Genomic DNA, 288,358 nt, shown 5'->3' with positions numbered 1-288,358 from the left:
TGATATAATTTAAAGTGTAATGAAACATTCTACAAAGTGTAAAAATAGGCGATGCACAAGCGATCTCCTGTTAATGTTGGTAGTTTTTTTTTTTTTTACCTACTGCGTTGGGAAATACAACAGAGCAAATATGACTGAAAACCAATCCGTGTCACTTGTGACAGCGCAATTTGGTTACAGAAACCGCGAAATTTATAGTACAGAAAGGCCGAGAGGTAAAAAGAAAAGGTAAGCAACATATATAATTAGGTCATCCACTCGCGAAGACAGCTGTGTTAATCATGGCAAAGCTGTGAAGATGAGTTCCGTAGCTTCGCCTTTACACCAACACACATTAGGCATCAGCATTGCGAAATTACACTATCAATATACACTAATCCATTAAGCTAAATGCTGTCCCGAAACACACTAAAAAAAGTATAATAGGCCACAGTAAAGCCAAGTATCATGACGACCTGGCGTCAAACTGACATCAGTGACCATGGTGATATGTTAAAAACAGTTCCTGCAACTTTCTAATGGATTCTGCCAGCGGTCACCGTGATATCATTAGACCTCAGCTATTTTATCAATAAAAACTTTATATGTAAGTACTGAAACGTCTGAAATTGCTGAAAATAAATTAAAATGGGTACCAGGGACATATGTTCGTAAACGCAACCCTGTAAAGTTGCAGACGGGAACAGTAGCGTGAAATTTTGATTTTCGCGCGCATGAGGACACTACTAACTGGCTGAGAGAACGTGCGATCGCAGCGTGGTGACATTCAAACGATCCAGGGAAGCAGGTGTCGAGTCGGGCGCAGACGTTCAGTTGCTCTACAGCACAGTGGATAGCTGGTCGTGGTACGTTTACGCGTTTGGCTTTGGGCGACTAGCGCAGTTGTTGACGGTTTTGCGTACGTTGCTGTGATTACAGATAGGAACAAACAGCAGTAACACGGCAGACTCTACATTGCAGAGATGGCCGATATATCCACGGTGCACGGTCAGGCGGAAGGAACTGCAGCAACAGCAGTGCGTATTTACCAAGGACTCTTTCAATAAACGTGTACCGAATAAGAAGACCTTAATACAGCTTAACCAACGAATGCCTCAAACTGGGAGTTTCATACCACGAAGGGGTGATGTACATCAGCCTGCTGGTTCAAAATACGATGATACTATTTTGGAGTTTTTTAATGCAATGAAAAATTATTTACTCACTATTTTATTTTAAAATACACCATTCGACTGCCTATAATGTTTACATAAGCTATTGCAATAGATTTGATAGATAGTTTTTCTTAATTTAAAACGACAGTTTTGCAACAAAAAAAAACGCAGATCTTTGCAGGCGTCAGTGTTGTTTATCTTGACAAAATTACCGTCCTCGGTCACTGATCACCAACACGTTAGACTCACGCTGGCACCACAAGTCACGGGTTCAATCCCAATACCCATCCCTCCTCCCGCTGTGACAGATTTATGAGCAGTGAGTTAGTATTCAAGTGGTTTAGAGCCCGCCATAACCTCGGAGGACTCATCGCCTTAAGCCCCTAAATAATCGCTTCAAGTAAAACCCTACCAGAAATCTTAACACGATAAAAGGTCACGGAGCCATAAGTCCGAAGAAAGCGATATGAATTAACATCTAGATTCAGTTCCTTAAATAAGAAAGGAAATCGGATTAAATTCAAAATAAACGATCCATGTCATAATAAAATTGGTGCCTCTGACGGAAAACGAAGTTATCAATTACAATCCACGTAGACGATCAGCATGCGGAACTGGAATATATAATATGAAAATTGAAAACATTGCCAAAGAAAACGTCACTGCTAAACGAAGTGACAAAATAATAGTTTCATTATCATCTAATGCATTGTACGGAATTAAAAAAAAATTAAAAAATCACATTTAGCACGAAAGTTACCAACAAACTACAGAAGTAAAGCCTCAATTGATTCCCCCCCCCCCCCCGGGAAAAAAAAATATAGGGGTCATATGATCTTGACTCATGTCAGTAAGCAATCAAAAACGAAGCTAATGCGAGGGCAAACAACGAAATGACATTAGACTACAATTTACGGTATCGTAAGAACACACTCAAAAGCTCCCAAGTTCCAAACATAGTAAAATATAGGCGCATATATAACACGATTTGCCGAAACACATTTATTCGACCAACGAGCCGAAGTCAAAATAGGGGATTAGGCCAGCAACTTAGCGTCACGATAACTTAGCCGCCGGACGCGGCTAGACCTGCTGGTTGTTGATCCGCGGGTCCCGCGACGCGGAGAGCGCGACAGCGAACAGATGACGCCGAGGCCGCACATTTGTCAGGCTGGCGAGGCCCGCCGCCGCCTCGAGACTGCGTCCGAGGAGCGAGTGAGTGATGGCGGGCCGTCCACAGCCGCGCTTCAGGGTCGCGATCAACACTGCAGGAATCACACTCACCGTTCACCACGCAAGTACGCATTCTCTTTCACCCACCGCAATGGCAAGAGCGGAGCGCTGGTGTTCGCCACTGAAGGGGGAAAAAAAAAATTGAGATCTCGCAAGGCTATATAAAATTACACGAATTAAAATTTTACCTTCAGTGGAATTTAATATATACGTGCACGAATACCCAGTTTTTTATTTAACTTACACAATAATGTTCAATGTGCCCTCCACTGTACGCACGGCATACATCTGAACGATAGTCAAATCCGTCATATTCCAGGTGTTACTCAGCTACTGCCGTCACAGATCGTCCACAGTTGTTGGAAGGAAAGGCAAGTAGATGGGGTCGTTGACAAACCCCTACAAGAAGAAATCAGTTACGCTGATATCGAATGATCACGGAAGCTAGTGGTGCAATGCGTGATCCGTACGCCTGTGACTTGATAAGTTTTTGCTTCATAATACACCAACTTCCAGCTATGTCCATCAAAAATCGCATTTATGCATGCAATAAAATACAAATCGAGCAAAGCCGATCATGTTTGCTCCGATATTAGACTCAATAAAATTCTTAACACACTTATACAGTATAATGAGCTAATCCATCCATTAAATAGTTTAATAATCATACAGGTATTAAAGCAACTTTATATTAAAAATAAAATAATTATCAGTATCTAAATATCATTTGATAATACATGAACTGCGTGCTTTGATACTTGAATCTACTAAGAGACAAAATTGTTTTTATAGTAAACTCATTAATAATGGATTTAATTAAACTGGATTTTGTGGGTCAGTGGCTGGGCCACGATCTGTTTGAACCATTACTTGATAAATATTATAATGTATTTCTCATTTCATATGTAATGCAGCCCAGTTTTTAAACGAAAGGTAGTAATATTTTTATTGTTTTTAGAATTTTCAAAGATAGCTTTGATTTCTTTTTAAGAAATCGGTTTGCTGAATGTAATTCAAGTAAAACGTTGTTTCAACTTAAAATCTATTATTTATAAAAAAAAAAAAAAGAGTTTAATATGAAGCTTAAGGAACGACGACGGTGCTTTGATCCCGCGCATATTTGAATTGCTTCATGGCCTCGACACTAGAGCGCGGGTGATGGTCCGCGGGAAGAGTGCTGCGGGCGTAGAACCGGGACGACCGAGCGTGGGCGCTGGCGAGTGAACTGGTGCAGCGCTTTACGAACTTCGCTGCCGGCCCGATGGGGTTTTATATCTTCTAGACCATCGGCAACGCAGTTTCAAGTAAGTTCATCAACTCCTTCTCCTACTCCATGTACTACTACTCATCCTGGTGACGGAAGCTTGAGTTACCGGCCGCATCAACCGACCTTTGCTGGTTTCATCAAATTATAAAGTGTGTTTTTCGCTGTATATGAATTTTTGATCCCAGAAACTTTCATTCGCCCAGCCAAGTCACCTTATTGAAGCAATTTTTTATTTGATGTAAATGGAAAAATTGCAATTAACCAATTTTACCGAAAGACAACCCTCAAATTACGGCTCTGTGAACTGTGGCCCGATTTTAAATTTGTCATATAGGTACTTTAAAAGCTCACTGTCTGGACAGAACTGCGCCTTTGGACTTTAACAGAAATTTAACGCATTTCTAAACAATCCAGTTGGAGTTTGAAATTCAACCTATTTGATTTATACGCATTTATGGATTATTTTTAACGACTATTTAGTCAATCTTGGGCGTTTTGCTGCATTGAATTTTGCACTAGACTAGACTATAACTATTAGCTATTGCAATTTAATTACAAGAAAAAGAAAATACGTTGACTGCTTTAAACAGTGACTATGAAACTGTGCACAACACGGATACGTCAATTACTATTCCCGTCCGCATTCAACTTCTGCAAATTGGTTTAGCAACATGAAACCAACATTTAATATTTATATTAACAAGTGAGCGAGACTTTTAGTACTCGCCAGTGATGTGTAATATCTAACCACGGTAACGAGCCTTCAAGGCTTGTAACTCGTGAGAGCGACGTAAACAACTTTATGTGAATGTATTTTCTCATAAGAATAAACAATATAATAAAATTTTATACCCTGTGACTTGTGGAGGGTCATGGCACAGGCAGGCGTAAGAGGAAAATGGTTTCTTTTAGTAGTGATGGTTCGATTATTGTTGAGATAGATGGAGGCGTTTCGACGACCAACGGGTACCCAGTCCCTGAGAATATTTTAATACAATACTTATAAAATTATTGAACTTATATTATATATTATGAATTATTATTTCACAAGTTATTTTATAACGCATTAGAAAAGCAAATGGAAAATGCGTCGCGTTGTTCAATGCCGAGCGTGATAAATATAATATACTCAAAATATATTTTCAAGTACGTAAATTTCTGGGATACGAATCACATACGTAGTTTCCGTACCCGCCGCTAGAATTCGCTGCCAGAATCGTAAACAAGGCTTGTCACCATCACGCGAAGATAGCAGCCTGTTCGCTGACTATCGAAACATTCGGACGGAAATTCTAAGCTATAAGAAACGGCTCTGACAAAAGCGAAAAAAACCTCAAGCGACGCAGGACTGTTAAGTTTTTCTTAAGAATTTTTTTAGTAATATTTTGTGATTTTAAAATATTTTAGAAAATGTTTATGCAAAAGATTTTAATATATTTTGGCTATCAATATTTATGTAGCGTACCTCAAAATAACTTTTCTGGCTGTCTTTTAGTTTTAGAGTAAATTTTAATGTAGTATATTTAGCGTATCTTTTAAGTCTGAATTATTTTTGCTTACTTGTTTAGTATTTGCTTTTAAGCCAATATAATCAGGTTACCGCCGTGTTTGTTGTTACTAACTTTTGGTCATAATGTCACTTGTATAATAGTTGTAACCGCACATTTGTGGTTAAATATATTAATAACTTTATAAACGTCATGTTTTGATAAGGATAAACTAAGAAGCCAAATTTCATGCTCCCTAATTATGCCTTTTCTTTGCTAATTTGTTTCTTGAGTTGTTCTCATACGTTGGAGTATTTAGTAAATTCACATAAGAGTGGGATAAATAGCTAATAGAAATTCCTGCAGCTTGAAGCGTAACATGTGCGTTAGACCGATATTGCTCTGAGTCCCTCGCGATAGGAGACACTTCTCAGTCCCACGATAAGGACCGAAAGGGGTAGGGTGGCACTGCGAGGCAGTCGGATTTAGTTTTCCTTGCTGTCGCTGTGTTAGCTCGGGATATATGAATGAATGTTCATTTATAAATGGCGAAAACAAACGCACGTTTTTTAAAAGGTAATGCTCGTGGTAAATTGCATTTGTCTGTACGAATAAAACGGAATAGAGGTAAAAATCTAGCAAATTGGAGAGAGAAAAATAAGTAAGTACACAAATTATTTATAGTATTCATGGGTCGTTTTCAGTGTATAGCTTCAGGGAGTGTTATTAATAGAAACATGTGTTTTTTTACCTTGATTTAAGGTTAAAGGAAAGCACAAAGACTGAAGAAAGTACGCCAATTGCAGAAACTACATCTGAGAATGCTAAAAGCAAGAAGAAATTACGTTATGAATAGTTTATATTGTGTATTTTATTTTTTAATAAAGGAAAAACCTTTTGACTTCAGTAACTACTATTCATGAAATATACATGTGTTATTTATGTGATACATTATATATAAAATACATTTTAGTGTTAAATGGGATACAAACAAGAGATCTTAATTTATATAAATCCAGTGTCCTGATGTTTGTTTCCAGTGAACTCTTCACCAAGTCAACCGATTTCGATGAAAATTGGCATTTATGTGTAATTTTATCCAACTTGAGAGATATGATAGTTTTTATTTCGATTAATGGTATTAATAATTTATAATTAATAATAAATAACAGATCGCCATGGGTAAACAAAAAATCATAGGTCATAAACATACAAACAGTAATTGTGTGACATTTCTCCATGTCCAACACACTGACATATAGCGCTATCCAGTTTTCTTTAACTCGCAGACAATAAAGCTCCATGTGTTTAGCCCGGGCAACGCCGGGTACTGCAGCTAGTACTTTTATATGCTACGTAATGAAACAACATGATAGCTTTGAAAACTTGTAATATTTTTATGTATATTATCAATTTGTATGTAACCGCGAGGTAAACTATTGTAACTTATTTATTTTGTTTACAAATCAGCTTTACAGTTTTGTGTAATTATTCGTATTTTGTGCTGTGCTTATAAGTGTTGAAACTGCAAAATCTGTAAAACTTATCCCCCAATAAATGCCTTGCAAAGTAATATCCCACTGTATATTTAGTTCATTTAATTTTAATACAACTGTTATTATTTGGTTGAAAATAAGATGTATGCCAAGTAACCTAAAAGCAACTAAAAATTATTGTGTATCCACAATCCAGTTAAATATTTGTAAATAAACGGTACTATAAAATATATATGTGAAAAGAATACTCTAAGAATAATGAGGTGGATGCGAATGCAATGACAAGAGAAATGCAGAGTAACCCAAGACATGTGTTATCGAAAACCAGACCTTCCTCTACACCCCTTCCACACATTCGTCAACAAGGCGCAGATAACAGCCGGAACCCGATCACTCTAATGGCGAGGATTATCTACAGCGCTCGGGTCTTGCTGAGGGGATGGAATAAAAGTGTCCTATCTCAAAACAGTGAAGTGGCAAATTTTCGGCTCAAACATGAATGTGCAGTGACTTACGCATGTGCAAGTAATTCGCAATTGTATGAAGATAATTATTTCCAAAAATCATATACTATAAAAGAATGTTACATGTAAATCGTTCAGTTTTTACTTTTTTGTTATTCCGATTACTTTATTTTTTGCAAGTTGGCAAATTTGCGCTAATATAAACCTTCTAACTAATTAATTTTGCTTATTAATAACAACATTAACCGCATTCTGACAACTGGGATCAGTCATTATACCTTTCCTCAATGATGTGTAAAAATCTCATTCATCTGCATTAACAGGTTTGACCTCTACTTGCCGTCGCATTGACCACTAAAATAGCCCTAAATGAAGCCCTTTATCGCCCTCTTAAGTATTTATTTTAATTGATGCCACTCCAGCGAGAGAGTGGCGGACTTGTTCACCTTCGCTGGGGAAGCTGGTAGCCCAGCAGGGGTGTGTCAATTTTATCCAAAACTGAGCTCAATTTTTAGCCACCCCGCTATATGCACGAGATTTATCGTACGATAGTCTGATAGAGGATATCTCTGACATGTCATTAAGATTCTCTATTTCCCTAATAAATAAATACCACACGATATTTTCGTAACTGAACGTCTAAATGACTAAAAATTAAGTAATGATATGAAAACGCGGAAGTCATGTCCGTCACCAACGCAACAATTGTGCATCTCTGCAATTAATTTCCCTCACCAACTTCAAACATTAGCATCAAGTAACCATAGTAATTTACCCTAAAAAATAACAAACAATTGTGATATTTTAATTTAAAAAAAAAATAAGGTCTGCATAAACAAAGGCACTGACATTGTTCTCAGCCTGCTTCGAACACCATATTGTTCAATGGCCATTATGTTTAGGGTTTATGTTCTTTTAATTCGTCAACCTATGGGCTGAAAAAGGTAGGGGTCATTTCTCTGAGGAACTTCCCACTAAAAAAAAAGTACATTATCTTAAGTTAAAATATATAATTGAAGCCATAAAAGATAAATATATTAAAATAATTAGAAAATCAACATTCCTGGTGAACGCGATGCACCTATTTTCATACAGCCACTGAGGAAAAGGTATTAGCCTACTTCAGGTGTATGTAGATATTCCTCAGAACAACGCAAATGACGCTTATTTTACCTACAAAAATCTTACTCTTTTTTGGCATCTTGGTTTTATGGCGCGTGGTACGCGTTACTTCATCTTGCTAAACAACCGGCGCTAGAGAAAATAGAAGTGGAATTAATTATCTAGGTTGGAACTCGCCTCAAATTAAAGGTAATTACAGAGACATACTCCAGCACCAAGCAATAACCAAGGAGAGACCTTAATAAAAAAAAAACTAGGTAGAAACGCTACGACAGCGAATACTCCATTAACAAAGGGAAATGTTTCGAAAAGTTACAACCGCGAGACCAATTAATACCCTCACTGATCATTGGCGAGTACCGCCATGCGACAGAGACGTCTTGGGTTGAAACCCTCAGCAATGAAAAGACCAATTACAAAATGGCTGCTGTAATTATCTGCGCGGTTGCGAAGAGCGACACCATTTGACCGCCGTCACATAAATCATGGCGAACACAGTAAAACAGTTTCTTCTTTTACGTACCCCGCAATTATTATCATTTTTTAGTTTGTTTCGCCACGTTCATTCAGTTTAAAGCCGTCGCCTTAATTAGTCAAATACGAACATCCAGAAAATATCATTACACGCAGACACGATTTTTGACGTAATTCAGAGTACCAACAAGTTTTCTGTAAAAGTAAAGCCAAAACCATCTCTAAATAAAGTTTTACCGTATATGTTCTCCATCGTACACTAATTGTATCTGGGAAACATCTCTTTGGTTCACTACATTTTGGTAAAACTGAACAGCTGGAATGACTTAGACAAAAACAGTAATAAATATGTAAAACTTATCTCAAAACTATACAATGAAAATGGTATATATAACTTAGTATTGTTCGTAGAAAATAAACGTAAAAATATGGGCTACTTTCATGGCAATGACTACGATTCGATGCTAAATGAAATATGCCAGTTTAATTTATGAACCTTGGCACCTTGCAAGGTAGTCGGTACGTTATAAATTTGTTACCTCAAAATATAAGAAAAATTAAATGGTTTAACACAAAAAAAATATTCGTGAAGTAGAGAAATTAAATTTACATTCAAGGGAAAACTTTATGTCATATCAATTCTTGGCAGCTCTAACTGACAAATCTTCAAAACTTTAACCTTTCGTAACACAACCCATGGTGACACTCAAAGATTGAGACGGCTGGAGGTGACGCAATGGTAAGACACTGGACTCACATCCGGAAAAATCACACCGTCCTGACCTGAATTCCGTTTTCTATTATTAGCTTTCCTGGCAGCGAAAATAGTAAAGTGCTAAATTAAGTATGCCAGTTTTTATTTATGTCCCTTGGCATAAATTAATTTCTTTAAAAATGTATAAACTCAAAAGATGATATTAAAATTAAAGAAATACCACCCAAAAAAAAATTCCACGGGCGATTCCCTTCCGATATGCATGATTTTAATGTAGGTACATTCCGTCTCTAATTACCTCGCTGTCGACGAGGCGATAGAAATACTCACTACACGAAACTGCGAAACTTTGAAATCTACTGCAAATCAGTGACACTCGTCTGCTAAACTGATGGAGCAGTTTCACAGTAGTCGTATTCAGAGTGAGACATCGGCACTCGACGTCCCGTCCATTCGAGCAGCGTGATGGCCGAGGAACTCGGATACGAGCGCGCGCACTGGCGACCTGCGCCCGTGTCCAGCACGAATGCCCCAAGACGGGAAGGTTCGGGGAGAAACACCATCACTAAGCGCCCGGCAATCCGGCGTGAAATTAGTTTCGGCCCGTGAAGGAGACGGGGGGGGGGGGAAAGAAGTAAAAAAAACGCTCCTGTCTCAATACCGAAATTTAATTTCATCAGTGAGCGTCGTGATTGACCACCGCAGACCGGACGACGAAACGATTACGTTCCAAAGGGACATGGCCGATGCGACACCGGCGAGAAGCACTGTGTGGACAGCTGAGGGGAACGAAAGGCTACAACAAACCAGGATGACAAAGCAAGAATACACGGTGTAACATGAGACACAATTAACGATAAGTGCAGAACTTAAACACGCATCACGTACATAAATCTATTACGTCTTATAATGTCCCTTAAATGCCTAAAGTTTAGCGGTTATATTTTAGGTTTGACCTAGATATAAAGTAAATAAAAATAGTAACGCCGTTCTTTAAATATTCGAGATTTTAAATATATATATATATACATACATACATACATACATATACATACATATACACACCTGGATTCTTCCAAAGAAACATTTTTTTTACACACACAAATGTTGCCTTGTGACAGGTATGTCGATAAAAAAAAATATTTTAACTTAGCTTCTACACCTCTCACATGGCCGAAATATAAGCCAGTCTGTTAAAAGTAATTGTTTGCAGTTAATAATTTTTACCTTTTTATACATCCATAAAGTTCTTCACGTGTTTTTTTTTTAGCCGCAGGGCGGAACAATATTTGATTTCATTTTATAGGTATGTCTAGTGTCATAACATACGTACATGGAAGTTCAGTTTATTCTAGGTATATTTCGTTACCACGTAGCCGTTACCATGGTGCGATTTTTACATAGATTTCCGTTTCATGGTTATAGATTCCAAAACCATCGCCATCTCAAAAGTATTATATGTGTATGTGTATATATGTGTGTGCGTGTAATAAATAAATATATATATGTAATAAATAAATATATATATGAATAAATAAATATATATAGGCCCTATCACATTTTTACGAACATGTTAACAGCCTTAGTTTTACAAAAATCACTTCCAAAATATCTAAAATACAGTGTAAAATGTAGGCCGTGATCGTTAAAGGGCAAAATTCTATCAAAGAGGTAGAAATGGGGAAGTTTTTTTGAAAAACAGAAAAATCTCTATAACTATCTTAATATAACAAATAATATCAAATTCGTATGAAGTTACTATTTCTCGTTAGAGTATTACCAAAAACTTCCGTAAAAAAATTAATACACCCAAACATAACTGCAACGGCTGAAAAAACAGTGGTTGGAGGGAAAAAATATATAACTTCTGTACCATGTTACACTATTTAATCCGTTCTTATTTATATTAAACCTTCTAAATATTATATAAAACTTTTGTCACGGTGAATACCTTTTTGAACTGATTTCATTACAAGAGTTTGTGCGCAACCATTCACTACAAGCCAGGAGCAACCATACCGCACGTCCGTCTTCGACCAGGAGATTTATTCTAAGTTTTTTTTTTGTTTATTCTGTCGTAAGCTTTCGACGACGATTCCGACATTCCTCTCGGTCGCCGATCGGAACAAATCAGTTGAAAATGCTATTATAAGTGCTATATCGGTACAAGGGTCCGCTCTCACGGCAATGCTCGTGTCTGTAACGATTCCCCATCCCTTCTCCTCCGGGGCGTTCCATGCAAACAAACATGGCGAACTAAACAGCCGTTACATATTTATAATTTATCACTAAATCGTGGATATATATTTAAACTCTGCGCTTGAAAAACGGTAATACAGTGTAAAAACGTGGGAAAAAAAAATTATTATGAATAATACCGTGTCGCAAATGCAAGAAACGTCTTGTCTTTGTTGAGCACGAAACAAAGGAAATTTACAGTGAAATTCCCCGCTGTATGCCGATAAATTATTCTATGTATCCACATGTGTACACTTGGGTTAAAGGAAAAAAGTGTTCGTCGTACGAAAAATCTTGTACAGTTTACACTATGGTCATCTTACCATGTCTGAAAAGTATTTAAGTACAACAATGTTTTTACGGATACTAGGTAAATTCGTACATTAAAAATTGAAAAACTTAAATAATAAGCTTTTTAATGTTTAAAAAAGAATACCGAAAATCCAAAAAATAAATACACGCTTATTATCACGCCTACTCTACATTTTATATCATTATATATTATAGTAGGCTACTTACAAGAACATCGACTGAATTAGCTCAGTTGTTAAGGTGATTACATCGCATGATAAAACCGCTGCATAAGATTGTTTTGGGTTCGGTTCTCCAACAAATTGAAACTTCTTTATTATTAAAAATTATTTTGTATTCATTTTCGTTCAAAAAAAATAAAGACGTGAAAAAAATTAGGTGGATTTTTATTAATTCGATTATAACCTTACTTTATCAGTGCAATCTCCGGTCTTCTCGTATAACCATTTAAACCCTTTTAACTTAATTGTCTCAATTAATATGAAGTGTTTTGAGTATAGTTAACTACAGAGTATAGTTAAATACAGATGTTTATGATTTATCAAACAAAATAATAAAAATGTCCAAATACCTAATTTCGAAACCAATTACAGCTATCTTTAATGAAGCATTGGTAGATAGGCCTATTAGTATCCTACCTACAATGGCAAAAAATATTTGAGACATTTCATTTTTTACCCATAGTAACATATTAAGTAGAAGTCAATATGGTTTCCAAAAAAATAAAACATCAGCAGCCATTAATGAATTCATAAATAAAGTCTTAAATGCACTGGATAATAATCAAGGTCAGCTTATTCTTTTTGCAGATGATACATCAGTTGTAATCACTGGGAAAACTTCAAAATCAGTACAGGAGAAAACCAACGGAGCCATTGAACGGATGAAAAATTGGTTCTCATACAACAAACTTGTATTGAATGTCTCTAAAACTAATTATATTAAATTCAGAAATAGGACCAAAGTATATGAAAACAAGTTTAACATAAAATTCAATGGAAACAATATCTTGCGGGTTAACTCAGTAAAATTCTTAGGGGTATATATTGATGAGCAATTAAAACTTACCGAACACATAAATAATATTGCGAAAAAATTAAATTCAGCCTGCTATGTCTTCAGGTATCTTGTAGAATTAGTCGATTTAATAACAATTAAAACTGTGTATCATGCATATTTCCATACAATCATGTCATACAATTATGAAATCTGGGGAAATGCCAAACTAAACGGAAATATACAAAAATTGAAAAAAAAAAAAAAAAAAAAAAGGCCATTCGCATAACTAAAGATAAAAAAACATCTAGTTGCAGAAAATTTTTAAAAAATTAGTAATACTAACATTTACAAATGAATTCAAATCATCATAATACTCGAGGCTGCAATAAATTGAGACCCATACAACACACCACTACTCAATTTGAAATAGGAATAGAGCACATTGGCAGAATACTATTTAATAGCTTACCTTACAAAATAATGGAAATCAGCAACATAGACAAATATAAAGCTTCCATAAAAACAATACACTTGTATGCAATCCATTTTACAATTTAAAAGAATTTATGGAGTATACTGCTGAAAGAGGGGAAGCATTATGGTTACAGCCAGACTTCCTTGTATAGCTACAATGCCTAACAACAATATCATAATACCCTAAATCCTGCTTATTTTTTTTCCCTTAATAAATATAAGAAATTGCTTGACATATCATGTCTATGGGTATGTATAAAAGAATTGTTATATTTGTAATTCAGATTATATGATAAATTTTATCACTATTTGTTTTACTTCAAAGTTATATGTATTTAAAACTAAATATGTATGTGTATTTAAAACTGTGTACATGTAAAACTGTATATGTATAACTGTAAATATGTAAATGACATGTTCCATAGCCTTATGGTTTCTACCAAAAGAAGGCTCAATGGAATAAAATAAATAAATAAATAAATAAAACAAAAAAATTTCAAATGTAAGTCTTGAAATATTAATTAAAATATTAAATACGAAAATAAAAGTACTAAACAAATATTAAATAAATTTTGAATACGAAAATAATAGTACTAAACAATATCTGAGTATGTTGATAAAGATAAGCAAGACAATGTTAAAACTCAATATTCTAGGTACCTTAAACATATTTGCTGTATCTCACAAGAAGTTTAGATGTTTAAGATAAGGCCATACAAAAGCATATATTATGCTGCATGTTACACGAAAATAAAAAATAATTATCAGTGGATTAAACAATCGTTACTATTTTTTTAATTCCGCTAACAAAGAAGTGACTCAGAGTAACACCGTAACATGATCAACAGAAGTTCATAGCTATGATAGAATGAAAATAAATTACGCACCAACCTTCGAACCTTTTATCTCTACGTACTCACATACTTCTTATCAAATAAAAATGAAGTTGTAATTCCAGGAAATTCTGCCCACCTAATATTTCACTAACCTGAAACAAAATAATAAGGATGCTTACAAAATATATACAATAATTAAATCTTTCACATGTACAATAACTCAGTGGCACATTTTGGCAGAAATAATTTTCAAAAATATTTTAGCCATAGTCTGAGCACAGTGCCGAAATTGACCAACAAACAAACAAACAAAGAGTGACAGAGGACGTAAGGTTAAGCTAAAAATCACTAATAAATAATACCATACAGTTAATATATTTTCACACAAAATGTTCAGTGTTGGCCATAACGACTCTGTCTAAGTTTCGCTAAAGTTCACTTGCATTCCTAAGATGTAGCTTTCATGGCCAACATACGTATTCATAAATTTGCCTAATACCATAGCTATGACAGTAGCGTCAAAAAAACTACCACAAAATATAAATTCCTAAATCAGCTTTGTATAAAACCGTACTGATACTACACTACATTTTGTACACAAATTAAATTAAAAAAAGTTTAAATTGTGATTAAAATAAAAATAGGATATGTGAAATTCTGAAAAATAATCACCGTATGCCTACTTGCCAACTAAAACGCACGCAGAATATAATTTCTGGGGAGGAAAAATAGAGGGGGATAGAACCTCTTTGCCTGTTGTTTACTTTAAAATTCTTTCCTTTTGTTGGTGGTAATAATTTGTTTATGGATTTAGGAAAAAGGGTGTGTGTGTGTGTGTGTGTATATATATATATATATATATATATATATATATATGTGTATATGTATATATATATATAAATCCTATCTCCCCTCGCTCTGCGTATGTCTCCAATAAGAATGATAGAAAACTGGCATAGTGTGTTAAGAAATGTATGCAAGACAGCACTGCCACCCCAATGAAATATAGTTGAACAGTTTTCTAAATTATACATAATTTTTTTAACACCATACGTGTAACTACTTTCAAGCACTACATGAAAACGGCTGATAATATAATTTTTTTTTTGTTTTACATATCGTTTAACCATATTCATGAGGTATGATACAAGTAAAACATAGTACACTGTAATTATATGTATATATATAGACATATACACATACCTACACATATAAGAAACGCAAAATATAAAATTACATTATAATTTCAATAAAAATATAAAAACATAAAAAATATTTTTACTGTCTGATATACATCCAATATAATAACATAATATGAGATATATCTAGATGTAAACTTCAACACATAAGGAAAAAATTTTGTTTTTTAACCACATGTAATACAAATAAACACAAAATATTGTCGCGGGTTGAAATTTTGCAGGGTTGTTGAAATCAAATTTGGGGACTTTACTGACGGGACTCTGGGCTGGCTGCTCTGTACACTCGTCAGCGCAAGTGGCGTGACCATGTAATTGGGGCACGGGGCCGGCGCGGCGCGCTGCGGGCTTGCAGAATTTTGTTTGTTTGTTTGGCCGCGCGCTGGCGCAGCCACGGGCCGCAGTTACTGGGGCGCGCTGTCGTAACAAGCCGCGCGGTGTGGCCTGCACATTGGGGTAGAGGGGGGGTAGTCTTCCCAGATGTTCTAGTTAGTTGTTTAGTAAATTTGACTTCAATAACGAGCTTTTGTTATGCTAGGCGCGGCAGGGCGCGCGAATTTAAGCGCAAGTGAGTGGTGACTCGGGGCTCACTCAGGCGGAGGCTATGCGTCTCACCTGTGGTCACGAGTTGTTAGTTCGTTCGTGATGTAGGAATTCAAGCTTTCGGGCGGAAGCTATGGCCGACGCCAGAGGCCACGAGTCGTTTAATTTAAGTTAGGTCATAATGTAGTCATCTTCAAGCTTTCGGGCGGAGGCAATGGCCCTCGTCACTAGTCGTTTAGTTATAATTTTTAAAATGTAATGTTCGTTCGGATTTTAAGGGCAGGAGAGGCCCCTACGTTAGTTTTAAGTAATCGATCAAGAAAGGCTTTTCGGAAAATGTGAGTATGGACTTATCTTTGTTTTAATTTTAAGTATTAATTATGATTTGAGGTATTCGGAAGGACTAGGGAAGTGTTTAGTGAAGTTCTCTCATTCTCTCTCTTGTAAGGTCGTTCAATCGTTAAGGAAGTAAAGAGATTATTGTTTTAAATTGTAATCCCGCTATTTAAATGTTCTTTAAAATGATGTTGAGTATTTGACTTTAAGAATAAAATAATTTTAATTAAGTATTATGTTATTTTGCAAAATCTCCTTAGTTCAGCTCTCACCAGACATCCTGTACGGGATGACGAACCTATGATCCTAGGTACAGTAAAGTATTTTATGAAGTTAAGACTAGTTGATGCCAAGCGAGTTGTTTCTATGTAAAGAGCTACGATTCTCTCCCCCCTCTGAAAGTGAGACGTGACAGAAATGGCGGTGGCACCGGCTAGGTGCACGTGACAGAAATGGTAGAGTTCGCCGGATAGGTTCTATTTCTGGAGAGAGAGAGAGGTAGATTTTTATGTTTATTATTAAGTTAGTTTCAGATTCTGATAGCAGGTTATTAAGAGTTTACTTGAGGAGAGGATTACGGAATTTTAGTCTATAGTGGAGGAAGTCTTTGAGATTTTTTTTTCGACGTAACAGATGTTTATTTGAGGATACTTGTAAGGATAAAGTTTATAGTGATAAGTTGTTTTAAGTCGTTGAATTTATTGTAGATTTATATCGGGGATTATTACGTGAGGAGAATACGTTATAAGTTAAATGCTTATTAGAGATAATGCAAGTGGTTTAATTTAATTGAAGTTCATTTTAAGATTGTAGGTTAAGAGAATTATAATTTAAAATAAAGTTTTTTGTCGTAAATAGGAATTATTTTCAAGAGAAGTTTGTTTTGTTTTCGTGCGCGTAGGAGACGAGACGTACGAATTAAATCAGTCGAGGGAAGGATAAACGTTAGAAAGGAATTAAAGAGAAAACGAGAGTTTATGTAAAAGAGAGTTATAGAATTTATAGTGATGTTTTGTTTTAATTAGAAAAATGTTGAGAGTTGTTTCAGAACGACACGTCAGTGGACGTGGCAGAGTGAACACGTGACGGGGAGGTGCTGAGACCTAGCGGAGAACGGAGGAACCGCAAGCGAGGGTTGGCGCACCTGATGGAATTCGGTGACGTCACGGGCTCATACGGAGACGTGGACAGGCCGTGACCTTGTTTTGATCAGCTGTACGGTAACTTAGCGATAAGAAAATAGACTATTGGTTAAATAAATTTAAATTTAAGTGTGTTTTAGAAGAAGAGGAACTTTCAGTATGTAAGTAATTTATTTTAAGAAGTGTATGATGTATAGGCTAGAAGCGTTTCGTTGTAAGTTGTTTATGTTTTTGTTAGTTAAATTCTACCTCGGTTTTAAAAATATTTTTTTGGGATTTGTAAACATTATTAAGGAGGTACACTATAAAATCGATAAGCATTGAGAAAACTGGGAAGGCTAGATTTTGTGTGTAGAGGGAATTTACTCCAAAAGAACAGAGAGACAAAATTAATGTTTTCATTAGGGCGAGGGACCCTAAGGTGAGGCGTTGTGTCCCTGGGAAGAAAGGGAATTGTAGCGCAGACCATAGGAGATGGGCTGACTACGGAATTAAGGGTCAGGAGAATCCTGAGAGTTGTGAGTAGTTTGGGGCAGGAGTTCCCCATGGTAGTACCGAAGTGGCTATCCTGTATGGGATAGGGTACCATTTCAATGAAGTTTGTTGGTGGGGTTAGAGCCCCCTGTGTAGTGGGCCTATAGCAGATAGGCACTACAGTGAAATTTTTGGTTATTTTGTGAGGTAAATTCCCTGGAGGTTAAGTAAGATTGGATTCAGTTAGGAAGGAGGGAAATGAGAAACATTGCTGTAGAGAGTTAGTGTACTTGCCTAATGTGAAATTGAATTTTACTAAATTAATTTAGGAGAAAGTTTTGTTCGGTAAATAAATAATAATGGAAGATAGCTAGATAATTAATTAATTTTTTTGAGTAAGGTGTTTTAAGTAATGAAATAAAATAAGGTGAAGTAATTTGAATAATTGGGGAGGAGTTTCTTTAAGAGTTTAGATAATTGTTTTTGAATTTATTGAGATATTCAGCCAGTGAAGTTTGAGTGTGAGAGATACAGTGAGATTTTAAGGAAATCGGTTGTTTATTAATTAGGACAAATGAGATTTTATGATTAAGAGTCAGTAAGCATAGTTAAAATTTACGACATGATATTTGTTGACAGTTTACAGTTATTAAGGAGAAAACAGAGTAATCTATTTATTTTTATTTTAAGGGTTTGAAGATAAGATTATGAATTTTTTTTTTTGAAAGTTTCTTGGGCATGTTTGAATAATTTTTATTTGGATTTTAAGAAATTACAGAGAAAATTTAATTGATTTACATTAGTTTGGAAGTATGGAGGTTTAGTGTTCGATTAGCCCTAACTTGATGGTCGGATCCCAAAAGAATGCCGTAAAACCGATAGCCAATTGAGAGGAATGCGGTAGGCGCTTGTGTAGAGAGGGGTTGTGGGAAAGCTCCTTGGGACTGATGGCAGATCAGGGGCCCTAAATAGTGTGTGATGCTGTAAAACCAGTGCAGAGAAAGCCTGGTATGCTTAAATTTTTGGGCACAGGTTATGTAAACCTGGGGTTCCATGGGATTTAGTCATGTTAGCTGCTGTGAGACATTAAGATTTCCAGGCTCCATAGTAAATTCAATGTAAATTTTTGTTTTCTTAAAATAATAAATTTGTTTTTAATTTTTTTGAGATATTTGATTTGTAACAGTGAATACAGACCCCGAGGAATAAGAGTTGTCATGATGTGAGAGGAGAAGGTGGTAGGCCTAAAAGGGTACAGGCACCACAGAGGTTATGTGCATTGCATAATTTAAATATAAGGAAACTTGAGAATTTGAAATTTTGTTGTTGGGTTGGACACCCATAAGAAGAGTATAGGCAGAATTTTTATTGTTATGAGATGTCTAATTTAATTGAAAAGAAGAAAGTTTAAAGATGCAAGGTAACATTATTATTGTAATAATTGAAAGAGATTAAGAGGTAGAGAGAAATAGGCAGTTTTTGTTTGTAAGTACTAAAGTTTACAAATAGAAATTTAGTAACTAAGAATGAATAATAAGTTAAGTCTAGTGTAAAAGTTTTTTTTAAGTTTGTTAAGTTAAGAGTCACAAGTAAATTTTTTTTTAGAGAGAATGTCTTTGATAGGAAGTATTAGAAACTTATGGGAATTTTAGGGTAACATAAATAATGTAGGTAATGAATAATAAATAGATGGTAGGTCTTAAGTTAGGATTAACATTTGAAGCAGAATTTAATTAAGAAGAAGGAAAATAAATAGGCCTAATGAAAAGAACAAAAAAGGATTTTATGGTAAAGCATTTTTTTTAAGTAATAAACAATGAATAATAATGTTGTTTCAGGGTAATGTGTACTAATAATACAATTTTTTTTTAGGACCAAAGAACAGGAATTATGTAATTTAAATTAACATGTATTTTTGAAACTGTTACAGATTCCTTAAGATGAGCTGAGCAGCAGTCCAGTTTACAAGATGACAAGAGTTCGAGAGACAAGATACAAGATCACTGAAACAAGAGCCAAGACTGAAGATTCAAGAGAAGAGAAAGCTGGCAGCCATGGACTTACAAGTGGAGATTAATAAGGTCATGTAAAGTTTTATTTTTTTTTATGGAAGACAGTAACTGGAGTTTTTTTTGTTATAAACATTATTTACAGAACTTTTTAGGTTATAGTAATGTAATGGAACTAGTGAGTTGTGGTAGCTGTCAAAAAGAACTAATACCTTAAGTTTAATTTTTAAAGTTAATTTTCTTAATTTACAGAGGGATTAGTAGTTTTTTTTAAACCTTATTTAGGTTGGAATTTAAATACAATAGCTTATTATAAATGTGTACGAACAGTTCAAGTTCACAGTACTGATAGGTAGGTCAGATGATCTTATTGATTTTGATGATTTGTTGTTTTGAGTTGATTTTTAAGTGTTGTGAATTAGACAATGAAATAGTTCTGAAAACTTAAATTATTTCAAGCTAAGAAATAGTAAAGTTAATTGTAACTCAAAGGACACCAGAATTTAATTTTTTTTTGAATTAGTAATGTTTGAAAATTTTATACTTTACAAGAAAGGTTATAAACAAACAGATCGGATGGAACAAGGATGCAGTAAATCACAATTTCATTTAGAATTATTGATTAGCTTTTGAGGTTATGAAGTAAAAGTAATTATAGTTTAAAAGTTTGAATAAAAAAAAATGTTTTTTTTTATTTGTTTGAAATAGAAAGTTTAAAAGTTAATTAGTCATGATCTAGGTGGGTGATGGGGTGGGAATTGGCCACTCTTTTTCCCTATAACCTCCCTAACATGGCCTTCTATTACAACTAACAGAAATAAAGAAGAAGAAAAATGAAGAATTATTAGTTAGAATGTTTCTTTCATGAAGATACCTGATGAACTTTTACTGTTTGGAAGAATAGAAGCAAGGTTAGTCAGATATTTTTACTCAGAAGAAGAAGAAGATAAAGCAGTTTTATGACTCGACAAGCCAGAGATTGGTGTTTCCCCTCTGCGCTTCTATTGACTACGTTGTTTACTCTCATGGGATAGCTGGTTCGGCACCATGGAGAGAGATTGGTGGGCATTGTGGTTGCCCCCAGAAGAAAAGAAGAGTAGAAGAGGTTATGGGTGGGCCATGTGAACTGACCTTCAACCCAGTTACTTCGTGGGGACTATTTGCTGTATAGAGAAGATCAAGACTCAAGAGTTAGGGAAAATCATTGGAGGTCATGTTTCCCTTCCTTAAGTTTTTCCTATCAAATTATTTGCCTGATTAGATTATGCTAAGGGTGGGATACTTTATGTTAGCAGTTGAATTAATTAATTTTATTTTTTTGTGTGTTTGCATCCTTGCCCATCGATTGCAGTTTAGTAGTTAGTTTTGTATTTGTCAGGCGTGATGGTAATGCCTGTTGATGATGTTTCAGAATTGTAATCTGTTCGTGATGAGGATGGCACAACTCCGAAGCAGATGTGGGGAGAAGTTGTGAGCTGCCCTGGAAGCCAGTCCAGTAGCTGTTGGAGTTGAGTGGTGTTTGCTGATGGCCAGCCCAGGGAGCTACTCTTCTCGACAACACTGACTTCGAGGAGTTGCACCAACCTTCACGAGATAAGAGTTTAATTAATTGAAACACTGTAAGGACACTTAATTTTTTTTGAAGAACGAAAGAAGTATGGTAATAAATGGAAACCGAAAAAAAAAAAAAAATAATAATTATCAAGAATTTGCACATTGTTTAACGAATACTGAGAAACTAAGAACAGTAATTTAATTTGTAAAGAGAGCCTCACTAACAGAACAATTTTTTTAGAATTGAGAACTCGAGCCTCTGAAGGTTCCTGTGAGAACAAACCAGATAAAAGTTTTACATTTAATTTTATGAATACTTGTTGTTTTAAAATAAATCTTATGCAGAATCTAGATGTATGTTCAGACAGCAAGGAACTAAGAAAATTATTATTTTTGTGAAATGAGGAATTTATAGTTATGGTTTAATGGAAAAAGACAATTTGTAATTTTGAGGTAGCTCGATGGGGCTCGAGCTCTGTGAGGGGAGGGTTATGTCGCGGGTTGAAATTTTGCAGGGTTGTTGAAATCAAATTTGGGGACTTTACTGACGGGACTCTGGGCTGGCTGCTCTGTACACTCGTCAGCGCAAGTGGCGTGACCATGTAATTGGGGCACGGGGCCGGCGCGGCGCGCTGCGGGCTTGCAGAATTTTGTTTGTTTGTTTGGCCGCGCGCTGGCGCAGCCACGGGCCGCAGTTACTGGGGCGCGCTGTCGTAACAAGCCGCGCGGTGTGGCCTGCACATTGGGGTAGAGGGGGGGTAGTCTTCCCAGATGTTCTAGTTAGTTGTTTAGTAAATTTGACTTCAATAACGAGCTTTTGTTATGCTAGGCGCGGCAGGGCGCGCGAATTTAAGCGCAAGTGAGTGGTGACTCGGGGCTCACTCAGGCGGAGGCTATGCGTCTCACCTGTGGTCACGAGTTGTTAGTTCGTTCGTGATGTAGGAATTCAAGCTTTCGGGCGGAAGCTATGGCCGACGCCAGAGGCCACGAGTCGTTTAATTTAAGTTAGGTCATAATGTAGTCATCTTCAAGCTTTCGGGCGGAGGCAATGGCCCTCGTCACTAGTCGTTTAGTTATAATTTTTAAAATGTAATGTTCGTTCGGATTTTAAGGGCAGGAGAGGCCCCTACGTTAGTTTTAAGTAATCGATCAAGAAAGGCTTTTCGGAAAATGTGAGTATGGACTTATCTTTGTTTTAATTTTAAGTATTAATTATGATTTGAGGTATTCGGAAGGACTAGGGAAGTGTTTAGTGAAGTTCTCTCATTCTCTCTCTTGTAAGGTCGTTCAATCGTTAAGGAAGTAAAGAGATTATTGTTTTAAATTGTAATCCCGCTATTTAAATGTTCTTTAAAATGATGTTGAGTATTTGACTTTAAGAATAAAATAATTTTAATTAAGTATTATGTTATTTTGCAAAATCTCCTTAGTTCAGCTCTCACCAGACATCCTGTACGGGATGACGAACCTATGATCCTAGGTACAGTAAAGTATTTTATGAAGTTAAGACTAGTTGATGCCAAGCGAGTTGTTTCTATGTAAAGAGCTACGATTCTCTCCCCCCTCTGAAAGTGAGACGTGACAGAAATGGCGGTGGCACCGGCTAGGTGCACGTGACAATATAATATTACATTACAATTATAATAAAAACATAAGAAAAACAGTGCGTACCATTTAATAAATATTCAATATAGTAAAATATCTTATAAAATATAACATTAACCTTATACACACGAGTTAAAATTTCTGATGTAAAACATCTTATAAAATATTTATTATACGTATCATTAGATCCTTTTACTTTCGTATGATTTTTTAAATCTTTGGGTAAATATAAAAAAAATTGTGCTATTTTTCGGAGCTCTTTTGCAAAACCTTTTTTTTTGTTACTGATATTTTTAACATTTTGTGGCAAACTATTTATTATACAGGTAAATAAATGCCTATATAGCTATAGTTTTTGGCATATTGACGGGTGCAGTGAGAAAGAATACTGGGGTTCAGTGAGGTTCTTGTCTTACACGGGTGTATGTCACTATTTGTTTTGTGGAGGTGAATATTATCTTTTATTAGAATCAACAATAATTTTTAAAAATATGTATGTATTCACAGTAAAAAGGTAGGATTTTGAGGTTTCGAAATAAATTCTTACAGGATGGTCATGGTTTTAGCCGAATCGCTCTTTTTTGAAGCGTAAATATTCTATTTCCTTCTGTAGTCTCTTCTCCCCAAAGTTCCATATCGTAACGCAAAATGGAAAATAAGCAAAATACACACAACGTATAAAGTATATTGACACATCCTTAAACCATAACAAGCACTTTTTTTTTTTTTTTTACAATATTGTGAATATAGAAGTTTCAGCTATTTCAAAGCAAAACAAAAATTGTGGAATCTTTAAAACAAACGTAGGCCTACTGCAAAAAACACAGAATGAATGTAGCTTTTGCAGTAAATAGTAACTACCTCTTTCGTGTAAACTTTAAACGCTGTTTATTATACGTCGGATTAGAAGATACCTTTTTTGTAACGAAAAATTATCAACGTGATAAATTAATTTTTTTTTGTGAATGATTTCCTGTAGGCGAGTAACAGTTTTTCACCGTATGTATATATATATATATATATATATATATATATATATATATATATATATACTAGCTGCCCGATCCGGCTTCGCGCGGTTGTATTAATTGGGGGGGGGGAGGGGGAAATGAGACCAAATCTCTTATTTACAGTTATAATAAATGAAATAAAATGAAAATTAATTAATTTTGACAAAAATTTAATACAATGCTTTGTAATGTACCGAAGAAAAAACGAATAGCACCGATGGTTTCCCGACTCTCGAGCACGCAACGTTGTCATGGAGACGAAGTGCCCACTGTTTCCCGGGCTTAAACACCAATCAACATTGATGATCAGTTTATTATTAATAATAAATTTTTAAGACCATTGATCGAAATAAAAACTACCCTATCTCTCAAGTTAGAAAAAATTACACATAATTGCCCATTTTCATCGAAATCAGTTGACTTGGTGAAGGGGACCTTTTTAGAAATCAGATGTAGTTAGTAATTGTCTTCTTAATTTGAATAATTTATATCACTTTCAAATCCCGACCGACTTTGTTCTACCAGTGTATAGTTATTTACCTGTATATATCTAAAAATTGGTGGTCTGTATTTAATGAGTGATGAGGACTACACTAACAATGAAATAGTCGTTGCCATGGAGACGAATGAAGCATCAACAATGCTACAGCCGTTGCCGTGGTGATTTTCTGCCAACTCATACATACATCACATTAGAAAACTCTAAAATTATAAGATTAAGACCATTAATCGAAATAAAAACTATCCTATCTCTCAAGTTGGAAAATATTACACCTAAATGCCAATTTTCATCGAAATCGGTTAAGTGGTTTAGGAGTCCATTGAGGACAAACATTGTGACACGAGATTTATATATATTAAGATATATATATATATATAGGGTATATATATATATATAAAATTTTGTAATTATAAATACATCATTAACACTATTTTTGTTTTGTCTTAAGAACATTAAAAAGATTGAATAATGTTTAATTTGTGAAAAGTGCTACTGTTTCCCGCCCGCCGCGCCGACAAGAAGCAGGACCCCCAGACGCTGCCCGTGCTGCCATCTAGCGAGCGTTGCGAGAACCACGCTCGCGCCGAGACACCGTCAATCTCGGCCGCGCAGAACCCGATCGATAGATGGCTTCCCCGCTGCGATGCAAATATTAATTTGGCAAAGTGTAATTTACGCTTGCAAACAGACGTGCACGCGTGAGTAAACAGAGCGCGAGGCTAATTAAATGATAGGGGGAGTTGAAACAAACCCATTTACACGATCCAATTTCTCCCAGCGGCCCTGACAGTCGCAGGGTACAGGATGAAATGTTTACGCAATGCGACATTTCCTTTTAGCTTGCGTCCCTTCTAAAAATACACACTCAAAGCACTCAACGGCCGCAAGGTAAATAAAAAAATAATATTCAAAAATAACATTCGCAAAATATACATTCACACGGGTGAATGAACTGAAATATGTCCAAGCACACCCACCAGTATTAACGGACACTATAGTTAAAAGCACGTCGAAAGTTTGCGCAAAATGAACTCGGTTTCAAAGCTAAACCACTATGTTCTTATCCCAATTCGAAATGTGAGCTGCAAATAAATTGCATTAGAAATTTTTTTTAGCTATTTTAAGGGAACCGCTAAAGCTACCATAACGTCTCGATGAAACACATCTTGAACTAAAGTTTTCATATAGTACATAGGTAAATAATCATTTACTAACGTTACTACATATTTATTGAGGATAAATTATGTTTTATAATAACAATCAATAATACCGTATTTTTAGTTTAAATTTCAGTAATTTATCCATGGCAAAATTCAAAGGCCACTGAATGTCTGATTTTATAAATTTTAAACAGAAACATAAATAAACCTTAAAAGGATTTAAAAACAGTGGAGAATGGTGAACACTATCCTTAATGAGGATATAAAATAAATTTATTTTTATCTTAGTTTTTTGTGAGAGTCATTTGGCAAATCTTAGATTCAAATAAATGACAACACAAATTAATTATTTTTGCTAAATACTATTGCAAAGAAATAAACACGAATATTTATCGTATATAATACGGTTAAATACGTTGGTATTAGAACAATATTTTAATCAAAATAATTTTGACAGGTGATTTTTTTTTTAAATAATCGAAAATAGAGCTCATTATGTGCATACTTTTTTGATGCATATATCTGGAGTTAACATCGAATATGTGATTTTGTTACTAAGTGCTAAGCTAATATTTTCTCAATCATTATTCTTTACATATACATATATATAAATCGAAAAATAACTTTAATGAAATTGCACCAGAATTTATTAAAAAGTTGCACATATATATTATATAAATCGAAAAATAACTTTCATGAAATTACATCAGAATTTATTAAAATGTTTCATATATATATATAAAACGTGCACTGTTCTATACTCGTTAAGTGTAGGTTATCTTTATAGAGAATCGAAAAAGCACCCATTTTTGTTGTATTGGCTACATTTTTTATGCATTTTGGTGGAGATATTTCTAATTATGTAACTTAAGGCCTAAGTAAAGCCCTAAAAACAGCATGTTTTCCCTTCATGAAATATCTATGGAGAGTAATAGCAAAATATGTCATTTACACCGATTATGACCAAATGCACGAAAACGTACATGAAACTGAAAAACTATTTAATGTGGAATTTTATCGACTTCGGTTGAGCAAAGGCAAAGTAAAAATTAATACATACACACCAGCATAAATACTCAGACAGGCATGTGATAATTTATCCATCGAAATAAAAAAAGTAAGTTAAATTAATTTTATAGATGCCTTTACAACCCAAAAACTTAAATTTATATATTTCCTAAAGAAATCTCATTCAAAATAGCACCACCGCGAATGTAAGAGAAAATACGTCTGAACACGTGTTCAATAAGAATTTAGGAACAAGCCAGAGCCCTAAAATTCCGAGAACACTCCTCAACTGTCGAACGCAATAACGGGCTATCCTGACGTTCCCTGAACAAGTTTGCCGTCAGAGAAAAGCACGGCTCGCAGTGCAAATGTTTGGTCCAGACCGTCAACCCCCCCCCCCCCCCCAACCCATTGGTACGTCAGTCAAAGCCGAGAACCGGACTGGCCCGGTCATTCCCCGGCGAGGCCTCTTGATGAGCTATCAAACAGAGTCGATTCACCGCAGTGATACCGAGGCTTCCAATCCGTCTGCCGTCCTCCGCTGCACTCCCTGCCTCGCCTGTCAGACAACTATGGAGGCTCTTTGCACCACCCCACTCGGAGGCCAAGGTCGAGTCCTCTGCGGCAGTGGCTAGGCGCAGCATCTGCGTCACACACAGTACAGAGTAAAGCCTCGTTTGTCCGACCATCGTTCATCCGGATCAGATTTGTAGACATTTTATTTAATGTTCACGTAAATGTTTTGTAACTACGTTTGTTAGAATGTAACTATACGTTTGATTCAATGTACAGTTCCTGCACAGATTGTATAATTATGGTAATACAATTGTTTTTTGTTGAGTTTAAGAAAGTGCACCAGCTGAAAAACATCATGGCGTACTTGGAGCGTCAGTCCGACATCAATCCAGCTGAACTATTGACGATAAAGCGTTTGCGGGCCGTGCTTCATTCCAACGTTCTTTGGGGGCGGAGTGTTTATTTCAGAAGACATAATTTCTTGAGATGAAGATTCTGGGACATCAAGTCTTGTGTCTGTTAATTCTGAATGCTTCTTAAATCGAGACCACCAACATTTGCTAGCAGCTTCTTTTTCTGAATTGAAGTACATATTTTTCTCGTCCAGTGGCTTTGGCTAAGTCATATGGCAATTTTCTTACTTGCTAAACGGTAATACCGAACCCTAATTCCTGCATCTCAATTATATAGCAGTAAACACGTTGCTCTACTTCAGCAGTCAGTGCACAATGGCGCCTAAGTTTAGATGTATGAGAATTCTGCAATTAAATATTTTAGGCCAGAAAATCTTTCAAAGTTGATCAAAAGACCCCAAATTCTTCGGGAGCTTTGTATAAAGTAATATTTTGCTCCCTTTACTGGCGACAACATTTAATTTTTGCTTTTTTAGTATGTTTTTGCCTTTGATATAAAGTTTTTCCTTTCCCAAATCCTTTTTTTCTTTCCTTAGGAACAGTCATACTTTAAAATAAAATTGAAAACAAAAAATAATATATTTGAATATAAGTCATGTTTGCAGCTAATTACATTTTGTAAAGCTATGAATAGGTAAGATTGAGATTTTTTAAAAATTGCACAGGTAATAGCGTGATAATATAAATATATTTTTAATAGTATAATTGTGTACAAAGTAAACATTACAACTATACTGCTTCTATACTACTATAGTTTTAATTTTATTTCTAAATATATGACTAAAAATAGTTTTTGCTATTTTAACTTGAAAGTGTTCTAAAAAACATTAAATTAATAAAGATATAGCTGTCGTGTAAGCTGTAGAAATGACACAAAAAATGTTGATCACAAACTGTTGTTTCATAACTTTCCACAGCGTTCCTTTGTTGCAGTTTAAATTTCAGTCGCAGAGACGGCTTCTTGTGCTATAAACACTACTACGTTCGGTGGGCAGGCAAATGCACGGTGGCTGCCTGAATATGTATCACGATGATACCTAACCTTACCCTACATATACCTAGAATCACTTTTGACTCATCAAAAGGTCAACTGGGATGTACCATGCAGCGACACCAATTTCCAGTAAGATCTGCATTTGCCATCACAGTACACAAATCACAAGGCCAAACTTTTAAATTTATTGGAGTGTTTATGCATGGCATGCTGTAGGTCGCATTTTCCCGAGAAAAGCGACCAAGTACATTAGTACTCCTCCTAAATGAAAATCCTCGACATATCCGCAAAAAAAATTAGTATGGAAGTATTATTGATAATTAATGATAACTGTGAAGTGAAAATGAATAACAACTATAATATTGATAATTATCTAAATATATAGGCCTATAACTCAAAGGTGACTGACTGACATAGTGATCTATCAACGCACAGCCCAAACCACTGGACGGATCGGGATGAAATTTGGCATGCAGGTAGATGTTATGACGTAGGCATCCGCTAAGAAAGGATTTTGATTAATTCTACCCCCAAGGGGATAAAATACCACTCACTGACTCACTCATCACGAGATCTCTAAAACTATACACCCGATTGACTTGAAATTTAGCATAGTTACTCATTTTGTGATGTAGACGCTCACTAAGAACGGATTCTGCGGAAATCCGATCCCAAGGGGAGTTTCGGGGGCGTAATATATCAAACTTTCCAGTTTTTGGTTGAAAATCACCATGGCAACGGCTGTTGCTTTGTTGATGCTTCATTCGTCTCTATGGCAAAAACTATTTCATTGTTAGTGCAGTCCTCATCACCGTTGAAATTTTGGCGGGTATTTAAAATATCAAAAATTGCCCTTTTTTCAAGTATATATATTTTACAGACTTGAAACTTCACAGTAATGTACCTTATGTTACGCAGAATGACATTTTCCGAAAATTAGATTCTATGGGTGGTTAAAACCAGGCAACAGTGGGTACTTTGTCTGCATGAGAACAGGATTTTGCATTGTTCATGCCTTCTGCGTCTCCATGGCAACGGGCATCGCGCGGCAGTGGCGTACCCACAAGGAGGGGCATGTATAATGAGCGGCGCAAGAGTGATCTGCCTGTAGACTGCCGTAGCGAAGTACGGGTACATCAGTTGTACGATGCGTGCACGAGTCGGGAAACCATCGGTGCTATTCATTTTCTCTCCGGTACATTATACAGCATTGTAATAAATTTTCACTGATTTTTTTTTTTATTTACCATTACTGTAAATGGGAGATGTGGCTTAATTTTTTTCCATCAGTATAGCCGTGCGAAGCCGGGTCGGGCAGCTAGTCGATACTAAGGCGTGAAATCAATTAAAAGTTAATTTAAAAACGAATACGGATTATTGACTTTACTTGAATTTATGATTCAAATACATACTAATACTAGTATGGAAATTACCAACACATTTTGTTAGCTAAGCTATTGACAATTTCCCTGAGTTCCCGGTTTATGAAGGCTCGCTGAGATGCTACTGTTTACAATATACACCCTGTAGCTTCCTTTGGAAACACCCTACAGTGCAATTCCGCACTGATCGCCTCGGCACATCGTGGTCAGGCCATTAGTCCGCCCGGTAATCCGCGGCCAACACACCCCCTCCCCCCTCCTTCAGTCCACCACCACCCCGCACGTGACGAGGGGCGCCGAGTTAATTAATGAGGGCCTCGCTATCTGCTCCGAGAACTGCTGGTGCATCGCGCGAGCGGCGGGCAGTGTGAGGACTGCAATGCCGCAGGTCGCGGGCCGCGAAGCCCGCCTCGCTCGAGGCGTGAGTGGAGCGAGCTTCTGTAGAGCCGGCAGGGCAGTCTCAACCGTGAGCAATATGCGTCCAGTGTTGCACAAACCAAACTATCTACACAATTTTTACGTAGGAAATAAATTTTCTATTACAATAAAAAAAAGCCAATTTAAAAAAATGTGGGATTGTCTCTGCCCATAGAAGCCCAAATGAGACGCTTGCCGCAAAGTTAGTCAACATTAAGTCGACTTTAACTAATCTGTGTTACCAGTTCATTATAGAAATATCTAGGTTTCGAGCGCTCACTTACATAATAAGGACTACGCGTGATGATAAACGGAAAAAAAAAAAAGTTTGTCTGAATTTGTAAGTCAAAAACCAGTCAATTGCGTAAATTTTAATTTGTCACCCACGTCATTATAATTTATTATGAATATTGTACAGGAAATCTGTATCTGTTAGAAAAAGTCACCATCCCTAGAGATCGCAATCACTATGTTCCGGGTAGTACATGCGCCAAGCGTGTTACCTCGGACAAATTTCCCACGATCGCCCGCCCCACGTGCAACACCACCTTACGGACTTTATTTCGAACACGACGATATTTTTCTCCCATGTGCATCAGTATTAGTTTAAGCTAGGGAACGTTCCGACATGCACTTTTCTTCTTCAAGAATTGGCCACTCATGTACTGGGGCTCAGACATGCCTATACACTGATGTGATGCAATGAATAACATATGGAGTTCAAGGAAGAACAGAGAACCGGGCATAACTTATTTTATGACATCTACGAATCCGTTAGTTCCACTAATAAGAAAAAAAGACGACAAATACATTCTAGCAGATCTCGTGCAGGTCTTAACCTACGGAAAATACCAGGTGCGTAAACTCATACAAGAATTGGGGTTGAGGAGAATAAGGCCGGACGCATCAAACTGAAGAGGCAAGATGTGTAACTAAGGCACGACTTCGGTTTGAGTGGTCAGCACTGGTAATTAATATGAATTATTACTTATGGTCCACCCAAGTGTTTCTAAACACTGAGGCGTTTGCCACGCCTCCTTTTAATTTGGTAATTAATTATATCATATGTTTGGCACTTGGTTCATTTTCGTCCTGAAGATTGATTAAAACATAAGCATTACGGACATTCACGGCGCTGCGCTTGTGTGTGTTTCCGCGAGCCAACACCGCGCGGCGCGCGAAGCCTTATGACGTCATGGTGACGCGTTAACCTGCGACGGTCTGCGGCTGGCGAGCGTAGAGACGGTGCTGGCGGCTGGTGGAGTCGACTTCGGCTCGCGGGTGCAGGCGTGTTGCGCCGCTGCTAAAATGGAAAGGCTGTTCCATTCACCTACGCATCGACCAGTGCCCAGCCCGGGTTATCGTCCACCATGCTGCGCAACTACAAGTAAGCCTCGACGCAACCGCTATTAACAACCGGGCACCGGGTTGGTTTTTTAAGGAAAAGCTATGAGCAGAGAGACTTGACTGATCATAAACTCAAATTCATTATCTTGCTAGTTTCTTGAATCGTAATGTGGCGAAATAAACTCGACTTCTCCTTTTTACGCTACGTGAGAATTGACGTAAACTGCAAGCCAGACTTATCACGTTGCTGTGGTGCGGGATGTGAGACTCGCAAAATTACGTCGAAACGAGAGTCCGGTTAGACCAAAATATTGGGAATTGTGCCTAAATAACATTTATAGACAATTACGTCATCCAGCAGTGTAATCAACGGACCTGTTAGGGAAAAACTTAACCTTTCTAAATGTTTGTAAAATTACCCGTAATATAGTGTTTATAATATGTGATTACATTAGATGTCCTTTTCTTTAATGCGAGATCTAGATCTTCTGTAGATTTGTGTAAATGGTTCTGTATTTTAATGTACCAAGCCGATGCCAAGCAGGAATATTAAATAGTAAACAGGCAGTGATGTTTTCAATTATTATCCAGGTCATTCTTTTTTGCCTAGGGACCGTACTTCTCACTGCATTTAGTTGGTACACCCTTCTGCGGCTCCCGACTTTAAACTCGAGCGCCTTAAGTAAGGCCTCAAAACTGCGCAACTCTGCTAGTCAGAGTCGCAGACGCGGTAGTTTTCGGTGTTTAAGATACTTATTGATTTTTTATATCACCAGTATGGCATTGGCTTGGATATATAAATTACATAAAGAGGAGATTATGACTAATTTAAAAGCTGCGTCAGTCGAGCACAGTGCGGACGAAAGCATAGATGTTTTAAGACAAAAGTTTGTGGCGCATTTGAAAGGAGAAAGGGTTTCGTGGCAAATGGAACAGGCTGAAGCGAGTGGGTCTGGCTCGCTTAGTACAAATTTTCTAAAAAATAAGTTTGCTTTGCGATCACTAGAAAATGTTCCGAAACTGCAGTCAGCAAATGTAGAGGATATATTAGAGTTTTGCATGGCCGTGGACAAGCTAGCTAACGCAAATTATTTTTCCAATGAGAGCGATTTAATTTTAGCTGTTGCTTCGCGTTGCACAGGCTTAGCTTACGATATACTCATTGCGCGTTATAAGAGTCATATGTCCTGGGTTGATTGCAAGGAGGCGTTATGGGAAAATTTATGTCCTTGTAGAGTTAGAGAGGAACTTATAATAGAGAAAACCCGTCGTTTTCAAAGAAAAGGGGAAAAAACTTTGAGTTATGTACATGACATTTTGGACCATGGTTCGGCCCTTAATGTCCAAATGAGGGAAATGGAGTGGATACGGTTAGTCTTAGAAAACTTGCATCCCCACATTAGGAGGGAGTGTAGCTTTGTGGAGAGGCCCACCAACTTGTTCGATATTAGTAATTGGGCGGTGGAGGTGGATAATGTGTGTTGGGTTTCCGATTTATGCGAAGAGGAGGAAAAATCAAACATTTTAAAAGAGGGTGAAAGTAGCGTGGGGATAAATGGGGAAGCGGACTTCAATGTCACGAGAGTGGATAGGTGCAGTGAAGTTGATAAGGTGGGTGTAAAGTCCGAAATTTCAGCATATGATCAAAGTAATAAATATAAAATTAGAAAGAAGTGCTATGCATGTGGCAGTGAGAGCCATCTCATCGCTAAATGCGCAGAGAAGAAGCAGAGTAAAGGTCAGGGGAATAACGTTAGACGAGTGTGTGGGTTTTGTGGCAAGTGGGGGCATTTGTCTCGCAATTGTTTACAAAAAAAAAGGGTTAGCTGGTTTCGTTTTGAAAATAAGCATCGTCTGGCGGTATTGAAAGCTAGAAGTAATATGTGTGTCAGGGTAAGTTTTTATGAGGAGATAGTCTCGGGTTTAATTGATACCGGGGCTAGCAATTCATTTGTACAGCAGGCGTTTTTGAGTAGGTTAATAACGAGACATCCCGAACTAAAAAAAAATTTAAAAACGGAGCCAGGGTTTGAGGTACATTTGGCTGACGGGAAAAGCCGGAAAATCTCCTTGAAAGTACGTTTGCACTTTAAAATAGGAAATTTTGCCTGGACACGTGATTTTTGGGTAATGCCTGGACTACTCGAAGAATTGATTTTGGGATGGGATTTCTTAAAGGGCACGGGAGCTATAGTGGATTGTAAGAATAGGAGGTTATGCTTCGCGTTTGATAAAAAAGTCAAAATTAGTCTTGAGGCACCCAAGAATAAATTTGAAGTTTGTTGCGGAGGTTTAAAGGGGGTGGAGGAACACTTAACAGAAAAACAGAAGGACGAACTCAGGGATATTTGTTTTCGTTATCCCGATGTAATTACGGAAAAGGTGGGAAAATGTGAATTGATGCCGTACCGGATTGAATTAATTGATCAACGTCCGGTGAGGTGTGTGCCCTATCAATGTGCTCCTCCCAAAATGCTAGTTTTTCGGGAAATCATAGATGATTTACTTAAGCAAAATGTTATAGAAGAAGCGAGTTCAGAGTACGCTTCACCCGCCTTTTTAGTAAAAAAAAAACACCGGGGAAGTATCGCTTAGTCTTGGACTACCGAATCTTGAATGATCGCATAAAACTAGATGGTTTCCCGCTGCCCAAGGTGGAAACTGTGCTGCAATATTTGGGGCAAGCGAAATATTTTACGGTGTTAGACCTTAATGCTGCTTTTCACCAATGCATGTTGGAGGAGAGTAGCAAGAAGTTCACGGCTTTTGTTACCCCGTGGGGACAGTACCAATGGAAAAGAGTGCCTTTCGGGGTAAATTTTGGCTCACAATGCTTATCGCGTATCTTATCTTACATTCTGAAAGAATATCAATTTAAAAATGTCATTAGTTTTCTGGATGACATTTGTATATTTTCTAATTCTTTCGAGGAACACTTGGAACATGTGGAAGGGGTTTTGCAAAAATTACGAGGTGCAGGGTTAACAGTCAATCCTGAAAAAGTTTGTTGGGCCAGAAAGAAAATTCGGTTCCTGGGTTTCATTGTTGGGGAAGGAAAAATTGTAATGGACCCTGACAAAATTGAGGCCATTGTAAATTTCGCGAGACCTCGTAATGTAAAAGGCATCATGAGATTTTTGGGCATGATGGGCTATTTTAGCCGCTTTATTGAGAACTATGCGGATTTGTGCTACCCTTTAAATAATTTAAGAAAAAAAGGGGTTATTTTTAATTGGGGTGAGGTAGAGGAGGCCGCTTTTCTCGGTTTGAAAAAAGCCATTTCCCACCCACCGGTGTTAGCGTTACCAGATTTCCAGAGGCGATTTGTAGTGCAGGTTGACGCTTCGAGTGTCGCGTTAGGCGCGGTTCTCTTGCAAGATTTTGGCAAGGGTCTACAACCCATTATGTTTGCTGGAAGAACACTTAATAGACATGAAAAAGGTTATAGCACATATGAAAAGGAAGCCCTTGCTTGCGTGTATGCTTTGGAACGTTTTGACACTTATCTAGAGCATGACGAATTTGACCTTTACACGGATAATCAGGCTTTGACCTGGTTGTTTTCGCATCCGAGACAACTAGGGAAAATAGGGCGGTGGGTAATGAGGCTCACTAGGTTTAGGTTCAAAATAATTCATGTAAAGGGAAAGGACAATGTGGTCGCGGATGCCCTTTCGCGGATGTTTGAGGAGGAAGGCGGTGAACAGGATTTGGAAGACGAGAGTGAAGTAATCAGGTGTGGGCGTTTTACTGTGGAGCCAGAACTATTCAACAAAGTAGAGGAGGTGTTAGAACAAGATTTGGAAGGGCAAAATATAATGCGGGATTTACTGCAGGGCAAGAATAAGAATTTCGTGTTAGTGAAGCATAGATTATATTATCAACAAAGTGGGAAAGAGAAAAGACTTTATATTCCTAAGCTCTTACGGCCTATGGTGCTAAAATATTATCACGATAGTGCGTTTGGGGGTCATGGAGGAGTGGACAAGACATATCATAAATTGAGAGATGAAGTCTATTGGGCGGATATGAAAAGAGATGTGCAAAATCATGTTAACACGTGTGAAAGTTGCCTGTTAAGTAAACAAACCGTAAATTCGAAATTGGGTAAATACTCCGTTTCTCTGCCCACGCGTCCCTGGGAGAAGGTTTTCATAGATATTTTTGGTCCTTTGCCTCGATCTCGAGAGGGAAATAATTGTCTTTTGATTATTGTGGATGGTTTCACTAAATTTAATTTTTCTTTACCTTTATCTGACATGAAAGCGGCGAGAATTGTCAAGGCTCTTACGCAAAGAATATGGCAAATTTTTGGAGCACCTGAGAATGTGGTTTCTGACAATGCGGCCTATTTCAATAGTCAAATATTTGGGAACATGTGTTTTCGTTGGGGAATTTGCCACATTAACACCAGCCCGCATTATCCTTGCCCAAACCTGGTAGAAAGAGTGAATAAAAATATCAAGATTGCACTTACTATTTATCATCATCAAGACCATCGCCAGTGGGATGAAAATTTGGATATGCTGAGTTTAGGATTTAACATGGCTAAACATGACGCCACTCATTTCACTCCCGCCGAATTATTTCTGGGGCGGAAAATACCACACCCTCTTTTAAATGTTTGGGGTATAGGAGAGGAATTATGGGCGATCAGTAGTCCACGTTTATTAGAAAGTAAATGGGTAGAAGCTATAAAAAATCTCCAGAACGCTCAGAATAAGGTTGCGAAACAATATAATAAGGGGCGCTTGGAAAATCCTTTTAAGGTGGGAGACTGGGTGCTCTGCAAAAGTTTTCCCATCAGTAACAAAGCGCTGCACAAAACCGCTAAATTAGAGTTTTCTTACCAGGGGCCTTATAAGGTGATAAGGCATTTAGGGGGAGTAACCGTTCTTTTGCAGCGTGTGGACAAAAGTTTTGAGACACGTAAGGCGCATATTAGTCATCTTAAGAGGTTCACACCCGATCAAAGTAAATGATTGTTTTTGCCCTTTTTAGTCATGTGAATAGAGATTTTTTTTTGAAGTATGTTGTTGTATGTTAACGAGTAAACGGGAAAGTGGCACAAAGCATTGTTTGGTCTTTATCATTGTTTTTTTTTGTCTCTCTCTTGTGTTTTTCTTCGCGTGTTTTTTCTCACTGTGTGCTTTTTTCTTCTTGCTTTTCTTGAGGTCGTTTGTTTGAATGGCGTGTTTTGAGTGCTTCCCCGTTTTCTCGCCTTATAGTGGCTCGAAGCTACCTAAATTTCTTTGGTTTTTGGTGTTAATTTAGTTTTTTTTTAAGGGGGGGATATTGAGGCGTTTGCCACGCCTCCTTTTAATTTGGTAATTAATTATATCATATGTTTGGCACTTGGTTCATTTTCGTCCTGAAGATTGATTAAAACATAAGCATTACGGACATTCACGGCGCTGCGCTTGTGTGTGTTTCCGCGAGCCAACACCGCGCGGCGCGCGAAGCCTTATGACGTCATGGTGACGCGTTAACCTGCGACGGTCTGCGGCTGGCGAGCGTAGAGACGGTGCTGGCGGCTGGTGGAGTCGACTTCGGCTCGCGGGTGCAGGCGTGTTGCGCCGCTGCTAAAATGGAAAGGCTGTTCCATTCACCTACGCATCGACCAGTGCCCAGCCCGGGTTATCGTCCACCATGCTGCGCAACTACAAGTAAGCCTCGACGCAACCGCTATTAACAACCGGGCACCGGGTTGGTTTTTTAAGGAAAAGCTATGAGCAGAGAGACTTGACTGATCATAAACTCAAATTCATTATCTTGCTAGTTTCTTGAATCGTAATGTGGCGAAATAAACTCGACTTCTCCTTTTTACGCTACGTGAGAATTGACGTAAACTGCAAGCCAGACTTATCACGTTGCTGTGGTGCGGGATGTGAGACTCGCAAAATTACGTCGAAACGAGAGTCCGGTTAGACCAAAATATTGGGAATTGTGCCTAAATAACATTTATAGACAATTACGTCATCCAGCAGTGTAATCAACGGACCTGTTAGGGAAAAACTTAACCTTTCTAAATGTTTGTAAAATTACCCGTAATATAGTGTTTATAATATGTGATTACATTAGATGTCCTTTTCTTTAATGCGAGATCTAGATCTTCTGTAGATTTGTGTAAATGGTTCTGTATTTTAATGTACCAAGCCGATGCCAAGCAGGAATATTAAATAGTAAACAGGCAGTGATGTTTTCAATTATTATCCAGGTCATTCTTTTTTGCCTAGGGACCGTACTTCTCACTGCATTTAGTTGGTACACCCTTCTGCGGCTCCCGACTTTAAACTCGAGCGCCTTAAGTAAGGCCTCAACACCACTATGCAAAGTAGAAAGCAAATGTTAAATTACTGCACACACAACACAAATAGATAGTTGCTGGCGAGGTGGAAAATTTTGAAACAAAAAAAAATAATAACGAGACTTTTAGAAAGCCATTCACCGAGGAAAAAAATTGAAACTGAGTTTTTTTTTCTTTTTGTTCATTTCAGAAATTTTACACGGTGCTCCTGCGGTTGACGTCTAAATTATACTCGCATCCTACTGCCTCGTTTATCACGGTGGAAGTACCGTGGACAATCAACTAATTAACTTTAGTCTTGAAATAGCTCTGGCCATTGCAAATCAAGCAATTAACGCCAGAGTATTAAGCGCACCTTGCTCCGAGGAACGTCAATGAAACCGTTTTCCTGTTAACACGTTGCTCCCAGGACTGCTGTCAGAAACAATAGAACTGCTTCGGTGTCACAGATTCAATCAGTTCATTTATAGTCTTCGTGTTCTGCTCTTGAGTTTTACAACTTGTCAGTTATGCGTTTAGCTGGCAGAGCAGCGCAGGTGCTCTCCGAACGCACCTCGTTGCAGAAGTCCGAACATAAATTACAAAATGACGATAGTGTACCCCATCATGGTGGCCAAGAGCAATGGTACATGTAGTTTCCCGCCTGAGCGCGAGGTGAAATGAGATGAAATGTGGAGCAGGAACGGAATGAACTGGTGCGAGGATGCTACCGACTGCCAGAACTGGGCATCGAACCACGGGCCCGCGGACAGTTCCAGGAAATTAAAGTTTTGATTGCTATGTAAATAAATGATGTTATGTGATATTAAAGGGCGTAAGTTGACCTTGCAGTCATTATCCTCGACTCTAGGACACATAGGGTCCGCCTACCTGGAGTAACGATATAATTAAGGGCGACACCAGTATGCGAAACAAGAGCCCATTTACATCTTAGCGCAGAGGCAGAATTCTCGGGAGTAACCCGAGAAAGCCCACGTAAACACAGCAACGTCCGCCACGTTTTACACTTGCGAAAATTCACGTTCGACCCCAACGGGAATCGAGCCTCGGGCGCCTTTGTGAGAGGCGACTGTTTCGACCACTCGACTACCACGCCTCTAGCAATGTTATTTTTTTATATTTAAAAAATTATATTCGTTTGAGTATTGGCAGTGAGAAGGGCAAGTTTGTAACAGAGGATTGAGCCAAGGTATGGCAACTGCAGATCCTGTCGTGGTCGGCACATCCTTCATCGGTGAGTGCGCACCAGTCATTCTTATAGTAGCTCCAGCTGTATTTTAACATTTAGCATGTCATTATTTAATCATAGATCTTATATATTAAAACACTGTACTTCAGTTGTTTGTGCTAAATGCCGTGAAAACCAAATTCACTGAGTGTATTAATAAAGTTCAAATATAAGTTTTAGCTAGTATATAGATGCTAAGTGGTTCGAGCACTGTACTGGAGTTGTTCTAAACCACTACAAGAGAAATATTTCAGATTTTTTTTTGTACTATGCTGCGGTGTGATGCTGCATCTTCTCTTCCATGTGGCTGAGTTGGGATGACCCATATTCTGAATTTTGGGATTCTTGTGTTCTGTTTTCAGGTGAATATAATATACGATAATAGTCTTGATATTGCGACCGATCGTCCGAGTAGGCCGTGAAGATACTGCAATGGCTTCGACACTCGTAAACACTTACCAGTTATGGTATTTGATTTATATTCCTGTACTACGCTTTAGTTTATTATTGTGCACTATATGCTATTTATTACTTTGATTATGCCTTTCATCAAAAAAAGTATTTCGTAATAAATTATTATATACAGGTAAATATGAATGCATGCAAAGGCACATACACAAGGCGAATCCAGATTTGCTTGGCTTCTAGGTTGTAGCGACATCGAAGGCATAATTAGAAATTCGTTTTAAGCTATTAAGTGCTGGATACATTGAGTTAAAAACAATCAAACATTATCGCTGCCTGGAATATGAGAAAACGTTTAATTGGACATTTTGGAACTTTTGAGAACATATAAGAAGTTATGTGCATTAAGTTCTTAAAATGTTCCAGGAGTTTATAGAAGTTTCCAGAACATTTTCAGAAGAATTAGGTACTTCGAAATCTACCTACCTGTAGGCTGTGAGACAGGGAATTTTTAAACTATTGTGTTCAAGAATAATACTATCAAAACTGTTAAAAGATGTACTATTGCTATTATTTATCAATATGCCACAGCTGTTTGTGTATTTTTACTCCGCGGTATTTACATTTACAAAGCATGCACGAGTAACTGTCAGTTAATGTCATTGCACATTTAGTCAAATTACACAAACAATGAACAAATTTGTACTACTTCTAAAAACATTAAATATCTGAAGTTATAGCTGTTAATCAACAATGTGTAAAAATAAGGAACGATTTTTATTTTATCACTTTTAATAATCAAGCGAATTACCGATACCTCCACCTATTTATTGGTTTACATTATAGCATCTTTACCTTAAACTACAAGACAAAAATTTAAAATTACTGAACCTTTATAGGTGTGTATTTTTACGATTTTTATAGCGTACGTTCTGCCAATTTTACTGTCACCTGTCACCTGTAAAATAATGTTAATGTTTAAGAAGTGGGCCCCATGTTGACCCTGTTTTCTGTGGAAATAGAGCAGAAAAGTAACTAAAGTCTTAGTAAAAAGAAACGTGCCTTAGTAAGTACTCTTTTACATTTTTATTTACTGTTAAATTGAAATTTTCAGATAAAGCAAAATATTTTCAATCCAATTATTTTCCGATTCGGACAGTGCGTTTATGAATTTAAGACAATTTTTAATACAGCGAGTGAACTCAAAGCCGCCCGAGTTTCATGTCAGCAGTTTATTTTCCGCACGGTATAACACAGTCGCATGTTTCTTGTTGGCGAAGAGATTAAAACATACATATAGTGTAGTATTTTGTTTAGAAGGACAATTTCTACTTCAAATAAACGAATGAATTTTCATCACATCTGAATGTTGAATCTTGTGATTATAATATATCGATCCCACAAACTAGATTGAATGTTCGGTATTATATTTCACATTTGAGTTCGCTGTTAACACCATCGTGATCCTGCAATATATAAAAAAACAGTGCTTGAAATAAAAAAAATCCTAGTAAAAAACTTTATAAGCAAATTATTTCTGGGACACTCCTACTCAGAGGTCTACTTTCGTTAGTGATGTGGGATAATAAGTGCGACGCTCGCTAGTGCTTCTAGCGCGGCATCGCCTGTAACAAGGGGAGGGCACGACTTGGGAAATTCACTTCGGGATGAGACTCGGTGTATAAGTAGTATACCTTACGGCGTTCACCCCTTAAAATAATAAAGCGCATTGGCTTGCCAATTACGAGAAAAAAAGCCTTTGAAATTTTAAGCACAGTGTCTATACTAGTTGAGTTTCATTCTGACTAAAGGCGCAGCGACCTAGTGGTAGCTAACGTACTTATTTGTCGCCCAGACGCTCGGGTTTCGATTCTCGCTGACGGTCACTTTTTTATAATAATATTATTTTTTCAAAATAAATATACTGTTTAGGAAATATTATTTTAGATAGGCCTATAAATATTTTTGTTTATTAAATATATTTATCACACATTACTTGATACTTAAAATACAGTAAAACATTTCAATATATAATATAAAATAATAATTGGTATGATAATAACAGTTATTAATAAAAATTCTAATGACTTGCCATTAAAAGTTTTTAAATACTCAATTTTAATAGTTTCAAAATATTCGGTTGAAACCGAATATTATCATCAAAGTTATTTGAAAAGATTGTATGTTTCAATGATTTATCACATGTACCTCAGTTAGGTTATGATGCCTGAAAATTATTTAAACAACTTACATACTGTATTACTGTAAACATATTATTCATAAAAACTTAAAGAAAAATTGGGGAAGGCACTGTCCTGCAATGCTACACGGTTTTGACCTGACCTGACCTGTTTCTATGGTTTCTACTGAAAAGAATAATTCATATCTTAATGTAAAATATGAATAATGTTAAGTTTATTTCTAATCTAAAGTGAAGTGCTTCACGAAATAAAATTAAAAAATAATAATAATAACATTTAAAAGACTTTATGAACGATAAAAAAATTTAAAACTAATATTTAATCACCTTAAACTTTTTCATTTACTTTAGCTTAGATGTATTAGTGGTCATTTTGGAACTAAACCTGTATTGTTCAATTTTTGTTCACCAAGTTTGACATCTTGTGTCACTATCTATGGTGTAGCTTCTTAAAGAGAAGAATTATTTTGCTCTTTCTTCTTCCTGGTCGATCAGCCATTATGTGAACATCGCACTACTTGTAACTGTTTAAATCCGCTGGATTATGCGGTGATTTGATTACCGCTTACCGCCTTTTGGGTGAGTTTTCTTTCTCGATTCCCCCGGAATCATGTTATGTATTTACTTATTTTTGGCCGATGTCTTAATATATATATTTTTTATTTATTTTAAAGGTCATTGTGTGACGTGAGACATCCGGGCCATACTTCATTTAGTTCAATAAGTACGGGACAGGAGTAAGCCTTTCTCCTCCTCTATTGGCATCAGGATGCAGCCTACTATTTCAGGAAATTCACTTCCTTAATTCTCTTTCGGCTTCCAACATGTTTTGACATGAACGTTATTTGGACTTTTGCTAACCTATCATCGCGTCGAAAAATATTAAATTTATCAAGTGAAAGGAGCTTTTCTTTTTAACAATCAAATTAAATGACAAAATAAAATTTTAGTTATAATCTTTAAAAAAATTTAAATGTTGATGTTTTTGTAATTGCCACTGGTGTAAACAGCCAAGTGTTAATAATCTTTTTTGACGTGACAACGTCTAATAAATCGATGAACGCTGGCTGCACGCACGAAAAATTATCCCACTACGGATGTCCCACTACGTGCACCGCGCCACGGGAGTATATTCGCAAGGAAATGGCGTTCTTACAAGTACGTATTATTTTAATTACTAGTGTAAATTAGTATATTTAAACAGTGTTGTATGAGTATTGTTTTAGCTGTGTAACTAAATATTTATTGCTGGTATGATACTTTTCACGCTTTAGTTTGACATTGGTAATTATTTGTCATGAGTTATTATTTGATCAACTAAATCACACACCGTATTATAGTTATGAGCCCACGAGCACGTAAATATTTCGAGTCCAACAGAGAATATGCTAGTTAAAAGAAATTCAAATAAATATTGTGCGTGGAATATTATTAATTTATATCATCTGAAACAATTATACTCAATATGGTCTCGTGGCCGTGTGGTTAGCATGGATGACTTACAATCCAAAGGTTGTCGGTTCGAGTCTCGGCAGCCGCGAGTTACTTGTAAAAATAAATACGGCGCACGCAACAATTCAAAAGTTATAAATATATTTGAATTATTGAATACAAATAAAAGTAAATTTATTAATTAAATTGTAGATTTCATTTCACTCCTTTGTATCCATACAAAATAGCGATAATTCAATAAAATTGATTAATTTTATTCATAAAAGTATGCAGAGGTAGATTTTATCATACAAAAGATATAAAAATTTAAAAAAAATTCTTCCTCAAAGAATATAATATTTTTAATGCCTAAATGGTTTGGTTGCAAAAGCCTATTACGGCTCAGTCTCAGGCCGAATATGATATTTCCTTTTCTTCTGGATCAATCATTTCATCAATGTTTTGTTATGACGTTGTCACGTTAAACTATCGTCTGTAAACCGACTTTACAGACAACCAATTTTTTTTAATGTTTATTTTCTCTTGCGGGGCCTTCAAGCTTGGTAATTTTACGAACTATTGTTAACTATAACACTCATGAAAGATATTTGTAAGTTAAGTATGTGCATGATGTTTAAAATAAAAACGGCCTGAACCGAATTATATATGTATGTTTTTAAATATAAAATCATATCCTTTCGTTAAGTAATCTTTATCTTGGTAAGATCTGTTGGTTGTAAGAGCCAAGTGATGAGCCAGTCGGCGCATGTTTGTTCTGCTTATATATTTCTCTTCACATATAAAACAGTGTCATTGAGCCTAAGGTCCTGGGGCTTACCTGTTATTTCCCCCCACGAGGTTAACCTAGCCGACTGAGGTGGACAATAGCAGACTGTTAGCGAGAGACTGTTAGCGTCTAGGCGGTACCTAGTCAGAGTGAAACTTAACTAGTATAGAAACTGTGCTTATATTTTCAAAGGATTTTTTTCTCGGAAATGACTGGCCAGTGCGCTTTATTATTTAAAGGGTGATAACTCTAAAGGTATACTATTAAACTAGTCTCATCCCAAAGTAAATTTTATAGTGTCGTGCCCACCCCTTGTAAGCGCAAAGCTGTGGACAGGCACGCATTCTTCTCGTAGTGCATGCGACTATGAGATACCTACGAATGGTACCCGTATCACATGGCGAAAAAAATTAAGATTAATGTATAATCGAGTACTTTGAGTGCTTTCAATATTCTGTACCGGGTGTTGCATGCCTAAAAAGTATTCTGAAAACAAGTTTTTTGTTTACTTTAACTCTTCTACAAATATAGTTATAACATTTAAATCGGGAAACAGAACTATTCATCCGTTTTCAGCGTAATCTTAAATGATTTTCGTGAACAGATCCCTCTCGAATGGCTTCAACAGTTTTTAAACAGCTTGTGTTTTTCTGAAGCTCTGCACACAGAAAGTGTGCCCGGGGAGACGGGGCCTGTAACTACTATCCCTTCTACTATAGTAGTAGAATTTTCCTTATATCCTCAGATTACATTCAAAATAAATACAAGTGTTTCGTAGCGTGTTCGGCTTGATGTACTGACAATCTCACCACAAGACCAACCTAATCTCACAAAAATAGAAAAAAAAGCTGTATTATTTGTCCACAGAAAATCAGAAAAAACTAAAATGTTTAGAAGCTTAAAATAGCGTTGTCTATTCTCGTATAGTCAAAATTTAATGACGTACGTTCTAATTTTTTATGTTTAAAGCTTAACGAAAATGAAGGCCTACTACTATAAGGATTTAGGGTTTAGGAAATGGTAAACGGCCATTTTTAATTCATAAGATAGTAGCATGCTACCTTCCCCCAAGTACAAACACAAACTTAAATAGTCTATTTGACACCCATGCATGAATTTAGGTTAGAAACGAAGACATACATTTGGCAGGCATCTCAGAGTCCCAGCACCTAGGAATATCCTGGTTAGGTTAGAATTGCTTTTGCTAATTTCAATATCAAATATCCGAACAAAAACTACTGCATATATTGGTTGCGAAAGGAATGCCAGTGCATTTTATAGAGAAATTCACCTCGTCAAGAAGAGCGAGCTGATAGTGTCGGCAGTTCGTGAAGCTGGGTGTGAGTTGAGGGAGGCTCGTGTCTTGATGGAAGTGTTCTGTGTTCCAAACAAACTGGAGAGTTCCTAATACTTGGCTCCCTCCAGACCCAGGAACACTCGCCCACACCAAGACTGCCCGGTGCCATTCTCGGAGGGGTCGAACCCGGATTGCTCACGAGTTGGAAACGTGGCGACCGTTGTCGTGAACACGTGGTTTTTTTTCTCGGAACCTCCCGTTTCCCCCCTCCCTTAATTTCTTCAGTGCTCCATTCTACCTTTGAATATATATACTGTATAGAAGTCGCCAGCCCAGGTTAAAATTTCTAATACGGTTTGAGGTAGTTGGTTAATTCACCGCCGCAATCGCCACCATGTCTAGGGCATCGACTTGTGGTGGTCCCTAGCGGACAAGTGTCGAACTCTTCAAACACCCCTTCCCCCTCCCGTTGAACGACCTTGAGCTGCAGTGAATGATGGGTTGGGGGGGGGGGTGCGGGGAATGACAGCGGGCGACAGTGCTGCGCTCTAACGTGTAAATAACAACCTAAGACGATACAGGGCGTTACGACAGCGCCCTGCAGCGGTGAAGTTCCCAAGCTGCTCATCATACGCTCCTGAAAAACGTAGAGTAAATCCTATCCACTCGCGACTTCTATACAGTATATATATTCAAAGATTCTACTTACATCATCCCTCATTGTCTCTAATGACTCCGATGTCAACGCGACGTTAAGTCCATTCATTCCTTTAAGCAATTGAGAACTTTTGCCTGGCACGGAGCTTTGTATATATATATATATTTTTTAATCAGATTCGAGGAAATTTACATTCCCACTTCAATTATAATGATAACACTGTCATACCCCGCAAATTCTAATTCTGTGCAATTAAAACTTGGCTGGATGGCGAGTAACGCGCGGCCACACTGAAGCCCTGGCGGACTCGAGAGGTAAACAAGGGTTGTTAGGAGGCTGCAAAGAGACCTCAGCCGGCGCAACGTGGCGGCGACTGGGCGGGCGACAGGCGGGCGTGCGGGGCCGCGGGTTAATTACACGGGCGTCACCAGACGCCGCGTCTCGTGGTGCGAGAAGAAGGTTGAGCGGTGCTACATCCTTCCCCCCCCCCCCCCACCACCACCACAATTCCTTAACCGACCCCTCACACACCCACTGACGTCAGCACGGTTGCCAGCGGAGGACGTTTCTTCATAATCTCTCCGCAGGAAAGAGCTTTTGATTCATGTTTTCCCACGTTGCAATACACAATCTATGCATTACAATATTCTATGCTAAGAAATTTAGTTGAAACAACTTTTAAACGAAATCATGCAACACCTATCCCCCGCGTCACATTGCTCAATCGTGAATATCCTTTAAGTAATAAATCTAATTACAATCTCAACCAAAAAAATTCTAATATTAGTTTTTACGAGGAACCAAAAAAAAAACTGTTGGAAAATATTAAAACAATATTTTAGATTTATTGATTATTTATCTATATACTATGAGACTGACCTTATGCATTAATTTCAGAACGAAAATAATCACGAACAATTAAGCTGAAAACTTTTGAAAGCTATTTAAAATCCCAAAAATTGAATCTATTATTCCATTTTTCAAAAGTATAAACTACTTAACATTAAGCAATACATTTCTGAACAATGTCTAACACAAAAAAAATATTCTAATTCCGTCAATTTTGATAAGTAATTTAATTCCGCTTTCATTACATTGCGTGTAGGATGCTCTTGTAGCACATAATTGAGAAAAAAATCGCGCTGTGTCCTTTATTCGCTGCGAAATATAAATCTCAATGAGAAAATTGCCTCTCTCGTAATCCGTTCTGAAATAAAATCACAAGTTTGAGTTGAGATGTATGAGAACATTGCTCGATACCGGATCTTTGTTACATTTTATACTCACATAAATTCTGAGATTCATTTCCTGGAGCATATTTTAAGACATATCCCATGTTATTTCATTAAATATGCTTCAAACAAATTTCTGCAACCTGTCAGCCATTAGAACGCACACATATTGGACAGTGTGACAGGGTCTTAACAACATGTCCTCGACGCTCTGAGTTAACCTTTAAGTTGAGTATTAAGGACTAATGGTATAACATAGTTTACTTTAGAGGTTAGTGCCGTCATATGTCTAAGGGTTTGTGGAGGACGGCTAACAAACCAACTAATCCTATACGGTGAAGTACGGCTCCAGATTCATTAGTGTAGCACCCCAGCAACTACAAATACACCACCAAGGCCGCCTCAGTCGATTTATCAAAAGTAGTTTTAGTTGTGTCCAAAATGAAGTTAAGTCACAGAATGGTAAAATCAGTGCCAGATGTTACTCATGTCGAGAATGTTACTCATGTCGAGAAAGGAGTGATTCTTCGAAGGAATTCCCATGTTTGATGATACGCTATGCTTTGAAATTGTGACCTATTTTCTTCTTAACGACCCAGCTCGAATTGGAAACCACTTCCCTACTGTCGAAAGAGACCCAGAGTTATGCGTTAAAAAAATACAGTAGTTTGAAGGCAGGCAGGTAAAACTAAAGATAAAAGTTCATAATTCTGGAGGTCAAGTCTGAAAGGGTAAGGAAGTTATGATAAAACTAATAACTAGCACTCACGTTAAAAGAGAAGGGGGAAAGTGCTGATAGCCGCGCAACAGGAGTAAAAAAACGCGGCCACCAACATAGCACCCATCCAGCCAAGTATATCACAGGAAAGTAACAGCACTGTAGATAAAGAAACTAATTTAAAATAAGTATACTTTTGCGTTCTTTCTATCTACGGCTATCAAAACACTCATAATAATATGAACCATCCAAAGTCTCCATAGAATTATAGTACTTACTATACAAACTTTATTTTACTTGTAGAAATCCGAGTCAGATAAAATGTGTTTCTAAATGGCATGGCTGAGCATAGACACTTGAGGCGACAAAACCTCTAGTATTATTATAGAATCCGAACCACTCAGTAACTGACAATATTGTCATAAAATAAGTTAAGCCAGGGTTTGGAATTAATTTAACAACCAAAGCTTCAGCGATCACGGTTAACGAGGTCTTACTGAGGCTGATAAACATTATTTATGTGTAAACAGATTAATTTAAACATACTAAATAAACCAACAAAACCATGCCTTTCTAGAAACAACCACATTTGGTTAATGTTAAAATAATCATTCCTGCTTTAAAACGTTCCTGCATTTTCACTTCAGTATTTTTGTTCCATTGCAATTCTTTAGAATGTTTCACATTGCCATCATTTAAAAACCCACCTGTTATCTTTTGTGCCATATTATTCTATTCCACACCTTACTTGTAAAAAAAATCCAGGCAAATAATTAGAATAATTTTTTTTCACTCACTGTAAGTTATTTTTCTGTCTATATCGTGAGCTTTCGTAGTGTATCTAAGTACTTATTGGCTTCTGAGTTAACGCCACGTCCTTGTAAATATTGATATGCCCACGTTTCGACGTGCCTTTTTCAAATTTCATCCCAGAAGCCAACATGTAGTTCATTTTCTGTATTTCCAAAGCTGGGTCATGTGTACAACTTTACCCTACAGTCTCATTTCAGAAATATTTCTTTATAGAAATCTTAGAATTCGAAACAATGCAAATTGGCGGGAGAACCCGAGCTTTGAGATATACGTCCAACTCATTGCGAACCCTTCACATCATGCCTGACCGAGCTCTGACTTCAATCCATGAGTCCATCACACAAAAACTTATAGCGTTATCAGAAACTTCCATCTATGTCATCATTACTCCGATTCTTATTCTAACCTGAAAAAAAATTAAATCTATAGATTGCAAAGCTCAACATTTCAAGCACTGTAAACTTAACATACACTGAAATCTTGTAAGTTCACGCATTCATAGTAACGCGCAGTAAATGATGTACTACTAGACCATGGAGCGAGGTTGACGCAGTAACAAGACACTAGAAACACACTTCAGAGGACCCAGGTTCGAATTCCAGTTTGGCCATCCTGGTTTAGATTTTCCATGGTTTTCCAGTAGGTATCGCTCCAGGCAACTGCTGGGATGGTTATTCCTTACAATAAGATGTGGCCGATTCCCTCCCCAGCGGCATTACTGCAGAAAACAAGTATATTCCATGCACTTTCAGATTCAATGAAATTGTGATTATCTGTCACCAATTGTGGTGCGGACTGTACAAGCACTCTGCTGTGAAAAAATAATCATGCCCGTAAGAATGGTTACAGTATGGTGGAATGGCACTGTTACCAGGAGACAAAAAAAAAAAAAAGGGGGAATGTGTGTTTGAGGAAGACAAAAGGGGGGAAAAGGGCACGAAAAACTGGTCGAACTAAAAACTAAAAGACCCAGAGCTGTTGACGTCCGATCTCGTCCGACTGCATTGACACACACATTGGCAAACAAAAGACACACTTCCTCCCCCCTCCAAATCCACTACCGACTGGGGAAAAAAAAAAAAATTAAAAATACCCACGCACTAACGAGAAAGGCAGGCGCTAGAAGCGTCACGGCACGACGGAGGAGGGTTCAAGTACGGTGCACGGAGGGAGGAGGCACTACCCTATAACCGGTCATTTGGCGGGTCCCGCGCTCGCCACAAATTACAGGGCCGGCCGCCTCGCCCCACGCGCGCACACACGCACGGTGCGCGCATCGGGCGATGATCACCCCGCGGACGTGCGCGGACGGGAGGCTGCGAGCTGCGTCGGCGCGCGGCGACACCGGGGCAACTGGGTCGCCCGCGACTGCTGGGCTCAGCAGGGAGGACAGCTGATTCCATGCATGGCTACTCGTGCGTGTGGATAGTTCAGCCAGGAAAAAATCCCAGCACATAAGAATAAATGTGACTGACCACAACGAGACAGTCGAAACAAAAACTATAAATAACTTTGGACAACACGGAAACGCACAAACGAACCTAGGGAAGAAATAAACTAAACCGGTAATCCGGACAAACACAACGACGACAAGCACGGATGAAATATGACAAAAAAATTTGCGACATTTCGGGAAAAATATAATAACAGCATTGAATACCCATTGAGTCTTTTCACTCTTTTGTTATGTCTCCGTAGCAAAGTGATAAAGGGCACAATATAGACACAAGAGTATGGTTAGTAGCAAGTTCAAAACTCGACCGAGGTGAACAACGTTTTTCTACTTTTTTTTTATAAAATCTATCTCTTCATTATGAACACTATAATTCGTGTACAATAAATTAAAAATAATTTGTTTGAGTAATGGCTATAATAACTTCTAATACATATCGTCGCTTAGCTAACAATATCACATAATAATTAACATTTCAGTAACTTCACGGGGGGGGGGGATGTTAAAAAAAACACTTGTTTTCAAGTATAGTGTGTATTTAATGTAACGATTTTATTTTAAAACGACATTTAGAATACTTTGTTATACTCATACTCCTCCTATTACCTCATCATGGACATTCATGCAGTGTCTGCTTTGTGTATTTAGTGGTTCCATTTTTTTCGCAATGGTGCTGCTATCTCTAGCATTTTTGCCGTAAAAATACATCGGTGGATACGAAACGTCTGCCAGATTGCTATATAAACACAATATAAATAATAGTACATGTGTGGAAATAAATAACCAATTTTATATCCTCTATGACGTGAAATTTTTCCAGTTACAAAAACCGTGTTACCAAATGTTGATAAGAATTTTAAATAATAATAATAATAATAAAAATTCGTCGAGTGTAAACCAGACACGCTTATTTTTATTGCCTTCCATTACTCTCATTTTAACGTAAATAAACAAAAGTGGTGTAGAGAAACATCACGAAGCGTGCTCGTTCCGCGATGTGCAACTGATCCTAGCCTCGCGCAGGGCATCGTTTATAGAAAACTGCTGCGTATCTGTTCCCGTACTGGGATTCGCTTCGGACGCGTTCTGGATTACGGTCCGGGAGTTACGTTACGGTTATTCCCTCCCCCCCCCCCCTCCCAAGTAATGTAGTGCTTATTCGCTACCTTACCCAAACGTCGTGGTACACCGCCCTGCATCTCGGCGGCAGCGAGGTCGCTGGAGTCGGGGCTAAGGGTGTTCGGGGAACGCCTGGAGTGAAGATCACAGTCCCGCGATTCGAACCCAGATCCTCCGGAACGCGAGTCCTGCGACCTGCCGCTGCTTACTGATGATTGCAATCTTATTCTGCAAAGATTTTGTAAACTAAAAATCATTCAACTGTCTCGCAGGATATTTTACCAACGTGCTAGTCTCCCAGTGACGTGCATTCACAAAAGAACTGTTCAGCTGTGCTCTGGTTCGTGTTTCCTTACACGCCACTTCACTGTTCAACACGAATTCAAAGCAAGTAAACTTGCGGGTTGAAAATTAGTGGCACGTGGAAAAAATAAAATAAAAAGCCGTTACATATTAAACGATTTCACTACAGTACAAGTTTATTAGTTACTGTCGTGATTCGATACCTAGTTAGCCTATGGCAAACAACAATGTGTCGATTTCAAGTTCAAAACATAGGTAAGTTAGTTCTAAAATAAAAGAGTGTGTATTTACATATCCTTTTTTCTTCCCTATTTCAGTCGGAAATTGTTGGGCTATTATCAAATAAATAATCTTGTTACTTAAATTACACTTTACTTTTCTAGGACAGTAATTTAATAGTGCTAAAGCATAGACTGTTCGCAAGTATTGAAATATATAATTTAGATGTTCTAAACAATTTTTATTTGATTCAAACAAATGTAAACTAGTCACTACGTTACAATACTCAACATGGCCGTCATCCGATCGGAATGACAGAGCACGATGCTTGATCATTACGAAGTCGAAGACTAAGTATACAACGTAGGCAATGAAAGTGATGGAGCATTTCTACTGGCTGTAACGTGATTACTGCATCAGGGTGGTCGAACTCGGGCGAAGCAAAGCCGTCGGTGCTCACTTGTCGACAGGATTCTCTCTCCACTCCTGCGGGGAAGTCACGCGACTCTCGTTAGCCTCGTACCCGGCACGGCGAGGCGAGGAGGGCTCGCATGTCCCGGCCTCTTTTAAGTGTTTTCCTCCTCTTCGAATTAGTTGAAGGGGAAAAAAAAAATTGTGGATTTTCTCCGGACCGCCTCCCAAGTCGACCGGGGTGAGCGAGTCACGAGAAATCGAGTTCAGAGAAAAAATATATAGAAATATCACGTAAACCTGTTGAAAGCCCCGCCTGCCTGGGCAAACACACACGGTCTGCATAACTTCAGAAGAACCCGTGTGATTTATAAACTACTTAAGATATCCGAGTTATGTATGTTTAAGAAATTCACTTAAGAATATTTTGAGGTAAGAATGGTAGGACTGCTTCCGGATTATTATTTTTTTTTAATAATGTTGGAAGAATCAAAATTGCTAAAAAAAGGTTTATTTTATAACAATATATTAGGGATGAAACTCCTGGTACAGATTTTCGGAGGCATCGTAAGTAGGTATGTGCACTGCACTTTTACCTTCATTTCTACGCCACGGTCACCAACTAGTATTATAGTTGTCCTATGCACGACAAGGCTGTGCACCAGTTCAGTGCCTCGCTAATAGAGGCGATACCGCACTAGAAATACCAGCGAGCGTCGCACGTATCACTCCGCCTTACTAACACGAACACGCCCATCCTGCTAAGCGCGAGGGCCGAAGCACGTCTCAGTTCACGAGCAACGGGGCCCGAGTGGTTCCAAGTCCACCATTCTTCCGAAGGCGCTGACGTCTTCAAGCCTCCGGCGTGGTGAGCCCGGCTTCATCCGCCGTCTTGGTTACTGCATTCTTACGTCATTGTTATTGTATTGTGGACAGTGGCAGGCCTAGACTTGGCAGGGCCATGCGCCATTCACATTTGCGAGGAGGGTATGGAGTAGTCCCCACACATAAAGAGGGTTCGAGTCTCCTCCCCCCTCTCCCTCCGGGAAAATTTGAAAAAAATAAACTTTTAAAATCAACTTCACCAAGTTAACCTAGAACTTAATTCTGTACTAAGGTTTTGCTAATTCATTTCAATAAATGCTAGTATTACAGATGCTTGGGCAATAATAAAAGGGTTTTCCCGGCCTGCCAGCCCTGGAGCCGCCCCTGATGACATATATATATATATATATATATATATATATATATATATACACACACACACACACACACACACACACACGCATTGAAAATTACTTACTGTTGTTAATTTTGTCACTAGATATACTACTATTTGTATAGAGTCAGGTAAATATTCATAATGAAAATTTTCGCCTAATTGGGTCTTGGTTTCTCACTAGAATTTTATTTATTTTCACATCTAAACAGTCATTTTTCTATAGTACTTCCACTCACGAATTTTTTTTATAAATATTTGTAACACCAAGAACAAATTCAAAACGTTGGATGAAGCGTTTCGCGCCTAGCAGCATTTTATTCATTATTAAGTGAAATATTCCTCTACTATCAGACATATTAAATAATAAACAATGCAATCATTAAGAGACTGATTATCATTTCCGTCACATGTTAGCCGCGTATCCAAAAAGAGAAGTAAACGGATCACAGGACCGAACCCAGTGGTGACGTCACTAGCCTAGCACCGGGACGAACCGGGTTCGACTCCCGACTGACTGACGTGACGGCCCGCTGGAGACGATGACGCAGTGTTGTCTCGAGGAGTTGCCGCAGCAATCGAACGACGCGCGTCCACGACTCGTGCGAGCAGTTGGACGCAGGGCTGAGGCAGGGAAGGGCGAGGCTCGGACCATCTTTTAAGTGGTAGTTTGCTTAGCCCGGTCCGGCGGCCCTCCTACTCGTCTGTCCGGGCCGGCGCTGCAGCTAGCCTACCATTATCCTGTCCGCGCGGCCGGTTTGCTTTTATTTAAGTTCCCAGCCCGCCTCGGGCTTATCGGCGGGGGGGACTTCACAACTTGCCACGGCGCGCGGGACAGTCGCGGCGCCATGCAAACTGGGGCACGCGGGCGCTACAGTCCGCGCTGGTCACCTGTGGCCCCCCGAGTGCCCTTACTGTCACTTGTCTCTAGTTTCTACACCACTCTGCTCCGTTTCATCTTTATTTAGACGTCGAGAAAATTAAACAACGCAAACTTTAGTATTCAAATATATATAAAAACATGGCGAGAGTCAATAGAATATCTTATAAACTATCTTCCATCAAAGAAAGTGTGAATGAACATTTTAAAACTTCATCTTTTCCTGAGTAGATGTTAGGCCGGTTGTACTACTACTGCCAAATGGATCAATTATGATAATAGAAAAAAAATACGTAAAGGAAGGCATTATAAGTAAACATGAAGAATCTGAAGACGTTTGTGGTTAAATAACTAAGGGCCGATGTCCACAACTTTTCATTTACATGGCTACATTCTTAATACAAATTGCTAAAAAAGACTAACCGCTTCTAATTTTTTGTAAATACAGTTTTCTTTGAATTGTTACTTGAGCTTTTCGTAAAATGCCTCCACTTCGGTGTACTAGTAGGACGCAAAAAAATATATTTTGCGAGTTAAGTTTTGTTTGCACGTTCTAGGTAGAACATATTATGTTCAGTAGTCAAAATTACTACTTAGCTATAGTTAAAGAATACACTATCAACAAAAAATAGCCATGTAACTATTTCAAAAACTAAAATGTAACAATTTTTTTTAGATAGCCAACGAAGCTTTTGTTTTAAATAATTCCAAAACAGAATTTCACTTAAAGTGATGTATTAATCATTAAAAATAAAAAGAGGGAAAAAATGACGTTTAAGTAACATTTCACAAAGCAGAAATACATTTTACATAGTGTTCGAAAAGTGATTCTTTTTAACGATCATCAACGTCCATGCATTATTTAAGTCAACGCCTTCGGGGCGACCAGCATGCTAACAACACCCACGTGACGACGGCTCCGACAAGGGTCTGTCCCACACAAATCCTGCCTAACAAGACAAAGAAAGCGTTTTAACTGCGGCGCGGACGAGCGGTCGTAAAGCTAACCCGTTAGTAAATTAAATTACACATTTAACCCGCGAGGAGTGACGCGAGGCGGGGAGGTGCCCGAGCGACCGGTCCCGTCCCAGGAGCGACGAGTGAGGCAGTGCCGCACTGAGGGCCAGTTGCGCCATGTCAGTTCGTTACCTCGAGTCGGGTCGTTACCACAACGCCGAAATACCATAACGCCGAGAGCTAGAAAACTGCTGTGTACCACAACTCCGAAATAAGAAACTAAATGAATTTGTGTGTTTCTTAAATGTACCTTAACGCCGAAATACCACAATCAAACCTAACCTTACCTAATCTAGCGTAATATAACCTAACTTAACCTAGCCTATCCTAGCCTAACCTAACCTAGTCTAACCTAACCTAGTCTAACCTAACCTAGTCTAACCTAACCTAGTCTAACCTAACATAGTCTAACCTAACATAGTCTAACCTAACATAGTCTAACCTAACCTAACCTAACCTAACCTAACCTTTGTGGCAGTCCTGCAATGACATTTTTCGGCGTTAGTGTATTTCGGCGTTGTGGTAATTCGGCGTTGTGGTACACAGCAGTTTTCTAGCTGTCGGCGTTGTGGTCAATTTGGCATTTCGGCGTTGTGGTGGGTCCCCCCTCAAGTCACTATCTGGCTTGATCATCGCTCGACTACGTTTTCTGGTTGCACCGTTTAGTTGTGAGCGCTGGGCGAATATCATTGGGAATTTAGATGAGAACCGATTCTCGGGTCGGTTCATAGCAATGATCTCCGGTCGACATTGCGCCAGCAGATATGGCCGGCATTTTGCACGGAATTTATGCATGTAAAAATAATCAGACGTAAATATTAGAGTTTTTTTTTTAAATTGCAAATAATATATAACACACATATCAACAATTTTCCTTGTTCTAGTGGTACAAAAACTTCTCAAATGAAATACCATTTTTTTTTTAATGTATGAAATGCTTGTTATTTTAGTCAATGATTTACTATTTTATGTCGAAATGATTAATTTCTATATTATATAAAGGGGTTTTTCTAAAGTCAAAACATATTCGTATTTCCGACAGTTTCGTTTTGTATTAACTTTTAAATACCAGTATGTGTTAAAAAAAGTTATTAAGATTCAAAAGATAAGGTAGCGACTATATGTGCTGCTATCTTGTTACAATCGAATCAACCATTTGTTCGCCGAGTCACAATCGATTGTAGCAACTCATGTCCTTCCAGCCCACCAATAGAAATGCACGTAACGATTCTTCGACAGTATTTGAATCCCACATGACCCAGCTCAGGGTTTTTTCCTGTGTCTATGCAGGTTTTACCTGGGCCACTTCAGCTCACTTTTAAGCTAGAGCGACCAATGGGCCGTCAGCCATGGCGCCAATCACTGCCATGACTGGCCAATAAAACCCAGTATGCACAAGATGCACGCGACCTTTTCCCGAATGGTTTAAACCCAGCATGTTTGAGGTTTAAGTCTGAACACGCACAGGTCCTCACCTGACCTGGATCTCTCCCGCATACTTTTAGATTAACTTAGGCTAAGAAAAAAAAATTTCATCGACACTGCTGCTATCTGTTGTACATTGGAAAAGTACAAAATATAGCTAAAGCAAGCTGAGATCTTGTAGTCCCAGTACGTGCTGGTGCTACGTTTATACGAATGATCCATGGATCATTCTTGGGCTAAGATTCAAGAGCAGAATGATGCAACTGGCCATGACAGGACTAATTCAGGGGCTGACACTAGACAGGGGGTACGAAGCGCTTAGGTATCTGAAGTTAATCCCTATGCCATTACCAACCTCGAAATAATGCACCAATTAGTAAGATTTAAAGGCATGATTTTTATTCGAGCGAAAATGATTGTGTTCCGAACCTAAAAATCATTATTTTGCATTTTTGAACATATAAAACTATCCGAAAGGTGGTCATACAGTCACACTTTATTTTGTTTTTGTGCAAGAAGTTTATCGCACGTGTATACTTTCTTTCTTTTTTTTGTTGCTAGAATACTTGAAAATTCTAAATGAATTGAATTTAAAATTCGAAAATCTGCCGGAAAATATGATGGGTACGTTGTTATAAACAAAACCTCCCAGTTACGAACGACCATGTACGGGAAAAATCAACAAAATTTAAAAATTTTGAGTTTATAACCATAAAAAGTATTTTGATAAAAGAAAGAAATTATACATTTAACAAGAAAAGATTAGTTATTGGATGTAGGATGTAGGCACTACTGCACATTAAAAATCTTTTCTATACAATATAATTTGATAGTTAAGTTTCCCGTCTTTATTGACTCAGGTTGGTACCACCCAGCCATCTCCCCCAAAAGAGACTATCCAATGAGGAACTCGGGGACTCGCATGAAGCGGTCACTCGCGGGAAGCGAACCGGTCAGCCCCAGTCCCTGCGGTCCTCCAAAGAGAGGCCTCCCGGAAAAGGACCCGTTACAACGAGCTCCTGTCGCGATGCGGCGCCCGCGGCGTTACCTCGTGTTCCGAGCCTGCACGCCGCGCCGGAAACTGCCGGTAGGTACTCCCTTCCCCAGCACAAACTTACAGGAACGGAAACGTATTGCGGTCTGGTGTAGTCCGTGTGACCCAGTAGCGCTGGCGTTAAAATTAAGAGTTTTTAAAGTCTGCTAACTCTAAAATATGTAGATTTTCAACGTTCATTACTCAAAAATAAAAATAAAAAATTGAGAGAGTAGCCTATTTTTTTTGGACTACAATCAATTTCTTACAATTTAAATAAAAACTGAGGCATGAAACCACATTTCCTCTTCTGATGCCAACTTGCAGGTAGATACTGTATAAATAAGTAACGTAGTTACGCCCACTGATTTTTTCCTTCAAACGTTCACGACACAAGTTCGCCAAGACGAGATGTGCAAGAAAGAGGGGCTTAAAGGCCTCGCCCACCCGGCACACATACGATGTGCAGAGCTTCAGAAGAAAAAACAAGTGATTTATAAACTACTCAGATATCATAGAGGAGTCTGTTTACGAAAAGCATTTCCGCATACGCTGAGGTCGGATGAATAGTTCTGTTTCAGTACTTCGTTTTTACAATGAATATTTAGGACAGAGAATGGCTAAAATGCGTGTTTTCAGAATAATTTTTCGGCATGAAACAATCGGTACAGTTACTCTATACCTAAAGGGTCTTGCATTACACCTTTATCTTAATTTATCCGCCATAAAATGGTTTGATTACCTCTGTAAATATCTTACAGGTGCCCTATTCACGACGTTAAGATTGTGCGGCAGTTCAGAGCCTTGCGCTTAGAAGCGATACTGCGCTATAAACACCAGCGAGGATCGCGTTTATAATTCCACGTCACTAACACAGATACACCACTCGCTAGGCGGGCAACTGGCTGTGATATCAGGTACAGCCATAGGTCACACTATGTCCAGGATCTATAAGGACTGGTGCTACATGAAGCTGGTTGTCCCAAACAACCTTTTTCTTGGGCAGACTAAAGAATAAATGGCAATAGTTAAGTACCTAAACAAAACGCAATCACCAATAAAATGTCGACCCAGAGACTATTGATGATAGGATATAGGCAGGACCATCTACTTTAGGCGAAAATATTTTCAGACCAGCTGTGTGTTAAAATCTTAGTAACATTATCTGTGTTTCGTGGCTGGCTGGTCTACTGTCAGCACACCAATCATGGCCATCCAGTGCGGAAGCAAACGCGTCCTGAATGGCCCGGCCAAATAGGGCAATGGCTTCTCTTGCAGGCGGCCAGCAATTACAACGAAACAATCGCTAGCACGGGCATGTAGTTTAAAGAGTAGGGGCATGTATTTTTCGCGGAAACATTTCCAGACCATCAGCTGTGTGTTAAAACTTTGTAATATTGCCTGTGTTTCATGGTTGGCTGGTTTTATTTCAGGTACACGTCTACTGTCAGCACACCAGTCATAGCCATCCAGTGCGGACGTAAACACGTTCTGAACGCATCACAATGTCTTTTCTTGCAGACGTCCCCAATTACAAGGGAACAACCGCTAGCGTATGCATACCTTATTGCAGTCTAATAAGCGATCAAATTATTTTGCGAAAACAAATTGTCATATAGCCTATAGGCTATAATTAGACCGTATCCTCTGCCGATAAGGACAACACTGGCTTACGAATTAAATTAAAATTAAGAATCAGTTTTTTCCACAGATAAACTGAACCGACAATACAGCGTCGCACAGGCACTCTGACAACACGACGACGAAAGCACGGACGAATGCAGTAGGCCTCCCAAGACAAAACAGTTGTGACGCTTCGGGAACTGAGATCAGGCAACGACGGAGCACGGAGCTCGGCCGCCAGCAACTCGGTCCGAGGCGCGCTCTCCGCCGGACAGTCGGCTGGCGGAGCGCGCGGCGCGTGGGAACTCGCCCGCCTATCGCGCATCTCGCCGGCACTGTCGCACGACGCTTGTTCTCGCCGAGATGTGGCGGCGAGATACTGCCCGCATAATTTCATCTTGCAAAAAAAAAAAAAAAAAAAAAAAAAACGAAACAATTTGAAAAAAGCCTTTTTTTTTTAGTATTATTCACTTCAATCATAGCGCGTAATTCTTCAAGATAGCAGCATAGCAGCAAGTTAAATAACTTTCCAGAAAATTGTTTACAAAATATCTTAAATGAATCGGAATGAGAACAAAATAATGGGAGGAGCTGAATAACGCGCAAATATTCGTTGCTTCCAAAACGCAGCGTAACTGATAGTATTTGAAATCACACGCGCTGACATTTGGTATTTTTAGCCTCGGCCTGCGAAAAACGCTTCATTTATTTTCTGCAATGTTCATCCTTGATTTTTATTGACTACAAAAAATACCCACATTGGATTTTTTTTTGGTTAGACAAAAATCTTGACATTACAGCATATGTCTTCAAGAATTTAATATATATTTACTACCATTTACTGGCGTTTCTAACAGTGCAGAGGTTCCAGTATCGATTTTCAAACGAACCCGTGAGTTTTTTTTTTAATGGTGACGTAATTCCCAATACAAAATTGAATTTATTTTCTCATACAAAGCGGTACCTATAATCAGCTGGCCCGAAATCCTCGCATGCACCCTGGGGAGTGTGTGATTGGACTCGGTGCGATTAAGTCAACCGGTTCCGCGCATCGCCCGGTCCTCACGGACGTATTGGATCGTACTTTTATTTTTTTCGGACGAAAGTAAATAATGCAATCAAACCTTGCACCCTGTTATTTCAGACGACTACGCTGTTCGAATGTTAAGTGCACCGTGGTGCATTAAAATCCAGTGTTCCATTGTTTTTTTGTTTGTTTTTTTTTCGTCGGGGATGCCGAAGCAACTGGGCGGTGCACATCTCCGCCGGCGAGGCCAGGGACGACACAGCCTCCGGACGGGCGAACGCCGCGCCGGTTCAAGATCCGCGGAGAGGGGAACCGCGGCCAAAGAGGTCGGGCGTCCCGGCGGAGCGCGAATCGGAGCCGTTACCCTCGCCGGGCGCGATAATGATACTAATCCGGCGCCACTGGGCGCGGCGTTTCCCGAGCTGCTGCAAGGCCCCACGACGGACTATAGGTAAGGGGGTAGGCAAATAAAAAGCATTCTCCCCCCTCCCCTCCCCAACCATAAATCTCTTCCAGACCCATCAGGCAATTATGCGACGTCGATACGGGGCCGGGACGAACGAGCTGCCTACTACAGTGTAGGGTAATCCCAGTTGCTGCCGACTCCATGTTACTTACTGCTTGTGCGCCATCTCCCTCATCGCGGTTTTCAGTGGGAAACATGTTTACATCATAGTAGTATGTAAATGACGGACCTGGGACAGGCGCCAGGCGCTGGTGCCGGTGCCGGTGTCCGCCATCTTGGATTGTGACGTCACGGCGGCCATCTTGGATTGTGACGTCACGGCGGCCATCTTGGATGGTTGTGACCTTGACCTTTGACCTTGACCTTGAATTTGATCTTCAAAAATCGCCAAAATCCGCCAAAATTGGGCAAAATTTGCCCAAAATTCCTCAAAAATCGCCAAAATTTCCATTTCTGTGGAAAAAAGTTCCGCCAAAAAATCTCAAAAAATTCCACAAATTAAAAATTTCTCATTTCGAGGGAAAAATTTCCCGTTTCGAGGGAAAAATTCCCGTTTTTAGTCCTTAAAAATCCCAGCGGCTGAAAATTCCTAAAACTGGCTTAAGCATCCTTAACTCAAGCCTCAGTTAAGCCATTTCTAGGAATAAGGATACCATGGCCGCCATCTTGAATTATGACGTCATCGTTGCAATTTCCGTTACGGCCGCCATCTTTAAATTTATTATCCGATTTTAATGAAAAAAAATTTAAAATTCATAAAACAAATTAAATAATAAAATTTTTAATAAAATATTTAAAAAACAAACATTTACGACACGGAGCTCGGAGTCCTCGGTTCGAACCCGACGAGTGCAAAAAAAATAAAAATGGCGACCGATCCTTCCCCCGAGGTGGCTGCAGGCATACTGACTCCCACCACTTTTTATCATCATCTAGTATGACGTCATGGCCGCCATCTTGTCTTCGATGCTGGAAGCCATCATCATTGTATCGTCGGCTAGAGTGCGCCGATGACATGTTAGTTTAATTCGTATCCGCAAGAGTGCAGTAATCATTTATTACTGTGACATCCGCCATCTTGTCATTTGGCCGCCATCTTGAAAATCCGTAATTATTTAGCTAGAAATTCGGGAAAAGTTCCAAAATTCATTAAATAAATCACTCATTAATTTACATATTGATTCGATCGATTCCCGTCCTCGGTTCGATACCTGATCGTTGCAATAATGTTTAATCTTATGTAAAAATAATAATTTAAATAAACCATGTTCAACATTCTTAAAGAGACTTTAAATCCTCTACTACCACCATCCTATCAGACATCAAGACCACCATATTGGAAATGTGTAATTTTAATGCTAGAGATCCGGGAAAAAGTTCAGAAATCATTAAATAAATTTCCGATCAATATACTGATTAATTAGATCGACTAAGATCCTTGGTACGATCTAGGATGATGCAAAAAAAATTAAATATATCATCAATTTAACATAATAGTAACAGGTTCGAGGAATTAAACACCGCAAGTTCTTTTACAAACATAATATTTATTACATAATTTCTATTCTACTACAGGATCACTTACGAAAGCCAACAATCTTATAATCATTTAGTTCCGCAGCGGTGTGAAATGACTAATTCTTAGCTCCAATCGGTTTATACTAGACAGAGTCCAGCCAGAACCTTTACAGACATAGTCGACCTCTTCTTGACAGAGTTTCTGAATACCGTTTTTAACAGTTTGCTTCACATCGTTAGAACTGTAAATTACTGCAGCAGATGTCTTGAATGCACACTTCTTCACTTCGTCATCGAACGGATATGGCTTTCCATATATACAGTCCAACCACAAGTTATATTTCAAAGGTCCGTTTGTTGCTACATCATCAGTAAGCTGATTGATTATCTTCTGTCTGATATCGTCAAGAAAATTACAAATGTCCTTCGACTCACCGAACGTATTTAGATAATAGTAGTCTTTCAACGTTCCACGAAATGCAGACTGCGCCAAGTAGAAGCCATTATCGTTCACTTATAATGCTACGAACACAGTCTTAGGTTTAGTTCCATGTTCAGACGTCATAACAATCGGTTGCTGGGCATCTGTTTTTTTGGTTGTACGCTTTCGTGTCTCCAATCTAAAGCGAGGAGTCGAAATGTCGGCAGGTAGTTCAGCAGTAGGAGCACAGACTCCACCTTTACATTTTTTCGCATGATGTCGCAAACTGTCAATTCGAGTAAACCATTTAAGGCACTCATCACATCGAAACTTCATGCGAGAAGGATTCTTCGCGCATTTGCTCCGCTCATGTCTTCGTGCATCATGGTAAAATGCGAACGACGTATCACAGTAGCTGCAAGGATACCGTGGTGATGAAGACGATCCTTTCAGACCCGATCCAGATACAGGCGTTGCAACAGTAGTACCATTTCCAGGCATTCTCTTATGCACATCGATGCATCGTTGTTGCGCCGAAACCTTTACTTTCTGCCGCACAGCAGGACCTTTGCATGCCTTCATGTGCGTTTTCATATTATCTTTTCTGGCAAACTGCTTATGACATTTCTCACAAACAAACATTTTACGATATAGGTTCTTGGCACATTCGCTCCTCTCGTGTCGCCGAGCATTGCTGTTGTTTGAGAAAATCTTGTCACAGTAACAGCACCGATGTTCGCTAGTTGTCAAATCAGCATCCATTGAAGTCTCCATCGAGGTCGTATCGTCGATCGTCGTGGTTTCCTGCACATCCAGCTCAGTAGTCATTAAGCTATCTTCTGCTGGTGGTATCACATCTGTTGAAATCTCCTCCAATGTTGACATCGTCGTCGTTGCCAACGGGATCTGCTCCACCATTGTCGTCGCTGTCGTCAAGGTTCCCGTAGACGATGATACAACGTCCATCGAGTTCGGCGTTAAAGTCGGTAAATATGCCATCGAGTTCTCAAGAACAGGTAATTACGCGACTTATTCACCAGATGAAATAATCTAGGTGATCCTTACACCGTCGACGACAGTAACAAACTGAGCGACCTGCTGTCTAGGACTCGCTTATATACATGCACCGGATGGAATAATACGCAAGTCAAATCAAGAACCACTTACTATAATACCAGAGTCAAAACAACATTAAAAATAGAAGGACCATCAACGAAAAGGCAGCACATTTGGAAGCACCGACAACGAAAAGGCAGCACCGACAACGAAAAGGCAGCACATTTGGAAGCACCGACAACGAAAAGGCAGCACCGACAACGAAAAGGCAGCACCGACAACGAAAAGGCAGCACATTTGGAAGCACCGACAACGAAAAGGCAGCACCGACAACGAAAAGGCAGCACATTTGGAAGCACCGACAACGAAAAGGCAGCAGCGACTACGAAAAGGCAGCAGATTTGGAAGCACCGACAACGAAAAGGCAGCACCGACAACGAAAAGGCAGCACATTTGGAAGCACCGACAACGAAAAGGCAGCACCGACAACGAAAAGGCAGCACATTTGGAAGCACCGACAAAGAAAAGGCAGCACCGCCAACGAAAAGGAAGCACATTTGGAAGCACCGACAAAGAAAAGGCAGCACCGCCAACGAAAAGGAAGCACATTTGGAAGCACCGACAACGAAAAGGCAGCACCGCCAAAAGAAAAGACAGCACATTTGGAAGCACCGACAACGAAAAGGAAGCACCATCAACGAAAAGGCCGCACCGCCAACGAAAAGGAAGCACATTTGGAAGCATCGGCAAAGAAAAGGCAGCACCGCCCACGAAAAGGAAGCACATTTGGAAGCACCGACAAAGAAAAGGCAGCACCGCCAACGAAAAGGAAGCACATTTGGAAGCACCGAAAACGAAAAGGCAGCACCATCGACGAAAAGGAAGCACATTAATTTGTCATTGACTGCAATATTCATTGGTTCCAATATTTATTGGCTCCAATATTCATTGGCTCCAATATTCAATGGCTCCAATATTCATTGACTCCAATATTCATTGGCTCCATCAGTCATTGACACCTACAGTCTTTTGGTTCCAAAAGTCTTTTGGCCCGAAATATATTAGGCTAGAATTCTTCGAGTCTAAGAGACTATGAGACCACATGGCTACGAGTCTAAAATGATCTAGCTGGTTACGAGTTATACATGGCTTGCGAGGCTACAGAGCTACGAAGTTTCTAGTACACAGGTTTACATGACTGCGAGGATACAGGACTACAAGTCTGCAAGAGTACTTGACTACGAAGGTACTCGTCTACATGACTCCAGTTACCGCATCTGTCTTCGACAGAATTTTCTCTTTTGCTCCAACTGCTCCATCAGCATTATGTTATAAGATTACAAGGCCTCTTGCTTACGTAGCTTCAAGTCTACGAGCCTCCAATGCATCATGACTACGAGACTACGAGCCATGAGGTTACGAGTCTATGCGATTGCGAGTCTTCTAGGTTACGTGATCGCGAGGCTATAGGACTACGAAGCTTCCAGAACGCATGGTTACGAGACTGCGAGGCTACAATTCTACGAGGTCCCAAGACATCCTGGCTACGCGACTACGAGCCATGAGGTTACGAGACTACGTGACTACGAATCTTCAATTTTACGAGACTGCGAGGCTACAGAGCTACGAAGCCTCTAGAAAACGAGTTTACGTGACTGCGTGGATACAGGAATACAAGTTTGCATGAGTTCTTGACTACGAAGCTACTCGTCTACAAGGCTCCAATTGACACATCTGTCTTCGATGGAATTTTCTCTTTTGCTACATCTACGCCATCAGCATTATGTTATAAGATTACAAAGCTACTTGCTTACGTAGCTTCAAGTCTACGAGGCTCCAATACATCATGACTAAGAGACTACGAGCCATGAGGTTACGAGACTATGCGATTGCAAGTCTTCAAGGTTACGTCATCGCGAGGCTATAGGACTACGAAGCTTCCAGAACGCATGGTTACGAGAATGCATGACTAATTGGCCGCATGGCTACGAAACTTTATGTCTCTAACTGACTACAATAGCACTATTCAGTGGTGAGAGTTAATTTATTTCATGCAAAGGTACTTGCTGCAAGCAGTTCCGCTTTTCAACATCAGATGACGTCACGTTTTGCTTGCAGGTAAAATAATATTTATTTATTTTATGCGGGATGCGGGTTGTTCACTATCGATCGCATAAGAAGAATGGCATCGATAGTCTTCAAGGAGAAGGAAGTTCGTCCTTCCTGCTAGTGCTTCTCAGATTTCTCACGGTCCGCCATATTGGATTGCGACGTCACGGCTGCCATCTTAGATGAGTGTGACTTTGACCTTTGACCGAAACCGCAGGAATGATCGCAAGCACTCGGATTAATCATCAAAATATTGATAAGAATAATCAGGAGCACACGGAGAAAACCATCATAATATTGGCAAGAATAATCAGGAGCACACAGAGAAAAATGACAAACGTTTTCTTTGATATCATAAAATTACAGAAAAAAATATTTAAAAATAAAAATAAATTAATAAAAAATTTAAAATAAAAACAAAAAATACATAAACAGATTCTGCTAGCTTGTAAACTTATCATTGTTGAGCAAATATAGAGTTCTAGTACAAGCCAGAATTTTATGTATTTTTTGTTTTTATTTTAAATTTTTTATTAATTTATTTTTATTTTTAAATATTTTTTTCTGTAATTTTATGATATCAAAGAAAACGTTTGTCGTTTTTCTCTGTGTGCTCCTGATTATTCTTGCCAATATTGTGATGGTTTTCTCCGTGTGCTCCTGATTATTCTTATCAATATTTTGATGATTAATCCGAGTGCTTGCGATCATTCCTGCGGTTTCGGTCAAAGGTCAAAGTCACACTCATCTAAGATGGCAGCCGTGACGTCGCAATCCAATATGGCGGACCGTGAGAAATCTGAGAAGCACTAGCAGGAAGGACGAACTTCCTTCTCCTTGAAGACTATCGATGCCATTCTTCTTATGCGATCGATAGTGAACAACCCGCATCCCGCATAAAATAAATAAATATTATTTTACCTGCAAGCAAAACGTGACGTCATCTGATGTTGAAAAGCGGAACTGCTTGCAGCAAGTACCTTTGCATGAAATAAATTAACTCTCACCACTGAATAGTGCTATTGTAGTCAGTTAGAGACATAAAGTTTCGTAGCCATGCGGCCAATTAGTCATGCATTCTCGTAACCATGCGTTCTGGAAGCTTCGTAGTCCTATAGCCTCGCGATGACGTAACCTTGAAGACTTGCAATCGCATAGTCTCGTAACCTCATGGCTCGTAGTCTCTTAGTCATGATGTATTGGAGCCTCGTAGACTTGAAGCTACGTAAGCAAGTAGCTTTGTAATCTTATAACATAATGCTGATGGCGTAGATGTAGCAAAAGAGAAAATTCCATCGAAGACAGATGTGTCAATTGGAGCCTTGTAGACGAGTAGCTTCGTAGTCAAGAACTCATGCAAACTTGTATCCACGCAGTCACGTAAACTCGTTTTCTAGAGGCTTCGTAGCTCTGTAGCCTCGCAGTCTCGTAAACTTGAAGATTCGTAGTCACGTAGTCTCGTAACCTCATGGCTCGTAGTCGCGTAGCCAGGATGTCTTGGGACCTCGTAGAATTGTAGCCTCGCAGTCTCGTAACCATGTGTTCTGGAAGCTTCGTAGTCCTATAGCCTCGCGATCACGTAACCTAGAAGACTCGCAATCGCATAGACTCGGAACCTCATGGCTCGTAGTCTCGTAGTCATGATGCATTGGAGGCTCGTAGACTTGAAGCTACGTAAGCAAGAGGCCTTGTAATCTTATAACATAATGCTGATGGAGCAGTTGGAGCAAAAGAGAAAATTCTGTCGAAGACAGATGCGGTAACTGGAGTCATGTAGACGAGTACCTTCGTAGTCAAGTACTCTTGCAGACTTGTAGTCCTGTATCCTCGCAGTCATGTAAACCTGTGTACTAGAAACTTCGTAGCTCTGTAGCCTCGCAAGCCATGTATAACTCGTAACCAGCTAGATCATTTTAGACTCGTAGCCATGTGGTCTCATAGTCTCTTAGACTCGAAGAATTCTAGCCTAATATATTTGGGGCCAAAAGACTTTTGGAACCAAAAGACTGTAGGTGTCAATGACTGATGGAGCCAATGAATATTGGAGTCAATGAATATTGGAGCCATTGAATATTGGAGCCAATGAATATTGGAGCCAATGAATATTGGAACCAATGAATATTGCAGTCAATGACAAATTAATGTGCTTCCTTTTCGTCGATGGTGCTGCCTTTTCGTTGTCGGTGCTTCCAAATGTGCTTCCTTTTCGTTGGCGGTGCTGCCTTTTCTTTGTCGGTGCTTCCAAATGTGCTTCCTTTTCGTGGGCGGTGCTGCCTTTTCTTTGCCGATGCTTCCAAATGTGCTTCCTTTTCGTTGATGGTCCTTCTATTTTTAATGTTTGTTTTGACTCTGGTATTATAGTAAGTGGTTCTTGATTTGACTTGCGTATTATTCCATCCGGTGCATGTATATAAGCGAGTCCTAGACAGCAGGTCGCTCAGTTTGTTACTGTCGTCGACGGTGTAAGGATCACCTAGATTATTTCATCTGGTGAATAAGTCGCGTAATTACCTGTTCTTGAGAACTCGATGGCATATTTACCGACTTTAACGCCGAACTCGATGGACGTTGTATCATCGTCTACGGGAACCTTGACGACAGCGACGACAATGGTGGAGCAGATCCCGTTGGCAACGACGACGATGTCAACATTGGAGGAGATTTCAACAGATGTGATACCACCAGCAGAAGATAGCTTAATGACTACTGAGCTGGATGTGCAGGAAACCACGACGATCGACGATACGACCTCGATGGAGACTTCAATGGATGCTGATTTGACAACTAGCGAACATCGGTGCTGTTACTGTGACAAGATTTTCTCAAACAACAGCAATGCTCGGCGACACGAGAGGAGCGAATGTGCCAAGAACCTATATCGTAAAATGTTTGTTTGTGAGAAATGTCATAAGCAGTTTGCCAGAAAAGATAATATGAAAACGCACATGAAGGCATGCAAAGGTCCTGCTGTGCGGCAGAAAGTAAAGGTTTCGGCGCAACAACGATGCATCGATGTGCATAAGAGAATGCCTGGAAATGGTACTACTGTTGCAACGCCTGTATCTGGATCGGGTCTGAAAGGATCGTCTTCATCACCACGGTATCCTTGCAGCTACTGTGATACGTCGTTCGCATTTTACCATGATGCACGAAGACATGAGCGGAGCAAATGCGCGAAGAATCCTTCTCGCATGAAGTTTCGATGTGATGAGTGCCTTAAATGGTTTACTCGAATTGACAGTTTGCGACATCATGCGAAAAAATGTAAAGGTGGAGTCTGTGCTCCTACTGCTGAACTACCTGCCGACATTTCGACTCCTCGCTTTAGATTGGAGACACGAAAGCGTACAACCAAAAAAACAGATGCCCAGCAACCGACTGTTATGACGTCTGAACATGGAACTAAACCTAAGACTGTGTTCGTAGCATTACAAGTGAACGATAATGGCTTCTACTTGGCGCAGTCTGCATTTCGTGGAACATTGAAAGACTACTATTATCTAAATACGTTCGGTGAGTCGAAGGACATTTGTAATTTTCTTGACGATATCAGACAGAAGATAATCAATCAGCTTACTGATGATGTAGCAACAAACGGACCTTTGAAATATAACTTGTGGTTGGACTGTATATATGGAAAGCCATATCCGTTCGATGACGAAGTGAAGAAGTGTGCATTCAAGACATCTGCTGCAGTAATTTACAGTTCTAACGATGTGAAGCAAACTGTTAAAAACGGTATTCAGAAACTCTGTCAAGAAGAGGTGGACTATGTCTGTAAAGGTTCTGGCTGGACTCTGTCTAGTATAAACCGATTGGAGCTAAGAATTAGTCATTTCACACCGCTGCGGAACTAAATGATTATAAGATTGTTGGCTTTCGTAAGTGATCCTGTAGTAGAATAGAAATTATGTAATAAATATTATGTTTGTAAAAGAACTTGCGGTGTTTAATTCCTCGAACCTGTTACTATTATGTTAAATTGATGATATATTTAATTTTTTTTGCATCATCCTAGATCGTACCAAGGATCTTAGTCGATCTAATTAATCAGTATATTGATCGGAAATTTATTTAATGATTTCTGAACTTTTTCCCGGATCTCTAGCATTAAAATTACACATTTCCAATATGGTGGTCTTGATGTCTGATAGGATGGTGGTAGTAGAGGATTTAAAGTCTCTTTAAGAATGTTGAACATGGTTTATTTAAATTATTTTTTTTTACATAAGATTAAACATTATTGCAACGATCAGGTATCGAACCGAGGACGGGAATCGATCGAATCAATATGTAAATTAATGAGTGATTTATTTAATGAATTTTGGAACTTTTCCCGAATTTCTAGCTAAATAATTACGGATTTTCAAGATGGCGGCCAAATGACAAGATGGCGGATGTCACAGTAATAAATGATTACTGCACTCTTGCGGATACGAATTAAACTAACATGTCATCGGCGCACTCTAGCCGACGATACAATGATGATGGCTTCCAGCATCGAAGACAAGATGGCGGCCATGACGTCATACTAGATGATGATAAAAAGTGGTGGGAGTCAGTATGCCTGCAGCCACCTCGGGGGAAGGATCGGTCGCCATTTTTATTTTTTTTGCACTCGTCGGGTTCGAACCGAGGACTCCGAGCTCCGTGTCGTAAATGTTTGTTTTTTAAATATTTTATTAAAAATTTTATTATTTAATTTGTTTTATGAATTTTAAATTTTTTTTCATTAAAATCGGATAATAAATTTAAAGATGGCGGCCGTAACGGAAATTGCAACGATGACGTCATAATTCAAGATGGCGGCCATGGTATCCTTATTCCTAGAAATGGCTTAACTGAGGCTTGAGTTAAGGATGCTTAAGCCAGTTTTAGGAATTTTCAGCCGCTGGGATTTTTAAGGACTAAAAACGGGAATTTTTCCCTCGAAACGGGAAATTTTTCCCTCGAAATGAGAAATTTTTAATTTGTGGAATTTTTTGAGATTTTTTGGCGGAACTTTTTTCCACAGAAATGGAAATTTTGGCGATTTTTGAGGAATTTTGGGCAAATTTTGCCCAATTTTGGCGGATTTTGGCGATTTTTGAAGATCAAATTCAAGGTCAAGGTCAAAGGTCAAGGTCACAACCATCCAAGATGGCCGCCGTGACGTCACAATCCAAGATGGCGGACACCGGCACCGGCACCAGCGCCTGGCGCCTGTCCCAGGTCCGTCATTTACATACTACTCATCATGTTGCTTTCCTTTATAAAAAAAATTATCTATGTCGCCTCTATTGTTCGGTGCATAAGGGGTACAATTACCTTCGATGGTGCTTTAATTACTAAGCATTTATTTTACTTTTTTGACTTACACCGCATAATTTTTAGATAATACGTAAACTAGGGGCCGGAATTGATCGAGGAAAATATTTTTAACGCTCATTATACTGCAATGAGGTATGACCGCGTCAATTGTCGGCCGTCTGCAAGAGAATCTATCGCCTTATTTGGCCAGGTGATTCAGCACGCGGTTGCTTCTTCAAATACCCATTGAAACACACACTGCAAGCTAAGAGCAAGACACGCCACGGAGGTGGCACAGCGCTGCCCTGGGCAGGCAGCGTCAAGCGAGCGACACGACGAGGCGGCCATGTGAATATCGAGCATCCCTGGGCTGGCCTCTTTGCAAGTCAATGTGCGCGACAGGCTCCCGAGGCGCGCGCGTCGCCGCCGCGAGACGGCGAACGCCACAGCCACGCGTGCGAATACTGCATCCCAGCAGACTGCTTTGGGCGAGTTCACCAGCTACACACAGGCGGGGAGGGGGGGGGGGGCTCCTGAACGCGCGAGTTTGACGTCACTAGCTCAGCGGAGTCTGGATTACACAGGACGACTAACACTTGCCTGCACCTGTTGAAAACGTTTTCGCAAAATTTAATTTTTTTTCCCCCTTTATAATCAAGTTGTTTTCTGATTATTTCAGTTTGTTTGTATCTATTATTTCTTAGTTTGGATTTTCAAAAATAACATTTTTTAGGCGTTCAAATTTTTCGTACTTCACCACATAGACTTCAACTATAAATCAAAACACAGCTAGTAGCGAATAAAGAAGATCAGTCTTCAACTCTAGTCACTGGAGCGTCGAGTTAGCAAATCAGCGTGATAACACCGAACGAGTTTGTAAGTAACAAGCGGATTCGTAGATGAGTAGCTAGTAATCTAAACTGTAGAGGCGCAGCGTCGTCGTATTCTTACGCAAAAAAAGGATAATTTCAGGTAAACCTTAGTGCACAAACGTCTTCAGAAAATGTGCCATAAGGTTAAAAGCAAAAAGTAGACAAAGTTCGTACATGCTGTTGCAAATCGAAAACACGCAGCTCGAGATGAACTCACGAACTGTGCTCTAACGTTCTGTCGTCACAGCACATCAGAGACGGATGAGGTCTGTGAAACAGTGAGATGGATCAATGACGGAATGCATTGGTGGGGGAAACTGGATTACTCCTTGAAAACCCGCACTGTCCGCAGCAACATCCGCCACATTTCCAATTTGGGAAAAATTCTGGGACTTTATACGAATGGGAAACGAACCCGTGTTATTTTAGTAAGAATTTACAGGAAACCATATATCTAAACATGAGCAGGCAAGTGAATGAAAGGCCGGCACTCTACCCTGCCGTCGAAGGCGCGCCAGCCGGCTAAAAAGCCGTCCCCGGCTGCCATTGCAACGCCGCTCCGCACCAGTCAACCACATCCGCCCGTCACGACCCTGATCGGCGCGAAGGCCTCCCCCGGGCGAAGCCGACGTCGTGATGCCGTCGACAACGAAGCGGAGAGCAGGCGAGCGATTTGCTTCTGGACATACCTGCGCCTTTATTACACCCAGGCAGCGAACATTTTGAATTCAACAATCTCCCAGCTCCAGCCACCAGTACAACACATCCTCTATCAATTGGGGAACTTGCGCAAATAATATTTTACAATCTCATTATATTATAACAGCATTGTTAGATACTTACTAATTATTACAACTGATTTTTAAATGTCTACGATTGCTAACAAGTATTTTTCATAAAAAAAATATATATTTGAAATCCCCGCTAAAAGCCTCACTTCAACATGGCAGCCCTGCGACGTCATCCGACAAAAGTGCGCTCCCCCCCCCCCCCCCCCTTTTTTATGCCAGTCTCGTCAGGCAGCCGCGGAAAGAGTGACAAAAACAAAAACCGTTACCAAAACGAAACCTCTCAGTATCATGTATACGGCTCCTGTGTACAAAAACTAACTCGTAAAATCCTGCAAAGTTAGGTACCTATCTATTTTTACTAATATGTATTCATTATAATTCAGCTTTGTAAGAATCAAATCACAATTATTCACCTCGAACGAGAGATTTTTACTGTAAAAATATATGTTGATATAAGAATGTTGAAACAATTTGTATATTATTTGCAAGTACGAAAGCTTAAAATGTAAAATAAAAAATAAAACAATAAGGCGAAAGACGTCATACAAACCGACATTTTATTTCTTTTCTGTGTAGCACAGTGCAGATACAAAGATTCCCTTTCCACTCCCTCGAAACTATTTTTTTTTTGTCATCCTCATTTTGCCCACGTCCATTAACGTCATTTATTTATTTTTTTACCGCACATTCGTCGTGAGGTGATCACGCGCTATTAACCTGATAGAGGGAGTCTGGCGTTTCAGTTATTGACCTCACACGGCGAGTCAAAAGTCGCCTACGACGGGAGGTTGAGGGCGGCCCAGAGACGACCAGACGTCACCTCCAAGTCGAGATCCAAGATTTTTTTAATTATTGAGTTTACCCCCAAATAAGACATAAATTACAAGTCTATTGTTAATCCAGGGTGTCCACACAAATCTGAAAAAATAACTTCGCTGACTTTCCTCTTCCATGACCAAAATTTCAAATTTCCTTGACTAATTTTTAGTAAATAATTTTTATGTTTAGCAATTTTATGAAACAAATAAAGAAAATCCAGCCCCCACTATCCCCATAGATGGCTTAGTTCTCTCTACTCTTTCTATATTTCTTGAAAATTCAAACAGAACCATGCTTATGACATTTTACAGCGTGTTATGACAATGCACTAAATCACAATAAAAAAAAAAAGCTTTCAGTCCGCATGATGGCAGATATGAAGATGACTTTTCCCGGAATATAGGTACATTTCCTGACTTCCTCTGGCCAATTTAAACTACCCTGACTTTGTCATGATTTTCCCCGAATTTCCAAAATGTGGACACCCTAGTGAATTTACCATCAAGGAGCAAACAATACAAGTCTATTGTTAACATCATTCATTGGAAACCGTATAAGTAATGTGATCCTCACAGATCACGTTTACAGTTATGGCTACAGTAACGTTTACAGGCATAAGATTCTTTTTTAATTGTGGGGTTTCAAAAGTTGTAAATTAAATAATAGGAAGGAACCCCGATAAAATTATTTGGCCATAGGCCCTTTGTTTTTCTCGATAACTGTGTAGTACTGGATCGCGTCCCGAAAATTATTGGACAAGTGTCGTGTGGCTCGTCCAGCTAGAAAATGAAATAATTAATATGCACTGCAAGCTAAAGCTTTTATTTTGAAAATCCAAAATGGTGGGGTATGATCCTACTTTAGAAGTCCAACACTAGTTGGCCTCAAATTACAAATTCACGTTTAATATCTTTAACAAAATCACGGGTCTGCTGTTATACTAAATGTAGGCAGACGAATGTGAAGAATGTCTACATCAGATGTATTTTAACAGTTCTATTCACCACTCGTAGGCCATGTGATGAAAACAAAAATCAGCCCATCTCATCAGCAGAACGCGGTTCGAGAACATCCTGTTTCACTTATCAGTTTGCACACGTGTTACTGCGCGAACTTCTGGCAGATACGCAACTCGGAAAGCTCCCAAAAACTGGCACATGGTAGGCAGGAGCACGCCCAGTTTCGAATTTGGAAAAGTTAGGGGGGGGGGGGTTGACTGAAATAATATGGGTGTTTTGAAATTACTTCCAAATGAATGGGGATTCCGAAATTTAGAACATAATGGTCTACCTACAATGAATGCTATTATAACATATTATTGGGGTCTTGAAAATTAATTATCAAAAGCTTGGAGTACATTACTTTATGTAATTTGTTTTTCTTCTTTTTTTTTAGTTCTACGCTGTTATAGGGAAGAGGTTCCCTCCTCCCCCAATCACTCCTCTGCTCTCATAGGACCACCACTGTGGGTAGGACTAGTATCAGTCCTTCCCATAGACAATGAGGTGTCATGCAGATTTTCATAGCCCCCCCCCCCTTTTTTTTCTTACCCATTTACACCTGAGAAAGAGCGAGAACGCAATAGTGAAATTTCTAACACGCACGAGTCCTCGCGTATTCGGCCGCGAATGTACGCGCCATCGGTAGCCACGGGCTATTTAAAACTGCGGCGGCGCGGCGGCCGAACGAGTCGATGTCGCCGGTCGATGACCGTCGCCGTCCGCCGCCACGTTTATTGCCACGCGGTCGATGAGGACAGGGCTCGAAGCAAGGCGGGTGCCGGTCATTGTCCTCCGGCACGCGATATAAGGCGCCAGCGATAAAAAAAACACGCTCACACATTAATATAGTTTTAAAAAAACCCGTTTTTCCCCCACTTTTTCTTACCCAAACTTTAAAACCAACCCAATTCCAACCATCCACTTCAAGGATGGTCGATACAGGTGACTCGTATACAAACGGGCTCCCTTACCTGTCCACCGACCCTTAAACCATTAATTATTTTCTAGCACTATTGCCCCTTAACCATCAATTTTTTTCCCTTGCAATATTGCCAATAAAGTCACGTAAAGTGTTGGGAGGAAAAGAGTCATGATTCTCTCCCTCCCTCTCACACTTTTTTTTCCCCAATCTCCTTCGAGGCGCGATTTGCGAAGCCAAGCAGGCGGCTTGATGACCCACTCGCTCGTATCATGCTGCTGCCGCTATCGGCCCCTCGCACCGCTCGCCTCCGGGAATTACTGCTCGCGGATACGCGAGACTCCTGGCTGTCCCGCCTCACCACTGTCCATAACCCGCCCAGGGACCTACACCAGTCTTACAAGCCGCAACGAGCGCCAAAACAAAAAACACTCCACGCGGGCCGAGGACCTCTACGGCTGCGAGCAGAAGAAAAAATAAAACATCTGGAGACCATCAGTTGGCCAGAACATTTATCACGTACGTCTGTGCGTTTCGCAGCGATCCGCGAAAAAGAAACAACGCCATTTTCAACGCATCCGCGACCTCTGTTGGCACGTTGCTGCCTTGAAAACCTGATACTACTTACGTCCACAAATATAACCATTCAGCGTTTATTTTTATATTGGATCCACGCGAAAAAAAATCGGTAAAGTTTATTAAGAATTTTCTTTTCATATAAACTTGTTTTTTAATGCATCATAAATGCAACTTTAACTTGTAGGGTAGACTGGGTACGGTTGAAACGGTGGACGGTTGAAACAAAGCGGATATCTCGACACCGTGAGTGATGTGGTGAGGCGTACAAGTACAAGGGGAGAACAAAGCGGGCGACATGTCGAAACACGAATTTTAGTGGTGCGTCGCTCTTCGCGCACTGTGCTTGTGTATAGGAGGCCCCATTGTGTTTTGTGACGGAAAAAGTAAGTATTTTTTGTTCGTACATTTTTGCAATTATTATGGTTTTATTAAAGTTAGAGTATTGAGAGTTTTGTAACGTTTTAATTGAAGTTTGTAGAATATGGATGTATGATTAGTTTTTATTCAAATTTATAATCATTCTTACTGTGGACCTTTTTATACCTAGAAGGGGGGTTGGGGACAGTTGAAACATTTTTTGTGGGTACGTTTAAAACAGTTTATTTATTAAGTTTTCTTGTTTCTTCGATGCCTACGAGAGGTCAGGCCGACTTATCAACGTATAAACAAGCCTATGAAAATGTAAAAGGCGGATTTTCGTTAAGAATAGCGGCAGAAAAGAATGGACTGAACCACTGTTCCCTGTTGAGGTATGTAGGTACGTAAACGAGATGCGACTGGTGGCGATGAAAAACAAAACAAATTGGACATAAGGCTCACAATCGAGTGTTTAACCAGGAACAAGAGCATGGGCTATCTAAATATTTAATTAGATGTGAGGACATATATTTTGGCCTAACTAAAAAGGATGTTATGAAATTGGCATACGAACTGACCATCAAGTACGACTTATCACGACCTCGGACTTGGGATGACAACGAAATGACTGGCGAAGAATGGTTTCGCATGTTTATGTGAAGAAATATTGAACTGTCAGTACGTGCAGCACAGGCTACAAGTCTTTCTAGTGTTACTAGCTTTAATAAAAATAACGTAAATGCTTTCTACAACAATTTGGCTACTGTCATGGACCGTTATAACTTTGAACCACTATATATATATATATATATATATATATATATATTTATTTATTTATTTATAATGCTGATGATACCGGCATAACTACTGTGCAAAAACCCGACAGAATAACAGCTAGACATGGTGCCCGTCAAGTAGGTTCAGTGACTTCAGCCGAGAAGGTTACTTAGTCACAGTAGCCTTTCAGTCAATGCCATCGGAAATACTATTCCTCCATTCTTCGTCTTTTCGCGATTGCGATACCAAGATCACTTTATCAGGGATGGACCAATAGGATCTGCTGGAAGTGCAAATCCTTCTGGCTGGATGCAGGATGAAACATTTATTAATTTCCTGGAACACTTTAAGAAACATACAAATGCTTCTCCTTCACATAAAGTATTACTTGTACTTCATAACCACTCTTCACATATTCACATTAACGCACTAGATTATAAGTATCACGAAAGACTTGAATATTAATAAAAAAATATTTGTAATGTTCAACTGTGCCATTACGAGTCGTAAAATGTTATTAGACGATGAATAAAACATGTTCATTTATTATATTTTGTATTCGTTGCGTGTGTTTCAATTGACACCAGGCAGTGTTTCAACCGACCCTGGCATGGGGACGGTTGAAACAAAATAGATTTTTTTAAATTTGAATTTACACATAAAATACAATACAGTGATCTCAAATAACAATGCCCTTTAGTAGACAGACATATGGTCTTTATTTAATATGTTTCCGTCATCGCTCGCTTAACTAATCCCGATGCAATGGACGATAAACGCTAAAATGTTTCAACCGTACCCAGTCTATCCTACTACCTCCAGAATTGGCGAAGTTAAATGTCACATTGTTTTGTTAAAATTATTTCCGCTGAAGGAAAAAAAAAAGATACGTTTTTTGAATGGTTTTTGCAATGGGAAAGCTTAATTTAAAAGATTTCCATGGACATACGTCAATGCTGGTTTTAACTGCATGTCATAAAGAAATCACAAGAGGTAACAAGAAATATGAATACACTAACACACAGAAAACAAGCATGAATCAGTCGATGTCAAATGTTAAACACACAGACAGCACAGAGAGAGTTCCATGGAAGGAATTAGTCGGAAAAAATATCACCCCACAGAAAACGAATCAGTGGTAACAAGAACAGAACATACAAACTTTTTCAACACAGCGACACACAGACGAACGCAACGATGATACAAAGTAGATAATATGGACAACACGACAACACAGCGATGCACATGCGAACACAGCGATGAAACTAAACAAATATTCTTGACAACACAACGACGACGGTACAGACGAACAAAGTAAGCTTCCTAAGACAAACAGACGGAAAAACCACGGTTTTTATGTGTTTGACCACCTATCCTAGCGCAGACAATGACAGGCGAGCACTCACCTAATTGGTCGCGCACCTAAGAGCTTTTGTTATTGGCTGATATTTTGCTGCAAGGGTTGTTGTTCGTGTATTTTCTGTTCTTGTTACAACTGTCTCGTTGTCAACCCACTGCTTGCCTGCGCTGTGATATTATTTCGACTAATTCCTTCGACGTAATTATCTTTGTTCTGTCTATATGTTTAATATTTGACATCAGTTGATTTTGGCTTGTTTTCTGTGTGTTTTTGTATTCATATTTCTTGTTCCCTCTTGTGGTTTCTCTATGACATGCAGTTAAAACCAGCATTGGCGTTATGTCCATGAATCTAATTTAAAACCAAGGAAAAAAATTTTATATATATAACCTGCACGCGCTATGAATTGGTTGAAGAGCCGTCACTGGAGCGGAACGAAGGAAACCAGAAAGGGACATGAAATGGCGGACAAGGCGGGGAGGAGTAGAGGAGAGGAGTGAAGAGGAGAGGAGAGGATACGAGAGGGGGATGGAGGCCGAGGCCAGCTATTCGCGGTGATTGAGTCGCGTCACACACCTGCTCGCGAATTGCGGCTCGCCAACTTCGCCATACAAGGTCTCTGCGTGCATCCGTGGACTAAGGCGTTGCGCCACATATATACAATACAGCCCATCTGATCTCGACGTTTAGGATCATTTTACAAGTCATTTTTGTTTGAAGCTTCACAAAAATATACTTATACTCAACCTGAAATACATTTACTACAGCTGACACCATAATATAAGAGTTATTTTCATTATTTAACATCTTTATATATATATATATATAACAGGTCGTTATAATCAAGGGATAAACTTGCATACGTGACACGGAACAATTACCTTTTTTTGTATTGTACTAGATAAGAATAAAATATTAGCTTTAGATTTCTGCTCCACACAAATTTAAGTAATGTTTTTCTTTTCAGGGTGAACCGAAGCGAGAATCACGCCTTATTCACGTGTGACAGAACAATCGCGGCGAGATTTCGGCAGACGATACTGATGCCCCGTTCTCGACGATTCGCACATTATAAAAAAAAAATCACCCGTGCGAAGGCCCAAGCCAGAGACGGTCACCGATATCGCCCGCGGATCGTCGAAGGTTTAATTTCATCGGCGGCGCTTTTCAACGGCCACTCCCGCGAGAAAGGAGTCGCAGCAGACGAGAAGTTAAACGACCACAGTCGGACTGCAACTCCAGCGTTCGGCCACCTCACCCAATCACCCACAGGGACGCCCTGTAATATATACAGATCACAAATAAGAAGAAGAAACCTCGTCGCAACATGAGAGTATACCAGTGGCTAACTAATTATCCGACTTACTTCTTGTGAAGGCGGCGTGTGTACGCGGGCAAGCACGGGGGGGGGGGGGGGGGCGTTTTTAATGCTACGTCGTAGGACAGAGACCGCGGCTTCTCGTGAGCTACAAATCAACCTCTGAGGAGGACAGCTCATCCTCTCCCCAGACCTCTCGGCGAGACGATAAAGAGCCCGCACAACTGCCGCGTGCAATTGACCTGCGCGTCTTGTCCCCCTAACGGCCGACCTTGAGCTGCTGAAACGCTCGACAGACGAACAATCGATTCATCGTCTGATTTAACGGCGAGTAAGGGGGGGGGGGGGCGGACGGAAGTCCACCAACTCCACCCCTCCCCTTTCTCGGCAATCAGCACGTTTCCGTGTTCCGAGCAGTGTTGCCAGACGTACGAGAATTCTCGTATTTGTACGAGAATGTAGAACCTGTGTACGTTGTACGAGGTAAAGTTGGATCTCGTACGCTTTTGTACGAGAATTTTGAAGATCACTATCACTGTTGGTTTTTTTTTACCCGGGTTCTAGTAAGCTATATTAGTTTTATTGTATCGTTTTGTCAAAACAAGTGCATAACATGGGACTCTGCTTTCTTCTGAATGTATGAAACAAGCGGGGAACTGTGTGAAATTCTAGCCCACTAAAAGTATGCTCAACAAAATGAACAGTGCCAACCTCTATTTGTCTAGCGTAGGAAATGATGACCCAGTCAGAATAATGTTAAATGCACAACCCCTAACTCACAATTTAGAGTATTTTTGTATGTTAAAATAACGAAAATTAAAAAAAAAACGGATATTTTTTACGAAATAAATAATGCAAAAAGACTGAATGGCAGAAATAATTGTATTGTTGTGAAAATTGTTAATAATGTTTTACTTATGTAATCATAGGATTGTGAAAATTGTTTAGTTTAGATTTGTTAGGCTTGTAACTCAAATGTTAAGTATATAAAAATATTGTAGAAACACATTTAAACTTTTGCTTTTACATTACCATTGTGTACGAGATTTGTTGTGTGTCGTACGAGTATTTTCGCTCCTTGGTACGAGACATTGACATTTACAATCTGGCAACACTGGTTCCGAGGCGGCTCCTGAATCGGCGCGCAAGGGCTCGTGTGGAGAGGGTCGCACGGTGTCCATGTAGTTCGGAACCAGCTACTATCCTGGTGGTCCGGTAGCTCTGGGCATCAGTGCATTACTGTATGGCATACAACCCTAGCTTTACACATTTTTAATGGGTCTATGACTTTCTTGTGTACTTCTCAAGACATCCTACGATACAATTGATCGTAGAACTGTAATTTTAAATCAAAATATATATATATATATATATATATATATATATATATATATATATAAGTTATACTTACATAGGCGCGTTATGGAAAAATGATGAGTGAATTTTTACGATTGAATACTGAGTATTTGTTTAATAAATATTTGTTACAGGAAATTTCAAAATAGTTCAGTGACTTAAATAAAAAAGAAGTGTAACTTCTATCGCACGTACATAAGCACATACACTTTTGTTTATATCTGAATCGTTGTCACTGTTTCGGTTAAAGAAAGGCTTTATAATTTTAATATGTGTTAAAAAAAAATGCCGTGAAATAAGGGGTTGAGATCGCTTAAGAGGCCGTGTCAGTAAATGTTTATTTCCAATATTATGCTCTAGAAGTTCTCTCTTTTAACAGTGAGATTTAGTGGCTTTTTCAACCGAAGGAACTGTAGCCGCAGCGCGTGATAAAGCTACTATACCCTTATCACAGGATTAGTGGGAAGGTTGACAGCTCGAGTTTACTCGACGAAAAATGTATCTGGTTCCTCGACAATCTGAGAGGATGACAATCTAACCGGCGGCTCACTAGGAAATTGCGGATGCAGGGATTCAGAGTCAAGAAACCTCACATTTACAACTGTAGTATCAGTAGTATCTAAAAATGTTAATACTTTAAACGTATCGGAATACAATTAATCTTCAAACATGTGGTAATTATTATTTATCTGGATGTAATATTCCGGGAAAAATAATGTTAGTTGACATTAAAAAGTATACGAAATTCATCATGTAACGCTATAAAAGGATAATAACATAAATGCATATGCTTAGATATTGCATATGCATCACACACAATCTAAATACAATCTCACTTAAGTCAGACTACCTAATTTTTTACAATGCACCATCATACAGTTTAAAAGAGGTAGGAGAACCTCTTATCGACGTTGTTTAAAAGAATTTAAATTTACAAATATTACTATTTATCTTATTACGATATGTAGCCTACCTTTATGAATAAGAATTTACAAAAAAATTATTGAATTTATTACATTACACTTTAACATTACACAAGACTAAAACACTAACAAAACTTAATTTTATATATTGCTGTAGCATATTACAAGACGAAATAACTCACAAGACTAACATTAAGAGGGCTGCATTACAAATTTACTTTACAGAGGAGAAAATATCCTTTTAAGATATTTCATTACCTCATTGATTACAGGATTACACAATACTGCCGTTGATGTGATCGTAGATATAAAGTATTTAAAAAATATATTCCATTATGTTTATGTAAATATTTTGAAAACGTTATTGCTTATAGATGCTCATTATTTAAATAATAAAGAATCTTTTACTTTTATGTACTGAACAAACAAAATACTTATAAGTTAATAAGAATAAGCTTAGTTGAGTAACATCATCAATTTGTATTGAATTCAATGTACATATCGAAAATCATGTACAATGAATGCAACTGATTGAATTCAATAAATATTTGATCTTGTCAAACGGCCATAATATTGATGTAGATTAGGGACCGGAAAAATTCGCGGTTTCGACGGCCTTCAGGATAGACTGCACATTCCCCTGTACGCTCGGGCAAATAACGCCAGTTCATTTGCTGCTGACTTGTTAGTCGTCTCAGCTGGTTTGTCTGTGATTCGATCCTTCTTTGGTTGGAGGTTTATAATTGGTTGAGATTCGTCCAGATGAACAGTAAGCCAATAGCAAAATCATCTAAAAAGTATATGTATTTGACTTCTAGCCTATCGCCGAATGAATCCGCGAATTTTTCCGGTCTCTAATAAATATAGATGCTCACATGCATCGTGAGAGTCCGTATAAAGCCTATTACAATTCTATAAGTATACATTAAAATGCTTTTAAAATATACGTATGTAATATAATTAAAACTTGTTTAAGTAAGATCATCACAAAAAAATGAAGATCATTCAACAGTAAGTTATGTTTTATAAGATTTTAACAAAACACACATACCATAAGAGAATATTAATCATGCCACATAATTAAACACAAAATACTCATTCCATTAGGCGCTACGTAAAAATAACTTCTATTTTTATGCTGATCACTTTGCATTGTTTTATATATATCATTATTTCTAATTTTTAATATTCTCTACACATTAACTGAAATTAATTATTTACAGAGTCTTAGCAAATGTTGGTCTGTACCACATACAGTTCGTACGATATCTCTACATGAAACACATACAGTTCTTTATTAGTAATTTCAATTATATTTCATGAACATAATGAAATTAGTATAGGCCCTAGGTTGTTCACTGTTAATTGAGTACTTATGAAGTATTTTCATTGTGAGTTAACATACATACCAAATGCCATTCTTCCAGTAAAGTTACAAAGAAGACAACAAGATAATATAAATATGTATGTAGTACCATATTTTAAACCCCTATTAAATGAATAATAACTCAATCTCTATTCTGGGCTATTAAGTAATATTTTTTATTACTGTTATTTGTAACTTAAATAAAATGACAACTAACAAATTAGTAAAAAAATATAATTACGTGCGATATAGTGTGACATTTGACTTGGACGGCAAACGAATATAGTAAAATGTCTATGACAATGTTAACTTTACTCATTATTATGGAAAGAAACAAAATGGGCAGATTAGCATATTCTACGCTGACATTTAAAAATGCTCAATTCAAAATGAACATTCCCTAGCAAGAAAATTTATTTTATATCACCACAAAAAGTCAAACTGCGGCGTCATTTTCCCGATGACAAACAAAAAAGTTGTATGGTCGCGAATAATTCATTCGTATGGCGTCACATCAGCGGAATATTCCCTTGGCATAAATGTGTGAAGTCTGTGGCACTTGTGGAGAAATAAACCTTCGCTCGAACACAAAAACAAATGAACGAACAGCTTTTTTTTTTTTTTGATGGGATGTGCAATCGGAGACTCCTGGGGTGGTTGAAGAGTGTCAGGTTGGTTGCCAGACCAGATAGTAAAAGCTCAGGGGCTGAGGATGAAAAAGGCCTATCTCCAAATTATTAAGTATAAATGTTGTCATGTAATAGTTAAAGACTTGATTACACCCAGGTTTTTAAACCCATCATGATCATGAAGACACTGATCAAAACGTAATGTGCAATACATTTCAATGGTCTTTTCAGTTTTTGCTAAATAATTATAAATATAAGCAAAATTTCACTTTATCTGGACAAATAAAAATATTGATAATATTATTTTCATCACAGAAATAATATATGATATGATAACTAAATTTGAAAAAAGCGGTTATGTTAAATGTATTGTATACTTTCAGTAGCCAAAATTTCCGGCCCCTACCTCTTATAGACTTTGAGAAAAACTGCCTTTTAAAAAAACATTGATATAGATAGGAGCACAAATTTGTGACACGGCCTCTTAAGTACCTTAGGACCACGAGGTGATAGGTTTAAAAAACAAGTAAGCTATTTTAAAAAATGAACGCCAACTTGATGTGTAAATCGACCTCAGATTAGACTACCAGAATAAAAACTAAGTAATAAAATGATATTTTCCGAACAGAAAACAAAAATTAAAAACCACACACCACTGCAACGTTATCACTCTTCGCGTTCGTGCGAACTATTGGTAAGATATGGTTTTCAAGTCCTCGCGTGTATCTAAATGTGGTACCAGGAATTCACAGTTGTATTCAGCAGCGTTTTTTTTTTTTTTTTTTAAATTTTAATGGTTAGACGTGTTGAGCACCGAGTCGGAAACAAGAATGATATTAAATACGACGCAACGCAACCGATCATATTAGCATGTTTCATCTAAGCCTAAAGGGGAACAGACACAAGCGACCAGCGAAAGGCAGCAAGAGGCAGCAAGAGGCAGCAAGAGGCAACACGAGGCAGCGGAGGGCGGCTCGTTACCGCGCGGAGGCAGCCGCCGATAAGGGTCGAAGAAGGCAGGGCGCGCCCGGGTCGTAAATCTCCGGGACGCGGATCGCGTCGCAAGCCGTGTATGATGAACGGTAGCGCCTCCGCGGGGCCATCCCACGCGGCCACACGCACTTCCACACTCCCGACGGCGCTGTTAACAGGAGAAGGCGCGTTACGTCCTGCTGTACAACACCGTGTTCCATCTCGCCTCACTACAGCTATGATCCAATCAAGTTATTTGGCTTTCTGGCCACTTCTCTCCACGTCAACTTAAAATAAGTATTAAAAAAACATGTCATTGGATCAAGTGAATTGATCTGGGATTATTAATGACAGCAAACAAGCAACAATCTCTATTCAACATTTTAGTTACATCATTTTAAGGCGCACTGAGGGTGAAAATTAAGTATGCAACGGAAAATCGTCGATCTGCGCGCGCACCAAGGACGGTATTTTTACATAATGAAGTCTATGGTGCGCTTGAGCCTACGAGCCGAAGTCTTCCAGATAACCGACTGCAAATGGCGGTAAACCTGTATATACTCACTTAAGTGAACAGCGAGGGACGTAATTAGAGTATCGGTGTGCCGAATTAATCCATATAGTAGCAAAACTTTGCTGGAATACATTTTGTAAAATTTAATAATCGTAAGAAGAAATAATCGTAACTTAAAAAATACATCAGGAACCTGGCATTATAGATATGTTACTCTGGTTTTTAAATTCTATGACAATGTATATATGTAGCTCAGTGTTGCCAATAACAGCAACACGAAAATGCAGTTAATCATTGCCGTGCGTGGTTAGTAGGTACTTATGGACAACCACTTGGGAATTCTATAATTTTTTTAATATAAAACGAACATTGAAAACAACCAACATTATATAAAAATACGAAACATTATGCTGTTTCAAATTCTTTTAGTGATACAGTGTGAGGTTTCTAATCGCGTCGCAGCAAATTTTGGGCGAGGTTCAAAGGATCCAATCCCGCGCTGGGAAAAATCTTTTACTTTTTAGGGGTTGGCGTGAATACAAGAATAAAATTTAAATAAGCACAAACGTAACTAGTAATATTATTTCTTTAACAGTTAAAAACATGAACCCAGTCCTATCACTAAAAACCAAACTTTCGTTTTCAACTCGGAGTGATCTTCTATATAATACCATAGCCATTTTTTTAACGAGAAAAATGGTAGGCAACTGTAGTGTGCTCAGCGAATTTAGCGATCCAAGACTCCAAGACTAGACTAGTGAATATCAATAATATAACAAAGACTTTTCGTGATTGGTTTGCAAGGGTGATTACAACAAGGCCGTAGCAAACCAACAGGAGTCCTTGTTAATGTTCTCCTTTCAACGTCAACTTCCCTGGCGACAATGCAACCGGACGACTAGTTTAAACGTAAAATTATAACACCCATTCACGTATAGTTATTTTTTGTATAAATACTACACTTTCAAGAAACCGAGGGTATTATTTGTTCAAAATAAATTTATCTGCTTTTAAAGGCATGTCCCGCAATATTAACTGCGATTTGGAGACTGTACTCTAAAAATAAAATGACGAAAGAGAGAAAAAGTAAATCAAGTATAAGTAACGACCGGACGTGAAATTTTAATGGCCAGGGTCTCGGTAATTTGCTATGGAAGAATGGAAGCGATATAAAATATGATAACTGCTTCACCAACAGCCTCCCCTCTTCCCTTCTCAACACACTCACGGCTCCCGCTTGACTGGGCCGCCAGACGTGGTTTATGCTTGTTTTATAGCATGGCTCACTAACTAATATTAAAACAAAACCCATGTCCAAGGTGGAACTTGAACCCAAGACTCGGGTGTTAGAAGTCAGGCACGCCGACCCCTAGACCACAAAGGCCCCTGTCCACATGAGATTTTTAAAAACCACCCCGTCCCTTTTTCCCATCCCTTACAGCTGCGTTTTGGTACCTCTTGATGAAATTTAGCACGCTTGACCAAAATTTTTGTCCACAACTGATTTAGAAAAAAAAGAGGACAATCACTATCCATGTGAGATTCAGAAAAATCACCCCAATCCCCTTTTCACCACTTCTTATAGCTATACTGAACTCCTTATAACTGTGTACCTGTATATACGTACGAGATGAAATTTTGCAAAACTGACAAAAATTACTGTTTACGTATAATTTCGAGAAAAAACAAAAAAACAAATAGTACGGAAGATCACTGTCTATATAAGATTTCGAAGAGGAGAAAACATTCTAACCTATTTTCGCACCAAATAGTTTAGTGTATTATATATATATAAAAAAGAAGTATAACTTCTAACGTACGCCACGGTCGGTGATATCTAGAAACCAAACTCATTTCGAGCCGGTACACGAAAACAAGCCAGCCTACATTTCCTGCCGTCTCCGAGATTCCTCTCGAGGCGCTTGTAGCAGAATTGAACAGGGTTGTGAACCGCCTCATTCAGCCCGGACCTGCTGTGAATGAGGCGACGGTTCTTTGACGAAACGCACCGCCTTCCTGCGACCAAGAGGACGGCGGTACTCCGGCCCGACGCCAAAGGGCTCGTCGGCAGATTCCCTTGACATTCGAGCCACCCGCGTTCATTGTCGCGGGGGACCTTCCAACAGCACGCCGGCAACCCACCACCTGGGGCCGTGCGCGCCGATAGAATACACTTCCCGTCTCAGGCAAGGCATCGCAGCTCCAAACCCTTCTCTCTGTTACAAATTACAGTAAATTTACACGCATTTCACCGGAGAATGCGCCTCGAATAACTGAAGGGTTCTTCGTAGTCCCAAATAACTAGCTCTTCGTATAAAAATACGACAGATTCCTAATCCCGAGTTCTGTGTTCCGTCGTGAACGGGGTGAACACGCTCGTGGAAGGAAATGGAGGCATGTAATACTGCGACTGGTACGTAGCCAAGCCTCCAAACACATTACTTTAAATAAAAGATGCAAAGTAAATCTTGAAACATTGAGATTTGTACTTTTAATCCTTCATGCAAGAATTAGATTATTTGAGCCACTACTTCACTTGTATAAACTTACCCTTAAATAAATGGCAAGCAAGAGCTTATAGACAAAGAAGTTGTCAGAGGGAGAAAAGAAAAGATCCAAAGACATTTCAAAGAAGAAATGAGACTTCTAGTAAACATCCCAGTGAGTGCGTTTTCCGTAAACTTAAAGTTTTGGGTTTTGCATCCAATCCAAGAATTAGTGGTAGAATCTGCAAATTCGGGGATCAGTATCCAAGAGTCGTTCGTGGATGCTTCTTGCTTCTGACGTGACCCGATGAGAGGTGACGGACGATATGAGAGTGGAGCTTTGACAGAAGGTGTTATTAACACTCCAAGATGAGTCTTCTACGCAAGAAACCTCAGTGCTCGTACAGTTATGAAGATATCCATAATGCTTCGACAACGTATTACCTCTGCACGTATACGCTCGATATGGCCGGAAGAGTAAGAAGGGGGGGGGGGGAGAGAGAAGAGAATGAACAATTTTAGTATACGAATACTCTCAATATTGTTTTAACTTGCTAATTATATAAGTTTTATTTAAAAGGGCCTATATTATACGTGTAATAAAGCCACTGGGATAGTAAATTTAGAAACTGTATTAATGGTTAGGCTAAATGATTTTTGAATGGGAGCCGAGACAGACCTAGAGGAATGAGGAATCAGAATCATAGGTCAGAAACATGTATGAAAAATAAATGTGTTTTCCCAAATTACTTCACAGAAATTATTTTAACGACAGCGAAAAGTTTAGCAAGGTTGTAGAAATTTGTTTAAATAAACATAATCTAAACTCGTAAGTATTTCATCTGAATTTTTTTTTCCTATTATTTTTAATGGAAAGGTTGTTCAGCTCCAGTTTTAAAGGTGTGTACCTGTCTTGGAGGCATTTTAGATCATGTAATATTTTCGACTTAACTTTTTTTTTTTTTTTTTGCGATGAACCTACAGCCGAAGTTTTTCGATAGAATTCTGATTCAGCCTCCAGATATTTGTGGTCTACGGAATACTCAATTCAAACTCGTGGCTATGAGAGGTGTGGCCGAGTTACAAACTGAAGACTAAAATAATATGTAAATATAAGACGGAAGAACAGCTTCCTACCGTCGCCATTTCGTCCCCGGCCTGCGTGGTCGCCGCAGCACGGGGGCGGAATGCGGGTTGGCTAACAAGGCTGTCCTCGCGGTCGGTGGTTCGAACCAGCGCGCTTCCTGTAGCGCGTGTCATCCTTAGTGTGCAGTGCGCACTCTCTCTTTCCAATGCTACACGCCATGGATCACCAAATTTTTAAACCCAGCTTTGCAAAATAAATGTATCTTTTTTAAACCTATCTGAACTTGTAAAACAAAATTTTAAGTGAGATTTTTGTAAATACGTGTTCCTGTTGTAATTTATCAAGAGCATAATTCGGTAATAGTCAATTTTTACTTCTAAGAATACGTAATTGAAAACCGCCATCTTGGTTTCAACAGTTTTTGCCAACACACTTTTTATACAATTTTATATTAAAAAGTTTGGCTCTTTTGTGCATAACACATAATTAAATATTAAAACTTATTACAGCGATGGTGTATACCCTCCACCCGAAATCCTAAACTAAAAAAAAAAAATCGATCATTCCCACCGACAACAGGAAAGAATTTGAAAGCAAACAGAGGGCAGAGTGGTTCTATCCCCCCCCCCCCCCCCCCCGACCGCCCCTCGAAGTGAAATTCTGCGTACGCTCCCGCCGTTCGATAATGGACTCTAAATATTTACACTGCGCAGCTTGGGCGGTCCACATCTACGAGCGAGCCTGCTCGGAGTTGGCCTTCGTGAACGGACGCGGTGCCGCCATCGCGGAGGGAAGGAACGGGGAGTGCGGCGGAGTGTGAAACGAGATCTTCATGTCGCCCTCCTCGTGCTCCGTCGACCAGCGCGGCCGCCATTGTTGGCGCTTGTCTGCCGACTCCTGCCGACTCCACTCCACTGCGAGATTCCTCAACATCTCACGGCGGATTGCATTATGTTATTCTGTGGTAGGAAAGCAGCTTGAAAATTAGTCCTTTTATTCCTCCACTTCCTCCCAGCATGGTGAAATCGGACTTTCGCACGGTCGCCACTATTAGTTACAAAACCTGCGGGAAGGTTTGGTACTTTTTTTCTTTAATGTCTTGTAGTTAAATATGGCATTTAGAGAGTACATATTACTTTCTGATGATGGACACGCACGACGAACAGTATAGCATTCATCTGCGAATGCACTTTTTCTTATATTAAAATGTCACAAAAGACGAGAAAATTGAATTCATACTACACTCTCTAAATTAACTTGTAACAACTCAAGAAACGGGACCATTAAGACAGAAACGCGGTCCGTACAGGCTGGAAGCCGTCACTGCGCAGCGCGACTACCTCTTGAAGGGATTTTCGAACGATACTTCACAGTAGCAGATATCGGCCTCGCTGCAAGAAGCTTAGCCATTCGGTAGAAACTGGGAATCAGTACCTGGGATAATATGTAGCAACAGACGTCGACTCACTCACCGCTTCACCTCTACAGAAACTGGGCGACCTGTCGACACGACTCCAACGCTTCACTTGCCAAAGGCGAAGCGTCTGTGCAACATCCGATGTGCAGTGCCAACAACAGAAGGCTGATAGCGCGGAGTGTCACCGGTGATGGTTGAGTGGTCTGGTCACTCACCTCTCACCTAGGCGATCCAATTACCAACGAGATCAAACCCGGCATTTTTTTTTGCAAACAGGAAACGCGGCGGACGTTTCCGTGTTCCGGTATGTTTTCTTGAAGTTCTCCCGTATTCCCTACCAATTCGCTCCGTCGATACTTCACTTTCGTCTCATATTCCATCGTCGTCTCTTATGACCCCGATGTCGTCAAAACGCTAAGGGGCCCGCCTAGTCGAGGGTGTATTTGTGTTCGTGAGACGGGACGATAAGTGCGACGCTCGCTGGTGCCTCTAACGCGGTATCACCTCTATGTGCAAAGCTCTGAACTGGCGTGCAGTCTTCTAGTTGTAAATAAGGTAACTATGAAATATGAGTGGTAACCATAATATTTTATGTCAGAGAAATGAAGATAAAGAAGTTATGCAAGTCCCTCGAGTGCTTTCAAGAATCTGTAACGAATTTTTTGTGCCTAAAAATTATCCTGAAACACGCGTTTTAGCCCTTTTCACTCTCTAAAAATACGGTTTAAAAACAAAATACGGAAACAGAACTACTCATCCGCCTTCAGCGTATTCATAAATGCTTTTCGTAAACAGACACCACCCGGATATCTTGATTACTTTTTAAATCGCGTTTTTTTTTCTGAAGCTCAGCACATCGAACGTGTGCCCGGGTAGGCGGGACGAATATCAATCCACAATGAACGATCATACGGCAGAAACGGCGTTGTCGGAGTGCGAGGAAGTCGAGAGGATGGGTGCGGGGAAGGGGTTGGAGGGCAGAGAACCACCAAAAGGAAGCCAGGACGCGGCGGGATGGCTAGGGGCCAAATTACAGGGCGCGGCAACCGTTTAATTCGAGAAGTTAGCACCTCCGCGCTCAGCCCCGGGTCTTTGTGCCTTTGTGCTCGGCGGAGGCGACGGAAGGGATGCGGCCCCCCTTCTCGCCGCGGCCATTGTGTTCCCTCGCTGACCGCGCCTTCCTTGCGCCGCACGGCTCCTTGCAGTCGTCGCTCGTTTCAACAGCGCTCTGCTTTCAGCTGTTACCTTACTATACACTCGCTAGAGAACATCTGTTTGAGGACACGAAGCTACTGCCCTTTGTTTGGAACACATTTCACCTACCATCATGCATACTTTTGTTCTCGGGCTCGACAACTGACATCGCCTGAAATTGCTAGCAGATTGCTGTAAGCGAGAAACAAGACCGTACATCGAACCTCAGACGAAGTCCGTGCGACGTGAAGGAGGGGAAAGTAAGAACAACTGCATCCAAGTTAATACTTTAATGCTCGTAAGGGACATCAAACAAAAACGTCTGAAAATAATAATACTGTTGAGAGAGGAAAAACGTAAAACTTAGGCTACTTGTAACTCTTTAATTAACCCTAATTAGTACAACCACTAAAATAAAATTGTTAGAGTATTCTGCTTGGGTATATTTAAGCATAGGCTTAAATATAACCAAGAAAAATATACGGATGTAATTTATGTTTCCATTCGTTCATTTGTAAGCCCAATACACCAAAATAGTTGGGAAATTTCCATTTCAATTTCTAGGTAATGCTTACTACTCACGAATCTTGGATCCTTTATTACCATACACAAAAAAGGAAATCAATTAAGGCACTGTACAATAAAGTTCCCATACGTGACCAAGAAATAAAAATCATGTTGAGGCCGGTCCCACTGCAAGCAAAACTATATTTACTAAAGTTTAAACACTAAAGATAAAAATTGCTTGCCCAGATGGGGCCTACTGTGTATATAAATACCAAAACAGAGGGAAAATAACTTAAGTCCAAAAACGTTGAAGGGTGGCAAAACATCAACAAGATTTTATTTTATTTTCATTATAATTTATTTTCATTATAGCAAAACATTTACATATATTATATATATATAATCAAAATGATTAGGATATAAGTTTATATAACAAAAGTGTATTTTATAGAACAATATAAGAAAAATTAAAGGTTATGAGGTTTCGCTCACTATAACTAATTCTGTCATCAGCCTGTATCAAAACATTAATAAATGGAAAAGAGTGATCAAGAAAAAACAACATAATTGAAACATATAATTTTAGAGATCATGTTTTCAAAGTATTTGGAGAGCTAAAGTATTCTTCCTGAGAGAAAGATGGCCAAACATCTTGCAATCGTTAAAGCAAAATTTTCAGGAAAAGTGCAGAAAGTGTACTATGGAAAACTAACTTTAGGAGCACCTATGAAAAATATTCACTCTTATTTTTCACAGGTGCATCACACAAAGACAAATCCATACAAAACTCCAACATAACAACAATCAAAACACATTAAATTCTGAAAAAGTACTGGACATTACAAAAAATAAACAAACACTGTCGTACTTAGCTCTCCAAACTTATATTACTTCGGTGACCCTCTCTTCCTCTCAACGCTGTTTCTCCTGTGTCTGCATCATGATTTTCTGTCTAATCCGCTCTCAAAACCCGAGTGTATATATACTACAATTCCTCCCCCTTCCCTCCTATTACCCAAAAACTCTCTGGGAATTCGGAACATCTGAGAAATAACTGAACCCTTGAACATTCTTCACTAATCAGTATTATAATTGGCACAATCGATATCTAGACGAGGCTGCCTCTTTTAATCTTCTTTCTAAGCTCTCAGTTTGTCCGACATGGTACCCTGTGTCTACCCATCTACCCATTCCATGTTCCAGATTCCACTCCGCACGACTGTCCCTCGAGGAGGCTAGTTCAATGCCACGGACTCTCTCTCCCGGTCCAGCAACCAATACTCCTCGGACAAACCTAAGCCCCGCCCCCGCATCCAAATTTCATGTTTGTGGGCCGAGTTTTATTGCGATCAATTTGAATTTTTTATATCTATGACATTTGTACATTGGTACATGAAGTTCTTGAATCAGAATTATTATTTGTTTGATGTTTCGGGTAGTAGTTTTAAATGTAATATACGACTGGCCTCGAAAATCAGCTTCCCCACTGGCCAGAAGAAAATAAAGAGACGGGTCAGTCACCCTTGCTGGGGCCGTTGGCTCCGACGTGACTGACCCTACAGCCCTTGAGTGCAACCAGCAGGACGTACCTTCACAAGATGTGCTTATCCCGTCGCTGCTTCTTTTGAAGAGATCCGTCCGGCCAAGCAGTAGCCCTTAGTTTTCATTACTGAATATTTAATGAAATCTTAAATTGAAACATATTATAAATTCATTGATACCTTATACATTAAAAATAGCAAATAAAATTAAATGGGTCGTATTACTTGTCCTTTAGTTATAGTTGTTTGTTGAACCACGACCTACGATGGGTCAGTAGCTGATAGAACATACAAACTGAAACGGCATGAAGACACCGAAATCACCCACTCGTCAACTAAAACTCCAAAAAATGTGTTCTTTTTTTCCCTCGGAGTATACTTTTGGTTGGTTTACACCTTTTTAAAGTCCCCTTTAAAAATGTAAACGGATAACAAAGATTACTGCTGTGACGGATTTATTTCTGATGAAACGTGTAGCCGTGTATTATTTTCTAGGTAGTTTTTTGTTTGAGCGCCCAAAAGAATCTCCGAACTTACCTTTTTGCTTCTCATTAATATATGGTTCTGTCCTCGCGATAGTAATCACCTGATATTAGTTTTAATTAGTATGGAAATTTGTGCGGCATTTGGCCATTGGCGTGCTACCCCATCCTTTCCTAGCATGTCCTCTAATCTCTTATCGCAACCCTCTGAACCAATTTTAATTACCTTTTGCCTCCAGACCCTTCGTAGCGAGGTTTGCGTGACGATCGGAAAGAGAGCGAAAGAGTTGGGATGTATTTATGGATTGTTGCTTCAAACACGGGTCATAGATTGAAGTGCAAGATTGCACGAGCAATTAGTATTAGTAGTTAATCAGCTTTCTCGTCTCTTGAGAAAGGGAATCTCCACTCCTTGTGTGTATGTGTGTGTGTCGGTGAAAATACCGCCTTCGTCGGAATTGCAGCAGCCATGGAGTTTGTAAATGTCAGGAGATGGCATGCTGTGACGCGGTTCTTATGCTGTGATGGACTTTTTTTTTACTCCACCGCCATATTGAAACACCCAAAATATTGCAGAAATTTTGCTTTACCATGGTTACAAGAGCGTATCCATTTCAAAACGGGAAAAATTAGGGGGAGAAGGGGGGCAAGTTTTGGTCCATTGTGAATACGGTAATAAACATGACAAAAGAAAGTGCATAATTTATTTTTTTTAAATTTTTTAACTACATCTCCTTGCTCTTTGTGTTTTTTTTTTCACTTCGGAAGTGGTGCGGGCAGCTGTCTCACCTTGCCCCCTCACCCATGGATAAGCCCCTTGGATGTTTTATAAGAATGAATCCAGATTTCCGTCGTTAAACAGTCTTTTCCATAAAAATGCACAAAACAGACTTCACTCGGTGTTTTGGGTGTCCTGAAAACACGGCGCAGACCATCATCTGGACAAAAAAGTGACCACGCAGTAACCATGAATGGCAATCCCCTGGTATGTATCAGCACACTGAACTAGTATGACAAAGACCCAGCAACCAGCCATTCTCGAGGTTTTACTATGAAAACCAGTGTAAATAAGTAATACATTATGTCCATTAAAATATTTAAGACCACTCTTGCCCATTAAAAACGTTTTTAAGTACTAATACAATTATGCATTAAAATTTAAAAATATATATATTTGCATTCAAACTCAAACTGTGGCAACAAGAATAGCAACATGAAATGAAAAGTCCTGGCAGCCCTGTTGTTTCACTTCTAATGTAACTAAATTTTTATTGGTTCAATTTATATAACTTCCAAATATTTTAGAGTAAAAGCGCGTTTCCCTAAAAGTTACTGATGTATTAAGTGTGGAGCACTCAACACTCAGTAGTGACACACTAGTAACCAATTTTCCACTGTATAGTTATAAAACTTGATCGTAAGCTGCTTGGACAGGATGAGTTTTCAAAAATTGAATTTCCGTGTTATCACAAATACAGTCATAAACAAAAAAAATGTTGAATGTTTGTTTGGAAGGCTTTAGTTTAGTGAGTTACTGTTCTATGTGTATACACTACATCTTATTTCACCTAATTCATTATTATTTATGCTTATTTATAATTACAATAATGAGACTCTGTAATGTAAGAGCTGTCATTGTAACTCAGTTCCTGTCCATTCTTATTTCATCATCTGCCTCTACCAGAAAAACTAATTCTACATGTTGTTTAAATAAACATGAGATGTTAAAAATATAAATTTGCAAGGAACATATGTACTTTTCTTTCCTTGCACATTAGCATTACATCAAAAAAGACTAACAACTGAACGTGACTCATGTATAATTTCTAAAAAGTAAAAAAAAAAAAGTATTTACAATATAAAAACTTTAGGCTTTACAAGCTAAGCTCACCGGATAAAAAATTAGTCACCCCCGGAGAAGTCGGTACAAGCATCATTTGATACCGTGTAACTCCGCCTCTGGACTTGATAACCGCCTGGATTCGGTTAAGAAACGAGTCCTCCAGGTTGTGCAGGTACGTCGCATCCAGGTTAGGCCACACGACGACGATTTGATAGCGCAATTCCACAAAATCGCGGGGACGCTAATATCGGCGTTTTACCCGCAGTTCCAACATGTTCCACAGCTTTTCAGGTGAACTTCCAAGCCAATCGAGATGTAATAGGATGGAGAGTGTGTTCATAAAACCAGTCACATATGCGTCCAGCCCGATGAACTTAACTGTTGTCATCTTGAAAAAACAGGGTATACTGATCATGCACATGTTGACTGAAAGGCAATACATGATTCAGAATTTTTTAATAAACATGCTGGTTCATGTTTAGAGACCTGCAAAATTCGCGGATTCATTCGGTGATAGGCTAGAATTCAAACACATATACCTCTTAGATAATTTTGCTATTGGCTTACTGTTCATCTGGACGAATCTCAACCAGTTATAAACCCTCAACCAAAGAAGGCTTTAATCACAGACAAACCAGCTGAGACGACTTACAAGTCGGCAGCCAATGAACTTACGTTATTTGCCCGAGTATACAGGGGTATGTGCAGTCTATCCTGAAGGCCATCTAAACCGCGAATTTTGCAGGTCTCTATTCATGTTAGTGGTCACCGCAGTGAGCGGACCCAATTCATGAAACGAAAAACACCCCCAAAACGCCACAGACCCACCTCCGGCTTGAACCTGACCTCGCACACATCCAGGATGAAATGCTTCATTTGGCCTTCGATGCTCTCGACGACGTGTGTCATTGGAATACAGGCAAAAACGTGATTCGTCAGACCACATTAAGTTCCGCCAGTCAGCTAATGTCCTCGTTCGATGATTTCTAGCCCATTGAAGATAAGCAGCTTTATGTGCCTGTGTGATCAATTGCCTCAGCTTTATGTGCCTGTGTGAGCAATTGCCTCTTGCGAGGTGACAGACTCCAAATGTTCACTGCATGCAGTTCCCGTCGCAATGTTCTCTCTCTGACAGGTTGGGATGTACCTTCATTCACTGACTACAACAATTCCTGCTGGGTTTAAAAGCGATTTTGATTCAAAAGCCGTGAAACGCGTCTCAGGCCCCTCTCATTCAGGATCTTTTTCCAAGCACAATTCTGACGTCGTGTTTCGTGGACACGTGTAGTACACCACTGCTTGTAGACACGTTGAACAGTCCTCTGCGAAACACATACAAGTCCAGTACTTCACGCACCGTATGCCCATTGGCACAGCCAAACACGATTGCACCCTTTTTGCCACTCTGTGACATCCTTGCATCTACCCATGTTGACCTACACTGTCCGCTTAAAACAGCGATGTCTCACTGAGCACTACTGCCTTATGCTCACGTAGAGGCAGTGCTGTTGAGCACAGGACTCGTTCGCTACGCCATCGTTACAGGCTTAACAATCCATCTGTGCTTGCGCACTAGGGTGACTAATGTTTTCTCCAATGAGCTTATGTTATAGTAGTTATTAAAGATATGTCTCCACAACTATTCTAACAAATAATTTTCATCAGAAATGTAAAAACTGTACTTGAGAAGAGTGGCACAATCTCAAAATGTCTTAAACATATTTACCTTCTGGCCTGTTGCCTTCCGCCTACATTTTTTTTTAACTAACGAAAAAAAAAACACTTTGCTAAACTAAAAAACCAATCTTTTATTTAAAGCATTTTAGAGCCATTTCATTTTTTTTTAAATTATGTGTTCGCTAACTCATTGGACACTGGTATCATAGATCTCAAGAACCCAATGTATGCAAGCAGATCAGAAGAAATTTTTCTTCTGATTCCAATATGCAGCTTTTGCAAGTTTATCACCCTCACACAATTAAATGACCAATCAGCAGGCTACGGTAGAATCAGCACTACGGCCCCCGCGGGTCTGCCGGAGCCATGTCTGTGACACGGTGCCCTAACTCATCAGCAGCCATTCACCTAACACGCAAGCGAGCGATGCTAACAAGGTTTCGATGTATGGACGGTGAAAGCATGCACGGAGTGCAGGAGAGTGGGGTGGCCGGCTGATTGCCGGCAGGGCCCTGGGATTACGCCCACCGTGCGGGCCCAATCAGCAGCAAATGTTTCAGGCCCTGCTCTGGGTGTGGTTCCCGGTGATCAGCATATGTAAAGGTTGCAAGCTGGCCTGCTACCTATGAGTAACTAAGTCAACGTGCTCGGAGCCTGGTGTAGATGGTAACACCATGGGCTCACCCATGGACTGAGTAGCATACTTATGTTTATAATGAAAAAATATGATGATGATGATGATGATGATGATGATGATGATGATGATGATTATTATTCTTTATAGCTCAATTCAAAGTGTAGTGATTCCAAACAACGCAGCAGTGATAGAAACATAACCTGAGGTTTTATAGCAGGTAAATTCTACCGTGGGCATCAGGGGCGTATCAAATGGGCGGGGCAACCACCCAGAGCCCTGCATTGGCACTTTTGTTATTCTGGCACCTGAAATACTAACATATTTCAAAATAAATTAGCAAACCCATCGTAACAATTTAAGTTTCAGGTTGGCTTGGAAAAAAATGTGTTAAAAGAGTTTATTTTGAAAATATTTTTGCCTCTATTAACCCTTCCCCCAACTGTAAGTCTCATCTCGAAAAGAACCTCACAAACGTAAATAGCCAGGGCCCCACAAAGTCTACGGCTGCCAATAGTAGGCATTCTCTTCTGTAGGTGAAACACATAAAAAAAACCTGAACTCAAACAGGTCATATTTGGCAAGTGCAAAATCCCAGAATTGACCGGGAATCGAACCCTGGACCTTAGGTCTGCCAGCTATGAGTACTGACCACTAGAATAAATGGCATGATATAGATATCAAAGAACAAATCATGCTGATAATATTTACAAGCAACCTGTAGATGCTGTATTTTCATTGAAATGTTTTCATGGTGCTCCTACACAATACTGCAGAGCACTATCTAAATTAATTAAAAATTTTCAATTATTTTGCTAAAAAAATAAAGCCAAATACTACTATAGTGCTGTTCATACTTAGCTTGCAACAGAGTAAATGACACATTATATTGATATATTGTAATTGTCTAGTGAGATTTTCTAACTTAATGTTCATCATGCATGTGTTTGCCTCTGAGTTCACGTACTCATTAAATTTTTCATATAGGCATTGTCAATGTGTACAAATTAAAAAAAAAAAAATTAATGCCCAATCATATGTATTCAAAATGGTGACTAACTTAGGTACTAGTAAAAATATTTATTATTCAAAACAGCCTTAAATGACTGAAGCTGACCGAGCATTAAATATCTTAAATGTTAAAAAAATCTGGAAAATAATCACAAGTGCAAAATCCCAGAATTGACCGGGAATCGAACCCTGGACCTTAGGTCTGCCAGCTATGAGTACTGACCACTAGAATAAATGGCATGATATATATATCAAAGAACAAATCATGCTGATAATATTTACAAGGTTAAAATTAAAATGTGGGAATTAAAAAATAAATAAATTGTTAACAATACATTGAAACACACTTTAAAATAAGTACTTGCTTTGCTAGATGAATATAAATGAAGATATCTAATCACTAACATGAGTCAACCAAAAAACACGAACATGTAAACGCAACAGGATAAAAATACACAGAGTGAGAACTCAACAGAATCCTTAGAGGTCAAGTAGCCATTGTACAAATGGCAGAGACCAACACGTGGCAAACCATAAGCAAGCAATGGAGGCTAAACTAGTTTTATAAAACTGCTAGATGGTGCATTTTAATTAGGGACCCTGGAAATTGGTAAATACAATTGATCGAAAGTAGTGGGGCAAAACATAAAAGCGATGCAAAAAATCTGTGTAAAAAATTTAACATTACTTCTAAAATTCAGTATCAAATGTTCATTTTTTTACCTTACATTCCCTTAAAAATTGTTTATTATAAACTGGTGATTCTTAATAAAAGGTCTCCTTTTTCAAAAAAAAAAAAAGAATTAATAATGTTTTCTTTAACTTCTTTTTATTTACCAATAATTCTCTAAGAGGATGTTTTGACACTTATATTAATTTAACTGGTTTATCAGAAGTTTATTAAAAGTACTATGACATTGTATGACTGGTTGATTAGATTGCTACATAAAATATTCTGTAAGAAGGTGTGAAAAAATTGTTAGCTTAGTTACCGGTACATTAAAAGTAGGTATCTTAAAACAGTAAGGATGGTTGGTTACGCTATCTAGTTATATTTTAAATTGGTAATTCATAATGATCTTAAGTGTTTTTAATGTGGCTAATCAAACCTAATCCACCAGCAACACTATTTAAAGTATTTTATATGTTGCTAACTTAACCAACCATCTACACTATTTTTAGATATTCTGAATTTAACGAACCAAACCTAAATACTCATTGAAATAGTTAATTTTTTGAAGTATCACAGCACCTTTTTAAAAAATGTTTGAAAAATATGTCAGGAAATAAATGAAAAGCAGTTTTATTAATTTCATTCAGAAAAGAGGTCCTTCAGAATTACAAATTAAATATACACCTGATTATCTCTTTAACTTTCATAAAATTCTACGCAAAAAAGTTAAATATCTTACTGTTACATCATTTACACATGGAAGGTATCAAAAAAAAAAGCAATAAACTCCCAACATTTGACTTAACCTACACAATGTGTACAATTCTAGTTATTGTATTAACAAATTAAGTAAATTTAAACAAAGGAATAAGGCTAAAAGTATGTAATACATTGTAAACATGTTTTGTCATACTTTTAACAATTATTTCTTGTCCTAAACAATAAAATTATGAAAACAGCTGTATTTCAAGCCAAATATATTTCTCATCAAAAATGTTTAAATTTCGCGAAAAACTTTAATGGGTGAATTTTGTCTTTTTTCACGAATTTCGCGGTTCACAAAAGTTAGGGGTCCCGAGTTATAATCCCCCATAAGTTATTTACATCACTTACCGTATTTTCCATGAAATCATGCAGACAGCGACATATGTACGTATAAAGCTGGAGCTTGGTTACCTGTTAGATGACTTCCAGTGAACTCAAAGTCGTCATCTTGGTCCCAGTGCTTCAGCGAGAGGGTGGAAAGGGGCGTAGCATTTGCAAACTCAAGGTTTGCAAAGTGCCAGTCCAATATTTGGCGGTCCCTCGATGACAGGTATACATCACTGCACACGTTAATATATTTTAGAACTATATTTATTGAAACTAGTTTATTTTACTCCATTTTTTTAGTTCTAAAAACAAATTTGAAGGGAACAAAATGTGAAATAAGAAGAAAAACAATCTCTTTTAATAATTATTTTCATGACATGAATTTCCTTAAAACTTTTCTCATGCTGTTAGCACCTTAAACTGTAGCAATACAAACACACCACAACCATTTTAAAATTATATAAAAAATTGCTTACCATAAAATGGCAACATGTTATAAAAAGAATAATAGTATTACCTTTTATGTAACCTATTTTATGGGTAACATGGGTTTTTCTTTTTTTCCTTATGAATTGGCCATTGTGTTGTAAATTTGAAGTATTTGACACAAATTTATTTTTGACCTAAATTCTCCAACATAAACTTTATTCAACCTTTGCGCATACTGATCAAATCTTTCCTACGAGAGTCACACGACACTTTCCCAACGCTTCAACCTCCACCCAGATCAACAACCCTCTGGTTTCTAGAACAGACCACTGGCCAGTGAACGGACAGCTTGCGCCATCTCCGGGCGGCAAAGCGAACTAACTTACCTTTAGTTAGGCTTCAGAGCGAGACCTCTGCCTGCCGCTACCACAACACACTCAAAGTTCCATTCCACCCCGACAGAGCTCGCACCAGTGGGCTCCATATGGACCTAGCTTTCGCTAGTCCCCCCTCGCGGCACTCTGGCATACCAACACCGAGTAAGTTCCGGTTGTCCCTAACAGAGCGCTCTGCTTTGCACCTCTGAGGCCCCTTTAAGTTAGACGATTAGCCCTCTTCGTATTTCTTTTCTTGGTGGGCGGAGCAAGCACTCCGCGGGCTTATTCCAGCCAATCAGAGGCCATTTCTCCCACTCCCTAGGACTCCGGGCATCTCGTCCCAAATTTAACCACATGTCACCTGGTCGATAGAGAGATTCTTCCTGCTGCAGTCACCGCAATCACATCTCGCACCGGAGCTTCATTGCCCGCAACTAAATTAAGAGATGTAATCTCTTAAATTCGGGAGTTTTCCCTAATTTTTCTTTTAATCTAGTTTGCTAGTCGCTTTAGTTCAGCCGAGTAGCTAGCGCTTACGATGTCTCGCGACAGTTCGCCACGACCACTAGCGCCGCCTCTCCTGAGGGAGTGACTCACTTCACTCCAACCCCAGACTGGTAAGTGGAAAATTCAACGTTCTTTTGGCTATATTTGCCTCCCCATTTAATCTTTTCCCCTACTATTCTGTTTATTTGGATTATTGACCACAGGACCCCTTTTTGGTCCCAGTGGAGTGCAAGAACCAGGTCAAGAGTTTTTCAAGACTATTCAAAATTTAATCTACAAAATTCACGCCGGTCCCTCGGAAATTGAAGAATGCCAAAATCTCCTAGTTATCCTCAGTTAGTGAACAGTCCTCTGTGGAAAATTGTGAATATATATTCCAGCATCGATCCGAACTAATGTCTTAAATCAATTAAATTTATTAATGTTAAATTTATTTTGGTGAAAATCGGATAGTTAAAATTTTTAAAATGTATCCGTTTTAATTGATATTTACTAACAGCCCGGGTCCTCCTTATAATACATTCTGTCAAGGGTAATTTTGCAATTTCAATGTATATCCGAAAAAAATATAACAAATCTTAATTAACAGTAAAACAGGTTGAAGATAAACAAACCAGATTTTGTGTTTTTACTTAAAATATGATACACCTTGTGAGAACTAATTAAATTGGAAATGTTTCTCCCTAGCCCATATAAGGCAGCTTCCAGAAATTTTATAAATATATTTTATATACAGTTTTTCTTTAACTACACAAGAGCAGTAACACCATCAGGTGGTTTTTGTTAATGATCACTAGGCATCATAAAGAATTAGAGGAATTACATACAAATTTGATTTTCTGTGGTGAAGAAATAATGGGTAAGTACATCTACACTGTGTTTTGAGTTAAGAGCACTGTATCCAGTGACATGTCATTCTTTCTCTCTTTTTCCTATGATCATTCCCCAACAATATTTTGTTCCATTTTATACTTGTACACATGTTCCAGGTAATATGAGCTAGTGCAGAAACACTTTTGTCTTGAAATAAAACTTTCACAATCATAGATCTTACAAAAAAATGTTACCCGACATATGTAAAAAAAAAAGCACTTATCGTTACAAAAGCATGAAAACAGAGACTACAGCATTCAGGTAGATAGTGAAATGATTAATATAAGAAAAATTAAACATTTAAGAAATGCAACTTTTACTTTTTTTTTTACTTTATACCAAGAAAACAAGTAACAGTTAAAATCCAAAAAATTTTAAGGATTGCTTCTTTAACTAAACAGTACCATTAAATGTATTACTTATAATCAACTACTCCCCAACACTGACTGTATTTAGGTTATGATTTTATGATTTGTAAGATAATGTTTCTGCTATTTTTGTCTACTATAGAAAATTTTTAAGTTCAACTTATAATTAGGGGAAAGGAAACACTATCTTTCTTAGAAAAATGTTAGCATTTCATACCAATCAATAGTAAATTTAACATTTTTAAAACATGCAGGATATTGTCTCAGACTATTTTGCTTCATGCTGGAATCACAATCGCACGACAAGTGCGATGCAATGCGAATATTTTTCTAACCACTCACGTTCCACACATTCATGAATTCTGTGGACTTAAATGGTGGATGCTACAGATTTCTTGTTTCAAAATATTTTCTAATCCCATCAGATCATGTCTTGATGAAATGAAATTCACATTTTTTTGTTTTTGAAAGATGGTTATACTGATGTGTAAGTAATACTTTTCTTATTTGTATATTGTATAGCTTTTGTTTATTTTTTTTAATTTTGAATATATTTTTCAATTTTTTTTGGGAAACTTTGAAATGTGTTTAAACACTGGGAAGAGAGGGAGGAGGAAGGAGGGAAGAGCAAGGATGGAGGAGAAAACAGGAAAAAGGGAGAAGAGAGGAGGGTTGAAATTGAACCACTTACCCTCATCACACGATACTGATGCCTAAGCAATTGCGGTAATGGCGTAACAGTCACAGAGGATAGGACTCTCATCTCTAAAGGAAATACGTACAATTCAATTTTCAAGCTAAGTAAATTACAACATATTTGCTCATTATCAAACTTCACATTAACAATTTACCTTGGTGGTAAGGCTTCTAGGTCTTGAAGTTTTCCCTCAATTTCCTTCTGCTGGTCCAAGAGTTGATCCCACTCCTTATAGAAATGGAAAGTAAGATGAATTATAAATTCACGAACCGTTTATACAATCATATACCCTTAATTGTAATAAAACTCAACAACATAGGTTTTTTATTTTATAAGCCAAAGTAAACAGTGCTGGTTTACAAAAACATATTAATAATTGTTTTTGGAAGGAAAAAGCTGGCTTTGAGAATTTTTGTCTGTTCTAGTAGTGCCGCTATATTTTTTTTAAGATGAAAAAATACAATAAATGGTGTTGACAAAAAGTAAAAGTATTCACACAAAACAATAAAATTACCATTTTATTGCTAGTGTGACCGAAAAATACATTGTAAATAATTTTGGATTTGGAGGTATAAGAGAGCAAAGTACTACTCGCAGACATGAACTTACTCGGCAAGCATTGCTGAGGTCCCTGAGCTTAGAACGAACCACAAACTCTTGCGTGATGTCTTTTTGTCCTTTACTGTCGCTTAGGTCCTTGTGTTGCTTATTCATCTCCTCAATCTTCTCTCTCAATGCTATCATCTGTAAAGCAATTCGTTTTGCAAGCTGATGAATATGTCATGGGAATGTTCTGATTACAAACACAGTTTAGAAATTATGTGTTAGAAATAAAAAAAAATTCACTGACAAGAATTTAGTAGTATTTCTTCCTTATTATGGAGAATATTAAATCCTTCCATTTGGGTCTAGCACCAATTTTATTTTGTACACAAACAATGCCCATTTTAGCATGGGATATAATATATTAATGATACAAAGTTTTTAAAAGTATTACTTTCCCCTTCACAATAATACAGAATAAATTTATTTTTAACAAAAATAATTTTAAAAATTTATGAGAGAATTAGTTATTTTTATTCTGAACATGAATAAAAAAACACCTTAAGAATGTAAGTTGTATTAAATATTATGTTATAAAGAAAATTTTATCAAAAAGCAAAAGTAGCACAAAAAAATAATTGAAACTTAGTAATATTATTTGGCAATTCTTAAACAGCAATTTGTGCAACACACTAATGGCCAAACATGACCGCAGAGAAGAAAGAATCAACAATGCAATAGCTATTGCCCGTAAGAAAAACACTTATAAGAAAGATCATATTTTAAGAATCTGTCAAAACTAAAAATTTGACAGCAAAATAAATTTCCTGCTCATAATAAAACATATCTAAATTTCTGTGAAGTAAAAACAAACTATTAATTAACAGCAAAACTGAATGCACATAGAAGAAAATGTTGTAGTTTGAAGGTTTTATAAAAATTTTTTAAAAATTTGCCAAAACTCAGCAAATCAAGTTAGGAAAATGGAACATACATCATTTTACACAAGCAATCAATGGCGTAAATATTACTTTGAAAATTATTAGAAGCATATATATTTGGGAAATGTGGTTGAAAAAAGTTAAAATATTAAATAAAATAACAAAATCAAATTTGGGAAAAAATTGCTTTGAGGTACATGCCACCCCACTATGTATCAAATTTCAATACTCTAGGCCTTTCTGTCTCTATGCTACACAAACGACAGACATACACTCTTTTATTATTGTATATTTTGAGTTGTGGTATAAAGTAAAATGTTTTATATATATTATGGGACCTATTTTTAAGGCTGATTTTGGACTACTATTCTGTAACTGATATTCCAAATAGACATAGTTGAAATTTAAAAAAATGTTCTACTGAGTATATTGCCCTAATTGTTTTTCATGGCACAAAGAGCAGATATTAAAATAATATGTATAAGTAAGGTTTTACTTAATTGCCTAATGAATTAAATGAAAAACCTTACAAAAAATAAATGAAAATATAACAATGATCGTAAATATCTGATCATTAAAATTTCATAGTTTTCCTTCAATAAAATGAACTAACTAATTCATGAAAAACTAACATGATTAATTTGTTTTTTTCTATTAAGAATTCAATATATCATAAAAATAATATTTAAAAATGCAATTTTCTTACTTTATTTTGCAAGTAAAAAAAAATTCATGTAAACCACTAAAAATAATCACTTAAGGGCGCTGGAAGGCTAATGCAGTCGCCCGAATACCGCTAGGTAGCGGAGGCTGCTCTACAGGCGCTGGTGGGTGGAAGTGTCTTATCGCAGTTACAATCTGCAGTTGCCCTCGATCTGTCGCACCCGGGCCGTACCGAGCCGTGCTGGGCTACCAGTGTTGTCAACTCCACGGGCTAGCCTCGAGTGACGTGTCACAGCCGAGGGTGACGTCAGCGAACCCTGACCTACAAGGAACGCACGACCCTTGCCAAGAATAAATACCTGGCTTCCTGCAGCGATTGTGGTTACCATATCTCAGCCTATGGCCTACCACAGTTAAAATCGACAAATTTGTAGGGTAAATTTTTATTTTCACGTATATTCCTAAACTTATATATATGTACATAGAACTGATAATGTATTTTGTGTTCCGTTGTTTTGTATGCAGTTAATATAAATTAAATTGGAAATCTAAAATCGACTATATAGAAAACAAGGATTTAGGTAGTGGATTTTTAAAATAAAAACTTATACAAACCTAGTGTACAATCCAAATTATATTCTAAATAAATGATGTCGCTTAGATGTCACTCTCATGCGACATGGGTCGTGTATTCTATCCCAAACCTCTTCTTGACTCAATTTATGAGCACTGAGTTGTTACCATAACACTGTTATGTACAATCAAATCAAACACGTGATTTTAAGTGATATCGCAAACTGTTCTCTTTAAGATTGTACATGATCTAAACTGCATTCGTAACAGTTTACTTACTAAATAAGATGGTGCATGACTCAAACGTTGTATCTTGTCACCTTTAGTACGAAATGCATACTAATTTTTAATGATAAAGTATCTTTCATTAAAATACTCTGTGGAAGGGAACACACAGTTAATATATGGTGTTCGAAACCAATATAAAAAATAAGCATATCTTCGAATAAAAAAAATCCATCAAGAAATATGTTGTTGATCAACAACTTGTTTGGAATCCCAGTTTTGCCGTGAAATTTCCAAACATTTGTATATTTTTTAATACAGACTTTTTAGTGTTTATTTACCTTGCCTATTGCTACAAATTAGTTATATTACATGTTTGTTTTTTTGTGGAAATTGCCAAACATATCTAAATGCAAATCTTAGTTATTTAAATTAGGCCATTATACATTCTCATAATATACATATGTCAACTGGAATTTTGGTATTGAATCCCTAATATTGAGAATACAGTATATGGAAGTATTCAAGAAGCGTTTTAATTTTTTTGTACTGCATATTTTGCCAGATGCTTTTGTTCAGAAATTACTGAAATTATCTCAAATGAAAATTTATTTCAAATGGCGATCACCAACAGCAAGGCTCTTCCTCAACTAAATATTAATGTAACAAGGAATTTGCAAAAGTGTTGGTCCACTCCTGCACATAAAGCATTGGGAGATATTTATTTTCATTTAGGTATAAATTTTAAACAGCCACTATACTAACAGACACAATGTAAATTACCATCTCTGGTCAACTGTTTAATTAATTTTTTATAATCTTTTATGTACAAAAGAAAACACACAGTATGATATATCATTTTAAAGAACTATTTAGGCAAATACTATTAGAATACTTTAACTTTAAGTTTCTTTGTACCATTCTAAACTGTAACCCACCCTATGACGAACTCAGTCTATCCTTTGCTCCGGCTAGTACTGGGTAAACACGAGATTGGCTGCGAGGTCAGATGCAATAAAAAATTTGTATTTTAAATGGCCTTTCATGTAACTTGGCTGCTATGGCTCGGTTTTACATATGTTTGATATTCTATCTCAATATCTGGCTTGCTTATATTTTAATCATCGACTATACAGTGCCCTTAGCACCTTAGCAGATAAAATTTCCTGGGACCGTCGTTTACGCTTCAGGCCCCAGAACTCTTAAATATCGAACTGTGCCGGGACCTTTCGAAGGTCGGACACGGTAATCTGCCTGCGAGGCTAGATCGAGATTACCGTTTTTCTCTCTTCGCACATTGTCCCTGGAGGCGGCCTGTTTGGTGCCCCAGGAGCTCTCGCAGTCCACCAACCAGAGCTGCTCGACTATCCTAGGCCCCGTCCCCGCAGCCAAATTATGTGTTTGTGGTCAGAGTTTTATTGCGATATGTTTGAATTTTTGTATAATATACATTGGTGAGCTGTAACATATTTTTTTTATCTGATTCAATTAAAAATTGGTTAATTATTTAGAAAAAGTTTTAAAATTAATATTTGTTTGAAATTGAATACTGTTTCCTTATTGGCCAGAACCAAAGAAAGAGACGGTCAGTAAACCCTTCTGACCGTTAGGCGGGGTGGTTCCAAAGACCCCGAGCGCAGGCCAGCAGGAAATCCCTCGACAAAGGAGTTCCGTTAGTCCACACATAGTGCATAGTTTGAATTGTTACATTTAACATCTTAAATCATACTTGAAACATAGCATTAATAATTGATATATTATATAATTATAACAAAACATAAAATAAAATTAAGTAAATGGGCGTATTACAAAACATATTTCCAACACAAAAAAAATTAGCGAAAAATAAAAGGTTTCTGAAATCAATTTTGGACATTATTTGTATTGTCTACAAGAAAAACGAAACAATTACAAAACAAATAACCCACAGAACGAATTGTTGATTGCTAAGAAGTTAAAATTCAATATAATGCACACAAAACCACCCAAATATCAACTAAAATAATTAGAAGGATAAAATGTTTGTCAAGAATTAACCCCATTAACGTAACTATTTTGTATTAGCTACCAACGAAACTAATAAATACAAAAATATATTAACTCACAACAAAATGGCAGATGCCTAAATAGTTAAAATTCAATACCTGTACACAAATCTAATGCCGATAGTAAAAATAGTTACAAATATAAATTTATATTTGGCATTTACAATATGTAGTGATTATTTTGAGCTTAAAAATAATTTTTTATGATAAACATATTTTGTATTGGCTGCCTATAAACGTTTTATTGCAAAAACATATTAACATACATAATGACTTGGCAGATGCTTATAAAACATTTTGCTTCACTATTTACAACAATATAAATAAAAATGAATCGCCAAATTTTATGCTAAGCGCAAAACTCGAGAACGGCTCGAACAATTTGGCTAATTTTTTGTGTTTTCATATGTTCGTTAAGGCACAAGGAAGGTTCTTAAGGAGAGGAAAAAACGTAAACATTGCCAGGAAAATAGTAAAAACAACACTTTTCTTTTCCCATACAAACCACAGAGTAAATTAAAACACCCTAGCTGTCAAACATTTGGCGTCAATCACAACAAAACAAAGGCGCGTAAAGATTATCTTTGGTATGCCTTCAAGTTGATTAGGCTGTATGGCACATAAAAGGTCTTTGGCGGCATTAGACAGAACTATGAAAGATTTGCGAAATAATCAAAACCAATTTGGTGGAACATGATTTTGTTAGCAGGAGATTTTCGTCAAACATTACCAGTGATTCACGGTCAATGCCAGCGGATGAACACAATGCATATTTAAAGTATTTGCTGTTAAATATTAGCAAAACCTCACACACTGTTGTAGCTGCAGTGAAAAAAATTACACTCTGAGCCAGGAAATATAAGCTTATCCCATGAGACACTTGTGTGAAACTGAACTTCTGAATCAAATTTGGAATTGCTACATGAAACTAAATGTTCGTATGAATCATATAAAAAATTTGAAAAAAAGTCTTCCCTTCAAGACAAATAAAACACATGTAACATCACTAGATAGACTACAGTTACATTAATTTATCCCTAAATTCATATTCTCAGACAAGAAAGTAAAAAGTATGAGCATCAGTGTACCTCTTCAGTGCAATTTACCAATGTAATATGCATCCTTAAGTAACACGGGCCTCCTATATTTCGTCGTCCTTACTTAAAAAAAATACTGAACCAACCCTATGCTGATTAGTTTTCAGCTTCTCCTGAAGCGACACCACCGCTTTCCAGTGTTGAACTTGCTTTTCTTTCACATTCTTTTCTTGCAACCTAACAACATAAACCAAAACAGGAGTCTGTACAACAAAAAATAAACATAATACATATCAATTTGTAACATGAACTTGTAAACATAAAAAAAGGAAATCTTGAGCTTGCTAATTTTACTGTTCTCCGAGTTAGGACAAGCGTGGCTTCAGCAAGTGATGGCGAAGGACAATGCAAGGTGCGATAGCCCCTCCTGAGCCTAAATTTTATTTATTAATTTTATTTTTGGATATATTTGGTTTAACTTAAATAAATTAATGTGTTGAATTTTTCTTTCATCAAAAGTTGTATGAAACTATTTAAGTTCAGTATTTGAACACTATATTTGTAAATATTCTAAGCCTATCAGACTTTTTAATATCATGTTCTGCAACTGCATCCTTCCTTTGTATGATAGTCCCTCCCGTAGTCTTCCTTTCCTGAAGCCACCCCTGAATCAGGGTTCAAACTCTTAGGCTAGACAATTTTCTTGTCCAACCAAACATTTTTTTTTCCTGTCTCATCTATCATTCTTGCCAGATAGAGCAAATATATTAACTAAAAATACTTATTGAAACACATTCCTGTCACACATGCACAAGAAATCTTCCCCTTTACAATATACACTATGAACTATGACCACTCCCATCAATGGTACGTAAACAACACTGCCAGTATGTAATATACAACCATTACAATTGATCAAACATATTGAAACAATACATTATTTCTTGTGACAAAGATAACTGCTATCAAATTTGATTGTGCTTCAAATCATTAAATCAATCCAAGGTGGGTTCATTGATTGCCATTCTTATATTTAATTAATTTTGAAAACAGATGGGTTTTAAACCACACATGAATTTTAGATTAAAAAAAACTGGTTTTAAGACATTTAAGGAATAAATTAGTACATATTAAAAATTACTAATAATCCATTTTGGTGATTGACATTATGTGAATTTCCTTGTTTTTTTCCATATTTTCCCTGTCTGCGGTAACCCTGCCATTCCACTAAAACTACTTGTTATGGAATCAAAATCAAATCAATCAACAGAACCTTCTGCATTTAGTAATACCTACGTAAAGTAATTAACTCTTAAAAAGGTTTCCAGTAAGAGTTTTTTTTCCAGTTAAAAATGCTAATTTCAAAGGAACTGTATTATGATTATGATTTCACACACACAACAACAACACACCACACACAAAACACACAACAACCACACCAAATACACACAACACAATCACATCACACACAAAAAACAACACAAAACCACACCCACACACAACATAACAACACAAAACATTACCCACACACAGCACAACACAACACACAATCACACACATAACCCAACACAACACACAACTCACAATCACACCCACCCACACAACCACACACACACAAAAAAACATAACACACAACCACACACACAACACACAAACTTTCTCACACACACAACACAAACACACACATAAACAAAACACACAAACACACTGGGTTAAGAAATTGTGTCGGTCACAGCTAAAAGTGGCAGATACTCACTTGATAACCCACTCTAGGGCTTGTCCTAGTGAAACAGGTTTCCCACCAGCATAGTTGAAATCCAGCTGATGTGACAAGTAGCTGGTAGCTTCCAGAAGCCTATTAAACTCTCGCTCAACCATTTCATCCTTGTCCTTGGGAACCTACAAATCACTTGTAACATAATTTACCACTATGGAAACATTTAGAATACCAAACAAATATTTATGAGATATGTAATTAATACAAACACTTTTTAAACAATCATATGCATTTTTAAAAAATTAAAATGCTAGTCGGTAGTATAAAAACACTGAAATAAAAAAAAGTTTAGTTCATAAGCATTAAATAATTTATTTCTTAAAAAAGTAAAAACATAAAAAATGCCTAAATTATAAATATTCAGGATTTCTCTTAATACACTAAGTGTGTGTCAAAATAATGAAATTTTTCCAAAAAAAATTGACATTTTACTGAATTGATTTTTTATTTGTTTAGAATGCCTGCATAATTTCATTGACAGAAATACAGGTAGAAAAACCACTGATTCATTTTAAAATAAATAAAAAATAATGATTGATATACTAGTATGCAAACATTTGACGAACATCAGTAATGGGTATAAGTGAATTAGAAACACTTGCACCTGCATCGAACGTCCCTACTAGTCTTGGATGTATACATACAGTCATCCATAGATGTGACACCAAAGTTAAATTAAAATTTGACCTTAGATGGTCCATATTAGTCATGTTTACCTTACAAAATGTGAATAAAGGTTCTTTAAAGTTTACACAGTTTTAAGGTTAAAGCTGGCCCCTATACTGCAGGTATTTTTTATTTACCTATGTAGGTAGATATATCAGGATTTAAAAGAACACATATTTGCATCAATACAGCCCTTGAAACAATAATGTGACTAGCAAATACTAACCGTGTTTCCATTTGACTCATACAGTGGACACTTCTGTCTTATCTTGTGCAACTCCATGTTGATCTGCTTGGAGAGAACAGTGACGGGATTCCCGCCCAGTCCCGTCACCACCATCGCGCCCAGATCCGCGATGTACGTTCCTTTGCGAAAGGTTGCAATGCGACCACCCACTCTGTCCTAAACACAACAATAATGCAACTGACGTACCTTATTGGACTGAATGAGAAAGCTGGTAATTACGTGTAGTTCAAAGAAACTTTGCATGCAAGTATTTTTTAATTATTTTCTTGGTTGATTAATACTGGTGTATGGGGCTGAAGGTTGGACGAACAGAACGATATAAAAGTCAATAAAAGTTAGATATGTATAGAGAATGATGGGTTAAGGAGAAGTTAACACATCTCTCATACAGAAAGAATAAGAATGAAAAGTATTTTGGACAGACCTAACAAAAATTTATAGTAAATGTCTCATTAAAATAATACATGTTTTAAAACTGGAAGCACTTCACAGAAAATAAAAAAAGATAATTGTTTCTCTACACCATATATTATGATTTTTTCTTCACCAGGTGAAATAATTCTGCATCTGATATAAAATAACCATATAACTAAACTTCTTTAATGTGCTGTTACTATGCATAATGTGATTTTTTAAATGTTTTTGTAAATTTCTGAAGAAAATTTTACTGCAAAGTTAATATCATGTTAGTCCTATCTTTTTTTTTACTGATTTTTTTTTGTGGAAAATCTAAGCTGTACGTGAAAATGAAAATTCTCCCCTTAAAAAGACTTGCATCAAGTTTCATTGCTGGTAGTAGTTTGGCAAAGATTAAAAAAAAAAAAATTACTAGGTACATATCCCAAATTGAAATTCATTACTTGGCCGAACTATCTTTATGAATACATTTCAAGAGTTATTTATCTAAGAAAACTAATACTTTATTTACTGCACTTGACAGCTGTGTCTACAGGATACATAGGCTTTTAGTACTACTTTAGAGAACTGTCACAATGAGACAAGTTACATGAAACACAATAAAAGCATCCTTGTGAACGTAATCTTTCTTTCAGGTGTACTTCCACAAAATCACTACATGTATGAACATACATATGTATTTTAATTTACTGAAGAATGTAAAAGAAGTAATTTTTTCACAAATATAACATATTTAGGAATAAAACTGTGAAATTCAACAAAATATTTCTCTATTTCTTGTTTTAACACAGTAGCAAGTATTTCGATGTATCGCTGTTCACAGCGAGCCACGGCTGCGGGGAGACGAGACGAAGACAACTCACCCGGGACTCCAGCACGACCACCTCCATCCCGAACTGCTGCAGCTGCTGAGCGGCAGCCAGACCGGCGATGCCAGCGCCGATCACGATCACCTTGCCGTGCTTCTTCTGCAACTGTCACAGCCCCCTCCACATAGCACCAGCCCTGTGCTGCGACCTGCTCACAGCCGCACATACCTGTGGTTGTATAACCGTGGCCACTAACTCATTCAAGTTACAGGTACTTTCTTAGTGCTTCTAACAAATTCATAGCTTCATGTCATCAATGCATGGAATACAAGACATAAATCCTACTGCAATGTTCAATCTGACACGATGGAAAACGTGATGATACCGTAATTACAAGGAACTTTAAAAAAAATATGCTCTTCTACAGACTGCTATATCAAAAAACTCAAAAATTACACAAGGTACAAAATTCTAAAGTGTGACTACTTGTAAAATGCTACCTCATTAAAAAAAAATTTAAAAAAAATAAGAAACCAAATTGTATAATTTTATGAAAAAGCACTCTTTGGCAAAATTGAGCAGTATACTCCACACATGCCTAACATTTAAAAAGGCAAGCAGTGTGAGGAAAAAAACAAAAGTGGTAAAACAATACTCTTTTCCTTTAACCAAACCAAACAAATTATCCTTTGTGAATAATTTTTTTTTTTAAATCTCTACTTGTTGGTAAAGTATTAAAATTCACACAATATCTACACAATTCTCACTGTAAAAAAACATGCATACATAAAAGCTTGAATCAATTTCTATTAATTATCTTACCATTAACACATCAACTTTAAATACATTGAAATAGATCAAAAACTTGGTTTCTGTACATGGTAATTAATGAATCATCCATACTAATAAATAATGTATATTAAGAACAAAAATTCATGCCATACATATATCCCGACTGCAAACAGCAATGGAAAACTCCTACAGAATCACCATGCCAAGACAGCCTAGGGCAAAGTTTCTTGAACTTTTTGAAGTCAAAAGATTATTACAATCAACTGTAAGCACTCCGTATACAAATTGCTGAGAAACGTAATAATTACATCAAATAATACTATACAAAACAATAAATGCAAGCAAGTCTCTCAATGTTCCCCAGTGATGTGTAACATCTAACCTCAGTTACAAGCAAATTCATGTGTTCTCATGTTGCAAACACATTTATTATACGAAACTCGAGCCTCTGACAATAAATTTAACATGGAATTCTTAAAAATAATGCCAAGCATGAAAGATTGATGCAAATTGTGTTTTCAAGTACATTTCTGAATGTGAATCACATAGTTTTCACAGCCGTTGTTAGAATTTGCTCCCGGAGCGTAGACTATTGAATCATTAGATTTGCACGTAGAAATTAAAACTACAATATAATATAACTCCGATAACACCAAGAAATAATTGTAAAAATAGTAAACCCTGGCTTTGGACCTGATTTTCAACACAGAATTTCATTAAATTACTGCCCATCTTGTTAAAATTCATTAAACAGTTAATACTATAAAGTTTTCCTTTGTCTTTGTGAACTCTGGTTTGCGCCATCCACCACAGATGACAGCACCCTGGTTGTTACACATTTTCGTTACTTCACTTGCATTCACGATATTACTCCCACCAAACACTGTATACCATGAGCCAAGATGTTACACATCAAAATTTATGCAATAAAAAAATTTAAATGAAACATACCTCCAAGTTTATTCATACTTGTTTACAGACATTAAAGATTGATTATGGTGCAGAACTGAACCAAAAAAATGTTTAAGCAAAATCAGTAATTTTTCACATAACACATTATTGATGTGTTAACAAAAATAGCATTATGGTATATCCCATAATGAATGGTATAAAGTAATTATACTTATTTTTATATCTGGGCATATATTTCTCTGGAATACCACAGAGCGCACTCGGAAATCTTTTAGGATGCACCAGTGCGCCCTGACATACACTCTGAGAACCACTGGCCTAAGGTGTGTCGCGGCTTCCACATTGCAGCATTATATGGGACCACTAAGCTCAGACACTAGCATATTCATGTCTCATGTGTGGAGAGAATTCCAGCATTACTTGACGTGACAGATGTCCAGAGAAATCAGCAAACAATTTATGAAAGTGGCATGACAGTGATTATATGTGGCAAATGTTCTTCAATTACTATCAGGAATTTTAATTTTGTGAGAAATTAGAATAAATATATATGTACATAAATCATGAAAAACTTTACAACTAATCTGCATCTTGTGCTAAGCAAGTGAGCACTCGAATAACAGCATATTATGTAATACTAACAGTACTTAATTCTATTTACTGAAATAAATGAATGTACATTAGAAAATAGCTGTCAAGTTCAATAAGATTATCAAGACACTTATTGAGATAACTACATAATTAGGTGATACAAAAGATCTTCACAAATGCAGGAACAGTTACATACAACTCACACATCAAAGAATTGTGTGAGAAAATACAGAACCTGGAAAGGTAACGAAAGCCAGAATGAGGTGGCAAGTAGGTCAAAGAACTGTGCTTGCAAACAGCAAGCACGACGAAAAACAATAGCTCTGCAAGTAAGCAGTTACACAACCAACCGCCACATAGATGACTGGCAAAGTTAAAGTTTGAAATGATCCACACGAGGTAAGCAAAATTGAAACTATTCTTATGATTATCAAGACAAAATCTTCAAAAGCAAATACAATAGAAACAGTAAGCCCTACATAAACTTCAAAGAATTACTCATCTAAACGCTTGGCACAAACACAATTTTTGCAAGAAATAAATGACTATATAAATTTAAATTTATTGCGCCCCCCTTCCCCCCCAAAAAAAATTCTACAATGAATAAAAAAAAGTTTAATGTGCATATCGGTATTAAAGGGCTAACAAATTATTTTGAAAAAAATAATCACATATTTAGCTTTCAAATGTAAATTAAATAAAATTGTTGGATCAGATGAAGTACCAAAAAATAATACACACAAAAAAATTCCAGAAAAATTAAAAACTGCATTTTTGGAAACAATAAACATAATGTATGAAACCATCAAATATTTATCCTTTACAACTAAAAAGTCTTAAATACAAACTAAAACAGTTGAATCTAATGAAAACATTTTGTACATATATATATATATATATATATATATGTATATGTATATATATATATATATATATATATATATATATATATATATATATACATATATGTGTGTGTGTGTGTATATATATGTATATGTATGTATGTATGTGTATATATATATATATATATATATATATATATATATATATATATATATATATATATATATATATATATATATATTCTCCTGTTTAGAGTTTACTCTATGATATGTAGTTTTGAATTTTATACTAGTCATAAAACAAGGAAAATTTCACCACTCAAGGTTTCAATTTAGAGCTGATAAAATTACTTGATTGTTACTATAAAATAAAAAAATTTCCAATATTTTCTTCAATTTAAGCATGATAATTGGGTACACAATCATCATGCAAACTTTTTTTTTTCATACATAATATACATTTTATTTAGGTAATAAATGAAAAATTAAATTTCAAAAACTACACTGAAAAAAAAAATTACATCAAATTAATGACTATCATCACTTAAAATAGTTACTTATTTCCTAACTTGAACAGTTTTTTTAAACTACATAGTATTAGAACAAAAATACTGGCACTCATAATGGTACCAAAAATTTTTAAGCACTCACCTTCACTCTTTTGAAAATTCCAAAGTTAATGAACCCATGTCTTTCGAGGAAGGCATGAATTCTCATAACGAGTGGACCATCGCTGTTGTACGGTGGTTCCACCTGGAGCAGGGCATTCTCAAACACCAGCTGCTGCTTTGGGTTTTCCAACCAGAGTTGCAGCTGGAATAATGCACATTGCACACCGTACTACCAAACTACACACCATTAGTCAAAATTTATTTTAATGGTAATACTGGCATTGCACTGCCAGTGAACAAGGATTTTAATGCATCAAAATATAGTAAATACCAGATGAGGCTCCAGGAAGACTTCTCGGGAGGATACAGTAGCAAAACATGGCGTTAAATAAATCAGAGAATGACCTTGGAAAATTTGAAAATTCATGGTCTCAAATAAAGGTAACTTAATGTTTCATACAAATTTTGATGAAAGATAAGTTTAACACATGAATTATATATTTAAATTAGCATAAATATACTTTCCAAAAAAATTCATGCTCGGGAGGGGCTATCACCCCCACCGCCCCCCTCTGAAGCCTCATTTGGTAAATACTGTATACACTTCACAGAATGCCTAACTGATAATGTAATTGCTCAACAAATTGAAAATGTTATTCTGCAAATGTAAAGGAACACCGAGAACCAGATGAACAATTATTTGAGAAAGAAATTTTACATCACAGTGATAATACTTTGAAACCAGTAACAAGCAGCAGAAAGAAGATGTGGGAGTTATGAATTAACTCAAGAAAGCTAATAGAACATAACAGCGTTAAGATATTAGTGACTAACCAACTAGTACTGCAGTACTTATCTAATCACCAGGGCCTCTAAAATATGTACAAAATTTGCATTAGAGTGTTACAAGTGGTCCACGTACGTACAGAAAGTAACACTTAATTTCAATGTAAGAAGGTAAAGATGACTCTCTCCTTTCTGTTTAAATTACCAAGCTTGTCCATATGTGAAAAATGTAGCAACACAATTATTAAACAGTTTAATTCATGACTTATGATGTCAGATCATATACAGTACTATTATTAGGTTTTTTTTTTAAATTTAAATACCAGCTTAAAATTCCTTACAAGAGTATACATGTGTTTGTCATATGTTTCACGATCATAATTTACATCACTTCATTTATTTAAAGTGATTGTGATCATTTGCTTGCTTTATGGTGAATAAAACTCTTGAAGTTAATTTTAGGTGTTTATTAGTTTAGTTTCATTTTTATGTGCTTTCACATATTTATTTTTAATTACTGATTTTTTTTTTTTCAATCATAAATGTCTGTCAATGTTTTGTTTTTTTTGCCATAGTCCTTTGTTTGAAAATGCCTAATGCCAGTTCTTGGAGAGAGACAGAGTTTGTTTGAGTGTGTGAAAAAGGATTCATGACGTGTTGCCATGTGCAAATAATGGCTGATTTTTTTTTTTTGCATTTTTTCATTTTTGCCATTGGTCAGAGATTACGTACCAGTCTGTTCCTGATATGAAGGAAAACTTTCTGTGTCTGAGGAGGGCCATTTGCGACATCAGGGAAGCAAGCAGCTTCTGTTGCAGTCATCTTGTCGAAAGGAAGGCGACTCTGGAAGGCGGCACCTTCTAGGCCTACAAAACATTCAATACATTCACAACTGTATGTTTAAGTTTAAACTTTTTTTTTTTTAATGTGTACGACATGTAAGACCCAATTTTGTAAAACCAGAAAATTAATGAATAAAAAAATTTTTCAAATTATTTTAACTCTTGGCTTTGTTCACTGTTTGAAAGATTAAATGTGACAAAGAAAATCTATTATCGAAACCACATTTTGGTATCCTTATTTAAGATAATAGCACATCTGACTAGTAACAAGTGTGGGTATGTAAAACTTAAAAGGGTACTTGTTCCTTATTGCATATCCATTTTATATCAAAGTTTTATAATTCAAAATTTCAAATTCAAATGTATTTTGGTTATGGTAAAGTTTTGCACCACATACACATTTAACTCCTCACTTTAATTTAATATTTTACTTCAAAATATATTTGGATACATTACACGGAACAATTACTGTTAGTGGTTTAAACCAGCCTACTTTAATTTAAAATTTTATTTCAAAATATATTTGGATAAACTACACGGAACAATTACTGTTAGAGGTTTAAACCAGCTAAACTTAAACTTGCATTTCGAAATCAAAAGTTTTTCTTATCAATTCTTGTGCTCAGGAAGGTGAGCAATGAATTTGTCGCAGACACCTGGTTGGTATCTACTTGAGTATTAAAAAATGTCAATTCTCTCATGGAGCTGCCCCACTTTAGACACAACAGAGAAATCTTCACACAGGAAATGAGGATCTCCATAATTCACACATGCTCTGCACAAACTGATGTGCAGAGAATAAAAGCAGAATGATGAGTACAATTTTTTTTTTGTTTCTCACATAGTTTTTAAAATTTATTTTAAAAAATTATGATGATGGATGACATTATAATGGCAACCTTACTCATAGTCTAATTTCCTGTAAAAATTTTGGCTGAAAATAGAATCATTAAAATGAATTTTTATACATGAATTTCAGCACCAAATTAAATGTGACGTTTTGCTGGTATCATACCTGTTGGATCATCCTGTTCAGAATCAGGTTCTATATCATCATCCTTCTCCGACTTGACAGTTATCTGTGCCGTGGGCGGGGCTGCAGGAGTGGGTGCCTGCTCTGCTGGTGGTAGAAGAACCTCCTTCTTCAGAGCGTCTGGTGCCAAGGCAGCTGCCTGCGGTTTCTTCTCTGGTGTAGCTGTGCCTGCTGCCTTACTTTTATCTGGGGTGTCTGGAGCTTCATCTTCTTCCATTGGCTGTCCGTACTTCTCATCCATTTCTCTGAACTCAACCTAAGAATATATAAATACAACAACAGTACAATACAATAAAAAAAATTTGAACAATTTATTTACACTATACCCCCTTGAAGACATTATCGCCCTTTCTTCTATCATTACAACCATTTAATATTCTCATTTCAGTTAATGTTAACCTTAAAATTAAATTTACATTATTCTGCTTTCATTCAGAAATTGGGCATAAAAACTTTATAATTTTTAAATGAATGTTACCTATTTTAACAACAATTAAACGTTAATTTAAAGACTGTTTACAGCTAACAGACAAATATACCTAGTGATAAAACAGAGCAATTATTACTTTTAATAAGAAAAACTAAAACTCCGACTTCAACAATTGAAAAGTACCTTAGTCTTCTTCCTGCGGCTCATTTTTGATAGTTTTTTTGCAATTGTTTACAAGAATACGTTACTAATGCAAGTGTCTTCTTAGCTCCGGCACAATGTTTATACTAAATGCCGGGTAATAATACAACTTTTATTTTCACACAAAAAATTTTAATATATCTTTAAATATATTTAGACGCATAAAACAACGATTTATGTTGCTACTGTTCTTTACAGCGCCTGATTTCAGATTAGAACGAAAGAATCTGCTAAATTTTCAATTAGAACCTTTCATTCAAAATCCCACTTTGCTTATACGAATATCACTGTAAACAATAGCCAACATATAAAAAACTAATTTCTGTTTGATCTACACTCGAAGCAAAAATAAAAGGAAATATAATTTTATCTATAAATTATTTCAACACAATTTTTATTGTTTTTTTATTTAAAAATATTCAATAAATATGTCTGTACCAAACAATGAATAAAGTTAGCTTAAACTTATATTTGGCCCAGTTTTAATCTCCTTAATATTTAGGCCTGGTTAAGTTCAAGCTTTAGGTTTAGTAATAAAAAAAAGCTTAATGAGTACATCAAGAGGCAGCCATAAAGAATATTGAATATTGAAAAACTTGGAACAATTATTATAAACTGAAACTGTACTTCGTTAAGAACAAGGTTAAGGGCCGATATTATGACCTCCGGCTAAATCCTCAGGTTAGCTAGCCTCCAGGTAAGGCTAGCCCCCGGTTAACGAACGAGGGGTGTATTATGACCCATACTTAGCCTGCGGTTGGCTAACCGTAACCTGACGAAGCGTGTGGTGTAATAATGGGTGTATTGGTAATGAAATAAAACAGAATTTGGTAACTTTTGTTGCAAGACAGTTATTTTTTCTGGTAGAATGTTAGTCAGCTGTTTGTTTGTATTGTGATTCGGAATATTTACAGCTGCAGTAAAGAAATATGCCGCGAACTTTATCTTGCAACAGATATAATTAAATTAACCAAAAACTACTTTGACGTCAAACCTGCTTTGTATTAAACCATAAAATTACAATTTACAATTCAAAACCGTGTGTTTTCAACTTTACTCTTGTATTGGAACTCATGATTTTGTTAGGTTATATATTAAGCCAAAACTAACGAAGTAATTCTATACCAACAAATAAATAGGGATGACATTTTTGCTAGAGAACACTTATTTCTTTCATAAATTTATTTCATAATCAAATAATATAGACCCCGTTTCGGGAAAATACTTGTCAATTTTCATTTCACTGGTGTAGGTTTCATTTTTGTACTAATAGTTTCGTATCACGTATCCAAATGAATCCGATCCTGATGGAATTAGTTTGTGGTATAGGATGTTTGCTGTTTTAATTTAGTAGGTCGAGAGATCCTAGATATATTCACTGGGGAAATAATTATGATTGTAAAATGTATACGAAAGAAATATATTTTTACAAGACCTGACATAATTTGTTTGCATCGTGATATGTTAGGTATTTTGTGTTGTGTACAGGATTTTTCAACATTCTAAATTAAAACAGCAAGTATAATGTAAAACAAGACCAACATATAAAGGGTCATGCCGATAGGATCAAGGGATAAACTTGGATACGGTAAACAGAATAATTCCAGTGCTGTTTTCGTTTTTCACTTGCGTGGCAGGTAGATAATAAGTACCTAATGGTTTGTAAAATAGGGAAGGGATAATTGGGTAACATTTATTTTCACATTCAATTGTATTTATTGAATTATAACCACGTCTGAAGTCGTATGAAGTGCATTTCATTCCCGGCATATGTCCACTGTATTACGAATAAAAATTCACAGATACAACTTCCACGAAAACACGCATTTTATAGGTACCTACCGGTAATAATAACCCTCGTTTTGCAATTTTAAAATTCACTTATTTACACATATTCTTAAGCAGGAACATTTAAGTTTATATACATAGCATACGTTTATGTACTTCGTGATCAATTAAAGTCAAATAATAATACACGACTCGACGAGAATAGAAAAGCGTGACTACACTTTCATGCCATGTAATTTTTAATAAAACTTTGACGAAAGCGAAGCATTTTACATTTAGTAATAAATTATTCCATCGCATCCTGCAAATATTCAATAGAATTCCTCAAATAGTCATCATCACTAACAACAACTAACCTCGCCTGATACATCGCCATTTTATTTTCTGTTGCTTAGCCTCCGGTTAAGCAGCTAGCGGCTGGTTCATCCACCCGCTAGGTTAGCCGGGTCTTTAACTAGAAGGTAGACGTTAACAGGGAGTCATAAAACCGAAATAAGAGCTAGCCTGCGGTTAAATTTTAGCCAAAACTTTAGCCGGGGGTCATAAAACCGGCCCTAAGTATTACAATATCCAGTTTAAGATTGAATTAATGGTCTTCATTCCGGCTAATGAAAATTATTGTAGGTATCGTCTGCATTTTGACGTTTATTTCCATAAGTAAAAAGGATTTTTAAGAATTTGTTAAACTTAACCTTTAATCCATGGTGGAATTGGTTATTCAACTAATGAAATAATAAACATATACGTAGCTACTTCATACACATATTAAAAACAAAAATATTTAACTCTAATATATAAATAATCTTTCGATAACGCAAATATTATCTATTCCTTACCACAATAAAATGGCTGTACAGTTTAAAAATAATGTATTAACGAATTGTAAATACATTATATTGGCTCATGAAATTCCAAAAACTTAACAAATTAACAAATAAAAAAAAAACAGTTAGACCTTATATATATTGACGTCCCTCGGCTTCAGGTCCCCGTTTTCCCGTTGAAATAAATGTCCTGTTATGCCCGTACTGCCCTCGTCGGAGAGGTGTGGGTCCAGGCCAACGAGGCCGGGACCGGGAAAGGCGGGACCTGGAGGGAGAGTGAAGTGATTGCGAGGAATGTTGGTAGGTTGTCGCAAGCAGAACACGGCATTAACGAATTTCACGAGCCGTCTTTTATTAACGCTTATAAAGTCCTGCCGCAACCTGGCGGAACCGTCGCGGAACAAGTGCCCTACCACGGCGACACGGACTCCCTGATGACGGGGCGGTTCTCAAATACGTTTCGGCGCGAATCGTAAAGTTTATTAATGCTAGGCTGACCCAGTGAGAAAGGGCCCGAAGACGGAACGCTGTACATACGCGGCCCGTTACGTAATGTTCCGTGGACGGCGAAAAGTTCAGAGACTCGTAGCACCACGTTCGCGTTGTAGAAACTGCCCGCTAGACACGTCTCCCGATGACTCGTAAGTTAACAATGCTAAGCTGATTCGCGGTGGCAGCTCAGCTGCCGTGACCGACTGCGGACTGAGCGAACGTTCAATCCCGAGCGCAACGTGCGCGGCTCGCGGAGCAACGAACACGTCTGTCTCCGCTCGAGACCAGGACGCGACTGCCTCTCCCCGCTCGCCCGCGGGCCGGCGCCCGCGGGTGGCGGGGAGGGAGGGGAAAATCGGCCGGCGTGGGAGAGAGCTCCGTCCCGCGGCGCGCCAGGCTGCAATTACATACTACGGCGAAACACTTCAGAAAAAGTTATTGAATTATTTACAAAGACATACACGAGACATTAATTACACAGCGAACTTGCACAATGAATAATAAATAAAATAAGTTAATTACACACATTCAAATCCCTTAATCGTTTACAAATATATACACACTGAAATAAAAGATAAAGTCACATAGAAAAAACACTCGTTGGCATGCTAGGGCGCACGCGGGTGCGTCCCTGGCCGTCGCACACACTGGGGTTCACTGGGGGGGAAAACAGGCCCCCTCAGGCCCGCGTCGGTGGCCAGGTACGGCCTCTGTATCTGGGAGGGTACGACGACTGTCGTCATATGCCCCCCCTCTCCCGAGGCCGTCCTGGCCCCCGACGCCGACCTAGACCGGCAGCCGCGTCCGCGTCCGGCCACTTGTCTGGTCGTCGGAGCTCGTCACGTCATTCCGTCCGGGTCGGGCAAACTGGGGCAGGAGCTGCATCACGCTGCAGCGTAACCCCCCGTCGGTCGTTTGTCTTACGTCGCGGGGTTTGCGCTGACTCCCCCACTCGTAGTCCCGGAGGTAGTGGGGGGCCGTCTTCTCACGCGTGGACCGGCGCAACGCCGGTCCCCTCCCTGCGTGAGCGGTCATCCTCGGCTCCCCGGAAGGCAAGTCCAGGACCACCTGCTGGGCCCTGTCGACATCGCCCTCCCCACTGAGGAGCCGGACCGTTACCCCGTCTGTCACGTCCTTGCTCACGTCCGTCCCCGTCACCCGCCGTTCCCAGGAGTGGACGTACCTCCGTCCACGTCTCTGGGTAGGCTCCGGCAACGTCACCACTGGTTCACTCAGGTCGACCAGGTCGCCCTGAGCAGTGTTGTCATGTGTTACGTCCTCGATGAGCGGTCCATCAGTGTCGTTGGCGTAGGCGCTGACGTCATCAGGCGGGAGCACCCGGTCCACAAAGCGCTCCAGCTCTGCCATGCTTGCGCCACGCGGACCCCTTCCGCCCCTTCTGACGGGCGTCCGTTCCCCGCCCCCTCTTGCCAGTTGCCAACCACCGTTCCCCTTTTGCTGTCCCCCCGTAGGAGGCTGAGTCGGTGTCGTCGTGGGGGCCCGTCCATGTGTCGTGCCCCAGGTGTCGTCGTCCCTGACAACGTTCCTGCCAACCCCCCGCAGTGACTTGGGGTGGGCGTGTCCTCGTCGACGTCCCTGATCCGGCTCCGGTGGCGTCACCACGGGGTCACCGAGGTCGACCAGGACTCCTACTGCGACGTTGTCATCGGTCCTGTCCCGTGTGTCGTCGTCCCTGTCAACGTTCCTGCCCACCCCCCGCAGTGACCTGGGGTGGGCGTGTCCTCGTCGACGTCCCTGATCCGGCTCCGGTGGCGTCACCACGGGGTCACCGAGGTCGACCAGGACTCCTACTGCGACGTTGTCATCGGTCCTGTCCCGTGTGTCGTCGTCCCTGTCAACGTTCCTGCCCACCCCCCGCAGTGACCTGGGGTGGGCGTGTCCCCGTCGACGTCCCTGATCCGGCTCCGGTGGCGTCACCACGGGGTCACCGAGGTCGACCAGGACCCCTACTGCGACGTTGTCATCGGTCCTGTCCCGTGTGTCGTCGTCCCTGTCAACGTTCCTGCCTACCCCCCGCAGTGACCTGGGGTGGGCGTGTCCCCGTCGACGTCCCTGATCCGGCTCCGGTGGCGTCACCACGGGGTCATCGAGGTCGACCAGGACTCCTACTGCGACGTTGTCATCGGTCCCGTCCCGTGTGTCGTCGTCCCTGTCAACGTTCCTGCCAACCCCCCGCAGTGACCTGGGGTGGGCGTGTCCCCGTCGACGTCCCAGGTCCGGCTCCGGCGGTACCACCACAGGGGCGCCGAGGTCGGCCAGTACACCTTCGGTGACGTCATCCTCGGCCTCGTCACCGTCCACTGGTCCGCTGTCGTCGTGGTCGTACTCGTCGTGCGGGTCGCCTATCAGTCGAATGTCGTCCCTGTGCACCTTAGTTGTCCGTCCGTCGGCGCGACGCACGAGGTACGAGGTGGTGCCCAGTCTGTCTACGATCTCCTGTGGCCCCGCCCACTTAGGAGCCAGACTGGCGCAAAAGCCCCGCTCGCCAGCCGACAGGTGATGACACTTAACAAACACCTGCTGGCCAGGCTCTAGTCGTGCTGGGGGCTGGTGCGTCTGCGGCGTACGTCTAGTCAGGTAGTCAGCTTGGCGACGTCGGGCGTCTTCGCGCAGATCGTCCGTGGTCATGTTGTGCAAGTCGGGGGTTGCGCGCGCTTCCCCGGGCAGGGCGAGGTTCCGGCCCTGCACCAGTTCAGCGGGGAAATGGCCCGTGACCGCGTTCGTCCGACGGCGCAGGCAAAACAGCAGCGTCGGCAGGTGCAGGTCCCACTTGGTGTGGTCCTCGTCCAACCGGATGCGCAGCTGAGTTTTAATGTCCTGATTCCGCCTTTCGGTCGGATTCGCGCGCGGATGGTAGGTGGGCGTCGTGTGATGCTCCACCCCCCAACCCGCGCAGGACACTCGCCAGCTTCTCCCCGTGAACTGCACCCCGTTGTCCGTCAGCAGGACCGCGGGGTACCCGTATCGCGGGAAGAACTCGCGCTCGAGCAGGGCAATCACGGTGCCGGCCTTCACGTTTGGTACTGCGAACGCCTCCGCCCAGCGGGTGAAGACATCCGTGACCACAACAATGAATCGCCGACCACGGGACGTGCGAGGATACGGCCCCATAATATCCACCGCCACAGTGTGGAAGGGATTCCGGGGCCGTCGTGGGACCTGCTGCTCCTTGCCGTCGGGTCGCCTGGACTTCCGCTCCTGGCAACGCAGGCAGGCCCGCACGTAGCGTCTTACTTCTGCCGCGTCGCCAGGCCAGCGGAACGTCCGTCTGACCTCACGCAGCGTCTGCTCCGCGCCCGGGTGTCCCGCCAGGGGGTGGTCATGCAGGTAGCTCAGGACCCAGCGCCTGGCCTCGGGCGGCACGTGGGTCCGCCACCCGCTCGACCTGTGAGCCCCCCTGGTCTGGAGCACCCCGTTCAGGCTCCGGCAGCCCGGTATCACCCCCTCCCCACACTCTGTCAGTCGGGTCCGGGTGTCGGGGTCCCGGAGTTGCGCCGCGTGGACCCACGCCAGCAGGTCAGTCATAGTCTCGGGTCGCGCGTCAGGTGCAGGAGCAGTGGGGCTTGTCAGCGCGTACAACGCGCACGGTCGCGGCACCGAGTCCTCTACCCCGCGCTCACGCTCAGGGAGGAGCACTTCCTCCCAGCCCTGGTCGTCGTGGAACTCATTCTCAGGGTCCGGATTCCGGGACAACTCGTCGGCCAACTGATTTTCACGTCCAGGAATGTGCTCGACCGTGAACGAGAATTCCTGGATCAGCATGGCCCACCGAGTGAACTTAGACTTCCGGCCCTGAGCGGAGTCCAACCAGCGGAGGCATTGGCTGTCGGTTCTCAGCGTGAATGAGCGGCCCTCGACATGGTGACGGTACCTCTGTAGGGCCCAGACCACCGCAAGGCACTCTTGCTCATTCACGTGATACTTCCGCTCAGCCTGCCCAAACTTGGCGCTGGCGTACTCGATCACGCGCCTCTCGCCCCGGTCATCCATCTGGTACAACACCGCCCCCATCCCCTCCTGACTCGCATCCGTCTGGATGAAGATGGGGCGGCTGGGCACCAGGCGTGAGAGCGTGTGACAGTTCCTGAACCGGCGCTTCACCTGTCGCAAGGCCTCGTCCGCGGCGGGGGTCCACCGGAACTTAGTCTTCGGCGACAGTAGGTCCGTCATCGGGGCCGTCACCGTGGCGAAGTCGGGGACGAAGGACCGCAGCCAGTTGAGCAGCCCCAGCAGCTTCTGGAGCTGCTTCCTGGTCTTCGGTGCCCCCTTTCCCTCTATTAGCTCCAACTGCTCAGGTCGGGGGCGGCACCCCTCCGCCGTCACTATGTGTCCTAGGAACTCTATTTCCGTGGCCCCAATGTGGCATTTCTTTGGGGCGCACGTCAGTCCGTGTCTGGCCATACGTTCTAGCACCAATGCCAGATGGTGCGCGTGTTCCTCCCACGTCCTGGACCAGATGATAACGTCGTCCAGATAGGCACTGGCGAACTCACCAATGTACCCATCCAGAACACGTACCATCAGGGCCTGGAACGTGGCAGGGGCGTCCATGAGACCAAACGGCATGGCGCAGAACTGGTAACGTCGACCGTCTGGTGCCGTAAATGCCGTCTTAGGGCGGTCCTCCAGACATACCGGCACCTGCCAGTAGCCTGATTTTAAGTCTAGTGTCGTGAAAATAGTGGCGTCCCCCAGTCCTGCCAGTGCGTCTGTGATATTGATCTGCGGGGGCGGGGCGGGAATGGTCAGTTTGTTTATCGCCTTGAAGTTTACGCAAAAGCGTAGACTTCCGTCTTTCTTGGTGGCCAGCACCACCCGTGAGTTATACGGGGAGGTGCTGGGTTCCACTACCCCGTCACGTAACATCTCGTCAATTTGAGTCTGTATGGCCTCCCGTTCCCGGATGCCAAATCCGTATACCTTCTCAAAGGTAGGGCGGTGCGGTACCATCGGTATCCGGTGCTCCGTCACGTTTGTCCGTCGTAGCCGGTCCGCGGCCGCAAATACCTGTGCCTGAGAGGTGAGGACATGGTTGATGACATCGACGTACTCCTCTGGAACACCGTGCTGAAGGTCTTCTAGGCGAATGACTGACTGAGGGGGACTGGGGGGAACCTGGTGCACGCCGTACACCGTCCAGCGCCCCTGGGTGCCGAAGTGCATCCGGCCAGCTCGTACTTCCACGGTGGCGTCGACCTCGTGCAGCCATGGGACCCCCAGAATCAGCCCCTCGCGGAGCTCGGGGACCACCCAGGCCTCGACGTGGCTAACGTGACCAACGATGCTCATTGTTACCTGAGTGATGCCCCCTGCTGCAACGACGGCGTCCCTGGTGGCCAGCTGCACCAGCTCCCTCCGCGGTGTCACTGCCTCCGCTCCCACCAGGTGGGCCGCGATGTAGGTTCGGCTGGCGGCGGTGTCCACCAGGGCCAGCATCTCCCGCCCGTTAGCGCGGACAGGAATTCGCAGCAGCTCCGGCTCCTCGGGGCCGACCTGCCCCAGCTGTGCAGTCGTCTGTCCCCCACCGCCCCCGGCCACCTGGCCGTCCGGGCGTGGGGAACTCGCGGCGAGGTCCGCGGCTCGCTCCGGCGCCGACGTGTTGACGTTCCGGTGGTCCACCTCGTCGACGACAGGTCGACGAGGCGGCTGGTCCGGCCCTGGTATAACCGGCCTCAGGGCCGCGGCGGTGGCGCCGGCAGTCAGCTGTCCCTGCACGGAGATGGCCGGCGGGATGCCTGCGCTGATGCTCTGGTTGTCCGCCCCGTCGACGGCGTATCGACGAGGCGGCTGGTCCGGCCCTGGTATACCCGGCCTCAGGGCCGCGGTGGTGGCGCCGGCAGTCAGCTGTCCCTGCCCGGAGATGGTCGGCGGGATGCCTGCGCTGATGCTCTGATTGTCCACCCCGTCGACGGCGTGTCGACGAGGCGGCTGGTCCGGCCCTGGTACACCCGGCCTCAGGGCCGCGGTGGTGGCGCCGGCAGTCAGCTGTCCCTGCCCGGAGATGGCCGGCGGGACGCCTGCGCTGATGCTCTGATTGTCCACCCCGTCGACGGCGTGTCGACGAGGCGGCTGGTCCGGCCCTGGTATAACCGGCCTCAGGGCCGCGGTGGTGGCGCCAGCAGTCAGCTGTCCCCGCAGTTGCCTCGGCATGGGGACAGCTGATGAGGAGTAGTCCCGTTGTCCCCTGCTTCCCGGCGGCATACAGGACGTTAGTGCGGTAGGCGCCGGTGGTGGTCGACGTGTTCTGTCAGTTACTGGGACTGCCGGTGGCTGGCGGGCCGGGGAGCGGCACCCAGTTGTCCCTCCGCCCCCGGTCCTGCGTTTCCCGCCTGCGACGTGTTGCCTTCGCGCGCCTCCTCCCACGCGGCTCTGGTGGGGCAGAGGCGATGCCAATGGTACGCGTCCGGGCAAAAACGGCATCGCGGCGGACGTTCGTCCCTCTCTCTCGTATCTGTCCGCTCGTGACGTCCTCCTCCTGTCGCAGCTGGTTCCGGGCGTTCCCTGGTGCCACCGCGGTCTGTTGTCCTGCGCGGTCCCGCGCCGCCGGCGTAGCTCACCACGGTCAAGTCACTGTCCGTGACCTCTGTGACGGTGACCCCTCGCGGCCCCGAGCGAGCACGGGGAGCTCTCGCGCCCCTGAGTGCCGTCCTCCACTGCGACATGTCACGTTCGATCACGCGGGCGAGGGCCACGAACTCCTCCGTGTCACGACCAGCAGCCGTCCTCATGAAGGGGCGAAACTCTGGCAGCAATTGTTCGACAATGGTTGGCAACGCCGCACTCACGTCCCCACTTGTCCCCAATCGGCGGAACATGCGTAACTTCTCGTAAATGAACTGCTCTGCACTCTCGTCCTCCTCCTGGTTTCGGCAATAAAATGTCCGCAAACACATTGCCCGCGCCTGATCGTTATCAAACCTAGTTTTGACTTGGCGTACAAAATGTCCCCACTCGGTATCAAAACTCCCGGCCATTGACCACCAGTTCCTTGCCTCGCCGCGGAGCTGTCCCGCCACTCGCGGCGTCCACTCCGCCCGTCGCACTTCGTACAGTTTTAGGAGGTGTTCACACTCCCGCAAAAACTCCCGCGGGTCCTCGTTGTCTCTCCCCGCAAACTCTGGCAACTCAAACTGCGTGCTCACGTACCGCACTACCGGCCCATCTGCGTCCGCGTGCCTGTCCCCCTGTTCCCGTTTACTGTCCTCAACTGTGCTGTCCGTGCTGTTTGCGCCCTCGGCCGCGCCGCCGGACCCGCAAACCTCGTTTTTTACGTCCATTTTCGCGGAGTCTCCCTCCTCACACAAGTCCGTTTCGAAACTGATTAGATCGTATCTTTCTTGTCCCGCCTGTTTCCACGCCATCCTGTCCTCCTGTGCTACTGATCCGCGGATCGTGAACACAATCTCCCCCAGTAATACAATACGATCCTCCCCAGCGCGTTATCTTCAGTCCGGGATACCGCTGCACCGCCGTCTTGTATTTCTGTCCCCCACGACGCGCTATCTCTCGCCGAAACGTCTCGTGTTCGCGCCGTTCCCGCGCTGCGTTATCTCCCGCCGGCGCGCCGGCGCGACGTCTCGAATTCGAGCCGCTCCCACGCCGCGCAGCCGCACCTGCTTCCGTTCTGTCCTGCACCTGCGCGCTTGCGTGCGCTTGCGTGCGCTTGCGTGCGCTTGCGTATGCTTACGGCCACACTAGTTGGGCGCCAAATGACGTCCCTCGGCTTCAGGTCCCCGTTTTCCCGTTGAAATAAATGTCCTGTTATGCCCGTACTGCCCTCGTCGGAGAGGTGTGGGTCCAGGCCAACGTGGCCGGGACCGGGAAAGGCGGGACCTGGAGGGAGAGTGAAGTGATTGCGAGGAATGTTGGTAGGTTGTCGCAAGCAGAACACGGCATTAACGAATTTCACGAGCCGTCTTTTATTAACGCTTATAAAGTCCTGCCGCAGCCTGGCGGAACCGTCGCGGAACAAGTGCCCTACCACGGCGACACGGACTCCCTGATGACGGGGCGGTTCTCAAATACGTTTCGGCGCGAATCGTAAAGTTTATTAATGCTAGGCTGACCCAGTGAGAAAGGGCCCGAAGACGGAACGCTGTACATACGCGGCCCGTTACGTAATGTTCCGTGGACGGCGAAAAGTTCAGAGACTCGTAGCACCACGTTCGCGTTGTAGAAACTGCCCGCTAGACACGTCTCCCGATGACTCGTAAGTTAACAATGCTAAGCTGATTCGCGGTGGCAGCTCAGCTGCCGTGACCGACTGCGGACTGAGCGAACGTTCAATCCCGAGCGCAACGTGCGCGGCTCGCGGAGCAACGAACACGTCTGTCTCCGCTCGAGACCAGGACGCGACTGCCTCTCCCCGCTCGCCCGCGGGCCGGCGCCCGCGGGTGGCGGGGAGGGAGGGGAAAATCGGCCGGCGTGGGAGAGAGCTCCGTCCCGCGGCGCGCCAGGCTGCAATTACATACTACGGCGAAACACTTCAGAAAAAGTTATTGAATTATTTACAAAGACATACACGAGACATTAATTACACAGCGAACTTGCACAATGAATAATAAATAAAATAAGTTAATTACACACATTCAAATCCCTTAATCGTTTACAAATATATACACACTGAAATAAAAGATAAAGTCACATAGAAAAAACACTCGTTGGCATGCTAGGGCGCACGCGGGTGCGTCCCTGGCCGTCGCACACACTGGGGTTCACTGGGGGGGAAAACAGGCCCCCTCAGGCCCGCGTCGGTGGCCAGGTACGGCCTCTGTATCTGGGAGGGTACGACGACTGTCGTCATAATATATATATATATATATATATATATATATATATATATACATATATATATATATACATATATATATATATACACACACACACATATATACATACATACACCCCGCCTTATTCCTGTTGGAGGTTAGAGTTGCGGGTTTGAATCCCATGCGCTGTGTAGGTCACAAGGCTGAGAACAGGGGAGATGTTGCAGCAAGAACCCCACGAGCTGTTGGCCACTCGGGACACCGTGATAAAGAACATTAGACGAGAACGATGTGGCGTCGATTTATTACACGATGTAACTCTTTACACGGTGCTGTTCTTAATGTTCCGGTGCCAAAGGCATGTTCCTGCAAACTTACTATTGCCGGTTAACGATAATCCATCTAAGTCCGGGTCTCGCCCTATGGTGACATACGTAGGGCTGGCAGAGTGCAGCGTGGTTGTGCGTATCATGAGAAGACATGAATAGAGTACAAGACATTTTTCACTGATTCATTACACAGCAATGGACTGAAAAATTGGTGACATGGAAAGCGGAGCAGTGCAGACACAATAATAAACACAAGGGCTCGCGAGATGGCACACACAGTTGCAAGTTTCTGAGTAGGCGAAGTTACATTTCTTTACCATTTGCACAATCTGCTATGAACTCATTACAAACACAACATGAATAGTATGACGTACACAAAGAAAGTTGTAGATAATGTTGATGTCGTACCTCCTGCAGCAGAAAATCCTGGTCCCTACCCCATTAGCACCGGAACTCGCTGGCGAAACACACCCCTCACGCGACAGTAGACAACAACATGTGGCCTAGGGTGGACAGTCTGTACCATGGGGAAAAAAGTGTGTCCTTATTAGAACGATGACTACATTTACGATTGTGCTTCACAGAGCATGTTAACGGCGACAAACATTAATAGTGTGGGTGGTAATGACCTACCTATGTGAGGTGTGTGGTGGTATCAACCCCAGTGTTCCAGCTTAATACAACAAGCAACAGATAATTCTCTGGGAAAAGAATTATGCTTACCGGGTAAGAACAGTGCACATGAAGAGGCTTTATTTGGAAACTCTGTTAAACCAGTAAAATTGTTTCGCTGCCCGAAGTTAATAAATTAATAATCACTGCGATTTGAAGCACCCTCCAATAATGTAATCCACTAAATAATCCCGCCAGCAATCACTGGGCTAATCCCGGGCCCGAACGCAAGACCTCGGGTGACAGCAACGTAGTATGCCTGGGCAGAAGCCCCCTGTTGGCACACGTCCTGCATGGTCACTTCATGGCTCGCCTAACAATCACGAGATAAATTAAAGTTGTGAGTTTTTGCAAATTTAGACAGTAGGCTGACACCGCCGTTGGTGCTCCCTCTGAGAGCACAGGCCGTTATGTGTCCTCAACACCTGAACCAGTGCCAGTGCTACGAACACGCCCGCGCTTGTAGCGTAGTGCAGTGCCTCGAACGGCGTGACGTCAGTCACGGCCGGCTGTATACACAAAGCGACGGCCGGGTGTGGCAATGCGCAAAAGGGAATTCAGTGCATATGCAATTTAACTAACAAACACAAACTAAAACTTTTAAGATGTCAAATAATTATTATTAATTAATTAATTATTTTGTAAACTCTTGTCGTTCACAAAACTGGCAGGCATCAAAATCCCGCGCTCCATCGTTTCCCGCGGATTTTTCCCCCTCCCTGCTCCGGTTGCCAGGGAGAATCGTCAGTAGCCTTCCAGCACTCACCAGGGCCGGTAGCCCCGCGCACGTGGAGCCTCCAACTTTTCGCGCCTGATCCAGCATGTAACGTCCATAGGTAATATTTATAAATCTTCTTTCATAAGCTCCACGGTCAGCCCTAACTCGGCCGTATGACGTGTCGTACGGTCCGTAACTAAAATGTGTGATTCGACCACGAGTCTTTTCAGTGTGCTACGTAAACCTAAGTGTTTTTAGGCAGCCCGCCGAGGTGCCTGCGCTTCACGCCTTCATAACTCTATACGGAGAACTTGAACATTGCCCACGCGCGGCGGCATTGCGCCTAACGCGAAACCAAACTTTAGAACGCATCACATCCTGGGACGTGCTGTGGTCGCGAGTGAGTTACCACGTCAGGTACCACCGCGCCCGTACCCAGCTTAATGTGGCCCACGCCACCACGAGGATGAGCCTCGATTAACATAATTTCCCTGAATGTAGGGACTACATCATCCCAAGCCCGGGACTCGCTTGTAGTAACTTTATTGTCAGATTTCAGTGTTAGCGTTAGTGTTCGCCATCAACCACGCTTAAGTGTCCATTTCAGTGTTTTGTATAATTTCCTATCCAGTAAGTAGTAAGTCTTTCATATAACGCACTATCCGGACTACCACGTGCTAATCACTTAATTCGCCGCATGCCCTAATCATCGCCACCGTAGCTCTCAGGCTAGCCTGCACCCCTCGATGTGGTAGTCTCCCGGAATACCGCTAGACGCTAACCAGTACAGCCAAACGAGGGCCGTGTGAGCGGAGATGAGGTCGACGATGATACGGCCAGCCACGTGACAGTGTATTATGCGAAGTGAAGTACTGTAACGTGTGTCGACCATAAAATCAGTAACATTCACGTGTGTGTGTTTTCAATAGTACGGCATCCTGGGTGGCCATTACAGCCCGGGGGGGGGGGGGGGGGGCTTTGAAAACACGTCCCTGCCTGCAGCCACCAGGCAAAGAACCCCGCCCTCGGGACCAAATCCTAACCAACGCAATTTAATTATCATCTTTTCAGGGCAGGCAACGGGGATGGCGTCAAGGCATACAGTGCGGGATAAGTCCTGCCATCACCCGGCCTCTGTAGAAGGCCCAGGAAGTACCTTACGGGTGCTACAGGCACCGCGGTGCTACTGTTGTCCAGGGGGGCGCCAGGCTGGTGGGACACTAGGCTGTTGGTGATGGGTCGCGGGTACTCTGTCCCCGCGTTACCCGCCAGGTACGCGGCTGGAAATCTACCTTGAAACTCCCTAATTGGCTGTGAGGCTGCTTGGCCGTGTGGGGGACGGAATGGTGCGAAATAATCATAGACGACACAGTTTTTATTAAATTGGCTTTTAATCCACTGACTTCTTTAGTAGTATGCATGAGTACGCTGTACTCCCTACACATACACTACGCGGTGGCAGAACCACTACAAAAGCTATGATAATGCACTATGCGGCGTCTGAGCCGTTGTACAATTTATTACACTAACACACGCTGATTACACAACAAAACACGCTGATTACACAACAAAACACGAGATTAACATAACTATGTGAATTTGCTGTGGCAGTCTTGCGGACATGTGATTACTAGTTCGCTGGAGACGGCCAGCGCCGAACGTTAACTGTCTTAGGAGGGCTCAATGAGCATGATCCTAAATTCTATTCTACACTTACGTGAGGTTGTAGCCAGCAGGCATATGCGCGGCGATCTTAACGAAAACTAGTTGGCTGGAGTCGGCCAGTGCCGTAAATTACGTGATCTGCGAAATACACTCCGAGTCTACATGAGCAGCAATGAATTAAAAAGGTTTGGTTATTAAATAAAATGCAGTGTGAACGATCGGTGGAACAAAATTGAAGGCTGCTCACGGACACACGTCTTGACCCGGTGGTTGGAGACTGCCGAACATGGCCGCATCGCAAGGGAGGGAAACTTTCACCTCCTTTGTGAGTCGATGCCAAAAACTTATATCAGCTTAATTTTCTCTATTCTAAGCTAAAGACATGTTACAGGTGCTCAATTAAAAGGTAGCACCTGGTAATTGGGTGCTTAAGGCTTAAAACTGTTTTATAGTATTTAATTATTTGAATTGTGGCATCAAGTTGGCGACTGTAAATTTATTAACATTTGTCTCAGTGTGAACTGTTTTAGTTGGATTTCTCCTAATCTGACTCGATCATTGTCACAGGCACTTTAATTAAGGCCAGTGGCCGCCGTGATTGGTAATGAGGTTCGTTGTCTACTCCGTGCGTGCGGTGCTCACACGGAGTAGCTACGACGCACTTGTTTAATGCCTGTGAATTAATAATTGTGTCTAAATATCTTGTTCCTTAATTGTTTTATGGAGGCGAGCCCCCGGGGTTTCGTGCCCTGAAGTTTATTTGAATCTAGTGGGGTCATGCCCGAGGCACTTACCTGACTCATTCCCGCTGGGCTAGGGGTGTGCTCCGAAAACAGGATCTGGTACTAGCGGTGCGGAGCATGGGCTTAGAGGCCATGGTCGGGACGACATCAGTCCGAAGTATCGCTGTGGTGCTGTGAAGACTGAGGTGGGAATCGATCCCCTCGGTGTGACCCTTCAAATACAACTTTACACTGTACAACTGCGAGGCGTATTATGACGCGGAATGATTTACATTAAGCAGCTGATGTTTTCCATCGAGCCGGAAGGAGGCCAGCCATGGAGCGAAGAGAAAAGGTTTTAGAACACTTACACTATTGCAGTTACGAATACTTTGCAGTGCATTAACGTGTGCGGCCTCAATGCCAGGTGGTCGATGATTGACTGCCCCTAGCGATGCCGAGTCATGGAGGGCCGCTGTTCACACACGAAGTGTACAGAAAATAAAAGACATTTTGGGCTAGTTATTTAGACTTGATCACACTGAAAACAATATAAATTTAATGAAAGAAACAATAAGATATAAAATTTCTTAAAATAATGTGGTTTATTAAATACATTACTGAAATGTAATCTCCCCACTCAGAATTTAAAAATATATATAATATTTTGCCACAGACCGATGTGCATTATCATTGCACCTCATTTGCTTTCAGACTATTATGGAATATCGCTTCTCAACACAAGTATAATTCAGTGCTACGTGGAGGACACAGCGAATAGTTCATGCAATAACGCTTTATTCTTATGTAATATATTTGGTTATGTTATATTTAGAGTATTATGTTTTGAATTGTTTCATATTCTTAAATTAAGTAACATTTTTTAATAGTTACATAGTCGCTCTAGATTAATGTTGGCAGCTTGCCAGCAGCTTGATACGGAGAGGAGGCAGATGCAGCACCCGAGAGCTCTCATGATTCGCGTCACTCGAGATCGGTTGTGATTCGTGTGAAACTATTTATCTTTTAATCAGTTTTGCCTGCAACCAGTTTCCCTCGCGAGTTAGAGACGTTTGTGTCGTTCACTGTGTTCATATTTATACTCTGTGAATTTGTAGTGCTGCGACGCCCATTCAGCTTACGGACATTTACTTTTAAAGTGTGTATTAATTTTGTTTGTGTTAGGTTTAGTCAGTTTAGCTATTAGGTATGGGCAACGACGAGGCCCCATCATTTCGTATGTTACCACTTTATTAAATACATTTTCAGTCCTCAATGTTTGTGTTGTCGTTCATAGCTTGCCAGGCATTCCCAGTGGCAAGTCTGTCACATAAAATCCCTTTGCTACATCGGAAGTGTTACTTCCTGAACTAACCCTCTCATCGTGCTATACCATGAACTGGTACACTGTTTTCCCTTCCCCTGTAAATAGCTGTGATCCGAATAAATTATTACCCCATTTCCCCCATTCCTACATAATTCTACACCATTCCGAACCCGACTACAACATCCAAAAGACAGCGATGCGACAAGACTACCATCACATCAGGATAACCTTAATTTTATGTAGGTAAATGTATTTCTGACAATTTAATTTAATCGTTAACCTCACCTCAAACATAAATAAAAGCTATAGATATCTGAAATAACAGGTATTTCGCCAATTTTGGTATCAATACTGACATCGTATGGCCGAAGGCCACCCCAAAGCCCGACCTGCACCCACCAGTACTCGGCTCCGCTAACGGAAAGCACCCCTAGCCATGGCCCACCTGAGTCAAGTGAGCGGACCGCAGCCCAAGGTAGAGAATATCGAACCATTTTAATTACGCATGCAACACACTCCCCGTGCCTACAAAATTCCCCACACAATAATAAAGTAATCAAAAACAAACAAAAACCCCTAATTAATAAAGTGCGACGTAGGAGTGCCCGGGTCACTCACGTGTAGTTTTCTACTAAAACAGCTGTGAGTGCAACCCTTGCGGCCTTCAGCCTAAATTCAGTAGTGAAACGTGTGACGTAACGCAAACCGCCCCAAATTAGCATTATCATTCGCCACTGGAGTAGTTATCAAGAAACAGACAGTCTCCAGGTTGACTCTAATATTCAAACTTATTTTAGACAAACTTATTAAATGTCAATTCTAAAACATATATAGATATTAAGTTAATCATTAAGTTTTATTATGTGAATTTAGAGCCACTTAAAATGAGTTAATTATATAGATTTTTACGAATAACGGAACTTTAGAAACTCTGGCGTGACAGGGAGCTCACCCCTCCCCTCGCGCCAAGGCTGCACGCCAGTACAGCGCGACTCGCGGACCGGGACGGACGCACGTCCCACGGGGAGCCAGCATCTCTTTGTTTCACCGAACGTCCATCTGGTAATTATAGTCACAACCAAAACCTTTTTTTAAATACTCCCCGTGTGCGCCCGGTCCTTTTCCGGTGTAGGGCCTAACCCAGCCGCGTCAATTTAACACGCCCCACACAAAGCATTACGTGGGGCCGTGCAGTATACGGTACGGGCCGTCTCCCGCCACCCTAGACCTTTAGTTAATCGCCCAGTGCACAGGCACAGGCTAAATCCAAGCTTAAACGTGTTTTTAATTTAGTAGCGAGCCGCGGTCCACACAGGTGGGCCCGCGCGTCGCAAGTTACTGATTACGAGATTAGCCGATGCTAATCGAACGCTCTCCCTCAACTGCGACTGGCGTGAGGACTTAATAAGTAAACACACGTAGAGGCACGTAGGTGTCCCTCTCAGATAACGTGTGCAGTGTAATCGTGTACGTAAAAGCACCACAGAGTGCCGTTTTGTAAAGTGTAATTGTAATAATAGTGTAATCAAAACTTCTACGTGTTCCGACGCCTCACTGGCAGTCATGTACCGCCGAGTATACCTCGCGCCCAATGTAATGAAACAGTGTAAATCGTGAACAATAAAACGTTTACCCCGCACCTCCCGTGCGCGACGTGCGACCCGTAGAACAACCAGAACAGTGTATGTAAATTAACCTAAACAACCCAACCTAATCAGGAAACAAATTCCATCACCGCCGACGGTTCTAGCGGACCACGCTGGGGCAACGAACCCACGACCATCACACGGTTAGACACCGAGCTAGCCTGGCGCCCTTCCAGAACAGAAATCTATAAGAAAGCCAGCCACCCCGCTAGGACCTGCGCCCGACCTCGAACATGAGACCGCGGCGGACGGCAATACTGTGTAATAACCCAATACATGCATGAAATAGACAATGTATGGCTGGTATTAATAGTCGTGTCTTGAGCAATCTCTAGAGTCCATCTTGGTGAAGACAGTCTTGTTTCTCAAGGCAGCTATTTCAATATCCATGTTTCATAGTCTGTGAACAAGATAAGCTTTATCACGTCCACCATTATGGCCTCGGCCGACATTCAAGGCAGAGAAACAATTTTGATACCAACATGGCCGCCTCTCCAAAGCAAGCAGTGTCCCACAGGCTTCTCTATGCAAGACTTGTGGTCTAGGCGACGATTGGTACCACAACCAAACCAATCGTTATTGCCATTTGTTACAGTGTGTATATATTGTATAGTTGATGTACAATGTCAAATGCTTGACAGTGCTATGTGGTCTGAATTGTTAAAAAATAATGACCTTGATTGCTGGTTGCTGGGTGACATATGATGACCTGTTTTTGTAATGTGTCCCTCTTGTATCAGTAATCATTGTATGGAGGAATTGTATATAAGCTTGGTATGGAAAAGTTATTGCACTCTCATCTTTTCTCTTTCTCTCTCTCCCTCTCTCCGCCCCCCTTCCTTCCTCTGGAGCAGTCTTCGGGAGCTCGCTCTAGAATCCTTTCCCCTCCCTTCCTCTGGAGCGACCTTCGGGAGCTTGCTCTAGAATCCTTTCCCCCCTTCCTCTGTTGCGGCCTTCGGGAGCTCGCTCTAGAATCCTTCCCCCCCCCCTTTTCCACTGTAGCAACCTTCGGAAGCTCGATCTGGAATCCTTCCCCCACCCTTCCTCTGGAGCAGCCTTCGGGAGCTCGCTCTAGATTTCCTTCCCCTGGAGCGGCCTTTGGGAGCTCGCTCTAGGATTCCTACCTCTCCCCCCCCCCTTGGAGCGGCCTCTGGGAGCTCGCTCTAGGGCTCTGGCTGACTCCCCTTCCTCGTACTTTACCTGACCCCTCCCCTCCACAGTCCCTCTCAAACAGGTGCGCTGCCCGCCTGCAGGAGCTGTTCGGCGACGACGTGTAAGCGCTCTACACCCAGGGGGTGGGGGTTTTACCCCACCTCAAGCCACTCCAGCACCAGATGCTGTTGCCGGGACACATCAATTTGGCGCCCAACGTGGGGCCCTTGTCAGTCTAGATAGGCTGAGGACCACGACCTACCACCCCTAGAGCTTCTCATCACAGCCGGAGCAACATCCACTTCCAGGAGTGCAGTAAAAACCTGGTGGCGCCCAACCCATCTGAAAGATGTCTTCTGGATCCTGTGCAGCACCTCGCTGCAGTGCACCAGATGGACCAAGCATTCGTTGTGTAGGCTGCAATGCCCAGTTTCACCTACAATGTCTTGGTTTCATGGAACAAGTCATTGAACAGGCATATATCCACATATGCCAGCCCTGCAGACAACGTCTGGTGGAGAAGAAGCCAACAGTTCCAGCTTCCCGGCGCTACTTTGCGCCGAAATGCCCTGGGACAGCCCTAGTCCTCATCACCTGCCAGGCCTGCCATCGCAACTACCATCTCGCCTGTCTAGGCTGGGAAGATACACCACTGAACCTTGCGGGATGTCATTTACCTGTGTCCAGTGTAGAGTTAATCCCACTGCACCTTCAAGTACAAGATCTGCAAGTGCACTTCGGCCCTTTAGAGGTCAGGATCATGAGGACCCTGTGCAATCCGTCCACCAATGGGAGCAAGCCGTACGGGCATATGCAATCCACCCCACCGAATGGGTGGACTGGATAGGTCCATTACTACTTTGGGAAGCCTCTAGATGGTGGAATAACCATGAAGGGCTGTATGACACCTGGGAAGAGTTCACAGGGGGCTTCCTGAACCATTTTGGAAACCAGCCAAGACTGGCAAAGCTTACCCCCCAATTATATGGTACCAAAAAAAAGGAAGGAGAGGATGTCGAAAGTTTCTTACTACAGAAAAGGAAAGTTTTTGAGAGGCTACACCCAGGGAGAGACCCAAATGAATTTCTCCCTACCTTGTTGGAGCTGGTGCGGCTCAACCTACGGCCATTTCTGCGGCATCCACCTCCCAAGAATTTATCCTAACTTATGGTTCGAGTTACTGCCGTGCAGCGAGACTGTCTCGAAACTAAGGGCACTGTAACAAGTAAATCTTGATCACCACCAAACCTGGTACAAGAATATGCTACCCCCAACAAAATATTGTAGAAGTGTTAGAAGTGTTGGCACTGTCCTGAACAACACTTTTACCAAGACTGTCCAGTGCTCCGCTGCAAACAGTCTGAAAGGAACAGCCTCAACACAGTAGGCCCCTGGAGGGAAAAAGTGGTGCCAATGGACCCTACCCCTACACCCAAGGTAGAAGACCTCAAATCCCAAGCTCGGCTCGAAAGTAGACCAACCCCGAGCATTATGTGCATACAGCACCACCCACAACAAGAACTGCCAAGAGTCAAGATGCAACTGGACTCACAGCCCATTCAGGCCCTTATCGACTCGGCCGCCACCACTAATTATGTGCGCGAGAGTGTTGTGCAGATAACAGTGACCCCTATTATGTCACAACCCCAAATGGCCCAGCTTGCCACCCAGGGATCCACCATGACCTTACTGGGCAATGCTGAGGTAAAATGCTGCATAGCCGATGTGGAGATGGAGATCCCATGTCTAGTCGCAAAGGACCTTCAAGAAGAACTCGTGCTGGGCCAAGATTGGCTCACGCAGCAGCAGGCGACATTGGACTTCGAAGATAAAACTATATACACTTCGAACGAACATCCCGCCGAACTCTTAACTGGGGCACCAAAGGAGTGTGTGACCCTAATGCCCCTAATAAAAGTGGTGTTAACTCTAATTCTGGAATCTGCACGGAACAACAAAGAGACCGCCCTATGGTTGTGTTAATGCAAGGGAACCAGCGACCCCAAGAAATTCCTTCCCCACGCTCTGTCACAACCAAGCTGAGTCAAAATAACTCAGGCAGTGTTTTTCAGTGGTGCTAGAAAGGAGAAACCCCAAAGGGGAAATCGACCATGACGTCATGGAGACAGCCGCTGAGCGGCACCTTCATAAAGGCAAGATGCAACCAGAATAAAGAGTCCTTTCAAGACCGAGGAATATGGATTCCCCAGAACAGGATTCACCTGCAGCCATGAAGACAGAAAACATATCTGTCCAAAAACCCCTCCACCAGGAGAGGGCCGTACATTCAGGACACTATGACCACGGGAACAGCTGGTCAGACCAGCCTGTTACCGGCTAACATAAGGTTCAGTGCAGTGGCCAGCCCTGGGACTGAAGCCCAGCATGCTGACCCCAGGCAAGTGAAATAAAAATTATATATGTCATTACCCAACCGAGGCCAAAGAAGGGGGGGGGGGGGAGATTGTCACTTCCACCATTATGGCCTCGGCCGACATTCAAGGCAAAGAAACAATTTTGATACCAACATGGCCACCTCCCCAAAGCAAGCGGTGTCCCACAGGCTTCTCTACGCAAGCCTTGTGGTCTAGGCGACGATTGGTACCACAACCAAACCTAGATGGCACCAATCGTTATTGCCATTTGTTACAGTGTGTATATATTGTATAGTTGATGTACGATGTTAAATGCTTGACAGTGCTATGTGGTCTGAATTGTTAAAAAATAATGACCTTGATTGCTGGTTGCTGGGTGACAGATGATGACCTGTTTTTGTAATGTGTCCCTCTTGTATCAGTAATCATTGTATGGGGGAATTGTATATCAGCTTGGTATATACTTACCTAGCCAGAGCTCCCCACCATGTGAAATAATTTAATAAACTTGGAAAGTAATACTGCAGTGGAAAAGTTATTGCACTCTCATCTTTTCTCTTTCTCTCTCTCCCTCTCTCCGCCCCCCTTCCTTCCTCTGGAGCAGTCTTCGGGAGCTCGCTCTAGAATCCTTTCCTCTCCCTTCCTCTGGAGCGACCTTCGGGAGCTTTCTCTAGAATCCTTTCCCCTCCCTTCCTCTAGAGCGGCCTTCAGGAGCTTGCTCTAGAATCCTTTCCCCTCCCTTCCTCTAGAGCGGCCTTCAGGAGCTTGCTCATGAATCCTTTCCCCTCCCTTCCTCTAGAGCGGCCTTCAGGAGCTTGCTCTAGAATCCTTTCCCCTCCCTTCCTCTAGAATCCTTTCCTCCTTCCTCTGTAGCAGCCGTCGGAAGCTCGCTCTGGAATCCTACCCCCCCCCCCCTTCCTCTGGAGGAGCCTTCGGGAGCTCGCTCTAGAATCCTTCCCCCCCCCCCCTTGCTCTGAAGCGGCCTTCGTGAGCTCGCTCTAGAATCCTTTCCCCCCCCCCCCCTTTTCCTCTGGAGCGGCCTTCGGGAGCTCGCTCTAGATTACCTTCCCCTGGAGCGGCCTTCGGGAGATCGCTCTAGAATCCTTTTCCCCCCACCCTTCCTCTGGAGCGGCCTTTGGGAGCTCGCTCTAGGATTCCTACCTTCCCCCCTCTCCCTTGGAGTAGCCTGCTGACTCCCCTTCCTCGTACCTTACTTGATCCCTCCCCTCCACAGCCCCTCTCAAACAGGTGCGCTGCCCACCTGCAGGAGCTGTTCGGCGACGACGTGTGAGCACTCTACGCCCAGGGTTTTTTTTCACCCCACCTTAAGCCACTCCAGCACCGGAAGCTGTTGCCGGGACACGTCAGCTTCATGAAGTCTCCGTGCTCAAGCTACAGCTAGTTTGACGTACTTCCGGCTTGACGAAGCGATCGCTTAAGGCAGCCGAAAAGACCGAGCATATACGAATCTTGCCGACTTGACTCGTTCGTTAAATATTCTGCTACTTTTCACACAGAGCACTGATACCCCAAAATTGAGGTGTGTTTGTACTTTGAGGTGAGGAAGAGTTTTTATTAATTTAATACTCTTGAATCACACCTGGAAACACAGGTGTTTTGCAACCACAAAGATACACACCTTCTATTAAGATCTTGCTATACTTTTGGCTTTCCTGTGCAAGTTGAACGTTAAGACATTATGTATCTAACGATTTAATAACATACTATTTTCAAAATAATATGAAAAATAGGTTAAACTGTTTTTAAAAAAGCTCTGCTACATTTCTACAGTTATTTTCGCTAATACGACATAAGAAACAATTTAACACATTTTACCATATCATTTATGTTGCTAACCTAAACTAATAAATAATTTCCACTATAATTTTAATGTAGTTATCCGAACTTAATTAACCATTAACTTGGTATACCGTTTTTCAAGTATAACTACCCTAAACAAGCATCTCCATAACTGTTATTACTGAATAACTACTTTTTTTTTAAATGCATCGAGCCTTTAAAAAATGATTTAAAAAACATTTCAAATAATGAGAAACTAAAAAAAATGATCTTTTTTTTTTTGTGGAACTGTCATTCTGCTTCAGCTTCCGGATAAGGTACCGTAAATATTAGTTTAATAAAAATATAATATTTAACTACACAGCAAAAGAAATTTTAAAATTAAATAAGAAATTTTATGTTCAGAAATTTAACAATAAGTTTGAACGAATCTAATAGTGAAGGCTACGTAGGAAGGAATTTTAAATTTTTTATATCCCTTTTGTTATTTCAACCTCCAACAGTTATATTTCGTCTCAAAAATTGTTCAGACAAATTTTTTCAATAGTGTTTGAGTACTTTCGCCCCCCTTGTGGTAGGTAATAATTGCTTGTATCAAAATTTATATACCTACCTACAACAAAAGTTCAACATAATATTAAAAAGATTAAAAATAAATAAGAATGAATTTGATAGTATATAGAGTAGCCTACATAAGTAATATTTCTTTCATTCCGAACTTTTTTTTCTTCTATTCCTTGCAGTCTTATCAATAATTGTTTCAAAAGAAAGTTTTGATTAGTATTTGTTGATTTACAATCAATTGTAACAGATTTAATAGTGAAGGAAATTATGAATTTATTTCTCCTTTAACCCATGCTTTTTCCACCCCTTGCAGTTATAATATATTACGAAAATTATTGGGTATTGCTCTAACGAGATGTAAAAACTTCATACAGATAAGATATTGGTTTTTTAAGGGAGTTTGTAAACATGTTACTGTCCATTGAATTGAAATGTTATAACATTTCAGACTTTTATTCTAAAAGTATGTAACCTACAATTAATTTTTGATATTTTACTTTCTGCGCGTCACTTGTATACAAATAACTAAGTTGTTTTATTATTTAAAAAATATTAGATCTAGGCTTAACAAGATTGAATTTGAAACTCCAGTTAAATAACGTTAAAAGGATACGTGTTCGTTTATTCATTAATAAAATTAGACATCCATTTCCTTATACAATAGTTTAATTTTTCTTGTTCATGTTACTTGTGATCCTGTAATTGAATCTTATTAGAAGCAAAACATGTGTCACAAAGCCTAACGCGTATAAAATAACCAAACCAATGGACTTAGCTATATATTTAAATATATTAAAACAATTATATAAACAAAAATATTATTAATTAAATTTTTCTTAAAGTTTTATTTGTATTCAATAACCTGTAACTAAAAAAAAAGTTCGGTATATGACAAGATTTGAACTATAGATACCATTCCAACTTGTCATATTAATCCGAAATCTATTACTCTAACTCCTAACTCCATGTATGACACTACCGAAGCTCAAAGGAATTTGAGAGGGAGATTATGATTTATTACTGTAAATGCCACAGTTTTTTTTTAAATATTTTTTAATGGATTCTGGGTGTCACGAATATAGATTTCATTTTTTGATGGTGACATGAACTTCATCAACCATCATTTAAATCATTGTCTTCCACATCAATTGTACTCGTTCTGTAATTGATATGTAAATAAATGGGTCTGGTTAGCACTTGAAAATGTAACCACCAGTTACAAACAAACACTAAATTAATTTAAATCACATATCTAATTGCTTCAGCACTTCATATAGGATTTATATAAGTTTAAAAATACGAGGTTCACGAGAATCAGCCATTTTATACACTGCGATCTGAAGAAGCAAATGCTTGAGACATGTCTCCAATGGTCTTGGCAAAGACGGTCTTTTTCGTGTTCTTAAGCAAGGCCTCAGCGACTATGAAACATGCTTATGCGATGGTGTTCTCAAGCAACGACTATGATACATGAGAATGCCCTCTCACAAATAATAAATATGGGACTATCATAAGATGGTCTACATCAAGACTGTCTTGTTTGCGATCTCTTGAGACAATCTCAAGCAACGTCTATGGCACCCAAATATTTAAATAAGAATGCATATAAGAATTTCTTGACGAAGGAATTGCTCAAGACATAAATATGAATACCACCACCCTAGGTTCTTATATTTTGAATTTGATCGCAAAATACAAAAACATTACACAAAATGGCAATATTAAAACATAAATTTTGTGAATACGAAAGTAATATAGGTTGGCCGGTCCGGAAACTGGCGTGAGGCGGTGGATCGTATTAGTTGGTCCGCCATCTTGGATTGTGGCGTCACGGCGGCCAATTTGGACTCAAAAATTCCTCAAAATTCCTCAAAATTCCTCAAAAATGACTCAAAATGACAAAAAATACCGTTTTGAAGAAAGATTTCTCGTTTTATTCCTCAAAAATTCAAATATTAGGATTTCGAAAAACTTCAAAAGTCTTTTGCCTTAGAAAGAACACAAATTCCTAAAAGAGGCTTAAGCATCCTTGTCTACAGTCTCCGATAAGCCTCTTTAGGGATTATGACGTCACCGTTGCGATTTCCGTTACGGTCGCCATCTTGAAAATCAGTATTTTTTATGTTATAAAATCGGGAAATTATTTAAAAATCATTAAAAAAAATTATTACTCGAATTAAATAAAAAATTTAATAAAACATTACTTAAAAACCACTGTTACTCTTACCGTTATGGTCGCCATCTTGGATTATATAAATGTCACATGATTCGTTACGTCCGCCATCTAGGTTGAGTACGATTTCAACGTTACACTTTAAGTTACGACTGCCATATTAGTTCCTATTTATGTTGCATGTTTCGTTACGGCCACCATCTTGAAAATCTTTACTTATTATCCGATTTTAATGAAAAAAAGATTTAAATTCATCAAATAATTAACTTATTAGAATACTGATTGATTAGATCGATTCCCGTCCTTGGTTCGAAACCTACCTAGACTGACTTCACACCACCAATACCAAGGTATATATCGTCAACTGGTATGTCGTCATGTCCGCCACCTTGTCTTCGTCTGCTGGAGGCCGCCATTTTGTTTTCGTCTGCTAGAGTGTGCTGGCGACATTTTAGTATAATTTCCGTTCACCATACCTTTGTCCTGAACTGTTGGCATTGAACTTTAACCTTGACCTTGAACTTTGACCTTGAAATACGACCTTGACCTTGCAATTTGGCAATTACCTTAAAATTTGACCTTCATCTTGAAATTTGACCTTGAACTTTGACCTTGAAATTTGGCCTTGACCTTGAAATTTGACCTTGACGACCATAATGGATCCGACATTATGTGTTCACTACATGCTACCAGGACCTATCACATGCTAGAGGTCATAGCCACCATCTTGTATTATTCTGCTGGAGGACTCCATCTTGTGTGTACTCGTCTTATAGAGTACAGTACCATCAGACCTGTTTAAGTTTTACCCGCTAGAGTGCAGTAATCATTTATTATTACTGTGACACCCGCCATGTTGGAATTTGCATGTCATATTGAAATCGTGCAATTATTTAGATAGAAATTCGGGAAAAAAATCCAAAATTCATCAATAAATGTACTCATTAGTACTCATTAAGGTAATGATTGATTATATCGATTCCTGTTCTTGGTTCAATCCTAGCACAATGCAAAAAATTTAATTTTTAGTAAAAAATTATAATTTTAATAAATCATGATCAAAGTCCTAAAAAGAACTTAAAATAATCTACTACCATTATCCTTCAAACCATTACGACCGCCATCTTAGATATTTGTATTTATTGACTTATTAGTTCGGGAAAAATTCAAAAATTCACCGAAAAAAATCACACATTACTTTACATATTGAATCAATACTTGGTTATATCTATGGACGAAGCTAAAACTAATTTAATTTTAATACCAGAAAAGTGTCAGGTTCAAGAAATAAAAGACAGCAAGTTCTTTTACAAACATAATATTTATTACATAATTTCTATTCTACTACAGGATACCTTGCGAAAGCCAGCAATCTTATAAACATTTAGCCCTGCATAGGCGTGAAACGACTAATTCTTAGCTCCGAATCAATGCTCCAAATGCTTCAAAAGCTTCAATGCTCCAACAGCTCCAACAGCTCCAGAGCTCCAACAGCTCCAAATGCACCAAAGCTCCAACAGCTCCAAATGCTCCAACAGCTCCAAATGCTCCAACAGCTCCAAAACTCCAACAGCTCCAAATGCTCCAACAGCTCCAACAGCTCCAACAGCTCCATCTGCTTCATCTTCATTTGGCTCCAACTGATATAAGTTTTATTTAGAAATGAGATTTCGAGAAATGATAAAATCCATTTTGAAAAAATATTAATTTTACTTCAAGTTTATACACATGCATTTAATTCAAGCCATTAATGTATGTAGCCAGCTTCCCTCAGTTCTTTGAGTATGAAGGATATTTCTTTGATGCTCGAATAGTTTCCTGCACAAAGCGAACCCTGTAGAAGTCTTAGCCGGTCAATCAATATGTTAGGATCTTCCCATGAGGTATAATCAATCTCTTCTGCTACGTTCATCTTCCTTGTACGTTTATAATAAATATTATTATCTCTGGTGTCTTCCGTTTTAACACCATCCACAAGGTCACGTTCGTCATCGAGCCAGTGATTATTACAAGCTTGATCAGGATAATTTATTTTATTACGTCGTTTCCATCGTTTTGGTCTCAAGCCACCATCACAGTCTTCGCTCTTGCATGCTTTAGGTTCTTCAGCACAGTACTCAATCATGTCAGCTTCAGATGTGTCACCACAGTCTTCAATCATGTCAGCATCACAAGCTTGATCAGGATAATTTATTTTATTACGACGTTTCCACCGTTTTGGTCTCAGACCGCCATCACAGTCATCGATCATGTCAGCCTCAGATGTGTCACCACAATCTTCAATCATGTCAGCTTCGGTCTTGTCAGTTTCAGGCGGTTCTCCATTTTTCACATTTTCATGGAGACGACTAGATATTGGTGGAAATATCTTTTCATTTCTAATGAGGTTGCTACTTTCTTCGTTTGTTTTAAATTTTAATTATTGTCTTGATCTATATCAGTATTTTTAGCATTAGCTTTTTTACATTCTTCGTAATCATAAGTGTCGTCTAATATTCCGCCTTCGTTCCTCTTCCGTGATGTTGGAGCACAGTCTTCGTTATCTTTATTCATCTTAGTTGTACAGTTCTTGCAATATCGATCCAAGTAATATCTTCTACCAAAGGATTTCTGACACTGACTACAATTAAATGGTTTTTGACAAGGACCCAAATTACACTCGCTTCTCTCATGTCGTTTAGCATTCTTTCTCAAGGTAAACAAACACCTTGCTGCAGTATCTACAGTGATGTCGTTATCAATCAGTATTCTAATAAGTTGATTATTTGATGAATTTTGAACTTTTTTCATTAAAATCAGATAATAAGTAAAGATTTTCAAGATGGTGGCCGTAACGAAACATGCAACATAAAAAGGATCCAATATGGCAGTCGTAACGAAAATTGTAACATTGACATCGTACTCAACTTAGATGGCGGACGTAACGAAACATGCGACATTTATTTAATCCAAGATGGCAACCGTAATGATAAGTGCAACAGTGGTTTTTAAGTCATATTTTATTAAATTTTTATTATTTTATTTGATTGATTAATTTTTTAAAATGATTTTTAAAAAATTTCCCGATTTTCTAACATAAAAATTACGGATTTTCAAGATGGCGACCGTAACGGAAATTGTAACGGTGACGTCATAATCCTAAAAGAGGCTTACCGGAGGCTGTAGACAAGGATGCTTAAGCCTCTTTTAGGAATTTGTGTTCTTTCTAAGGCAAAAGACTTTTGAGGTTTTTCGAAATCCTAATTTTTAAATTTTTGAGGAAGGAAACGAGAAATGTTTTCCTCAAAACGGTAATTTTTGAGTCCAAAATGGCCGCGTGACGTCACAATCCTAGATGGCAGACCAAAAATCACGATACACCGCCTGGCGCCTGTTTCCGGACCGGCCAACCTATACTACTTACGAAGGGCATAATAGGATAGGCATATATAAATGGGCCTGCTTGTAAACTGTTAAGAGTGGGAGGTGATTAGTTCTCTGTCTCACCTGGTCAATACATATTTTTAGGATTTATTGCCTTACTATATTGCCAGTTTACATGTTACTATATTGTACGACCTCATTTATTTTTCATTTCATCCAATTAGCAAGATTAACTTGAATAAATGCATAGTTTCCAGCAAATAGTTGACAAAACAAACAGACATTCCGCCTTTAACAATATTGTAGCCGGTAATATTTTGCTTACCAGAGGGTGCATGGCCGTGATGCTTTTGAATTGGTTTGTTAACTCGGCGAAGAGTACATACCACTCCATGACGCCTTAATTCCGTAATTTTTCCATCGTGTGACGGGCTTCTTGGATTACAGTAAGCTTCGAATCTCCTGTCCCAAACTCGGTGTTTATAAATTTAAATCCCACTAGGCAGTGTGATATTATCTAAGACACGCGTCACTTGAGCATGACGCGTTAGCGATCGCTGTAAACAAAGTAAAGTTAAGATCACTATGTTTCCTATTTTACTAAGTCGTTTGCAACTGTTGAAGCTGTCTGTCTTGCATTAGTTGTGTGCCAGTAATTTCAGCTGGAAGGGTATATTCCAACCCAGATGCCAAAGAATAATATCTCTGTAATCTCTGTGCTCAAGGTCGCTCGATGCTGTCAGAAGAAATGGACAGCGGCTCAAGAATTCTAAATAATTATTTTGGTTAGCTTTGTATAGCAATAGTATAATTAATCACAAAATACCTTAGGTGGAAAATCATGGTTAACATTGTTACATTACTCAAAGACTAGGCATTAAATAAAATAAGACTCATAAAATAACACACTATATTTAAATGCAAAAATACATAGTAACTAAATTTTAAAATCTCACACCATTTTTCAATTATTATTCATTTCACGATAATGTCCTCGGGTTTCCTGTAATCTAAGTTCCAAGAAAATAAAGAATCATGCATGAAAATTTTACTTGAACCTGGATCTCATGAAGTTAGGTTCAATAATTTTGCAACAGTGACTGACTACTGGCTGAACTTCCTGCTCCCAGACACATGATGTTTCTTTTGAAAAAAAAAAGTTTCAAATCAAATCAATCAAGTTGTCTTTATTTTAATTATTTCTCAGGTTTGTAGGCAACATTCTCTTTGGATAAACCTATAATAATAACAAATAATATTATTGGAACTTACAGTATTCGGTCCTCTACACATTCAATTTCGTTTAAGTACACTAAATGGTTCTCTTCACTTCTCTCTTGCTCCTCCAGTATCGCGTAGTTTCTTTGGTTATGGAGACCTGAATGTGCATTTTTGGTCTGTCATAACGTTCATAAAAGGCTGTCATTTCTTTAAGCACAAATATATTTTTGTCTTTATGTTGCTATACATGATTACACCGGAGATGCTCAATGATAACTAGATTAATAACATGCACAATATATTTTCACATCCTAATCTCGCCAAATGTATAATGCAAACAGCTAGGACATGCATGTGCGCAGGAATATTTTCACTATTTGTGGATTCAATCCTTCAGTCCATAATATTTTAATTAATATAGTTATTCTTCTTGGCATCATTAAACATTGTCACATGCCCATTTCCTGGCAATGCAGTAACGAGGCGGACATGGCTTAGTGACCGTGTATGATACTGTTGCCCGGCGCCAGTCTCGCAGAAAGCAGCCTTTACAGTGAGGTGGAAGATGGACAGTTCGGCCCCTGTGACCCACTGGGCATGTCATCTAGTCGGGAGAGATGATGGCGACTGGAAGCTGGCAGTGCAGTTCGCTGGTCCACGTGTTTGGGCCCGTAGACACTCCCCTACATCGGCATTCACTCTTATGTAGAGCGAAGGCAAGGTGACCAGGTCGGAAAGAGTACTCACCTTTCAGTTGCTAACAGGCGGGCCCTTTATTTTGGCCAAAGTTCACTGAGAAGTGCTGCTACAACCGCACATACAAAAATACACATAGTTTACCCTAGTTTAATGTAATGGTTATTATATTACGTAACTGCACTACCTACTTAACATACATATGTGAATTATTTTATTTCCAAACATGATGCTATGCATCTAGAGTAACGTCATAACCAAAGAAGATTACTTTTTTAATAAACGAAATAGGTATGCCAATAGACATGTTTGCAGTATTTATTTACAACAAATAACGATCCTCTCTCCCCACTTGTTTTAGGGAAAAATCTAAATTAATTTGTCTGGCCTCTCGTTGCTCCCTCTGATGTTATAATTGTTTTTTACTCAGCTCTCTTTTTGCTCGCACACTTCCATTTCTTTTACAGCCACTTTGGCATTTATTTTTATTAGCAGCACGAGAGCCAGTTACAAAGTGGTAGCAGAGCGTGGTTTCGATCCACGGACCTCTGGGTTATGGGCCCAGCACACTTCCAAAGTCCACTACAACCGCACATACAAAAATACACTAAATAAATTTAGCTCTTTACTTGGCACTTGCCTGCAGTCCGAAATAGATGTTGTCAAGGGTCTGTGTCCTAGAATTCCTTATATAATATACACCGGAATTGTTCGGTCTCACAAAACACTGCCTGACCACATGCCAGATGGCGCAAGGCGAAAACGATTTGAAGGAGTGGGGATTAGATGCCCACAAAAATCCACCGAGGTACATGGGTAACTCAGGGATGAAAAGGGGTACTTTTCAAATTAAATTATGGCCTTTAAAAATCAGTTAGAGAACTAAAGATGCAGGAGCTCCTTGTGACAGCATCAGTCCTCAACCTCCAGTGGGTGGTATAATGGCAAATGAAACATTGCTCATAAATTGGTTTCATACTTATGCCAGAGTTTGAGATTGAACTGACGACTCTCACCACAAGAGTGTGATACGTCAGCGATCACAGTCACAGACGATCAAAGTTCTAAGTCGATTAGGTTGCCGAAGTTTATCAATTTCTCACTCAAGTAACACAGTAGTGTTTAGAGCACTTTAGCTTCCAGTCATTAAGCCACCAAGGGGTTCTATGAACCTCGGATAGCCGAAATTTGTAATTGACGTGTGATTAAAATACATAATCAAACATGCATTTTGCACTTCATCAATGTCCAGAAAAAAAATAACAAAGGGTAACGATATTTATTTGTAAGATGTCTTCATTACATCATAACAGTAACAGTGCAAACAGCCATGTCGGTGTTTCTCGATAGCCATAAGCCATGCATATTATAAATCAAAATCCCAAATTTAAGAAATTACAGTTATTACCTCATTACATAATTTCGTACAACTTTTAAATAATTCAAGCCAATGTAATTTCACTTCAAAACTTAGTGCTTCTCGGCTGCTTTGTAAACATTTTCTTTCAAGTCGCATTCAATCAAACATTTCATTTGTTATAGAAATAACATTTTAAGTACATGGATAAACAACAAACTCAAAAGCATTCTAAGGTGAGTTCACACAGCGTACCTCCTACAAGATATGGACGGGGCTCTACTGACCATCAGCTGGGGATGGCCACAATGCAGCTGGATGATTATCAATCTGTTGCTCCCGCATGTCGGGGGAATTTCCTAACAAACGTATCTCAATTCATTTGAGTTTTAATACTGTGATGTAAATTACTGTTCTTATATTCTTCTCCTGCACACTTAAAATCCGTTTTATTTTCTCGAAGAAAATACAAATCATACTTATATGGGGAGACCTATGATGCACATAAAGTTCTGCCATTCCCGATTACACCCGAACAATTCACCTTCGGCCAACTTCGGGATTTGTTTTATTTTTACGCAGGAAAAATGAATTCAAATATTAAAAGTGGTCGGTTAGGTTAGCTACATTAAAACACTTTAAAACACTATGGACGGTTAGTTAGGTTAGTTTAGCTACATTAAAATAAACAGAGAAATATAAATATATCATATATAAATAAACCCGAGGTTGGCCGAAGGTGAATTTTTCGGGTGTAATCGGGAATGGCAGAACTTTATGTGCAGCTTAGGCATCCCACTTATATGAGTCTATTCCTCTTCGTTTTCCACCGACATCAATTCCACCAGCTCTTCTCTGCTCGGCGCTAGTCAGGAGAGTTTGTCGACCTCTTCTATGGTGTCGGGCAGCTTCCTGCCGAGAGTCTCGGGGAAGAAGAAGGACACGAACGCCGCCAGAAGCGCGACTCCCCCGAACAGCAGGAATGGCAGTGCCTTCATGTGCACGTCCTGCGACAAGAACAAGCAAGCACCCGGCTTTCTCACCGCAGTCTGCTAAACACTACTGAGGTTATAACCATCCTACTGAGTCTCATTTTCCTCATTGGATTCAGTTTTGTGAAATATGCCATTTGCAAACATTATTTTATATCAGACTAAAATATATATTTTCTGCCTGATATATCTGAGGGAAAAAAAAACATAATTAACTGCAATGAACATCTATACTGGCTTTCTACTAATAAAAGGATATTGTACATCGTCATATTAACACAGTTCTATGTTGCACTACAATACGATTAGTATAATACGCAAATCTCTTTGCTGTCATACAACATTCTGGTAGCACAAAATCCTGACTTTAATCGACCATCCTCATGTATAATTTTAATGAGGCATCTTTTATAAAAAAAAATAACACACAAACTCACCCATCTTACTTAAGTTGCCTAATAGTAGCCTGGCCAGTCTCCCCTTAAATAAAAATTATTTTAATATTTCATTTATAAACCCCCCCCCCTATATCTTATTTCAAAAATTTCCACGTCAATCGGTAGTATAAGACGTAAATAAAAAAGGAAAACAAATAGGTTGCTTTATCTTTTGCTTAGCCCCAGTACCAAGTTTCCAGGTATAAGCCCCATTACCAAGTTTCCAGGCATAATCAGGCGAGTTTTCATTATTGATTTACCCTCTTATATGTTGACGTCCCTCGGCTTCAGGTCCCCGTTTTCCCGTTGAAATAAATGTCCTGTTATGCCCGTACTGCCCTCGTCGGAGAGGTGTGGGTCCAGGCCAACGTGGCCGGGACCGGGAAAGGCGGGACCTGGAGGGAGAGTGAAGTGATTGCGAGGAATGTTGGTAGGTTGTCGCAAGCAGAACACGGCATTAACGAATTTCACGAGCCGTCTTTTATTAACGCTTATAAAGTCCTGCCGCAGCCTGGCGGAACCGTCACGGAACAAGTGCCCTACCACGGCGACACGGACTCCCTGATGACGGGGCGGTTCTCAAATACGTTTCGGCGCGAATCGTAAAGTTTATTAATGCTAGGCTGACCCAGTGAGAAAGGGCCCGAAGACGGAACGCTGTACATACGCGGCCCGTTACGTAATGTTCCGTGGACAGCGAAAAGTTCAGAGACTCGTAGCACCACGTTCGCGTTGTAGAAACTGCCCGCTAGACACGTCTCCCGATGACTCGTAAGTTAACAATGCTAAGCTGATTCGCGGTGGCAGCTCAGCTGCCGTGACCGACTGCGGACTGAGCGAACGTTCAATCCCGAGCGCAACGTGCGCGGCTCGCGGAGCAACGAACACGTCTGTCTCCGCTCGAGACCAGGACGCGACTGCCTCTCCCCGCTCGCCCGCGGGCCGGCGCCCGCGGGTGGCGGGGAGGGAGGGGAAAATCGGCCGGCGTGGGAGAGAGCTCCGTCCCGCGGCGCGCCAGGCTGCAATTACATACTACGGCGAAACACTTCAGAAAAAGTTATTGAATTATTTACAAAGACATACACGAGACATTAATTACACAGCGAACTTGCACAATGAATAATAAATAAAATAAGTTAATTACACACATTCAAATCCCTTAATCGTTTACAAATATATACACACTGAAATAAAAGATAAAGTCACATAGAAAAAACACTCGTTGGCATGCTAGGGCGCACGCGGGTGCGTCCCTGGCCGTCGCACACACTGGGGTTCACTGGGGGGGAAAACAGGCCCCCTCAGGCCCGCGTCGGTGGCCAGGTACGGCCTCTGTATCTGGGAGGGTACGACGACTGTCGTCATATGCCCCCCCTCTCCCGAGGCCGTCCTGGCCCCCGACGCCGACCTAGACCGGCAGCCGCGTCCGCGTCCGGCCACTTGTCTGGTCGTCGGAGCTCGTCACGTCATTCCGTCCGGGTCGGGCAAACTGGGGCAGGAGCTGCATCACGCTGCAGCGTAACCCCCCGTCGGTCGTTTGTCTTACGTCGCGGGGTTTGCGCTGACTCCCACACTCGTAGTCCCGGAGGTAGTGGGGGGCCGTCTTCTCACGCGTGGACCGGCGCAACGCCGGTCCCCTCCCCGCGTGAGCGGTCATCCTCGGCTCCCCGGAAGGCAAGTCCAGGACCACCTGCTGGGCCCTGTCGACATCGCCCTCCCCACTGAGGAGCCGGACCGTTACCCCGTCTGTCACGTCCTTGCTCACGTCCGTCCCCGTCACCCGCCGTTCCCAGGAGTGGACGTACCTCCGTCCACGTCTCTGGGTAGGCTCCGGCAACGTCACCACTGGTTCACTCAGGTCGACCAGGTCGCCCTGAGCAGTGTTGTCATGTGTTACGTCCTCGATGAGCGGTCCATCAGTGTCGTTGGCGTAGGCGCTGACGTCATCAGGCGGGAGCACCCGGTCCACAAAGCGCTCCAGCTCTGCCATGCTTGCGCCACGCGGACCCCTTCCGCCCCTTCTGACGGGCGTCCGTTCCCCGCCCCCTCTTGCCAGTTGCCAACCACCGTTCCCCTTTTGCTGTCCCCCCGTAGGAGGCTGAGTCGGTGTCGTCGTGGGGGCCCGTCCATGTGTCGTGCCCCAGGTGTCGTCGTCCCTGTCAACGTTCCTGCCAACCCCCCGCAGTGACTTGGGGTGGGCGTGTCCTCGTCGACGTCCCTGATCCGGCTCCGGTGGCATCACCACGGGGTCACCGAGGTCGACCAGGACTCCTACTGCGACGTTGTCATCGGTCCTGTCCCGTGTGTCGTCGTCCCTGTCAACGTTCCTGCCCACCCCCCGCAGTGACCTGGGGTGGGCGTGTCCTCGTCGACGTCCCTGATCCGGCTCCGGTGGCGTCACCACGGGGTCACCGAGGTCGACCAGGACTCCTACTGCGACGTTGTCATCGGTCCTGTCCCGTGTGTCGTCGTCCCTGTCAACGTTCCTGCCCACCCCCCGCAGTGACCTGGGGTGGGCGTGTCCCCGTCGATGTCCCTGATCCGGCTCCGGTGGCGTCACCACGGGGTCACCGAGGTCGACCAGGACCCCTACTGCGACGTTGTCATCGGTCCTGTCCCGTGTGTCGTCGTCCCTGTCAACGTTCCTGCCCACCCCCCGCAGTGACCTGGGGTGGGCGTGTCCCCGTCGACGTCCCTGATCCGGCTCCGGTGGCGTCACCACGGGGTCATCGAGGTCGACCAGGACTCCTACTGCGACATTGTCATCGGTCCCGTCCCGTGTGTCGTCGTCCCTGTCAACGTTCCTGCCAACCCCCCGCAGTGACCTGGGGTGGGCGTGTCCCCGTCGACGTCCCAGGTCCGGCTCCGGCGGTACCACCACAGGGGCGCCGAGGTCGGCCAGTACACCTTCGGTGACGTCATCCTCGGCCTCGTCACCGTCCACTGGTCCGCTGTCGTCGTGGTCGTACTCGTCGTGCGGGTCGCCTATCAGTCGAATGTCGTCCCTGTGCACCTTAGTTGTCCGTCCGTCGGCGCGACGCACGAGGTACGAGGTGGTGCCCAGTCTGTCTACGATCTCCTGTGGCCCCGCCCACTTAGGAGCCAGACTGGCGCAAAAGCCCCGCTCGCCAGCCGACAGGTGATGACACTTAACAAACACCTGCTGGCCAGGCTCTAGTCGTGCTGGGGGCTGGTGCGTCTGCGGCGTACGTCTAGTCAGGTAGTCAGCTTGGCGACGTCGGGCGTCTTCGCGCAGATCGTCCGTGGTCATGTTGTGCAAGTCGGGGGTTGCGCGCGCTTCCCCGGGCAGGGCGAGGTTCCGGCCCTGCACCAGTTCAGCGGGGGAATGGCCCGTGACCGCGTTCGTCCGACGGCGCAGGCAAAACAGCAGCGTCGGCAGGTGCAGGTCCCACTTGGTGTGGTCCTCGTCCAACCGGATGCGCAGCTGAGTTTTAATGTCCTGATTCCGCCTTTCGGTCGGATTCGCGCGCGGATGGTAGGTGGGCGTCGTGTGATGCTCCACCCCCCAACCCGCGCAGGACACTCGCCAGCTTCTCCCCGTGAACTGCACCCCGTTGTCCGTCAGCAGGACCGCGGGGTACCCGTATCGCGGGAAGAACTCGCGCTCGAGCAGGGCAATCACGGTGCCGGCCTTCACGTTTGGTACTGCGAACGCCTCCGCCCAGCGGGTGAAGACATCCGTGACCACAACAATGAATCGCCGACCACGGGACGTGCGAGGATACGGCCCCATAATATCCACCGCCACAGTGTGGAAGGGATTCCGGGGCCGTCGTGGGACCTGCTGCTCCTTGCCGTCGGGTCGCCTGGACTTCCGCTCCTGGCAACGCAGGCAGGCCCGCACGTAGCGTCTTACTTCTGCCGCGTCGCCAGGCCAGCGGAACGTCCGTCTGACCTCACGCAGCGTCTGCTCCGCGCCCGGGTGTCCCGCCAGGGGGTGGTCATGCAGGTAGCTCAGGACCCAGCGCCTGGCCTCGGGCGGCACGTGGGTCCGCCACCCGCTCGACCTGTGAGCCCCCCTGGTCTGGAGCACCCCGTTCAGGCTCCGGCAGCCCGGTATCACCCCCTCCCCACACTCTGTCAGTCGGGTCCGGGTGTCGGGGTCCCGGAGTTGCGCCGCGTGGACCCACGCCAGCAGGTCAGTCATAGTCTCGGGTCGCGCGTCAGGTGCAGGAGCAGTGGGGCTTGTCAGCGCGTACAACGCGCACGGTCGCGGCACCGAGTCCTCTACCCCGCGCTCACGCTCAGGGAGGAGCACTTCCTCCCAGCCCTGGTCGTCGTGGAACTCATTCTCAGGGTCCGGATTCCGGGACAACTCGTCGGCCAACTGATTTTCACGTCCAGGAATGTGCTCGACCGTGAACGAGAATTCCTGGATCAGCATGGCCCACCGAGTGAACTTAGACTTCCGGCCCTGAGCGGAGTCCAACCAGCGGAGGCATTGGCTGTCGGTTCTCAGCGTGAATGAGCGGCCCTCGACGTGGTGACGGTACCTCTGTAGGGCCCAGACCACCGCAAGGCACTCTTGCTCATTCACGTGATACTTCCGCTCAGCCTGCCCAAACTTGGCGCTGGCGTACTCGATCACGCGCCTCTCGCCCCGGTCATCCATCTGGTACAACACCGCCCCCATCCCCTCCTGACTCGCATCCGTCTGGATGAAGATGGGGCGGCTGGGCACCAGGCGTGAGAGCGTGTGACAGTTCCTGAACCGGCGCTTCACCTGTCGCAAGGCCTCGTCCGCGGCGGGGGTCCACCGGAACTTAGTCTTCGGCGACAGTAGGTCCGTCATCGGGGCCGTCACCGTGGCGAAGTCGGGGACGAAGGACCGCAGCCAGTTGAGCAGCCCCAGCAGCTTCTGGAGCTGCTTCCTGGTCTTCGGTGCCCCCTTTCCCTCTATTAGCTCCAACTGCTCAGGTCGGGGGCGGCACCCCTCCGCCGTCACTATGTGTCCTAGGAACTCTATTTCCGTGGCCCCAATGTGGCATTTCTTTGGGGCGCACGTCAGTCCGTGTCTGGCCATACGTTCTAGCACCAATGCCAGATGGTGCGCGTGTTCCTCCCACGTCCTGGACCAGATGATAACGTCGTCCAGATAGGCACTGGCGAACTCACCAATGTACCCATCCAGAACACGTACCATCAGGGCCTGGAACGTGGCAGGGGCGTCCATGAGACCAAACGGCATGGCGCAGAACTGGTAACGTCGACCGTCTGGTGCCGTAAATGCCGTCTTAGGGCGGTCCTCCAGACATACCGGCACCTGCCAGTAGCCTGATTTTAAGTCTAGTGTCGTGAAAATAGTGGCGTCCCCTAGTCCTGCCAGTGCGTCTGTGATATTGATCTGCGGGGGCGGGGCGGGAATGGTCAGTTTGTTTATCGCCTTGAAGTTTACGCAAAAGCGTAGACTTCCGTCTTTCTTGGTGGCCAGCACCACCCGTGAGTTATACGGGGAGGTGCTGGGTTCCACTACCCCGTCACGTAACATCTCGTCAATTTGAGTCTGTATGGCCTCCCGTTCCCGGATGCCAAATCCGTATACCTTCTCAAAGGGAGGGCGGTGCGGTACCATCGGTATCCGGTGCTCCGTCACGTTTGTCCGTCGTAGCCGGTCCGCGGCCGCAAATACCTGTGCCTGAGAGGTGAGGACATGGTTGATGACATCGACGTACTCCTCTGGAACACCGTGCTGAAGGTCTTCTAGGCGAATGACTGACTGAGGGGGACTGGGGGGAACCTGGTGCACGCCGTACACCGTCCAGCGCCCCTGGGTGCCGAAGTGCATCCGGCCAGCTCGTACTTCCACGGTGGCGTCGACCTCGTGCAGCCATGGGACCCCCAGAATCAGCCCCTCGCGGAGCTCGGGGACCACCCAGGCCTCGACGTGGCTAACGTGACCAACGATGCTCATTGTTACCTGAGTGATGCCCCCTGCTGCAACGACGGCATCCCTGGTGGCCAGCTGCACCAGCTCCCTCCGCGGTGTCACTGCCTCCGCTCCCACCAGGTGGGCCGCGATGTAGGTTCGGCTGGCGGCGGTGTCCACCAGGGCCAGCATCTCCCGCCCGTTAGCGCGGACAGGAATTCGCAGCAGCTCCGGCTCCTCGGGGCCGACCTGCCCCAGCTGTGCAGTCGTCTGTCCCCCACCGCCCCCGGCCACCTGGCCGTCCGGGCGTGGGGAACTCGCGGCGAGGTCCGCGGCTCGCTCCGGCGCCGACGTGTTGACGTTCCGGTGGTCCACCTCGTCGACGACAGGTCGACGAGGCGGCTGGTCCGGCCCTGGTATAACCGGCCTCAGGGCCGCGGCGGTGGCGCCGGCAGTCAGCTGTCCCTGCACGGAGATGGCCGGCGGGATGCCTGCGCTGATGCTCTGGTTGTCCGCCCCGTCGACGGCGTATCGACGAGGCGGCTGGTCCGGCCCTGGTATACCCGGCCTCAGGGCCGCGGTGGTGGCGCCGGCAGTCAGCTGTCCCTGCCCGGAGATGGTCGGCGGGATGCCTGCGCTGATGCTCTGATTGTCCACCCCGTCGACGGCGTGTCGACGAGGCGGCTGGTCCGGCCCTGGTACACCCGGCCTCAGGGCCGCGGTGGTGGCGCCGGCAGTCAGCTGTCCCTGCCCGGAGATGGCCGGCGGGACGCCTGCGCTGATGCTCTGATTGTCCACCCCGTCGACGGCGTGTCGACGAGGCGGCTGGTCCGGCCCTGGTATAACCGGCCTCAGGGCCGCGGTGGTGGCGCCGGCAGTCAGCTGTCCCTGCACGGAGATGGCCGGCGGGATGCCTGCGCTGACGCTCTGGTTGTCCACCCCGTCGACGGCGTGTCGACGAGGCGGCTGGTCCGGCCCTGGTATACCCGGCCTCAGGGCCGCGGTGGTGGCGCCGGCAGTCAGCTGTCCCCGCAGTTGCCTCGGCATGGGGACAGCTGATGAGGAGTAGTCCCGTTGTCCCCTGCTTCCCGGCGGCATACAGGACGTTAGTGCGGTAGGCGCCGGTGGTGGTCGACGTGTTCTGTCAGTTACTGGGACTGCCGGTGGCTGGCGGGCCGGGGAGCGGCACCCAGTTGTCCCTCCGCCCCCGGTCCTGCGTTTCCCGCCTGCGACGTGTTGCCTTCGCGCGCCTCCTCCCACGCGGCTCTGGTGGGGCAGAGGCGATGCCAATGGTACGCGTCCGGGCAAAAACGGCATCGCGGCGGACGTTCGTCCCTCTCTCTCGTATCTGTCCGCTCGTGACGTCCTCCTCCTGTCGCAGCTGGTTCCGGGCGTTCCCTGGTGCCACCGCGGTCTGTTGTCCTGCGCGGTCCCGCGCCGCCGGCGTAGCTCACCACGGTCAAGTCACTGTCCGTGACCTCTGTGACGGTGACCCCTCGCGGCCCCGAGCGAGCACGGGGAGCTCTCGCGCCCCTGAGTGCCGTCCTCCACTGCGACATGTCACGTTCGATCACGCGGGCGAGGGCCACGAACTCCTCCGTGTCACGACCAGCAGCCGTCCTCATGAAGGGGCGAAACTCTGGCAGCAATTGTTCGACAATGGTTGGCAACGCCGCACTCACGTCCCCACTTGTCCCCAATCGGCGGAACATGCGTAACTTCTCGTAAATGAACTGCTCTGCACTCTCGTCCTCCTCCTGGTTTCGGCAATAAAATGTCCGCAAACACATTGCCCGCGCCTGATCGTTATCAAACCTAGTTTTGACTTGGCGTACAAAATGTCCCCACTCGGTATCAAAACTCCCGGCCATTGACCACCAGTTCCTTGCCTCGCCGCGGAGCTGTCCCGCCACTCGCGGCGTCCACTCCGCCCGTCGCACTTCGTACAGTTTTAGGAGGTGTTCACACTCCCGCAAAAACTCCCGCGGGTCCTCGTTGTCTCTCCCCGCAAACTCTGGCAACTCAAACTGCGTGCTCACGTACCGCACTACCGGCCCATCTGTGTCCGCGTGCCTGTCCCCCTGTTCCCGTTTACTGTCCTCAACTGTGCTGTCCGTGCTGTTTGCGCCCTCGGCCGCGCCGCCGGACCCGCAAACCTCGTTTTTTACGTCCATTTTCGCGGAGTCTCCCTCCTCACACAAGTCCGTTTCGAAACTGATTAGATCGTATCTTTCTTGTCCCGCCTGTTTCCACGCCATCCTGTCCTCCTGTGCTACTGATCCGCGGATCGTGAACACAATCTCCCCCAGTAATACAATACGATCCTCCCCAGCGCGTTATCTTCAGTCCGGGATACCGCTGCACCGCCGTCTTGTATTTCTGTCCCCCACGACGCGCTATCTCTCGCCGAAACGTCTCGTGTTCGCGCCGTTCCCGCGCTGCGTTATCTCCCGCCGGCGCGCCGGCGCGACGTCTCGAATTCGAGCCGCTCCCACGCCGCGCAGCCGCACCTGCTTCCGTTCTGTCCTGCACCTGCGCGCTTGCGTGCGCTTGCGTGCGCTTGCGTGCGCTTGCGTATGCTTACGGCCCCACGTTGGGCGCCAAATGACGTCCCTCGGCTTCAGGTCCCCGTTTTCCCGTTGAAATAAATGTCCTGTTATGCCCGTACTGCCCTCGTCGGAGAGGTGTGGGTCCAGGCCAACGTGGCCGGGACCGGGAAAGGCGGGACCTGGAGGGAGAGTGAAGTGATTGCGAGGAATGTTGGTAGGTTGTCGCAAGCAGAACACGGCATTAACGAATTTCACGAGCCGTCTTTTATTAACGCTTATAAAGTCCTGCCGCAGCCTGGCGGAACCGTCGCGGAACAAGTGCCCTACCACGGCGACACGGACTCCCTGATGACGGGGCGGTTCTCAAATACGTTTCGGCGCGAATCGTAAAGTTTATTAATGCTAGGCTGACCCAGTGAGAAAGGGCCCGAAGACGGAACGCTGTACATACGCGGCCCGTTACGTAATGTTCCGTGGACGGCGAAAAGTTCAGAGACTCGTAGCACCACGTTCGCGTTGTAGAAACTGCCCGCTAGACACGTCTCCCGATGACTCGTAAGTTAACAATGCTAAGCTGATTCGCGGTGGCAGCTCAGCTGCCGTGACCGACTGCGGACTGAGCGAACGTTCAATCCCGAGCGCAACGTGCGCGGCTCGCGGAGCAACGAACACGTCTGTCTCCGCTCGAGACCAGGACGCGACTGCCTCTCCCCGCTCGCCCGCGGGCCGGCGCCCGCGGGTGGCGGGGAGGGAGGGGAAAATCGGCCGGCGTGGGAGAGAGCTCCGTCCCGCGGCGCGCCAGGCTGCAATTACATACTACGGCGAAACACTTCAGAAAAAGTTATTGAATTATTTACAAAGACATACACGAGACATTAATTACACAGCGAACTTGCACAATGAATAATAAATAAAATAAGTTAATTACACACATTCAAATCCCTTAATCGTTTACAAATATATACACACTGAAATAAAAGATAAAGTCACATAGAAAAAACACTCGTTGGCATGCTAGGGCGCACGCGGGTGCGTCCCTGGCCGTCGCACACACTGGGGTTCACTGGGGGGGAAAACAGGCCCCCTCAGGCCCGCGTCGGTGGCCAGGTACGGCCTCTGTATCTGGGAGGGTACGACGACTGTCGTCAATGTTATTTAATTGATATATATCAAAATGAAGGTAACTTTATTGCAAACACGCAAAATAGGTCCAGACTCACGGTTGCCGTGAGGTTTAAATTATGGATACAGTGTCTCGAGGAGATTATACAGTAAATAGAAATGGTAATTTATCGCGATTTTTTTAGCTAGGTTAATTGGCAAAACAATGTTACTTCTCATTCTAACGGTCGGGTCGAAATATATATTTTAAAGTAGGTGGTGTAATCTTGAGGCGTATCATTGACTCTCTGTAACAGGACAGCTTCGTTCTCACAGACCCTGTCAAATGATGGACGAGCTATTGCCGCCGATCAGAACCAGTGAGGAATATGTGCTTAAGACGTGAAAGTGTAATGAAGCCTGACAGAAAAAAACTTATTTTTTCCCCCGCGATAGTTTAACATCTCTACACTGTTTAAGATTCTCGCCTTCAATTTACGAAGCACGCTTGTTACAAATTATCCAGGGATCTTCGTAAATTTACGGACACTGAGTTCACTTACTTTGAACATTAATCCAAAAGGATATATTTTGGTATATTAACACACCTTTAAAAAAAACTTGTTACGAACACATTCCTTTTGTCAACTTGTGTGTTTGCCTTTGTTTAAAACGAAACATACAACTCTAAAATCATAATACGGCGTAGTTGCTATAAAGAGTTAAGTTATTTGAAATTTTGAAGATCTATTGGTTTATTTTAGGTTGATTCTTCATTGAAAAGGGCTTTAACTGACAGTAATTTCCCAGAGCGTGTCAGCGGGGCACTCACCAGCAGCGGCGCGAAGGGGGCGACCATGGCCCCCACCCTGGCCACGGTGGAGCTGGCGCCCACGCCGGCGCTGCGCATCACCGTGGGGTACAGCTCCGCCGTGTACACGAAGATGATGCCGAAGGAAGACGTTATGCCGATCTTGCCGATCAGGAAGAGCGTCACAACGGCCCAGACGGTGTCTGCAAACAGTGGTGCGGCGCACTGAAGACGTATTATCTTTGAAAGATTTGTGCAATGGGAGTGCATGACTTGATGTAAACTTTTGGAAATACGCCATTGCTAAGCACTTTTTCTGTAGAGGAAAACTAAAAAATACCCAAAAGACAAAAAACACAAATTAAGCACAAACATTGCTGTTGTCAACAGGATATAAACACCACATAATATCCCATAACAGTCTTTTGGGTATTTTTTAGCTTTCCTCTACAGAAAAAGTGCTTAGCAATGGCGTATGTCCAAAAGTTTACATAAAGTCACACTGAAGACGTGTTCTGGAAGCTTGTTTCATCTAAGTAGTAGTCTCCATCACCGATCATGGGAAAGCCAAGGAGGCAGGATTCGCAAGGAGGAAGCTAGGGGGGGGGGGTGGAGGCGCCTGCGACCTGACAGTTTTGCACATGGGGTTAACCAACACGTAATCTCTGGGTACGGTGCTTGCATGGTGTATACCCACTGCCCTTATTTTGACCTATATTCATGTACGCAATAAGCACAAATACATTTAAAATATTCAAAAAGTTTTCCATAAACTGAAGTTTTGAAATTATTATGTCTGTCAATCCATTTTCATAGTCAAAATTTTGCAAGCGCAAAATGTGGGCCTTCCCAGTGAGGGGCTCCTTAATTCCAGGGGGACAGAGCCCCTGTCGTCGCCCCCCCCCCCCAGTATCTACACTTATGCAAGAAGGTACAAGTAATTTTAAGCCTTAGTTTGCGCATATGGTGTAAAATTATGTATTTTGGCATCGTATACGTACAACTAATTAGCAGAACCTCAAATACAATATTACATTCAGGTAAGTATGTAATTTTACTGCAGAAACTCAAAATGAACTTTATAACTCAACAAATGTGGAATTAAATCTCTGCTGGGGTACTTAGTTATTACAAAGCGCATAATATAACACACAAGTCGAGTATTGTTATTTATGCACACCACATAATTTTGACCGCTGGAGTAAGTAATAAATATGTTTGTGTAGGAATTTTGCGCGCTATCGTGGATGGCAAAATAATATTTGTCTTACTGCGTAAATTTCATCAGCACTAGATTTATTTCAGCTCGTTCATTCCTTAACTGTTTGATAGAAAACACTTAAGCACATCCAGAAAAAAAAAATAGTGTCGTAACTAAAAATATTTGCAATTTTGGATGAACTACATGAAAAAAAATATATTTAGTAAAAGGTCCTTCCCAGAGTTAAATACTGTTTGGTGTAAAAAAAAATTGCAATGAAAATATTTCACTACTTTATTATAGAAATTTGTATCTATAACCGTAAAATAATGACGTAACTTTAGTTAGTCTAAAATTACATTTTTTCGAGTAACGAGGCTGTTTTAATGGGTGCGTGTGTGTTTACCGTCGTACAGTTAAGGAGCGAATGATACTTCCCTATAAGATAGAGCTGGACCCTTTACTGCGCATGCGCGAGTTCCCGAGGACCGACGAGGGGAAGTAAGGGGAGGGAGTGACTCCGCCATTGCCCTTGTCCGTCGCGTCGGCCCGACTTACACGAACACGGTATCGTACCCACGCAGTTGGCCAATAGCAAAGTAAACTCTGTACAAAGAAACCACGCAGACGTCGTGCTGGGCAGTGGGAGCTCCTACCCGGAGGCACGAAGCCGGCGGCGAGGCACGTCCCGCTGCACAGCATGAAGGACCCGCACAGGGCCTTCCTCCGGCCGAAGCGGTTCATGGCGTACCAGGCGAGGCTGTAGCCCGGGATCTCCACCAGGCACACCAGCGTGAAGTTCACGTACTTGTTCCCGCCGATGACGGTCGAGTTCACGGACAGACCGTAGTACACGAAGGCGTTCGCTATCCTGCAAGAACCGCGCGGGGAACGTAATGAGCTGTGCTTGAGTTGCACACCAGGCTCACAACATGCGCGCAACGTGAAGGGGGGGAGGGGGGGGGCAAGGGTATTTTGACCCCCACCTCTCTGAAACCTTGAAGTGGGGGCAAACGGGGGCAAAGAAAGTGCTGTATAGGGGAAAGGCACCTAAGAGTGCGCACCTAACAAACAATAGTCATATGTGACTACATTTTAAATTAACAATAAATGTTTGAGTCAAATTCGGTTTTATTAATCTATTATGCATTCATCTACATATGTTCAATTATGTGAAAACTGTTCATATTGTTATAAAACACACAAAAACAAATACATGCAAATGCGCACTCTTAGGTGAGCTAGCCCCTAAGAGTGCGCATTGTTTACCCTAAGAGTGCGCACTTAACACAGATCACAAGTAAATGTTACAGATCCTTCAAATGACGAACACTGCTCATGCCACCACTGTTGGCATTTAATACACTGTATCCAGTCTTCTGAGATTGGTTCAGTATATCTCTCATCACATCCTGGACAGAGTACATCACTTTCCACTGTCTTTGAAGTTTTACGCTTTTTCAATGGACCTGATGATTTTCCTTTCTTATTTGACTTCTGTGAATCTTGTGAACGTTTCTTTTCACTCTCCAGCAAAAGAGCATTTTTAAACGGCGAGCTTGTCATTACTTCCGATCGCCTGGCTTTCCTTTGTCTCTTGACTGTTGTGTCTGCTTTGGGAACAGGTACGATGCTGGCTGGAGAGATTCCCTTTCCCTCACTCTGATCTACCTTCATAGGACTATTATTTACAATGCAGTTGGAAGAGTTAATTTTCTTAACATTTTTCTCACTTGATACACCAGCTAGCATTTGGCAACCCAGATTAATTTCACTAGTCGACAACTCGACACCACTATCGATCGGCATATCATTCTCATCAGCGTTAGAAAACTCCAATCCAGCTACATGGACAATATTACTGGTCGACGGTATTTGGTCCAGCATTGTTTCATTATTCTCACTAGACACCAAACATTCCATATCAACTTGAAGATTTTCAATAGTTGATGGGGATGTGTCAAAGCTAGAAGGCATGATGGGGTTTTTCACAGTTTGTACAGAAGTATCTGGAGCAACAGGAACCACCTCGTTGCCACTGTCCATTGGCTCCTCTAGATTTGGCCTGTCAGTCACATGAGATGGGATGAAATCCTCGTCGCTGAACACATCAGGGTTATAAGGATAAATTCCTGTTGCACGAAATGAATTCTTTGCTTTCTCCATGGTGGCAACCTTCTCATATGAATTGCGGAACAAAAAACAAATGTCAGAATTGGAAATTGCACGGCCGGGGTGGTTGTGCATCCATTTCTCCGCTTCAATAGCAAACATTGATTTCAGAGGGCCGAAGAATCCTCGATCGAGAGGTTGCAGTTTGTGTGTAGCATGGGGAGGGAGTGAAAGAAGTGTGATATTGTGCTCTCGGCAAAAAAGAACAGCCTCAAGAGAATAGTGGGATGAGTGATTATCTAGAATTAGGAGTACTGGGTCATCCTCAGATGGTTTGACATAGGTCTTGAAATGTTTAAGCCAGACCAAAAACAGATCGGAATTAATGAAGCCACTATCAGATATCATGTGCAAAGAACCTTCAGGAGCATCTTTAAATAACTCTTGTTTCATTCTTTTCCTGGCGAAAATAATCGCAGGGGGCACATAGAAACCAACAGGATTCATGCAAAAAACTACTGTCACAGTTTGTCCTCTCTCTGCTGAAGACACTTTGCTGACTGAACGTTTGCCTTTGGGAGAAAGTACTTTGGGAACTTTGTTTGGGACACACGAGATTCCACTTTCATCCATATTGAATATACGATGAGCATGAAATTTCTTTTCATCTGACACTTGTTTCAAGTTATGGAAAAACCGCTGACACTGTACTCTGTTAAATCCAATGGCACGGCCAAGACTGCATTTTTCGGGTGCTCGAAGGGACAAATTCTGCCTCTTGCAGAAATCTTGCACCCAGTGTCGCCCTGCTGCCTTTGTCACATTGTTGAACCTGTGTGGAATATTGTTTAGAGTCGCATACTCAAAAGCCAAACTCATCAGTTGCTTTCTCCCTATGCCATAGAATCGGCTGTCCAAATCCCTTATGTGGTCTGCTAGTTCTTGCTCTTGAGCCGGTGTAAAAACTCGTTTCAATCTTCCTAGTGACACTGGTATGGATCCCTGAAACAATCATCGAACTCAACTCAGGATAATATATCAGGAATCTACTTACTAATGAAAATAAATGACAGCTAGGAAAGGCAAGGAAGGAAATATTAGTGGGTCAATCTACCCTAACAGCGCTTCAAAGAATGGAATGTTATGTAGATGAAACAGCAATGAAATGAGTAAGGAGACACACAAACAAGAACACAAAAATATCCATTAAACTGACACAGTACATTATTTTTCTTTACGACGAAATCGACTGAATTTAGCCTAAATCATTAATTCTGAGCTAGCGATGGCCAGTTTTCGAATAGTAATCGCTAAATAATAACTAAATATACAAACGACTGCTTTAATTATGCAGGCTTAACAAACCTTATTTTTGTATAATTGGAAATGAATTAACATTTTGTTAAGTAAGCCTAGATAACTGACAAGGAATTAAATTAATGCAAGTTTATTATATTTATAAAAATTCTAAAGTAGGTAATAATAAATTATCTCAAATTTTCTTTATTGTAACTTAGCAATTTTATGAAATATATTTAAATTGTTGTGTATTTTTTACAAAAAATGTAATTAATAATTTTGTTTTGGAACATTATGTATGGGAAGTCAAGTAATTGCTATTGATTGGCTTATACTAGGTTGGTCTCAATTTGGCCGATTTCAACTCACTACTAATTCTAATGAAGACTCGGACTAAGAAACATGAATAAGTTCATGCATTTAAGTTACATTTATCAAAATAATACAATTATTGCTAATTAAATAGTACTTACTGCTTTTAGGCGTTTCCTTAGCATAGATTCCTTTGTGCCCAGATACTTTGCAACTTTTTGTTGACTTTCCCCATTTAGTATTCTGTTTCTTGCTTCATTTAAGATTTCTTCTGAAAATATTAACTTTCTTTCCGATTTTCTCTTATAAGAAGATGACATTCTGAAACAAATATAGGCCTATTTGATGAAAATTGTTCATTTTTGTATTAATATAAACTTGTCCCAAAGAGTACGCAAGGTGCTCCAAAGAGTGCGCGCGCACTCTTGTGGACAAACTTTGTGCGCACTCTTAGGGAATGAACACGAAGTATCTAAAAGAGTCGACAGATAGCAGCACATACCGTAAAAGCTAATATGGCTTTATCGACACGAATGCTGAAAACCAAAGCTGCTACGTAATATAAAGATAATGAACGCATCTCTGTTTACCTACTTGCTATAGCTTAAGTTACCCGATAAAAATATTACATGAAAACAACAACAAATGAACTCTCACCTTTCAAATCTACAAATAATCTTGTGCAGCTGCAAGTTTCACGCCACTCGTTTGTCACACAGTAACGAACAATCTGAGGCTATACACTTTTTTTTCAATGTTGCCAACTGTAAGAAAATAGCAATGCGTACTCTTAGGGGATGCGCACTCTTAGGTGCCTTTCCCCTATTCAATTTTTAGATAATAAAACTGCTTAAATAGCACCATTTTCCACATTGAAATACAAATTTTCCCGGCCCGCTTCAATAGGGGGGATCGATGATTCTTTATAAAAAGGTATATTGCCCCTTCTTTGGAAATTTAGTTGTTGCGCCCCTGCGCGCAACATCTATCCAGAAAGAATAACGTTGCGGTTACGGTTGATGAAATGCGACATGGATGCTTAACGGACCCCAAGCACAAAACAATTACAAATTATTGTGGGTCTAGAACTTTCTGACATTGCTAAGAATGAAACCAAAAATGATATTCATTAAATGAAAACACACGTGTTTTGTTTATCAATGAGGAAATACTTAAATAAATATCTAACATGCGTGATTATTTTGTACAATCATGAATAAAATTAATAAAAAATTTCAAACATCTTAGATTAAAGCAATGGGAGAATTATTATGGAGCAGGTGTATTGGCGTAACCAATCACTAAATAATTGTCTCGACGATCTCGTTTTCGGAGTGATATTAACAACTCCCTTCCCCCCGCAGTTTTTCCAACAAAATAAAAGTAAGATTCATATTTTTATGCTCTTGTTTCCCTATCCGGGACTGGACATAATAGGTAGTTACGCGACTGCATGCATGCTTTCCTGAAATAATTTTTACTTTTTTATTGTTAAAACAACCATGCAACTTTGAGTGAACTGACCAGACGTAGAACAGCAAGAAAGATCGCAACAGCAGCTTCTTGTTCTTGCAGATGAGGCAGATGCTCTCCCAGATACCCAACACTTGCTTCACTTTGGTGGGGAACGTGCGGCCTCCGACATACTCTTCCTGAAAAGCTAAGCAGTCATGAGCCATATCCGACGACTAGAGGTTGCACAAAAATCAAGAACTGCATTGTTCATAAATAACTAACACAGCTCAAGGCGTTTCAGTTTTTATGCTTACTGGTGGCTTTTGCCGCAGTCTCCAGCATTAGATTAAAGAACGTTTAAAAATACTGCCTGCATGACTAAACTTTCCTCGAATAAACTGTGTAAAAACCTGATGCAATTCAGAGAATTGGGCTTATTGATGTGAGGATGTGAGGATTGAAGGTTCTATTAGCAATTATAATTTCAAGAATTACTAGTTAAATTACATTATAGCGCGTGCAGCGCTCAAACACATAATGCTTCAGACAAAAAATTAGAATTTTCAACATAATATAACAAATATTGATTTTTTCCGACCTATTGAACATCAAGGCTTGTGCTTTACATGGTGCATTATAAAATTTCCCGTATTTAACAAGTTAACATTTTATTTGGCAATCTATAGGGGCGAATCCATTTACGTTTAGGGAGATGGGCTTCTTTAGTAACACGGACTTGCACATATGCATACAATGATGTATTTCAAATCGACCGGCAAACTTCAGAACATTATTGTAAACATCTATTTTCAATGATAAATATTTAATGTGGATAGCATTAAAGAATTAAAAATGTGACACATTACCTCATTACTGATATCAAATTTCGACAGTAATCTTTCGGAGAGTTTAACTCCGTTAGTCTTTGCGGCTTTGGTGATGATACTCGATGCTTCTTTATTTTTCTTGTTCGTCAGCAGCCACCGCACTGACTCTGGGACAAACCTGTAAGAAAGTCCTTAAGGCTAATTTATAAAAGTACAGCCATCAAATAACGTGGTGCTATTAATAAGTAGCATATCTCTGGATTTGGACACTGGGTTCTGGACAATCACGCAATTATCCTACCCACCTAAACACTGCTGTAGTTTAAGTTTTGGCTGTGTTTATGAATATGGTGCAGGTCGTAAATCATGGCACACATTGCTGTTGAGTGTTTTGTTTTCTCAGCCAGAGCACTCAATTTTCCTAAAACACTGAATTATATTGCTGCTTCGTATAGAGCGATTCTATTCACATCCCATTCAAGAACGACAGACACATAATGTAGACGGTACAGTATCACAAAACATTAATTTAGGTTGGTGTTATCACCATTTTAGCATGCAGTTCCTATCCTGAAATACAAAATACTATATTACAAACATCCCATTTGTTCGTTGAGCTCTAGGTTCTCTGCGACGACAAACTAAATGCAACAGCGACAATCCAACAATTTGACGCCGACCGCCAATGCTCCTCTGTCGCATAGACCGCTATGCCTCATCAACGTCTCGCAAAAGCGTGTGCACCGAACGCGCCCGTGCGCGCAGCAAAGTGCAGTTCGTGCGACGAGGCGAACGCCATACAACGAGTGCTACACCGGCGCAAGGATCCGGCCGGGTGTGGCATATCCTTCCGCCGCACTACAACAAATTGTTATAATTATGTTTTTCCACAGGATTTTATTAAACATTATTTTTTATTAATTAATAATTAAGTCTTTGCAAAATCATGTTTCAATGTGCGATTTGTCCCGAACCTGGCCGGTTCAGTTTCCCGCGAAATTCACACGTTTCCGCGGGAGGGCTGGCGGGGGAGGGGGGTCGCGCGCGGCGACACCGCTAGTGTCCTTCGAGAGCTCAACCAGGCCGGCAGCCTGCGCGCAACGCGGAACCTTCAACCTTTGCATTCACCGACATGTAGTTTTCCATAGTGTAATTTCTTTTCAACCTTTTGTACAGTTCCGCGGTCGGCCTAAATTTACCATGAGGTACTTAACTTAATTCAATCAGTGCTCCGAGATGAGTGTTTACGTCATACGTAAGTACTGTGGGGAGAGTATGTGTTTTTACGTCGGCGCTTCACGCCCAACCTAGCCTACAGGCTACTTAGTTTTGGCCCGCACGGGGCAGCCAGCAGGCGACACGTGCCATCCAACTTAATAACGATTCAGTCCCTGGGACACACCTAGACACCACGTAGAGTCGCCGGAGACACGGGCCTACGTGTTGCTAGCCCAGTTTATCAAGTGTAATGTGTTAGCGGAATAGTTGTTCGCCTAAGTGTAATTCGTCATGTCAGGGCTTATGTATCACCGTCGTACTGCAGTGCGCCACCAAACTTAATAACGATTCAGTCCCTGGGACACACCTAGTCACCACGTAGAGTCGCCGGAGACACGGGCCTACGTGTTGCTAGCCCAGTTTATCCAGAGCTAGGTATTAGTGTAGTGTATTGTGCTTCAAAATATCGTGTGCCATGTCAGAGTGTCTTTTGTAACTTTCGCGTCACGTATACGAGTCTGCCCCTCACGCGCATAAGAATCGTGAGCCGCCACTGAGGAAGTGAGCTGCGCGTGTGACTAGTCGCGTCGGGCAAACCGTTACGGCCAGAACGGGCAGCACCATGTATTGGGCTGTGCTGTATTAAATTCACCAACTATCTGAAGAGGTTTTGTGTTATTATTCAGGCGTCCCGAGTGGCCTCAACAGCTCGGGGGGCCCTACTGCGTTGACCCCTACCTCTAGCCACAAGGCCGAACCTTCCCTGAGATCACGAACTGAACAAAATCACGTCTAAATACTCAGAGGTAGCGGGGACGGCGTCAAATTGGCGCCCGACTAGTGTGGCTTTAATTTTCTAAAAATTAATTTCCAAATATTGTTTCAAATTTTTCAAATTTTTTCTCAAATTTTTCAAATTTTATACTTCAAATTAGTGTACCAGTAAGGGCTCGCGTAGGAAGTCGGGAATCGCGCGGAAACGGACGCGACGCGCAGACAGCCAAAGGAGCGGGCACCTGGCGATAGGCGCGCGTCAAGTTACACGCCAGACGCGCATCAAGTTACGCGTCAGGCGAGATAACGGCTGTGGGAGCGGAAGTCCGCGCGCCTCGCACACGGATCAGGTGGCGCAGCTGCGCAGCTGCTACGCGCCGAACAGGAGCACGAACATGAGCCGTGACGGAGCGGTAAAGATAGACATGGAAGGGGTATGCCACGCATGCCTTCTGCCAGGGTTGCCAATAAATCATGCCGCGGCAGGGGTTTTCGCCACCTGTACCTGCGACACAGATAGGAAGCACAAAACAGACTTTGACGACAGAAAATCAGGGCCGACGTCTACAATTCAGTGCGGCGCGAGGGGATGTCATCGGCGGCCCGATGAGGTGGCGTTCTGCCACCAGTGCGGCACCGTGAGGCACCGCTCGTGCACCGAGGCCCGGGAGTTCCTTAACTTCCGGAATGGGCTATTCATGTGCCGCGCGTGCGAGCTCGCGCTGGACAGACCGTCAGCGACGCCGGCGGCCCCTGTCGCACCGCGCCCCGGCGGCACCCTCAAGCTGCCGGAGTTCGGAGGGCAGGAGCACGAGGACCCCGCAAAGTTCCTGCGGACATGCCGAGACAGGCTGGCACGATACGCGGTGCCTACAGATGAGTGGACGGAGAAGGCGTGCGATCAGCTGAGGGGGTGTGCCCTTGACTGGTGGACCACAGCCGGAGAATACGGCATGGAGTGGGGTGACTTCGCCAACGGACTGGAGGAGCGTTTCAACGACGCCCGTGCCCGGGCCCGGTGTCAACAGTCACTGTTCTGCCGGCCTCAGGAGGCGGGGGAGAGCGCGGAGGCCTTCATCAGGTCTAAGGCGCGGCTCCACCGACGGCTGGCGGAACGGGAGGACGACAGCAGCATGCTAGGGGTAGTCGTCCAGCTGATGCTGCCCGAACTGCGGCCATTCCTTAGGGCCGCCACCGACAAGGGACTGGAGACGTTCGTGCGGTTGGCGAACGAGGTGGAGCGCGACGTGCAAGCTGTCCGTCGCAGCCGCGAGCCGCCCACCCGACGGCCAGGTGCGTCGCCACCGATGTTGGCGGCCCCCGAGGTCTCCAGGGCTCTGGTACCGTACGTGGAGCCAGTGCCGAGGCAACAGGGGGAGCAGCCGTCCCGACGTACCGCACCCAGGGAGAACACCGGGGCACCAAACCAGGGGGCTCCGCGCTGCAAGTACTGCCGTGAGGAGCGGTACCACTGGCACGACGTCTGTCCCACGCGGGCAGCTGTCTGGCAAGCCCGTGGGGCGGGCGGCCTTACGTCGGGAAACGCCCGCTAGGGGGTAGTGCCATGGCTGGCCACTGTCCCTGGAACCCTAGCCCGGCCTCCACTGTCACCCCGGCGCGCCCCGTCAGGACGGACGGGCGCGGCGCACTCGACTCGTCAGCGGCCTGCACCGGGTCGTCGGCGAGCCGCACCGGACACCAGGTGGCCCCGGCGACACCGGCAGCACCTGCGGTGTCCGCGGACACACCGGCACGCCCCGTCAGGACGGACGGGCGCGGCGCACCCGACTCGTCAGCGGCCTGCACCGGGTCGTCGGCGAGCCGCACCGGACACCAGGTGGCCCCGGCGACACCGGCAGCACCTGCGGTGTCCGCGGACACACCGGCACGCCCCGTCAGGACGGACGGGCGCGTCGCACCCGACTCGTCAGCGGCCTGCACCGGGTCGTCGGCGAGCCGCACCGGACACCAGGTGGCCCCGGCGACACCGGCAGCACCTGCGGTGTCCGCTGACACACCGGCACGCCCCGTCAGGACGGACGGGCGCGGCGCACCCGACTCGTCAGCGGCCTGCACCGGGTCGTCGGCGAGCCGCACCGGACACCAGGTGGCCCCGGCGACACCGGCAGCACCTGCGGTGTCCGCTGACACACCGGCACGCCCCGTCAGGACGGACGGGCGCGGCGCACCCGACTCGTCAGCGGCCTGCACCGGGTCGTCGGCGAGCCGCACCGGACACCAGGTGGCCCCGGCGACACCGGCAGCACCTGCGGTGTCCGCTGACACACCGGCACGCCCCGTCAGGACGGACGGGCGCGGCGCACCCGACTCGTCAGCGGCCTGCACCAGGTCGTCGGCGAGCCGCACCGGACACCAGGTGGCCCCGGCGACACCGGCAGCACCTGCGGTGTCCGCTGACACACCGGCACGCCCCGTCAGGACGGACGGGCGCGGCGCACCCGACTCGTCAGCGGCCTGCACCGGGTCGTCGGCGAGCCGCACCGGACACCAGGTGGCCCCGGCGACACCGGCAGCACCTGCGGTGTCCGCTGACACATCGGCACGCCCCGTCAGGACGGACGGGCGCGGCGCACCCGACTCGTCAGCGGCCTGCACCGGGTCGTCGGCGAGCCGCACCGGACACCAGGTGGCCCCGGCGACACCGGCAGCACCTGCGGTGTCCGCTGACACACCGGCACGCCCCGTCAGGACGGACGGGCGCGGCGCACCCGACTCGTCAGCGGCCTGCACCGGGTCGTCGGCGAGCAGTACCGGACACCAGGTGACCCCGGCGACACCGGCAGCACCTGCGGACCGCCTGACGGCAGCGGCAGCGCCCCGGGAGCAGTGTGGTGAGTCGTTCCAATTAGGGCAGTTGGGACCTGGGGCGGGGCATTTACTCCGGATTCCCGTCAGGATGGATGGACAGCCGGTGCATGCTCTTGTCGACACGGCCGCCAGCCACACGTATGTGTCGGCTCAATGCTCGAGCGTACGGGACATTGTCTCAGATGTGGAGGAGGTACAGTTAGCGACGCAGGGGGCGACAGCGCGTATTGTTGGCCGCTCGAACATCACCCTCTCCATCAGGGACCATGTTAGTCACACAACAGCACTAGTAGTAGAGGGACTACGGGAGATGCTGATCCTAGGTCTGCCTTGGCTGGCGCAGGAGGACGCCACTGTGGAAGTCAGGGAGGGGAGGTTGCACGTTGGCCACCACGAGCGGCGCACAGTTTACAGCCTGGGCTATCGGCCACCCGCCGAGCAGGGGACACCCATCACGCTCGCGGACTTGAGGAACGGTGTGCCCGCTGCCCATGTAGAGCTCATAAACAATGTCTTGTCTCAACAGCCACAGGTGTTTGCGGCCACAGATATGCTCCGCCGTACCACAACCACGGAACACACCATCCCCACCCGACCTCACCAACCCCAGTTCGTAAAACCATACGGGTTCGGACCCACTGAAAGGCACGTCATCCAGACCCAGATCACGGAAATGTTACGCGATGGAGTCATCGAACCCAGTGAGTCGCCATACAACTGCCAGATTGTCATGGCGAACAAGAAAGATGGCTCCATGCGTTTTTGTGTGAATTTCAAACCAGTCAATTCAGTAACCATACCCGCCCCACCACCGCTCATCAACATAACAGACGCTTTGGCGGGGCTGGGCGACGCCCGCATCTTCACGTCCCTGGACCTCAAGTCCGGGTACTGGCAGGTGCCGGTACGTCCAGAGGACCGCCCGAAGACCGCGTTCACTGCCCCTGACGGCCGGCGTTTCCAGTTCTGTGCCATGCCGTTCGGGCTGATGGACGCCCCCGCGACCTTCCAGGCCATGATGGTGCGTGTGTTAGACGGGTACGCGGGCGAGTTCGCCGCCGCGTACCTGGATGACGTCATCATCTGGTCACGGTCGTGGGAGGACCACGCCCGGCACCTCGGCCTGGTCCTTGAGCGGCTGGCCAGACACGGCCTCACGTGTGCCCCCCAGAAATGCCACGTGGGCGCGGCTGAACTGGAGTACCTAGGGCACATGGTGGACGCGGAGGGTTGCCGCCCTCTGCCAAAGCACCTGAACCTTATTGAGTCCAAACCCGCCCCTCGAACCCGCAAGCAGCTGCAGAAGTTGATGGGCCTTCTCAACTGGCTGCGCTCGTTCATTCCGCATTTTGCCAGCGTCACCGCCCCGATGACGGACTTGCTGTCACCCAAGCTCCGGTTTCAGTGGACCAGCGAAGCGGACGCCGCCCTGGATGCGGTGAAACGGCAGTTCCGCGAGTGCCACCAGCTCGCCCGTCTGCAGCCTGACCTTCCCCTGTTCCTTCAGACAGACGCCAGTCAGGAGGGGATGGGGGCCGTCCTATACCAGGTGGGGGACAAAGGCGTGCGCCGGGTGGTGGAGTACGCCAGCGCCAAGTTCGGCCAGCCCGAACGGCGGTACCATGTGAACGAGCAGGAGTGCATGGCCGTCGTTTGGGCTATGCGCCGCTACCGCCACCACCTGGAGGGCCGCCGGTTCACGCTGCGGACGGACAGCCAGTGTCTCCGCTGGCTGGACTCCGCCCAGGGCCGCAAGTCGAAGTTCACGAGGTGGGCGTTGATGCTCCAGAACTTCGACTTCGCGGTCAAGCACGTCCCTGGACGGGACAACCAGTTCGCCGACGAGTTGTCGCGCCATCCCGACCCACACAACACGTTTCAGGATGACCAGGACTGGGAGGGGCTGTTGCCGCCAGGGGGAGTCGCGCCGCCGGTCACTCCAGGGGAGGCGCCCGCAACTTTATTCCACATCCCAAGGGCCCCCGATTATCCCGCCGTCTTGCCTGTGGAGACCCTGAGCGGATTAGTGGAATTCGTGAAACAGGCCCAGCGGACAGACGACCCCACACAGGCCGAGGTGCGGTCATGTGGGGAGCAGGTTCACCCCTACCACAGGTGCGTGGACGGGGTGTTGGAGACCCGGGTACCAGGGGACATGGACGCCTGGCGCCTTCATGTGCCGCTCGGTGCCCGCGAGCAGGTCATGGGCTTCCACCACACGCACGAGCTGGCGGGACACCCAGGTGCGCACCAAACCCAGTTAGACATCCGTAAGACCTTCCATTGGCCGGGGGTGACGCGGGACGTACGGGACCTGGTGCGGCGCTGCCAGCAGTGCCAGCAGAGGAAGACGAGGCGGTCTGACGGGGTGGAGCAGCAGCGCCCCCGACGGCCCTGCGACCCGTTTCACACCCTGGCCCTGGACATAATGGGGCCCTACCCGCGGACCACCCGGGGAAGGAGGTTCTTGGTCGTCATCACAGACATTTTCACCCGGTGGGTCGAGGCCTTCCCGGTGTCCAACGTGCGCGCCGGAACCATAGCCGCCCTGCTGGACCACGAGATATTCCCGCGGTATGGTTTCGCGCGCGTGCTGTTGACGGACAACGGCTGTCAGTTCAGCGGGAGGCGCTGGAGAGCTGACTGTCGCCGTTGGGGTCTCGACCACCACACCACCCCCATTTACCATCCCCAGGCCAACCCCACTGAGAGGCGGAACCAGGAGGTCAAGGCGCAGCTGCGGCTGAGGTTGAGGGACGACCACTCCAAATGGGACGTCCACCTGCCGAAGCTGTTGTATTGCCTCCGGCGCCGCACCAACGCTGTCACCGGTCATTCCCCTGCCGAGCTTCTGTACGGGAAGAACTTGGCTTTGCCCGGGGAAAGCAGGGTGGCCGATGTTGCCATGGGCACGGTGGCGCGCCCCAATCATGAGGAGGGGAGGGAGCACGCCAGACAACGGCAGGCCCAATTCCTGGCGGCCCACACGCCCATGACTAGTCACCCCCCACCCCCCATCCAGCCAGGTCAGCTGGTATATGTCAGGCAGCACCACTTGTCGTCCGGGGCGCGTAACTTTTGTGCGGGGTTGGCGCCTCGATGGTCGGAGCCGCGGGAGGTCCTGTGGAGGACGGGCCCCTCATCCTATGCGGTCCGGACGCCAAGGGGACGGCCCGCTAAAGTGCACCGGGACGACCTGCGCGTAGTCGCGCACGGGGTCAGAGTTGGCCCAACGACCCCCTCTTCACCATCCCCCACACTCCAGGAAGCCACAGATACGCCGCGGGAAGGAGCAGCACCTGAACCCACCACCCGGGGGGACATGCACACGGGCGACACAGACGTGGGTAGCCCTGATCAGGCACATGAGTGCAACCAACCCGACCTCCGGGACACCCCGAGCAGGTCCCCGGTGCCGCTGGCCACAGTTCCGCACGTCCCCGAGGAGGTGGGGAATCCGTTGGTCTGGTTTCCTGACGAGGAGGGGGAGGAGGTCTGTGAGGAGGAGGACGTCGAGCCACTGTGGCCGCTGGACCTCAGCCTGGCGGACGCCACGTTCCGGGTATCCGTGGACGAGCCCGAGGAGGGGGAGGAGGAGCCGGACAGTAGGGATAGGCGCCCCACCCGCAGACGTCGGGCCCCGGTCAGGACGTACTGCGCGGACAGCGAGCCGGTAGAGTTCGCTCCTGTCCCCGCCGTGGAGGCGAGCTGCCCGACCACCCAACCGGACACGAGGGGACCTACCACACTCTGCACAGTGGAGACCCCTACCAGCACAGTCCCCACCACACGACCACAGAGGGCCCGCCGACCCCCGGCCTACCTGGCGGATTACGAGTGGTCCAGGTCCCCGTCGAGCTACTCCACCCGGGCGCGGCCCGTAAGGGGCGATCCAGGTGTGCCAACACTCGTGGCCGGACCCCTATCATTCCCCCCGCCCACGTCATCCATTCCACCACCCTGCCACACCCCGACCACACTGACCCCCCCACCCACTTGTCACCATATTGAGCTAGAAGAGGCGCACGTCGCTGCCCAGTCCCAGGGGGGGAAAGGACACGGGTCAGGGCGTAACCCCTTATCATTCATTGAGTGGGAGAGGTATTCAGGGCAGAATGTTTACATCACAACACACCACCACTCCGCCGCGTAGTGTAGGGCTCGCAGTGCGGCGAACGTCAGTGAAGTGCTCAGCGTGTGAAGCGAGGCGTTGATGCACATAGCGGTCTCAGAGAAGGGGGGGCATTTGACGCCGACCGCCAATGCTCCTCTGTCGCATAGACCGCTATGCCTCATCAACGTCTCGCAAAAGCGTGTGCACCGAACGCGCCCGTGCGCGCAGCAAAGTGCAGTTCGTGCGACGAGGCGAACGCCATACAACGAGTGCTACACCGGCGCAAGGATCCGGCCGGGTGTGGCATATCCTTCCGCCGCACTACAACAAATTGTTATAATTATGTTTTTCCACAGGATTTTATTAAACATTATTTTTTATTAATTAATAATTAAGTCTTTGCAAAATCATGTTTCAATGTGCGATTTGTCCCGAACCTGGCCGGTTCAGTTTCCCGCGAAATTCACACGTTTCCGCGGGAGGGCTGGCGGGGGAGGGGGGTCGCGCGCGGCGACACCGCTAGTGTCCTTCGAGAGCTCAACCAGGCCGGCAGCCTGCGCGCAACGCGGAACCTTCAACCTTTGCATTCACCGACATGTAGTTTTCCATAGTGTAATTTCTTTTCAACCTTTTGTACAGTTCCGCGGTCGGCCTAAATTTACCATGAGGTACTTAACTTAATTCAATCAGTGCTCCGAGATGAGTGTTTACGTCATACGTAAGTACTGTGGGGAGAGTATGTGTTTTTACGTCGGCGCTTCACGCCCAACCTAGCCTACAGGCTACTTAGTTTTGGCCCGCACGGGGCAGCCAGCAGGCGACACGTGCCATCCAACTTAATAACGATTCAGTCCCTGGGACACACCTAGACACCACGTAGAGTCGCCGGAGACACGGGCCTACGTGTTGCTAGCCCAGTTTATCAAGTGTAATGTGTTAGCGGAATAGTTGTTCGCCTAAGTGTAATTCGTCATGTCAGGGCTTATGTATCACCGTCGTACTGCAGTGCGCCACCAAACTTAATAACGATTCAGTCCCTGGGACACACCTAGTCACCACGTAGAGTCGCCGGAGACACGGGCCTACGTGTTGCTAGCCCAGTTTATCCAGAGCTAGGTATTAGTGTAGTGTATTGTGCTTCAAAATATCGTGTGCCATGTCAGAGTGTCTTTTGTAACTTTCGCGTCACGTATACGAGTCTGCCCCTCACGCGCATAAGAATCGTGAGCCGCCACTGAGGAAGTGAGCTGCGCATGTGACTAGTCGCGTCGGGCAAACCGTTACGGCCAGAACGGGCAGCACCATGTATTGGGCTGTGCTGTATTAAATTCACCAACTATCTGAAGAGGTTTTGTGTTATTATTCAGGCGTCCCGAGTGGCCTCAACAGCTCGGGGGGCCCTACTGCGTTGACCCCTACCTCTAGCCACAAGGCCGAACCTTCCCTGAGATCACGAACTGAACAAAATCACGTCTAAATACTCAGAGGTAGCGGGGACGGCGTCAAATTATTTACGAGCCATAAACTTCCATTGAAAGAAACATTTAAAGATTATTTCAGACAGAAAACATTTCCCGCACATGTAAATGTACTACTACGCTGATGCTAAGTCCCAAAGGCGTAATCAGGAAAGGGGCAGTGAAGGGCCGTAGCCCCCTTCTGAAGCAACTCATTAACTAGCTCAAAATAACTAATCTATGTCTCAATTTATGGCCACTGAGTATGAAAATTTAGAGAGTAGCCATCTTTTTAACCATGTATTAGGACATAATCATAAGCCGTGGTGTTTTAAGGAAATAATTTTCATAAGTGGAACTTTTTAATTAAGAATGTCAGGTTTTTGAGAAATAACTTAAGGGTCCCCATGTAGCCTGAGCATGCGTTTCAAAAAAAAAAAAAAAAAAAAAGGTTTTGAAAATATTTTTTATACTGGGGAGCACCCTCTGGGGAAAGGCGGGGGAGGGATTCCATACCACTAACCACCAGACATCTCTCCCTCCTCCCAGAAACAAAAGACCTATCAAAAATGTATTTTTATAGTTTCCTCCCACCCGCCCATCCTTTGTTTCCCGCAAACACCTGTTACGCCCATGCTAAGGGCTGCCCATTCATGTTGGTCCAAGTAGGTAACAGTGTAATGGCGGGATTAGTAAAGCACTCCAGCTGTACAACTGACCAGAAGTAGAGCACGAAGAGCAGCGGCGGGGCAGAGAGGACGAGCTGCAGGACCACCCAGTCCCTGGCCATCCACGCCACCAGCCCCACCATCGCCTCGCCCACCGCGTAGAAGTAGTTGAGCACTATGCCGCTCATCTCGCGCTTGTTCTTGCCGACCAGCTCCACCCCTGCGGCACGGCAGACACGGACCACTCGCGCTGGTTCGCGCCCGTCTGGTGCGACACATAGCAGCCGGCAGACGCCATACTTTGATGCCAAAATAATTTTAAATCGTTCAGTTTTGTCTTTATCGAGACAGAGATCGTACGTTAAAATATTTACAAAGCCCATAACATAGTGTATATTTACGGTATTGTTACAAATGTAGTGTTTCCCAAAAAGTTATTAGATACTACACGTAAATAATTTTACAGGATAAATAAAACATTTGTAACAGTTAAGGTTCGTCTACAATTGTAATGTTCTATATTGTGCCCGACGTACATTTCATTGTACGAGAATGTTGAAGTTCCTGATAGTAATGGTTGAGGCGACAGAGTTCTTTTTCGCTGGCCTCCATATTCACCTGACATAACGACGTGCGCTTTTTTTTCTTTGGGGTTTATAAAAGATTGCGTCTATGTTCCGCCGCTACCTAATGATTTGCCAGAGTTGAGACAGAATTTAAGAGGCTACTACTTCCATTATTCCGGACTTGTTAACCAAAGTATGGGAAGAATTGAAATTTAGTTTGGATGTGTGCCGTATAACTAAAGGTGCACATATTGGACATTTGTATGAAAAACTAGGTTAGTTTACCTTCAACTTGATGTATGATTTTTTTTAAACAGTCAAAATGTTATAATATACCGTTGAAAATGTAATATTCATTTATGGACACCCTGTACAATGTCAACGTGACGTCAACGCAACAAAATATGCGCCCCAACAGCCCGCAAGAAGATTCTATTTCTAAATTTGTTGTGTCGTGCCGCACAAAGGAAAATAAAACGGAAATCTTACAGAACTAAACTTCAAAATTATATACCTACTTAGTATATCTTTATGCTGAAGAACGAAATTTCATTTTACGTTTGGGTACACTTTCACATTTGTATAGTTTCTTCAACTGTTTATTTCGTCTATTTTTAATTTTTAGCATAACTAACCGCGGGATTATTTTCTGTCCCTTATCAACATATCTCTAGTTTTCTTCCTTGTATCTAAAATAAACTTAATCAAAATAGACGACTAAATTTGATATTTTTTTGCACTTCAACTGTCATCGGGAATTAAAAGGACCTACATTGTCGTTAGCGTATTCTACACTAAATTTTATAGATGCATTTGGCTTGGGAAGACTTGCCGACAGCTATAATTAGAGTTGGTCGTGTTAATGTTGTCGTGGTATTGTTACTCTAGGCTATTAACTCTGTCGTGCCGAAACTCTGTACGACGCCTAATCGGATTTGTCGTGTCGTTTTCGTCGTGGCATTGTGACTCCAGCTTTACAGTATGATACCAAACAATTAATTTTAACCATCCTGCTGCATCAACACGACACAACACGATGTTATGTTGATAGATGAAGTGTCACTTAATGAAACAGAGCAACAAATACTGAGCACACGGGTTATGATTGTTGAGCTAAGAACACGAAAAGACGTTGTGCTGCTTTCTGCTTTCTTTCTACTTATCATGTACGATCACATATTTTAATTTATAATCGAATTTACTCACAGATTTTCTGAAATAAAAGAGGTTTAACACAAATGTAACTACCGAGTTATTTTACTCAGCTTTCATAGAAAAAGCTTAAATGTTTGCGAAGTCAAAATTACTAATGGATATGAAGAATGGAAAAGTAAGCGTAGCTAATACTAACTCATACTGTTAACGCTACTAAGAAAGGTCCCAGATTCTGTAGGAAAAGTACTCATGTTTGTACACATCATAGAACAGCACTACATACAGGTCATTAGTTCACAGAGTAATTAGGCCAGACGACAGAGTTCAAGTGAACAGTTAAAGTAGGAGGGGTAGAGGAGAACTCTTTCTAAATAATTTCAATCTACGGAAACATTTTGCTGTCGTGATGACTGAAAGACAAAATTTCCAAGAGAAAATGTAGAACAAGTTTTCAACTAGTTGTACGCGCATATATTTGTGACGTACAGTAAATACAAATCAGAGCGATGTTGTGCCTGTAAAGGGAGTTATGATTTCATGTCCTTCTACCCTTTTTTTTAAACCTCTTACAGTTATGGTTGGTCGTATCAAAAACTTATTTAGACAAAATATTTTGATATTACTCCTATGAGTTATAATACGTTCAAACGGATGTGATATTTTCCATGTTATGGGAGTTACAGTAATTTTTATGTTTTCCAAAAAACTTTCCTTTTTCTACCCTTTTGGTCGAATATTGCCTATTAACGAACTCGACCGATATTTTCCACTACTAGATTTAATATATCAATTTGGAAGTGATTTGTGAAAAATTACGACAGTTATCATGTCCACGTAATTGTGATTTTATATGTATATAAACTTTTGAGTTTACGATGGTTTTTTGGGTCTATGGACCATGAAACGAAAAAGAAAAACTATATAAAATTTTTCCAAAAGTTGCACCATGGTAAAAGCTAAAATAGGAAGTATTTTTTTTTAAATCTACCTAAAAGTGGCTGACTTGAGAAGTTTTTAAGACAATGTCAACGGCTATTACAGACAACTAATTGCAGAATAAATAAATATTAAATACATTTTAATGTTGGTGTTATAATTCAGGACTTAATTGAAAAGTGACTTGAGTAGCTAAAGTTAGGTGTGCGCAGTTCGGAGTCTATTTTTGTTGAGTTCGTTGTTCTGAAAACGCGTTTTGGCAAGAACCCAAAATCACGCAACGAACACTTGCATGTACTAAATGTAGAAAATACAAGAGACAGAGGATGGTCTGGTTGAAGAGTTAGTCAGGGTAGAAAAGAGTCTAACATAAAAATATTCTAGAGATAATAATTTAAACCTATTATTTTTATTTTCTTTTTCTTTTTTTCTATATTAAATCATCTGGACCAACAAGCAGGATAAATTTGGCATAAGGGCCTGTGTGTGCAATGGTTTGCTGTGTGTATAGCGCGTCTCAACCTTAGATGTCAGCGTGCGTTTAAATTGTAATTTACTCTCTCTTTCCAATGCGCTGTCCTTGTTTCGTTTAGCTCTGTTACTAGATGATGCCGCAGAGCGCAAAAGTTTCAGACAACACTTTGTAATTCAATTATATTATTTTTAAATATACCCGAAACATTGGTTTTAGTAAAGTAAAATTTGGAATGAGAATTTATAAAATACATTTACCTGTTGGATTTTGTCAAGAATTCATCTGATATATATACATATATACATATATATACATACATATTATTCTAAGGAGATGTAATATAAAGACGCTATCTTGGTTTCAACCGTTTATGTTAACAATTTGTTTATATAATTTAATTGTAAAATGTTTGGCTATATACTTGTTTGGAATGCCTTGTTATTAATAGTGACTGACTGCTACAAATAACGTCTCCTGTAAAATAATGTTTGGTGTTTAGAATTATTTATTTTGGTCAGAATGACTAAAACTGTAACAATCATGTCAGTAGAACTATTTAATGATCTTAGAAAAATCGAGAGATAGTGAATTTAAAAAAATTAAAACTTATTATGATTACAATGGTAAAATACTTTTAATGTTAACAAAACGGGTAGTATCAGTCTGGCAACAGTGTTCGCCATTTGCTATGTACTTCAATCTAAGCGTGAGACAGACTACAGTACTGAGAAAATTTGTGTTTTGGTGTTCGGCGAGGGGAGGAAAGGTCACTCCCCCCACCAGTTATATCGGCCACTGGGTGTGTTGTAGTCGTCTCGTGTTAGACCATGGCCGCAGTTTGAGGCTCTGCCCCTACCACAAGTACGCTATAGCTCGCTCGGCGACAGCACGGCTTGTGTTCGATTCCGCACGGGGGTGCAACACGTAAGTCTCTCCAACTGTGACCGCCGGCACGTCTGTTCTCCTAGTCTTTCACTGGCTGCTCCCTGCAAGCTTCCTTCCTCCATGGATCCTGGCTGTTCGGAACCTCCGCGAACAAGCCCCATGTTCCTGTGATTGTAAGCGAACAAACAGGACAGATTAGCTAGCGCGTCGTGCGATTTCAAAACCTCGGCATGACTCAAACTTACGAGCACTGTCTTGGAAGTACCGTCGCCTCAGTCCTCTGGGCTTAACCGCGTGACGCAGGACACTATCAACACATGGAGTCGCTTGGTCTCTAGGTCGTTGTCGCGTCGAAGGCGAAGATTTCACTAACGTTTCGGTCGAAGTTGCAGTCACCATCATCAAGGTAGCAGCTAACAACTGATGATGGCAACTGCAACGGTGAAATCTTTTCCTTCGACGCGGCTACAACTCAGAGGCCAAGCAACTCCTTCTTGATAATGGGCGCGAAAGTTAACGATCATTATTAGTATAAAAACATGTAAGCTGCTCCCGCAACAATAGAACAACATATATTTTCAGCATAATATTTGAACAGGAGCGTACGCACGGAATTTCATTTTGAGGAGGGAGGGGGCGATAGAACACAATTAATTTCTCTGCTGATTGCTTTCAAATCCCTTCCATTTGTTGGTGGGATTAGGATTTTTTGGAGAAGGGAGGATGAAAGGATATATCCCCCCTCCCTTCCACAGCGTATGCCTGTGTACTTGAAACCTCTCGTTGAGATGATATCTTGCCTCAGACAGCACTCCTCTTTATCACGTTGACGAAGACTGTGGCGCAGTGCGACTATTCAGGGAGGTGGTAGGCTGAAGTAAGTAAGATTCACACTCGGAATGTTTGCTTATCATATAAACTTAATTACTAGCTGGATGAGCGCAGATGTTGAAGTTCTCGCGTACTGATAATGGCAATGCGCCTTCTAGAGTTTAGAAATTCTAGTTTAAAACGAGAGCACGGTACCGCATTCGCTGACTCGTGAAAGCATAGAAAGCCGTCAAGAATCTATACTTGAAATTTTTAGGTGAAAAGTATCAATAAATCACTGAGAAGCACTATCGCGAAGTGTGATAAAAAAAACTATGGTTAATAAAATGTATACGAAGCCTAAGTTACGGATTTTAAGCCTTTGTTGAGTTTAGTGTTTCTTAAAATAAACATTATGTACACTAAACGTACGTGGCAATATTTGACTTTAACACAAGAGTAAAAATACACGAACATGTTTATTTATCACGCGTCAGATAATTATTGTGCATCATTTACTAAATTTGCACTTATACAGTTTACATGTTAATTTGTACTACTTCCAAAAACTTAACTTTTATCCGGTATTTTTGATTTTATACTGAAGATGTACTTTTGGTTTTCAAATTTTTTAATAATAAATTAATTACTTCATATAATTTGAATAACCTAGCGGAGAATCAAACCCACGACTTTATAATTAGTAGTCAACTGTCTTAACCTCACGCCATTATGCACAATAACAATCACGAAAAATGTAAATAAGACTTTCGTAACTTACGTAAATTAAATGAGTTTTTGTCAGAATTAAAAGACAATTAAATTGTATTTTTGCAATTCCTTGGTCGCTGTAGATTTACTATGACAGTACTAACAAAAAAATAGGACATTTATCAATTTAAAACTTCTTGTATGTGTAATTTCACATTTAACAAATAATTTATTGAAATAAAATATTTACATTAGTGTATTTTTATACGATATGGTTATCTAGAAACAATGGTGTAAAATTACATAAACACTACTTGTTTTTAAACATTACACTTCAAAAAAAAAATTTACTATTTTTTTAATATATAATTTTATGAATTATTTTTACATTGTGGGTGTAAAACTTTCAAAAGAATTGCAAATTTACACGGAAACTGTGTATTTTTACACAAATGATGAGTTGTTAGAATATCTATCTACATTTGGTGTAAAATTACACGATGATGTAATAATTTGGCACCAGGAATGTTGCATTATAGGCACACTGGGATATAAGAGTGTACATTTATACTTGCTAATAGTGTTTTGAAAGACAAACTGTTTGTGTGAACCTACACACACCGTGTTGGCGTATTATTATCATAACATAATATTTTACTTTAAGTTAATTAAAGGTTTTCGAGGGCATTGTGGGTGGAAAACTGTTCTGTCACCGCAAATGTATAATTTTACACCAATGTTGAATTTTTAGGATATCAAAATACATTTAGTGTAAAATTACGCGATGTAGTAGTAATTTTGCAGAAGAAATGTGTAAAAATACTCTAACTTTATGTTCTCTTTTTTTAATTACGCGACAAAAATGCAAAAATAACATATCAAATGAGTAAATTTACAAAAATATTTTATTGTAGACACACAGAGAGATGACAGGAGATAGGAGACTAATTGCAACTACGATTGCACTAAACTTACTCAATACTTAAAAAATAATAAAATAATCAATACTTAAAGAATTTCTATTAAGTAGCTACTTTAGTAACGAAATCTTGTTACTACAGCGAATCTTGATCTGTAAACAATTTTCTCGTTTCAACAATCAGTAATTATTCACATTTTACCACGCTTATATTATTATTATTATTATTATTATTATTATTATTATTATTATTAGCTTGACCTGTATGTATGAATGGACTATGAAATGAAATCTTTTCATTCAAATTTTACCCACTTTTCGACGTCCGAATGTGTTGAAATTTTGCATACATATAAAGAACCTTTGACAATACAATATTTTGATAGCTTAAGACCTTAGAGTTAAGTGGGGCTCAAAGGGTAAAAAAAAAACCTAATTTCGAACTATGGGTAATAATCCATGCTTTTTGTGTATCCATGAGGTCGGGCATGGTGGGAATTTGACCCGGGGTCGACTGTGCCATTAGAATAAGGGGGGGGGGGGGGTGTTGAATATCCGAAATTTCGAAATTTTTAAAAATTAATGTTTTTTTTTAGTTTTGGAGTGTTTCCGATTCAAAAGGTCGGGTTATTGTGGAAAAAGTGCCCGAAGAAAAAAAATGGGGGGGGGGGGGGTGTTAAGACCCTTAAATTTCGAAAATTTTAAAAAAAAATAATCTTTTTGATTTAGAGTGTTTTCGAGGTCCAGTTATGGACACGGATGCAGCGAACGCTCCAGATCGCCACAGAGCGTGCGGGCGGCTGCGGTCCTTGACACGCATGCGAGACACCGGCGCGGCAGGGCGGCGCAGCACCCGCACTGCGCGCTCACACAGGCAACAACGCGTCGCGCCGATGAGCAGGGCTCGCTGCGGCGTCAGCGTCGTCAGCGTCGTCAGCGCGAAATAGCGGGACAGCCTCTCGTCGCGAGGCCTGCCACCTTTGCAAAAAGGATCCGGGGGGGAGAGGAACAAGGATATTGTCAACACAACCGCGGACTCGAGGTTTCAGATACAGCAGCCACGCCCTGAATGGGGCTTTTAGGGGTGGTGAGGAGAGACTTTGCAGGTGTGACAGCGAAGCTGTTAGGTTTTCTCTTAATTACACGTGCTAGGGTAGTGACTAGACCGGGTGACGACTGTATTCACTGTGGTCAAAGCCTGGCAGTAGAGTTAAAGTCGAACCTTCCCTGGTCTTTGATTCCCCACGAGGTCCCCGCAGGAAGAAGAGAGGAAAATAACGACTGGGTTGTGGGGCCAGCCAAGGCCACTCGGCGAGGCAGCTCACCGATGATGAACGCCAGCGGGTACACGCCCGAGGTGCCGAGGGCGTTGATGAAGACGAACACCTGGAAGGTGGCGTAGTCGGGGGACACGGCCTGGGCGACCCCGGACACGGACATCAGCAGGATGCAGAACACGAACACGATCTTCCTGCCGAACCTGCGGACGCATTGGCGAGACGTTGGTGACATTTGCAAACACCAACGAAAATAATATATATATATATATATATATATATATATATATACAGAGTGAGTCTGAATTCGACCGATAAGCATCAGCTGCAGGTTCATCACAACAAAATAAGTTGAAAACCTCTATACGACTTGTGGTCTAAAGGCCTTTCTTTGCAAGGCTGGTATACGTCTTTGAAGTTGGAGCTGAACAAAACATTTAGGTACTGTAAATAATGGAGAAAGTACTGAGCGTCTGGATTATGTTTATTTGAATGCAGTTATACAACCACCGGTAATTTTATCGCAGTGGAAAAATTAATTTATTGAATAATTGAGAGTACCAACACGCCATCAACTATGTGTAAGATAAAATTATTTAAATTAATAATTTGTTACAGTGACAAAATTCGTGGAGCTTATAGAACTTGGTTCAGCGAAACATAATTCACGCTCAACGTTGTATCGCAAATACTTGCTCTATTATTTACAATAAAATGTTGTTCAGCTCCAACTTCAATGACGTATACCAGCCTTGATGAGAACTTAAGACCACAAGTCGCATTACATGTTTTCAACTTATTGCTCATTTTGTATAATTATAAAACTATACATATATTTTTTAACTACGCCATAAATTAGACTCTCAATGTACTTAAAATTTAGATGTATTAACAAAGACGATGTATTAAAATGGTTAAAATGTATGTATTTATAGGTCCAGTGCTAATTTTGTCAAAACCCACTATGCAGGGTTTTCTTAAGAAAGACTTCTTAAGACTCCTACTCAACCTTTACCAACCTAAACATTGATTATTTCAGGAACACAATCACATTACTCGGATTTTACAACAAAAAAAGGCTCATTTAAAAAAAAATGATAATACTTTGGTGACAACCATTCACTCGTTAAAAAGTATTTCAACATGAAAGTCCCGAGGGAAAAATAAATGTCAAGGTCGAAGGAAATTGTGTTCTTTTTATGATCACCGGAACAGGACTATGATTATTTAAACTGAAACAAAAAAGAAAAGAAAAGTTAGGAATTAGCTCGAGGATGTGACGCAAAACTTTCTGGAAAGTTGGCCTTGAACAGCAACGTTTCAGTCGCGAGCTATAATTACTAATTACACACTGCAATGGTTGGTTTTCCCTGTGTACAGTTCCGAACACTGGAATTACTGTCACAACCGAAGAATAGTTAAAGCACGAAATGTTAGTAACGTTTATATATGTTCCAACGGTAAAACATACAAAAGTTGACTGTAGGTCTACGGTGGCTTCAACGATGACTTCATTAGAAGTCTACAAACGTGAGTAATCAGATATTAAAGAAATGTCCATAAAGTTTATTGTTGCATTGTGATAACTTGCATGTACCCGATAATATTCAGTTTCCCAGGCTTAGAAAAACTAATAAAAATGCATTAAGTAACACATCCTAAGGCACTACAAACTAAGGTATGCGAATATCCATAAAGGCGTATGGGGTCAGTCTAGCGATTGTTGTATCGCGGGTGTTTATATATTGTGCTGTATTGCGTCGAAGAGCAAGATTTTTACGTCGTTCATTGGGCAACTATGAGAGCTGAGAGGTAACCATAACATTATAGAATATAAATGAAGATACAAGTGTATTGCAAGTCATTTAGTGGCTTCAAGTATCTCTGCGAGAGTTTCATACCTTAATATTACTCTAAAAACATCCGTTTTTAGCCATTTACATTATCCAAAAAATACAAAATAGAAACTTAATGTTGAAAAAGTATTATAATTTTGACCTCAACATATTTTAAAATGGTTTTCGTCACCAGAAACCATACACGTGTGTTCAGCAGTTTGCGAATTGCGTGGGTTCTTCCTGGAGCTCTTCACACTGTCTGTGTGTCCAGGTAAGCGGGGCCCTCGACTTATAAATTTGTTGTAACATCCAAACCACTTGGCTGATACATTCCTGGGGTCGATCTCCAGCCCAAAAACATCGTCACATGACCATGGCGCGATCACGCACACCAGGGAACTTTCAGAACCCAACACTTGTGTCTTGAATGTTACTTGGCGTCATCACGAATCGCTTGCGGTAGGAGCACTGAGACGACAGAATCTTGTAAAATAAAAAAAAACCTTTATGTGCACAGTAGTATATAATAGCCGGAGCTGGGACAGGGTCCAGGGGGTGGAGCCGGAGCCGGTGTCCGCCATCTTGGATTTGTGACGTCACGGCGGCAAAAATTCCTCAAAATTCCTCAAAAATGACTCAAAACGACTCAAAAATTCCCGTTTTCAGAAAAAAAATTCCCGCTTTCGAGGGAAAAATTCCCGTTTCGAGGGAAAATTTCCCGTTTTAGTCCGTAAAAATCCCAGCGGCTAGAAATGTCCTTAAAGAGGCTTAAGCATCCTTAACTCAAGCCTCAGTTAAGCCTCTATCAGGATGTGACCTTGACCATTGACCTTGACCCTGACCCCGGCGGCCATTTTGGATCCTCCATTTTGAATGGTGTAATTGTGTCCTCGAAAATTCCGGCATTGTGTTTTCCGCCATATTGGATGATGACGTCACCGTTGCAATTTCCGTTACGGTCGCCATCTTTAACTTTTTTATTATCCGATTTTAATGAATTTTTTTTTAAAAATTATAAAAAATTCAATTAATAAAATTTTAATAATTTTTTTTATTAAAAAATGTACTTTTTTACGACACTAGAACTCTATCTTTGCTCAACAATGAGAAGTTCACAAGCTAGCAGAATGTTTGAATTTTTTTTTTCGTTTTTATTTTTAATTTTTTTAATTAATTTTTTTGTATTTTAATGATATCAAAGAAAACTTGTGGCGGTTTTCTCCGTGTGCTCCTGATTATTCTTGCCAATATTATGATGGTTTTCTCCGTGTGCTCCTGATTATTCTTATCAATATTTTGATGGTTAATCCGTGTGCATGCGATCATTCCTGCGGTTTCGGTCAAAGGTCAAGGTCACACCCATCCAAGATGGCCGCCGTGACGTCGCAATCCAAGATGGCGGACCGTGAGAAATCTGAGAAGCACTAGCAGGAAGGACGAACTTTTTTCTCCTTGGATACTATCGAAGCCAACCTCCCTTTGCGATCGATAGTGAGCGTTCCGCATCCCACATTAATGAAATATATATTATTTACCTGCAAGCAACACGTGACGCCATCTGTTGACGACAGCCAGAACTACTTGCATCAATTTGCTTTGCATTAGATAACTTAACTCTCGCTGATGAAATATTTCAAAAACTCTATTTAAGAAATGGTTCCAATTGGAGAAAACTGACAGTTTGTATCTAACATTAGTCACAGAAGCTACCATGAATCGTGGTTTGTTATCTGCAGCTGAATCGGAAGGAAGCCGCTGTAGATACTGTGGCAAGGATTTTGCCATGAGAAGGAATGCTAGACGTCATGAGAAGAATGATTGTGCTAGAAACCCACTACGCAACATGTTAAGCTGTAATCGTTGTAGCAGGTTGTTAACACGAACTGACAGCTTAAAAAGACATGGTAGAACATGTAAATTCAAGACTACTTACGGCATAGAGGACACCGATGGATCCACTAGACTAATGAAGAGTGATCTGCATTACGACAATAATTTTCCTTGTCCTGAGCGTGATGGTATTAGCTCACCCGATCGTGAGGAAGAACATAAATTGAAGGATGCTAATGGCTCCGGAAGACTGAAACTAATGGAAGTATCAACACCGTGAAAAGTGAGAATACATTCAAGCCTATATTCAGTAGATCCTCCATTCTTTGTAAAAATGATGGACTCCTAAAAAGGAAGCATGAAGACGATGAAGACACTTCGACATCATCGATAGCGAATTCATACGGTAATCTGGGTGAAGAGGATGTCTTCTACAGTGATTGTTACAGTGACTCTGAGGCTGTTGACAAAGGCATAGACTGTGATGAAGCACCTAGAGCTGACAAGATCGAAGAATGTGGCGATGTCCTGAGACCGAAACGATGGAAACGTCGTGTTATAATAAATAAATCTGATAATGCTTATTATGATCACTGGGACGATTGTGATATTAACAGTATTTATAATAAACAAGCAAGTAAGATGGTTGTAGAAGAGATTGATTACACATAATGGAAAGATCCAAACATATTGGTTGACCTACTAAGACTTCTACATGGCTCGCTTTGTGCAGGAAACTATTCGTGCATCAAAGAAATATCCTTCATACTCAAAGAACTGAGGAAAGCTGGCTACATACAATAATGGCTTCTTTTACTTGTATTTGTGTAATGTTGAGAAGTAATTAAATATTGAAAGTAAAAATTTAGTGTTTTTATTTCTTGTATTCTGATTTCCAACTAAGCCTGTGTGTTTCCGCTACTGTATGTGTGATCATTCCGTTTCCTGTGTGTACTGTGTGTATACGTTTCGTTTCCTGTGTGTACTGTGTGTACATTCCGTTTCCTGTGTGTACTGTTTTGTACATTCTGTTTCCTGTGTGTACTGTGTGTACGTTCCGTTTCCTGTGTGTGCTGTGTGTATACGTTTCGTTTCCTGTGTGTACTGTGTGTACGTTTCGTTTCCTGTGTGTACTGTGTGTACGTTTCGTTTCCTGTGTGTACTGTGTGTACGTTCCGTTTCCTGTGTGTACTGTGTGTACGTTCCGTTTCCTGTGTGTACTGTGTGTACGTTCCGTTTCCTGTGTGTACTGTGTGTACGTTCCGTTTCCTGTGTGTACTGTGTGTACGTTCCGTTTCCTGTGTGTACTGTGTGTACGTTCCGTTTCCTGTGTGTACTGTGTGATCATTACATTTATTGCATGTAAATTGCATGTATTGTGCGTACATTGCGTACATTACGTGTTGGAGCTGATGGAGCTGTTGGAGCACTTGCAGCTAATGGTCAATTGAAGCATAGGAGCAAAATGTAGATGGATCTGATGACGTGAGTAGTATATGAATGTATGTCCGGCGGCAGGCTTCCAGGCTGTGGAGCGTGTGGGCACGTCCGCCATCTTGGATTGTGACGTCACGGCGGCCATCTTGGATGACCTTGACCTTGACCTTTGACCTTGACCTTTAATTTGATCCTCAAAAATCGCCAAAATCCGTCAAAATTGGGCAAAATTTGCCCAAAATTCCTCAAAATTCGCCAAAATTTCCATTTATGTGGAAATAAATTCCGCCAAAAAATCTCAAATAATTCCACAGTTCAAAAATTAGGATTTCGAAAATCCTCAAAAGTCGCTTTGCCCTAGAAAAAACGAAAACTCCTAAAAGCGGCTTAAAACTCCTAAGAGCTAGCCGCTTATAAGCCGCCGACCTTGAAAATAAGGATGTCATGGCAGCCATATTGGATGATGACGTCACCGTTGCAAATTTTGTTACGGCCGCCATCTTTAACTTTTTTATTTATTATCCGATTTTAATGAAAAAAAATTAAAAATTATAAAAAAAAATCCATTTAATAAAATTTTAATAAAAGATTTATAAAAATTATATTTTTACGACACGGAGTTCGGAGTCCTCGGTTCGAACCCAGAGAGGGCAAAAAAATTAAAAATGGCGACCGATCCTTCCCTCCGTGGTGTGTGCTAGCAGACTGACTCCCACCACTTTTTTTCAAAGCATATAGATCGTCATCTAGTATGACGTCATGTCCGCCATCTTGTCTTTGATGCTGGAAGCCATCATCAATGTATCGTGGGCGAGAGTGCGCTCACGCCATGTTAGTTTAGTTCTTATCCGATAGAGTGCAGTAATCATTTATTACTGTGACACCCGCCATCTTGAAATTTGGCCGCCATCTTGAAAATCCGTAATTATTTAGCTAGAAATTCGGGAAAAGTTCCAAAATTCATTAAATAAATCACTCATTAATTTACATATTGATTCGATCGATTCACGTCCTCGGTTCGATACCCGATCGATGCAATAATGTTTAATTTTATGAAAAAATAATAATTTCAATAAACCATGTTAAACTTTCGTAAAGAGACTTTAAATCCTCTACTACCATCATCCTATCAGACGTCAAGACTACCATATTGGAAATTCGTAATTTTAATGCTAGAGATTCGGGAAAAAGTTCAAAATTCATTAAATAAATTTGTAATCAATATACTGATTGATTGGATCGACTAAGGTCCGTGGTTTAATCCCTTGTCGATACAAAACAACATTAATATTTTAAAAAAGTACCACTAAAGTGTAAGGTTTGAGAAAATTAAAAACACCGCAAGTTCTTTTAAAAAAACTTTTATTTCATACATACTACACTACTACAAGTACAAAAAAAAAAAACACTGACAAATTACTAAAGTTTTGTGGATTTCTCGATTCAAACAGTCTTCTTATTGTACGTACTAAGCCTTTTACATGACTTTAAATGTATATACGATCCGTTCATCACCACAGCCAGAGACGGACTGAAGTTCATATCACTTATATAGTCTCATTAGCCGGTACAACACATGAGTCGAAACAATAACCATGTTCATTATACGTCTCGGAGCATTTTTTATAATGACGATGTAAGCTATCGAGACGTGAAATTAGTTTATTACATTTTATACACTGAAAATGTATTCTTTGAACATTATTAGAACAACCGCTCCTTTCATGTCTGCGCGCATTTGAAGTTCTAGTAAATGATGCGTCACAGTATTTGCACTGATGCGAAGTACGCTCTTCATTAATTGAAGAATACATTGCTGATGATGAAACTTCAGCTGATGGTGGAACAGCACATATCGGTTCGCAAGAACAGGTGATTACGCGACTTATGCACCAGAAGAAACAAACTAGGCGATCCTTACACCACCGACGTCAGTAACAAACCGAGCGTCCTGCTGTCTAGGACTCGCTTATATACATGCACCGTATGGAATAATACGATAGTCAAATCAATATCAATTTACTAAAATACTAGAGTCAAAACAACATTAAAAAATAGAAGCACCATCAACAAAAAAGGAAGCAAATTTGGACGCACCTACAAAAAAGGAAAAACAAAAGGAAGCACCGACAACGATAAGGCAGCACATTTGGAAGCACCGTCATCGCAAAGGCAGCACATTTGGAAGCACCGACTACCAAAAGGCAGCACATTTGGAAGCACCGACTACGAAAAGGCAGCACATTTGACAGCACCGACAACGAAAAGGCAGCACATTTGGAAGCACCAACTACGAAAAGGCAGCACATTTGGAAGCACCGACAACGAAAAGGCAGCACATTTGGAAGCACCGACTACGAAAAGGCAGCACATTTGGAAGCACCGACTACGAAAAGGCAGCACATTTGACAGCACCGACAACGAAAAGGCAGCACATTTGGAAGCACCAACTACGAAAAGGCAGCACATTTGGAAGCACCCACAACGAAAAGGCAGCACATTTGGAAGCACCGACTACGAAAAGGCAGCACATTTGGCAGCACCGACAACGAAAAGGCAGCACATTTGGAAGCACCGACTACGAAAAGGCAGCACATTTGGAAGCACCGACTACGAAAAGGCAGCACATTTGGCAGCACCGACAACGAAAAGGCAGCACATTTGGAAGCACCGACTACGAAAAGGCAGCACATTCTTAAGCACCGACTACGAAAAGGCAGCACATTTGGAAGCACCGACAACGAAAAGGCAGCACATTTGGAAGCACCGAAAACGAAAAGGCAGCACATTTGGTAGCACCGACAACGAAAAGGCAGCACATTTGGAAGCACCGACAACGAAAAGGCAGCTCATTTTGGATGCACTATCATAAAGGCAGCACATTTTGGAAGCACCATCGAATAAGGAAGCACATTTGGAAGCTCCATCAACAAAAAAAAAAAAAAAAAAAGCCAAAAAGGAAGCAAAATTTACGAGATCTAAGTCTTAGTTAGAAATCAGAATACAAGAAATAAAAACATTAAATTCTTATAATTTAAATTATTTATTTTAATTCTTTACATTATACAAATGCAAGTAAAACAAGCCATTATTGTATGTAGCCAGCTTCCCTCAGTTCCTTGAGTATGAAGGATATTTCTTTGATGCATGAATAGTTTCCTGCACAAAGCGAACCATGTAGAAGTCTTAGCCGGTCAACCAATATGTTTGGATCTTTCCATGATGTGTAATCATTCTCTTCTACCACCATCTTCCTTGCACCTTTATAATAAATATTATGATCTCTGGTGTCTTCCGTTTTACCACCAACCTCAGGGTAACTTTCATGTTTGAGACGGTGATCATCACAAACTTGATCAGATTTATTTAATATATCACGTCGTTTCCAACGTTTCGGTCTCAGGACACCGCCACATTCTTCGATCTTGGCAGCTTTAGGTGCTTCATCATAGTCTATGTCTTTGTCAGCAGCCTCAGAGTCACTGTAACAATCACCGTAGAAGGAATCGTCTTCACCCAATTTACCATAATAATTCGATGTTGATGATGTTGAAGTGTCTTCATCGTCTTCATGCTTCCTTTTTAGGAGTCCATCATTTTTACAAAGTAGGAAAGAACTACTTGAATTCGGCTGGAATATATTCTCACTTTTCACGTTAAGGATTCTTCCATTGTCTTCATTCTTCCGTAAATCATCATCCTCCTTCAATTTTAGTTCTTTGTCGAGATCGGAAGAGCCAAGAAAATTATTGTCGTAATGCAGATCACTCTTCCTTAGGCTAGTAGATTCATCGTTGTCCTCTAGCTTGTACGCAGGCTTGGCGCTACAAGTTCTGCCATGTCTTTTTAGGCTCTCTCGCCGCGTAAACGACTTGCTACATCGAACACAACTTATCATATTGCGCAGTGGATTTTTAACACAGTCATTCTTCTCGTGTTGTCTTTTATTCTTTCTCAAGATAAACTCTTTACTGCAAAACTTACACCTATGTTCTTTCGATACAGCGTCAGATCCCAAATCGGAATTCATATTAGTTACTGAGACTAATGTCAGATGCAAACTAAGAGTTTTAAATTAGATATATTACTTAAATATAATTTTTTAATTATTTCATCAGCGATAATTAATATATCTCATGCAAAAGTACTTTATGCATGTAGTTCTGCTTTTCAACAACAGATGTCGACACATGTTGCTTGCAGGTAAATAATGTTTAGTTCTTTTATGCGGGATGCCTGATGCTCACTAACGATCGCAAAAGAAGGATGGCTTCGATAGACTCCAAGGAAAAGGAAGTTCGTCTTGCATGTTGGTGCTCCACAGATGTCTCATGGCGTAATATTAATTTGACTGAGTAATGATATTTGTCGTATTCCACCTGATAAAAAAAATTGCAAGTTTTGATTTAGTAGCAGAAATTATCGAATTAAATGTAACTCCAATTAAAATGACATGTCTCATTAGACAAAAAAAAATACATGCAGAGAGCGGTTCCTCAGAATAGTCAGAAACACTTGAAGAAACCACAGGAATGATTGCAAGAACACGGGAAAAACCATCAAAATATTGACATTAATAATCAGGAGCACACGGAGAAAACCATCATAATATTGGCAAGAATAATCAGGAGCACACGGAGAAAACCATCATAATATTGACCAGATTAATCAGAAGTACTCGGAGAAAACCACCACATGTTTTCCTTGATATCATAAAATTACAGGAAAAAATATTTAAAAATAAAAAAAAATTAAAAAAAAATAAAAAAATGCATAAATTTCTGGCTTGTACAAGAACTCTATCTTTGCTCAACAATGATAAGTTTACAAGCTATCAGAAACTGTTTATGCATTTTTTTATTTTTTTTTAAATTTTTTTTTATTTTTAAATATTTTTTCCTGTAATTTTATGATATCAAGGAAAACATGTGGTGGTTTTCTCCGAGTACTTCTGATTAATCTGGTCAATATTATGATGGTTTTCTCCGTGTGCTCCTGATTATTCTTGCCAATATTATGATGGTTTTCTCCGTGTGCTCCTGATTATTAATGTCAATATTTTGATGGTTTTTCCCGTGTTCTTGCAATCATTCCTGTGGTTTCTTCAAGTGTTTCTGACTATTCTGAGGAACCGCTCTCTGCATGTATTTTTTTTTGTCTAATGAGACATGTCATTTTAATTGGAGTTACATTTAATTCGATAATTTCTGCTACTAAATCAAAACTTGCAATTTTTTTTATCAGGTGGAATACGACAAATATCATTACTTAGTCAAATTAATATTACGCCATGAGACATCTGTGGAGCACCAACATGCAAGACGAACTTCCTTTTCCTTGGAGTCTATCGAAGCCATCCTTCTTTTGCGATCGTTAGTGAGCATCAGGCATCCCGCATAAAAGAACTAAACATTATTTACCTGCAAGCAACATGTGTCGACATCTGTTGTTGAAAAGCAGAACTACATGCATAAAGTACTTTTGCATGAGATATATTAATTATCGCTGATGAAATAATTAAAAAATTATATTTAAGTAATATATCTAATTTAAAACTCTTAGTTTGCATCTGACATTAGTCTCAGTAACTAATATGAATTCCGATTTGGGATCTGACGCTGTATCGAAAGAACATAGGTGTAAGTTTTGCAGTAAAGAGTTTATCTTGAGAAAGAATAAAAGACAACACGAGAAGAATGACTGTGTTAAAAATCCACTGCGCAATATGATAAGTTGTGTTCGATGTAGCAAGTCGTTTACGCGGAGAGAGAGCCTAAAAAGACATGGCAGAACTTGTAGCGCCAAGCCTGCGTACAAGCTAGAGGACAACGATGAATCTACTAGCCTAAGGAAGAGTGATCTGCATTACGACAATAATTTTCTTGGCTCTTCCGATCTCGACAAAGAACTAAAATTGAAGGAGGATGATGATTTACGGAAGAATGAAGACAATGGAAGAATCCTTAACGTGAAAAGTGAGAATATATTCCAGCCGAATTCAAGTAGTTCTTTCCTACTTTGTAAAAATGATGGACTCCTAAAAAGGAAGCATGAAGACGATGAAGACACTTCAACATCATCAACATCGAATTATTATGGTAAATTGGGTGAAGACGATTCCTTCTACGGTGATTGTTACAGTGACTCTGAGGCTGCTGACAAAGACATAGACTATGATGAAGCACCTAAAGCTGCCAAGATCGAAGAATGTGGCGGTGTCCTGAGACCGAAACGTTGGAAACGACGTGATATATTAAATAAATCTGATCAAGTTTGTGATGATCACCGTCTTAAACATGAAAGTTACCCTGAGGTTGGTGGTAAAACGGAAGACACCAGAGATCATAATATTTAATATAAAGGTGCAAGGAAGATGGTGGTAGAAGAGAATGATTACACATCATGGAAAGATCCAAACATATTGGTTGACCGGCTAAGACTTCTACATGGTTCGCTTTGTGCAGGAAACTATTCATGCATCAAAGAAATATCCTTCATACTCAAGGAACTGAGGGAAGCTGGCTACATACAATAATGGCTTGTTTTACTTGCATTTGTATAATTTAAAGAATTAAAATAAATAATTTAAATTATAAGAATTTGATGTTTTTATTTCTTGTATTCTGATTTCTAACTAAGACTTAGATCTCGTAAATTTTGCTTCCTTTTTGGCTTTTTTTTTTTTTTTTTTTTTTTTTTTTTTTTGTTGATGGAGCTTCCAAATGTGCTTCCTTATTCGATGGTGCTTCCAAAATGTGCTGCCTTTATGATAGTGCATCCAAAATGAGCTGCCTTTTCGTTGTCGGTGCTTCCAAATGTGCTGCCTTTTCGTTGTCGGTGCTACCAAATGTGCTGCCTTTTCGTTTTCGGTGCTTCCAAATGTGCTGCCTTTTCGTTGTCGGTGCTTCCAAATGTGCTGCCTTTTCGTAGTCGGTGCTTAAGAATGTGCTGCCTTTTCGTAGTCGGTGCTTCCAAATGTGCTGCCTTTTCGTTGTCGGTGCTGCCAAATGTGCTGCCTTTTCGTAGTCGGTGCTTCCAAATGTGCTGCCTTTTCGTAGTCGGTGCTTCCAAATGTGCTGCCTTTTCGTTTTCGGTGCTGCCAAATGTGCTGCCTTTTCGTAGTCGGTGCTTCCAAATGTGCTGCCTTTTCGTTGTGGGTGCTTCCAAATGTGCTGCCTTTTCGTAGTTGGTGCTTCCAAATGTGCTGCCTTTTCGTTGTCGGTGCTGTCAAATGTGCTGCCTTTTCGTAGTCGGTGCTTCCAAATGTGCTGCCTTTTCGTAGTCGGTGCTTCCAAATGTGCTGCCTTTTCGTTGTCGGTGCTTCCAAATGTGCTGCCTTTTCGTAGTTGGTGCTTCCAAATGTGCTGCCTTTTCGTTGTCGGTGCTGTCAAATGTGCTGCCTTTTCGTAGTCGGTGCTTCCAAATGTGCTGCCTTTTCGTTGTCGGTGCTGTCAAATGTGCTGTCTTTTCGTAGTCGGTGCTTCCAAATGTGCTGCCTTTTGGTAGTCGGTGCTTCCAAATGTGCTGCCTTTGCGATGACGGTGCTTCCAAATGTGCTGCCTTTTCGTTGTCGGTGCTTCCTTTTGTTTTTCCTTTTTTGTAGGTGCGTCCAAATTTTCTTCCTTTTTTGTTGATGGTGCTTCTATTTTTTAATGTTGTTTTGACTCTAGTATTTTAGTAAATTGATATTGATTTGACTATCGTATTATTCCATACGGTGCATGTATATAAGCGAGTCCTAGACAGCAGGACGCTCGGTTTGTTACTGACGTCGGTGGTGTAAGGATCGCCTAGTTTGTTTCTTCTGGTGCATAAGTCGCGTAATCACCTGTTCTTGCGAACCGATATGTGCTGTTCCACCATCAGCTGAAGTTTCATCATCAGCAATGTATTCTTCAATTAATGAAGAGCGTACTTCGCATCAGTGCAAATACTGTGACGCATCATTTACTAGAACTTCAAATGCGCGCAGACATGAAAGGAGCGGTTGTTCTAATAATGTTCAAAGAATACATTTTCAGTGTATAAAATGTAATAAACTAATTTCACGTCTCGATAGCTTACATCGTCATTATAAAAAATGCTCCGAGACGTATAATGAACATGGTTATTGTTTCGACTCATGTGTTGTACCGGCTAATGAGACTATATAAGTGATATGAACTTCAGTCCGTCTCTGGCTAGGGTGATGAACGGATCGTATATACATTTAAAGTCATGTAAAAGGCTTAGTACGTACAATAAGAAGACTGTTTGAATCGAGAAATCCACAAAACTTTAGTAATTTGTCAGTGTTTTTTTTTTTGTACTTGTAGTAGTGTAGTATGTATGAAATAAAAGTTTTTTTAAAAGAACTTGCGGTGTTTTTAATTTTCTCAAACCTTACACTTTAGTGGTACTTTTTTAAAATATTAATGTTGTTTTGTATCGACAAGGGATTAAACCACGGACCTTAGTCGATCCAATCAATCAGTATATTGATTACAAATTTATTTAATGAATTTTGAACTTTTTCCCGAATCTCTAGCATTAAAATTACGAATTTCCAATATGGTAGTCTTGACGTCTGATAGGATGATGGTAGTAGAGGATTTAAAGTCTCTTTACGAAAGTTTAACATGGTTTATTGAAATTATTATTTTTTCATAAAATTAAACATTATTGCATCGAACGGGTATCGAACCGAGGACGTGAATCGATCGAATCAATATGTAAATTAATGAGTGATTTATTTAATGAATTTTGGAACTTTTCCCGAATTTCTAGCTAAATAATTACGGATTTTCAAGATGGCGGCCAAATTTCAAGATGGCGGGTGTCACAGTAATAAATGATTACTGCACTCTATCGGATAAGAACTAAACTAACATGGCGTGAGCGCACTCTCGCCGACGATACATTGATGATGGCTTCCAGCATCAAAGACAAGATGGCGGACATGACGTCATACTAGATGACGATCTATATGCTTTGAAAAAAAGTGGTGGGAGTCAGTCTGCTAGCACACACCACGGGGGGAAGGATCGGTCGCCATTTTTAATTTTTTTGCCCTCACCGGGTTCGAACCGAGGACTCCGAACTCCGTGTCGTAAAAATATAATTTTTATAAATCTTTTATTAAAATTTTATTAAATGGATTTTTTTTTTATAATTTTTAATTTTTTTCATTAAAATCGGATAATAAATAAAAAAGTTAAAGATGGCGGCCGTAACAAAATTTGCAACGGTGACATCATCATCCAATATGGCTGCCATGACATCCTTATTTTCAAGGTCGGCGGCTTATAAGCGGCTAGCTCTTAGGAGTTTTAAGCCGCTTTTAGGAGTTTTCGTTTTTTCTAGGGCAAAGCGACTTTTGAGGATTTTCGAAATCCTAATTTTTGAACTGTGGAATTATTTGAGATTTTTTGGCGGAATTTATTTCCACTTAAATGGAAATTTTGGCGAATTTTGAGGAATTTTGGGCAAATTTTGCCCAATTTTGACGGATTTTGGCGATTTTTGAGGATCAAATTAAAGGTCAAGGTCAAAGGTCAAGGTCAAGGTCATCCAAGATGGCCGCCGTGACGTCACAATCCAAGATGGCGGACGTGCCCACACGCTCCACAGCCTGGAAGCCTGCCGCCGGACATACATTCATATACTACTGACGTGAATTGTAGCTCTTGGAGCCTGGCGTATATTAGAGAGATCGAATTTTTTTTCGATCAAGTGATCCTCTTTTTTAATTTGTAGATTTGACTCTAGTATTATTGTAAATGGTTCTTGATTTGTTTAGCGTATTATTCCATACGGTGCATGTATATATAAGCGAGTCCTAGACAACAGGACGCTCAGTTTGTTACTGACGTCGGCGGTGTAAGGATCACCTAGTTTGTTTCTTCTGGTGCATAAGTCGTGTCAATTAACTATTCTTGAGACCTCGATGGCATCTTTACCGTCTTTAACGTCGAACTCGGAGGTTGTACCATCGTCTACGGGAACCTTGACGACATCTACGATGGAGAAGGTGCAGATTCCGTTGGCAACGACGACGTCAACATTGGAGGAGATTTCAACAGATGTGATACCACCATCATCCAAAGTTTCATCGTCAGCAATGGATTCTTCAACTAATGAAGAGCGTACATTGCGTCAGTGCAAATACTGTGACGCATCATTTACTATCACCTCAAATGCTCGCACACATGAAAGAAGCAGTTGTTCTAATAATGTTAAAAGAATACAATTTCAGTGCAATAAGTGCAAAAAACTAATTTCACGTCTTGATAGCTTACATCTTCATTATAAAAAATGCTCCGAGAAAGTTAAGTGTGAGTATAATGACCATGGTTCTTGTTTTGACTCAAGTGTTGTATCGACTGATGAGTCTATATAAGTGAGACCCTGGTGATATGGACTTCAGTCCGTCTCTGGCTGCGGTAATGAACGGATCGGATAGTTAGACTTGTATAACATGATAGACCGGTATCTAGCTATTCTTGAGAACTCGATAGTAGTATAGGAATGGCGGAGCTGGCACTGGGTTCTGGGTGTGGAGCCGGAGCCGGTGTCCGCCATATTGGATTGTGACGTCACGGCGGCCATATTGGATGGTTGTGACCTTGACCTTTGACCTTGACCTTGACCCTGGCGGCCATTTTGGATCCGCCATTTTGTTTTCTCGAAAATTCCGGCATTGTGTTTTCCGCCATTTTGAATGATGACGTCACCGTTGCAATTTCCGTTACGGTCGCCATCTTTAACTTTTTTATTTATTATCCGATTTTAATGAAATTTTTTTAAAAAATTATAAAAAAAATTCATTTAATAAAATTTTAATATATTTTTTTAAAAAACGTACTTTTACGACACGGAGCTCGGAGTCCACGGTTCGAATCCGACGAGTGCAAAAAAATAAAAATGGCGACCGATCCTTCCCTCGCAGTGGACGCAGGCAGACTGACCCCCACCACTTATGTCAAAGTATACATATCTTCACCTAGTTTGACGTCATGTCCGCCATCTTGAAATTTGGACGCCATCTTGAAAATCTTTATTTATTATCCGATTTTAATGAAAAAAAATTCCAAAATTCATCAAAAAATTAATGTATTTGAATTCTGTTTGATTATATCGATGTACGTCCTTGGTTCGATTCCCGACGAGAGTAAACGGTCGATCCTTCCTCCATGAAAGCTACCTAGACTGATCTACCACCACCAGTACCAAGGTATATATCATCAACTGGTATGACATCATGTCCGCCATCTTGTCTTCATATGCTGGAGACCACCATCTTGTTTTCGTCTGCTAGAGTGTGCCGATACCATGTAGTATAATTATATGGTCACCATACTTTTGTCCTCAACTGTTGACATTGAACATTGACCTTGGCCTTGAAATTTGACCTTGACCCTGAACTTTGACCTTGACCTTGAAATTTGACCTTGACCTTGAACTCTGACCTTGACCTTGAAATTTCACCTTGACCTTGAAATTTGACCTTGGCCTTGAAATTTGACCTTGACCTTGACCTTAAAATTTGACTTTGTCCTTGTCGGCCATCATGGATCCGACATTTTATGTTCAGTACATGCTACCAGGAGCGACCACCTGCTGGAGTACACCATCTTGTGCGTGTACTCGTATTATAGAGTACATTTCCATCTGGTTAATTTTATTCTAACCTGCTACAGTGCAGTAATCATTTATTACCGAGGTGCCCCCGCCATCTTGAAAATCGGACGCCATCTTGAAAATCCGTATTTATTTAGCTAGAAAAGCGGGAAAAAATCCAAAATTCATCAAAAAAATCACTCATTAACTTACATATCGATTTGATCTGCTCCAGTCCTTGGTTCAACCCTCGATCGTTGCAATAATGTTTAATTTTATGAAAAAAATAATAACTTCAATAAACCATGTTCAACATTCTTAAAGAGACTTTAAATCCTCTACTACCATAATCCTATCAGACATCATGTCCGCCATATTGGAAATTCGTAATTGTAATGCTAGAGATTCGGGAAAAAGTTCAAAATTCATTAAATAAATTTGTAATCTATATACTGATTGATTAGATCGACTAAGGTCTTTGGTTCGATCCCTGGCCGATACAAAACAACATTAATTTTAAAAAAGTATCAGAAAAGTGTAAGGTTCGAGAAATAAAACACCACAAAGTCTTTTACAAACATAATATTTATTACACAATTTCTATCCTACTACAGGATCACTTGCGAAAGCCAGCAATCTTATAAACATTTAGCTTTGCATAGACGTGCAACGACTACTTCTTAGCTCCTACAGCTCCAAATGCTCCAACAGCTCCAAATGCTCCAACAGCCTCCAAATGCTCCAACAGCCTCCAAATGCTCCAAACGGCCTCCAAATGCTCCAACTACCTTTTCTTTAAACAGCGCCAATGATATTGGGCTACAATGCTACGAGTCTAAGAGACAACGAGGCTACAAGGCTACGAGTCTAAAAGGATCTAGCTGGTTCCGAGTTATACATGGCTGAGAGACTGCATGACTAAAAGACCGCATGGCTACGAAACTACATGTCTATGAAGCTACATGGATACAAGTCTACTCGGCTCCAACACGCAATGTACACACAGTACACACAGGAAAACGAAAAGTACACACAGGAAAACGAAATGCACACACAGGAAATCGGAACGTACACACAGTACACGGGACGTACACACAGGAAAACGAAATGTACAAACAGGAAAACGAAATGTACAAACAGGAATACGAAATGTACACACAGGAAAACGAAATGTACAAACAGGAAAACGAAATGTACAAACAGGAAAACGAAATGTACACACAGGAAAACGAAATGTACACACAGGAAAACGAAATGTACACACAGGAAATCGGAACGTACACACAGTACACACAGGAAACGGAATGATCACACATACAGTAGCGGAAACACAGACTTATTTGGAAATCAGGATACAAGAAATAAATCATACTTTTTTAAAATATAAATAATTCATTTTATTTTTCATTAGTACACACATGACAGTTAATCAAATGATTATTGTATGTAGCCAGCGTTCCGAAGTTCTTTAAGTATGGTCGATACTTCCACGATATGCGAGTAGTTTCCTCTACGAACAGATGCCACCATCAGTCTTAGCCGGTCAACCAATATGTTTGGATCTTTCCATGATGTGGAATCAATCTCTTCTGCCACCATCTTCCTTGCACGTTTATTATAAATATTCTGATCTCTGCTGTCCTCCGTTTTAACACCAACCTCAGGGTTACTTTCATCATCGAGCCAGTGATCATCACAAGCTTGATCAGATTTATTTATTATATCACGACGTTTCCATCGCTTCGGTCTCAGGACACCACCACATTCTTCGGTCTTGTCAGCTTTAGGTTCTGCATCACAGTCTTCGATCACGTCGCCAGCTTCAGAGTCACTGTAGCAATCACCGTAGAAGACATCGTCTTCACCCAGATTACCGTATAAGAACTCTTTATCGTCGATGTCGAAGTGTATGCATCGCCTTCATGCTTCCTTTTTAGGAGTCCATTATTTTTACAAAGTATGGAGTATCTGCTAAATATAGGCTTGAGTGTATTTTCACTTTTCAAGGTGTTGATACTTCCATTAGTTTCAGTCTTCCCGAAACCATCAGCATCCTTCAATATTTGTTTCTCGTCACGATCGGCGTGCTACGGCTTCCATCATTTCTATATTAATAATATTATTTGTCTTAAAATCTCCGCGTCCGTGTCACTATCACAGACGTAAAGACATCATCTTCGTAGCTGTCATCAATATTGCCATGAGCTGCATCAATATCACTCATTTTATGATATCGTTTCCACATTTCAGTTGTCAGTGATTTACCCGCAATCTATGATCTTGTGAGCTCCATTCTCATTTTCTGTAAAAGCTAGTGTGTACAGTTATATTATTTAATCCTTCAACCCATCATCCCAAACCCAATTAAATCATCTAGGTATATAGAAAAAAATCATCAAAGTTCCTTTCATTTAATCATAGGAACCGCTTCATCCCTTTCACCTTAAGTAGGTATAGTTTCTTGAGCCCAAGAGTCTTTCATTATATACCATGCAGTGTTCTTCAAGAGATGTGGTATACCACCATTTCTACATACATATCCATACTATCATTAATTTGTTTACACAAAAAAAACCTTCACGTTATTTTTACATGTTTTATTAAATTACCACTTTGACTAAAATAATTACCACACATAGTAATTTCTACAAAGGACACTTTAACATTTTAACCAGCATCTATATCACAAAGTAAACGAGGGTTAGTGGAGATAGGTCAAACAAGTGCTAGTCACTCATAGGGTAAGAACCATGTGTTCGATACCTATCTCAGTCATTGTAGCATCTATGTATTTTTCTGACCTCATGTAGAAAATATGTTCCAATGCATACGAATTTAAACTTATTCACGTGCGACTAGTCAAAAGTACATAAATTCAAGCACGCCAACCGCAAAAAAAAAAAATTCTCAAGGATAGAGGCGGGGACTTCTCGATCGAGAAACGCCTACCATCACCTGCAAATGAACATTGACCCCTCGCGCGGGAATGGCAAGCTTGCAGAATGCTGCGACACTCAAATGTTTTGTTCAAGACATGCATACATCACATCACTAGCCTTCCAACTCAGTACACGTAAAACTCCAGTGAAATCGTAATCAAGCTCATGTAAAGTACTTGACGGAACCACTTCAAAGTATACATCACTGAACCAGAGCAGAAAATCAGCCTACGAATGTATATCCTGCTACCTACAAAAATAAATGTATAGCACATATACGAGAGGAGTCGATTCCTACATACCATACTCAATACTCTGATAATTATAAGCAGCAAAATATTTTAAATCAAGACCTTAGCCAGTATACTTTTTTTTCCATGTTGTAAAAATTCATGTTAGTAGTCAGCAACGAAGGAGTGAGTAACTTGGACGAAGAACCGCTTACCAAGTATCCAGAATCTTACAGATACAGCCCATCCAGTGCACCAGCTTACTCCGAAGTGTGGTCAATTGATTAACACTCATTAATTTTTTAATATCACAACCATAGTATACACCAATATATGACAGGTTACGATTTAAGACCATAAATTTCCCACAAGTCTGTTAGTTTTATTTCGGGAAGTAATAAATTATTTCTCAAAAATAATAAATCAAGTTCCTAGTCAGATTTGCTCTAATGTTGCGGTAATACCTGTACCAGCACTTTACCAAAACACCTCACATAAAAAAATCTTAAGAATGCAGATGACATACTCAGACAAAAATAATTTTAGCAAAAAAAAACAGACTTCATCATTATTGGTAAAACAAAATAATACACACAAACAAGACAATACGGACATTACAAACCCGACCTAAATTACGTGTCACATGTAGTTTATTACATTAAGATAAACAATGTAGGTTAGGGAAAAATAAAAAAAATTCTTTAATTCTATAATTTATTTAAAATTGTACATTTATACACAATAAAATCTGACATGGTATAAATATCGTTTACATTTCTCAGTCCGTGCGACATTCATTTTTATTAAAATAAATTATTATAGTTCGTATTAAGAATGACAAAATACAAATAATTCATACAGATCACGATACATCAGTTCAGTAGACCTTAGAGGGCCTGAAATTATGCTAGAGACCTTCCTTTACAAAATTTATAATGTTTTTTCAAGTAAAATTTTCGTGTAACCTGTATACCGCACTTCTCACACAGAAATTTTACACGTTCAAGATTTCTTCTGCAGCCATGCTTTTCATGCATGCGTGTACTTCGTAGTCGTTCAAATCGTTTACCACAGTAGCAGCACTCATACAGATATTCATCGCAATTACCATCGCTTCCCCGATGTACAACTTGCAAATGAACTTTGCTTTTACAATGCCTAATCAAATTACTTTTGTTTGTGAAATGTACACCACACAGGTCACACGGAAATGTCACACGATTAGCGTTTCTTCTACAGACATGATTTTCATGTCTTCTTGCATGTTGTCGGTATTTAAAACTTTTGTCACAGTACGTACACAGATGTCTCGTCGTTAGACCTTGAGTCACCGACGGCTCGGAAAGTATCTTACTTTCAATGTGCACTGCTGTTGTAGGCGACGAAGTCCCGTATGTTGCATGAGCTGGAGATTTCCCAGTCGAGATTGACAGATCATCTGTACTGGATGCCAAAGAATCTGATGTATACACGACTGATGCAGAAGCTGGGAATTGCTCACAAAATGTAGTATTTACCAAATGCGATGTAGTTGCAGGTATCGGAGTCTCCTCTGCGTTCGATAATGCACACATTAAAGTCTCTTGGAGTGAAGAGACAGTAGATACAGCCATCATCGGGAGTAGTATAACATAGCCGGTCCTGAAACAGGCGTCAGGCGGTGGAGCCGAGAGCCGGCTCCGCCATCTTGCATTGTGTCGTCACGGCGGCCATCTTGGATGGTTATGACCGAGACCTTTGACCTTGACCTTGAATTTGGTCCTCAAAAATCGCCAAAATCCGCCAAAATCGGGCAAAATTTGCCCAAAATTCCTCAAAAATCGCCAAAATTTCCATTTCTGTGGAAAAAAGTTCCGCCAAAAAATCTCAAAAAATTCCACAAATTAAAAATTTCTCATTTCGAGGGAAAAATTTCCCGTTTCGAGGGAAAAATTCCCGTTTTTAGTCCTTAAAAATCCCAACGGCTAGAAATGTCCTGATAGAGGCTTAAGCATCCTTAACTCAAGCCTCAGTTAAGCCTCTATCAGGATGTGACCTTGACCTTTGACCTTGACCCCTACGGCCATCTTGGATCCACCATCTTGGATGACGTCATTTCGTTTTCTCGAACATTCCGGCATTGTGTTATCGGCCATTTTGAATTATGACGTCACCGTTGCAATTTCCGTTACGGCCGCCATCTTTAAATTTATTATCCGATTTTAATGAAAAAAATTTAAAAATTATAAAAAAAAATTAAATAATAAAATTTTTAATAAAATATTTAAAAAACAAACATTTACAACACGGAGCTCGGAGTCCTCGGTTCAAACCCGACGAGTGCAAAAAAAAATAAAAATGGCGACCGATCCTTCCCCCGCGGTGGCTGCAGGCATACTGACTCCCACCACTTTTTTTTTCAAAGCATATATATATCGTCAGGTAGTATGACGTCATGTCCGCCATCTTGTCCTCGTCTGCTGGAAGCCATCATCAGTGTATCGTCGGCGAGAGTGCGCTGACGTCATGTTAGTTTAATTCTTATCCGCTAGAGTGCAGTAATCATTTATTATTGCTGTGACACCCGACATCTTGTCATTTGGCCGCCATCTTGAAAATCCATAATTATTTAGCTAGAAATTCGGGAAAAATTCCAAAATTCATTAAATAAATTGACAATAAATGTACGGATCGATTAGATCGACTAAGGTCCTTGGTACGATCTAGGACGATGCAAAAAAAAATTAAATATAACATCAATTTAACATAATAGTAACAGGTTCGAGTAATTAAACGCCACAAGTTCTTTTATAAACATAATATTTATTACATAATTTCTATTCTACTACAGGATTATTTGCGAAAGCCAGCAATCTTATAATCATTTAGTTCCGCAGCGGTGTGAAATGACTAATTCTTAGCTCCAATCGGTTTATACTAGACAGAGTCCAGCCAGAACCTTTACAGACATAGTCCACCTCTTCTTGACAGAGTTTCTGGATACCGTTTTTAACAGTTTGCTTCACATCGTTAGAACTGTAAATTACTGCAGCCGATGTCTTGAATGCACACTTCTTCACTTTGTCATCGAACGGATATGGCTTTCCATATATACAGTCCAACCACAAGTTATATTTCAAAGGTCCGTTTGTTGCTACATCATCAGTAAGCTGATTGATTATGTCCTCTCTGATATCATCAAGAAAATTACAAATGTCTTTCGACTCACCTAACGTATTTAAATAATAGTAGTCCTTCAATGTTCCACGAAATGCAGACTGCGCCAAGTAGAAGCCATTATCGTTCACTTGTAATGCGCCGAACACAGTCTTAGGTTTATTTTCCTGTTCAGACGTCATACCAATCGGTTGCTGCACATCGGTTTTCTTGCTTGTACGCTCACGAGCCTTCAACCTAAACCGAGGAGTCGAAATTTCTGCAGGTAGTTCAGCAGTAGGCACACGGACTTCACCTTTACAGTTTTTCGCATGTCGTCGCAAATTATCAATTCGAGTAAACCATTCATGACACTCATCACATCGAAACTTCATGCGAGATGGATTCTTCGTGCATTTGCTCCGCTCATGTCTTCGTGCATCATGAGCAAATGCGAACGACGTATCACAGTAGCTGCAAGGATACCGTGGTAATGAACACGAACCTTTCAGACCCGATCCAGATACTGACGTTGCCGCAGTTGCACCATTTCCAGGCATTCTCTTATGAACATCAATGCATCGTTGTTGCGCCGAAACCTTTACTTTCTGCCGCACAGCAGGACCTTTGCATGCCTTCATGTGCGTTTTCATATTATCTTTTCTGGCAAACTGCTTATGACATTTCTCACAAACAAACATTTTACGATATCGGTTCTTGGCACATTCTCTATTCTCATGTCGTCGAGCATTGCTGTTGTTTGAGAAAATCTTGTCGCAGTAACAGCACCGATGTTCGTTAGTTGTTGTCGATTCGGCATCCATTGAAGTCTTCATTGAGGTCGTATCGTCGATCGTCGTGGTTTCCTGCACATCCAGCACTAGCGGCATTAAAGTCTCTTCTGCTGGCGGTACCACGTCTGTTGAAGTCTCCTCCAGTGTTGACATCGACGTTGCCAACGGGATCTGCTCCACCATCGTCGACGCTGACGTCATGGTTCCCGTAGACGATGGTACAACGTCCATCGAGTTCGGCGTTAAAGTCGGTAAAGATGCCATCGAGTTCTCAAGAACAGGTAATTACGCGACTTATGCACCAGATGAAACAAACTAGGCGATCCTTACAACACCGACGTCAGTAACAAACTAAGCATCCTGTTGTCTAGAGCTCGCTTATATATACATGCACCGTATGGAATAATACGCTAGTCAAATCAAGAACCATTTTCAATAATACTAGAGTCAAAACAACATTAAAAAATAGAAGCACCATCAACAAAAAAAGGAAGCACCGACAACGAAAAGGAAGCACCTTCAAAAAAGGAAAAACAAAAGGAAGCACCGACAACGAAAAGGAAGCACCATCAACGAAAAGGCAGCACATTTGGAAGCACCGACAACGAAAAGGCAGCACCGACAACGAAAAGGCAGCACCGACAACGAAAAGGCAGCACCGACAACGAAAAGGCAGCACCGACAACGAAAAGGCAGCACATTTGGAAGCACCGACAACGAAAAGGCAGCACCGACAACGAAAAAGCAGCACATTTGGAAGCACCGACAACGAAAAGGCAGCACCGACAACGAAAAGGCAGCACATTTGGAAGCACCGACAAAGAAAAGGCAGCACCGACAACGAAAAGGCAGCACATTTGGAAGCACCGACAACGAAAAGGCCGCACCGCCAACGAAAAGGAAGCACATTTGGAAGCACCGACAACGAAAAGGTCGCACCGCCAACGAAAAGGAAGCACATTTGGAAGCACCGACAACGAAAAGGAAGCACCATCAACGAAAAGGCCGCACCGCCAACGAAAAGGAAGCACATTTGGAAGCACCGACAACGAAAAGGCAGCACCGCCAACGAAAAGGAAGCACATTTGGAAGCACCGACAAAGAAAAGGCAGCACCGCCAACGAAAAGGAAGCACATTTGGAAGCACCGACAACGAAAAGGCAGCACCATCGACGAAAAGGAAGCACATTAATTTGTCATTGACTCCAATATTCATTGGCTCCAATATTCATTAGCTCCAATATTCATTGGCTCCAATATTCTTTGACTCCAATATCCATGAGCTCCAATATCAATTGGCTCGAATTGCTCCAAAAGGTTCCATCAGCCTTTTGGCTCCAACAGTTTTTTGGCTCCGATAGTCATTGGCTCCAATAGTCTTTGGCTACAATATTCATTGGCTCCAATATTCATTGGCTCCAATATTCAATGGCTCCAATATTCATTGACTCCAATATTCATTGGCTCCATCAGTCATTGACAACTACAGTCTTTTGGTCCCAAAAGTCTTTTGGCTCCAAATATATTAGGCTAGAATTCTTCGAGTCTAAGAGACTATGAGACCACATGGTTACAGAACTACTACGTGACTACGAATCTTCAAGTTTACGAGACTGCGAGGCTACAGAGCTACGAAGCCTCTAGTACACAGGTTTACGTGACTGCGAGGATACAGGACTACCAGTCTGCATGAGTACTTGACTACGAAGCTACTCGTCTACAAGGCTACAATTACAGCATCTGTTTTCGTCAGAATTTTCTCTTTTGCTCCAACTGCACCACCAGCATTATGTTATAAGATTACAAGGCCGCTTGCTTACGTAGCTTCAAGTCTACGAGGATACTTGGATACGTAGCTTCAATTCTACGAGGTCCTAAGACTTCATGACAACGCGACTTCGAGCCATGAGGTTACGAGATTACGTGACTACGAATCTTCATGTTTACGAGACTGCGAGGCTACAGAGCTACGAAGCCTCTAGAAAACGAGTTTACGTGACTGCGTGGATACAGGAATACAAGTCTGCATGAGTTCTTGACTACGAAGCTACTCGTCTGCAAGGCTCCAATTGACACATCTGTCTTCGATGGAATTTTCTCTTTTGCTACATCTACACCATCAGCATTATGTTATAAGAATACAAAGCTACTTGCTTACGTAGCTTCAAGTCTACGAGGCTCCAATACATCATGACTACGAGACTACGAACCATGAGGTTACGAGACTATGCGATTGCAAGTCTTCAAGGTTACGTCATCGCGAGGCTATAGGACTACGAAGCTTCCAGAACGCATGGTTACGAGAATGCATGACTAATTGACCGCATGGCTACGAAACTTTATGTCTCTAACTGACTACAATAGCACTATTCAGTGGTGAGAGTTAATTTATTTCATGCAAAGGTACTTGCTGCAAGCAGTTCCGCTTTTCAACATCAGATGACGTCATGTTTTGCTTGCAGGTAAAATAATATTTATTTATTTTATGCGGGATGCGGGTTGTTCACTATCGGTCGCATAAGAAGAATGGCATCGATAGTCTTCAAGGAGAAGGAAGTTCGTCCTTCCTGCTAGTGCTTCTCAGATTTCTCACGGTCTGCCATCTTGGATTGCGACGTCACGGCTGCCATCTTGGATGGGTGTGACTTTGACCTTTGACCGAAACCGCAGGAATGATCGCAAGCACACGGATTAACCATCATAATATTAATAAGAATAATCAGGAGCACACAGAGAAAACCATCATAATATTGATAAGAATAATCAGGAGCACACGGAGAAAACCATCATAATATTGGCAAGAATAATCAGGAGCACACGGAGAAAAACGACACATGTTTTCTTTGATATCATAGAATTACAGGAAAAAAATATTTAAAAATAAAAATAAATTAATAAAAAAATTTTAAAATAAAAACAAAAAATACATAAAATTCTGGCTTGTACTAGAACTCTATCTTTGCTCAACAATGATAAGTTTACAAGCTAGCAGAATCAGTTTATGTATTTTTTGTTTTTATTTTAAATTTTTTTATTAATTTATTTTTATTTTTAAATATTTTTTTCCTGTAATTCTATGATATCAAAGAAAACATGTGTCGTTTTTCTCCGTGTGCTCTTGATTATTCTTGCCAATATTATGATGGTTTTCTCCGTGTGCTCCTGATTATTCTTATCAATATTATGATGGTTTTCTCCGTGTGCTCCTGATTATTCTTATCAATATTATGATGGTTAATCCGTGTGCTTGCGATCATTCCTGCGGTTTCGGTCAAAGGTCAAAGTCACACCCATCCAAGATGGCAGCCGTGACGTCGCAATCCAAGATGGCGGACCGTGAGAAATCTGAGAAGCACTAACAGGAAGGACGAACTTCCTTCTCCTTGAAGACTATCGATGCCATTCTTCTTATGCGACCGATAGTGAACAACCCGCATCCCGCATAAAATAAATAAATATTATTTTACCTGCAAGCAAAACATGACGTCATCTGATGTTGAAAAGCGGAACTGCTTGCAGCAAGTACCTTTGCATGAAATAAATTAACTCTCACCACTGAATAGTGCTATTGTAGTCAGTTAGAGACATAAAGTTTCGTAGCCATGCGGTCAATTAGTCATGCATTCTCGTAACCATGCGTTCTGGAAGCTTCGTAGTCCTATAGCCTCGCGATGACGTAACCTTGAAGACTTGCAATCGCATAGTCTCGTAACCTCATGGTTCGTAGTCTCGTAGTCATGATGTATTGGAGCCTCGTAGACTTGAAGCTACGTAAGCAAGTAGCTTTGTAATCTTATAACATAATGCTGATGGTGTAGATGTAGCAAAAGAGAAAATTCCATCGAGGACAGATGTGTCAATTGGAGCCTTGCAGACGAGTAGCTTCGTAGTCAAGAACTCATGCAGACTTGTATTCCTGTATCCACGCAGTCACGTAAACTCGTTTTCTAGAGGCTTCGTAGCTCTGTAGCCTCGCAGTCTCGTAAACATGAAGATTCGTAGTCACGTAATCTCGTAACCTCATGGCTCGAAGTCGCGTTGTCATGAAGTCTTAGGACCTCGTAGAATTGAAGCTACGTATCCAAGTATCCTCGTAGACTTGAAGCTACGTAAGCAAGCGGCCTTGTAATCTTATAACATAATGCTGGTGGTGCAGTTGGAGCAAAAGAGAAAATTCTGACGAAAACAGATGCTGTAATTGTAGCCTTGTAGACGAGTAGCTTCGTAGTCAAGTACTCATGCAGACTGGTAGTCCTGTATCCTCGCAGTCACGTAAACCTGTGTACTAGAGGCTTCGTAGCTCTGTAGCCTCGCAGTCTCGTAAACTTGAAGATTCGTAGTCACGTAGTAGTTCTGTAACCATGTGGTCTCATAGTCTCATAGACTCGAAGAATTCTAGCCTAATATATTTGGAGCCAAAAGACTTTTGGGACCAAAAGACTGTAGTTGTCAATGACTGATGGAGCCAATGAATATTGGAGTCAATGAATATTGGAGCCATTGAATATTGGAGCCAATGAATATTGGAGCCAATGAATATTGTAGCCAAAGACTATTGGAGCCAATGACTATCGGAGCCAAAAAACTGTTGGAGCCAAAAGGCTGATGGAACCTTTTGGAGCAATTCGAGCCAATTGATATTGGAGCTCATGGATATTGGAGTCAATGAATATTGGAGCCAATGAATATTGGAGCTAATGAATATTGGAGCCAATGAATATTGGAGTCAATGACAAATTAATGTGCTTCCTTTTCGTCGATGGTGCTGCCTTTTCGTTGTCGGTGCTTCCAAATGTGCTTCCTTTTCGTTGGCGGTGCTGCCTTTTCTTTGTCGGTGCTTCCAAATGTGCTTCCTTTTCGTTGGCGGTGCTGCCTTTTCGTTGTCGGTGCTTCCAAATGTGCTTCCTTTTCGTTGGCGGTGCGGCCTTTTCGTTGATGGTGCTTCCTTTTCGTTGTCGGTGCTTCCAAATGTGCTTCCTTTTCGTTGGCGGTGCGACCTTTTCGTTGTCGGTGCTTCCAAATGTGCTTCCTTTTCGTTGGCGGTGCGGCCTTTTCGTTGTCGGTGCTTCCAAATGTGCTGCCTTTTCGTTGTCGGTGCTGCCTTTTCTTTGTCGGTGCTTCCAAATGTGCTGCCTTTTCGTTGTCGGTGCTGCCTTTTCGTTGTCGGTGCTTCCAAATGTGCTGCTTTTTCGTTGTCGGTGCTGCCTTTTCGTTGTCGGTGCTTCCAAATGTGCTGCCTTTTCGTTGTCGGTGCTGCCTTTTCGTTGTCGGTGCTGCCTTTTCGTTGTCGGTGCTTCCAAATGTGCTGCCTTTTCGTTGATGGTGCTTCCTTTTCGTTGTCGGTGCTTCCTTTTGTTTTTCCTTTTTTGAAGGTGCTTCCTTTTCGTTGTCGGTGCTTCCTTTTTTTGTTGATGGTGCTTCTATTTTTTAATGTTGTTTTGACTCTAGTATTATTGAAAATGGTTCTTGATTTGACTAGCGTATTATTCCATACGGTGCATGTATATATAAGCGAGCTCTAGACAACAGGATGCTTAGTTTGTTACTGACGTCGGTGTTGTAAGGATCGCCTAGTTTGTTTCATCTGGTGCATAAGTCGCGTAATTACCTGTTCTTGAGAACTCGATGGCATCTTTACCGACTTTAACGCCGAACTCGATGGACGTTGTACCATCGTCTACGGGAACCATGACGTCAGCGTCGACGATGGTGGAGCAGATCCCGTTGGCAACGTCGATGTCAACACTGGAGGAGACTTCAACAGACGTGGTACCGCCAGCAGAAGAGACTTTAATGCCGCTAGTGCTGGATGTGCAGGAAACCACGACGATCGACGATACGACCTCAATGAAGACTTCAATGGATGCCGAATCGACAACAACTAACGAACATCGGTGCTGTTACTGCGACAAGATTTTCTCAAACAACAGCAATGCTCGACGACATGAGAATAGAGAATGTGCCAAGAACCGATATCGTAAAATGTTTGTTTGTGAGAAATGTCATAAGCAGTTTGCCAGAAAAGATAATATGAAAACGCACATGAAGGCATGCAAAGGTCCTGCTGTGCGGCAGAAAGTAAAGGTTTCGGCGCAACAACGATGCATTGATGTTCATAAGAGAATGCCTGGAAATGGTGCAACTGCGGCAACGTCAGTATCTGGATCGGGTCTGAAAGGTTCGTGTTCATTACCACGGTATCCTTGCAGCTACTGTGATACGTCGTTCGCATTTGCTCATGATGCACGAAGACATGAGCGGAGCAAATGCACGAAGAATCCATCTCGCATGAAGTTTCGATGTGATGAGTGTCATGAATGGTTTACTCGAATTGATAATTTGCGACGACATGCGAAAAACTGTAAAGGTGAAGTCCGTGTGCCTACTGCTGAACTACCTGCAGAAATTTCGACTCCTCGGTTTAGGTTGAAGGCTCGTGAGCGTACAAGCAAGAAAACCGATGTGCAGCAACCGATTGGTATGACGTCTGAACAGGAAAATAAACCTAAGACTGTGTTCGGCGCATTACAAGTGAACGATAATGGCTTCTACTTGGCGCAGTCTGCATTTCGTGGAACATTGAAGGACTACTATTATTTAAATACGTTAGGTGAGTCGAAAGACATTTGTAATTTTCTTGATGATATCAGAGAGGACATAATCAATCAGCTTACTGATGATGTAGCAACAAACGGACCTTTGAAATATAACTTGTGGTTGGACTGTATATATGGAAAGCCATATCCGTTCGATGACAAAGTGAAGAAGTGTGCATTCAAGACATCGGCTGCAGTAATTTACAGTTCTAACGATGTGAAGCAAACTGTTAAAAACGGTATCCAGAAACTCTGTCAAGAAGAGGTGGACTATGTCTGTAAAGGTTCTGGCTGGACTCTGTCTAGTATAAACCGATTGGAGCTAAGAATTAGTCATTTCACACCGCTGCGGAACTAAATGATTATAAGATTGCTGGCTTTCGCAAATAATCCTGTAGTAGAATAGAAATTATGTAATAAATATTATGTTTATAAAAGAACTTGTGGCGTTTAATTACTCGATCCTGTTACTATTATGTTAAATTGATGTTATATTTAATTTTTTTTGCATCGTCCTAGATCGTACCAAGGACCTTAGTCGATCTAATCGATCCGTACATTTATTGTCAATTTATTTAATGAATTTTGGAATTTTTCCCGAATTTCTAGCTAAATAATTATGGATTTTCAAGATGGCGGCCAAATGACAAGATGTCGGGTGTCACAGCAATAATAAATGATTACTGCACTCTAGCGGATAAGAATTAAACTAACATGACGTCAGCGCACTCTCGCCGACGATACACTGATGATGGCTTCCAGCAGACGAGGACAAGATGGCGGACATGACGTCATACTACCTGACGATATATATATGCTTTGAAAAAAAAAGTGGTGGGAGTCAGTATGCCTGCAGCCACCGCGGGGGAAGGATCGGTCGCCATTTTTATTTTTTTTTGCACTCGTCGGGTTTGAACCGAGGACTCCGAGCTCCGTGTTGTAAATGTTTGTTTTTTAAATATTTTATTAAAAATTTTATTATTTAATTTTTTTTATAATTTTTAAATTTTTTTTCATTAAAATCGGATAATAAATTTAAAGATGGCGGCCATAACGGAAATTGCAACGGTGACGTCATAATTCAAAATGGCCGATAACACAATGCCGGAATGTTCGAGAAAACGAAATGACGTCATCCAAGATGGTGGATCCAAGATGGCCGTAGGGGTCAAGGTCAAAGGTCAAGGTCACATCCTGATAGAGGCTTAACTGAGGCTTGAGTTAAGGATGCTTAAGCCTCTATCAGGACATTTCTAGCCGTTGGGATTTTTAAGGACTAAAAACGGGAATTTTTCCCTCGAAACGAGAAACTTTTCCCTCGAAATGAGAAATTTTTAATTTGTGGAATTTTTTGAGATTTTTTGGCGGAACTTTTTTCCACAGAAATGGAAATTTTGGCGATTTTTGAGGAATTTTGGGCAAATTTTGCCCAATTTTGGCGGATTTTGGCGATTTTTGAGGACCAAATTCAAGGTCAAGGTCAAAGGTCAAGGTCACAACCATCCAAGAAGGCCGCCGTGACGACACAATCCAAGATGGCGGAGCCGGCTCTCGGCTCCACCGCCTGACGCCTGTTTCAGGACCGGCTATGTTATACTACTATCGGGATCTCTGGAGATGGTAGCCTCGTTACCATCGGAATCTCTGGAGCTGCTCTCATCGTTGTCATCGAGATCTGCTTCGTCATCATCACCTCAGTCGTCAGGGACCCCGGTGAAGACACGAGACCCTCCGTCAAGATCTATGCAGTCGTTGACCCCGCCACCATTGGGATTTGTACCGATGTCAACGTTGCTACCATTGAGTTCGGATACACATCAATATTCATATACAAGACTTATATGCAGACAAGCCAAATCATCAGATCTGCACTGCACCACTACAAGAGGTGGACTGAGGGACCTGCTGTCTAAGTCTCGCTTAAATAACCATGTTCGCTTGTATAATACGCAAGTCAATACATCATCCATTGTTATTACTTAAAACAAAATTAGGAATTTCAAGGAATGTGAATTTAAATTATATATACAATCAACTAATCACACATCCTACATACACGGTTAATTTAGACTTAATAGAGGAGCAAGAGTCTGTAATCAATGGAACTTTCACAACCCAAACAAAATTTAAAGTAGGTACCCAAATTTAAATATCATGTAGAGCTACACATAACATCCAACTGACTCCAAATGACTACAACACATGACTTAAATAATTTATACGATACCAGACTAGGTCCAAAGTCAATTTTTTTTGTACCTCTCATCTATAGTTCAGAGGACCTTCAGTGTTGATATAGCTACAGCCAAGACATGTCCAGCACCATACATCTTCAAAGCTTTCAAAGTCGATCCTTGTTAAGCCTTACGACAAAAGTCTCCGAAACAAGAGACCTACTCTACAAGTTTACTGGACATTTTAAGCTTGTCATAGCACACATCGATAAAAATCTTCGTAAATAACCCAAAATATTATCAGACCACTAGCATTCGATTTATGCACATACAGTAGGTCACCAACATATTCGTCAACACATGACCATTCTACATTAACCTCCTCACTTACTTATATCAGCCTAATCGACTACACTCAGCACACATAAACTAAAAGAAGTCAAATAACATCCTATTATTTATTTACATTCGAATATTAAACAGCATGCCGACTGCTAATTAAATAAGCCTGACAGTGAACATGTTAGCAAAGTTTACTTTTATATAGGACCAGGAATCCATTGAACCTTCAGAACCGAGCTACACATACACAGTGCTGGATGCAAGGAATTCTACACTCATTTGTCATCACTGACACTCATATTACATCATAGGCACTTGAGTCAACACTCATTTTCCATCATTAACATTCACACAAACGCAAATTAACCACCATCGACACTCAATTCAACACTCACTTTCCATAATCTAAACTCAATTCGGCACTCATATTCCATCATCGACACTCAATTCAACACTCACTTTCCATAATGTACACTCAATACGGCACTCATTTTCCATAGTCGAAACTCAATTCAACACTCATTTTCCATCATCGACACTCAATTCGACACTCATTTTCCATCATCGTCACTCAATTCCTCACTCATTTTCCATCATCGATACTCAATTCGACACTCATTTTCCATCAACTACACTCAATTCGACACTCATTTTCCATCATAGACACTCAATTCGTCACTTTTTTTCCATAATCGACACTCAATTCGACACTCAATTTCCATCATCGACACTCAATTCAACACTCATTTTCCATCGATGACACTCAATTCAACACTCATTTTCCGTCATCGATACTTAATTCTACATACTCCTTCCTTCTTCGACACTCATTTTCCATCATCTACATACAGTAAAATGGAAACTTTCCACACACACACAGAGATATATATTAATATATTCATACTCAACTCAATTATTTAAAGTAGCAAACACATGAACTTTATTAGGGCATGAATAACGACACATTTTAATAACAATTTTTAAAATTATATTTATATCAAAAAATACAAAAGTATAAAAATCCGTCAGTCAATAAACATTACTAACTTATTATATATACCCTGAAATTCTAAGTTCATCAAGAATAGCCCACGTTTCTTTGATAACTGATAAAATTTCGTCATCTTGCGAAACAAGTAAAAGTCGCAACCTGTTCACCAACACGTTCGGGTCTTTCCACGATATATAATCAATTTCACTTGATGACACCATCTTCTTCGATTGTTTGCTGAACATATTCTGAAAATCGTTGTAATAATGATTATGATAATTTGTATCATCATCATCGCTGCTGTCCACATCTTTATCAAACACACTGACATCTTCATCTTGCATATCCCGGTATTTCGAATTTTTTGACATTGGAGTACCGTCATTGGCATCAAGCTTACTTGCTAATTTTCCAAAAAAATATTCCAAAGTCCGTAGAAGTCTACTATAAGACGTCTTGTCACTTTTTCTGGAGATGTTACTTTCATTATCTTCTACCTTACTTATATCTCCAACACCATCTAAGATATATCCTTTCTCAAGACCTGGAGAGATTTTAACACAATAGCTTTTAAGACTAGGTCGATCAATTTCATTGTAAGACATACTGTCCCCGAGCATATCGTCTCCATCTATGTACTTTATCTCCTGAACAAGCTTGGCTTTACAAGTTTTATAGTATCTTTTTAAATTCTCTCTTCGTGTCATCCGCCTACCACACTTGCCACAACTTAGTATTTGACGGAATGGACTTTTAACACAATCGTTCTTTTCATGTCTACGAGCATTATAGCTTTTATCAAAGTATTTGCTACAGTATGTACAATGTCCTTCAGATCGAGATCGATATTTGAGTATCGTACCTTCACTAGACTGTACGTACTCCATAATGGTTGAATAGCCACTAAAAGTATTATTTAGGTACTTCGTATTTTTATGTATGAACATTCATCAATTATTTACGAAAAAAGATTTTTTTTTTCTCATTTTGACTAAAAAACTCATGTTCCACGTAGTTTTACTACCCACCTTCATATTTCCTCATATGTTATGTTGTAAAAGCAGCCAAAGTTGGTTGTAGGTTACGGAATGCTCACTCACGATCTGTTGAAAAAGGTGTGCTTCCCTAGATCTCAAGAGGAAGAACATTGACCTTATTTAAAAATTAGTGAATAATATCATGGCCTAGCAAGAATCACAAGATAATCTATTCACATATTAGCAACCATCATGTATCAGTTGTCTGTATATGCAGTCTCTGTTTTCTGTATAAGTAGTCAATGTTTTGTGTGGGATGCGGGATGCTCCCTAACGATCGCAACAGAAGGAGGGCTTCGCTAGAACTCAATAAACAAATTCTGGCTTGTACTAGAACTATATCTTTGCTCAATAATGAGAAGTTCACAAGCTAGCAGAATCTGTTTATTTTTTTTTTAATTTTTTTTGTCATTTAAATATTTATTAATTTATTTTTATTTTTAAATATTTTTTTTTTTCTGTATTTTTATGAAATCAAAGAAAACTTGTGGTGGTTTTCTCTGTGTGCTTCCGATTATTCTTGTCAATATTATGGTGGTTTTCTCCGTGTGCTTCCGATTATTATTGTTAATATTATGGTGGTTTTCTCCGTGTGCTTCCGATTATTATTGTTAATATTATGGTGGTTTTCTCCGTGTGCTCCTGATTATTCTTGTCAATATTATGGTGGTTTTCTCCGTGTGTTCCTGATTATTCTTGACAATATTATGATGGTTCTCTCCGGGTGCTTCTGATTATACCTAACTAGACATCTGATGGATTTCTCCGAGTGCTTCAGATTATTCTTGTTATTATATTGATGGCTTTCTCCAAGTGTTTCTTATTATACCTAACTAGACATCTGATGGTTTTCACCGAGTGCTTCAGATTATTTGTGAGAGATCTATCTCTGCATGAAGAATTTTTTACTTACTGAGTCATGTCATTTCTATTCAGAGTTACATTTAATCAGTGAAATTCTGTCATTAAATCAGCACTTACAATATTTTTATCAAGGTGGATTTAAAAAATAATAACTTTACTCAGACAAATAATATGCTTTGAGACAGCTGAGAAGCATTAACATGAAAGACAAACTGTATTGTCCTTGGTGTCTAAGACAGGTAATTTTATTCAGAGTTTCGTATAAATTTCCGAAGTCATATTATCAAATCAACACTTAAAAAATAATTTTAACAGGTGGAAATCACACAAAAACCAAAGTTCATTAATCAGACGATTACTATGTCTTGAAACAAATGGGAAAAGCTATCACACACGAAGATTTCCCTTCCCCTTGAGTTCTAGCGAAGCCCTCCTTCTGTTGCGATCGTTAGGGAGCATCCCGCATCCCACACAAAACATTGACTACTTATACAGAAAACAGAGACTGCATATACAGACAACTGATACATGATGGTTGCTAATATGTGAATAGATTATCTTGTGATTCTTGCTAGGCCATGATATTATTCACTAATTTTTAAATAAGGTCAATGTTCTTCCTCTTGAGATCTAGGGAAGCACACCTTTTTCAACAGATCGTGAGTGAGCATTCCGTAACCTACAACCAACTTTGGCTGCTTTTACAACATAACATATGAGGAAATATGAAGGTGGGTAGTAAAACTACGTGGAACATGAGTTTTTTAGTCAAAATGAGAAAAAAAAAATCTTTTTTCGTAAATAATTGATGAATGTTCATACATAAAAATACGAAGTACCTAAATAATACTTTTAGTGGCTATTCAACCATTATGGAGTACGTACAGTCTAGTGAAGGTACGATACTCAAATATCGATCTCGATCTGAAGGACATTGTACATACTGTAGCAAATACTTTGATAAAAGCTATAATGCTCGTAGACATGAAAAGAACGATTGTGTTAAAAGTCCATTCCGTCAAATACTAAGTTGTGGCAAGTGTGGTAGGCGGATGACACGAAGAGAGAATTTAAAAAGATACTATAAAACTTGTAAAGCCAAGCTTGTTCAGGAGATAAAGTACATAGATGGAGACGATATGCTCGGGGACAGTATGTCTTACAATGAAATTGATCGACCTAGTCTTAAAAGCTATTGTGTTAAAATCTCTCCAGGTCTTGAGAAAGGATATATCTTAGATGGTGTTGGAGATATAAGTAAGGTAGAAGATAATGAAAGTAACATCTCCAGAAAAAGTGACAAGACGTCTTATAGTAGACTTCTACGGACTTTGGAATATTTTTTTGGAAAATTAGCAAGTAAGCTTGATGCCAATGACGGTACTCCAATGTCAAAAAATTCGAAATACCGGGATATGCAAGATGAAGATGTCAGTGTGTTTGATAAAGATGTGGACAGCAGCGATGATGATGATACAAATTATCATAATCATTATTACAACGATTTTCAGAATATGTTCAGCAAACAATCGAAGAAGATGGTGTCATCAAGTGAAATTGATTATATATCGTGGAAAGACCCGAACGTGTTGGTGAACAGGTTGCGACTTTTACTTGTTTCGCAAGATGACGAAATTTTATCAGTTATCAAAGAAACGTGGGCTATTCTTGATGAACTTAGAATTTCAGGGTATATATAATAAGTTAGTAATGTTTATTGACTGACGGATTTTTATACTTTTGTATTTTTTGATATAAATATAATTTTAAAAATTGTTATTAAAATGTGTCGTTATTCATGCCCTAATAAAGTTCATGTGTTTGCTACTTTAAATAATTGAGTTGAGTATGAATATATTAATATATATCTCTGTGTGTGTGTGGAAAGTTTCCATTTTACTGTATGTAGATGATGGAAAATGAGTGTCGAAGAAGGAAGGAGTATGTAGAATTAAGTATCGATGACGGAAAATGAGTGTTGAATTGAGTGTCATCGATGGAAAATGAGTGTTGAATTGAGTGTCGATGATGGAAATTGAGTGTCGAATTGAGTGTCGATTATGGAAAAAAAGTGACGAATTGAGTGTCTATGATGGAAAATGAGTGTCGAATTGAGTGTAGTTGATGGAAAATGAGTGTCGAATTGAGTATCGATGATGGAAAATGAGTGAGGAATTGAGTGACGATGATGGAAAATGAGTGTCGAATTGAGTGTCGATGATGGAAAATGAGTGTTGAATTGAGTTTCGACTATGGAAAATGAGTGCCGTATTGAGTGTACATTATGGAAAGTGAGTGTTGAATTGAGTGTCGATGATGGAATATGAGTGCCGAATTGAGTTTAGATTATGGAAAGTGAGTGTTGAATTGAGTGTCGATGGTGGTTAATTTGCGTTTGTGTGAATGTTAATGATGGAAAATGAGTGTTGACTCAAGTGCCTATGATGTAATATGAGTGTCAGTGATGACAAATGAGTGTAGAATTCCTTGCATCCAGCACTGTGTATGTGTAGCTCGGTTCTGAAGGTTCAATGGATTCCTGGTCCTATATAAAAGTAAACTTTGCTAACATGTTCACTGTCAGGCTTATTTAATTAGCAGTCGGCATGCTGTTTAATATTCGAATGTAAATAAATAATAGGATGTTATTTGACTTCTTTTAGTTTATGTGTGCTGAGTGTAGTCGATTAGGCTGATATAAGTAAGTGAGGAGCTTAATGTAGAATGGTCATGTGTTGACGAATATGTTGGTGACCTACTGTATGTGCATAAATCGAATGCTAGTGGTCTGATAATATTTTGGGTTATTTACGAAGATTTTTATCGATGTGTGCTATGACAAGCTTAAAATGTCCAGTAAACTTGTAGAGTAGGTCTCTTGTTTCGGAGACTTTTGTCGTAAGGCTTAACAAGGATCGACTTTGAAAGCTTTGAAGATGTATGGTGCTGGACATGTCTTGGCTGTAGCTATATCAACACTGAAGGTCCTCTGAACTATAGATGAGAGGTACAAAAAAAATTGACTTTGGACCTAGTCTGGTATCGTATAAATTATTTAAGTCATGTGTTGTAGTCATTTGGAGTCAGTTGGATGTTATGTGTAGCTCTACATAATATTTAAATTTGGGTACCTACTTTAAATTTTGTTTGGGTTGTGAAAGTTCCATTGATTACAGACTCTTGCTCCTCTATTAAGTCTAAATTAACCGTGTATGTAGGATGTGTGATTAGTTGATTGTATATATAATTTAAATTCACATTCCTTGAAATTCCTAATTTTGATTTAAGTAATAACAATGGATGATGTATTGACTTGCGTATTATACAAGCGAACATGGTTATTTAAGCGAGACTTAGACAGCAGGTCCCTCAGTCCACCTCTTGTAGTGGTGCAGTGCAGATCTGATGATTTGGCTTGTCTGCATATAAGTCTTGTATATGAATATTGATGTGTATCCGAACTCAATGGTAGCAACGTCGACATCGGTACAAATCCCAATGGTGGCGGGGTCAACGACTGCATAGATCTTGACGGAGGGTCTCGTGTCTTCACCGGGGTCCCTGACGACTGAGGTGATGATGACGAAGCAGATCTCGATGACAACGATGAGAGCAGCTCCAGAGATTCCGATGGTAACGAGGCTACCATCTCCAGAGATCCCGATGATGGCTGTATCTACTGTCTCTTCACTCCAAGAGACTTTAATGTGTGCATTATCGAACGCAGAGGAGACTCCGATACCTGCAACTACATCGCATTTGGTAAATACAACATTTTGTGAGCAATTCCCAGCTTCTGCATCAGTCGTGTATACATCAGATTCTTTGGCATCCAGTACAGATGATCTGTCAATCTCGACTGGGAAATCTCCAGCTCATGCAACATACGGGACTTCGTCGCCTACAACAGCAGTGCACATTGAAAGTAAGATACTTTCCGAGCCGTCGGTGACTCAAGGTCTAACGACGAGACATCTGTGTACGTACTGTGACAAAAGTTTTAAATACCGACAACATGCAAGAAGACATGAAAATCATGTCTGTAGAAGAAACGCTAATCGTGTGACATTTCCGTGTGACCTGTGTGGTGTACATTTCACAAACAAAAGTAATTTGATTAGGCATTGTAAAAGCAAAGTTCATTTGCAAGTTGTACATCGGGGAAGCGATGGTAATTGCGATGAATATCTGTATGAGTGCTGCTACTGTGGTAAACGATTTGAACGACTACGAAGTACACGCATGCATGAAAAGCATGGCTGCAGAAGAAATCTTGAACGTGTAAAATTTCTGTGTGAGAAGTGCGGTATACAGGTTACACGAAAATTTTACTTGAAAAAACATTATAAATTTTGTAAAGGAAGGTCTCTAGCATAATTTCAGGCCCTCTAAGGTCTACTGAACTGATGTATCGTGATCTGTATGAATTATTTGTATTTTGTCATTCTTAATACGAACTATAATAATTTATTTTAATAAAAATGAATGTCGCACGGACTGAGAAATGTAAACGATATTTATACCATGTCAGATTTTATTGTGTATAAATGTACAATTTTAAATAAATTATAGAATTAAAGAATTTTTTTTATTTTTCCCTAACCTACATTGTTTATCTTAATGTAATAAACTACATGTGACACGTAATTTAGGTCGGGTTTGTAATGTCCGTATTGTCTTGTTTGTGTGTATTATTTTGTTTTACCAATAATGATGAAGTCTGTTTTTTTTTGCTAAAATTATTTTTGTCTGAGTATGTCATCTGCATTCTTAAGATTTTTTTATGTGAGGTGTTTTGGTAAAGTGCTGGTACAGGTATTACCGCAACATTAGAGCAAATCTGACTAGGAACTTGATTTATTATTTTTGAGAAATAATTTATTACTTCCCGAAATAAAACTAACAGACTTGTGGGAAATTTATGGTCTTAAATCGTAACCTGTCATATATTGGTGTATACTATGGTTGTGATATTAAAAAATTAATGAGTGTTAATCAATTGACCACACTTCGGATTAAGCTGGTGCACTGGATGGGCTGTATCTGTAAGATTCTGGATACTTGGTAAGCGGTTCTTCGTCCAAGTTACTCACTCCTTCGTTGCTGACTACTAACATGAATTTTTACAACATGGAAAAAAAAGTATACTGGCTAAGGTCTTGATTTAAAATATTTTGCTGCTTATAATTATCAGAGTATTGAGTATGGTATGTAGGAATCGACTCCTCTCGTATATGTGCTATACATTTATTTTTGTAGGTAGCAGGATATACATTCGTAGGCTGATTTTCTGCTCTGGTTCAGTGATGTATACTTTGAAGTGGTTCCGTCAAGTACTTTACATGAGCTTGATTACGATTTCACTGGAGTTTTACGTGTACTGAGTTGGAAGGCTAGTGATGTGATGTATGCATGTCTTGAACAAAACATTTGAGTGTCGCAGCATTCTGCAAGCTTGCCATTCCCGCGCGAGGGGTCAATGTTCATTTGCAGGTGATGGTAGGCGTTTCTCGATCGAGAAGTCCCCGCCTCTATCCTTGAGAATTTTTTTTTTTTGCGGTTGGCGTGCTTGAATTTATGTACTTTTGACTAGTCGCACGTGAATAAGTTTAAATTCGTATGCATTGGAACATATTTTCTACATGAGGTCAGAAAAATACATAGATGCTACAATGACTGAGATAGGTATCGAACACATGGTTCTTACCCTATGAGTGACTAGCACTTGTTTGACCTATCTCCACTAACCCTCGTTTACTTTGTGATATAGATGCTGGTTAAAATGTTAAAGTGTCCTTTGTAGAAATTACTATGTGTGGTAATTATTTTAGTCAAAGTGGTAATTTAATAAAACATGTAAAAATAACGTGAAGGTTTTTTTTGTGTAAACAAATTAATGATAGTATGGATATGTATGTAGAAATGGTGGTATACCACATCTCTTGAAGAACACTGCATGGTATATAATGAAAGACTCTTGGGCTCAAGAAACTATACCTACTTAAGGTGAAAGGGATGAAGCGGTTCCTATGATTAAATGAAAGGAACTTTGATGATTTTTTTCTATATACCTAGATGATTTAATTGGGTTTGGGATGATGGGTTGAAGGATTAAATAATATAACTGTACACACTAGCTTTTACAGAAAATGAGAATGGAGCTCACAAGATCATAGATTGCGGGTAAATCACTGACAACTGAAATGTGGAAACGATATCATAAAATGAGTGATATTGATGCAGCTCATGGCAATATTGATGACAGCTACGAAGATGATGTCTTTACGTCTGTGATAGTGACACGGACGCGGAGATTTTAAGACAAATAATATTATTAATATAGAAATGATGGAAGCCGTAGCACGCCGATCGTGACGAGAAACAAATATTGAAGGATGCTGATGGTTTCGGGAAGACTGAAACTAATGGAAGTATCAACACCTTGAAAAGTGAAAATACACTCAAGCCTATATTTAGCAGATACTCCATACTTTGTAAAAATAATGGACTCCTAAAAAGGAAGCATGAAGGCGATGCATACACTTCGACATCGACGATAAAGAGTTCTTATACGGTAATCTGGGTGAAGACGATGTCTTCTACGGTGATTGCTACAGTGACTCTGAAGCTGGCGACGTGATCGAAGACTGTGATGCAGAACCTAAAGCTGACAAGACCGAAGAATGTGGTGGTGTCCTGAGACCGAAGCGATGGAAACGTCGTGATATAATAAATAAATCTGATCAAGCTTGTGATGATCACTGGCTCGATGATGAAAGTAACCCTGAGGTTGGTGTTAAAACGGAGGACAGCAGAGATCAGAATATTTATAATAAACGTGCAAGGAAGATGGTGGCAGAAGAGATTGATTCCACATCATGGAAAGATCCAAACATATTGGTTGACCGGCTAAGACTGATGGTGGCATCTGTTCGTAGAGGAAACTACTCGCATATCGTGGAAGTATCGACCATACTTAAAGAACTTCGGAACGCTGGCTACATACAATAATCATTTGATTAACTGTCATGTGTGTACTAATGAAAAATAAAATGAATTATTTATATTTTAAAAAAGTATGATTTATTTCTTGTATCCTGATTTCCAAATAAGTCTGTGTTTCCGCTACTGTATGTGTGATCATTCCGTTTCCTGTGTGTACTGTGTGTACGTTCCGATTTCCTGTGTGTACATTTCGTTTTCCTGTGTGTACATTTCGTTTTCCTGTGTGTACATTTCGTTTTCCTGTTTGTACATTTCGTTTTCCTGTTTGTACATTTCGTTTTCCTGTGTGTACATTTCGTATTCCTGTTTGTACATTTCGTTTTCCTGTTTGTACATTTCGTTTTCCTGTGTGTACGTCCCGTGTACTGTGTGTACGTTCCGATTTCCTGTGTGTGCATTTCGTTTTCCTGTGTGTACTTTTCGTTTTCCTGTGTGTACTGTGTGTACATTGCGTGTTGGAGCCGAGTAGACTTGTATCCATGTAGCTTCATAGACATGTAGTTTCGTAGCCATGCGGTCTTTTAGTCATGCAGTCTCTCAGCCATGTATAACTCGGAACCAGCTAGATCCTTTTAGACTCGTAGCCTTGTAGCCTCGTTGTCTCTTAGACTCGTAGCATTGTAGCCCAATATCATTGGCGCTGTTTAAAGAAAAGGTAGTTGGAGCATTTGGAGGCCGTTTGGAGCATTTGGAGGCTGTTGGAGCATTTGGAGGCTGTTGGAGCATTTGGAGCTGTTGGAGCATTTGGAGCTGTAGGAGCTAAGAAGTAGTCGTTGCACGTCTATGCAAAGCTAAATGTTTATAAGATTGCTGGCTTTCGCAAGTGATCCTGTAGTAGGATAGAAATTGTGTAATAAATATTATGTTTGTAAAAGACTTTGTGGTGTTTTATTTCTCGAACCTTACACTTTTCTGATACTTTTTTAAAATTAATGTTGTTTTGTATCGGCCAGGGATCGAACCAAAGACCTTAGTCGATCTAATCAATCAGTATATAGATTACAAATTTATTTAATGAATTTTGAACTTTTTCCCGAATCTCTAGCATTACAATTACGAATTTCCAATATGGCGGACATGATGTCTGATAGGATTATGGTAGTAGAGGATTTAAAGTCTCTTTAAGAATGTTGAACATGGTTTATTGAAGTTATTATTTTTTTCATAAAATTAAACATTATTGCAACGATCGAGGGTTGAACCAAGGACTGGAGCAGATCAAATCGATATGTAAGTTAATGAGTGATTATTTTGATGAATTTTGGATTTTTTCCCGCTTTTCTAGCTAAATAAATACGGATTTTCAAGATGGCGTCCGATTTTCAAGATGGCGGGGGCACCTCGGTAATAAATGATTACTGCACTGTAGCAGGTTAGAATAAAATTAACCAGATGGAAATGTACTCTATAATACGAGTACACACACAAGATGGTGTACTCCAGCAGGTGGTCGCTCCTGGTAGCATGTACTGAACATAAAATGTCGGATCCATGATGGCCGACAAGGACAAAGTCAAATTTTAAGGTCAAGGTCAAATTTCAAGGTCAAGGTCAAATTTCAAGGCCAAGGTGAAATTTCAAGGTCAAGGTGAAATTTCAAGGTCAAGATGAAATTTCAAGGTCAAGGTCAAATTTCAAGGTCAATGTCAAAGTTCAAGGTCAAGGTCAAATTACAAGGTCAAGGTCAAATTTCATGGTCAAGGTCAAATTTCAAGGTCAAGGTCAAATTTCAAGGTCAAGGTCAAATTTCAAGGTCAAGGTCAAATTTCAAGGTCAAGGTCAGAGTTCAAGGTCAAGGTCAAATTTCAAGGCCAAGGTCAATGTTCAATGTCAACAGTTGAGGACAAAAGTATGGTGACCAGATAATTATACTACATGGTATCGGCACACTCTAGCAGACGAAAACAAGATGGTGGTCTCCAGCATATGAAGACAAGATGGCGGACATGATGTCATACCAGTTGATGATATATACCTTGGTACTGGTGGTGGTAGATCAGTCTAGGTAGCTTTCATGGAGGAAGGATCGACCGTTTACTCTCGTCGGGAATCGAACCAAGGACGTACATCGATATAATCAAACAGAATTCAAATACATTAATTTTTTGATGAATTTTGGAATTTTTTTTCATTAAAATCGGATAATAAATAAAGATTTTCAAGATGGCGTCCAAATTTCAAGATGGCGGACATGACGTCATACTAGGTGAAGATATGTATACTTTGACATAAGTGGTGGGGGTCCGTCTGCCTGCGTCCACTGCGAGGGAAGGATCGGTCGCCATTTTTATTTTTTTGCACTCGTCGGATTCGAACCGCGGACTCCGAGCTCCGTGTCGTAAAAGTACGTTTTTTAAAAAAATATATTAAAATTTTATTAAATGAATTTTTTTATAATTAAAATTATTAAAATTTTATTAATTGATTTTTTTTATAATTTTTAAAAAAAATTTCATTAAAATCGGATAATAAAAAAGTTAAAGATGACGACCGTAACGGAAATTGCAACGGTGACGTCATCATCCAATATGGCGGAAAACACAATGCCGGAATTTTCGAGGACACAATTACGCCATTCAAAATGGCGGATCCAAAATGGCCGCCGGGGTCAGGGTCAAGGTCAACGGTCAAGGTCACATCCTGATAGAGGCTTGAGTTAAGGATGCTTAAGCCTCTTTAAGGACATTTCTAGCCGCTGGGATTTTTACGGACTAAAACGGGAAATTTTCCCTCGAAACGGGAATTTTTCCCTCGAAAACGGGAAATTTTTTCTTAAAACGGGAATTTTTGAGTCGTTTTGAGTCATTTTTGAGGAATTTTTGCCGCCGTGATGTTACAAATCCAAGATGGCGGACACCGGCTCCGGCTCCACCCCCTGGACCCTGTCCCAGCTCCGGCTATTATATACTACTGTGCACATATAATTAAAAATGACAGGGATATCTCATAACACTTCCCCCTTCCCTCTTATAAGAATTGGGGTTCAATATTCTCCGGGATCCGCGTTCCGGATTTCCTGAACGGGGAAACGTAATGGAAATGGCCGACGGCAGACCTGACTCGCACGCAGGAGTAGTGAGATCGATTCAAGCGGGCTGACTTGGGTTGTTTCTCCACCAAAGTGGTTCGTATGCTCTCATTTAGAGAGTGTTGTTTGAATTCTAGAATTCAAAATTATTTTTATAAACTATTTTCATTTTATGAGTTTTCGTTTCATGTTTTTTTTTTTTTTTTTCAATTGTTGAATTGTTTATAGTAAATGTATCACCAAACATTTTGTAAATTTTATGTACAAGTAGGGTGACTAATTAAAGCTTAATTACATGCTTTACGGCTATTATACACTATGTAATGTTTAGGCACTCAGATGTTTTCAGTATATGAATTTTAGTTAGTGTATGTAAATTAGTTTCAATATGCAAATAAACCTTCGTTTAAACAGTTTTTTTATAAATAACATTATAATGCTAGTTTTACTGTGTTTTTAATTATTTTTTTTTATTTTAAAACGATAATAGGCAATTTCCTTAATCACCACTCCTCGTATAGATACTTTTTCATGTCATGAAACTTTTTAGAGTCTTAATTTTTTTAATCACAATTTTATAAAAATAAGTGCATAACTAATTAAAACGCACAGCTAAATAAGAATTATAAAAAAAAATATTTAGAGAGTACCTACTCTCCCAATAGAATGTATATCGAAATAAACCAGGCAAAGGCGTCATCAGCTACAAATTAAACCTTTCGTGCCTACGTCCAAAGTGTCGTATGAAAAAGTAAATGTGAAGTTTAAGATCGGATAGTTGTGAACAGAAGCTTACAAAATTATAGCTGGATCCAAACCACCCAGGTTGATAATTTATGCTCGTAAATTAATATGTCATGCCGAACAAGGAACTTTGAACTTATTAGTATTATAGTATTATTTAGTATAATATAGTATTATTAGTATTATACTGTTTCTTGTTAAAACAACTTGCTACAAAATTCAGTGTAAAAATGTATGAACACGTATTACTGTTTTACAACCATCTGTGTTTACTTGTATTTACTTTTATCTTTGTGGGATATAGTATTTGTACCCGTATTACTGTTTTTTATTCTTTTTGTATATTTAACTTTTAAGAAAAATTTTAAGTGTCCCATAACATTGTGTAAAAACACTTATAGTTTGAATGGACGAAGGAGGGGGGGGGGGGGAACTTCGCCTTTAGTCTCGCCACCTGGGGCTCAATTCTGAAATGCACACTGCGAGTAGGCGGTAAGCGTGAGTGTTGTCTGGTTTACGGCCTGCGGACCGTGTCATGGTATTCTCAAATACTAACGACAAGCCACGGGCGTTCTCTACAATCAGTGTGTCATTGTACAAGCTATTCCCATTAATGACGGTCCTGCGATTTGACCAGTTCATTCATGTGGCCAGTGATTGTAGCCTCGTGCACGGGAGCTTGGAGATTGACGAACTGTTGTCATGAGAGACGAGGTACGGCGGAACTTCCGCCAGTGGCTTGTCGTTAGTATTAGAGAATACCACAATGAGACCCACAGGCGAGGGAAGCCATCCTCGCTACCGCCGAACCTAAGTCGTCAACATGACGGACCCACATGTTGCAGCACAAACACACACACACACACAAATATATATATATAATATATAAAAATTAGTAAACATAGGGCGCCGCATCAATCGTATTGGTGTGCTAAATAAAAATATTTAGTAGCAAAATTATTCACGAATATAAATTGTAAAAAAAAGGGAAATTAACTTCCTTGTAAATTTCAATCAGTTAAAAAGTTAATACGTATAAATATATGATTTTTAATTACGTTAGTTTTTATTGTTTATTTTTAAATCGATACTTAAACATTTCTGTAGGTCTAACTAGTATTAAATGACATAACAAATGCACAGAAATATGTATGAAAATGTACTAGAGAAAGTAGATAAATAAATCCTATTAATAGTATCATTTTTGCATAAGGTAAACTATATATAATGTAATAATGAAATATATACAAAATTAAAATATAAAATGCAATTACAGGGTCTAAAACATGTCTTGGCCTTAATGTTTCGTCCATTGGCTCCATGCACTTTACCATTGTGCTACAAACACACATAACCTACAAACTTGAGGCGTTTATTTATAAATGTAATGAAACTAGTTTAATCACGAATATATTAATTTGACACACCAATATTTTTGGTACGTTTCTTGATGTCCAAAAACGCAAACATGTGCGGGTGGCATGCTGCCACACGCGCGAATCCGCCATCTTGACAACTTCGAGAAAAAAAAAACGCTATTTCCCAGCATTCAACACTAGTGGTACCGCCAACTAGTCCGCAGTGCTCGGGGCTACGACAAGTAGGCGGGAGTCGTGAGCGGGAGTCACAAGGTGAGGCTGGTGCATTTCATAATCGAGCCCCTGGGCGCGACATCTGGCGTGCTCAACACAGCCTCATCACGCTCAGCCACCGAGGAACGGAAGTCACGTGTCAAGTCGAGCGACACGCGAACAGTTTTTCTCCTGAGCTCCACCCAGTCAGGGAGGTATAATTTCAATACGGCCAAAGGGAATGATAAAAGGACATGTAAAAACACAAAGAAAACGTCCTGAAGGCCGCTGAACAGGAAAACTGGTTTTGCGTGAACGTCTCGACCTTGAGAGGTGATCCAAGGTGACGTGGCTGGTCACATAGGCACCTACTCATCCCGCACCGCAGATTACTGGACCGGCGCGAGTTCACTTCTTCGTCCGGGCGCGAGGCTTCGTTTATTCTCAACCCCGCCCCGCCGGTCGCAACCAAGCACGAACAGCGCGTGGGTAAACAAGAATGACCCGCCCGGTAGTCACCAACATGATAGCGGGTGAAACGAATAGCTCGGACTTATGAGCATGAAAACGATAGGTCAAGACATGTCTACACACAGTGGTGGATCCAGATAGCTAGTAGCTAGGTAAAGGGGGAGGTAACTTGTGTTTAGAGACTAATGTTTCTCCAATTTCTCTCCCCCCCCCCCACTCCACCCCACCAAAAAGGTCGTTTCATTAATAATTGTTTCAGCTAAAGTTTTAGATAATGTTTATTATTTATACAATATATTATAGGAATGTATTTGATTAGATACTTTCAAACCAGGTTTTTTTTAAACCTCTTGTAGTAATGGTTGGTTACATTAAGATTTATTTTAACAAAAGTTTTAGACAATATTTAGGAAGCTAAACAGAAATAAGAATGGACTCGATAGAGTAAATGGTCGTAAAATTTAATTTATTTTCTTATTCCAGTCCCAGGTTCTTCTTAACCCTTGAAATAATTGATTGTACTATGAAAAATTGTTGAAGATAAAAATTCTAAAATTTACAAACAATTTTGCCGGATTTGATGGTGTGATTACTAAGGTAGTTATTATTAATTTTTGTAATTTTATCCTTCTTTATCCACGCTTTGCAGCAATGGTTAGTTGTATCAAAAATTGTTTCAGACAAACGTTTTAGATAATAATTTATGGTTCTACAATAAATAAGAATGGATAATAGTGTATATCGTACGGAATTTATGAGTGTGTTTTAAATTCTAGCCCAGTTTTTTTTAAACCCCGTTTCTGCAGTGGTTCTTTTTATCAAAAATTCTAAAAACTATATAACATTTTTTTTCCGAAAGTGGCACCATGGTAATGGCTACAATAAAGTCTTTCTTCAGAATATACCTAAAAACAAATAAAAACCAAAATATGAAATGTTCCGTTTCTTCAAGCAATATCATTAATTTAATTTGTACTTGTATAGGTTAAGTTTTAAAAGTTTTCTATCCCCTGATATTTTATTTAAGAGTGACAGTAACCTTTCTCTCATAATCAGCTATAGAGAAAATTATAAAATAAATTATATAATGGTTGTACTGGCCCCTCGCCTTCACAAAATCCTGGCCCCGGCACTACGGGAGGTGTGGAATAATTCCCAGGTATAAAAGTAGTTCGTAAAGCCCCCCCTGAAAATTAAATAAAAAAGTCCTTTAAACAAATTGTTTATGTTAACCAGTTACTTAAATCTCGTCAATGGTATTTATAATTAATTTATGTTAAGAAAACTTATTTTATTTCCTAACAAATTATACATGAGTAGTAGTATAGGAATGGGCATCCGGGCGCAGGCTTCAGGCTGAGGTGCGAGGTGCCGGTGTCCGCCATCTTGGATTTGTGACGTCACGGCGGCAAAAATTCCTCAAAATTCCTCAAAAATGACTCAAAATGACTCAAAATTTCCCGTTTTAAGAAAAAATTTCCCGTTTTCGAGGGAAAAATTCCCGTTTCGAGGGAAAATTTCCCGATTTAGTCCTTAAAAATCCCAACGGCTAGAAATGTCCTGATAGAGGCTTAAGCATCCTTAACTCAAGCCTCAGTTAAGCCTCTATCAGGATGTGACCTTGACCTTGACCTTTGACCTTTGACCTTGACCCCGACGGCCATCTTGGATCCACCATCTTGGATGACGTCATTTCGTTTTCTCGAACATTCCGTCATTGTGTTATAGGCCATATTGGATGATGACGTCACCGTTGCAATTTACGTTACGGCCGCCATCTTTAACTTTTTTACTATCCGATTTTAATGAAATTTTTTTTTAAAAATTATAAAAAAAAATTAAATAATAAAATTTTTAATAAAATATTTAAAAAACAAACATTTACAACACGGAGCTCGGAGTCCTCGGTTCAAACCCGACGAGTGCAAAAAAAATAAAAATGGCTACCGATCCTTCCCCCGCGGTGGCTGCGGGCATACTGACTCCCTCCACTTTTTTTTTCAAAGCATATATATCGTCAGGTAGTATGACGTCATGGCCGCCATCTTGTCCTCGTCTGCTGGAAGCCATCATCAGTGTATCGTCGGCGAGAGTGCGCTGACGCCATGTTAGTTTAATTCTTATCCGCTAGAGTGCAGTAATCATTTATTATTGCTGTGACACCCGACATCTTGTCATTTGGCCGCCATCTTGAAAATCCATAATTATTTAGCTAGAAATTCGAGAAAAATTCCAAAATTCATTAAATAAATTTGTAATCCATATAATGATTGATTGGATCGACTTAGGTCCTTGGTTCGATCCTTGGCCGATACCAAACAACTTTAATACTTTAAAAAAGTACCACAATAGTGTCAGGTTTGAGAAGAAAAAAAACACCGCAAGTTCCTTTAAAAAAACTTTTATTACATACATACTACACTACTACAAGTACAAAAAAAATACACAGACAAATTACTAAAGTTATGTGGATTTCTCGATTCAACAGTCTTCTTGTTGTATGGTACTACAAATGTGTATTACATAATCCCGTAATTTCAAGTTTTTGATCTTCTCACAGTACGTGCAGTCGGGTGATGGAACACCGCTGGATGCTCCTTCCTTCATCAATGCCACTGGAACTGTTGACAACCATTGTAACACTGCTGACATGTTAACTTCTGAAGCCTTTGAGGTCTGCTCTGCGGAAGATGTTGCACGCGTCGAAATCTCCTGCTGTGCTGAGAGAGTAGGTGTAGCTGTAGACGTCGTTGTCATCGTGCTCTGCACTGATGATGGTAGACCTTCGATCCAGGTTGGTATATATATAGTGGTAATGATGCCATCGAGTTCTCAAGAATAGCTAGATACCGGTCTATTATGTTATACAAGTCTAACTATCCGATCCGTTCATTACCGCAGCCAGAGACGGACTGAAGTCCATATCACCAGGGTCTCACTTATATAGACTCATCAGTCGGTACAACACATGAGTCAAAACAAGAACCATGTTCATTATACTCACACTTAACTTTCTCGGAGCATTTTTTATAATGAAGATGTAAGCTATCAAGACGCGAAATTAGTTTTTTGCACTTATTACACTGAAATTGTATTCTTTTAACATTATTAGAACAACTGCTTCTTTCATGTCTGCGAGCATTTGAGGTGATAGTAAATGATGCGTCACAGTATTTGCACTGACGTAATGTATGCTCTTCATTAGTTGAAGAATCCATTGCTGACGATGAAACTTCGGATGATGGTGGTATCACATCTGTTGAAATCTCCTCCAATGTTGACACCGTCGTTGCCAACGGGATCTGCACCTTCTCCATCGTAGCTGTCGTCAAGGTCCCCGTAGACGATGGTACAACCTCCGAGTTCGACGTTAAAGACGGTAAAGATGCCATCGAGGTCTCAAGAACAGCTAATTGACACGACTTATGCACCAGAAGAAACAAACTAGGTGATCCTTACACCGCCGACGTCAGTAACAAACTGAGCGTCCTGCTGTCTAGGACTCGCTTATATACATGCACCGTATGGAATAATACGTTAATCAAATCAAGAACCATTTACAATAATACTAGAGTCAAATCTACAAATTAAAAAAGAGGATCATTTGATCGAAAAAAAATTCGATCTCTCCAATATACGCCAGGCTCCAAGAGCTACAATTCACGTCATCAGATCCATCTACATTTTGCTCCTATGCATCAATTGACCATTAGCTGCAAGTGATCCAACAGCTCCATCAGCTTCAACACGTAATGTACGCAATGTACGCGCAATACATGCAATTTACACGCAATAAATGTAATGATTACACAGTACACACAGGAAACGGAACGTACACACAGTACACACAGGAAACGGAACGTACACACAGTACACACAGGAAACGGAACGTACACACAGTACACACAGGAAACGGAACGTACACACAGTACACACAGAAAACGGAACGGACACACAGTACACACAGAAAACGGAACATACACACAGTACACACAGGAAACTAAACGGACACACAGTACACACAGGAAACGGAACGTACACACAGTACACACACAGGAAACGGAACGTACACACAGTACACACAGGAAACGGAATGTACACACAGTACACACAGAAAACGGAACGGACACACAGTACACACAGAAAACGGAACATACACACAGTACACACAGGAAACTAAACGGACACACAGTACACACAGGAAACGGAACGTACACACAGTACACACAGGAAACTAAACGTACACACAGTACACACAGGAAACGGAACGTACACACAGTACACACAGGAAACGGAACATACACACAGTACACACAGGAAACGGAACGTACACACAGTACACACAGGAAACGGAACGTACACACAGTACACACAGGAAACGGAACATACACACAGTACACACAGGAAACGGTGCGTACACACAGTACACACAGGAAACGGAACGTACACACAGTACACACAGGAAACTGAACGTACACACAGTACACACAGAAAACGGTACGTACACACAGTACACACAGAAACGGAACGTACACACAGTACACACAGGAAACGGAACGTACACACAGTACACACAGGAAACGTAATGATCGCACACATACAGTAGCGGAAACACACAGAGGCTTAGTTGGAAATCAGAATACAAGAAATAAAAACATTAAATTTTTTACTTTCAATATTTTATTACTTCTCAACATTACACAAATACAAGTAAAAGAAGCCATTATTGTATGTAGCCAGCTTTCCTCAGTTCTTTGAGTATGAAGGATATTTCTTTGATGCATGGATAGTTTCCTGCACAAAGCGAGCCATGTAGAAGTCTTAGCCGGTCAACCAATATGTTTGGATCTTTCCATGATGTGTAATCAATCTTTTCTACCACCATCTTACTTGCTTGTTTATTATAAATACTTTTAATATCACAATCGTCCCAGTGATCATAATAAGCATTATCATATTTATTTATTATAACACGACGTTTCCATCTTTTCGGTCTCAGGACATCGCCACATTCTTCGATCTTGTCAGCTCTAGGTGCTTCATCACAGTCTATGCCTTTGTCAACAGCCTCAGAGTCACTGTAACAATCACTGTAGAAGACATCCTCTTCACCCAGATTACCGTATGAATTCGCTATCGATGATGTCGAAGTGTCTTCATAGTCTTCATGCTTCCTTTTTAGGAGTCCATCATTTTTACAAAGAATGGGGGATCTACTGAATATAGGCTTGAATGTATTCTCACTTTTCACGGTGTTGATACTTCCATTAGTTTCAGTCTTCCCGAAGCCATTAGCATCCTTCAATTTATGTTCTTCCTCACGATCGGGTGAGCTAATACCATCACGCTCAGGACAAGGAAAATTATTGTCATAATGCAGATCACTCTTCTTTAGTCTAGTGGATCCATCGGTGTCCTCTATGCCGTAAATAGTCTTGACTTTACATGTTCTACCATGTCTTTTTAAGCTGTCAATTCGTGTTAACAACCTGCTACATCGATTACAGCTTAACATGTTGCGTAGTGGGTTTCTAGCACAATCATTCTTCTCATGACGTCTAGCATTCCTTCTCATGACAAAATCCTTGCCACAGTATCTACAGCAGCTTCCTTCCGATTGAGCTATAGATAACAAACCACGATCCATGGTAGCTTCTGTGACTAATGTTAGATACAAACTGTCAGTTTTCTCCAATTGGAACCATTTCTTAAATAGAGTTTTTGAAATATTTCATCAGCGAGAGTTAAGTTATCTAATGCAAAGCAAATTGATGCAAGTAGTTCTGGCTGTCGTCAACAGATGACGCCACGTGTTGCTTGCAGGTAAATAATATATATTTCATTAATGTGGGATGCGGAACGCTCACTATCGATCGCAAAGGGAGGTTGGCTTCGATAGTATCCAAGGAGAAAAAAGTTCGTCCTTCCTGCTAGTGCTTCTCAGATTTCTCACGGTCCGCCATCTTGGATTACGACGTCACGGCGGCCATCTTGGATGGGTGTGACCTTGACCTTTGACCGAAACCGCAGGAATGATCGCAAGCACACGGATTAACCATCAAAATATTGATAAGAATAATCAGAAGCACCCAGAGAAAACCATCAAAATATTGTCAAGAATAATCAGGAGCACACGGAGAAAACTACCATAATACTGTCAAGAATAACCAGGAGCACACGGAGAAAACTACCATAATACTGTCAAGAATAAACGGGAGCACACGGAGAAAACCGCCATAATATTGATAAGAATAATCAGGAGCACACGGAGAAAACCACCGCAAGTTTTCTTTGATATCATAAAATTTCAAACGGGAGCACACGGAGAAAACCGCCATAATATTGATAAGAATAATCAGGAGCACACGGAGAAAACCACCGCAAGTTTTCTTTGATATCATAAAATTTCAGGAAAAAAATAATAAAAAATAAAAATTAAATTAATAAAAAATTAAAAAAAAATAAAATTTAAAAATACATAAAATTCTAGCTTGTACTAGAACTCTATCTTTGTTCAACAATGAGAAGTTCACAAGCTAGCAGAATATATTTATGTATTTTTTAATTTTATTTTTTTTTAATTTTTTATTAATTTATTTTTATTTTTTATTATTTTTTTCCTGAAATTTTATGATATCAAAGAAAACTTGCGGTGGTTTTCTCCGTGTGCTCCTGATTATTCTTATCAATATTATGGCGGTTTTCTCCGTGTGCTCCCGTTTGAAATTTTATGATATCAAAGAAAACTTGCGGTGGTTTTCTCCGTGTGCTCCTGATTATTCTTATCAATATTATGGCGGTTTTCTCCGTGTGCTCCCGTTTATTCTTGACAGTATTATGGTAGTTTTCTCCGTGTGCTCCTGATTATTCTTGACAGTATTATGGTAGTTTTATCCGTGTGCTCCTGATTATTCTTGACAATATTTTGATGGTTTTCTCTGGGTGCTTCTGATTATTCTTATCAATATTTTGATGGTTAATCCGTGTGCTTGCGATCATTCCTGCGGTTTCGGTCAAAGGTCAAGGTCACACCCATCCAAGATGGCCGCCGTGACGTCGTAATCCAAGATGGCGGACCGTGAGAAATCTGAGAAGCACTAGCAGGAAGGACGAACTTTTTTCTCCTTGGATACTATCGAAGCCAACCTCCCTTTGCGATCGATAGTGAGCGTTCCGCATCCCACATTAATGAAATATATATTATTTACCTGCAAGCAACACGTGGCGTCATCTGTTGACGACAGCCAGAACTACTTGCATCAATTTGCTTTGCATTAGATAACTTAACTCTCGCTGATGAAATATTTCAAAAACTCTATTTAAGAAATGGTTCCAATTGGAGAAAACTGACAGTTTGTATCTAACATTAGTCACAGAAGCTACCATGGATCGTGGTTTGTTATCTATAGCTGAATCGGAAGGAAGCTGCTGTAGATACTGTGGCAAGGATTTTGTCATGAGAAGGAAAGCTAGACGTCATGAGAAGAATGATTGTGCTAGAAACCCACTACGCAACATGTTAAGCTGTAATCGATGTAGCAGGTTGTTAACACGAATTGACAGCTTAAAAAGACATGGTAGAACATGTAAAGTCAAGACTACTTACGGCATAGAGGACACCGATGGATCCACTAGACTAAAGAAGAGTGATCTGCATTATGACAATAATTTTCCTTGTCCTGAGCGTGATGGTATTAGCTCACCCGATCGTGAGGAAGAACATAAATTGAAGGATGCTAATGGCTTCGGGAAGACTGAAACTAATGGAAGTATCAACACCGTGAAAAGTGAGAATACATTCAAGCCTATATTCAGTAGATCCCCCATTCTTTGTAAAAATGATGGACTCCTAAAAAGGAAGCATGAAGACTATGAAGACACTTCGACATCATCGATAGCGAATTCATACGGTAATCTGGGTGAAGAGGATGTCTTCTACAGTGATTGTTACAGTGACTCTGAGGCTGTTGACAAAGGCATAGACTGTGATGAAGCACCTAGAGCTGACAAGATCGAAGAATGTGGCGATGTCCTGAGACCGAAACGATGGAAACGTCGTGTTATAATAAATAAATATGATAATGCTTATTATGATCACTGGGACGATTGTGATATTAAAAGTATTTATAATAAACAAGCAAGTAAGATGGTGGTAGAAAAGATTGATTACACATCATGGAAAGATCCAAACATATTGGTTGACCGGCTAAGACTTCTACATGGCTCGCTTTGTGCAGGAAACTATCCGTGCATCAAAGAAATATCCTTCATACTCAAAGAACTGAGGAAAGCTGGCTACATACAATAATGGCTTCTTTTACTTGTATTTGTGTAATGTTGAGAAGTAATAAAATATTGAAAGTAAAAAATTTAATGTTTTTATTTCTTGTATTCTGATTTCCAACTAAGCCTCTGTGTGTTTCCGCTACTGTATGTGTGCGATCATTACGTTTCCTGTGTGTACTGTGTGTACGTTCCGTTTCCTGTGTGTACTGTGTGTACGTTCCGTTTCTGTGTGTACTGTGTGTACGTACCGTTTTCTGTGTGTACTGTGTGTACGTTCAGTTTCCTGTGTGTACTGTGTGTACGTTCCGTTTCCTGTGTGTACTGTGTGTACGCACCGTTTCCTGTGTGTACTGTGTGTATGTTCCGTTTCCTGTGTGTACTGTGTGTACGTTCCGTTTCCTGTGTGTACTGTGTGTACGTTCCGTTTCCTGTGTGTACTGTGTGTATGTTCCGTTTCCTGTGTGTACTGTGTGTACGTTCCGTTTCCTGTGTGTACTGTGTGTACGTTTAGTTTCCTGTGTGTACTGTGTGTACGTTCCGTTTCCTGTGTGTACTGTGTGTCCGTTTAGTTTCCTGTGTGTACTGTGTGTATGTTCCGTTTTCTGTGTGTACTGTGTGTCCGTTCCGTTTTCTGTGTGTACTGTGTGTACATTCCGTTTCCTGTGTGTACTGTGTGTACGTTCCGTTTCCTGTGTGTGTACTGTGTGTACGTTCCGTTTCCTGTGTGTACTGTGTGTCCGTTTAGTTTCCTGTGTGTACTGTGTGTATGTTCCGTTTTCTGTGTGTACTGTGTGTCCGTTCCGTTTTCTGTGTGTACTGTGTGTACGTTCCGTTTCCTGTGTGTACTGTGTGTACGTTCCGTTTCCTGTGTGTACTGTGTGTACGTTCCGTTTCCTGTGTGTACTGTGTGTACGTTCCGTTTCCTGTGTGTACTGTGTAATCATTACATTTATTGCGTGTAAATTGCATGTATTGCGCGTACATTGCGTACATTACGTGTTGAAGCTGATGGAGCTGTTGGATCACTTGCAGCTAATGGTCAATTGATGCATAGGAGCAAAATGTAGATGGATCTGATGACGTGAATTGTAGCTCTTGGAGCCTGGCGTATATTGGAGAGATCGAATTTTTTTTCGATCAAATGATCCTCTTTTTTAATTTGTAGATTTGACTCTAGTATTATTGTAAATGGTTCTTGATTTGATTAACGTATTATTCCATACGGTGCATGTATATAAGCGAGTCCTAGACAGCAGGACGCTCAGTTTGTTACTGACGTCGGCGGTGTAAGGATCACCTAGTTTGTTTCTTCTGGTGCATAAGTCGTGTCAATTAGCTGTTCTTGAGACCTCGATGGCATCTTTACCGTCTTTAACGTCGAACTCGGAGGTTGTACCATCGTCTACGGGGACCTTGACGACAGCTACGATGGAGAAGGTGCAGATCCCGTTGGCAACGACGGTGTCAACATTGGAGGAGATTTCAACAGATGTGATACCACCATCATCCGAAGTTTCATCGTCAGCAATGGATTCTTCAACTAATGAAGAGCATACATTACGTCAGTGCAAATACTGTGACGCATCATTTACTATCACCTCAAATGCTCGCAGACATGAAAGAAGCAGTTGTTCTAATAATGTTAAAAGAATACAATTTCAGTGTAATAAGTGCAAAAAACTAATTTCGCGTCTTGATAGCTTACATCTTCATTATAAAAAATGCTCCGAGAAAGTTAAGTGTGAGTATAATGAACATGGTTCTTGTTTTGACTCATGTGTTGTACCGACTGATGAGTCTATATAAGTGAGACCCTGGTGATATGGACTTCAGTCCGTCTCTGGCTGCGGTAATGAACGGATCGGATAGTTAGACTTGTATAACATAATAGACCGGTATCTAGCTATTCTTGAGAACTCGATGGCATCATTACCACTATATATATACCAACCTGGATCGAAGGTCTACCATCATCAGTGCAGAGCACGATGACAACGACGTCTACAGCTACACCTACTCTCTCAGCACAGCAGGAGATTTCGACGCGTGCAACATCTTCCGCAGAGCAGACCTCAAAGGCTTCAGAAGTTAACATGTCAGCAGTGTTACAATGGTTGTCAACAGTTCCAGTGGCATTGATGAAGGAAGGAGCATCCAGCGGTGTTCCATCACCCGACTGCACGTACTGTGAGAAGATCAAAAACTTGAAATTACGGGATTATGTAATACACATTTGTAGTACCATACAACAAGAAGACTGTTGAATCGAGAAATCCACATAACTTTAGTAATTTGTCTGTGTATTTTTTTTGTACTTGTAGTAGTGTAGTATGTATGTAATAAAAGTTTTTTTAAAGGAACTTGCGGTGTTTTTTTTCTTCTCAAACCTGACACTATTGTGGTACTTTTTTAAAGTATTAAAGTTGTTTGGTATCGGCCAAGGATCGAACCAAGGACCTAAGTCGATCCAATCAATCATTATATGGATTACAAATTTATTTAATGAATTTTGGAATTTTTCTCGAATTTCTAGCTAAATAATTATGGATTTTCAAGATGGCGGCCAAATGACAAGATGTCGGGTGTCACAGCAATAATAAATGATTACTGCACTCTAGCGGATAAGAATTAAACTAACATGGCGTCAGCGCACTCTCGCCGACGATACACTGATGATGGCTTCCAGCAGACGAGGACAAGATGGCGGCCATGACGTCATACTACCTGACGATATATATGCTTTGAAAAAAAAAGTGGAGGGAGTCAGTATGCCCGCAGCCACCGCGGGGGAAGGATCGGTAGCCATTTTTATTTTTTTTGCACTCGTCGGGTTTGAACCGAGGACTCCGAGCTCCGTGTTGTAAATGTTTGTTTTTTAAATATTTTACTAAAAATTTTATTATTTAATTTTTTTTTATAATTTTTAAAAAAAAATTTCATTAAAATCGGATAGTAAAAAAGTTAAAGATGGCGGCCGTAACGTAAATTGCAACGGTGACGTCATCATCCAATATGGCCTATAACACAATGACGGAATGTTCGAGAAAACGAAATGACGTCATCCAAGATGGTGGATCCAAGATGGCCGTCGGGGTAAAGGTCAAAGGTCAAAGGTCAAGGTCAAGGTCACATCCTGATAGAGGCTTAACTGAGGCTTGAGTTAAGGATGCTTAAGCCTCTATCAGGACATTTCTAGCCGTTGGGATTTTTAAGGACTAAATCGGGAAATTTTCCCTCGAAACGGGAATTTTTCCCTCGAAAACGGGAAATTTTTTCTTAAAACGGGAAATTTTGAGTCATTTTGAGTCATTTTTGAGGAATTTTGAGGAATTTTTGCCGCCGTGACGTCACAAATCCAAGATGGCGGACACCGGCACCTCGCACCTCAGCCTGAAGCCTGCGCCCGGATGCCCATTCCTATACTACTATGAGTTAGTTTTATAAAATGATAACGATCGAATTCCGGTGACAGCGAGTCTTCATGTAAAACTTAAAATCTTTTAAAAACATTTTCTAATATGAAATCATGAAAACTCATTTGAAATCGAAAGTTATTGACCAGCACTGAATTACATGCTTATAATGATTAAATATTTAATTTTTCGACTATATGTTTCACAAATAACTGCAAAAAAGGATAAATGTGGCAAAGTTGTGGCGTTGGAGCCGCCTCTGGTTGCATTCACTTTCCACCCCGCCATCTCCACTTCGCAACACCCACAGCATTGTGGAAGTAGTGTTTGGCCAAGTCTGATTATGGTTAGTAAGTACTGATTAGAATTTTCGTCTCTAAACACAATCTCTTCAGTAAAATACAGTCTTTTAGACCTGTTCCTACGAGGCAGATACTACACTTTACCAGTGTTTCGGGTGTCCGACCAGCATGGCACTCACCATGGGCGCAAATCTGTACGAATTTCAAGGGGGACTCGCGGAAATTCCCGGTGAAGGGAGGTGGGAGGGGGCGATAGTTTTGCACTTGGGTTCTAACCGACACAAGTCATCGCTGGAAGAGTGCTTGTTTGCAGTAGCGGATCCAGAGGAGGGGCTAAGGGGCTCAAGGCCCCCCTTCCCCAAAAGCATCTGGGTCCACTATTGTTTTAGTATTTGCCATGATAAAGCCTAGCCTCAGCTGGTCAAGCCCCTCCCAAACCAAAATCCTGGATCCCCCACTGCTTGTTTGTTGTATGTATACTGCCCATATTCTGGCCTACGTGCATGCAATATGCAGAAAACGTTTAAAATATACAGAATGTTTTCCATAAAACACAGTTTTGACGCTGATGTCTAGCAAACCTGTTTCACAGTCACGATATTTCAAGCACAAGCGGGCCCCCTCCGTGAGGGGCTTCTTAATTCCAGGGTGGAGGCTGTCCCCCCCCCCCTCCACCTTAGGTATCTAGGTCTATGGCGCTGATATTCAGCTAGACAAAAAGCGGCTTCGCACGGTATCCATGTAGTGTTACATGCGTGGCCAGTAGCAAGCCAGTGGCGGATCCAGGATTTTGGTTTGGGAGGGGCTTGACCCAGCTGAGGCTAGGCTTTATCAAGGCAAACACTGAAACAATAGTGGACCCAGATGCTTTTGGAGGGGGCTTGAGCCCCTTAGCCCCCCTCTAGATCCGCTACTGGTAGCAACCCCGGGTTTATCTAGTGGCAGTTTTCTGTCTACAATGATATGGCTGTCAAGAGACCGAAAGCATAATGTCTCAATTTAAAAAAAAATGTCGCTCTGTGACAGTTCTGCGCATGTATTGTTAAGGCCCGGTGCACACGTGCGGACATTGTCTGTGCGGTGCCGCTGCGGCGCCGGAGATGCGTTCTCGGATTGCTTGACTGATAAGAAGTAATGCACACTCAGCTGCGGCGCCGCACGTCCACTGTGCTTACATTTTTGTCCGTAGATCTCATAGGAACGCTGCGGCGCCGCACGTCCAACTACGTTCCTTAGTACATTGGTGTCAATCGAGCAGTGCACACGTGCGGTCGATTGCCGCAAAGTGAGATGGCAGCATCACGTGAATTTGAAGACATATTAGATGTTGAACTCTTCATCGCAGAAGTTAAAAGTTATCTAGAGATATGGAACGTAGCCGTTGAAGAATACCATGATCGTAATAAAAAAAAAAGAAGTGCGTGGATCAACATGTGCCGTAAATTTTGCGAATCGTTTGACGAAAAGGATGACAAGGAAAAAAAACCGAAATATATAAGTATACATTATACTTTGTTTTAATGAATGCCTATATGTTAATCTATATAAATACAGACAATAAAGTAGTGTATCCAATAAACATTTATATACTAGGTACACAAAGAATACCCATTTACGTTTGTACACATACATCTCGTTAGTCAGCGTCATTCAGGCTGTGCGGTATTTGTCCGTGCTGTGTGAATGTGTTTCTGCGGCAACGTTGCGCGGACAATGTCCGCATGTGTGCACCGGGCCTAAAAGTGATGACGGTACAGTTTTGTGTCGGAACATGCTGCAAGAGAGTTGTATTTTCAATAATACTTAAGTTTAACAAGATTAAGCGACACAACACATACAACCTAACCGAGCTAACCACAGGCCCTCCAGTATCGACATTCTTAGGGATGAGGGTGGGGCATATTTGTGGGTTTAGTCTTTTAATTCAAAAACCCAATATTTTTTCTACTGAACCACTGCTTCATTTCCATAATTTTTTCCCTCCAATACTTGTTCTAGTCTGTCCCCCAACTCACAGCTCTTCATGTCTGAAGGATTTGCTGGTCTCCTCAGTTCGTACACTACGCAGTCTTCTCCAGCCGGCGATCTACACTGCTGTACACTTCCGCTCGCGGTGATATGTCTGCCTTATCTAAGTGGTTGACTTCAGATTCCTCGTGCGGCCACGTGAGCCCTCCACTGGCGCCAAATTGTATTAGTGAAAAGTCCGTTAAGTTTAACTAAACCTACTTGGTACGATCTTTTTATGTCAGCTGATATTCAGAACACAACACGCATCAGCCACTTCCGCAATAACCAGCCGCTCCATGTTGGGCCCTCGAAAAGATACTGCGCAGCTCGAATATGCGCTCTACCGCAACACTGGGCCAAGGTGATCCCAGCTCGATTCCCGGCGGGGTCTAACAGCGATATTTTTCGTAAGCGGAGAACATGGAGGACTTTGGCGTAAACTGGTGGGTTGCCTCCGGTTTAATCTGGTTTCCCTCGCCTATACCGCCCGTCAGTGCTCCGTCCACCATTTCAACACCCCTCACCGTCTGCAACGACACGATGTCGACGAGACCTAGTATCTCGGGCTCTAACGCCATGCAGTTTATTTTTTTTTAATGACATTTCTTAGCCTTAAGGGCTACTGATGTACATTCAATATTATAAATATTACGCATACGTTGTCTGGTTACGGATTCTCTCGTCAAATATTTACCAAGCATTATTTGAGAGCGATAATTGTGAATATTTGCGAGAATTTTTACCCACGACGGAACGGAGAAGGTGTATGTGTTTAGGGCGAGAGGTTGTGTGTGCAAAAAACTAATGTTCCCATTTATCTCTAAAACGGTTTGACCGATTATGATACGGTTTTGTGTAAAAGGTTTCTGATTCATCTGCGATGGTTTTTAGATAGGTCTTATGGATGTATGAACGAGTCTTTCAGTACCCGCCAGAGTTGTGTAACATATAACCTCGGTAACGAGCGAATTCATGTGTTCTCATGTTTCAAATACACTTATAATACGAAACTCTGACATGAAATTGAACGTAGAATTCTTAAAAATAATACCGAGCGTAATCGATATAAGCAAATTGTATTTTTCAACTACATTTCTTGACGCGAGTCACGCGAAGTTTCGGCGACGGCCGCTAGAATTCGCTGCCGTAGCTGTTACGTCGACTATCGAATCATTCCATTTGCAGACCGAAATTTTAAACTATATAATGAAACGGCTCTGATAAAAGCGAAAATAAACTTAAAAATAAAAAAAACGTATCCCCTATTTTGAATGGAGCTCGCACCTGTCGGCCAGGAAGCCGAAGCTGAAGGCGCCGACGAGAATGCCGGCGAAGTGCACGGTCCCCACCATGGACAGCTTCCACTGGTTGTCCGCGCACGTGATGTTCCACTGCCGACCAAACAAACCACACTGCACTCTCTCGTCTTATTCTCACACTGGCGTGCATTCGAACATCTATATTTTTATATACCATTATATATATATATACCATTATATATATATATATATATAATGATTCTGGGGAGGGGGCGAATATACCTCCCATACCCTCCCTGTGTGCGCCCCTGCCACCTATCGATAGCTTCAAAGTGTAGGACATGCTGTTGGCTTTACGTCCCATAACCTACAAAGACGTTAAGGCTGGTGCACACACATTACATAATAATTGTTGTTTAGAATTTAAATATTTTTTTTCTGTCAGATTGACTACAACAGACTATTTAATGGTCTTATAAAAACAAACAAATAATATAATGAAAAATATATTTAAACTAATAATTATTAACAACGGTATTCAAAATAAGACTTCTAATTTTAAGAAGCCCGGTGGTATCAATCTGGCAACAGTGTTCGCCATTTACTCTAGTACCGCAATATATGCGTGAGTCAGACCATAGTAGCGTTCACGCTCGCAGATACGTGGCACGCAATGTGCGTGGCAGAGATCGGGGAAATATACAGATGAAGCATAAGGTCCGATTCCTGACGAGGGGGTGAAGCCAAAAAGGGAGGGGAATTTCAGTGTACTAAACTTACCAATATGGCGGCCGTTTGTTAACAAATTATCAACTGTATAAGGAGGTTAAGTTGGAGAAAAATTTCAATTTATATCATTACATTTGGAATATGAATATATATTTTTTTTGGAACTTTTACTTTTAATATATATGTACATATTAACCAGTATTTTTTCATCTAATTTTCTTCCGAACAGCTTAACTACAGTCGTTAATAAAGGCAGGCTAGAAGAGCTGACACAAACATAAACAAACGTCCACCATATTGGTATGTGGCTCAGATCAGTTGCTGATGCGGACAGCGGCACTGACACTGTCATCACTGCCCGGTCCGCCTGCCTGTCTGTGCCTGTCTGTGGCATCGATCCAGGGGGGCTCGCGGGGTACCTCTTGTTTTGTGTCTGTGTGTGCGTTCTTGATGTGGTTTGGGTGTAAATGATTCTGGAGTCTGTGGTAAGGGGTGGCAGTGGTGGAATGCTGGTCCGAGGTCCGCCAGGGCCCCCGCTGAGCGCTAGCCAGTCTGCGTCTGGGTGTTGTCTTGTAGTCGAGCCATACTGGTGTGTGAAAATCAGACAGACCAAATGGTGTTGGGGGAGGGGGAGGCGGTGGAGCAGCGGAGGGGACTCACGTCGTTGACGATGGTGCGCTCGTCGCGGAAGAGCCAGGCGTCGCAGCGCACGGCGGCCTCGGAGAAGGCGGCGGCGCCGCAGCCGGCGGGGGCGGCGGAGAGGTTGCGGAGCGGCAGGTAGCGCAGGCAGGCGGCGGGCGAGTAGGCGGCGCCGGGGCGCGGGTCGGCGGGGGGCACGGCGCGCGGCAGCCAGGCCGGGGAGAAGTCCGGCGCCGCGGGGTCGTCGCAGCCGGGCACCGCGCACCTGTCGGATCGGTGGCAGGGCACACGTCTACACGTCTTACGTTAGATCAGAGAGTCACAAGTTTCATTATAATCCCTTACAGACTTTATTTTTCAGCGTGTTTTTGACGTATTAAAGTTTATCATCAAAACTGGGGGGTTTATCTGACATTTTTAAGTGTATTTAAGTTAAAAACACTAAGTACAGTAAATTAAAAAATATAAAATAACAAAATTCAGAATAATTGAACCAACTTCAAAGGTCAAGTGCGGACTACACTGGATTATTTTTTTACTATAGTTTTTTTTTCTTCCAAGTTTCAAAGTACTATTGAAAATAAGGGGGGAGGGGAGGGAATATCCCACAATTTCTCCTTTCACTGTACCGCCAATGGTCGAAAAGCCACCGTAATCTAATCTATCACAAGTGCATTACAGTGATACGTGATTTTTCTTTTGAAAGCCTTCGACGCGGCTACAACCCACAAGCCAAGCAACTTCAGGCAATAGCCGCGAAAGCCTGTGATTTTTACTATCAGTGGTGAATACCTACACAATTTTTTTTATCGGGAGGGAAAGGAGAATGAATTTCGAAATAAAAAAATATCAAAATTTAAGAATGTGCATTAAAAAAACTTACATTTCTATCGACAACAACACACTGACATATGGGCCTATAGTAGGTAATGCAGGTGACGTGGCTTCTCACACAGTACTGTCTGCACTGATATTGTACACATTTTTTTCATAACTTCGGGGAGGGATATATCCTCCCTGCGATCACCACTGCTTACTACCACTTTATATTTCCTCGTACATTTAGTATACCTGTCTACTCATTAGTCAGCTAAAATGCGCTAGTCACAGTGATTCGTAGAAAAGCGTGATTTTTCTTGTTTAACAGACGATTCGCGGTCAAAAAATAAGGCAACGCTTTAAGTAGAATATTTACACGGTCTACTATATGCTATCAGAGACTGCCAGAAGACTCACAGATATACGAGTATTTCACAACAAACCTATAACCTTGAACCAATACTTCCATAGCTCGGGGACAGCACTTACTTTATCATTGTTCACCGCCGATACTACAATCATGAAGATTACTCGAAACAACACGCTAACGTCAAAAAATGCACTGGTTTACGGAAGAAGTTTGAAATGAACTCTGTTTGTATGAGCAAAAAAAAAAATTAACATCCAGTTAATATATATTCACACGAGATTTTTTATTAGGTGTATATATATATATATATATATATTTCCTTTACAAAGTATTTTCTGCATAGGAAACACTAAATTTGAAAGTCATTAAATTTTGTAGAAATATTATGTCGTTATCTTTATTTTTCTAAGTAACAAAAAACTGAAGACGCTAAAAACCAGCAAACAATCACTCCTCTGAACTGAATTGTTCAATTGTCTTCCTATTTTAAACCTCAGTATTTTTTTAATAATAGATTACATACACTAAAATTTAATTAATAAGTGAAATGTACAAAAATAAGACAACAGAGGAAACTAACCATATGGATCACGATCTTAACATCTCGTCGATAGCTAAATCATTAGAAACGGTAAATCACGAAAACAGTACAGGATATTTTGGGAAGGAATCGGATCTTGATGTGTATACATGCGAGGAATGGCGACAACTGTATTTTCACATCACGTTAAGGTTCGTCTTTAACATCCATTTTGGATATTTAGTTCTTCGCTAATTGCAGATTTTGACTAAGAAATATTTCGAAAATTATATTGCAGGAGCAATTTAGTATGTGTTACCCCAGCTTTGAGCGTCTTCCGTTTTATTTGCTCTGCGGATATGTATGTACCTACTTACCACACTCACGTGACTTTCCTCGTAGTGATCTTCTGGCATGATCAACCTAACCTAACCTAACCATAAACAACAATTATTATATTTTTGGTGACCACGCGGGTATTCTCACGCACAGGTAAGCGAGCGTCGAGGGACCCAGACTTGCCCCCGGGACTCGTCGCGGCAGCAGCGGCGGTCTCCCGGGGTCATCGTCCTCGGATGGCTTCCCGGCGAACACTCGCCCACGGCCGCCCAGGACGGTCCCAGGGCCCTGAGCCTACCGGGGCCCCGCGCCGATGTTTTTAGTTTTTATTTATTTTTGTTTGTCCAGTGTTCCGTTTTAAAAAAAAAAATGGACATTAATGGGAAAAGGAAAATTAAACTGTTATTATCTTGTAACTTTATGTGCTGGTCAATACATATTTCAATTCATGAGTTCGTATTAGAAAAATTTCAAGGATTTTATTGCCATGTATAATGATGTGATTGTACCGGAAGTTTGCTCCTAAACATTTAAAAACCTGACCCGAGGATAATTTACCAGGAAAGAATAACAAAACATCCTAAGACAAATGAACAAACCCACTGTCGCAATTTAAGTTCCAGGTTGGATTTAAGAATTTTAAAATAAATTATTTTTCAAATTTTCCGACGGAGGGCCCTGCAAAGTTTAGGGCCACTGCTGGCTGCCGCTTCACTCGGGTCCCGTTCTCTAAGTCTAAACTACTGAACACGTCCAGCGACCAGATGACCTGCGATGTATTACAAAATTTAAGACAGATTAATAGGTCACCTTGGCGTTTAAAAAAATATTTACAAACGTAATTGTATCTTCCATATATATATATATATATATATATATATATATATATAATATCTATTAAAAATACAAACTTTTCAAAAAGCAAAGCAACTGTACTTGAAATATGTGTCACAATATTAATTTCAGTATTGTAATTTTTTCGTGTCTACATTAGTTTGGCAGTAGATTGATTGCTTCATACGTTTCCGAACGCACGCGACGCACCACACCACCGCAGAGACTCACCTGTAATCTGGCACGCCAGCCGTGAAGACGTAACTCAGGCTGTTGGCAGCACCGAACATCACAGGCAGGCAAATCAGGAAGTAGTTGATGATCTGGAAGCGACCAAACTCGCCAATCTCATCCAGCACCTCGTCGAAATCCATGATGTTCTTTCGGAGCAAAACTTTTTCCTGTATTTTCTGAAATAAAACATATTACCCCTGTTGTATTTTACTTATTTACAACTATGGCTTATTTTTATATTAATCACATAGGCATAAAACCTGTTTCAATTAGATCATATCTCTTTATTTTGAAGTTTAGCGCTACTTCATATTAAATAATATAAAAACAGGCAAACAAAACATTCCAACTCACTATCCACCAGTCAATGACCATATTTGAACTTTCCATAATAATCTGTTAATTTTTTCTAACATGAAACTTTTTTTAAGAAATTTGGTTAAATGGTTATCCACAAATTCTCGTTTTAAGCATATATATTAATTAGAATTTTGTAATTTACCTAGATACTAAACAGTGTTTATATATATACACACTAGCGGATCCAACAGACGTTGATCTGTTTCAAACGATTTAAATTTGAAAATTTACAAGAAATTTCCCTGAATCTAATCGCCCGGTCGAACTGAAATAAAAATAAAATATTTTTGAATATTCGATAACGCGATCACAGCGCTTCCTACCGGATCCAATGTAAAACATCCAACGTTCAACAACAACATTAATTAAAAATATTATTTATCGTATTGAATTATGAATCTACACCATTCTTTAATCCACCTGAACACACACTTTAAAGTGGACCCGACAGACGTTGTCCTGTTCAAAAGTTGTAAATCCAAAAATTATAATTTTTTTAATAAACTATAAATTAAAAATATAAAACTTCAATTTTAACTATACTTTAAACTATAATTACTATAAGTAATTTTTATTTTATAAATGTTATAATTTATTTTACTAACTTATATTTTTATTTTCAAAGAGGCGTTCAATACGTCATAAGTTACATAGAATAAAATGAGAACTGACAATTTAAAATTGTAGGTTAAGTTGAGTGTTATTGAATGCACGACTATACATAATTAAAAGTAATGAAAAATCGTGTAAAATACTCACTTAAATACTGCAACTTATATATTTTGCACAATGTATATTTTTTTATTACACTTTAAAACGTAGAATAAAATGAGAACTGACAATTTTAATTTGTAGGTTAAGTTGATTTACGTATTGAATGCACATGTATGCATCATTAAAATTACGAAAAAAATAATGTAAAATACTAACTTCAATACTGCACCTCACAAATTTTCACAATGTATATTTTTAATTACACTTTAAAATGTTATTTGAATAAATAATAATATAATATTCTCGATAAACAATTCTATTTTAATTTTAATGTAATAACAACAATTCATAGAATCCATCCAAAGATTAACAACAATTTATAAATAAAAATTAATTAAATAAACATTTTCCAGTGGAGACATAATTTTTTCACACTCCCACGATAAGTTCATGCAATAAAAAAAATCAATCTGGAAACTCACGCGGGCCCTCTGGTGCGCGGGCCCCTTCCTCCCCCCCCCCCCCCTTGCTTTAATAAAAATGTCGCTGGATAACTTTAACAATTTGCGAACTCCAACCTCTAAGGGTGAAAAAGGGTGAATATGGTTTAAGGATAGATAATTATAACTCCGAATATAACGAAGCATAAGAAAATTAATTGGTTACCAATAATAAACAAACAAACATTACCAACTAAAAGTTTACCACTTTTCGAAATTCAAATTCTAAGGGGTGTAAAAAGGATGAATATGGTTTTATGGTAAATATTATAGCTCCGATTCTAATCAATAATATTAAAATATATTGGATACCAATAATAAATATACGTAAACCAACAACTACAAGTTTACCAGTTTGCGAAAATGAAACCCTAAGGGGGCTAGAAGGGGTAGGTATGTTTTCAAAACGAATAATGAACACTTCCGGTTCAATTAGAACTAAAAGTATGAAGTAATCAAAAAACAACTTGTACTTAGAGTTAAGTATTGCATTTTGTTTATTTATTGAAATTCGTCTTTTAAGTTGGTGAAAAGGGTGTAAGTTTTTATTTATTAAAAAAAACGTATCCCCAAAACTAATTAACTAAGACGTAAATTATTTTGTAAGAATACTAAAAATAATATTCTACATATTAATTTACAAGATTACGCTCCTAAGGGATGTAAAAGTGTTAAGTTTGGTTTAAATAAAATAAATGCAGAAATCTGAATCTACTAGCTCTAAGGGTAAGAAATTAAGAATGACCAACAAGCATATAGAGTTAACAAATTTTCCGAATTTCGACTTTGACGTTGTGAAATGGGTGCAAGGTTTGTTTTATCATAAAAAAACGCATATCTCCATAGCAAACAAAGGTAAGAAACTGAGCATGAATAACTCAAACAATTAATTACGAAGACGGCTTTTACTATTGTTTGATATTCGGCCCCAAAGGCAATGCAACGGGAGCACGTTGATTTTATAGTACCTAATAAATCATATCCAACCACATTATGGGGGTAAGAAACTGAGAAATAATAACGTACATTATTATGATTTAATAGCCTGTTTTTTACCTTTACCATTCTCTATATTCGATCGCAAAAGGGGTGATTAGGCGGTCAATAATTTATTTATAAAGGTCGTATCTCTGATGCCAATCAAGAGGGATGAACGTTATGCCGTATGCTTTATAAACATGAAACATCTATGAACTCTTTTTCACTACATGCTGAAGTTCTACGTTTTAAAGGGTGAAATATTTAATTTTTTTTAACATTAAAAAACTAATGTATTCTGACCAAATCAAAATGAATTTAAGATACTGTAAATTATTAATAAACATACATTAAGCTACTTTCATCTAACGTTCTCCGACGTGGCACACCTTAAATTATTTAAAAAATAATTAAAAATTATGTAAACCACTAAATTAGTATTGTCAATATAATTTTCAATTTCAATATAAATGTTAGTTTATTATAATTATTTGGAATTTACTTTTGCGGTAAAGAAAGGGATGAGATTGGTTTTATTTGGTTAACAGATATTGCCATATTTATTTACTTCTGAATTTTTACATATGTATCCCGATGTGAAAAGAGTAAAGGGGTTAAATTTTTACGAGTTTTTTTTAACACGAAGTATATTGAAAAATAACTAATTCGTTAGATAGTAAATTTGTTATCTGTGCTCAACATTTAAAATAAAGATGTGATTGTATCATAATCTTAAATTAATGGAGGTATTTATAATAAAGTTGAATTATTTAATTATTCTAAGCATATGGGCCCTATTTAACCATAATTAATGCAAGTGTTGGTGTAAACGATTGCATAAACTTAATTAAAATTAAATAGGTGTGTGTATAACAATAATTTAAATTGTATACCTCATGACATAAAAAAGAGGTAAGTTTGATTTTATCAATGTAAAAAATATCCTCGGACACACTAAAACAGAAGTTATAAAATCAAACAATCTATACTAAAAATTAAAAAGGCCTATGGACAATTACTTTAAAAAAATAATTTTTAAAATATTTTGTTATGAATTAAATTTTATATGCACCTGACAATATACGGTGTCCATTTCTTTACTAAAAATGGTTGGAACAATAAGGTACTCATACATTTTTTTCAATGGTAAGATATCAGTAATATTCTGAAATTTCGCAAGCGAAGCTGCGGGGTATTAGCTAGTTTATTATACTCAGGTGACGTATTGTATGTGTGTGCCGACTGCCGAGAACTAGTTTCAGTAAACATTAATTAAAGACACTATTGGGGAGAGACATTGTGTATGGCAATATTTCAAGTAGGCAATCATTAACTCCAAAGAAGGGAAGGTCGAAGCGAAATCCAAATAAATGATAATTCACATCAACCAACTTTCCAGTGTCAGTACTACCGTCGTGTTGATATCTCTATCAGAAGATTAACAAATAGATAATTTTTTCTGTTGATCAGCTTCAATAATTTTAAAACCATCATCAAATTGATATTATTAATAAATATTGTCCAAAATAAATCATGCACGAAGACTACAAAGCTGTAGTCATTAAAAAAACACTATTCTGAAAATCATAGAAATAATAATTTAACCCGGGGTGCCCACAAGGGGGGGGGGGGGGGGTTAACGACGCAGACTGCGTCATTAAAATTTCAGGGGGGGGGGGGGTTAAAAAACGAGAAAAATGTATATATTATTTACATAATTATAGCTTCTAATGTGAAAATACGTTTCTGGTGCTTTGATAATTAAAAGGGATCTTGTAAATCAAATTGGCAACCCCGCACTTTCCTCAACAAAAGCAGTTTGGCATATGTCGGTTCAGGATGGAAATATTACCTGATATGACCAAAATTATAATCAGTTTTAATTAATGCAAAATGTGATAAAATATAATACTAAAAAAGTATAATATTATAAAATAATTGAGTAAATCATTGAGAAAATGGCATAAAAAATTTCGGGGGGGGGGGGGAGGGGGAGGGGCGCATCATTAGGTTAGGGGGGTAGTCATAGTGTTTGGGGGGGAGGGGGGCACCTCTGATTTAACTACGGTAATAATAACTACACTAAAGATCAAACTACATTTTATCTTCTAGATGATTTACGTTACCTATTGGGTTTTATAATTTTCGTCTAAAAATTTAGTATGTAGTTTTTTAGCATCAGTAAAACATAAATAGTAGAAAGACAGAACAGTTTGTTATTTTCTTCAAAATACGATATTTCTTCTTGATTTCTATTACAAAAAAAAATACATTGTGAGTTACTTCGGTAAAAATCGAACATTACAGACAAAATCCCAACCGTTGCTTTGTAAATTAAATTTTAAAAAATCGCTCTATATATGTAATTACCACAGGGAGATTAAATTAATGTTTAATTTTTTTTTTTTTTTTTAGTAAAATTACCTATTCGCTTAATGTGTTTTAAAACTCACATGGCACTTTTATTAAAACTTAAAATTATTATGTTAGTATATTTTTTTTATTAATTTAACATTCAAGACGGCACGATCCATTATTGTAAATGAAATCAACCATATCAATTCATTTACGAAAATATATAATCCATAACGCAAAAAAGCAGAAGTGCTAATTTATTGTAGAACTACACAATACATTAACACGTACCTTGAAAATAACGTCTGTCCTGAATGTCTGTTGTAAGCAAGTGCACGCGAACTTGTCGTAGCGCACATGTACACCGCGTTGTTTTCGCGATACGGTACTTCACCTTACGCCAACCGGCATGCTACCCGCAAAGTTTGCAATATGGGACGCAGACGTGATACACTTTACGTCACAAGCCAAGAACGATTGAAACGAACAATACGTACATGTGCTGCTACCTACCTTAACTTTATAATATAGTAGTGACATCTGTGAACGCTTTGAGAACTAAACCAGAGACGGATGGAAATAACTACATTTGTTACCTAATAGATGGCTACGTTAAGAATTGACGACCGTTGTTTAAATACTAGTTCCATATCCACATGGTGAGAAAATATTTTTAAAAATGACTTAAGAGCAATATTTTAATGATTTATTATATTTACATTTGGCGTTATGTGTACACCTGGTTTATAACGTATTTTTACGAACGAGAAAGGTTTTACATTCTTAAGTTGGCCTTTTTGTTTTCCTATTACTTTGGTAGCAATTCCTAATTCTTAAATAGCACCGGTTCAAAAACTTTTATTCAAGTTGATATATAAGCTATAACAAGAGTAAAAATGAAAAATGTGTTAGCGATAGTAAAGCCAAACCAGCCGAACTGTTGGCAAGCAACCACGGGACATTTTCTCTTCTCAATTTAGTGGTTAGAAGATCCACCCAGTGCTTTCTTATAGACCACAAAAATAGTATAGAATTTTTAATATGGTGCAACAGCTGTGTCCCTTTCTACTGGCTGCACCTATCTCGTTTATAATCCCGCTTCATGCTACCCCGTGTTGCGTAGGTACCTATACGTCGCATTTGTTAAAATGATTATTTAGTCAAACTTTAGGAACTTAGGTCGTATGGTGACTTAAAAATTACGTTCCATGCAAAAACCAAACTAGCAAATGATCATATTTTTAAGTAACCTATATATATATAATCTTGAAGCGTTACGTTTACATAAACACTTAAGTAGCAAGTCTTTGCATAGGTGTGATTTTATGAATTAAGAGGAAAGTAGCCTATTAGATTAAGTATAGATATTATGCACGCTAAATGTGACGCGATCCCCGCTGCCTGTTTAAGTTTTATAATTAAATATGAATGTTTGAAAAGATCTCAGGGTTTTTAACGGGGGTTCGGACTCGTGGCTGCAGGCAGGAGTGCGTCTCGGATTTTGAAAATTACGTTCATAAATTACCTGGGCTGTTTAGGCCACCCAGGACGCCTTGTAAATAACTAATAAACAGATTACCGAAACACTGCACTTTATTCAACGTTGATACACTGATTGGTCCTGTTACTGGCCGCGTCCGTTGTCGAACCGCTGTGACACACGTATACACGTGGGCGAACAAATACGCGCGACCAGGGTAGATTGCAAAGTGAAATCAACGGGTTGAAGCGGTGGCTACGTGTCTCTGAGTAAGATTCAGCACACAGTCACGGAATTATGGTTGCAACAAATTATGTAGAAAAGTAAACGAATAGCGGAAACCCTGTGATTAGGGCGGTTTGCAGTCTAGCCTGCGACAAAAACTAAAGTCTCGAAAAGTTATGCGATCACGTCAGTGAGCTACGTACGCGTAAAGTCTCAATGCGTGGCAAGATAGTCACTTACAAAACACGTTACCAATTACACTAAAACACGAAGAAAGTTACAATATGAAAGTTATTCAGTCTTTCACAAGATTCTCGACGATAACAATTAATTGGCTACTGAAGCCGAAAACTGCGTGCCAATATTACGCTGTCCTTCAACTGGACATGGCCTTACGTATTAAGTTAAAGATCCCTGTAGGGAATAATTATTAAGTTAAGAATCGTACGAAGTATCGTGCGATTGAAGTGGGGTCGGCGCCGAGCTGATCGAAAGGTTTGTAGAAACTTACACTATTGCTGAAATGTTGAAGAGAAACTAGAAGTGCTGGCCCGACGTTCGCGGAGCGTCCGACCCCTGAGAGCCCCCGACGAAGACTGAGCGCGAGGCCGCCCGGCGGCCTCGCGCCTAAACGCGGGGAACGCGGGAAAACCGACCCGACCAATTTTGGACTTAGAAACAAATTATACAACATATGCTTATAAGACAATTAGACATAATTTCCCTTACATGAACCCTTCTTTTAAATTGTTATTAATTTGGTTGTTCTAATTAACAAAATAATCAAGTGTTAAGTTAGGCGCATTGCTACACCCGGCCGGGCGCTGTCGTCGTCGCGGCGTTCGTTGCGGTGCACTTTCTTACACTTTGTGAAGATCACGCTCGGGCGTGTTCGCCGCACTTCGGAGCCAGTGTTGTTGTGGCATAACGACCTTTGCGGACCAGAGGGAGCACCGGCGGTTGGCGTCAAATGTTATTACAATTTATGTATGAATCGTTTAGGTCAAGCGGTTAGATCTTAGCCATTCATTATGAAATAAATTATGATTGGCTACATTTTGTCTGCATCTACATAAGAAAAATAAATCAATGAATTTACAGGTTCACACTCTCAGATCATAAACAAAATGAATTTGTACTATGTAACGCCCTCAATATTACAAATAAAAGAGTAGCTATATTATTGCCAATTGAAACAATAAATTACCAAATCCATGTCGAAGGAATATATGAATTTCAATTGTACTATTAGTAGTTATTAAGTTCAAATACCACTATTACTTTATTGTTCGACCGGTCAAAACTACTAAGAAATTGTTAATAAGATAAAACTAAATTAATTTATCTTGAATAATTTGTAACTAATTATTTCGTGGATGCATTTTTATATAAATGGGATATTGCCAGCTAGTTCTATAGCTATACAAAAATTATATATATACGGAAAAGTACCATAACGGAAATCTGCCATAAGTTCAAAGGATGAGGCGGAATTCTACCATATTACCTTTCACACTCCATGGACTGAGTACAGCTGCTTTGCTCTCGAAGTAGTGTATAGAAGACGTCGCTAGCTAGCACTGTTAACCCCCTAGCTGTTTCTTAGGTTAACTTAAAATGTTACAGATAGCACTTCTGACGGTTACACTCTGTAGTTACAGTCATAATTCAACTCAACAGATCGTGCACTAATAGAAACAAATGTTTCCAAAAATGGGTTATAGGAAGCAGCACTGTATACGTATAACCGCGATCTGTAAAAATAAAAATATGGTAGTTTTCAATTATGGCACTTTTCCTCCTGTCTTGACGGGGAGCGACGTAAGACTGCCATACTGGCAGACTGCCATACTGGAAGACTACCATAATGATTTTCCATCACCCGGGGTCTTGAACTCGATACCCGGGGTGAGCCTATATGGTGGCTGAACACAATGAACACACGCACGTTTTTGAACGGATGGGAAATGCGGGGAACGACACGTCCGTCCTAGTTGATGACCCGTTGTCGACTGCCGTTGACCGCGGCCGGCCTAGGAGGGGGGGCGGCAGCGTCAGCCTGCATAGGCTAGGCTAGGGGTGCGATATCGCAGCGGGGTAAGGTACTGGCGGGGTGGAGACCGGGCTTCACTGTCACAGGCGGTACGACGTCAAACGCCCCCCCCCCCTGGAGAAGCCCGGTCTTTCCCTGCGATCAGTACCCCGCAGCATGGTTGCACCCCTAGCATTGGCAGCAGGTCCAGGCTGGAGGCACTTGGAGTGGCAGCAGCTGGTAGGGCCCGCGCTCTGCTCACAGGTCATCCCGCTGTGTGAACACGGGGGCTTCATCAGCATACCGGGCGCCCCGGATTGTTCTCAGGTGATAGTCTGCGAGGTATCTCGGTGGCCGTCTGACCCGTTGGGGCCGTCCGGTCAGGTTGTCATGTTGGCGGAGGTCAGTTTGGGTAGCCGACGTGGTCTCTTCACTTTCTGGAATCCCGGGTGCTGCCAGACCACTCGAATTCTGGTTGGTTCGGTCCTCCTCTGGTTCCATTGCAGGTGGTGACAGCGCGTGGTCGCTGCTCCTATCAGGTGTGGTGTCTGCGCCTGTGAACAGCCTTGTTCGCATTTTTCGATGCATTTGTCGCTGTGGGGTCATTGGCTCATTGAGGCAATTATCATCCAGGTGACACGAGTGCTGGGTTGGCCTGCGGGGCTGTTCGTTAGCCTCATCATTAAGCTCGATCACATGGACAGTGAAGTGGGCATCCTCCAGGGATGCCAGGTGGCCCCAGGTGCCCCGGGTCAGTGACATAGGTGCATCGGGGTCAGTCTCGTACGGTTCGGTCACGACCGGTGGTGTGCCTCGTCTGCATCGAATGTTGTTTCATCCGCCGAGACATCAGTGATAATTACTCGTGGTAATCGTTTGCGTCTGAACCGTCGGTGTGAGACATGCCCACCGTTCTGATCCTCGTCCCCATCACCCTCAGGGGTGGTCGGATCGTCCAGTTCTCTCCTGGGTGCTGGGTGTTCTGGTGGAGTCAGTGTTACAGGCGATTCTGGGAGCCTGTCTCCCGGGAGTTTGGCAAGGCGCAGGTCATCACGATGAATCTTCTTCACCCGCCGTCCACCTAGGCGCACGAGGTATGTGGTCTGGCCCAGGCGTCTCTGTACTGTGTAGGGGCCTCCCCAGCGGGGGGCCAATCCTGCGCAGTAATTACGTGGTGTGGCCGACAGCGGGTGGACATGCACAAACACTTGGTCTCCTGCTTGTACGGTGGGTGGCATGTGGTTCGTCGTTGGTGTTATTTCCATCGCGTAGACTTTTTGCCGTTGGCGTGCTTCTTCATGTGTGGCTGTGCGGCGGCAGTCTCGCTCTTCCGGTCCTTCTGTCGGGTGTGGTACTCCATGCGTGGCCCATTCACCGGGCATGGGTAGATTGTGTCCCTGAACCATCTCGGCGGGTGTTCTACCAGTTGCCGCATTCACCCGACGGCGCGTGCAGAACAGGGCATCTGAAATGTGCCTGTCCCACTGCGCATGGTCTGAGCTGAGGCGTATGCGCATCTGTGCCTTCAGCTCCTGGTTGCGGCGTTAGGTGGGGTTTGCCCGCGGGTGGTATGCGGGTGTGGTGTGGTGCTGTATTTGGTGGTCGTCGCACCAGGTCCTCCACTGTCGGCCCAAGAACTGGCTGCCATTGTCGGAGAGGGCTGACTGCGGGTATCCCCAGCACGGCAAGAACTCTTGTGCCAGGATCTTGGTGATGGTGGCGGCTCGCACATTTCGACAGGGATAGGCCTCCGTCCACCGGGTGAACAGGTCAGTTACTACAAGCAAGAACCTGTTCCCCCTCGGTGTTCGTGGATATGGGCCCATCACATCCAGCGCTATTGTCTGGAAGGCTGTGGTGGGTTCCCGTGGCTGCTGCTGCTCCTCCCCATCTCGCTGTCTTGCCTTCCGTGATTGACAGACTTGACATTCGCGCACGTACTCGCGTACATCGCTGGCGACTCCGGGCTAGTGGTAATATTGGCAAACAGCCCGCTTCGTCTGGTCGGTGCCGGGATGGCCGGCTAGGTCGTGGTCATGGTAGAACCGTAGTACAGCTTCCCGGGCTTCAGGTGGTACGTACGTCTTCCAGTCCACTTGGTGTTCAGGTGTAGGGCACCACACGGTACCGTCTCGTACACACCAGGTGTCATGTTCCCCCATCGTCGCCTGGTGGCGCCGTCGATCGGCCTCTGGTGACGTCCCTTGGGCTTCCAAAACTCGGCGGTGGATGTCGGCTGCTGTACTCGGTGGTACGTTGTCTTCCTGGGCATTGGCTGTAATCCGCGTGCATGTTGCATCTGGTTGGGCTTGCCTGTTTTGGTGGCTGGGTGGCAGCATATACTCCCAGTCTTCATGGTAGGCTAGCTCGCTGTTCTCATCTGGCTCGCGAGACAGAAGGTCGGGCAGCTGGTTTTCTGTTCCAGGGACATGTTCGACTTCAAAGTTAAAAGATTGCAGGAACAATGCCCACCGGATCAGCTTGCCCTTCCTCCCCTGCATGGTGTGCAGCCAGGTCAGGCACCTGTTGTCGGTGCGGAGCGTGAATGGTTTTCCTTCCAGGTGCGGGCGGTACTTCTTCACGGCCCACACGACAGCCAGGCACTCCTGCTCGTTACTGTGGTAACGACACTCTGCCGAGCCGAACTTCGCACTCGCATAGTCAATGACTTGTCGGTCTTCATTTTGGTCCAGATGGAACAGCACAGCTCCCACTCCTAGGGCACTGGCATCGGTTTGAAGGTACAGGCGGCGTTCTGGGTCCACCTGTGCAAATGTGTGGCAGCTCGTGAATGCGGCCTTGATGTGGTCAAAGGCATTTTGTGCGATCGCATCCCACCTGTAGCGCAACTGTGGTGATAAAAGGTCTGTGAGTGGAACAATGATACTTGAAAAGTTGGGTATATAGCTCCTTAACCAGTTAACGAGTCCCACGAAACATTGTAGCTGTTTGCGGGTCTTCGGCACCTCAGCCTCCGCGATATTCTGCAGGTGGACTGGTTGTGGGCTGTTGCCTGCCGCAATCTCCAAGTGCCCTAAGAACTCGACTTTGAGCGCCCCGACATGACACTTGGCTGGGGCTGCTGTTAGGTGATGTGTCGCGAGCCGCTCTAGGACGAGGGCAAGGTGGCGGATGTGGTCCTCCCATGTCTCGGAAAATACAATGACATCATCGAGGTAGGCTATGGCAATCTATCCCACATACCCCTCTAGCACCCGCGTCATCATCTCCTGGAAGGTGGCTGGTGCGCACTTTAAGCCGAATGGCATGGCCCTGAATTGGAAGCGCCGCCCATTTGGTGTTGTAAAAGCAGTTTTACCTCGGTCCCCAGGCCGTATGGGCACCTGCCAATAGCCAGCCTTGAGGTCAAGCGTGCTGAACACTTTGGCTCGTCCTAAGCCTGCGATGGCAGCCTCGACACTGATCTGGGGCGGAGGTGAGCTGATGGTGATGGCGTTCAGGGGCCGGAAGTCCACACAAAAACGCAGTGAGCCGTCCTTTTTCGGGGCCAACACCACACATGAATTATAATGGCTATTGGAGGGCTCGATGACGCCATCCCGTAACATTTCTGATACCTGCTGTCTGATGGCGCTCTGCTCTCGGAAGCCATATCCCCTGGGTGGTTCATGAATTGGTTGATCATGCATGGTTGGGATCCGATGCTCTGCCACTGTGGTGCGTTGCAGGGGGTTGGCAAGTGCAAACACATCCTGCCTCTCTTGCAGCACCTTTTCCACAGCTGCCTGATACTGCGGGGGTACATCGTGACGCAGTTGCGCCAGTGTAAGCGGTTCGCCAGGTGGTTCGGGTGCGAGCCCCGTGGCATACACTGTGTATCGCTCCCGGGTTCCCACGTGGACTCGTGCAGCCTTCAGCTCCACCACAGCATCATGCTCTGCCAGCCAGGGCTGTCCTAATACGAGGTCTTCATGCAGGTCCTCCACAACAAGGGCAAGAACTGTGGTCGACATTTCCCGAAGGTTTACCTGGAGTTCGGCTTGGCCCACTGTCATCCCTGGCCATGTAGTGGTCGCGAGGCGCAGCTCGGCACGGTAGGGTTTGAGTGCTCCCGGGGGTACCAGGCTTGGGGCGACAAACACATGGCTCGCACCTGTGTCGACCAGTGCCGCCGTCGGCTGGCCATTCACCTCCACCGGGATGCGCAGCAGGTGGTCGTGTGGCCGGAACAGTTGGCCCAGCGTTGGTGTGGTACCTGGCATCATCCTGATAGGTGGTGGTGCAGGTGGCATTGAGGGCATTGGTCCTGTGGCCAGTGATGCCGTTGGTAAGGATGGTGCCAGTAGCATTGCTGGTGGTGTGGCTGGTGGCGCCAAGAGTGAGGTTGCAGCAGGTGGTGCCCTGGCTGAGGTCATGGCAGGTGGTGCCGAGAAGGGAGTTGCGGCAGGTGGTGCCGAGGAGGGAGTTGCGGCAGGTGGTGCCGAGAAGGGAGTTGCGGCAGGTGGTGCCGAGAAGGGAGTTGCAGCAGGTGGTGCCGAGAAGGGAGTTGCGGTAGGTGGTGCCGAGAAGGTTGCGGCAGGTGGTGCCGAGGAGGGAGTTGCGGCAGGTGGTGCTGAAAAGGGAGTTGCGGCAGGTGGTGCCGAGAAGGTTGCGGCAGGTGGTGCTGAGGAGGGAGTTGCGGAAGGTGGTGCCGAGGAGGGAGTTGCGGAAGGTGGTGCCAAGGAGGAAGTTGCGGCAGGTGGTGCCGAGAAGGTTGTGGCAGATGGCGCCATTCTCGCGGGGGGTGGGCCCCTCAGTCCCGCACCCCCGGTGGTCCATTTCCCGACTGCGCACTGTCTGCTGCTGGCGTAGTGGTGGGGGAAGTGGGCATTCACTGTGCCAGTGATATGCCCCAGTGGCGCAACCCCGTTGGCACTGAGGTGGCCGCTCATGGTTGCGTTGCGACTGGTTGTCCTGGCGGCCTGGCTGCGTGGTGATCTGGCGTGACGCCAGTGCATCCTCGATGGCCCGCTGCCGCCTGGGTGATGATTTAGGCTCACTCGGCCTGGCTTGGTGGTTGGTCACTGGTGCGCCCGGTAACGCTAGGCTGTGGTACCCCCGGTCTGTCATTGATGGGTTTCGGTGCCACACTATCTGGAGGTTTCTTTCAATTGCCACTGCCTGTTGCACATAGTCTTCTACCGAGGTGTGTCGGTAGCAGCGGAGGAAGGGCTGAAGCTCATCACGCAGCAGGGTGGTGACAGTCAGCAGTGCTGCCATTGGTTCTGTGTTCGGCATGATCCGCCGAAACAGCTGCAGTTTGTGGGCGACAAACTGCTCCACTGGTTCCCCGTCTCGCTGCTGTCTCCCGTAGAATTGGGAGGTACACTGTACCACCACCTCTCCTGTGTCAAAACGCTGCATGAACTTGGTGGTGAACTCCGGCCACAGCATTCCGAACTGGCCCCAGAGGCTCCACCAGTGACGTGCCATGCCCCGCAGCTGCTCACTCGCACGTTCTGCCCATTCGTCAGATGGTATTCCCGCCCTCGCTAGGCGCACCTCGCATTGCCGTAGAAACTCGCCCGGGTTCTCCTGCGGCAGTCCACTGAACTCCGGTAGTGTTGCTCTACCTGTGTTCGTCACCATTCGCGGTGCCCCCCATGTGGCGCTCAGGTCGGTCAGTGATGTGTGTTCCCGTGCCTGCCTTGGTCTCTGCTCGCGCTGTGCGCAGTTTGCACACTCTGTTGTTTCTAATTTATCTGATGGGTTTCCCGTGGCGGTGTGCGTGATTGGTGCTGTGCTCACTAGGGCAGGCGGTGCAGTTGGTGGTAGCCCCGCTTCGTCCTTCCCTGGCCACACAGGATTCCATTGCATTTCCCATGTGGACTTTACTGTTTCCCGCTTGATCTGGAATTTTAAGGTGTCGGGTGTGCATCGGCATGTGTTATGCCACGGTAGTGTCCCTGTTAATAGGTCCATGCCCTTAGGTAGGTAGCAGTTTTCACAGACTGTGGTTGAAATGTGTGGTAACATTTTACCGGTGAGCAATTGTGTTGTTGATGTCACTGGTAGGTGTCAGTTGATTTGGTGTAGCTAATATAATTTAGAAGGATTCGGTCGCGTAACAATTTTTACCAATATAAAAGAAATTCACACATAATGTCCGGTGCTGTTTTAGAGTAGAGCGATAACTTCGGCTGGTGGGAGAAGCAGGTTGGGCCGTAACGGAGTTCTCGGGGTGCGGGGGGAGGGGTGTGGGCCGCTGCCCGGATGGTCGCACAAAGAGAAGAGCGTTAGCTTCGGCTGGTGAAAGGGGGAGGTCGGTCTCGCTCCTTTGGAATGTCCAGAAGTGAAAAGGAGGGGGGCCCTTTGTCCGCTGTCCTGGTCGCGCCTGTCTGTCTAACCCCAATTCCTTCACACACACGAGATGGCCGTTTCACGCGCATTGGTTTCCTTGGTGTTGGCGGATCGCGGAAAAACACTGGAATTATTAATTTTTGTCACACGCATGGGCGCCAAATGCCATCACCCGGGGTCTTGAACTCGATACCCGGGGTGAGCCTATATGGTGGCTGAACACAATGAACACACGCACGTTTTTGAACGGATGGGAAACGCGGGGAACGACACGTCCGTCCTAGTTGATGACCCGTTGTCGACTGCCGTTGACCGCGGCCGGCCTAGGAGGGGGGGGGGGGCGGCAGTGGCAGCCTGCATAGGCTAGGCTAGGGGTGCGGTATCGCAGCGGGGTAAGGTACTGGCGGGGTGGAGACCGGGCTTCACTGTCACAGGCGGTACGACGCCAGATTTAATTCCGCCTGGGGGCGATGGAAAACTACCATAAGTTAAAACGTGACCATATAGTCCTAATACTTTAACTACATGAGTAAATTATGTATATTATCTTAGAAAGAATTTGTATAAATAAGTAGCATACAAAGTCTTGTGATTCTAATTAATGTTTTAACTCCAGGCCACTAGTTGAAATGAAATGCAATCTAGTGACCGAAAATCACAATTCCCTGACAACCGAATTTATATCATATGTTTAAAATGCCACGACAGATTATCACCATCAGGTGTATATTCATCTATACTACTGAGGTAGCAATTATATTGAGTTTATTTTATGTAATGTCTATCAAAATAACAATAAAATAAACTTAAACATTATTGATTTCACAAAAAAAATATATTTTTACGTTACTACATCATTAATAATACCCACATTATGTTTCTGATGACCTATTGGGGTTCACTTTTCGTGGCCTGACTTCTCTACTACCTTACTTCTTAATGTCTGTGGTGTTGTTTTTGTCATGTTGGGGATGTTACAGGGTATTGTGATTCCAGCATTATGTTTTTAGCATGTGTGCTGTGAAAACCATTAGAAGAGTATTTTAACATATAGATGTAGAGAAAAAATACAATTGCCATTAAGAATAGATAAAAACAATCACAGCATTTCTAACTTGTGAACTGTGAATACGGAATATTTGTTATACGTTACTTGAGAACGCGATTTACGTTTGCTGTTTAAGTTTTACTGATTAAGTAGTTGTGAAATTAAACCTATATATTAACTGCCTCAATGACTAAGAAATAATTTAGAAATACTGTAATGAGCTGGTTAAGTGATAACATTTCAGAATATTAAATTATGCCAGCCTTGAAATCATTTTATATATGTTTACCAGGGTAATAGCCTATTTCCCATATTATTTTTCTTCTTATTCTGAAATGCTTGCTTGTCCGTAAACATATTAATAGCGAAATCAATGCAGACGGCAAAACACAACGCCACAGTAGAGCGACTATGTGAAAGGAATTAGCCATGACCTACAGTACGGAACCATCCTACCAATTTTCTAGAAAAAATCGGTGGGGCTGTATCGAGACTCACGGCCGTTGGTTTCACGTGAAACTTGTGTCAGCGAGTCGCTTTTAGTGTAATGGTTTAAAATAAAAACAATAAAACGAGAAATTGACAACTTGCTAAAAAATGTTTATTCAAAACAGACACTAAATTGTAGCTTACTATTCATTTCAATTAATAATCGACGAAAATTCTTTTTAACATTGGCCTGTGATATGATAAATGAGATACCAAAGGCATAATATAAAAAATTATGTTTTTTTTTGTGAACGTATAATCTGTATTACCCAGTTTTGTCAGATCTCTAAACACAATCACACGAATCATCGCACAATCACATCTGAGTCGTGAGCTACACTGAACAGAAATTTTTTCCCGAACCTAAATTACAACTAAGGGTGGGATTCATAGTCGAAGGCTTGTTTGGCAAAAAAGTAATACTTAATAAACTAGTGCTTATTCTTCAAGTAGTACTTATTCCAGCAATGAATTCATAAACCTATACTTGACGAAGTAATACTTGATCAAACACTACTTATATTGGCCATGCTGTAGGCTACTTGATGAAGTATCTCAAAAAGTAAAGGACGAATATTGTGTCAACGTAATGCAAGCAAAAATACAGCTGTAAATACATAGTTTACCTGTTCGAAAATAAAAATGCCCACGTTTCAAACCATATATGCGATTAGAATAATGAAATTAATACGTAAAATGATATTTATAATTTATTTGATAGTGAACTTGAATAAAATAAATATTAACATGCATTAAAAACGAATTTACAATTACAAAATATGTTTTGAATGTTTGTGTTGTTAAATTATGTTGGCCATCTTGTGTCTGTGATCTATAAGCGGGTGAAGTTAACCACGTGGTAGCGAAATAACTTTCGTGATTCGTGATGGCTAGTGAAAAAGAAAAGAGAGGAAAACATTATACTGATTTGGAAATAATTTTGTTTAAGCAGTTGGTCTTAAAATACAAAGCAGTAGTTTCTTTCCTCAGTGCAGGTTCAGTGTGCATGATAATTTGGGTGACTGTGTTCTTGCTGAATCTGAAACATCGCTTGAACTCAGTATCACTATACCATTCGAAAGAGTTTAATGCATCTCGTATGTAGCACTTTGGTGTCCGTACATTGACATGGTCCTCGTAAACTTAATTCGCAAGTTGTTCAAAATCGTCCCACTCACCAAAATCCATCACTCTAGCTGCAGAAGAGGTTATGTACGTAGCCTGTATTGTTTACAAAACTAAGCGGCAACGATTTGTTTCGTTTCATTTCCCCAAATTGAATTTGTTTACTCTCTCAATTTTAATTTAATATATGGAAAAATTAACGGGAATAAATACCTTACATAACCTATTCCTTACAAAAAACAAATCCCTACCGGTACTTGAGTCACCTAGATAGCCTACTTCATGAAGTATTACTTATATCAATGAATAAGCATGGCTAATTTGATTATGAATACTTGCGAAACAAGGCAAACTTATTTCATGACTGTGAATTCGTATTGAGCAGCACTTATTTGACGCAGTGCTTCGTGAAGTATTACTTGAAGTAGTCCTAATAAGCAGTGCTCTTTTTGTTCGCTATGAATTTAATGCCATACTTAAGCATGCATATAAGCAGTACTTTTTTCAAGTATTGCTTATATCACCACTATGAATTCCACCCTAAGTGTATTTGGGAGTTCTAGGTAAGGAAGACTTAAGTACGCCTCAGGCCGAAGCCTATATGGTTAGGAAAATGTTAAAGCAAGATGATACAGACCTTTTCGTCTGACTTTTTCTGGTACCCACTGTGATTTTTAAGACGTTTCACGTCAACATTATATGACAATTACCAGTCGGGATTTGAACCTATGTTCTCTGGAATACGAATATAGTGTCTTACGACTCGGTCCATAAACGTCGATAGTGTATCTTTTCTCATCTTCAGATTGCCTTGTATTGATTCCTTATGTTGCAGGCGTGAGTGTACGATTATTGCATAACAGTACAAATACAAAGTTTCAGACTATAGTACTCCATGTAGGCTATCATCACATGTCTTGAAAAATTATTGACATCTAATATTATAAGTACACCTATCAAAAATTACGGTCTCTAAACCTTTAATTCACGTATTTTGATACATGTGATTTTGTTTACACATTTACCATGGGTGTAGACAGTATTTGTGGAAGGGGAGGGCAGAAGCCAGTCCCTCCTCCGGAAATTCTTTTACAAAGATAATGCTTGAAAATACATTTTTGGGTTAGTTAACGATTACTTAAGTACTTTTTGACATTTCTGCCATTGTAATTTTTGAAAATAAAATTGTTTGTCTAAATAAATCTGGCAACCCTACTCCCCCCCCCCCCCCCCAACTTTTTTTTTTACTACGCTCTTGAAACTTATTGTTACAGAAACAGGTTCCTCTTTTGAATAGGCTCTAAGCTTCTATGCATAATACCTGTGTCTTGTTAACAGAAGTGTAAACAAATATACACATAAAACAAACAAAACAAAAATATGTTTAAAGAAAGTCAGTATCTATGTGAATATCAACAAATTCAGTGTAGTTCATTAAATAAAATTTCCACTGACAAACATCATTTTAAATACAGTAATAGGTAAATTAATTAAAGATGTAGTTTCGGACATACGCCATTACTCATTAAACTGGATGTAATGATAAACCTCAGTCTGTTTGTGCCTCAAGAAGGGAATATATCTCTTTCCCGAAACGCCGTAACTGTTCTCTTAGGAATCATATACTGTGTTAGTCTGCGCTATCATCGTTGTGGTTTTCAAAATATTTGTTTTTTCGCTCAACTGTTGCTTACGGTGTTCGTCTGTGCTGTCATCACTGTTTATTCACATCGCTGGGTTCACCTGTGCGTCTCTGTATAGCCGTTGTTTTTTCTTCTTCAATTTTTATCTTTTAAGTTTCATCGTTGAGTTATTCTGTTTGTAGTTGTGCACCGTAAGTTTTCTTTGTAAATGGAACAGAAATATTCATGTAAACTTACATATTTGTTAATTTGTACATTTACATGAAAATAAATGTATCACTTCGTGCTGCCCCAGTACCTCCAATATTTAGTTATTTGCAAACAGTTGTTTGAATAACTTTCCAGTATTAGCTACGCAAGTTAAGCACGGTAAAACAAAAGTAATATAAAAAAATAACTTTTCTCTGGCTTTAAAACCAAATATATAAAATGTTTATACAATAACTTCATGATTGTAAGCACACACATATTTTAACTAAACACACTATTTTAATATCTAACATTTATTTCAAAATAACTTTACAATCGACAGTGCAAGCTCTTACATATGTTTTTACTAGTCTATATTTCTATATATATATATTGTTTTACAGCGGGACTGTAAGTTCGTTTGCAGGAAACCAACTAAAAAATTGCCAGACTAGTTATACAAATTATATTTAACTGTTATGAAATTGCATTATTCATGCTGAACGAACAACATAAGATCACATAAAATTGTTCGTTACCGAGGTTAGATGTTACTGCACGTGTTAATGACACACGAAACTACAGTAAACTCGTGGAAAAACATGTCAGTGTTAAGAAGACTGCAAATATGCGCTCTACCACTCTGGTTCTGGGGTAGAGCGCCTGCCTTGTGACTTGTAGGACCCGGGTTCGCGCCCCGGCTCCTCCAAGGCAGATTGCCCAGACAATATGGTGGCATTTTTTTTCTGGTATGAATACAATCCCTTGCAACAAGTCAGGCTACCAAAGAAACGGTGGGTGGAACAGAAAAAAACCTTCCAGGTGGCTTCCAAATGGGGTGCCCGTTTCTTTTCTTGGGCTCCCAATGTGGTGGCCATTCCGGGGGTTTCTCCGGGGGAACGGAGTTTTGCAAAAATATTTTTTGTAGTTTTGTAGCGTTTTAGTTTTTAGTAACTGTAGCATTATCATTCCACTATGTTATAAATAAAGTCAAAACAAAAATTTAAAACATTAATTTTTTTTTGCTTTAGTACATAATATATTTGAATTAAGTGTGTATCAGTCAGTGAGTGGTTGTATACCGATGTTGTGCGTTCAACCATTTATCGGTATATATGTTCTTGAAGTATTATCGAAGGTTAAATTTTAGTCAGAAACCTTTGTTTTGTAGTATTTTAGAAGTTTTTGACGAAAAAATATTTATAGGCACATGAATTTTATTCCTAAAAATATTATTTCTGTAAAACCACATAGTTTTCAATCAGGAATAGCGTCTTTAACACACTTTTTTTATATAGATGTGTGTGTGTACCAGTATAAATCCAGATGTAAATAAAATATTTCAACATGAGCAAAGCCTTTGATACTTTCCAATATAATCTTATGATTAAAAAATTATCATTTTTAGGCCTCGTCAAGCAATTCGTGGTATATATGTTTTAATAATCTTACAAATAGACGCTTTTCAGTCAAATTTGCACATGCAATTTCATGGTATTAGGTGTTCCGCAAAGTAGTAGTTTATCTCAACTACTCTAATATTTAATAAATGATATTCCAACATTTATCAGAATTGACCAAGAAAAGTTTCTATTCAGCAAGTTAACAAACGTCTCTGAATTACGATACCTTTAGTCAAAAAACTACAGTAGAAGCCGTTTATTATGACTCCGCCTATATTGACGAACCGCCTATTATGACGTAATAACACAACGAAATTTGGTTTTCATAAATAATTCTTTATAAATAAGTCGGATATAATGACTTTGCTTACAGTGACATGTTGCTTATTGTCACCCATTTTTAATAAATTATGTCCGGTTCTAATGACCGACATGATTCTTTTACACCTTCGGCAATGTTCGTTAATTCCTGTTGACGTGGCACGTGGCTCGTTTTTGTTTTGAACCTCAGTGAGTAATTGACACTTGAAGGTCACGCATTTTTGTTTGTGATATCCTGTGGAAAAAAAAATGTCATCTCAACGCCGTAAAGCATTTACGATTGAGGAGAAAGGTGCAATTATATGCAGATTAGAAAATGGAGAATAAAACTCTTCTCTCGCAAAGGAATTTGGCGTGGGTCATTCGACAATCTCAATGATTTTCAAAAACAAGAACCGGATTAAGCAATCGTTCAATTCAAATGTTTTGAAACCGAAGAGGCTTCAAAAATCGCGACAAGAAAATGTTGATGAAGCATTAATTCAGTGGTTTAAAATCACGAGAAACAAGGGAATACCTGTCAGCGGCCCTATGCTACAGGAAAAGGCAAATATTTTTGCCACGCGTTTTGGTATTCTCGACTTCAATTCTTCTGCAAGCTGAATCAGTGGTTTTAATGTTCGACATAACAATGTGGCGGGAAAAATTGTCGGTGAATCTTCGTCTGTTGATCAAAATTCAACAACAAACTAGTTGACGTCTGTGTGGCCGAATATACGAAGACAGTTTTCTGATGAGATTTTTAATGCTGATGAAACTGGACTGTTTTACAAATTAATGCCGGACAAAACTTTGAAATTTAAAGGTGAGAATTGTAGTGGAGGCAAGTTGTCGAAAGACAGAAAAAATGTCATGGTAGCAGCAAATATGAGTGGCACAGAGAAAAAGAAATTGCTCGTTATTGGAAAGTCACAAAAACCAAGATGTTTTAGAAGTGTAAATCGTTACCTGTCGATTATGCTAACAATCGTAAAGCTTGGATGACGTCACAGCTTTTTGAAAAATGGCTTCGAAATTGGGATCGTAATTTGGTGGAGAAAAATATTTTATAGCTGGTTGATAATTGCCGGCGCATCCAAAAGTTACTGATTTAAAGTCTTATAACACTTGCTTTCCTTCCACCGAATACAACATCAGTACTACAGACAATGGATCAGGGAATAATACGATCACTCAAAACTAATTTTAGAAAAAAACCTTGTGCTCAAAATGACTAATTGTCTTGATGCTAATGAAAACAACTCGTCTACGAAAATAACGGTGGTAGATGCAATTCTGATGGTTAATGCAGGGGTGCCCACAAGGGGGGGGGGGGGTAACGACGCAGACAGTCATTAAAATTTCAGGGGGGGAGGGGGTGGTTAAAAGACGAGAAACATGTATATATTATTTACATAATTATAGCTTCTAATGTGAAAATAAGTTTCTGGTGCTTTGATTATTGAAAGGGATCTTGTAAATCAAATTGGCAACCCCGCACTTTCCTCAACAAAAGCAGTTTGGCATCTGTCGGTTCAGGATGGAAATATTACCTGATATGACCAAAATTATTATTAGAAAATCAGTTTTAATTAATGCAAAATGTGATAAAATATAATACTAAAAAAGTATATTATTATAAAATAATTGAGTAAATCATTATTAAAATGCCTTAAAAAATATCGGGGGGGGGGGGGAAGGGCCAATCATTAGGTTAGGGGGGGTGAGTCATAGTGTTTGGGGGGGGGGGGCACCTCTGGTTAATGATACCTGGAATAAAATGTCACAATGTACCATTCACAACTGTTTCAAACATGCTGGATTCATTGGAAACCACGACGGTTTACCTGTTCAAGCAGCAAAACATTAATTTGATGAAGATGATGTCCCTTTATCGTTGTGGTCACCAAACCTAAATTCAGATTCTTTAGCAGCACCGGAAATGTGGGAAGATTATGTTGACATCGATAGTGCTCTTCTCACATCCGAAGAACCCACCGATGTTAATATCGTACAGAACATTAATGCTAGGGAACACCTCGAAAGTGATGGGGAAAGGGAAGAGGAAGTCGAGGAAGTACTTTTACCTACCGCAAAAGAGGCATTAAAGGCTGCAGAATTATTATCACGATTTGTTCATAGCAATATTTAAAATGATAGTAATTTGACCTTGGCGATGTCTTCTATACAAAATAGTATTAGAGACTGTTATTACAATAAAATGAAAAAACAAAAGCAGGCAAAAATTACAGATTTCTTAATTTAAAAATGAAAAATATGTACATATATGTATCATGTTTATACACGTGTTTATATGTTAAGTTTCTCTATTATAATACATACGTATTCACCTAAAAAACTTTTTTTTTTCTTCACAAAACGCTTTGTATTACGTCCGCTTATTACGACGTGTTTGTAAATTCCCTTCGATGTCATTATAAATGGATTCAACTGTAGGTATTTTACCCGGAATTACTATTTCGAAGCGCAACAAGCGCCCAGATGTTGCCTGTAAGAGCAAAGCAGTGAGATGTGCGAGATAGCGTGCACATTTATGCTGCGCTTCGAAAAGTTATGAAAATAAACCGTGAGCTTAAAATTTCACTTCGAAAAGTGTGCAGTGAAGCTAAATGCAGGCCTCTTTAAAACAGTCAGGCAGTCTTCGAATAAAAAAAGTGCTCAATTTTTCTGCAGACTCCCAGACTCCCTCTCTCTACAGTTAGCATGGACGTTCACCCTCGGCTATAACCATAAAGAATTGTACGTTCACGTATTTTTATGAAATAAATAGAAAACTCATTTTAGTGAATGCAGTATCACGTACGAATAGTTAAACGTACATGACAAATTGTTTATTAATTATAAGGAAATTTAAACTTACAAATATGAATGCTTTCAAAATCAAGATAGCTACAAAAAACAGGCGTGAGACTGCGTAGTGAGTGAAAATCGTCGCTCTCTCTCCCTTTCGCCTTCTCTTCGAGTTCGGACAGCGAAGCAGCTCACACTGACGTGAAGAGTGAATGAATGTGCTAGTGAGCTAGTGAGCTAGTGGGCTAGTGTGCTAGTGGGCTAGTGGGCTAGTGGGCTAGTGGGCTAGTGGGTGTGAGTGGGCGAGAGGACCTCCTCGATAGATTAATAGTAAATCTTTTTTTAAAATACATAATGTGTTATACTAACATAGCCTATTCTCAACAGTAGTATACTTTGGGGGCGCCGAGATCTGGCTTCTGGCTGTGGATTGAAGATTGTCGGCGTCCGCCATCTTGGATTGTGACGTCACGGCGGCCATTTTTGATTCTGACGTCACGGCAGCCATCTTGGATAAGCGTAACGTGACACTTTTTCGTGCGTGCAGCCAGCGTAACGGGACACAGCGTAACGGGAAACAGCATAACGGGATACAGAGTAACGGGACATAACGTAACGGGACAAGTATATCACGGCGCCCATCTTAAATCCGCCATTTTGTATGACGTCATTGTGTGTTCTCGAAAATTCCGGTGATGTGTTTTCCGCCATTTTGAATTATGACGTCACCGTTGCAATTTTCGTTAAGGCCGCCATCTTTAACTTTTTTATTTATTATCCGATTTTAACGATTTTTTTTAAATTTATAAAAAAATTCACTTAATATAAATTTAATAAATTATTTATAAAAAAATTACTTAAACGACACGGAGTTCGGAGTCCTCGGTTCGAACCCGACAGAGGCAAAAAAAAAATGGCGACCGATCCAACCCTCACAGTGGACGCAGGCAGACTGACCCCCACCACTTATGTCAATGCACATATACCATCAGGTAGTATGACATCATGTCCGCCATCTTGAAATTCGGACACCATCTTGAAAATCTTTATTTATTATCCGATTTTAATGAAAAAAATTCCAAATTCATCAAAAAATTAACGTATTTGAATTCTGTTTGATTATATCGATGCACGTCCTTGGTTCGATTCCCGACGAGAGTAAACAGTCGATCCTTCCTCCATGAAAGCTACCTAGACTGATCTACCACCACCAATACCAAAGTATATACCGTCAACTGGTATGACATCATGTCCGCCATCTTGTCTTCATCTGCTGGAGACCGCCATCTTGTTTTCGTATGCTAGAGTGTGCCGATACCATGTAGTATAATTATCTGGTCACCACACCTTTGACCTTGACCTTGAAATTTGACCTTGACCTTGAAATTTGACCTTGACCTTGAAATTTGACCTTGACCTTGAAATTGGACCTTGACCTTGAAATTTGACCTTGACCTTGAAATTTGACCTTGACCTTGAAATTTGACGTTGACCTTGAAATTTGACCTTGACCTTGAAATTTGACCTTGACCTTGAAATTTGACCTTGACCTTTAAATTTGACTTTGACCTTGAAATTTTACTTTGTCCTTGTCGACCATCATGGACCCGACATTTAATGTTCAGTACATGCTACCAGGAGCGACCAACTGCTGGAGTACGTCATCTTGTGTGTGTACTCATATTATAGAGTACATTTACATCTGGTTAATTTTATTTTAACCTGCTACAGTGCAGTAATCATTTATTACCGAGGTGCCCACCGCCATCTTGAAATTCGGACGCCATCTTGAAATCATGTAATAATGTAGCTAGAAAAGCGGGAAAAAATCCAAAATTCATCAAAAAAATCACTCATTAACTTACAAATCGAATCGATGGATCCCTGTCCACGGTTCGATTCTTGACCAGAGACAGTTGTAACTAATTATTAAATAAATGTTAGGTTCTGTTTTCCATTACCTTTCGCGGAGTTTATTAATCATTCACTCTACGAAAATCAACTCAAGTCAATATACCGGACCAACGAATTAAATCAGTGCCGATTAGCCTATTATGAAAGTCTAATTTTTCATTAATCTGAATAACATATAAGCCGTTCATGTACAAAGCCACACATATAGATCAATTGCCTTCAGTCCATGAGACCGAGTCATGTCATTATCAGACGTATAGGCTAGTCATTTCAGGACCACATGACCTTCGTAATCCATCGTGACATTTTTATACATTCTAAAGGACCAAGTAACCTTGTAAAATATTTTAGTAACACCAAGAGGTGATAAACTAGTAAATATTCAATCACTACATTTTGTACTACGCGCAATCAACAAAAAAGGAAGCACCAACAACGAAAAGACAGCACCACCAACGAAAAGGCAACACATTTGGAAGCACCGACTACGAAAAGACAGCACATTTGGAAGCACCGACAACGAAAAGGCAGCACATTTGGAAGCACCGACAACGAAAAGGCAGCACCGACAACGAAAAGGCAGCACCGACAACGAAAAGGCAGCACATTTGGAAGCACCGACAACGAAAAGGCAGCACCGACAACGAAAAGGCAGCACATTTGGAAGCACCGACAACGAAAAGGCAG

At 41.2% G+C, this 288,358-nt stretch overlaps 3 protein-coding genes and 1 long non-coding RNA gene across 7 annotated transcripts in view; 1 reads left to right on the top strand and 3 right to left on the bottom strand.

Moving 5' to 3' along the window:
* LOC134541884 (lysine-specific histone demethylase 1A-like) overlaps nucleotides 1-122,268 on the bottom strand; it is a 686,470-nt gene extending 564,202 nt beyond the window's left edge. Inside the window, exons 1-12 of one of the 4 annotated variants that reach the window (XM_063385606.1) lie at nucleotides 121,960-122,262; nucleotides 121,329-121,602; nucleotides 120,204-120,337; nucleotides 118,726-118,887; nucleotides 114,992-115,102; nucleotides 113,691-113,867; nucleotides 112,778-112,920; nucleotides 111,168-111,258; nucleotides 105,604-105,738; nucleotides 105,149-105,222; nucleotides 101,828-101,976; nucleotides 14,086-14,423 (exon numbers count right to left, since the gene is read on the bottom strand). In XM_063385606.1, coding sequence (XP_063241676.1) covers nucleotides 14,419-14,423; nucleotides 101,828-101,976; nucleotides 105,149-105,222; nucleotides 105,604-105,738; nucleotides 111,168-111,258; nucleotides 112,778-112,920; nucleotides 113,691-113,867; nucleotides 114,992-115,102; nucleotides 118,726-118,887; nucleotides 120,204-120,337; nucleotides 121,329-121,602; nucleotides 121,960-121,983 — 1,479 coding nt within the window. In that variant the 5' untranslated portion in view covers nucleotides 121,984-122,262 and the 3' untranslated portion in view covers nucleotides 14,086-14,418. Of the gene's footprint in view, nucleotides 1-14,085; nucleotides 14,424-101,009; nucleotides 101,977-105,148; nucleotides 105,223-105,603; nucleotides 105,739-111,167; nucleotides 111,259-112,777; nucleotides 112,921-113,690; nucleotides 113,868-114,991; nucleotides 115,103-118,725; nucleotides 118,888-120,203; nucleotides 120,338-121,328; nucleotides 121,603-121,959 lie in introns of those variants that run through there. The other 3 variants (XM_063385605.1, XM_063385604.1, XM_063385603.1) reach the window with 3 other exon arrangements.
* LOC134542172 (uncharacterized) lies at nucleotides 17,223-21,666 on the top strand. Its single transcript, XR_010076750.1, has 2 exons — nucleotides 17,223-17,652; nucleotides 19,896-21,666. It is a non-coding gene; the product is annotated as an uncharacterized LOC134542172 (long non-coding RNA).
* Nucleotides 122,269-155,557: 33,289 nt separating the features above from the next.
* On the bottom strand, nucleotides 155,558-267,178 carry LOC134541950 (organic cation transporter protein). Its single transcript, XM_063385707.1, has 11 exons — nucleotides 267,004-267,178; nucleotides 261,803-261,981; nucleotides 258,711-258,954; nucleotides 257,347-257,453; nucleotides 193,476-193,630; nucleotides 185,745-185,913; nucleotides 174,673-174,811; nucleotides 173,876-174,003; nucleotides 169,285-169,499; nucleotides 167,449-167,630; nucleotides 155,558-156,657 (listed from the first exon to the last, which is right to left on the bottom strand). Exons 2-11 carry the CDS (start codon nucleotides 261,943-261,945, stop codon nucleotides 156,520-156,522), a joined length of 1,620 nt encoding a protein of 539 aa, XP_063241777.1. The 5' UTR covers nucleotides 261,946-261,981; nucleotides 267,004-267,178; the 3' UTR covers nucleotides 155,558-156,519.
* LOC134541949 (uncharacterized) lies at nucleotides 169,506-173,869 on the bottom strand. The gene is made up of 2 exons (XM_063385706.1): nucleotides 172,513-173,869; nucleotides 169,506-171,742 (listed from the first exon to the last, which is right to left on the bottom strand). Exons 1-2 carry the CDS (start codon nucleotides 172,669-172,671, stop codon nucleotides 169,913-169,915), a joined length of 1,989 nt encoding a protein of 662 aa, XP_063241776.1. The 5' UTR covers nucleotides 172,672-173,869; the 3' UTR covers nucleotides 169,506-169,912.
* Nucleotides 267,179-288,358: the final 21,180 nt, after the last annotated feature.

The sequence above is a fragment of the Bacillus rossius genome, assembly GCF_032445375.1.
Source record: "Bacillus rossius redtenbacheri isolate Brsri chromosome 4 unlocalized genomic scaffold, Brsri_v3 Brsri_v3_scf4_2, whole genome shotgun sequence".
Classification (NCBI taxonomy): domain Eukaryota; kingdom Metazoa; phylum Arthropoda; class Insecta; order Phasmatodea; family Bacillidae; genus Bacillus; species Bacillus rossius.
The sequence above is the reverse complement of the archived record's forward strand: the minus strand, read 5'-3'. Positions and strand labels throughout refer to the sequence as shown.

Coding starts and splice junctions, on each gene's coding strand:
- LOC134541949 (XM_063385706.1), bottom strand. CDS start 172,671: ATGTCATCTTCTTATAAGAGAAAATCGGAAAGAAAGTTAATATTTTCA. Junction 171,743..172,512: donor TAAGGAAACGCCTAAAAGCA/GTAAGTACTATT, acceptor TGATTGTTTCAG/GGATCCATACCAGTGTCACT.
- LOC134541950 (XM_063385707.1), bottom strand. CDS start 261,945: ATGGATTTCGACGAGGTGCTGGATGAGATTGGCGAGTTTGGTCGCTTC. Junction 193,631..257,346: donor TTCGGCTTCCTGGCCGACAG/GTGCGAGCTCCA, acceptor ATGCGTCCGCAG/GTTCGGCAGGAAGATCGTGT. Junction 174,004..174,672: donor AATTTGATATCAGTAATGAG/GTAATGTGTCAC, acceptor TTAGCTTTTCAG/GAAGAGTATGTCGGAGGCCG.